Source organism: Anastrepha ludens, chromosome 5 (genome assembly GCF_028408465.1).
Source record: "Anastrepha ludens isolate Willacy chromosome 5, idAnaLude1.1, whole genome shotgun sequence".
Classification (NCBI taxonomy): Eukaryota; Metazoa; Arthropoda; class Insecta; order Diptera; family Tephritidae; genus Anastrepha; species Anastrepha ludens.
Genome location: NC_071501.1, coordinates 59,369,279 through 59,634,874, shown reverse-complemented (window position 1 = coordinate 59,634,874; position 265,596 = coordinate 59,369,279). Strand labels below are relative to the sequence as shown.

At 36.6% G+C, this 265,596-nt stretch overlaps 11 protein-coding genes and 1 long non-coding RNA gene across 25 annotated transcripts; 6 read left to right on the top strand and 6 right to left on the bottom strand.

Annotated features, from left to right (window-relative positions):
- Nucleotides 1–19,923: 19,923 nt before the first annotated feature.
- Nucleotides 19,924–29,374, bottom strand: LOC128864926 (fatty acid synthase). Its single transcript, XM_054104692.1, has 5 exons — nt 28,953–29,374; nt 24,727–28,884; nt 21,397–23,912; nt 21,225–21,320; nt 19,924–21,161 (listed from the first exon to the last, which is right to left on the bottom strand). The coding sequence occupies exons 1-5, from the start codon at nt 29,170–29,172 to the stop codon at nt 20,904–20,906; spliced, it is 7,248 nt and encodes a 2,415-aa protein (XP_053960667.1). The 5' UTR covers nt 29,173–29,374; the 3' UTR covers nt 19,924–20,903.
- Nucleotides 29,375–81,133: 51,759 nt separating this feature from the next.
- LOC128862905 (uncharacterized) lies at nt 81,134–81,946 on the top strand. Of its 2 annotated transcripts, none has more exons than XM_054101720.1 (3): nt 81,134–81,217; nt 81,293–81,600; nt 81,681–81,946. In XM_054101720.1, the coding sequence occupies exons 1-3, from the start codon at nt 81,151–81,153 to the stop codon at nt 81,882–81,884; spliced, it is 579 nt and encodes a 192-aa protein (XP_053957695.1). In that variant the 5' UTR covers nt 81,134–81,150; the 3' UTR covers nt 81,885–81,946. The 2 variants fall into 2 exon arrangements, with proteins under 2 accessions (XP_053957695.1, XP_053957694.1); XM_054101719.1 differs by having other exon boundaries at nt 81,293–81,606.
- On the bottom strand, nt 81,869–90,971 carry LOC128862904 (reticulon-4-interacting protein 1 homolog, mitochondrial). 3 transcript variants are annotated; one of them, XR_008454560.1, is made up of 6 exons: nt 90,616–90,971; nt 90,346–90,557; nt 89,687–90,292; nt 89,466–89,627; nt 82,565–82,727; nt 81,869–82,453 (listed from the first exon to the last, which is right to left on the bottom strand). XR_008454560.1 is itself a non-coding variant. In XM_054101718.1 (4 exons), exons 1-4 carry the CDS (start codon nt 90,896–90,898, stop codon nt 89,520–89,522), a joined length of 1,212 nt encoding a protein of 403 aa, XP_053957693.1. In that variant the 5' UTR covers nt 90,899–90,970; the 3' UTR covers nt 86,189–89,519. The 3 variants fall into 3 exon arrangements, 1 of the variants encoding a protein (XP_053957693.1); XR_008454559.1 differs by having other exon boundaries at nt 81,870–82,453; nt 90,346–90,560; nt 90,616–90,970; XM_054101718.1 differs by lacking the exons at nt 81,869–82,453; nt 82,565–82,727 and having other exon boundaries at nt 86,189–89,627; nt 90,346–90,560; nt 90,616–90,970.
- A 3,783-nt stretch (nt 90,972–94,754) lies between these two features.
- LOC128862795 (uncharacterized) lies at nt 94,755–95,569 on the top strand. Its single transcript, XR_008454548.1, has 3 exons — nt 94,755–94,844; nt 94,976–95,050; nt 95,100–95,569. It is a non-coding gene; the product is annotated as an uncharacterized LOC128862795 (long non-coding RNA).
- Nucleotides 95,570–97,198: 1,629 nt separating this feature from the next.
- On the bottom strand, nt 97,199–110,720 carry LOC128862794 (PHD finger protein 14). Its single transcript, XM_054101533.1, has 3 exons — nt 109,144–110,720; nt 98,134–98,980; nt 97,199–98,068 (listed from the first exon to the last, which is right to left on the bottom strand). The coding sequence occupies exons 1-3, from the start codon at nt 110,569–110,571 to the stop codon at nt 97,218–97,220; spliced, it is 3,126 nt and encodes a 1,041-aa protein (XP_053957508.1). The 5' UTR covers nt 110,572–110,720; the 3' UTR covers nt 97,199–97,217.
- A 2,162-nt stretch (nt 110,721–112,882) lies between these two features.
- LOC128862784 (DNA-directed RNA polymerase, mitochondrial) lies at nt 112,883–138,427 on the top strand. 2 transcript variants are annotated; one of them, XM_054101522.1, is made up of 14 exons: nt 112,883–113,303; nt 113,568–113,705; nt 115,910–116,333; nt 117,392–117,547; nt 120,264–120,657; nt 120,711–121,067; nt 126,988–127,250; nt 129,561–129,935; nt 130,007–130,148; nt 130,219–130,326; nt 130,507–130,737; nt 130,801–131,170; nt 137,018–137,870; nt 137,934–138,427. In XM_054101522.1, exons 1-14 carry the CDS (start codon nt 113,156–113,158, stop codon nt 138,061–138,063), a joined length of 4,089 nt encoding a protein of 1,362 aa, XP_053957497.1. In that variant the 5' UTR covers nt 112,883–113,155; the 3' UTR covers nt 138,064–138,427. The 2 variants fall into 2 exon arrangements, with proteins under 2 accessions (XP_053957497.1, XP_053957498.1); XM_054101523.1 differs by having other exon boundaries at nt 112,884–113,303; nt 117,395–117,547.
- Nucleotides 138,428–143,032: 4,605 nt separating this feature from the next.
- On the top strand, nt 143,033–147,610 carry LOC128865378 (NADH dehydrogenase [ubiquinone] 1 alpha subcomplex subunit 2). The gene is made up of 3 exons (XM_054105689.1): nt 143,033–143,236; nt 147,293–147,399; nt 147,453–147,610. Exons 1-3 carry the CDS (start codon nt 143,139–143,141, stop codon nt 147,536–147,538), a joined length of 291 nt encoding a protein of 96 aa, XP_053961664.1. The 5' UTR covers nt 143,033–143,138; the 3' UTR covers nt 147,539–147,610.
- A 4,327-nt stretch (nt 147,611–151,937) lies between these two features.
- Nucleotides 151,938–165,027, bottom strand: LOC128865377 (probable pseudouridine-5'-phosphatase). 4 transcript variants are annotated; one of them, XM_054105687.1, is made up of 4 exons: nt 164,761–165,027; nt 154,331–154,407; nt 153,922–154,140; nt 151,938–152,413 (listed from the first exon to the last, which is right to left on the bottom strand). In XM_054105687.1, exons 2-4 carry the CDS (start codon nt 154,341–154,343, stop codon nt 151,995–151,997), a joined length of 651 nt encoding a protein of 216 aa, XP_053961662.1. In that variant the 5' UTR covers nt 154,344–154,407; nt 164,761–165,027; the 3' UTR covers nt 151,938–151,994. The 4 variants fall into 4 exon arrangements, with proteins under 4 accessions (XP_053961662.1, XP_053961660.1, XP_053961659.1 ...); XM_054105685.1 differs by lacking the exon at nt 154,331–154,407; XM_054105684.1 differs by lacking the exon at nt 153,922–154,140 and having other exon boundaries at nt 154,189–154,407; nt 164,761–165,023.
- Nucleotides 165,028–170,208: 5,181 nt separating this feature from the next.
- LOC128863542 (rab3 GTPase-activating protein catalytic subunit) lies at nt 170,209–181,265 on the top strand. Its single transcript, XM_054102758.1, has 7 exons — nt 170,209–171,593; nt 171,652–171,824; nt 179,067–179,422; nt 179,476–179,595; nt 179,710–179,813; nt 179,889–180,014; nt 180,083–181,265. The coding sequence occupies exons 1-7, from the start codon at nt 170,286–170,288 to the stop codon at nt 180,587–180,589; spliced, it is 2,694 nt and encodes an 897-aa protein (XP_053958733.1). The 5' UTR covers nt 170,209–170,285; the 3' UTR covers nt 180,590–181,265.
- Nucleotides 181,266–185,201: 3,936 nt separating this feature from the next.
- Nucleotides 185,202–228,602, bottom strand: LOC128863527 (leucine-rich repeat and fibronectin type-III domain-containing protein 2). 2 transcript variants are annotated; one of them, XM_054102733.1, is made up of 9 exons: nt 228,484–228,602; nt 224,723–224,877; nt 196,215–196,437; nt 194,851–196,152; nt 194,111–194,790; nt 193,211–193,349; nt 190,586–190,713; nt 188,539–188,820; nt 185,202–185,998 (listed from the first exon to the last, which is right to left on the bottom strand). In XM_054102733.1, exons 3-9 carry the CDS (start codon nt 196,374–196,376, stop codon nt 185,869–185,871), a joined length of 2,823 nt encoding a protein of 940 aa, XP_053958708.1. In that variant the 5' UTR covers nt 196,377–196,437; nt 224,723–224,877; nt 228,484–228,602; the 3' UTR covers nt 185,202–185,868. The 2 variants fall into 2 exon arrangements, with proteins under 2 accessions (XP_053958708.1, XP_053958709.1); XM_054102734.1 differs by having other exon boundaries at nt 190,586–190,710.
- Nucleotides 228,603–239,400: 10,798 nt separating this feature from the next.
- On the bottom strand, nt 239,401–239,870 carry LOC128863747 (small integral membrane protein 20). 5 transcript variants are annotated; one of them, XM_054103059.1, is made up of 2 exons: nt 239,771–239,870; nt 239,401–239,675 (listed from the first exon to the last, which is right to left on the bottom strand). In XM_054103059.1, exons 1-2 carry the CDS (start codon nt 239,864–239,866, stop codon nt 239,454–239,456), a joined length of 318 nt encoding a protein of 105 aa, XP_053959034.1. In that variant the 5' UTR covers nt 239,867–239,870; the 3' UTR covers nt 239,401–239,453. The 5 variants fall into 5 exon arrangements, with proteins under 5 accessions (XP_053959034.1, XP_053959035.1, XP_053959036.1 ...); XM_054103060.1 differs by having other exon boundaries at nt 239,401–239,707; nt 239,771–239,851; XM_054103061.1 differs by having other exon boundaries at nt 239,730–239,793.
- Nucleotides 239,871–244,796: 4,926 nt separating this feature from the next.
- LOC128862856 (cullin-3) lies at nt 244,797–258,260 on the top strand. 2 transcript variants are annotated; one of them, XM_054101639.1, is made up of 12 exons: nt 244,797–245,009; nt 245,248–245,637; nt 247,825–248,208; nt 248,271–248,534; nt 248,591–249,088; nt 252,821–252,991; nt 253,053–253,223; nt 253,285–253,399; nt 253,525–253,676; nt 253,743–253,966; nt 256,925–257,063; nt 257,131–258,260. In XM_054101639.1, exons 2-12 carry the CDS (start codon nt 245,578–245,580, stop codon nt 257,281–257,283), a joined length of 2,331 nt encoding a protein of 776 aa, XP_053957614.1. In that variant the 5' UTR covers nt 244,797–245,009; nt 245,248–245,577; the 3' UTR covers nt 257,284–258,260. The 2 variants fall into 2 exon arrangements, with proteins under 2 accessions (XP_053957614.1, XP_053957613.1); XM_054101638.1 differs by lacking the exons at nt 244,797–245,009; nt 245,248–245,637 and adding an exon at nt 246,812–247,716.
- The last annotated feature ends 7,336 nt before the right edge of the window (nt 258,261–265,596 follow it).

Below are 265,596 nucleotides of genomic sequence, written 5' to 3'. Positions count from 1 at the left end.
TCGAGCTCACGAACAATCGCTGGTTGTGATTTTTCGGCCAAATATAATGCAATCACACTATTACGTTTGAAATCCATTATTAATTACGCGGCAAAAACAATACTCTGGACTGCTATTTAGCCAACTAACCGAGCGGTCAGAAGTTGGTTACGCTTCGAGTGCTGGACCCTGTATATATATCTAATCAAATATATATATACATATATATTAAATTGAAATTTACCAAAAAAACAAATCTTTTGAGTACTGAAAATTAATCTTTATTAAATGTTTATTTAGATAACATTTATTTTGACAGTAGCTAAATGGTTTAGAAAAAGCTTTTCGTTACTCTAATTTTAAAGCCGGCTCTAAACGAAAGTTCAGCTCTAACTCTGACTAAGATAAAGTATGCTTTAAACTTTAGAGCATAGTTTAATTTAACTATAACTTAATGCCTATGAATTAGTAGAGTCACCCGAGAATAACGAGTCAACGTTGGCAAACAGCACAACACGAAAAAGAGCAAAATAAAACATACAGGCATGATAGAGGGGGAAATAAAAAATTGGTTTAATTGTTGTTCGGTATTAGGCAAGCAAGTTGATTGTAAAAGTCCAACTGAATATTTTAAATGTAGTAGTACAGGCCATTTGGCAAAGAATTGTTCAGAAACTAATCAGCACTAGAAGGGAAGATTTCGCCACTGGGGCACATTCGTCATCGTTACCTTCGAAGTGCTATCTTTTTTTTGGCAATCGATCATTTGTCCATCAGTCGATTATCTCTTGTCACTTCAACTTTCACAGCTCTACGTTGCTGTTACAATTTTTGCATACAAATATATTTCGTAATAACTCTTTTGATATTAATTCTAAAGACGAAATATTCATATGTGGAATGCCACAAATGTTCATACATGTAAAATTTACATTACCATACATGTTTAAAGTGCGAGTGAATACGCCTCGTTATTTAGATCCGGCATTGACGTCCGCCGTAGTCAAATTGGTTGGAGCGCAGTAGTGCTCGGCTTCGAAGCCTTGGACATGAAACACCAAATGATAGAAGAAGTGTTTTTCTAAAAGTTGTCGCCCCTCGTATGGCAATGACAAACTACGGAGTGTATCTCTGCAATTAAAAAGCTTCTCATGAAAAACCATCTGCCGTTCGGGGGCATACAATTGTAGGTACCTCTATTGGTGAAGACATCGAGACACACACCAAAAACTGGAACAATAGCTCGGCCAAACCTCCCACAAATGGTGTAAGCGCCAGTTATATATACGATATGTACATAATTATTATTGAAATATGTTAAAACTAGATTTCCGACCGTCTGCTATAACTAACTACCGACAATCACTTTCTCTAATTTCCCAAATTAGATTTCACTATATGCGGGCATATAAAGTTGGTACTTCCTTACTTGTTTTGATGTAAATTTTATTTGATGTAGAGCTGAATGTTGAGAGTCTAGATAAGGAGAACGGGGCTCTCTCTAAAGTGAGCTACTGTTACATTATAAAGAAGCCATCGCGTCCTCGTGGAGACTATCCAATTCTGCTCCCTAGCTTATCTCTTTGTTAAATGCTAGCTCATTGCATGACGTGAATTCCTTCAAAATAACCTCATCATCAGAAAGAAAGTCTTTTAAATTCTCCATTGATGTGCATCTTAGGCGGATAAACTCTATATATGAAAGGCATCGAGCTCGGATTGTGGAAATGTCCATCTTTCGCGCGCATTTCCTCAAAAACTTCTCTATACTATCCTGATTTCAGCTGTATGTCAGGATGTATTCCATATCGTACTGGCCCTGGACATACCGAGCAAATTTTACTCATATACTATACACCCCCCTTTTGAAAATTAAATGTTTTTCCTACAAATTTTACTTTTCCTCAAAAAATCTATAGTCAGCAACCTGGTGTTTTGCTAAGGAAACCGACTTGATAAGAGGGAACGAGAAAGCTACTTACTGAGGAACCTTTTATTATTGAATCATGCCAGTGCCTCAGAAATTTCTTCTATTGTCATACAATTCGTTTAGACATTTCGCTACAATCTATCTACACATGATTCAATTATTAAAGGTTTGCTCAGTAAACAGCTTTCTCGTTCTCTCTTGACAAATCGGCTCCCTTAGCAAGAAACTGTGTTGCTAACTCAAGAGATTGTAAGTAAAAGTGGAGCAAAAGTAAAATTTGTAGAACAAACATAACCGTTGGCATCATTGCTATTTGATTTGTACGAATTCGCTGACATTTGAATTTCTGGATTCGTGAATTTGAGTAAGTTTTTAGTAAATACATATTATTCAATAAATAAATTATAATTTTATATTCAATAGGTTATTTCCGTGCTAATTTGAGCCTTTTACTGTGCCTGCTTGCGACTGAAGCTGTTTTTAATCGTTTTTCTGCGTCATACAAACACAAACACGTAAGTTCAAACTAATGGCCAATAGACTTTGAAATTATATAAAGAGTGAACCTTTTCGTTTACAGATTTCCAACTGCCCGTCTACAGAGCCACTTATTCCGTGCTTAACAGTGTTAAGTGAATCTGTAACCGTTTTCCTGTCAGAGTGCAGCACCACCGTTTTGCAAGTGCGACATACAAACACGTAAGTTCAAACTAATGGCCAATAGACTTTGATATTTAAATAATGATAAAATTAGCTTTAGTAAATTGATGATAATTTAAGTTACAAGTTAATCAATAAAGCAAACAGAAAACAATAACCGATGTTCTTTTAAATTTTATTGTACCGGGGCATATTATTTGTCTGCGCTGGATTATTTAAGTTTACGTATGGAGTTTACTTTAGTTTCAATGTTTTATGGTGAACACAAACTTTGCTCCGGTTGTTGCGTAATTTGAGTGCAATGATTATACATGAGTACTTGGTAGTTAGAAAAGTAAAGAAGCTGATTAAGTTTTGTTACTTATTTAGTAAATCAAATATGCCAAAAGCAGCGAGGTAGCATTTCCCAACAAGTTTCAACAGGGAGAAAAGTTGGATAGTCTCCACGAGGACGCCATTGAATATGTTGCAGGCTTCATCATAAGAAAGCTGGGACTGTCAGAGCACATTTCCAATGAGCCTACCTTCACTTGGGTTGATGAAGTGTCCGGAGGAGGCTTAACCAAGCCTTGCACCAGTTTTTTAAACACAACAAAACAATTGGAGCTTGTATTCCAGAATTTTAACGGGAGAACTGTTCGGCACTGCGACAGCTATTTGGAAAAATTGATCGCGTGTTCGGAACACGTAAATGTCAGCGTCGACGTCAAGAAGCTTTTCTTTAAAACTAGAATGTACCAACGAATTAAACATTTAAACAAATCGTTGCGTAATAAAAGGCATTTTTAAAAAATCCTTTAAATACAGTACAGTCTGTTTTCAGTAGGTAGTAACATACGAAAAATTTTTACTTGGGTATCAAAACTATAAATTTACATAGGTAAAACGTAGTCTAGTATGGCGTAAGTATGTTAAAGTGTGTTTTTAGTCAATTAAATTTATGATGAATCTGCTTCTTCTATGAAATAATTCATTATGGCCATATTTGCCTATCGCACCGCAGTCGGTACTTCGTTACCGGACCAACGCCGAGTTATGTCCCAACATGTATGGGTAATGTTAATGCTCTCGTAATCACAACAACAAAATTCAATTCAAAATTGAATATAATTATTGGACTTATTTTATCTTTTTTTGTTTTAGTTCTCATTAGACAAATTCTGCTAAAAACTCCTATTTGCACCATATATTGGCTTATACACTACATATGTACATATGTATGGTATATGAAATTAAATTTACTTTGTGCATGAACAATGAATTTTAAAATAACTTATTTACGTTCAAATATTAATTCTAAATTATGTTTTAAACCGTTTGCAGCTTATTTCCATTTAAATAAAAAAGTACGTTTTTGCTACTATTATCATCAAGAGGGATTTAATTTTTCCCCCTTTCTCACCCTTCTTAAATGCAACCTTTTGTAAGGGAGTGTCAAAATTCTAATGCCACAAGTGAGCAAACCTTTAATAATTGAATCATGCTATCTACATATGTATATACATACGTACATATGAATACAGGTATGCACATATGTATGTACCATCACATACATAAATTACTACATATATACATAAATGATAATACCGTTGTGACAATTTATAGTTCAGCGCTTTGGTATCTTATTCAAATGCCTTATTATTCACCTATTAACGCAATTACCGCTCCAGCCAAAGTTCAAAAATTAATAAATCCCAGCTAAAATTATGTATTTTGAAATAATAGAATTCAAAGAGTTATTATAGTTTCATGGCCAACTATCCTAAATAAATTTTATAAGAATTTCCACAAATACCTCACAGAAATAAGTATATGTGCAAAGTTTTTTATGCCGATATCTTTCTTGAAAGTAACGGTACATTTTTGTTTGGTATGCCAAAATCTGTATTTGCAATTCAACTTAACTATTCGCTGCCATAATTCTTCTTTAGTCATTATTCTTAGTACCGTTATAACAAATTTGTGTTGAGAGATTTAGTTTTCATATGAAATAAGTATATGTGCAATCAGAGATCAGTATTGACTTGGCAGATACAGAGAGCAAGTTATCAAAAAATTTTGCGTTATTTGCATTGGTATCATAAAGAAAAATGTAAATAAAATAGATTATATCTTTTGAACAAAGTATAATTGAATTATTGATGGGTTAATCTGTAGAATGCCACGTGGAAAATATTTATCTGAAAAAGAGCGTGGTCTGATGAAACAGCTAAGTGAAAGTGGCAAAAGTATTCATGAAATTGTTGCTAGAGTAAATCGGCATAGGAATACCATCAGCAACTTTCTTAAAAATTAAGAAACATATGGTCAACTCAAACAAAGCGGCAGGCCAACTAACATCGACAGCAGATGCAAACGCGAAATTCGTCGTATGGCTGCTCAAAAAGAAATGTCTTCCAAGGAAATCAAGAACCATTTAAGTCGTAAGGTTAACCATACACGAATGCATCAAATTTTGGTCGAGGACGGAACACTTAAATATTATTTGCGGGAACCGGCACCAAGACTATTAGCACGCCACATTAAGGCTCATTTAGCATTTGCCGGAAAATATAAATTTTGGACTAACGAATACCGAAACATTGTATTTTCGGACATGACGGAAAGTCTCCAATTTGTTTTACTCCGACAAAAAGCAACGCAGAATTTTATGTTGAAATATTAGAAGATGTTCTCATTGAGTTTGCAGGAAACAGATACGGAGACTACTGGGTTTTCCAGCAAGACAACGCCCGGATCCATACGACTCGTTTAATTAAGGCCTTGCTATCGTCAAGAAAAATGTCAGTTCTGGATTGGCCAGCACTAAGTTCCGATTTAAACCCAATTGAGGACGTCTAGCGAATATTGTCGGCGCGTATTTATAAAAATGGTCGGTGGGATGAGTGTGATAAGATAGGTGATTCCACTCTTCAAAACTTGACAGACTCTTTGCCTAAACGTATAAATTATGTCTTTTCTCAAAATGAAAAACATATTACTTATTAGAAGATCGAAAGTTATAGAAACGTTGAAAAAAAGTGTAAAAAAGGCCAATGCACATATACTTATTTCATATGAAGTTATTTAATTTCTTTTTTAATTTAATAAGTTTAGTCAAATTGAATTTTTGTTGTATAATTTCTTGTTCCTATTTTCCCTAAATATATATTAAAATTATTGGTTGCACCCTTATCCTGCTTCTTTATAATTATTCATTTGAAAATACCCTGGCACATATACTTATTTCTGTGAGGTATTTGATAGAGTGACTTAAAGTCAGTACTTTGGATGTACAAAGATTTTTTTTGTGCAGCTCTTTCAATTTAATTAATTTTTCGCAACACCTTACGTACTTATACTTAAAGTGGTGGGCGACTTCTGTTGCGAGCTTAGGAGCGCTCAGTTTTGGTCGTCCCGATTTCTTCTTATTTTCCACGGATTTTGTTTGTTTCAAACATCTTATCACAACGTATACAGTCGATTGGGGTCAATCCACTATTTCTGTGATTTCCAGAAAGGTTTCACCCTTTTCTCGATGACTAATAATTACATTTCTGACTTCAATTGAGTTTTGTCCACACTGTCTACCCATGTTTATAATTTGGAACAAAACACGACTGAACATTTATTTTAATTCATTACGTTCGGTTTTTTCTTTGCACTGCTCTACCTAGAGAAAATTAATTGTGCGATTTCCCGTTTTAAAGTGCCAAACAATCGCAATAATGCCAAAAGTCCGACTTCTTTTTTTGACACCTATTTTGCGAATGCTGCATGATCAATTTTTTACAATAAGAAGGTAATGGATTTGTAAATTATTATTATTACTATTTTTAATATTCTATTTGAATACCCAATATATATATATATATATATATAATTGGCGCATACACCCTTTTTGGGTGTTTGGCCGAGCCCCTCCTCCTATTTGTGGTGTGTGTCTTGGAGTTGTTCCACAAATGAAGAGACCTACAGTTTCAAGCCGACTCCGAACGGCAGATATTTTATGAGGAACTTTTTCATGGCAGAAATATAATCGGAGGTTTGCCATTGCCATTTTCTTCATTTTGGTGTTTCTCCGAGATTCGAACCTACGTTCTCTCTGTGAATTCCGAATGGTAGTCACGCACCAACCCATTCGGCTACGGCGGCTACCCAATAGAAAAATATAAAAATAAAAACATTTAACTTTAACAAAAATTTTGAATTCAAAACTGCATGCCAAGTATGTCCGAGTTCCCTGTTGAGCTACTGTGATGATGATAAACGATGTAGGGTAAAGTGGAGTACTTGTGACTATGGGGCAGCATTGACTTTAACATTTTAGCCTAATAGTTATAATAACACGTGCTTATATATAGTTTGACAGTTAAATGCTCAGCGGAGCAACACGTGTTTCAGTGATTTTAGATTGGGTGATGTAATTTTTATGTACGTAAGCATTTTTTGAAGAAAAAGCAATTGTTTTCTAAAGGCTAAAGTTATTAACTGGTGCTTCGAGATTTTAATTTTGAGAAAAAATCGGTAAGTAATAATAAGTTTTTAAGAAAAAATAATCAAAAAAAAATGAGTGTGGATAAAGTCATTTGGGGCAGATTTGACTTTTGAGTGTGGGGTACTTTTGACGAATGTCACATTATGTACGAATGTTATGATTATGTTAATATGTTTGGTAACTATAAGTAATTTGGCTTATTTATATATGACTTTTGTACAGTAATGGTACGAAACTATAAGAAGAAGTCATCTGGAAAAGAAATAAATCAAGAAAATATTAAAAAAGCCATTAATGATGTATAAAATGGAGATGAGACACAAACTTCGGCAGCAAAAAAATACGGCACCTAAAGTACGACATTAATAATGCGGATGAAACGTCAAGGTCCACTTAAACTTACGGTGGACTCTAGTAATAGTCATTCGGAATGAATTATTGTACAATACTAAACATTCATCGCGTCAACTCTTCACAAAGAAACTCGGAGAGCAGCTTGCTTGGACTATGAATAAGTTCGTGCGGTTTTTTTTCGAAATTTGAAACTTTATTGACGTAAAATGGTTACAAATTTAATATTCAAAATATTGTCCATCGCTTACTACTACTTTTTCCCATCTTTCTGGCAATTCACGGATTCTCTTTGTGAAAAATTCGGTCGGTTTTGCCGCAATCCACGAATCGATCCATTTTTTGACTTCATCGTAATTACGGAAGTGCTGGTCAGCCAGGCCATGTTGCATCGATCGGAAGAGATAGTAATCGGATGGCGCAAGGTCTGGACTATACGGCGGGTGGGGTAGGACATCCCATTTGAGCGTTTCTAAGTATGTTTTGACCACTTGTGCAACATGTGGCCGAGCATTGTCATGTTGCAAAATAACTTTGTCGTGTCTATCGGCGTATTGCGGCCGTTTTTCTCGCAGTGCTCGGCTCAAACGCATCAATTGTCGTCGGTAGACATCCCCCGTAATCGTTTCATTCGGTTTCAGTAGCTCATAATACACAACACCCAGCTGGTCCCACCAGATACACAGCATAACCTTCAGGCCATGAATATTCTGCGCCGACGTCGATGTTGAAGCATGGCCAGGGTATCCATACGTTGCCCGACGTTTTGGATTGTCGTAATGGACCCACTTTTCATCGCCAGTCACAATTCGATGCAAAAACCCCTTTCTTTTGTGCCGTTGAAGCAGTTGTTCGCATGCCATAAAACGGCGTTCAACGTCTCTTGGCTTCAATTCATACGGCACCCAATGGCCTACCTTTCGGATCATTCCCATGGCTTTTAAACGTTTGGAAATGGTTGATTGATCAACTCCCAAAGTTTTTGCAACCTCTTCTTGCGTTTGAGCCGGATCTTGATCGAGCAATTCCTCCAATTCGGTATCCATGAACTTTGGCGGCGCACCCTCGCGTTCTTCGTCTTCCAAGCCAAAATCACCACTTTTAAAGCGTGCAAACCACTTCTGGCACGTTCGCTCAGATAGAGCATGCTCACCATAAACTTCCACCAAGATACGATGACTTTCGGCTGCTTTTTTCTTCATATTAAAATAATGAAGAAGAATTCCCCGCAAAAACACATTATTTGGCACGAAATTCGACATTTTCAAGTGTGGTAAAAATATTGTTGTTTACGCTTCAAATAAAAAACTTATACTGACGTTTGTGCCTTACGACAGTAGCTCTCCAATGAATGTTTGGAAATGTGGATCGATGGAATAATAATCAAGTTACGCCATCTGTTGTAAAACCGCACGAACTTATAAATAGACCTATATATAAAGAAATGTGCGTTTTATGGCTTGTCATACCAGACATTCAGAAAGTTTGTTTATGATTATGCTAAAATAAATCAGATCACCGTTCCAGTTGGATGGAATGTTACTAAGGAAGCAAGTAAGGACTGGCTTTATGCTTTTCTCAAAAGAAACCCAACTATTTCATTGCGAAAGCCAGAGAAAGTAAGCCTGGCCAGACTTTCGGGCTTTACAAAATCAGCTGTAAAAGAATTTTACTAAAATCTCAGGGCAATTTATGAAAAATACTCCTTCCAGCCAAAGCATATATATAACTTAGATGAAACTGGAGTAGCTACGCTCTTAGAACCTCCTAAGGTAAGTATTTCAGTTCATCTGAGACAAGACACATAGTACCTACGTAGAAAATTTATTATACACATATTATATCAGAGAACAGTATCGCAAACCACCTCAGCAGAGCGTGGAAGCCTAGTCACCAAGGTTGGGATTGTATGTGCCAGTGGAAACCATTTGCCCCGGTGTATGTGTTTACTCGTATTCGATTTAACGAAAGATTCACATATGGATCCTTCCCAGGTTCTTTGGCTCTGAACTCAAAATCTGGCCGGATGACTTCAGAACTATTTATCGAAGTAGTGAATCATATAAAATGCAGCACTAATTGATCAAAAGATAAGCCCATTCTCGTTTTACTAGATAACTAATCTTCTCATTGTAGTCTCGAAAGCATTAAGTTTTGCAGAGATAATGAAATTGTGATGCTATCTTTTCCACCTCATACTTTGCACCGTTTGCAGCCCGTAGATGTGTCCATGTTCGGACCATTTAAACAACTTTGCCGAAAGAGCTTCAACGATTTTACTGTTTCAAACATCGGAAAATAAATAACTATTTATGATGTGGCAAAATTAACGAATCATCCTTTCCAAAGGTCTTTCTCATCAGAAAATATATTGAAAGGGTTTAAAAGTGCAGGTATTTATCCCTTTAACTCACAAATTTTTTGTGGCGACATGTTTACGTTGGAAGACTTGCCGGAAGAAGAATCTCGCCCAGTTATTAATGTCAGCAAAAACGTAGAAAACAGGCAAAAAAATAAACGTGCAAGAAAGCCCACAAAGCAATTTGGCCCAAGACCGAACTCCTGAAATGGTTCGCCCAATCAAACGTTTGTGTGCCTCTAAAAAACGGCCAGAAGTTCAACATCCCGTATCATAACGAGTTCAGCTGAGAAACACAAGATGATGGAATCTAACAAAAAAAATATTCATAACGTAAAGTGAACTATTGCGGTTTCATCAAAAAAAAGCGAACGCTTTTAATAAAAAAAATCCATAAAATATGACGTAATTGAGTCTGATACGACGGAAAAAATTAAGATAACGTTTCCTACTGTGAATCCATTAATTCTATTGGTCCCATTTCCAACGACGAAGGAAATTATGGCGTCGAATATAACGACTTATCTAAATGGAAATTAACCGACGAAGATATATGAGATATAGGAGATTTTGTTCTGGTTAAATTTGCTCCTAAAAATCAAAAGCCATTCCACTATATTGGTGAAATAACGGAAAAGTTCAGTAATAACGCTTTTAACATAAACTATTTACGAAGATTTGCAATATTTAACTTTGTGTTTGTAAAACCAGACGTAGAAGTCATCGCACTAGCTTCAAGAAGTGAAATTGATCTTAAATTACCACAGCCAACTAATCCAGCTGGCACTTCTACTTTGGTCGATGATTCCTCAGCTTTCAGCTGAAACACATATTCTTCTGCTTCGACCCACTCTATCCTTGCGTAGCCGCGCTTGTAACTCTAATTTCTCTTTTGTAGTTGGTAATCAAAAATTGCAATGAGAGTCCAGATATGAGGAAGGATTTGCAAAGCAACATAATTGAAAGAGTGGAACGTAAGTTTTTTTTTCACGAAAACATGTTTTCGATATCGGTCTGAACATAGTATTAGACAAACTTTCCAGACTCCTCTACAACAGAAGAGACAGAAACATAACATACTGAAGCCCCAAGAAGTGTTAACAGGAATGGATGCATTATTTTTAAGGAAATATGTGGAATATTGTCAAGATTCAAGTGGGCGATAAAAAGCATCAAATCGCTAATATCACCTGGTTTTGAAGGTATCTTCCCCGCATTATTCCAAAAAGACATAGACTTGTTTCTAGAACCACTATCAGGGCAGCCATAGGATGCCTCTTAATGTTTCCCCTGTAACCCCTTTACAATGAGGCTCCCATGCTCCCAGTGAAGGAGCACAGTAAAATGCCCAGCAAGCAACTTCCGCAGGAGTTACCACTACAGACATTTGGTAGAACCTGATCCACCTCCCAGGGGAGTAAGGAGGCATATCTTCGACTACATCGACTAGATCTAGGACCAAACATGATTTCAACTACTCTTGGACAGTATATAGACAGACATTAAAGGGCACCTTCCTAAACTATCGACCAAGAATGCCGTTATCGGAGCCCAATCACTACCCGTTGCAGACGAAGAATTTCAGCTGTCTCGTGAGATCCGCGTAACTTTACCATCAATTACGGTCTGGATATTGCAGCAGTTTAAACTCCTCAATCCACAATCGACTTCAACATGCTCAACATATGTCCGGCATATGAAGGTAGCTCGCACGACGCTAACCACCTATTCACCAACTCACCTATCGAAACAGAACGTTTCCTGGGTCTACGGTTAGATGAGTTACTTCTCAATTCACTAAAAACGTGTGCACCTGAAATGGTTAATCTACGTCTGTATGCAGATCGTCTCTTCCTCTTCCTCATCTAGACAGCTTCTGCAGAAGTCATGTCTTTCCTACCTATCCTCTGGGCGTGTCAGCTTATTAGGCGTTATAACTGGCTCATTTTGGCTTCGGAGAGGTTCTGTGCGTTTAGTATTGAGAGTCGGCCATCTTTCATTCGCTGCTCTTACCATTTCTATGTCATTGTCAGTTCATCGGCTCTACAGTTACTCGTGTCACAAAGGCCAGAACACATATTACCTTTAGATGAAATGACTCAGACATATTATTAAGGATGTGCGGCATTTCATGGCTACCTTGGAGGGACTGCTTTGTAAGGGAACCCGGGAACCCGAAAAATGAAGGAGATGCCCAAACGTGCGGAATACACACCTCCTCCAACTTTGCCCTCGAGCTTTGAGCTACCTGTGTATACATGGATGGACTCGCCCTGTCGGTTCATGAATGTTGTAATATCAACTGTAGGTGGGAGTGCGTAGTCTACCAGTCCGGGAAGCTCCGAAATGGACGCTTGGATTTTACCATGTTAAAGTGTTCAACCTTATTGCTGCTCTGTGCGATATATATTTCCCTGCAGATTTACCGGAAGGAAGGAGGATGGTTCCATGTGTAGAAGTCCACGCAAGTGGGGAAAGTTACTGATCGCCATTCACTTGGCCAGGACGATTCTTCTGCATATGGTTCAAGCAGCTCACAACTCCCGGGATTAGCCCAAGTATCCTCTGGGTAGCTTCCGAATACCCGTTCGGGAGCGAGCTAAAGTGATCGATCATGTTGTGATAGATGGAAGACACGCTTCCAGTGTTTTAGATGTACGTACGATCCGAGGACCCGAAATCGACTCGGATCATTACCTTGTTGCAGCCAAACTACGCACACGCCTCTGTGCAGCGAAAAGCGTACAACTAACTACGCAAAGATTTTCGACATCGAAAAGCTGCAATCACAACAGACAGCCAGAAGATTCGCCACTCGACTCTCACACCTGCTCTCAGAGAGTACTGCTCAACAAACCGGCATGCACGAGCAATGGAGCAACATCTCTCGTTCTTTACGTATCGCCGCCGAAGAAGAAATCGGATTCCGGCGAGCCCGAAAAAATAGTTGGTACGACGAGGAATGTCATGCTGCCGCAGAAAGAAAAGATGCTGCTTATGGGCCATGTGGGATCGCTACAGAGAGCTAAGAAAGGAAGAGAAACGTATTATCCGACAGAAGAAACGAGAGACCGAAATACGTGAGTGCGAGGAGCTTGAGATGCTGCCCAATAGGAACGACGCCCGAAAATTCTACCAGAAAGTTCAGCGGCTTACAGAAGGTTTGAATACCCGACCATGACGAGGTGAGAATAGCGATAACGCGTCTAAGGAACAACAAAGCCGCGGGCACCGACGGACTGCCGGTTGAGCTATTCAAACATGACGGGGAGGAGCTGGTAAGGTGCATGCATCAGCTTCTATGCAAAATATGGTCGGATGAAAGCATGCCTGCCGATTGGAATTTAAGTGGGCTCTGCTCAATCCATAAGAAGGACGATCCTGCAATATTTGCCAACTACCGCGGGATTAGTATTCTAATCTAATCGCCTATAAGATTCTAGCGAGCGTATTGTGTGAAAGGCTGAAGCCCACCGTCAACCAACTGATTGGACCTTATCAGTGTGGCTTCAGACCTGGAAAGTCTACCATCGACCAAATATTCACAATACGCCAAATCTTGGAAAAGACCCATGAAAGGAGAATCGACACACACCATCTTTTCGTTGACTTCAAAGCTGCATTCGACAGTACGGAAAGGAGTTACCTGTATGCCGCGATGTCTGAATTTGGTATCCCCGCAAAACTAATACGGCTATGCAAGATCACGTTGCTCAACACCAGCAGCGCCGTCAGAATTGTGAAGGACCTCGCCGAGCCGTTTGATACCAAACGAGGTTTCAGACAGGGTGACTCGCTGTCGTGTGACTTCTTTAACCTGATGTTGGAGAGGATCGTACGAGCCGCAGAACTTAATCGTTAAGGCACAATTTTTTATAAGAGCGTACAATTGTTGGCGTATGCCGATGATATTGATATCATCGGCCTTAACAACCGCGCTGTTAGTTCTGCCTTCTCCAAACTGGATAAAGAGGCAAAGCGAATGGGTTTGGTGGTGAACGAGGACAAAACGAAGTACCTCCTGTCTTCAAACAAACAGTCGGCGCATTCGCGTATCGGCACCCACGACACTGTAGGCAGTTATAATTTCGAGGTTGTAAAAGACTTCGTTTATTTAGGAACCAGCATTAACACCGATAACAATGTCAGCCTTGAAATCCAACGTAGAATCTCTCTTGCCAACAAGTGCTACTTTGGACTAAGTAGGCAACTGAGCAGTAAAGACTCCAAGACTCTCATCATGCCCGTCCTAACGTATGGCGCAGAAGCGTGGACGATGACAACATCCGATGAAGCGACGCTTGGAGTGTTCGAGAGAAAGATTCTGCGTAAGATTTTTGGACCTTTGCACGTTGGCAACGGTGAATATCGCAGGCGATGGAACGATGAGCTGTATGAGCTTTACGACGACGTAGACATAGCGCAGCGAATAAAGATCCAGCGGCTTCGTTGGCTGGGTCATGTCGTCCGAATGGATACAAACGCTCCGGCTCTGAAAGTATTTGATGAGGTACCAGCTGGTGGTAGTAGAGGAAGAGGAAGGGCTCCTCTGCGTTGGAAAGATCAGGTGGAGAAGGACTTGGCTTCACTTGGTGTGTCCAATTGGTGCCGGTTAGCACGAGAAAGAAACGACTGGCGCGCTTTGTTAAACTCGACCAAAATCGCGTAAGCGGTTATCGCGCCAATTAAGAAGAAGAGATATATATTATATTGCTTATATTGCTCTCGATGGTTTGGTTGATATTGCACCGGTTATAGACACAGATGCGAGTCTTTAAACCTTGTCAACTCTTAATGTTCACATCCTTCTCAAGGGCATATCCCCATACTAAAATACCATGAAAGAGAATTGTCCTCGGACCTCACGGAGGGCCACGCTCCCTGGACACTAGTAGCTTGTAGTAACAGCTTAGTTACGAATAAGTTTTGACAATTAAGTAACCCCCGACAATGAGCGCCAGAGACGGAGGGCGCGGTATAAAAGCTAGCTGTTCCGATGAGGTTTCTGTATCAAAAGCAAGTCGTCACCGTCTTTAACTCATAGTGGGCGGCTCCCTGGTCAGCGACTGTTCTCCATGTTAGCAGCGGCTGATGATAATATGACAGTACGACCAGCGGACCATCAGGATTGATTCCAGTAAGATCCTGACTATGGCACACTGGATCGGAAGCAGATTGTGACCGGGATGGGGCAGTAAACCTCTGTTATCTGAGTAGACGAAGTGAAATCTAACTAAAATGACTTACGGAAGGGTTTATTGCTTCTCCGCCCTATTAAAACCTGGCAGGTCTCACAAAGCGCGTAAAGAGCGTAGTCTTAAGTGACCATGTGGGTTGGGTTGAGACTAGTTCCCATTGGTTCCGGCTTGAAGTCTGGCTCTGAACACTGGTATCCATAAGGGCTAGTGTCAACCCTAGTATGGCCTCCCTGTTCCATAGATAACCACAGGGCTTACGGAAACTACATACACGTGTGAGTTTGGGCAAAATTGAAAACAAAAAAACCAAAAGCAATGAAAACAACAACAATAATGCTGTTGATGAAGGAGGAGCTGTAGTCTTTAGGAGGAGCACTCCACCGCAACCAGCAGCTATTACAAGTAATACACCGGCGACAAACAAAACAGTAGAAAGTAATTCAGCTTCCTTGGCATCGAGCCAACGCTGGAGAATACGAACTATGCGAGGGATCACATACGGCGGGTAACGCCAAATACAACGCTATCAAGAAGCAGTACAAATAAGAACATGGGGCTTTTGCAGCTAAACATCAAACACTGTGAGGCAGCACATTACCTACTAAGGCAAACGGTTGTAGAAAACAAAGTGGATGTGGCTCTCCTCTCGGAAATTTTCATAGACATCAACTCGCACAATTGGATGACCGATTCTGACAAGCTAGCAGCAATCTGGGTGGTGGGCAATAAGGCACCCTAGAATATGATATCTGTTGTAAATACCGGATTCACATGGGCGAAGCTAGATGGTTTATACCATGTGAGCTGCTATGCCAAGGTGGATCTTAGAAGATTTTGAACACATGATCATAGCACTGGAATTAGAGCTAAGAGAAAAGCGGCCCATTTTCATCGCAAGAGACTTCAATGCATGGTCGAGTGGATACACAACTCCGGTAAGGCGATTATTAGAAGAAACTATGGCAGCAATGGACCTTGTCCTGCTCAACATCCCAGGAGTGAACACAATCGACTGCGCCAGCAGGCGATCAATAATCGATCTCGCTTATGCAGATTGCACCACAGCAAACCGGGTAAAATGGATGGTAGACGAAAATTTGTATATTCACAGCAATCATTTGGCTATAGTAATTGAGATAAGCACCTCTATACAACTGCCAGAACAATTAAGGACGCGACAAAGATGGAAGAAACTTGCCTTTAACGCCGAGAGCTTTTAATTGATTTGGAGAAATGTCACTGCCTCTCGCACTACGACGGAAGATATGGCGGAAATAGATTTCCGAACACATGAAAGATGCGTGTGATGCAGCCATGCCAAGATGCAGATTCAACAACAAAAGAAAACCCATCTATTGGCAGACAATCTCCGTTGACGCCAGTATATGTAAAGCCTGTAATAAAGCGCGAAGAAGCGCGCAAAGAGGAAGACATCGTCCAACACGCTGCACGCCGAATACCTTGAACGCAAGTTTGAGGTGAAAACAGCTATTATATAGAGCAAAACTCGATACTTTGAGGAAATGCGAAATAGCGCTGACAATGATCCCTGGGGCCTTGGCTATAGACTGTAATGCAGAAAGTGAATGGACCGCGAACACCGCGACCTACATATCACATCCTGCTCAGCCAAGTGGTAATGGAGCTTTTTCCCCAACAGGAGGAAACTAGTGACCGACACTAAATGGTGACTGACATCGACTACATTCCGCCAGTTACAACAGAAGAAGTCTTAAGCACGTTGAGGCGCGTAAAAGACAACAAGACACCAGGCCCAGATGGCGTTCCTAACATCGCATTTAAGGAAGCATTGCAGGTGACGCCAGAAATCTTCCCGAATATGTATGAAGCATGTCGGAATGAAGGGACCTTGCCACGCAGATGGAAATTGCAACGACTAGTGCTGTTACTCAAAGCAGACCCCTGTGTATGCTAGACACGGTGGGTAAAGTGTTTGAGCGCATCATTTGTGGCCAGCTATAAAGCTATCTGAAATGCCCAATCGGCTTATCTGACAACAAATTGGCCTATCTGACAAACAAATCGGGCTAGATCAACTGTAGACGCTATTAGAACGGTGACAAATATAGCGCGCGACGCCATTAGCGGAGGATGCACACGCATGAAGCTCTGTGCAATTATCATGTTAGACGTCAAAAATGCGTTCAATTCGGTGAGGTGGTCAAACATTTTGCTGTCTCTAAGAAATCACGAAATTACTTTAGGGATAGTATCTTGCAGTTACTACGGATGACGGTCTAAAGACATATAAAGTCACTGATGGCGTCCCCAGGCATCAGTCCTTGGACCTTCACTGAGGAATGCCGTGCAACGGGGGAATTAGTTTAAAAGTGCCGGATAAAGCAACACTGGTAGGCTATGCCGATGACATCGCTCTCGTGGTTACGGTAGTAGAAAAAACAGAAGCGGCCCTCTTAACTGCGCGAAGAAAAAACAGTTCATGAAATTGCGAATGCGGCCATGAAATACTTTCGTAAGAGGCAACAAAGTATCTAGGCGTAATGATTAATGCACGGCTCTGCTGTTGTTGTTGTTGTAGCAGTAACTTTGCCCTGTCAGTGTAGTGTAATCACCGGTCATTTTCGTCTAGCTCATCTAACGATAGGCCCAGGAAACTAGCGGTTTCGACAGGTTGGGTCGAGAGGGAGAGGAGTGTTGGATGAGTGGATTTGATGGGCATGTGAACAGGTGGTTAGTGTCGTGCCTAGGAGGTGGCTCAGGCTCAAGCAGGTGTCTGCATGGGTGAGGCTTGTGGTAACACCCTAGCAGAAACTTCTTGCTGAGCAGTTTGTTATACTCCTTCACAGGCAGCATGTGGGCCTCGTCGTTTAGGTGTTGTATCAGGCAATCTGCTTTAAGCAACACTTAGCAACTGTGGATTCCAAAGCAGCGGCAGTCAACGGTGCTCTTTCAAGAATTCTTCCAAACATAGGAGAACCACAAGGCGCCAGAAGGCACTTCTTTGTAAGGAAATCGAATGTTAGACCCGTAGCTCAAGTGCACCGACCAAATGCACTAAGACTCGCGTGCGCATGCAGGACCGTATCAGACGACGTGGTTTGAGCTCCCAACAGATATACTTGTACAGGATATGGGACAACTTTATGTCAGACAAGGAGTAAAGCCAACAACTGAAGCGAAAGCTGCAGAACGTCTGCATTCGTTAGAAAAGTTGCAAAGCACATGGGACACGTCTGTTAACGGTCGTTGGACCTATAGACTTATCCCCAAAGTTAGCCAATGGGTGACCAGAAGACACGGAGACGTAGACCACTATTTAACCCAAATATTGACCGGTCACGGATGTTTCTTGGAGTACCTCCATCGTTTTCACATGGTTAACACTCCGTTCTGTCCAAGCTGCAACAATGCAATAGAAAGCGCGGAGCACATGTTCTTCTTCTGTAATCGTTTCACCGATGAATTCCGAACGCTTGAATTAGTCTTGGGTGGACAGCTGAGCCCAGACAGCGTAATCAATAACATTTGTGCATCAAATGAATGTTGGAACACAGTTAAAAGTTTTGCAAAACGCAGAGAAAAACAAATTAGCCCTCGATAGGAGGTGGACTGTCTACAAACTGACGACAAATCACAGACGTTCGAGTCATGTGCTCACGATGGCACAAGACGGTATAATATTATCACAACATCTTCCGATGTTTCTGTTTTGGTGCACATGCAAAAGAAAGCTCGATAGCGTATAACATCCATACGCCCATGTGAGAGGAACCTGGGAGCATGTCACATAACGGCACAAAAACATTAGAAGACGAGCCTATAGCATGAAGTTGTCTACAAATATGGTGGACCCATACAAGTTGGTCCATTTAATGGACACCGTTCTGGGCCGTCCCGAAGTAATATTAAGTAGTTTCGCGAAGGGAGTCTCCCCAAAAGAGAAAGAGGGATTGTTTTAGTGGCTACACCATTCCACGCAGTTGACGGCGATCGCAATAAGTGCGAAGGCATTTTGAGCCCCACCAAAAAAAAGGTAGAGAATTGGCCTAACTACTGCTGTGCAGCTCCAATGTATCATTCTGAGTTCCAACCCCTATTTTCCCCCAATTAGCACTTCGCAGGAGTGACTTAACTTTTAGATGAGTTACACGATAACGATCGGTGACTACACCGCACTGGCAGGTCCTAGTGAACTGCCAAAACAACAATCAATTCAACTCATTTTTTTACAAAAATAAAGCGGCTTTCATAAGTGACGCAAGTGACGCCTAGGTACCAGTAGTGAATAATTCCTAGACGGTACCTTTTGTTTATGTTATCTTTAACATTGGTCAAGTAGACAGATATACAATTTTACACGATAGAACGCGTTAAAATTATTACAACATATTATGCGAATTGTCGATCTTTAAGAACAACATATCACAAAATTCGTAATTTTTTATGGGAAATAATAGTCCGAATCGGCCGACAATTTAAAAGTTGGTGAACAAGTTTCAAAACACTGGGCGTTCTGTTATATTGCTGCTCTAGCGCTAAAGGTTGCTGAACAACTTTCAACCCCGATATCTCGACGTTCTCAACCATTATGCATTTATGAATCAACTGTTTGACGGATTTTATCTGTAGGCGTGTTAATAGTGGACGTTTAAGTGATGTAATTTTTCACATATGTATAATGGTTAAGAGCCACATTTTGAATACAAATGTGAAACCTGAAAGAATATAAATTTTCACAAATTTTATTTTAAAACAACATCTAGGCACTTATTTCGAAAGATTTGCAAGTAACTTTATCGTTATTTCAATCGAAAATTTGAAGCAATTACAGAAAGGTCTACAACTCTGGAATTGACTAAATATCCAATTCAATGTTTGCCTCTACTCTACTCTATACTCTATTTCTTTGTATTAAGAACAGTTTTGTTTTTCACTTCGGCATACGTTTTTGGGACATTTCTAAACATGAAATAAATCAACATACATATGTATTTTTATTTTCGCCATACTTAAGTAGCATATATTTAATATATGATAAATTTAATTACAAAGGAATTAGGATTAACTATTGTACATACATAAAATTACTGGAAATAAAAGGTTATCGAATGTACTTGAAGCCATAACGTTCATCGAGATAAGTTAGGAGTGAAATACTACTCGAAAATTATCGAGGATTAGTTAAATTCTTCGCAATAGCATTGTGGACTCAATACACTCGAACACTTTTTACTTTCGCGGCGATATAAAGGTGCTTTCTTAGAATTCACAACTTATGTGTTACTTAATTGTGACTTTAAAACAAAATTCGGAAGAATAAGTCGATCTCCATTAAATTCGCTCAAATTTCATGTGCATGGGTGTTAACAAAGTTTAGTCATGCTAGTCATAAAGATGTTTCAGTTGCCTCCGAACTTTGAGTTATCAGCAGATATTAAAGGTAAATAATTTTTATATAATAATATGCAAGTACTTGTTATTTTTGCAACAAAAAATTATTTCTATTCAAGAAGGTTATCAATTAGTATTCGTTAAGGAATGTTGTAGATAAACATAGATCTTACTAACAATATAGGATCATCAAAAAGTGTTTAAATACAGAAATATATGTTACATGTATAAATTAAAAATTCATTAAGCTATATTATCCATTCGAGTCTACCAAAATGCAAAAATAACCAAAGTACTTTATTTAGTTATGAACTCAGAAGTGCTTATACAGAAGCAACAACGCATAGTTGTGATTACGCCTATATACCTATAGTACATGTAGGCTTGCCTGTACAAAAGTTACCCATTTATGATTTTCATGTATTTCGTTAGCGTTACGAAATGATTTAGTTTCACTAGGAAAACAAAATAACTTGTGTTTTTTTAAATGCCAATAACTTTCAGTATAATTCTTGTGTACTGATGAAATGTCTCGTGCGTAACTTAGTAAGTGTTGGTTAAAGTTGTAATATGGTTTTAATTTAGCAGGTCCTTAATTGAGGCTACAATTGTTTGCAGAGGCTCTTCGTCTAGCAGGAATGTACGATGATTACCTTCAACGACGAGGACGTCAACTTTTCCGTTACATACTTCACTTAAGCCGTAGTCCACCTCCAACTTCGAATAATTTTCAGTTGGCTTAATCAATGTAACGTCGCACTGCAATTTGCGCGTTACTGCATATTTGTCAGATGCAGCTAGTTTGTAGTAGAATGATGCAGCAGCTGCTTTTACCTTTAGTCAAAATTTAAAATTTTTATACAATGAACTACATATAAAAAATTGCACACTACTTACCAACTCTATGGGTTTTTCTATTGCAGCAGAAACTATTTCCGCGCATTTCTCTACTTTGCCCTCAAATGTTGGAATATCTACTAACAGCTTCGATATCTAAATTGAAAAAAAAAAAAACATTGAAAATAAGCGTCATAAATATATATCCAAGTAGTTGTATTTAATCACTCACAGTAAAACCTGTGTTAGCCGCAACAACACCGAAGTATGCTAAAGCAAATGCTTGATTTTGGTCGTCATTATCAGACGTATTATGGCGCTTTTTGAATGTTTTCAAGTACCAGTTTACATATTTGGGCGCACCATCTAATAAAACTAATTGTGTTTTCTCTTTGCTCTGTTCCAGTTCAACAGCCATAGCAAAAGCAATCGTTGCGCCAAACGAATATCCAGCAATGGCATAAGGGCCCTTAGGTTGAACTTTACGTATGTGCTTAATGTAAAATTTAGCTAAATCCTCAATCGAGTTAAGATCGGCATCAGCTGTGCATTGCAGTCCATATACGGGGCAATCTAATCGTTCCGCAACCTCTTTCATGGCATCCACAAAACCTTCGATAGGCGAAATGAAGAAAATTGGACGATCCTTCGAGTCTTCTGGTGCGGCAGATTTCAAGCGGATAATAGCTTGCGAAGGCATTAGCTCAGTTATAAAAACAACTTGTGTTCCATCACCAATTGGTGTTGGAGTACGAGTTGCAGGTGAGCTGCGTGCTGAAGCGACCTTATCAACAGAGCCACCGTCCAGTTGCTTTAATTGACCGAATGTTAGCGCTCGAATTTCTTGTGGCGACATAACTATATCAAAGCAGCGCTCCAATGTCTGTTTAATTTCGGAACTCATCAACGAATCCATACCGAGGTCAGCAAGGGAAGCCGCATCCTGTACGTTTTTTACGTCACGCAATCCCAAAATATTGGCTATGGCTGCTACTAAACTGATGCCAGATGGATCACTGCTTCGCTTCTCTGCCACAACCATTGACGCCAGAACGGGATGTAGTTGTTGAAGGAATAAATCAATGGTTTGAAGACACGAGTTCATACGTTGTGGTAGCGTGCCACCAATAACAGTATCGTTGTCACCCAACCCCTCAAGTACGAGACCTGTATCACCAATGGCACCCCATTGTATAGCCAAACCAGGCAGTCCGTTGACTCTGCGTTTCTCGCAGATTCGTTCCATAGCTGAGTTCGCCAGGCCATAATTTGATTGGCCAACGTTACCGCGACCACATGAAACACTCGAGAAACACACGAAGTAGTCTAATTCAGGGCAAAGTGTACGTGAGTGCTGATCAAGGAATTTTGAACCATCTACTTTAGGTTTGCAGACAGTCTGATAATCTTGAGCACTCTGATCCTCAATTAGAGCATCGCGTAATACTGCGGCCAAATTGAATATTCCTCCGACTAGTGCCAACTTATTTGCATTTTGCAATAATTTCTTGCAACCTTCAGATGTAGTTACGTCATTGGTATCCACAACTACTTTTACACCTCGCTCTTCCCAGCGGCGTATCATAAGCGTCTGGTAACCAGTTTTAATGCCGGATCTCGAAGTGAGAATAATGTATCGAGCTCCGCGTAGCACCATCCAGTGAGTAAGTTCCAAACCGAAACCCCCTAGACCTCCCACAAGTATATAACTCTTTTCTGGATGCATATATGTGCGTGGAATAGCGTTTACTAAGCGCGCGGTCGGTTTTAATATATTCTTTCCGGGTTCTTCATCACGCACTTTAATAACAACTTTGCCGATGTGCTTTCCAGAAGCCATAAAACGGAAAGCCTGTTCAACTTGGAATTCATTAAAAACTGATGTGGGTAGAGGACGCACTGCACCACTTTTAATGCCTTCAGCAACTAAGGAGACAACTCGTTTTTGCATTTGCTCTTCTCCTTCCATTACACTATCCAATAGAATACCATGGAATGATGTGTTTTTCAAGAATACCGACATGCCAAGTGGACTGTTATTGCTCAAATCGAACTTTCCAATCTCCAAGAAGCGTCCATTAATACCCAAACAACGAACAGAGGCTTGTAGCTTTTCTTCAGAAAGTGAATTAAGCACTAAGTCAACACCTTTGCCTTGGGTCTCACTCATAATCAATTGCTCGAAAGATGTGTCACGTGAGTTTCCGATTAATCGTTCTTCTAGCTGCGGGAATCGTTGCTTTAAGAAATCGCGTTTCTCTTTACTACCAACAGTAGTAAACACAGTCAAGCCATGATCCAGCGCAACAGAAATAGCGGCTTGGCCTACACCACCCGAACCAGCATGAATCAAAATCTTTTCACCCTTCTTCATTTCTCCCCGTACAACCAAGGCATAGTAAACCGTCGAATATACACAAGGTACAGTAGAAGCTTCTTCCATGGTCCAAGTTGACGGGATCTCCCACATCATATGCTTACTAGCCAAACATGTTGTTGCCAATGATTTCGCAGGTACCATAGCCATAACGCGTTTACCAGAAGAATCGCGTCCCGAAAATTCCAAACCAAGCACACAGTCCTGCTGGGCCAAATCACCAGGAAGGGCATCAGCGGATAATTTACCAGAAGATAACATAACATCACGGAAGTTTATAGGAGCATAATAAACTGAACACAATTCTAGGTCATCACTTTTGACATTTTGAGATGGCGATGCTTCAATCCATTTTAAAGATGCAAGGTCACCTAAACATAAAAAGATATACAGAAATTAGAAGTTTCCAAAAAATACATATATACATATAGTGGTTCACAGAAGTATTTTGCATAGTGCCTAATATATACAAATTTAAAATTTGATATGTATTAAGTAAACGAATTTACTTTTTTAAAATAGTATTATATTCCTTAAAAAACAAAACCATTGTACCACTAAGTAATAATAAAAAAGTGCGTTGAAATGGTGCGTTATTTATTTTTAGCTGAACTGGGGGCTACTAGTGGGAATTATTAATAATTACTTATATTTGAATTTATTTCATCTGTAATTGAGATTCTATGCATATCGAAAATGAGGTGAGGAATAAACCACAGGTGGAAAAATTATTTTATAACTCAGCAATGAAAAAAAATCTACGAAGTTTTTTTATAATGTTTAGTCTATGTTGCCAACCGTCAGAAATCGTAATGAAACGGTGTACAAAACGCGGATTTTAGAAAATATAACATGTGGTCCTCGCCAAATACTAAAAACAAATCGCGAAAAACCAATATATCAGCCCCAAAGACACATAAAAATAAATAAAGAAAAGCCACATTATTCGCCAACACCTGTACACTAGTGACAAAAGCCAGGATAGTCTCATAATATGGCGAAAACAGAGCTGCAGAAAAAAAACCGTACGTCCAAAATCTGAGTTTAAGGCTCCTTTGCTCGAGGAATGCGGAAAATGGGAATGCCCTCGGCGCCCAGCACCATGTTGTATTTTACAAATTTATTTATAAAATAAAGTATTAATAATAATAACATTGATAAAAATATACACCAAGTGTAACTAACCTTTTACCAGGGCATTCACATAAGCGTGCTCCACCTGCAATGTGGCTATATCTTTCTCCAATTTCAAATGCCTGAACGTTCCCCAGCTACCATTTTTAAGTACATTAGAAGTCAAATCTTTAACCAATTGTTCTTGATAAAATGGCGAAGTCAAAGAGAACTTTTCGGCATTCGAGTCCTGAATGAATATGGTTCTGACAAATTTACCGCCATTCTCGTATGTAAGGCATGTAGTTAAGCCAACAGCACCAAAAAGTTCCTCCCCTTGGCTCACAATATAAATATACTTCTCCTCTTCAGCTGCCTTTGCAAGTGCGAGTTTCAAGTCCTCTAACCAGTCAAAATTTTTCTCGGTTACATTAATAATTTCTGATTTGCGTTTGCTTATGGCAACGGCACGTCTGGCCACGATGAGAGTTCTAGAATCGCCTTTATATAACTCTTGAACAACAACAAAGCCGTATTTGGACAGAACTCCAGAACCAGACTTTTGATATAAATTAACGCTTTCATCGAAAATTAAAAATCCATTCTCTTTGATACTAGAAATGCTGTTCTCCAAAACCGCAGTATCAGGACGAGAGAGTACATCAGTTCCAAATATGAAGTGGCAGTTCTGCTCAACCGGTTCTTTTGCTATATTTTTCGAAATCACTCGAACGCCAAAGTCGCTCAAAGATGTTTTAATGCTTTCTTCATCCTTGCTTGCAGTAGCCACAGCGATGTCAGCAGAAATGGCGGGTTCGCCTTCTAACAACTGTACGAGCTTTCCAGCCGTTAATGAATCGGGATTTCGGCCACCGGCAAGTTCCACTCCTTTTATTTTAAATGACCGCTCTGAGTTTTCGATAACAAGTTGAACTGCGACCGAAAGAGCATGGGATCCAGCCTTTCCTGAATTCTCGTGTAATTCTCCGTGATTGAAATTGGGTATAAAGGTGTAGCGCTCTAATGTTGGAGCGTTTTGCGCATTTGGTCGTTTCTGTGCTAATGAAGCTTTAAGGCCTCGTAATTCAACACCGCCACTTTTAATAACATTAATATCGCTATACATGTAAACGGGAATGCCGACGTTTGTGAGATCCTCTGCTGCCAATTGTGTTAAAATTTCTAAATGCTTGCTTGGGTTAATTACCGCCTTTTCAATACGAGTCGGTAAGTAGAGTTCACGTAAATCCTTACTTAAAATACTAAACTGCAACATCGTGTCCATGAAACTAATCCAATTGTCCACCCACTGCAAGTTACCAACACGAGAAGAAATATCAGACGTGACAATTCCACGAAAAATGCCTCCATAATCATAGCCACGCAGACGCAATTCTTTATATACATCACTTGCAACTAATTCCCGCGCAACAGTATTAGGTGACAGTGCTTTCAATGGCAATTCCTCTAGAGTAATGTTATCAACTATTTTTATTTTGCCCGACATAGCTAAACTTCCACCTTCGCAAATCTCAAATGCACCAGTGCCATCGAAGAAGTTAATACCAAATTTGGTAACAGTTTCTTTGTTTAAAATAGCTGCACGATGGAATATCAAGTCTTCCATAACTACATCTGCTTTATTGAACTCTACTCCGCGCATTTTTGCGAATGTCATCCATGCTAGAGTCATGTAGCCAGTTGCAGGGAACAGAATACGTCCGTCAATAGTGTGACCTACTAGGAATGCATCATCTTCACTTGATAGATCGATTTCGATTACTGTGTCGCCTGATGACTTAGATGCGCCATATTTTGGCACTAGCCATCTTTGTGAATGATCCCAACCGATTTTCGAATTCAGCATTGGAGTTCCACGCCCTACAGGGTAAGAAATTGGGCGTACTAAATTTTGTATTTGTGGTTGACCTCCAGCTCCATATAACTTTCCAATATTAGCCAAAAGGAATTCAGCATTATTTGGGTGGCCACGTTTCACAAGGCTAATGTTTAGAACATCACGTCCAAGAGCGCGTTTAAGGATGGCTTGTAACAAACCATGGGGTGCTATCTCGATACAAATTGCCTTTGGTGGTATATGCTGCAGAGCTTCATAGAACAGCACAGGAGACAGCATATTGTTTACATGATAGGCCGCTGATGACTGCTTGGCAACGGGAGTATTCCAAGCACTTTCTGGGATACTGCTACTTATCCACCGTTGGGAGCGATTTTTAGCGGTAGGAATAATTTTCTCCAACATTTGTCTTAGCTTTGGGGCTGCACCTGCAATATATTTGCTGTGAAAAGCGAAGCCGGATGAGCTAACGGCCTTGGCGAATACTCCTTCCGCGTTTAATTTTGCTACTAGGGCATCAATCGAGTCCCCTGGACCAGCTATAGTACAATTATCTTGATTATTGTGGCAAACTGGATAGCAATCAGTTGGTACACGCTTATGAGCATCTTCCCAAGACAACCCCACAGCAGCCATCTTGCCTTTGGGTAAGTTTGATTCCTTAATTGCACGTCCTCGCCAATATGTGGCCAACACTGCTTGATCGGCCGTTAAACCACCATCTGCATACGCACATCCAAGCTCTCCAACGGAGTGCCCCACTATACCCTCAGGGTGTATACCAAGTGAAGATAGCAGTTCAGTTAGAGCAACTTGCATGGTTGTGATGGATACAAATGAGCTAACAATATCACCGAATTTTTCGTCAGTGGATCGTGTAAGTATCTCAAGTAGATCAATACCTTCGGGACGCAAAATTTCAGCGCATCTATGAATTGACTTACTGAAGACATCAAATTGTAGAAGATCTTTAGCCATACTTCCCCATTGACTGCCCATACCAGAATAAACGAACCAAATGGGGCGTTTTTCTTCAGAAAACTCAACAACCTCACGTTGTACAGAGCCTTTGCTGGTAAGAACGTCGTAGCCACGATAGTAATGAAGTGGAATAGGTTGGGTATGTATGCCGTTGATTAGGGCGAGGTACTCGTCATCATCACGGTGTGTGGCAGCGTCTTCAAGCAGGTCTTGTACAGCATCCATTGTTCGACCAGAACTAATAACAAGTTTTGGAGGACCATCACGAGGAGTAATGGTTTTTGGTTTAGGATTTGATCTAAGAATAATGTGTGCATTAGCTCCTCCGAAGCCAAATGAGTTAAGTCCAATAATACCACCATTCCAGGGCATATTTTTGTCGACCACTTTCACGCGACCATCCACCAAACCATATAAATCAGGATTAGGTTTACTGTAATGCAGGTTACTTGGAATTACACCTTCTTCCATCGCAATTAAAATCTTGGCAATGGAGCAAACACCGGAAGCGGGCTCTGAGTGTCCCATATTTGATTTGACAGATCCAATTAATAATGGAGTTTTGCGATTTTTGCAAAAGAAATCTGTAATCGAATTAACTTCTTGTGGATCTCCGACTTTAGTTCCAGTACCGTGAGCTTCCACATAAATCACTTCATTAGGGTCCAAGTTTATTTCTTCGTAGGTTTCACGAATCAACCGGTTTTGCATACGTCCATCGGGATAAGTTATGCCTTGCTCCTTAAATCCATCAGTGTTCGTACGTGCATTCAGAACTGAAGCGTAAACTCGCTTTGCCGAAGATGTTCGTTGTAAAAGCATAACTACAACACCATCGGATCGTACGTAACCAGCTCCGGTCTCGTCGAAAGCTTTGCACATACCAACATCACTCAACATATTTAGACGCCTAAATTGTAACGACATTTCGGGTTTTAAAATCAAATTTGAACCACACACTATGGCAGCATCACATCTCCCTGAACGCATATCCGAAAAGGCCTGAGATAAAGCATACAAAGAACTGGAACAAGCGGTATCGACTGCAAAACTAGGTCCTTTCAAATCAAATGTATAAGAAATACGATTCGCAAACATAGCTCGCGCGCATCCGGTCAAACCATATCCATTTACCCGATCCGCATTTTCAGTCCAATGGGCCTCGGTTTCGGAATTGGACACCCCAATGTATACTCCGGTACGTGTGCCACGTAATTCCACAGGGTTAATACCAGCATCAATAATTGCCTCGTATGTACATTCCAGTAGCATCCGCATTTGAGGATCCATGCATTCAGCTTGTTTTGCCGAAACACCAAAAAATTGTTGATCGAGTACTTCCAAGTCATCTGCTTTAATTTTTCCAAGCCTTTCGGGTAATCCATAGAGACCTACAATGCGAAATAGAAGAATATTGTCAGAAAAAACCTGTATTTATTTCCGAATGTTTTTAAGTTACCTCGTTCCCAACGTCTCGGATCATCATTGACTAAATCCACACCGTCATAGAGATTACGTTTAAACTCTTCAATGCTAGAGCTTTCAGGGAGTCTGCCAGAAAAACCTGTTATTACGATATCGTCGTTTAATACAGAATGGTGGTTGTAGTGTCCCCCAATGCTTAATGGAACACTCCGATCGTTATCGGCGATAACGTCTTCGGCAAAGCGGGCTGGCATTTTGTTAGCTTTTACTATCTCCTCTTCCTGCTGTTGCGAACAATTCGATTCGGAAGAATTTTGCTGGTGTTTGTTCCGACGTCTTTTTCGACGATTCGACCGTGAACTTCCGTTTTTTTGTAATGTTGGCGATGGTTTCTTTTTAACTGGACCAGTTTTTGAAGTATTACTTTTAGCAGTGGTTTGTAACAGCTTGCTGGAACTGAAAATACAAATAATTAATTTAATTTTATTTATTATGAAAATACAAGAATTTTATTTTTAGTTTTTATCATTTCATTTGCCAAGCAAATCGCTGAAACTCTCAAAGGGATAAGCCCTTGGTAATGGTAAATTGAAAACGTACATTGCGTGCATGCTGCAATGCACAACAACTTCTTCACATAAGAGCGACTCTTTGCAAAAGTCCCTGAGCCACAGACTCAATAAATTTATCCAAAGGTGTTTAGCCGCACTAAAGTAGTGTGCGTTGACAAACCTAAAATAAATATACATGTCAGCGAATTCACGCGGAAGCTAAGGTAGCACTCAATCCTCGATTTCCATACTACTCCTAAGCTGCATTGAAAGGGGTTCTAATAAAAAGCGTTTCGAATGCTCATTTTTACAATAATGGATTTATTGTTATTTGCGAACTGAAACCTTTGAAAGCGGATTATTGCATTTATGCTAAGAACGATAAAGAAGAACATTGCGCCTTCCGAATTTGCCGTGTAGTAAGAGTCCGTCAACAAAAAAAAATGAAGGCGAATTACTTGTTTTTGTTTTTGGCCGAGCTTCTCCTAATTTATGGTATACGTCTTGATGAACAGGGTTATTCCGCCTCCGAACGGTAGAAAGTTTTTTATGAGGAGCTTTTTCATGGCGGAATTACACTCGGAGATTTGTCATTGCCTGCCCAGGGGCACTTTTTCTATAATTTATGGTTTCGTATTTACAGGTTCACAGGTACTACCGAATGTACTATAAGTAGCACACCAACCCATTCGGCTACGGTATCTTCACAACATAAAACATTCCTCAAAATTATTTCGATAATACTGATAAAGTGACAGGCGTTGACTGGATATAAATCCGGGTCGTTACGATAAGGTAGAACGGACTGTCATGGGTGCGTGTTGTGCATATAAAAAGCTTATTGATATAATACCGATTGAAATATTATTAAAGTCGTGCTGCAGAATCGTAGCGTTTGAGGCCATCGTCATAGAAACGAATAGTTTCCATAATCTGGCAGAGAAAAGGCGATAAATATAGCAAAATACCGATTAAAGCAAGCGCATTATAAAATTTAACAGAAATATTATGAGAAATTCGTTTGGACGTTGTTTGTAAAATGGCAAATAAATTAGCAAAAATTTTGTATTTCATAATTTCGATTCCGATGTTAAAACGAGAAGAAAAAAAATCCTTGAGGAACACAAATCATATTGCGCTGGCTTGAGTACAACTGCAAATGAGCACAACGTCAAACTATTGGCGACAGCATGGGATGCGAAACTAGTTTTAGCCGCCTTAATTCACGGTTGCATGGATACACTTGAAATGAGCTACATAGAAATAGGGCAATTAATATTTTACTTTAATACTTCTTTTTCAACCTAAAGCGTGGACAGGTCTCAACACAATTGGCGAAATAACAGAGGCAGCGAGAAACTGACTTAATGGCATAATTAATAATATGTCATACGGCTGAAGATCAAAATAACATTTGCTTGTAACCTCGAATATCACCTATGGATACGCCGACCAAACAGAAAATAATAGAGTAGCTCCAATGACAATAAAAAAGCACTGCAGAATGTTTTCTAAAATTGTGGTCTGATGATGTAACACTCTTTTACACAAACACTGCGGATCTCGTATCAAAGGGTGACAAATCTACTCTTCACCCTGGGGTGGATGCAGGTGTCACACGTTTCATGCCTGTGCCTATTGGGTAGATTGCAGTCAAGGGCGTCCGATTAACGGAGCCTTCCAGATGCCGGTTGACCTCAGGAAGTAACAGCGCTGCAACATGGGGCTCTGCCAAAGTTCGCCGTGTTTCTCCTCCTTACATATACTTCTGGCCACCGAAAGGTCGTAAGCAGGTGGAAAGGAATGAGATAAAAATGAATTTACAGAAACGCGAAGATGGGGCCAAGAGAGCAAACCAAACCCTTCGATATTCTATCCCGGATGCTCCAAAACCTTTAAGAAAGCTATTCCCTCTGTATAGGCATTGCAGAAACGATGCGCTGTGCCTAAGATAGTGTAGAGGTTGAGCGCGATCCTGCAAGGTGAACTAACGCCTGATCAAAGAGCCTTTTTAAAGTCGGCCAAATAAGTTCTCTCCGCGAGCGACCAGCGCAAAGGAAGGAGTAGCGACGAGAAAAATGTTCCCCATCCGTTACGCTGTTCTTGTTGTTGTTGTAGCAGCATAAACATTCCCCATACATATACGATGAATGCTGCTGAAATGACAGTCCTTGGCCAGATATAAATCCGGGTCGTAGAACCGACTGTCGTGGGAACGATCCTTTCCGCGCTTCGGCAATGGTCACTGTGTAAAACACAAAGTGGATCTATGAGACCTCGGTGATATACGACCGCAACAAGGTCCTCAAATCGCTGGCCGGCAGCACTTGGGGCAAAGACAAAGAACTGTTGCTTTCGACATTTAAGGCAATTGGCCGGCCGGTTCTAAACTATGCTGCGCCTGTCTGGTCGCCTGGCACTAGTGATTCGCAGTGGACAAAGCTTCAGACATGTCAAAATACCGCCATTCGGACAGCGACCGGGTGCCTCCTGATGTCACCTATACAACACCTACACAACGAGGCACAAATGCTCCCAGTTGCGGAGCACAACAAATTGCTCAGCAAGCAGTTCCTGTTGGGGTATTACCGCAGGTTTCACCCCTGCAGACACCTGCTCGAGCCTGAGCCGCCTCCCAGGCACGTCAGGAGACACCTCCTCAACTACGCTGACGAACTCCAGGACAAAACTGGCCGAAACCTACTGGACCGGACAGTATTTAGACAGTCAATAAACGACATTCACCGAGAGACCGTTACCACCTTCATGAACTCCCGTCCTGTGAATGCCGTAATCGGAGTCCAACCACCACCTATTGCAGATGAAGAGCTCCAGCTTCCCCGTGGGACTCGTGTAACATTGGCACAATTACGTTCTGGATATTGTAGCAGGTTAAACTCCTACTTATCCAGAATTGACCCCGACATACCTAACACATGTCCGGCATGTGAAGGTACCCCGCACGACACTAACCACCTCTTCACATGCCCCCTCAATCAGACTCATCTAACCCCCCTCTCCCTCTGGACCCAACCTGTCGAAACAGCATGTTTCCTGGGCCTACCCCTAGATGAGCTAGACGAAGACGACCGATGATATACTTACACTGACAGGGCTAACTATGCTGTTAAAACAACAACAACAGCAACGAGACCTCGGTTTTCGACCCCGCCATTCTCATTCACAGGGAATGGAACACCTTCCGCTGGTGATCATTATTGGGGGAAATTCAGACGCAAACCTTCCTAAAACAAGTACTAAAGGCCAAAAAATATTGTCTCTCATCGTGCCAGCACGTTCTCTAAATGCAAGTTCGTAGACACTGCTCTACACGAAATTGTAAGCAAAATTAAAAGGGAACTTTTCTTTAAAGAATTCGCACTAGATATCTTTCTCCGTAAAGAAAGAACTTTCAACCACTTACGAGTCCTCTTTCAGGCGAGTCCGGGTCCCTCTGGTGGAGTGAGTATTACTAGGCACGCACACACATATTACTATTAGAGGGCACTCGTCAGGGAGTGATCCTCTACCCCTACTCTGGAACCCTACTGTAAATACTGTACTTTTAAAATTGCAAAATACTGGTAGTATTGTCGTAACTTATGCGGGCCACCTTACATTAACCGCATTAGGAAAACATCTCCTAGATCTGAGCGAACTGTCACAAAACGCTTTCAGCATTGTGGATAGGTGGTCCAGAGAGATTGGGAGGAATGCCAACACCACACTCGCTTTCAATAAGCTTGCAAAAGGACTATAGGTAAAAGATGAGGCTAGCGCATAGTACACCTGCCCCTCAGACTAAATGCTTGCCTATTCTGGATAGAATTCATATTCTAGGAACTCTTCCGTGAACATTCAGAGAGCTCCACAATTCTGCTATAAAAACACCTCTACTAATAGATTAATACTAAATACTAGGGTAACGGCAAAACTATTTTCACTTGCCAAAAAACGTAATATCAAAGCCAACCGGTGATGTGGAAGAATTGCTCACCCCATTATTATGTCCTGTTTCAGAATGAATGAATGAATGAATGAAAATTTAGCAGTAAACATACGCAAATTTATATTTCATAAAATTTTCTGTAATAATTATTTACTCCTTATTAAAATAGTTTTATACCGCCATTATGTCGGCAGTAATTTTTGTATTTTATACTTTTTTAACACTAATACCAACGCATGACGGTTATATTGCCTTGCTGCATTCAATTAAAAATCAATATTATGGGCCGTGGTAGGTCAAGTAATCAACTACAAAGCACAAGATACGCAGAATCTGCTGCAAATAATGAAATTATTAATAAGTAATTTGTTAATATAAATGGGAAGTTGAAATGACAACTACCGTGTGCTAATAGAAACTTTCAAGCGCGTCATGCGTATAAGCATAACTCCCTTTGGGAAGCTTCTAACACTTCTATGAATTTACGCGGCTATTTTGAGTGGTTGTAGCACTGTTTGAACTGCATAATTTCCAATCTAAGCAGTTAGTTGAGTCATTTATTGACTTCAGTATTCTCTTAGTCTCTTTGTAAATTAAAGAGTTTCTCTTTATTGTTGAAAGAGATTCTCCGTTTAAGAGTAAAACACGTCTTACAGTTTTTATGTAGGTATATGAGAAAGTACATAAGCGGCGTGGTTTGTTGCCGCATGTTAAACAAAAACATCGGTATACAAATCAAAAATCAGGTGATTTCTACTATTACTTCAGATGCATACCATGCACATTACATACATATGTATATGTAAAGGGAGTGTTAAATAGAACTGAAAAGAGAGCACTAAAACAAAGTGTTTTTAGCAAACTAAAGCCAACAAATATAATCAAAGAAACGGTTTCAGACAATTATTAACATAAAACGTCATAGTTAAGAAAAGATTAAAAAGCCTGAAAGTGGATTTTAAAAACCCCTTTTTAGGTATATGGTTCATACAAGAGCAAACAAGAACTGATTACTATTTTCGCACATACATAAGTACTTACATATGCATGTGTATGCATGCAGTTAAAAAAAGCCGAAAAAATTGTATACTAATGACTTACCTATTGATAAGCATTTAGGCAAACGTTTATGTAGGCACATAGCATACACATATGTATGTATGCACTTACATAAAAATGTATTCGGGCTTTCGAATAGTGATATTTCAAATACAAGTTTCAAATTTAAGTTTTGAAACAGAAAGCATAGGAATATTATGTATGTACATATTTGACTTTAAACCTAGGAGGTTTCAATGCAACGAAAATGCATATGTACATTGTACCTATATACGTAGATAAATATATCTACTTACATCCATAGATGGAAGCAGACCTATTGGTGTATGTACACCATACATACATACATTTAATTTTTCCAAAAGTCCACTATAAAAGCTTTGAAGAATTCCCAATATATTTTCCAGTGGATATTTTCTCCCAATCTTAAGCGCATGTGTTCATATGTATGTATAATACTTTATTGGGTGTGTGGCCGCCCTTTCTATCATTTAGTGGTTCAAGCCCACAGTGGGTTTCGAACACAGGCCCTGCCGAATGGTAGTCACTCACAACCCACCCGATTACGGCAACAAAATCGTATGATATATATACATGCTTATATGTGAAATTTAGTGCAAACTAACCCAATACAAGAATATAAAAGTAAAAAACCTCAACACCCCCAACATACATACATACATATACATATATGTATTATGTACACATGCCTACTTCTAGCGCAAATATATTATAAATATGTACATATATGATTGTAGTTATAGTCAATGCAAATAATTATGAGCAATACTGGCGATAGTGTTACAACGGAACAAATAATAATAGATTTGTACCTACATATTTCTCAATACATGTACAACATACGCATAAATATACATTTATATACATACATATGTTGCAAATATCTCTACGTCCTCTTCATTACATATTATATTAATTCTTTATGTATGTATATAAGTTTGTATGTACTTACGAATGTTTTATTAAATATTACTTATTACTAAAATATTACATTTCGAATCTAAAGCAAAATAGGTACGATGAGTATGTGCAGAAATGGTATCGCTGGTCTAACGACATAAAATAAATAACCAAATGACCACGCATCAGCAAATTTCAAGCTTGTGTGCCGCATTGTCGAGAGAGTACCTATACGTCATCCTCACAAGTACACATTTTCTTCATGTCTCGTATTGACTGGTATTTTTCCCTCTCTTAGTAAAGTGAGAATGGGGTGGCGTGATTTCAAGTTCATTAATGTTTTGAGTGATAAGTCTAATACGAACCGTCGGGGTAAAGAAAGGGAATTCAGGCAACAGTCACTCTTAGATACTGCTGCCTGGATCTCTGTGTAAATTTTATGAAACTATAAATACTTATGAAAAGAGTTTTATCTATTTTACAATAAAAAATATATCTAATAACAAAGAAAATTTGAAACAAAAGTGCGTACCTGCATGGGCAAATTTTTATGAAAGAGAAATATAATATTTAAAATTTCGATCTATTATCGGAAAATAATTGGAAACGCTTTTAGGCAAATATTTTTTAGTTAAAATATAACCCGAGGGGCTAGTAATGAGTGCTCTTGTAAACACGCATTTAAATATTTATGTACAGCATAAAGTTTATTTTTCGGTATTCTTGTAACTACGAATATTTCTTATATGTATATACATACATTATATCGCGCTTTTGCCAGAAAAACCTCATACTCCCAAAAACCAATGCAAATATATAGTTAGTTACGGTATTTCTTTGCTGTTTACACAGCATAATACAGTGAAATCTCCCCTTGCGGACACCTCCAATAAGTGGACACTCCCCATAACCGGAGAAAAACTGAGGAACCAAGCTTTATGTTGTGTTTTTAGAACGAATTCCACTCTAATAACCGGACGCGGACACTTTTTCTCATTTTTTTGTTCTAATCACCTCTCGAAAGCGGACGCGGACCTCTCGGTAACGGACAAGCAAAATATATCACTGAACAAACTAACGAATAAATACATATGTTTGCATGTATGTATTATATATACATAAGGTTTGACCAGTTTGTTCTTAAATGGTATTACCGACTTGGTTTCTGACGACTGAAGTAATCTGTTTATTGACTATTCTGAACTAAAGAATCTATGATAGCATAACTTTAAAATGGATTTACAGACTCTTTATTTAGTTTAATTACCAATAATTTTTTCACATTTTTGTGCAAGAAAATCTATGTATGTATGTCGTTTTAAAATAATTTAAAATATATATATACATACATATATATGAGTATATAATGGCGGCCGCCATATATAAATATGAATATTTATATGGTACATACATAAATATTGTATATAAAATATCATAAAAGAATTTGATAGTAAAAAAAACTCTAGCCGTAGAAAGTTCCAAAAAGAAATATATTGGTTTGTGCGAGACTATCACTACATGTGTCCTAGTTCAGATGCCCACTAGAAAACGAAAACCTTCGAGTGTACAACTACCACGAAAAAACTTCTTATGAAAATCATTCAAGATGGGCATAAAACTGTAAGGCCGCCCATTTATAGGGGATTTACCACAAAACAACTGGCAACTGGATATACGTACGTTCCTACGTGCCAATTATATGCAAATACGAGTATATACCATTAGTATACATACAACCATACATATGTATATCCTATGTCCAAATCTTTAAACTTTAGATAGAAGATCGTAAAACCATGAATGTTCGAAATCTCTCCTTGAAATATATTATTATTATTGTGTTCATACAAGCGACTTCTAGTAATGAGAGTAAACCAATTATTGACTTCGACTGACCCGTCTCCTGAAGCCAATATTTTGATTTCCCGCATTTAAATGTCCAACCAGCGAAAAAAGAACTTGCGACTCATTCTATCATAACTTTTCTTTATTTTTTTCTTTTATCTGTAATTTAATTATTTAATCATTTCAATTACGATTTCTGTAAAATTTGTACGTAAAATTGTATAATATTTTTTTTTAATTATACAGCACGTTTTTGTGATGGAGAATTTTTGCATTACTACTTGTAAAAATTAGCAATGATTATTAAAAATGTTTGTGTAATCCAACAGGACTATCTATAAGTAATAGCAGTAGACCAGCTGATTTACTTTTTTTTATATTCAAAAAGATCCATTTTTTTTGGTTTGTTTATTTACCTTCTGGCAGAAGTTTTAATACTCAAACTACCAAATTGCAAAAAACGAAACACAAAAACCAAAAATTTTGTTTCTGTACTATTGCTATCATATTGTAATATTCGTCCTGATATTAGTAATCGGCGATACTACGATGACAAATCTAGCTATGTAGCGTGTACCCGCTGCATCAGCATCGTCAGAAACTTATGTGCATACATACATACATGCGTATTATATAAGTATTCACATACATACATACATGCGTATTATATAAGTATTCACATACATACATACATGCGTATTATATAAGTATTCACATACATACATTAGTTCGAATTCAATAAGCTAGCAAAAACACTGCCATTGATTATTGTAATCAATTCAAAATAATCACCAATTAAGTAATTAGAATGCGTCAACTTAGTTAGCATTTCATTTGAATGAGTTTCCGAGCCATATGTCATTCACTTTCCTCACCACAAGCAAGTACTGTTTAACGAGGCAGGAAGAATAATTCTAGTGGAAGTGAATCGAAACCTATTAGTGTGGCGGCCACACGCAAAAAATACAGTAGGAAGACGACCTATTGACTTGGAACTTAAAACGCACCAAGTTAGTACTAGTTTTTCTTTTGAATACTCGTATAATGAAACTTGTATTGTAAAATGTGCCTGTCGGAAATTGGGGGATATGAGTAGATTAGTTAAAAATATCACTTAACATCACCGCAACATGAATTAGTAAATTTATGTTTACCACTATATTTTAAGCTCACCAACTTATTCAGTTTTATCACCCAACCTATAAACTATTCCCAAGTTTTAATAAAATCACACTGTTCACAGCCATACCGAATTGAATATGTAGATTTAATTTTTTATAAGTAGGTTACATGAATTAAATAGGATATATTGTCCTTTGACATTTTAAAGCTTCCTAATGAAATTACTTGAAATGTTATTTCAAAATAAATTAATTTTGAACACATTTTTATATACATTGTATTTAGTCATGGACATATAAATAAGAACATAGTATGCCTCAACAACAATCACTTTGAATATCCAATATACGTTCCTCTAACAGTCGGTTCTATGTTACCGGAACGACCTGGATTTACTATACATCCGGCCAAGGACTGCCACTCCAGCAGCACTCCCCGTATATGTGTGGAAATGTTGTTGCTGCTACAACAAAAACAACAAATATCCAATATAGCAAGTGTTGTAGAGCGTTTTTACTTTTATCTTCATGGGTGCATTTACATACATATATCATAGAGAAATAATTGCCTTTATTACCAAATCACTCCCAAAAATTATAATGCAATTCACAAACCATATTTTCCAACTTTGATCTTCCGCATTGTAATTTATTGGAATGTGACTTGATCTCAGGGAAATCCCGATTTCTTTTTCAATGGGAAATAAGATAATTTTTTTTTTGGAAATTCATTATTTGGCGCATTTTTGTTTTCCCATATATTGATTTTTCGAAAGAGTTCTAAAAACTCGAATTATTTCTATAATTACAGATCTGTCTTGCGAGTGAACACGAAACCATAAGGCCCTCCATTAAAGGGCAACAACATCCCCACGACAGTCGGTTCTACGTTACTGGAACTATTCGGATTTATATCCGGTCCAAGGCTGTCACTCCAGCAGCATTCCTCAAACATTTAAACATTTAAACACCCTAGGCTATTTCGAGATATTCACCCCTTTCCTTGAACTCTCTAGAAATGCTTCTGCATTTCGGAATGCTCAAGGCACATACCTTGTTTCTTACATTTACCCTTCGATGTTATAAGGCATAAATATTTATTCATTCAATTTTAATAAAATTAGAAAAATCATCAGAAAACTATTTTGCATAAAGATAAAAATTTCAACTTGTAATGGCCGCCGTAACCGAATGCTTTGGTGCGTTACTACTATTCAGTAGTGCCTGTGTTCGAATCTCCGGACATGAAAACGTTGTTTTTATAGCGGTCACTTCTCGGCAGGCAATAGCAAACCTCCAAGTGTATTTCTGCCATGAAAAACATCCTCATAAAAAGCCATTTGCCGTTCAGTTAGCTTAAAACTGTATGTAGATCATTCCTTTTTTCGGAACAAGATCAAGACGCACTACAAACAGACGGGCTCGGTCAAACAGTCAATTATATTATATATATTTAACCATTGAGGAAGTTAAGCACGACGTTAATCTGACAATACATATCCGACAATTTGCAAATCGTATTCTCTATAAAATAAGAATTTGAGTTTTAATGCAATTGATCTTTTTACTCAAAAGAGTAGGTTTTTTTTGATAATTTTGTTACTAGTTTCCCCTAAATTATTATAACGATATGTTGTTTTTACGGGAAAATTATTCTGACACTAATGGATTAAAATTCGCGCGGCTTATAAAAATGCAGACATGGCTGAATACTTAAGTATTTTCACCCGAAAATAAGCTACAGCTTATTTAAATAGTATAAAGTATTGCAAACTAAATTAAGTGACCTAAGGCACCTTAAATAATCCATTTAATCCACATGAGTTTCAAAACTTTGTTTTAAGTAAAAAAGAGACGGACTGTCGCATTCCCACTGTATAGAATGTTGGTACCTATGTATGTATTTTACCACATAGGAGTTCAGCGTTGGATTTACATATATAAGTACATATATTTGCATATTTTATACTAGGTACATAGAATTAGGGATGCGAAAACTCAAATGAGTTTCCCAAAAAACTCTCAAGTTTATATATGTATGTATGTATATAGTTGTGGAGGTTTTGCAATAAAAGATGCGCACGAAAAAAAGTACTTCTTATTTATGTATTTATGCTCGTTTATAAACGTGTAAGTCTTACTTAGCTTGGTATTCATAATTTTCTCTAAAGGAATGTTTTGAAGATCATTTGGAAAACCATGCTGAAAACCAAAATAGCTCGTGAAAAAATAATATTTCTGGCCTTGGGAAATTCTAGTGTTGTCAGGCGCCATCTAACGTTCCCATAGGAAAGTTCGACATATTTCACCATAAACAGGATGTTCAGTGTTGGAACTCAGTGGAATTAAACCGTAACCATTTTCCTACGATTAAATTTCTACGTAGATGCAAGAATGCATCGATAAACAAAAATCATTACATGGCGAGCAAGCAGCTCTTATGGTAAAAAGGGGTGCTTGCGTTGAATTCCAAACAATGTAAAAAAGGATCGAAAACGCGACTGTACAAAGTGCTTCGAAAACTGGTTCAAACGAATGCTAAAGTGTATTGATAATCATGGAAAATATTTTGAAAAACTATTAACTGTTTTCAAGCAACAATGTTTGTTTTTCAATTGTTATGCTAGAAATATATCATATATAGCAATCCTCGTATATAAGTACACTTTGACATTTCGCGGATATTTTGGATACTTTCATTTGATCATTTGGAACATTCTTATTAATATATAGATTTTATACTTCGCAACAGCTCGATTTTGAGAAGGCGTTCTAATATGAAAGGAATTTTTTTATTTAGTCCTTTCCCCTTTAAGGTTTGAATTTTTTCACAAAAAAAGGCATAAAATCTGAAATTCATAATCAACTTTTCAGAAACTATTAGGCCTACCGAAGTGATGTATACATTATATGTGTAGAATTTCCCTGCCTTTCTTTTCGAGAGAAATTCGGGTTTTGGCTGAATAAATATAAATTGTAAATATCTCGTAAACTTGTCCATATAAAAAATGAACGTGAATTTCGAAATCAGAGAACGATTCTACGTAGCAATTGGATAGTTGTTATTGTTCGTGTTGGTGTTGTAACATCATAACAATTTCCTATAAATGTTTAGAGAATGCTGCTGGAATGACCGTCCTTGGCCGGACATTAATCCGAGCCGTTCCAATAACATAGAACCTTCTGTCATGCAAACGAATCAAAATTTGTGAACCAATATGAATAAAAACTTCCACTTTGAAGACTTAGAAATGGTCATATGAAAGCTTTTTTAATATCAATCCGAACCGTTTCCTGCGAAAATTTTAAGATCGGCATACAACAAAACATCAAAAAACATATAATATAATATAATGTCAAATAAAGTTAAATTTTTATTGGTTTTAAGAGTTTTCTAACTGGTTTAGCATGCCAGCTTTTGGCAATTTTAAGTTTAGAGGCAAGATAAAGTGAGCAGAGATAAAGTGCAATTTTAATGAAAGCACTTAGTAGATGCGACTTTAGCTTGACCGTGAACTTTGGAAAATGAAAACTTCAGCAGCTCTGTAATGAAGCAGTTATCTTGAAAAGCAATTTGCATGAAAAGCAAACTTGAACTTTTAATTATTTTCAATTTGTATTAAAAAAAAGTTTTTGGTTTATGTATATACACATATATATAACTTTTTTTTAATAATAATATATATACAATACATATATATATATATAATTGGCGCTTACACCCTTTTTGAGTTTTTGGCCGAGCTGCTAGTCCTATTTGTGGTGGACGTCTTGATATTGTTCCACAAATGGAGGGAGGGACCCTGCAGTTTTAACCCGACTCTGAACGGCAGATATTTTTTTATGAGGAGCTTATTCATGGCGGAAATACGTTAATGCCATGCCATTGCCTGCCGCGTGAGCGACCGCTATCAGAAAAAACTTTTTCTTCATTTTGGTGTTTCACGGAGACTCGAACCTACGTTCTCCGAATGATTATTATGCACCATTATGCAATTCATTCGGCTACAGCGGCGGCCGTGGTTTATGTTTCATTATTATTTTATTATTAATCAAAACTCTGTGATTTAATCCTGAATCTCCTTGCTCTTAATTAACACGTAACATTAGCTTTGTTCGACTAATTTTCCAGTAGCGAAATTTTGGCGAATTTTTCATCTGTTCTCAGACACATTCCATATCTAAATTCTTTATAATTAATTATCTGCTCCGTATATTAAATTATGGTTAATTATAATATGGTTTTTAATAGCTGCATATCTAAAACTATCAAAATTATTATTATGGGCCAACGCACGAATTTATGAAATTTTGGTACTTAGGAAATATTTGAATACTCGTTTATTTTTTGTTTGTAACAGTACCAGCAGAATACAATTCTTGTGAACAAAAACATGAAAAATATAAAAGATCTCTTCAACATTTCTTGCATAGCTTATGTAAGGCGTTCCACTACTTGCCGCACCAGGGTGTGAAACCATTATGTGGATATTGTAAGGGACATCACATACTTATTGACGTATATGTAAGAGCGTAAGTTGATTTATAGTTATGCTGCACATAATTTATTAAAATGAAGACCTACTGTAATTGAAACAATCGCAATTATATTTTATCTAAATTTAGAAGCCATACTTTGTATGTAGTTCTATATACATATGTATGTGCAGAGATACATGTATATCATAAGATATTAAAAACGTTTACACACAAATGTACATACGAATGTATGTACTATTTATTAATCTACTAAACTTTGGAAGGACCGAACTTTGGTTTCCACACTTCAGTACATTAGTATTTAACGGAGCATTTATATTTATTATATTGTAGTCTAGCTAACAGTATAATTTTTTTATTGCGTATTTCGGAGCAAAAAAAAAATAAATTTTTTTTAGCGTTTGAAGTTAAGCGAGTGCAACGTTATTTTTGAAGGTTTTGAGGTCTACCAAGACACTAAGCTTTTTTTTAATAATAAACAAGATTAAACAAAAAACGGCTACCGGCAATATTAACAACTTCCTAGCCCCGCTCCCTTCCGCTCCCCCCCTAGACATTTCTCCTAGCTGTAGTGACGCGATATAGTAGAGACTTTCATATATAAAACATTAAGACCGATATTACAAATTGGAGAAGCTTGCTGTTCAGACATCAAGGATATTATGTGGACATTTGTACTTTTTCTCGTTCTCACATACATACATCCATATCCATATGAACATAGTTATACACATTTCAATTGGAATTCGTTTCACTAGATTTTCTCTGACCATACATACACAACTTCGTATTGAGGTACATACCGAGTATCAGGCAACTCTTTAAAATATCCTTTCCTTTTCTTCACGCTTGCCGATTTGTATGGTTATTTTCCTCACACGATTCCCCAAGTCTTGAGCTTTGGTTTATTCCGTTACTTCACGCAGGAATATTTAGTGTATTATGGCAGCACTAAGTCGGCGCTAGTTTTGTACAGTCCTTTTTTTAAGTTTTAGAAAAATATGTTTCCAAATGACCCGTGGAATGTGAATGTGAAATCTCGCTAATATTCAATACTATGGACACTTATCAATTTGTACATTTCTATATTTTTCTATTTTTTTTTTACTTTACGAATGTTATTTGAGGTGTTTTATACCGTAGAACTTGATAAGTTATGTTGAAAAAAGTGCTTATATTCACTCACTTTTATTCACCGTTAAATGGAAATTTTCCGTTTGTACTACATTCAAGTGTTTCCAGCACTAAATGTACAAGTAAAATTTAACTTCTAACCGCCAAGCTTCAAAGTCGATAATAACTCAAACTAAACGTCTTGACGTTGTGAAATGTCAATGAAGACTGTTTCTAAAATGCAAAAGCTTGCCTGCATTTAACAGTTGATGGATGGCAGTGGGTTCCCTTCGCTGATGTGTGAGAAAATGACTTTCCACTATTCAAAATCGACGTACATGCGAAGAACACTTTGAGCACGAAAACAACACTCTTTCATAGAGGTGACATCTACTGTGGAGCAAGACAAATTAAATATTTGTTTGGTTTTTATATAATTACATTTATACATCAACTTCGTTTTTAGGAACAATAATGGACATACATACATATATACTTTATATATAATTATATATGTATACATATACATACAGTATAGTACATCCATAAATGAAGAGTAACATTTGTGCAATTATAAAGATAACAGCATTACCATATTTTTTTTTAAATTTTTAACATCGAAGTTTAGAAGATAAGAATAAAACAATATTTCAAGAAAAAACATTTAAAAAGATTTATTCTTAGGTAGCTAGCTTCCAGCGTTATTTTTTATGGCTTCTTGTAAGTTCTAGAATATCTTATTATTTGTCAACTTCCCCAGTTAAGCGGTTCTATCATATCTTCATTTGTTTTTCCAACAAGGAAGTTAGCTTTACTCAAAAATTATTCAGAGCTCGTGCAATGCCCTTTTATTCTAATAGCAATCTTCATTAATGCAACTCTTCTGAAAATATGCGATCCATATAAATATGGATGAGGATGAAAAGAAATTCATATACGAGTATATTAAAGAATTTAATCGAGCTTGTTTTACTGTGCGAATATCTACATCTTTCTGAGAAAACATTTGATGCAGCCCCTAAAACTACTCTGCTGCTCCTAAGCACATACATTCTAACACACACTATATAATATGGAATCACCTCATCCGCAGAACCAACCAAAATCCGCAGAAGACAAAACGAGTGAGAGCTTTCATTGCGACCCTAAGCGACGCGATTACAGGGAACATCTTCAAGGTGCGTTTTTCTCTATTGAGAACTTGGTTGGTCATAGTAAGAGCGAAACATAGTTTGAAGAGAAATTGATTTTCTCACACTCTTTGCTAAACACACTCTTTGCAGAAAAAAAACAAATATGTATATTTTATCAAGTCGTGTTTAATCAATATCGACGAACTACTTATACATAATAATAAACAGCGTGGGAGTACTCACGCACAAATAAAATTACATACAAATAAAATAAAATAAATGTTTATCTATTTAAATTCCGACATATTCACTGAAAAATGTTGTTTATGCCTGCAAATGGGAGAATACCGGTATGAACTATTGAGCATATGTACATGGGTATATTTCATACATATGTGCATAAACCTCGTTAATTCTAACAAATTTGAGTTGATATTTTAAAGAGAAACGTTTAACTTGCAAATACTGAAGAGATTGGAAAACTGAAATATGAAATGAATTTCGTAAACTATTTACTCTTACTCAAAAATGTACCTTGCCACATGTCCAACAAATGACTTAGTGCTCACGAATTACCCGATTTTAAAACGGCTTCAAAAAAGGAGTGCAATTACATACTTGACTTGGACTTTTGTGTATTACAGCCTAAATTTAAACCGATTTCACTTAATCATGTCACATGAATAATGTTCAAGTGTCATATCAGTAACTTAAAATAGAAATTCATTAATCAGGCAATTATTTAGAGTAAAATAAACTATAATTCGAGCACTTAAAGCAGTATAGAATTTTATAAAATCACTGCGTGTGGTAAACAAATTTTTTTGATATTATTTTTCCAGAGTTATACGTGTTAAGTAGAAAAAACTGCATACTCGAAATTTTGGATTGTCCTCTAAATTTGGAATTATGACCGAAAAAACTATTTTTCATAGGTTGAAGCCTATAATTTGCTTATATATATGTAATTTAAAAGAGGGTATTTAACTAGCACTACTACTAAGAAAGAATATTATATAAAATATTAGTATATCTTAAGTAAAGCTGGAGCAAGAAAATAAAATATCAAAAACTTATAAATCAGTGAAACCAAATATGTATGTTTATTTAAGAATAAACTATTTTCAATTCTGTTGACAATTGACGGAATTGTTGATTACAATGATGTCAAATCGATTCAGTCCAAATTACTTGATCAAGAAAAAACGTTTCTGTCAGAATTAATCCATGTTCTAATACAGTATATCCCCTCACCCCACGGTGCAGAGAATACTAGAGGGGCCCGTTACTTTATTTTGCGCAATTTTAACAACCTGACTTTATTGGTACAGCAAATAAACAAACCTATGTATGCATGTGTTGACATATCTAATTGAAGCATACAGCTGTATATGGGCAAATCTTCAAAACCAACCGATTTTGTGTTACTTATTGAGAAATTATTTTCGAAATATTACCTCGATGTTTATCGAAAATCTGAGCCATTTTATAAAAAATTCGACATGTTGTTTTACCTTGTTAAATTTTTAATGTTATGATAATTTCATTTTAATTTTTATAATAAATTCAAATCATTTTAATAACAAATTTGCCAAGATTTTGGGTGACTTACCATGTTTAATTTTTATTATTATAATTCCTTTAGAGAAAAACGGAGACATTCAAAATCATGACTTATGATAGTTCTAAGTTGAAATATGTATGCATTGGACGTTGGAAAAATAGTCAACTAAAAGTCAACTAATATTTTGAATTTCTTTTCCATTTTGCACTTTCAGCGGAATTACTTAATTGTTATTTTTTTTAGTACTGAAATTACTTAGATGTAAAATAATACAATATGACTTTATACAGGTATGCGCTGAGAACCCAAGAATGATAGGAAAAAGATTGCGCCTTCCTAATTCCCTGTGTTGTTGTTGTTTTAACAGTAATAGAAGCCCCGTCAGTGTCTGGTATATCACCGGCCGTCTTCGTCTGGCTCACCTAAAGGTAGGCCCAGGAAATATGGTGTTTCAACGGGTTGGGTCCAGAAAGAGACGCGTATTAGATGAGTAGGTTTTAGAGGGCATGTGAAAAGGTGGTTAGTGTCGTGCGGGGTATCTTCACATGCCGGACATATGTTTGGTATGTCGGGGTCAATTCTGGATAAGTAGGAGTTTAACCTGCTTCAGTATCCAGAACGTAGTTGTGCCAGTATACGCGGGTCTCACGGGGAAGCTGGAGCTCTTCATCTGCAATAGGTGGTGGTTGGTATCCGATTACGGCATTCACAGGACGGGAGCTTAAGAAGGTGGTGACGGTCTCCCGGTGAATGTCGTTTATTGACTGTCTAAATACTGTCTGGTCTGGTAGATTTCTGTCAGTTTTGTCCTGGATTTCGTCAGCGTAGTTTAAGAGATGTCTCCTGACGTGCCTGGGAGGCAGCTCAGGCTCACGCAGGTGTCTGCCAGGGTGAAACCTACGGCAGCACCCCAGCAGGAACTGCTTGCTGAGCAGTTTATCATTGTGACGGTGTTGAATAGGTGACATCAGGAGGCAACCGGTCGTTGTCCGAATGGCAGTATTTTGGCATGTCTGTAGGTTTATCCACTGCGTGTCACTAGTTCCAGGCGACCAGACAGACGCAGCATAGTTTAGAACCGGCCGACCAATTGCCTTAAATGTCGATAGAAACAATTCTTTGCCGTTCCCCAAGTGCTGCCGGCAAGCGACTTGAGGACCTTGTTGCCATTTTGGACCTCAGTGGCAATTGCGGTTGTATGCGCTGAGAAGGAGAGCAAACTGTCAAAGGTCATACCCAAAATTTTGGGATTGTTTACCGTTGGAATTGGTTTGTCATCGAGTTTTACCTTGAGGGACAGTTTGACCTCCTTTTAGCGGGGGAAAGTTGGAGATTCCTCGCAGTGAAAAAGGGAGAAAGGTCGGTGAATTAGCTGTTCACTTTGGAGCACAGACCATCGATGTCATTGCCCGACGCCATTATCGTGCAGTTGTCACCGTATGAGACCAGGGAGACTCCCTCTGGTGGATGTAGAAGTTGAACAGCAAGGGTGAAGGACACCACCCTGCGGTACACCTTGCTTAATCTCCCTCTACTTTGATATTTGGTCTCGAAAAATCACTGACGAGTGACGACCGCTCAGGTAGTTCGCGGACCAGCCCTGGCGTGAGTGTTGACTTATAAATATCATCTAGTAGCGTGGAATAGCTGACTGCATCGAAAGCTTTCTTCAGGTTCAACGCTACTAGGACAGTCCTCTCGCAGGGTCGGTTTTGGTTAAGCCCGCGGTTTATCTGGGCGTTTATGATGGTGAGTGCAGTGGTCGTGCTATGCACTCGTCGGAAACCGTGCTGATTTGGGGCTGGGGCCAGATGTTTCGTGAAGAGTCGGAGTAGGAGGGCTTCAAGTGTCTTCACTACTTAATCACAGGAGAAAGCAAGTGGCGCACTGTCGTTCGCTAGTTTGTGCAGCCTTCTGGAGGTACGACGCTTGGCCCTGTCGACCGGAGGATGCAATATAAAAAGTCTGCTGAAATAGCTCGCGCATCTCTTTGGGTCCGACGAAGTGCAACCGTTGAAAGTGATAGCCCCCTTGTCGATGTGCTTCGTTGGGTTCGACAGGGACCTAACGGTGGACGAGAGCTTACTCACACCAGTGCTCAGTGGTCCGGCGGCCGGACAAAATTCAATTTTTTAACATTTTTTAAATAAAAATTTGATAATGCAGATGTTTTCTTAAATATTCAGGGCAGATTTCCTGAAAATATTACTTAATTTAACAAATTTTTCATTGTAGTTTTTTGACTTTAAACATGAAATTGTATGCAAATCGTACTTCATACAAGAGTTTCATTTTCATGTCTGCAAATAAATATTACCATTTGATTGTTAACCAAATATTGAAAAAAAAAAGATAATTGAATATATTAACGAAAACAGTAATAATTCTCTTAAGTTGTGGTACAAAATCCAATTTTTTTTTTTTTGAAATTTCAAAATTTTTCGAAAATTTTTTTTTAAAGATCATTTTTTCGAGTGGTCCACACCGGTCCACTTGAAATCAACATGAGGGATGTAGCCACATATTTCAGCTATGATCTCAAACTGAAACCTGTTGCGCAAAGTTGCGCAAATTAAAAATAATGTAGCTTTTGTGCATTTACCCACAGGCAAAACGTTGCATATGGCTTATGCAATTTTGTGTAAAAGACAGAAAAAGACATCACCCCATCAGCATTAAGAGACAACTAAAAAAAAAAAAATGTATTAAAAAAACAAAATTTTTCTTAATATTATTACAATATTAATATGATATATGTATATATAACACTATATATTGTACAATAAAATTATATATAATAATATAACATTTTTATCTGTCACTGGAGGAACGGGCATAAGCCGATTAGAATATTAACGAACATCTGAGAATTGCTTGTAATAATAAAATCAAAATGACGTATAGTTTTGAAAAAAGGAGTTATTTATTTTTTTGCGTTCTTCAGAAAAAAAAAGTTTTGAGTCAAGGAAGTTAGAATTACAAGATTACGTTCTTGAGAAGCTTCAATACCATGATGATAGTGTGAAAGAATTGAAAGATCAGGTTTTGAAGATTGTTAATAATTTTTGTAAAGATATTAATAGAAAATTAGAACGATCTAACAGACATTGGGGTCGCGTATTAAATGAGAATGCATCTTGGTTAGCTGAAAAATTTGATTTTCCCTTAAACGACAACTTTAAATCCTGTTCATCGGGCTCTGGTAGATGTACTAATGTTGGCCGCCCTGTACAAACATTCAATGATGTTTGCGAACGTTCCAAGAGACGTAAAGTAGAGAATTTACGTAAATCAAGCGGGCCTGAATTGGCGTATGCTGCATCAGTAAATTTGCGTTCAGAAGGTAACAAGGTAAGGTAAGGGTGCAATTTTAGTGAGACATGTAGCACATACTTCTAAAATGGTTGAAGACATTCCTAAGCCCATTAAAACTTTTACCTCTTATACCAGCGATGAAGCTTTAGCTTTCTTGGTGGCTAATAGACTGACAAAGCATCAGTATCTTTCTATAAGATCTGGTGCAATAGAAAGAGGAATTGATCCATATCCTTCTTACCATAAAATTCTCGAAGCTAAAAAAAGGTGTTACCCTGACCAGATTACAGTAAGCAAACAGTGCAGAAATTCAGTTGCAATCACTGCTCGACCATTTATCAAAACGTTTAGTTGAAATTGCAGAGTCTGTTTTGATCATCCTTCCTTCCGAATGTATCCCAAATTTGATTTTAATTGTTAAGTGGGGCTTTGACGGTAGTTCGGGCCATTCAGCTTATAAACAGAGATCAACTGAAATATTTGATGACCAAAACCTCTTCATAACTTCACTAGTACCTATAGAATTGTACACAAATATGCCTAATACAACAGAGAAAATAGTCGTTTGGAAAAATGATCGCCCATCAACTTCCCGAACTTGCGTGCCTATTAGACTTCAGTTCATAAAAGAGAGTTCGATAGTTTCTTTGAAAGAAAGGGATTGGGTACAAAGTCAAATAGATAATTTAACACCAAGTAAAATTAAACTTAATGAATTAAATATATCAATTTCGCATAAAATGCTACTCACCATGGTAGATGGCAAAGTGTGCAATGCTCTTACCCACACATCATCATCCCAAAAAAGCTATGTATGTGGGTCAAGGCCGATAATGATGAACAAAATCGAAGAATCGATTCTAAGGGAAACCGATCCATCTACATTTTAGTTTGGTTTGTCCACCTTACATGCATGGATAAGATTTTTCGAATGTTTACTACACATATCATATCGATTAGAGTTCAAAAAATGGCAGGCTAAAAGTCTAGAAGAAAAAAATAGTTTAAAAAATAAAAAGACATCTGTCCAAGCAGCATTCAAAAGTCGAATGGGATTATTGGTGGATATTCCTAAAACGGGTGGTAGTGGAACGACAAATGATGGGAACACAGCTCGCAGGTTTTTTAATGATCCAGAAGTATCAGCAGAAATTACTGGAATTGATATTCATTTAATCAAGCGGTTTGCCATTATTTTACAAACATTATCGTCTGGTCTTGATATTAATATTGAAGCATTTCAAAAATATGCCCTTGATTCTGCTAAACTATTTGTCCAACTATATGATTGGTATTACATGCCGGCTTCCGTGCACAAAATATTAATTCATGGGAGTTTAATTATTAAACATGCTTTGCTGCCTATTGGCCAACTCTCCGAAGAGGCTCAGGAAGCACGCAATAAGGATTTGAAAAATTTTAGACAAAACAATACACGAAAAATGTCGAGAACGGACACAATGACAGATTTATTAAATGCTTTGCTTTGTTCATCAGATGTAATTATAATATCAAAAACTAAGGTTCCGAAAAACAAGCCAAAACCATTTTCAAAAAAGGTTCTTGCGCTTTTAAATTTGAAAAATGATCCAGCCTCAGAAAACAGCTCATCAGAAACCGAGGATTCTGAATCATAAAAAAAAATTAAAAATGAAAAACAAAACAACAACTAAATATCCAAAAAAAATTTAAAAACTAAAACAAAAGAAAAATTTTAAAATTAAAAATAAAAAAAAAATAAAAAATTAAAAATAAAAAAAAAATAAAAAAATTAAAAAAAAAAATAAAAAAAATCTAAAAACAAAAAAAAAAAAAAATGACAAACCTACACGTGGTACTCTCTGGGGTCGTGAAAAATGTAAAAATGAACTCACCAGCTAATTTCGGAAGTAAAAATGTATTTATAGTATTCAATGAATTTAAAATTTGCTAAAACTAAGGTCAGATTCGTCATCACTGATCCTTAAAACCCCTAAATATATATTTTCAGCTCAATTAAATGAGTTTTTGAATAATGTCCGCCAACGCCTTCTGGTCGGACCACTGTGCAGTGGTGAGGTTGCAGGTCTTCAGGTGCTCAACACATTTAGTCCGCTTATGTTGAGGGCAGATCGGTGGAATCCCTAGAAACTTCGAGTTCATCCCTCTGTCAACGGATCAGTGTATACCCTCGTTTAGTCCAACCGGAACCTTCTCCACTCATACTCCGTCAAGGGAAGAGTGAACGGGGGGCTACACTTGGAGGCAGGGCCTGGTGAAGTTGTTCACGGATGGATCGAAGTTGGAAGGAAAGGTTGGCGGAGGAGTCTTTTGCGAAGAGCTCCCCATCAGACTCAAATTCAGGTTTCCCGACCCCTGCAGTGTGTTCCAGACAGAGGTAGCCGCAATCAAGGAGGCAGCTGATTGGCTGCTCACATGCGCACTAACAGTCGAGAAAGTAAATATTTACTCCGACAGCCAAGCAGCAATAACTGCCCTCGGATCAATGACGGTGCATTCGAAATTGCTCAAGGAATGCTTGTCCTCTTTTTCGACAGCGACATTGCGGGAAACTGTGAGACGGATGAGCTGGTTAGGTGATTTCCCCGCGAAGGGAGAGAATTGGGATCCCCCTGACTACTTACGGTCTGCTCCTGGTAAGATGGGCATCGCGCCAACTCAGCGAGCGTTGGGCAAGTGCACAAACTTGTAAGGTCGCAAAATCCTTCTGGCCACGTGTGGGCCTGGGGCGCTAGGGCGAGCTTCTGAGGCTGACAAAATATCAGCTCTCTAATCTCGTGGGTTTTCTCACAGGTCACTATGCGCGAGGAATGCATACTGTGAGACTTTTAATCACCTCGAGTCCTTTTTCCGCTGGATGTATGGAGGATGAGGTGGAATCATCTTAGCACCTTCTGCTTAGCTGCCCTGCTCTGACGGGGCTAAGATCCAGGCATCTTGGCTCTTACTTCTTTGCTACGTCTGCTGATATAGCTGGCGCTGACATTATAAATCTGATGAATTTCATCAGCAGCACAAAGCGGTTGACGCAAACGCAGCATAGTCATGGTTCGTAATCCACACGCTCCTAACCATCCCAGCACCATCTCTCCCCGCCCTCTCTCTGTATCCTATCGGTCTTTCTCTTTCACCTCACCTCCTTCATAATGGTATGGATTCGTCCTTTATCCATTTTTCTTCCTCCTAGTGTGCTCATTCCTACAGAAAACTGTAGGAGCATTCCAAAGCTATCTCCTATTAGAAAATTATTTCAAATACAGGGTGGGCCATATAGCGTTTGCTTTTTGAACCACCTACTTTTTTGAGAATGGTAACACAAATGACAAGTCAAAAGTGTTGTACTTAAAGGTTTGACATTTACGAAATAGGACGCTATACGCTTGAACAAAATTGGGAAATATTGAAAACCTATTTCCAAAGTGGTGAGTCTTCTTCTTCTTCCGCGGTTACAGTAAATGGCGAGCGTTAGCGTGACATGCTCAACGAGTTTTCGTTTCCAAAAATTGAAGAGGATGACATGGACGACATTTGGTTTCAACAGGATGGTGCAACTTGTCACACTGCCAAAGTTACACTCGAACTTTTGGCTACCGTTTTTGAACTCCGAACTTGGCCGCCTCGGAGCTGTGATTTAAGCCCGTTGGACTATTTTTTGTGGGGAGCCGTTAAGGACAAATGCTATGCGAGCCATCCAGAGACGATTGATGCTTTAATACACGAAATCGAAGTTGCCATTCATGAAATGGGAGCCCAAACAATAAAAAATGTGCTTAAAAATTGGGTTGATCGAATGGCCTACTGTAAAGCCAGTCGTGGCAGTCATTTGAACGATATTATTTTTCATTCATAAATGACAATGTTCAATCTTCAAAATAAAAAAAAAAGTTTGAAAAAATATTGATTCGTTTTTTTTATAGCCGATTCAAAAAGCAAATTTTACATGGCCCACCCTGTATTAATCACACTTTATGTCCTTTACCCTTACCATATTACCCTTAGTGTCAGATAGGTTGGTATTAAACACGTGCGAAATAGATCAATAACCATACTCCCCTCCTATATAACGATAATTTTCCAAACAGAAAAAAAATTCACATTTGGTAAAAGTGATAACCCCAAAAAAATGAATACAGCGCAGTAAAAATTTTGCTGAGTGGGTGATAAAATTTTCATTCCTCTACTGTGCGAGTGGCTTACAATACTTCTCAACCAACCAAAATTTTTTTGTTCGGATCGCTAATATTTGTTTTTATTTGCTTTAATTATTTAAAAACAATCCGTCGTTTCCTTATTGAGTTTTTATTTTTTCCTATAATTATTTTAAAAATGAGCTAATCGACCAGTTCTAGTGACCTCGGAGTCAAGGAACACTCTCTTGCACTTTCGCGCAAGGGTATTCCGATTTTGTACACCTAACAGTATTATACCATATATGCTCAAAACGAGGAGAAGAGTCGATTTAGTAGAGTTTGTCTGTACGCAAGAGAGCTAGACCAAAAACTAATATACCATATGTACATATGTGTTTCAATGAAACCTGGTACAAATGTTACCTTTGTCCGAGGTGAAAATGGGCGAAATCGATCGATGACAATTTTTTTAAATAACTTTCTTTGAGCAAAAAACTTATATAATATAATAACAATAATTAGGTATTCTTAAAAAATAAACTTAAATCAGAAATATGGTATGAATTTATTTATAAAAATCGGAAGTAAAAGGTTTATTTAGTTACTTTCTTTTCCGGTAGTATATACAAAGACCTGTTCTTGCCAGATTTAAATGTTGTTTCAATGTCAGTCCATTGAAAGTACAAACTAGAAAAGCAGATAGCGAATGTTTAGAGTAAAATCCAAAAAAACAGAAAGGTCAAGAATGAGATAAGGATTATCGGTGTGAGCAGCATCAGAACACGTTGCTGACACACGACAAGACACCGAGCCGATGTGAATTTAAATATAAATACATATACCTTCTCTGTATTACTTGTGTGGAATCTGGTAAATCAGGAGATTGTTTCAATTCTATAATAATGCATTCTTACTTATAATTTTTTTTTGCTTTGCAATCTTCATATAACATATATAAGTAATAAGTATTTGTAAGAAAAAAATTATATTTCAATGACACTTTACTTAAAAAAAAATATACGAATGGAATGGAAGCTATTTTTCAAATCCAATTGTTGTGTCAAAAAGTTTCCTAGCATATGCACAATGTATGGGGCTGAATATACTCGTATACTACTAATAAAATGTTTACACATGCCAGAATGTAGCCGTTTTCAAGGTGAAAATGCCAATTTATAATTTAATAAAATTGGTTGGTATTTGGGGTAATTAGTGAAATAATATTTTATCGATTGTATTTGCGAAATACAGAAGATATAACAGAAGTCATAAGAACTAGATCGAACTCATTTGCTTGCAGCCCCTTGCAAAAACCCTATGCAAGTGCATCTGTTTAGGTAATAATTATGCAGAATATGTGTATGGACTTTAGAATTATTTTTCAACCTTTAAGTTTAATTCATTCTAGAGCTTTAATTAATCTAAGTAGCCTGTAAGTATCTCTCTGTAGATGAATAGAGATAAATAAATAAATATTTATGTTTGCACACGAAAAGTAAACAGACATGTGCGCCAGAAAAAGAGCGTAGTTTTAATATGTATCCGGTGTTTTTTGAGAGCTTGAGCTTAAAATGATAAAAAACACAAATATGGTTGGAATGATTTTCTTTATTATACTTTGGTAGATCATTTTATGGCATTTATTTTTTGAATATGATATCCGGTATACATATGCAGTGGCGGATTTACACTAAGTGCCAACGGTGCCTGCGCACAGGGCGGCAGATTCTAGAAGGGCGGCAAAACTAGGAGAAGAATACTGAAAAAAAAAAAAAATTATACTCGAGGAGCGGCGGATATTAGGGGCCACCTTAGGGAAAACGCTTATGGAGAAAATAAGAAGCTGATCTCGGATTAGTTTCTAACAGTTAGTGAAAGTTTAGACATTCATCTATGCGAGAAATAATTGTAAGAATAGAAAAGTTTATTTCTGAACGTTAATTAATCGTGCACACAGAAATAATCGTTATCTATTGTTATATAGTACGTGGCCCACAATACCCGCCAGGCATAGGAGCGATTTTATTCATTGACTTCTCTAGGGCATACAAATTGATTTTATTCGCAATAACAAAAATATTTCGAAGTTGGAGAGAGTCCGGTTAGCGCAAATTTGGCGCAAGATGTAACTGAGAATGCTATAACGAGACAAAAAGCTAGAGTACTGAGGATTCAATAGAGAGACTTGAGATAACATTCATGCACATTCTTTGGCATTTTTTACTATCACGACTCCACGCGGTTAGTAAAAGATTACAGAAAGTTGAAATCAACATTACTAATGTAGTTATAGTCATTAATAGTCGTGGACTAATAAAAGTAGTAGCAGATACAAGAATGCAATTTGAAGTTTATGAAAAAGAAGCATTGGACATGTCAGAGAGTCAAGAATATCAGACGACTGTTTCGAGAAAAAGAAGAAGAAAGTTACAAGCTGACGAATCAAGATATGGGGAAGTTCAATTGACAGGAAGCGATAATTTTCGAGTAAATACCTTCAATATCATACTAGACAACGTTGATTCAGAATTGAGAAAGACAAGCCAAGCAGGGCAAAGAGGGCAAAAAGTAAGGTGAATTTATTTGTCAAACTTCGCGGGATTAAAATTTCGCTCTAGCTATTTTTTTCATAAGTTGGCAGCACTGTTAGTAACATCTGGGCCAACTTTCATGCGAATGTCATTATCAGTAATATATTTACGCTTGTGTTTACCAAACGACCAAGAGTGCATTTTTCGATTTTTACAATGTCTGATTTGATTGAGCAGAGAAGTGCCATCAAATTTTGTTTGCGGAATGAAATGCCTGATTTGGCTCCGTGTGATTTCTGGCTATTCCCAAAACTCAAGAGACCACTCCGGGGAATGTGTTTCGAGTCGATTGAGGAGATAAAAGCTGAATCGAAGAAGGTGCTGATGGCTATACCGGAAATGTACTATTTGGCATGTTTCGGGGATTGGAAAAATCCTTGGCATAAGTGTATTTCATCGAGAGGGGATTATAAATAAAGATTTTTCATTTTACAACCAAATTCACCTTACTTTTTGCCCACATGTGTATGAAAGGTTTTACGAGAAATTTTCAATGATTACTAATTTTGGAGGTTTGAATTTCAAAGAGCTTCGTGAAAGATCGGAATATTTGAGAAAAGCTTATACTTCAGACCTTGAGATTTCATTCACTGACGAAATGATTCATTTTCACGCGTACTGTTCTGAACGAAAAATAGAACGTAACTAGCCATCTGATCTTCTGATTCTTCTGCGGACGAACGAGTTATATACTGAAGTTCCAAATGTGGAGATAGCATATCGAATATTTAACACATTAGCGTCAACAAACTGCAGTGCAGAATGTTCATTTTCATGTCTGAATAGAGTAAAAAATCATTTGCGTTCAACAAGTCTGAAAACCGTCTGAATAGTCTGGCTCTACTGTGCATTGAGTCTGATTTACTTGAACGCTTGAATTGTGACAATTTAATACATCAGTTTGCAGTACGAAAAGTCAGACGTATTCGCATTTAAGGTGATGTGTCAAAACTTGATCTCATAAAAGCAATCATTCCTCTTTTTTGCTCATCTAATAAAGATTGATAATATGTTTAAGCAAGTATGCTGTTCTATAGTTTCAATTGGATTCTATTTTTTAAGATGCACTACTATATTTTATGCTATTTATTACATTTTCTTGGCACTTAATTTATAATTAAACAATAAAAATTTTGCTCAACAATAAAGGTTGAAATATATCAAATATTATTCTATAGTCTGTTAATTGATGGATAAAACTACCCAAAATTTGTTTTGTTACACCTGTTTATTGTGTAACGACGATTTTCTGTACTACAATACAAATACGCACACACAAATTTAAAAAATTAGGGCGGCATTCTTCATGGTGCACAGGGCGGCATTTTGTGTAAATCCGGCACTGTACATATGTCCGCTGCGGGTACGAGTTACATGGTCTATTCTATCAGTCCAATTTTGTACTGTTTCTTCTAATAAATCTGGCCGTATGGCGTCAATGGTGACTTGAACATTGTTAAGCGCGCTGTATGGCAAGTTACGCCATCTTGTTGGGACAACAAACAACAAACAAGAATTCAGTCAGCATGGATCGATAGCGCTCACTGTAGTTATTGTTGTAACAGCATAAACATTCCCCATACTTATATACGGGGAATGCTGCTGAAGTGGCAGTCCTTGGCCCGATATAAATCCGGGTCGTTTCGGTAACGTAGAACCGACTGTCGTGGAAACGCTCGCCATTCACTGTAGCGGCAGCTCTTTCCTCATTTCGAAAGAATTACTTACCGAACATACCGCCAGTTCTCTCCGAACTTCGCGAAAATATTGTTTTAAAAGTCAATTTCCACAACTTGAAAGCGCTGTTCTAGCGTTAAATGATTCATGATAACTTGAAAAATCTTACTGAACACAAAAAGCCAAAGCAAATGGCTTTTTTAAAAATTGGAAATGTCCGCTTTCTTTCTTTTTGCACTATCAATTTCCATTTGGTGTAAGCTTTGTGCCAAATGTATTGTGGAAAAATACATACATGTACCTAATTTTTCGAGAATTTCGTCCATATTTGGAATAGGATACCGGTCATCGATAGTAGCAGTGTTAAGTTTTCGGAAGCCGACATCCACCCTCCTTTTTTCTTTTCCTCAAGCATCAGGCTTCTTTGGTACCACCCAGCACTAAACTGGTTGGAGAATCGCTATTGGAAATAATTTGTTGTTTAAGCATTTCTTTTACTTGTTTGTTTACTTCCACGCGGTTTGATTACTCGGGAAAACACCGAAAATGGATGAAATAAATTAACTAATGATCCGAAAATCTAATGAAAAACTGTAAATTAAGATTGTTAAGTTATATAACCCAATTTTAGTTTCCCGTCTCCATAATAAAGCCAAATAAAGACAAAAATCTAACTGACGCGTATAGGCCAATATCAGTTCGCAAAGAAACTGGATAAGACGTGCTCCAAAGGTTACTGTGATTAACTTTTCACATAAACTTACCAATAGTAATTAAGAAGTCAGTATCAGATTTCCCCAAATACTAAGGTTATTTGATAAAAATTTCCTTGCCCGAGAAAACCATTAATCGCTATATTGGATTTTACTAAGCGCTCGAAAAAATAGGCGCACATTTAAGACATTAAAATAATGAAGTATGTTAAAAACATTATGATTAATCATTGTCAACATGGTATACCACAAGGCTCGCTACTCCCGGCCTTCACCAAAGTCAGTGCTTTCATATCATTTCACAAAGATTTACAATTCTGTGCGTATGCTGATTATTGTCAAGAAAATTGGGGAATATATAAATGTATCAATCGCCATACGAAGCATAAGCGGCATAGTCCGGAGCTGAACTTGTGAACATCTCCTCATCTGTCGAAAACGTAATTGGACATATGTATGTATGTATGCGAAATCTACTCGGGCAGCCTATAGTATTTATCCATTCCGCCCCTCGAGCTGGTTTTTAACCGGAAATCTAACAGCATGACCATGACATCGTACTTGCGCGGTTTCTTTATGAAGGTATTAAACGTGATTAGGTATTTTTTCCATTCCTCTTCTCAATGAACCATTGACTTACACTGCTTACACTCTCTAAAATAAGCTACTGCACACCATATGTACCTATTTTTATAAAAATGTTCAGTGGAAAATCAATTGGTGCCTTTCATATCACCCCTGTCAACAAGTTGCTGTTCGAAGCTAATAATAAATATTTAGAAATAATTTTTAACCCCACATTTTAATCAAAAGGTGTAATGACTTAGCCTAAATTGCTATCCCTTATAATACTAGCTTGACATTTTTAATTATAAGATTAGTTTGTTTAAAAAAGGATGTCATAGGATTTTACATACCTTTAATAATTTTCGATTTGCAGTACTCAACATTTTTTGGATTAGTTGGGAGCGCAGAATTGCACGATTAGAACCATAACAAAGAATGGGTAGTTGATGAAGATGAAGCCCCAAGTCATCGGGAAGGATGGTAAAGCAGTAGCTATAGAGAAACGAACCCGATTTCATCGATAAACATTCGTGGCCAGCTTCATTCCCTGATATAAATCCGTTGCACAATTTCGCATAGGGTTAACATTTTAGCAGAACTTACATAAGAACCTAAATATTACAGATATGGTACGTGGTGCAACATTGCAACCAACACTTGAAATGCATCCAACGTTTGCTTTTCTGTGACGTTTCTTCAAAACAATAATACGTTCCGCATTGAATGTTAAAAAAATTCTTGATTGATTATCATTTATTTTGAAAATGATTAAGCGCTCGAAAATATGCAAACGCGACACGACATAAAAATCGTCACGCAGGTAAAATATGTAAACCTATCAAACACTAAAACCTGATAAATGTATACATTTTATATTTTGTTTGGCCATATAGAATTTTAGAACGCGGAATTTTCAAAATGTGTAGAACTTGCAAGTTCGAAGGCCGAATTTTTGAATCAAGCGGTGTAGAAATGGAGCGTTAGGATACAAGATACACTTATATTGTTCAACATACTCATAATTGTTAGATGTGTAGATTTTACGTTATTTATTTAATATTTTTAAGTTTGCATAACTACACATGTCAGGAAATTGAGAATTTTATCGGCCGCCGAGCGTGCCAAAAAAATAGAGAAAGAAAAAAAGCAATTAATTGAAACTGTTAAAAAGAGCCGATAGTAACTATGTCATCTACTGCTACCCGTAGTAAAAAATATCGTGTAACTGTTAAAATGAATAACACACAACCATAGTATGGGTATACTACTAATCGAAATAAAAAATATCGCGAGAAATTAAATCGAAACATAGAAAAAATTGTGTCCAACGTGGAATGGACAAAAACATTCAGGAAAAAATAATGTGTGCATTTATTTTTCAGTCTCACTTTTGATATATATGTAGTAAGAACGCAATGGCTAAGAAGGAACTCAGAGATAGTTTTGAAAAAGCCGCCGATAGTTCTTGGGAAAGTGAAGATGAAGAACCCAGTGAAGTTAATAACAATAACAAATACGTATTAAAGCCAGAAAGTGGAGATTTTGAATTTTATATTGTAAATTGGTTTTTTGGCAGATGTGAAAATTGTTCAAATCTTGTCATTGATTAACGGATTTTGTACAAGGCAATAAAAGCAGAAAATTTAAGAATAATCAAATAAATTAGCACGCATTGGAAAGATGTTCGGTATTTGTGTGAGTAGTTCGGAAGACTTTGAGCAAATTATGGATGACATTGCACAAATTAGCAATGTTTAATATTTTTTAGATTTTTCTATAATATTCTAAGAATTTCATTTCTTATGTTTTCTGCTTCTTCGTTATTTGGCTCCACTTCAATATCTTCAGCATCATCGTTGAGGGTCTCATCGGATAACTCTTCATCCGGAAGTTGAACATTATAAAACAAGCAAATGTGCAAAGCTGCACACACATAAATAATTTGTGTTGCTTTGTGCACTGCTGCAACTGGTTTTCTGTACTGGAAAGTAGGTTCATAAACACCTCTTTAGATAATCTTAAGTTCTTTAAAAAACTGTAAGGAAATTTCTGTAATATTAAGAACGTCAACACATTTTGAAAATACTAAACTTACTCAGTGGAAGCCATTTCTAGGGGGTTGGATGCGCCCCTCAGCTATTTTCTACATCTAGCTAGTTCCACTAATCTTTCATCGTCCGATGAATCGTCGAACCACAACTCCGTTGTACTCATTTTCACAAAAAATACTTTTTTTAACTTTTAAAAATGTTGTTAGCAAAGAATTTCAACACAATCGGTTGTTCTTTTATTTTGATTTGCTGTATCAGCTGAGAAAAAATTATCTATTGTAAATGCGTCGAGCGATCGAAATTCACAATAGTCCTATTCTTCAACGAATAAGCACCATAATACCAAATGAAAATTCGTTCGATCAGCACTTTCGACTACAGTCGAAGATCGAATGTTGTTCATAATAAGGGTCATTTTCAATATACACAGTTTAAAATACGGTAGATACCTATAAAATGAGACTTTTAGCTATTAGTCCGTAGATGTCGCTAGGAGTATTTTTAAACCTTCCCAAATGTCTTGTTTTTTTCGTTTGTCATCTGTCAATAATATTCAGTTCATTGTTTGTTACGTTTCATACAACAATGCATTTTTGTCGCTCTTAAAAATGTCGAATTTCGTGCCTTCAAACTACGATTTGTGGGCATCGTTTATTTTCTGTTATCAATTGAAGAAAAACGCTTCTCAAGCTCATCAAATGCTTATAGAAGCTTGGGGTGGACATGATCTAAGTAGAGCACAGTGCTTCAAGTGGTTTGAAAAATTCCGAAATGGTGAATTTAGCTTGGAGAACGAGGACCGTGGGCGGCCACCGAAAAAGTTTGAGGACGCCGAATTACAAGCATTGTTGGATAAAGATGATGGTCAAACGCAAGAAAGATGGCAGAGCAGTTGGGAGTGACCCAAAAAACCATTTCCAAACGTTTGAAAGGCATGAGCATGATTTTAAAGGTCGGAAGATGGGTGCCGCATGAACTGACTGAAAGGCAGCAAGATAATCGAAAAACCACTAGTGAAATGCTGCTCTCCCGGTTCAAAAGGAAGTCTTTTTTGCATCGAATCGTTACGGGTGATGAGAAATGGGTGTATTTCTGCAATCCCAAGCGTAAACGATCGTATAGTCCGCCCGGCCACAAGCCAAAAACAACGGCCAAACCAAATCGCTTCGGCCGCAAGGCAATGCTGTGGGTTTTCTGGGATCAACGTGGTATGATTTGGTACGAGCTATTAAAATCAGGTGAAACAGTTGACGGTGTACGCTACCAACGACAATTGGCCGGTTACACAGCGCTATACACCGAAAACGCCCAGAATATGTCGATCGGCGTCACAAAGTAATTTTTCTTGATGACAATGCACCGCCACATCGAACAAAAGCGAGCCGAGAATTGGTGGAGACGTACGATTGGGATTGGGCTTACTCGCCAGACTTGGTGCCTTCCAATTATCATTTGTTTGTATCAATGGGTCACGCACTTTCCGAGTAGCGCTTCAATTCTCACGAAGAAGCCAAAAAATAGCTCGATGATTGGTTTGCGGCCAAAGGCGGCCAATTTTTTTGGCGCGGCATCTACAAATTGAAAGAGAGATGGGAAAAATGTGTCGCTAGCGATGGCTATTATTTTGAAGATTAAATTTGTAACAATTTTGTGTTAATAAACGACTGAAATTGAAAAAAAAGTCTCAATTCATAGGTATCTACTGTATAAGCAGAATATTACCTTTCGACTCCTTTGGTAAATTGACAAAAACACCACAACGACCGTAGCTAGCACCGAATAAATATTTTTTGGGCGGTGACATTTTAATTAATTTTTTAATGAAAGTCATTACATACATACAGAGTATGTGCTTTTTACTGATTATCTACTTTTATCAATAAATAATATTCATCAGAAGCGGAAGGAATAGAGGAAATAATATTTAATGTTGTGATTCAGAGGACTCTTGACAAGAGTGCTTTTTTCTTGCGAAGTCATTTGTATTCCAATCTTAGTTATTGGTTTTAATAAGGTTCAGAATGCATGTTTTGGAGGTACCTCATTCAGAGTGGCAAAAGTGCTTTGACAATTGGTTCAAACGCATGCAAAAGTGTATAGATCTTCATAGACAATATTTTGAAAAACAATAAAGTGATTTTCGATGATTAAAATTTGTTTTTGTTCTCTAATCCCGACATATAAAAGACACCCCTCGTAAAAGCTTATACTAGGTTAAAAAAAACTTTATTGACAAACTCTATCGGGGACACACGTAGGTCTTATTTGGGCATTTAATAGATTCATTCTTTATTTCAACGGGCCTTTGAATTAGCCGTTTGAAGTGATATTTGGTGCAAATTAGAATCCCATATTGTAATTGCAATCGCATAAATTTAAAGTAATTTAACGAGGTAACCACGATATTAATGGCAAGAGTCTCCAAAAATAATACGGAAGTAATCGTAAAGTTAAAAAAGGAACTATGTACATAAAAAAGTGATTTACGAAAACAAACAAGACTCATTAAAAGCATTCAATAACAGCAATATCTTGTTACTAGCGCATGAATTTTAATGCGAAAGATTTAAACAGTTACCTCAGAAACCAAACTAGTGGTAGTTTAGTAAAAACGGTGGTAGGTCTCTAACAAAGTTTAATACCATAGATGGTTTGCCACCATTTTGTTGTTTGTCAAATTTTATTATTCAGAAATAATAACCAAAAATATATCAATACTAACGATTGCAACATAATAAAGCATTACTAGTATGTAACCCCCGAAAATCGGGTGGGGAAAAGAAGAGATGAGCTATTACCAACTGTCAATAAATCATTGTATGATTTAGGACCCTTTATGGAAACTAACAGTAAACGTAATGCAAATCGTTTTCGATCCTTTGGATCGACCGTATAAATTCTGCCTATTGTGTTGGCTAAATTTTTTCTTCTCTGCCACGAACGTGAACCTTGTTGCCAAGTGTAATGTTCAGGAATTTCTTGGTAAGTCAATGTATTTATTTGATACTATTTCAAAGGTATATTCATATATGATTTGATAATGGCTGCATACATAAAAATATACATGTACACACATAGAATACAATACAAAGAAAAAAAAAACACTTAAAAATGTATATCTGTGTCAAAAAGTTCGTGGATTTGATGAGTAATAGTGTTCTTTTAAATAGCGTTGGGCATCGTCTATTACTATAAAATTTGTCTGAGAATAGCCCAAATACAGTTTATCTTTGAAATAGTATCAAATAAATAACTAATTTGTCTCTCTCTCCTCATTTTTTAAAACTATTTAAAATTTTGAGTTTAGCAAAAAGGATCAAACGCACACAAAATTTTTGAATACATACATACGTTTATATATTGTAGTTCAATTGTACCATATATAAACGAAAACAAAAGCGGATACTTCTAAAGGGTGTTTTTTTTAGAGGTTAGGTTTTCAAGATGAAATAAAACGTATATAATTTAATGTTATGGCCAAGAATTTAGCTTTATTATAAAGATAAGGGTTGGCATTATGTTTTAAAAATGATTTCGGGCAAGTGGCCGCCGCGGCTGGCTCGAATAAATTCCAGCCGAGAGGCCCAATTTTCGACCACTTTTTGCAGCAATTGGGGCAGTATGTCAGCAATAACGCGCCGAATATTCTCTTCCAAGACGTCAATCGTCTCGGGCTTATCTGCGTAGACAAGCAACTTCACATAGCCCCACAAGAAATAGTCCAGACCACGCCACAGGTCCACGGCGCGAGATAATGCGCTCACCAAAAGTTTCCTTCAATAAATCGATTGTTGCGTTGGCTGTATGGCATGTAGCGCCGTCTTGTTGGAACTAAAGGTCGTCCACATCAACATCGTCCAATTCAGGCACGAAAAAGTCATTAATCATGGCTCTATAGCGCTCTCCATTGACTGTAACATTATGGCCGGCTTCATTTTTAAAGAAATATGGACCAATGATTCCCTCTGCCCATAGAGCACACCAAACAGTGACTTTTTGAGGATGTAACGGCGTCTCAGCAATGGCTTGTGGATTATGTTCACTCCAAATGCGACAATTTTGCTTATTGACATACCCATTCAACCAAAAGTGAGCTTCATCGCTGAACAAAATTTTCTTGTGAAAATCGGGATCGGTGGCCATCTCGTTTTGGGCCCATTCACCGAACGTGCGACGCGCTTGATGGTCGTTCGGCTTCAATTCTTGCACGAGTTGGATTTTGTAAGCCCGTAAACCAAGATCCTTCAGCAAAATCTTCCATAAAGTGGATGGGCACATCTGCAATTGCTGCGCGCGATGGCGGATGGACTCATTCGGGTGTTCTTCGATACTCTGCTCCACAGCAGCAATAGCGTCTTCGGTGCGCACTGTACGACGTCTCTGAGGATGCGTATTATCCACTAGAGCAAACGTGGTGCGAAACCGATCCATGGTTAATCGAATTAGTGACTCTGATGGACGATTATGTCGACCGAATATTGGACGCAGCGCGCGATGCGTCGCGCGAACCGAACCATTATTTTCGTAATAAATTTGCACGATTTGCAAACGTTGTTCAGGTGTAAGTCTATTCATTATGAAATGGCAAACCAAACTGAGCATAAATCAAGTGACAGCTGTCAAAAAGACCATCTACGAAAAAAGTAGTGCCAACTTAAAAACCTAACCTCTAAAAAAAACACACTTTACCAATCATATCCAATACGTGACGTTTCAAACACTTATCACTTACTAACCTGCTCTATTCCTCCACTTAAAGTAGGAACTCTTCTACGAACTCTTCTTGGTCGTCCTCTAGGCATATTTTAAAATTAAATATGGATGTACTTTTTTCTTAAAATAAATTCTATTTTGCTTCTGTCCAAAACTCTTTCTAATTTGCACTGTTACCGTTGTTTTAAGTGAATTGACAAATTTCAAGTCAATTGTCAATTCATACCAATTATTGCCATCACAACAAAATTTTGAAAAAAATTCGCAGCAGCACCCGTTGGGACTATGTTCATGAATACATATTTATTAGTAAAGAGAACAAAACAAAACAATTATTGAGAATCCAAATGTATACAATGCTGTGCTCATTAGAAAGAGAGCTAAACAAAGCAAACGTACTCATATACATATGTGCGTATATTTGTGTGTCATCCCGCTTTGCATAGACATCGCTGTTATCAATATGAAAATTTTGATAACTTTACACGCAAATATTTCATGAACAAATTAACCAATTTTAATTTTTATAATTTTCCGGAAATATGCTCATCAAAACCTTTCTTTTGATATATATTTCATATCTGTACATATTGTAGTTTAGTCAGAATAAGCGCCATGTTTTAAAATAATACTATAGATTGTATAGCCAATGAAACGAACGTAACGAAAGGCCATGAAGGCACACATTCCACCACCGTCTGCCCGAAATTTACTTTTCATTGCTGATTATTTTAGTAATTTCGTTGAAATTAAAAACGCTACCAAATTTTACCGCGTGTTAGTTTGCTCGCCTTGCTATACGTATGTATGTACTACTACCTATCACAGCCGCCAATGGCTTTCAACTAATTAGTGATGAGTTCAAAACCTATTTCGAGGGTATCTATGGAAGTTTGATAAGCATTATTCTGATCACACCAAAATACGGAAGATTCCACAACACCAGAAGATTTCATGTTGACCGAAACTTTCGAGATAAAGTTATGAACCATATATAAGCTAAATTTCATATATGTATATATACATATATACATAATTGGCGCGTACACCCTTTTGGGTGGTGTGCGTCTTGATGTTGTTCCAAAAAATGGAGGGACCTACAGGTTTAAGCCGACTCCGAACGGCAGATATTTTTATGAGGAGCTTTTTCATGGCAGAAATACACTCGGAGGTTTGCCATTGCGTGCCGAGGGGCGGCAGCTATTAGAAAAATGTTTTTCTTTAATTTTGGTGTTTCACCGAGATTTGAACCTACGTTCTCTATATGTATACATACCACGAGTATATATATATATGGATTCGTAGAGTCATTCAATATATTTCCAGTGAGACAATGAAACAATACAAATTATTAAGTAAATTCATTATTTTATGCAAAATCCCTACCAATCGCTGTGACATATGAAGGAGTGTTAATGCACCCAACACATCCACCACACAATTAAAAAAGGAGTATCGACACACACCATCTTTTCGTCGATTTCAAAGCTGCATTCGACAGTACGAAAAGGAGTTTCCTGTATGCCGCGATGTCTAAATTTGGTATCCCCACAAAACTAATACGGCTATGCAAGATCACGTTGCTCAACACCTCGACAGTACGATGATATTGATATCATCGGCCTTAACAACCGCGCTGTTAGTTCTGCCTTCTCCAAACTGGATAAAGAGGCAAAACGAATGGGTTTGGTGGTGAACGAGGACAAAACGAAGTACCTCCTGTCTTCAAACAAACAGTCGGCGCATTCGCGTGGGTGCCGACGTCACTGTTGACAGTTATAATTTCGAGGTTGTAAAAGACTTCGTTTATTTAGGAACCAGCATTAACACCGATAACAATGTCAGCCTGGAAATCCAACGCAAAATCTCTCTTGCTAACAAATGCTAATTAGGACTAAGTACGCAAAGAAGTAGTAAAGTCCTCTCTCGACGAACAAAACTAACACTCTACAAGGCTCTCATCATGCCCGTCCGAACGTATGGCGCAGAAGCGTGGACAATGACAACATCCGATGAAGCGACGCTTGTAGTGTTTGAGAGAAAGATTCTGCGGAAGATTTTTGGACCTTTGTACGTTGGCAACGGCGAATATCGCAGGCGATGGAACGATGAGCTGTATGAGCTTTACGATGACATAGGCATAGCGCAGCGAATAAAGATCCATCGGCTACGTTGGCTGGGTCATGTCGTCCGAATGGATACAAACGCTCCGCCTATGAAAGTATTCGATGCGGTATCAGCTGGTGGTAGCAGAGGAAGAGGAAGGCCTCCTCTGCGTTGGAAAGATCAGGTGGAGAAGGACTTGGCTTCACTTGGTGTGTCCAACTGGCGCCGGTTAGCACGAGAAAAAAACAACTGGCGCGCTTTGTTAAACTCGGCTAAAATCACGAAAGCAGTTATCGCGCCAACTAAAAAGAAGAAGAAGATTTCATAGATTTTCTCACATAATTTTATTACGTAATTAGTCCGCTTTGTTTTCATTCTGTTTCGGCTTTATACGGTGAAGTTTTCGGACCCCTACGGTGCGGGCCCGATGCAGGCTGGCTTTGCATACGTGCTTTCTATAACTGTCAAAAATGAATATAACATTACTTTAATATAATATATGAAATGAGACAAAATAACAGCTTTGCTTGAAGTTTTCAATATCTCAGTGTTTTATTTGCAGCGCTTTTGACATTAGAAATTGAACACCACTGTCGTTCATTTATTTATTTTGATTTGGTTTAGTTTCATTTGTGAGTTTTAGGCAAATTAGAAACATTGTTTATTTACATTTACTTTTCACAAATGTTTGAAGAAAATTTAATAAATGCCTTTGAAAAAGCATAGATGTGTATATCAGTTTTAAATTGTTTCTCATCTCTTGCAAGCTTGCGCCCATTTAGCCACACAAGTTTTCAAAACTAAGCAGCGCAAGAACAGCAAGCAAAACCAGCCTGTATTGGGCCAGCGCCTTTAAGGGGTTACATGGGTTTCGTCGGGTAAAAAAAGGCCTATTTTCAATATTTTTTTCTATGTAAAAAATTATTTATTTAATTCAAACTTGTTTTTGTCTTATAGATACATATTTAAAGAATAATTTCTGAAAACTTCAGAAAAAAAAATTAAAACTCCTCCATTGTGACGTCATTTCCCGTGACCCCTCGAAAAAAAGAAGCGTCCGCGTTGTCAGCATAACTACTGACAGTGTTTTAGTTAAGACCATAAACTCGTGCTTGAACGAAGGAAAGAAAAAAAAGTAAAAATTGTAATTTTGGAAGACATTTTTCCAAGACCTTGCCACCAATTTGCAATAGACAATTGAACGTTTACAGAAAGTGGTCCTTAAATATGCTCTCAGTTCGATGAAATTCTCAAATCTATCCCTTCCTATAATTAATTTTAATTTTTTTTAAAGCCACTAGAAAATTAGGCTAATTTGTTTTTAGGAGAATCAAAGATGAAATTAATTATTCATCTCTGTTAAGGGGCGTTCATTTTCATATCCCTACTAGAACTCTACATAACACTTACGCGTTTCATCTTACATAAATTGCTAACACAAATTATGCGCGTAATGTTCCTATTATCCGCGCACTTAGGGAATTTAATGGGATCTTTAGTTCTATTTCGCTTGACATTTCGCTGTCAAAGGTTGAATTTTATGACTTTTTAAACTCTGTTTTTTCATTTATTTAATTATCTTCAGTAATATAAGCTCATATTAGCTTCAAGGGGTGTGTTAAAACTATTATTATGTTTCATACTTGAAATAAATGAAATGAAATTCCCCAGGTGGTGAGAAGCAAAGTGAAATAGTTTCATCGTATGGTCGACGTTTTGCGGAATGTCGAAAATAAAAACTTATTAATTTATTGCATTTATTATATTTAACTTTCATTTATTTTATTAAACCTTTATCTTCATATATATTTTTTGCTCTTTATATATATTTTTTGCTAACTGTTCTAAGCGGGCCAAAAATGCAGTTATAATATAACATTAAAATACATACGATAAGTGTAAAATAATTACATTATATAATACTTGAAGTTTGTAAAGTGTAAAGTGTTTCACTGTTTGTAAAGTGCTATATTAACAAAAATATAACAATTTTGTATTTTATAAAAGAATACGAACAGTTACGTTAAGTAGTGGGTAAGGCTTCCTCAAGTGGACCACAAAATTACCAAAGTGAATATTTTGCGATGAAACTCAGCCAGCACACTCAGAAAATTTTGTTGCAAAATTCTAAATAGTTTTGTTTTTTATTAACTATCGAAGTTTTTTGCAGCGATTGAATAATTATCACATTTCTCGTAAAGTAAGTATCCGATTACAACGATTTTTTAACTGCAGATTGATAAAGGATGATATTTTCCAAATACGTTATTTTTGTTCCGAAACTTGATGTTTTGTTGTTGTAAATATTTTTTTTTAATAAACAATTTAAAATTTAACTAATTTCTGCGCCTCTGGGATGAAAAATTTTTAAGGATATTTACGTAATAAACATCTGTGCATTTATGTAAGGAAGAAAATGCGTGCAATTCGAAAAGGATTGATTACAATTAATTTTTTTGTGCCAGAATGCGCGCTCCGACGTGCGCGGAGATTCGGCCTCGGGCGCTCCCGCGACGCGCACGAACACGCAAACGGCGGCTAGTGAATTACGATCAATGGGTAAGTACTGACAGGTATTGTGCACATTTCAAAAGTTATTATTCAAATTAAAAGTACCTATGAAATAAGTTGAAAAAAAAAATTAAAAAAACAATTCCGATGAAATTCAATGCAAATTAAACAATTTAGTTTGAATTGTACCTACATGCACTTAAATATTAATTGACTTCCAAATTTTTTGTTTACCTGTATACAGTATAAATATGATATAACATTAATGATAAATAAATTAATTAATTAATCACACATTTTGTTTACAGATTTACTTTGCAAGTAAAAAACGAACCCGTTACAGAACTCGTTCAAAACCTGAGTAAAGATTTGCTTGCTGTTTTAAAACATGATTTTCTCGCGAAATCACAAGCACAGTATCTCGTCGAATTGAAAAAGAATACGTCGTTTGCCTTGACTTCACCGAAAATTACGTATGTCGTGTTCAAAATTCTGTGCCATATGAATACTGGAACACAACGCAGGCAACAATACATCCTTACGTTGTGCATTACAAAGAAAACGGCGTAGAACAGCATACGAATTTTGTGATAATTTCTGAAGCATTGGAACATGACAGTTCCGCAGTCAATTTGTTCAATTTTAAATTGATTCAATATTTGATTAAACAGTTTGGTAAACGAATGTGAAGAAAATCTGTTATTTTTCTGACGGGGCGGCCTCACAGTACAAAAGCAAGTACAATTTTACAAATTTACTATTTCACAAAAAGGATTTTGGCATCGATGCCGAGTGGCACTTTTTTGCCTCTGCACATGGGAACGGTGCCTGCAATGGTAACGGTGGTGCTATAAAGAGAGATGCGTACCATGCAAGTATTGCGATATAAAATCCCGGTGAAAATTACGCGACCGAAACAGTTATATGGTTGGGCAAAAGTCAATTCTAAGAAAATTAATTTTGATGACTGTAATAAACAAGAACATGAAAATCACTCTAGTAAGTTGAAAAAGCGCCATTGCAAAGTGCAAACTTTGAAAAATACGAGGCAGTTCTATTATTTTATTTCAAAAGATAAAAATTCCATCGAGTGCAAAATCACGATCCACGAGTGCCCACGATCAATCTATAATTATACCCATTATGTAAAAACAAACTACATGAAAAGTGTAAAAAGCGAGAATGATTTTCATTTTTTCTCGAAATAACAAATTAATATGCGATATCTACAATATATAGCTTTCTATATCTGTTTCACTTTTTGTGTCCGTCCGTGAATTGTTGTTGTTTTTCAGCGAGAAATTTTAAGAGCATTTGCTGACTGAATTTACAATGTATAGATCTGATATGTAAACATAAACGTGAGTAATTAAGAAGGATATATGAAACCTTGCATGACAGCTTATACATTCCTTTGAATACATTTGATTTAATTATCATTACGCATTTCCGCGTCAGTCAAAGCGCAAATGCTGTCATACGTAAATTATCTATATGGTCAATCTTTAAAAACAACTAAACACCAGTAATGGCAAAGTCGGCAAAACTGATCTTCCAGAAGCATATAGCGTTGAGACGTGTCCAAAGCACGGTTTTTCGCAAGCCGCCCGCGAGCCGCCGTTTGCGTGTTCGTGCACGTCGCGGGAGCTCCCGAGGCCGAATCTCCGCGCAAGTCGGAGCGCGCATTCTGGCACAAAAAAATTAATAGAATTGCACGCATTTTCTTCCTTACATAAATGCACAGATGTTTATTACGTAAATATCCTTAAAAATGTTTCATCCCAGAGGCGCAGAAATTAGTTAAATTTGAAATTGTTTATTAAAAAAAATTATTTACAACAACAAAACATCAAGTTTCGGAACAAAAATAACGTTTGGAAAATATCACCCTTTATCAATCTGCAGTTAAAAAGTCGTTGTAATCGGATAGTTACTTTACGAGAAATGTGATAATTATTCAATCGCTGCAAAAAACTTCGATAGTTAATAAAAAAAAATTATTTAGAATTTTGATACAAAATTTTCTGAGTGTGCTTCTGGATGATAGAAGTCAGTGCTGGCTGAATTTCATCGCAAAATATTCACTTTGGCAATTTTGTGGTCCACTTGAGATAGCCTTACCCAATACTGAAATAAAAGAATAGATTTGAGCAAAAATAACTATATTATTTTACGAAGTCACCTAGTAATACTAATCATCATTATATGCTATTGTGGAGAAGTGCATATTTCCCTGTCATAGTTATACATATACTAATATAGTATATACATATACTAATTCATTCATACTAAAATTGCTTATATTTTTTTACATTAAACTATTTTTTATTAATATTTTATGTGTTCTTTACATCCATTTCGTAAGATACAATAAAAAAACTAATTCGGTACATTAGAAAAGTGATTACGTAATTGCACGGATTGGCCCTTTGCTTTATTTGCCTTTGACGGTGTCAGTTAGTAACCAAAAGATAGCACGATGCCGATGCACATTGATACTTTGCATCACGGGAATTATCAGCAGTGTTGGTTAGTAACATAATTGCGCAGGAAACTAGTATGTACATACAGTGGCTTAAGTAAATCACTAAATTTTTGTATTTTTTTAATAATTTTTTTATAACTATATTATTTCACAAGTTTATAAAATTGAAGGTAATACTATAATTTAGCAAAATGTAAAAATAATTGTTATGCTTCATATAAACTTAATAATACGCAAAACAATTCACAAGTAGTATTGTAAATACATACAGGTTCAGCCTATTTAATATTTCTATGACCATTATTTTTGGGAACAGCCTCTAAGCGTGAACTTGCGATCGAATTCGGTAGGTTTTCTTTCACTGGTCACTTAAGGTCACTTTTTGAAAAAATATTGTGTTCCATTAATTTATCCTCTAGATATGAAGGACCAAAGGCTTTCTAAAAGATTTTTTAGAGATGTTTGTAAGTGCTTTGAGTTGAAAAGTATCCACATTTCGACATCATAATCTGTATGTTTGGGAACGTTATCGTGTTGAAATTTGTCTGCTCTGAAATGTAAATTTTCCTTGGGAATGGACAAACAGAGATGCTCATGCATTGCATCTATAAAAAGTAGTTCTCCAACTCCTTGGCCTCCTCCTTGGTGACATACATACAACTAAACCAAACCATGGCAAAACCTCCGCCGTGCTTAGCATTGGATTTAAGGTGTTTTTTTCTGCAGCTCTTCATATGACTTGCGCTATATTATACGATGATCATCCGATCCAATGATGCAGTATGACTATGTTATACTTGCTTTTACCACTAAATTTTTGTCAGGCTCGACAAAAACGATTGGAGAGCGCCCATCTGCAGTTACGGCGGCCCAAACCATTACCTGTGGCGGGTGCTGCCTCCTGTTGCTCAATCGATGATTCGCCAAAAACACAATGTTCGGAAATTGACCGCTTTCGGCCAAGCGAAGCAACTCCTTCCTTCTCTCAAGTCAGACTTATTGCTGCTTTGGTGTGAGATCATGCGCCGTTTTGGACCTTGTAAGGCTTGACTTTGAGATCATTTTTCAGTATGATGCGGATGCTACGGTATTTTCAGTTATTTCGCCATTTGATTGACACTTCGTCGGGGATTTAACTCAAGTCTCTTCTTCACATTTTGAATAATTTCAGGTGGCGTTGCAGTCTTTTGATTACCCCCTCCAATCATACTATTACTTTTGAAATCCATTAATGATTTTCTTTTTTCGCGTTTACTCTCGGCAAAATGCTTCCGCACACTTGTAAACAATACTCTGGACTGTCATTTACTATATGTATATCCGCCTTTTCCGTGCTGCGCGATCGTGGATATTGGTTCTCCTGAGTATTCTTCGCACCGTCTCATCGGATACTTGGCTGTGAAGTGTTGTCTTTAGTTTGTCGCGATTTTTTTTAATTTAATAATTTTTGGCGCCCTTATCTGACTGTCAGCAACTTTGGTCGAACATCACGTGTTATACCATATTTTCGAAATTAACGCGTCTTTACATCGTTTTATTTCGTTTTCTATGGTTTGTGGAACAATATCAAGACGCAAACCATAAATAGGAGGAGTAGATCGGCCAAACACCCAAAAAGGGTGTATATTATATATATATATATACATATGGTTTGGCGACATCGACTAAACATATTACAAATGGGCAGATATCGTAGATTTTTCTTCATTGAGAAGATATAATTTTTCTCGGCTCTAGTTAATTTTTTACTCTTTGGCATTTTCGATTGTCACAGTACCACAATTAGGAACGAAATGAATTTAAATACAATACAAGTAATATTAACACGTTCGTTGTCAGGCTGTTTATGAGGAGGTGTCACTTCTAGGCCGCTTGTACTCTTTTTTATAAATTTCTATTTTGCAATATTTCTATTATTTCTATTTTTTCCGAAAGAATATATATTATTCTCATAATCATAAATATTAAAATTAATTAAATTATAAAAAAATCATTATGTCACATAAAACAATATTCGGAGATATGAAATTTTAGACGAACATATTTTAAATTCAAAAATTAGTATTGCCGTGCGAATGCAGTTTAGCGTGTACCGAAATTGGTACACGTGGCAGGGAAGCGTTGATCATAATACACACTAGTAGCCCCAGTTCAGCTAAAGAGAAATAAATGAACGAAATATGATCTAATAACAATAAGCAATATAATGATTTCGTATACAATTTGTGCATATAAGAGAGTTTGCAAAATATGTACTTCTGTAGCCACTGTATGTAAATGTAAATAAAAATTTCCTTTAAAAACATCTGAATGCGCGATGATTATGAATATTATCACCATGTTTTAAAAATATCATGCAGATGTACATACATATGTATGTATATTTGTATTAGGGATGCCAATCTCAGGATCCCGAAAAATTTGAATTATCGATTTGAAAAAGGAAAAGGAAAGCAAAAACTTTTTCATTACTATATTTTATTACAATAAAAGCATTTTAATTTCCTAGAATCGCATCAATTTGCAGAAATTGAAAGAATGAAACACCGTCGAACGATTATGTCAAATGTTTTTTCTTTTTTCTAACGATCTAATTACTGTCTGTATAATGGAAGCGTGGTCGGCAAAATTCAAACTTAGAGTTCCGTTAAAAAATTAATGTTGTTAAATGACCGTATCCTTTTCGCAATACACATTCTGTAATTTGTTAGTTTTGTGAGAAATTTAGAAAGCTCACATTATTTTTAAAAATACTCAGAGCATCTGTAGCAAAATATTTGAAGACTTTATAAATAAATGTATATTGAATACCTCTCCAAAGCAAGATCAGAGGATCATTGATTTGAATGTAACAAAGTCGAACTTATCGTTACGTAAAACTGAAGCAGTTCTAAAGAAAGTTGTGTTAATGTATCCAAAGATACGATCGAGGACGCTTTCGTGTGGAAGACCTCAAATTCCAGAGCGCATATAAAAACCGCACTCATTGAAAAAACTTGCATGGGCTAAGGTAAAAAAAAAGGTAAACAGGTTTGGGCAAACGTAATATTCACGGATGAATCTTTCTTTTGGCAAATATTTAGTTGCATACGTCTGTCCTAGTGCACTAGTGATACTCGTAATCGACAACTTCAGCGAACTGTTAAGCAACCAGTAAAGCTTCATGTTTGGGGCTTATTTGTGTTTACCTCCAATTTGAATGCAGTTTTGATAAATAAAATTTACCATGAAGTTGTATTACTATCCTCTTCGAAGATGTTTGGAAGAGCTAGCCAACCTTGGATTTTGCCAGAATATGGTATTGAAAATATTTGAGTAATAGTTAAGCCAGAACTCAAAGGATAACGAATATGGGCATTCAAATAGTTATCAAGACAAATTCGGTTGATTTGCAACCATTTACCTTCACAACTTGCGCAGAAATTATCACAAAGTATCGCTCGAAGATGTGAAGCCAATGGCTAATGGTGGTGACTATAGATTTTATTGAATATATTGCGTATAATAAATATTATAAGCCCATACAATGCAGTTTGTTAAAATCAAATCTTAGTTGTGGCAGTCACGCTTCTATTAGACGGACTGCATATCTTTGAGCTTGAAACTATACTTCTAAAATTACAATATGAGTTTTTTCGTCAACAAGATTTAAATGAATGTACTAATGTAAGCGAAACAGATAATTTGAAGAAGTTGTAAAATATAATATCAAACCAATCCATGGAAACTTCCTCAAAGCGAAGAATTTATAATTTATCCGACGCGCTGATAAAAGAAGTTGAAATATTTTGTAACGGCAGAGAGAGGGACCATTACCTCCAAGTTGCATGTTCTGTATGAACATAACAGGTTTAAGTCAAAATTAAAAGACTCCGCTTCAAATGTTTTGCTGTTCTTAAGTACACATTTTAAATAATGTTCTTAAGTACACATTTTAAAATAAAAAAATGTATTAGTAATAAATATTTTTTTTTAATATAACTTTTGTATATATTATATATATAATTGGCGCTTACATCCTTTTTGGATGTTTGGCCGAGCTCCTTCTCCTATTTGTGATGTGTGTCTTGATGTTGTTTTATAAATGGAGAGACCTACAGTTTTAAGCCAACTCCGAACGTCAAATGTTTTTTTTATAAGTAGCTTTTTCATGGCAGAATTACACTCGGAGATTGGCCATTACCTGCCGAGGGGCGCCCACTATAAGAAAAAACGTTTTCTTCATTTTGGTGTTTCACGGAGATTCTGCGTTCTCTCCGAATTCCGAAAGGTAGTCACGCACCAACCCATTCGGCTACGGCCATTAATTATGTTTTTTTGTATATTTGTTCTTGTTATGTATTTTATATGAATTATTACTTTCAAAGTACCTCTTATAGGTAATGTATGTATACATTCCTGAATCACTGGCCTTTTAAATACAATTTCAAAAATTTATATAAATATTTTATTCAATTTTTCCTTATTTCATGTCCTAAAGTAAGTCCCGGGACATATATTTTGCGCTAATATTGTCATCCCTAGTATGTGTTTGTTCACACACATACGTACATATTTACATATATACTTCATTGTATATTTACTATGTGTTTTCAGATATAATTATGTCAGCGACATGGGAAATGTCTTCGAATTGATAAGGTGCGCGTGCCAATATGTGGACTGTACACATACCTACATATACTTATATTATCAATGGTTTTCAATTCGCGTGGCGTGACTCGTCTGTGGAAAACATATAAAAAATTACTAGATAACGACCGAACTTCAGCTTCAGCTATGCTCGGCGACAAAATTTCAGTTCCTCTATCATGTGAGATGCAATCGCAAGGCTGTCATAATTTTTCCTTTGTGGAAACGCAAACATACATATGTTCTTCTTCTACTTGAATGGCGCGATAACCGCTTACGCGATTTTGGCCGAGTTTAACAAAGCGCGCCTGTCGTTTCTTTCTCGTGCTAAACGGCGCTATGTCGTCGTAAAGCTCATAGAGCTCATCGTTCCATCGCCTGCGATATTCGCCGTTGCCAACGTACAAAGGTCCAAAAATCTTCCGCAGAATCTTTCTCTCAAACACTACAAGCGTCGCTTCATCGGATGTTGTCATTGTCCAAGCTTCCGCGGCATACGTTCGGACGGGCATGATGAGAGTCTTGTAGAGTGTTAGTTTTGTTCGTCGAGAGAGGACTTTACTGCTCAGTTGCCTACTTAGTCCAAAGTAGTACTTGTTGGCAAGAGAGATTCTACGTAGGATTTCAAGGCTGACATTGTTATAGGTGTTAATGCTGGTTCCTAAATATACGAAGTCTTTTACAACCTCGAAATTATAACTGTCTACAGTGACGTGGGTGCCGATACGCGAGTGCCCCGACTGTTTGTTTGAAGACAGGAGGTACTTCGTTTTGTCTCCGTTCACCACCAGACCCATTCGCTTTGCCTCTTTATCCAGTTTGGAGAAGGCAGAACGCGCTGATATTTGTTAAGGCCGATGATATCGATATCGACACATCGGCATACGCCACCAATTGTACGCTCTTATAAAATATTGTGCGTATTGTAAATATTATTGCTTTGTTAATACTTCGACCCTATAAAATGTTCGGTTCGGCTTCGATTCGATGAATACGTATGTATGTATATTAATATTTCTTTTTCTAAAAGTAAAGTCTATGACCAAGTACGAATATTCAAAATATAGACATTCAAATGTACATACATCTGCCATTATCCATAAAATAACGTAAAATAGTTTATATTGATAACATAACTTATACAATTGAGTGACTTTTAATGTATAAAATTAAGAAAATTTTTCCATACTACTTTGAATTATTACTAAAGATTTATTTATTTTGAATTCAGTCACATCATATTCAAATATAGTAACTAGGTCACAACTAAGTGCATTCGCTTCATGCTTATTTATTTCGATTTGTTTAAATTTCGGTTCCGGTTTTGATGAAATTTAGAATATTTGACATAGACTCTGTGTCAGAAAAAAGGAAACGCTATTATTCATGAAGTATAAAATACATATATTTAATATTTAAAATAAAAGTATGTACAAAACTACGAATCGCAATTACTCAAAAATCTGTGTAGTCTCCATCGTTGTCGAGTATAGCCTGACATCTTCTCGGCATGCTTTGAAGCTTTTCTGCGTAGCTCGTCGACAAAGAGGGCCAGATTTTGCGGACTTCTCGTGCGTCAAGTTCGCTTTAAATCGTGGACTATCTTTTCGACAAGATGCGTTTTCATAATTCCCCACACATTTACAAGGGGGTTGGCGTCTGGAGACTGGGAAGGCCAGTTCATTTCTGTGACACCATTTTCTTGTTTTGTTGTTTCTCAATGTGTTTTTCTGTGTTTGACGATGTGGGCCGGTAGGATATGTTCGCCTCCTTCAGTCGTCGTTTAAAGGTGTTGATACTTATATATATTCCCTTTTTAGCAAGAATTGTGCGTGTTTGGCGTAGTTGGACGATCACTTTATCCTGCTTTTTGTCGTCACTCGCTTCAAGCCACGCTCGGAAAAGTCATCAACATTTTTGTACACTTTATACCGCTAATTCCACATCACAACAAACTTTTTTGATTTTTTAATTACTTTTGCAGCCGCAGCGTAATATAATTTTTGCCCTTTCGAATACGTGCATAAAAATACTGCCTCAAAACACTTCGCGTAATTCTCACTCATTATCACTCCCGATAATATTTCGTATTTATGTACCTCGACGCCAGGCTCGATGAAAAGGATTGGAGAGCGCTCGGAAATTGACCGCTTTCGGCCAAGCGAAGCAACTCCTTTGCTCTCTCAAGTCTGACGAATTGCTGCTTTGGTGTGAGATCATGCGCCTTATGGATCTTGTAAGGCTTGACATTGAGATCATTTTTCAGTATGCGGCGGATGCTACGGTGAAATATTATTTTCAGTTCTTTCGCCATTTGATTGACACTTCGTCGGGGATTTCGCTCAAGTCGCTTCTTGTATTTTTGAACAATTTCACGTGACGTTGCAGTCTTTTGATGACAATCTCCATGACGTTTCGCGATGCTACCAAGATCATTGTAACGAGTAATGGTGCGATAAAGAAAAACTTTATTTACTTTAAGGTGTTCGAGCTCACGAACTATAGCTGGTTGTGATTTTCCTGCCAAATATAACGCAATCATTATTATTACGTTTGAAATCCATTACTGATTTTGTTAGAAATAGTCAGCTTGCTTTGACAATCTAAAGCCAGAAACAAAAAACATATAAATTTTGTTCTTGGACTACTGCTATCATCGTAAATAGATTCGCCTTGGTGCATGTGTTGTTATGATAATTGTTGAGGGTATTCGGCGAAAACTTTTTGAAGGGTTTATTACGCATTCCCGTTGACAGCCCGGAACTATTATAATATCGCCCACAGAAGTAAGAGAACGATCCAAGTAAAGAAAAACATCCACTTAAATAATACCTTAAAAAAACACTGCAAGACAATTAAATTATTTTCATTTTCCAAGATTTACCAATCAAAATTATTTATTGTTTTTCGAATTATTTTTTCTACCGAAAAGGTTTGTTCCGAATTTGATTTTTATTTACTTATATATTTTTTGCAAAATTTTTAATGGAGGACCCAGACTCAACTTTATTACCTTACATTCTGGAGACGCTCAGCCGCAAGCCAGAGCTCTGTAATGTTTTTGCGTATTTTGTTACTGGACTTGGATTTAATTTTGGATATATGTATGTACATTTACATATTGCAGGTGATACTTTCGAACATATCTGCAAAGAAATCGAGGAACAGCTAATTGCAGATAATAATACAAGTTATGGAAATGTGCGAAAAGCATTGCAACGTGCTCTAACTGTGGGCCAATCTCTAGGCATTATTACTGTGACCAATGAAACTATACGTATGCCTTTTAATTTTCGTGAAAGCTCAGTGAAAAACACGAAAAATGCTCCAACTGCCGCGAACCAGCATGTTCAAAAACCAGCATTTGGAACTAGGAGTCCGGTAGCTCAAAACACCACAGAGAGAAATATAGTTGCACCTTCGAAGACGCCAGTAGTAAATGTAGCATATATTTTTTTTTATTTATTTATTTGTATGTAATACATAAAATGATAAATTTATTGAATTCACTTTAGAATCGTAAGGGGCCAAATAACTTAAAAACACATGGAGGGTATCCTGACTTTATGATTAGGCCACCAATGCGCCCTAGAAATATTCGAGGACGCAGTTATGCCCGAAAAGCTCTCGGTGCGCGAAAATACTCACGTGGCAGATCCAGACGAGGTCGCAAGCGTGGCCGTAGTGGTTATAGGAGACGAGTATCCAGAAGGCGCTAGATTACATTTGTCGAAATTGCTGTTGTTAGTTTTGGTATAAAAATATACGTATGTAAATTGAACGTGCTATTGTTATTTTTTGATTCTGCGCTCTGAAATTCTTAAGAAAATACGGTTGTTCAACACACTTTATGTAAGTTACTTTATACTAAAAAAATACAAGATACAACTTGCCTTTAAGTAAACAAGTTTTGGGCTTTATTTAACTTGCATACGTATTTAGTTCTTTCGAACGATTTCGCTGTTGCAGTATTAAATAGGTAACATCATTTTGGATTTATAGAAAAATATATTGTTTTGAATTTTCTAAATATGAGTTTCGGACTCCTCCGAGCTAGCGCTATTTCGATACTTCTTTAAAAAGCCCGTTCTCGATTCCCTTTCTCATTCGTAAATAACTTCCCAGTTACCCTTCGAATTACCATATATACCTACGAATTCATAAACATACTTATATATAATATTTATTAATTTCTTTATTTGGGAAATCCGATGTTCTACTCTGCTTCATTTGATGGCAGTTGTCCGCTGCTGCCTGGGTTTTCCGCCATTTTCATATCAGGCCAAATCTACGAAAAAGAAAATCAAAATCATCAATACATATGTAAGTGCAATTTGGTATACAAAATGATGTATCTAGAAATCGTATAAGGATACTGCATAAAGCTGGTTGTACTTACATGCATACATACATATGTAAAAACGGATGTCACTATTTTCTTCTCAAACACAATCTTTCTTCTTCATCTTCCTTGACTTCCACATTTTTATATTGCTCAGCAAACTTTGCCAAATCACAACCGAAAAAAGACGCCAGGAGAAGTTGAAATACGTCAAAAGTAACTAAAAAGAAGGATGAAATCAAATTCTTTTCCGTGCCGTTACTTATGCTAAATTTTATCATATTTTCATTAGTTCTTTAGATACAGATGTGTCGTATTATTGATAACTTTAGAAATCACCGTTATATAGAAGGTGGTCGACCGATATCATGGTGGAGTTGGTCCTATTTAAATGGGAAGTTGTACTTACTATATACTATACTATGATTCTCGGAGGGACATCACAAATTTCACTTGAGTTACAGATACAGGCGGACAGACAGAAATATAAATTCTAATTGTATACTAGGATCGCCCATAGGTCGAAATTTCGACGTTATTCGACGTTATATAAATACGGAGAGCAAAATTTAGTCATACCTTTTTTTAGTATTTATAGACATAGAAAAAAGTTGAAACACATATAAATGAATAGCTTATGTTGAAACTTTTTACATGATATACATATGTGAATAGATGTAGTAAAATTGATTTTGTTTGAAAAAGCATAATAAAAAACAATCATTAAATAATCCATGACCATCATAATTTCTGAAACAAATTTATAATAGTATTGATTCACAATATATAGGGTTGTTCAACAGGTGCACTTCAACTTTTTTCCGATAGGGAGGGCGAACGACGCAATATTTTTTATTTTTCGCTTGTCATTTGTAAAAATAATCGTTCTGTTGCTGCTACTTTAAGAGCATTACGGCCATTTTACGGTCCATTTAACAAGTCGTCCCGTTTTGAGGTTATGTGAAGTCATTGGTCTACAGTAACAAGCCGGCGACGATTTGTGAGCTCAGAGCCAATATTGAACGCGAAATTGCTGGAATTTCGGCCGATTTATGCAAAAGGGTGGTCGAAAATTGGGTTCAACGATTGGGCTTCGTAAAACGTGCACGCGGTGGTCATGCAAAAGAAATCGAATTTCATACTTAAATGTATATGTTCAAACGCGATAATAAAAAAAAAAATTAGTTAAAAAAGTCAAACCGTTTGTGTTTTATTCAAAAAAGTTCAAAAGTTGAAGCGCTCTTACTGAAAAACCCTATATATGTTTCAACTTTTTTCTCTGACTATAAATACCAAAAAAAAGTACGACAAAATTTTGCTCTCCATATTAATATATAGATATAGATCATGATTCAATTATTAAAGGTTTGCTCACTAGTGACATTCGATTTTTGACACTCCCTTACAAAAGGTTGTATTTAAAAATGTGAATAAAGTGGAACAAATTAAATCCTTTTTGGTAAAAATGGTAGCAAAATAGTATTTTGTTATTTAAATGGAAAGAAACTGCGAACGGTTTAAAAAATAAATTTTAATTAATATTTGAATGTAAATAATGGTATAGATAGAAGTGATTAGCGGAAATTGCCAAGTTTAATATTAAAACAAGAAATTATTTCACATAATCCAAGATTTTATTTTGTGAATTAATTTTTAAATTTAAAACCAATCACGAAGTTTCGCTAATATGAAACTATTTTGTTAAAAATAAATAAAGAATTGGCACGTACAATTCTGTTAGGTGTTTCGCCGAGATCGTCCTCCTATTTGTAGAGCGCGTTCCACAATTGGAAGGCCCTACAGTTTTAAGCCGATTCCGGTAGATGGTTTTTTATGAGAAGCTCTTTCATACTGGTACTGTGCTTTTCTAAGCCTCCTTTGGACACTTCATCCATCCATAGGAAGGTGGGCTCATTGGAAACAAGTTCTGCCATCTTTTTTATAATGAGGTCTGCAATGTAATCGACTGCGTCGGGACTATTCAATAATTCTCCCTGCTGTAACTCTTTAGCAAACGTTAGCTCTTTGCAAAACATGAGTTCCGTTTAAATCACCACATCATAAGAAATAAAGCTTTGTAAATTCTCCATCTCGATCTCGGATTGCGTCAAATACTCTATCATGTCCTGACTTAAGCCGTATGTATTCCATGTCATACTATCATAGTCCTGAACATACCGATGAAAACTCTTGAGCGAGTTGTTGCTCGTAAGCAGTCCATTTTTAAAATGAAATGTTTTTTCTAATATACAAATTTTACTTTTCCTCCACTTTTAGTCAAAGTTTCTAGAGCAAGCAACCCAGTGTCTTGCTAAGGGAGCCGATTTGTCAAGAGGGAATGAGAAAGCTGCTTACTGAGCAAACCTTTTATTATTGAATCATGGATATAGATATTGTTTGCGCATGGATTATGTCAGATTTCAATATTTTTTTGGTAGAATTTGCGTACCATATGTACAGATAGTATACAGCTATGAACAAAGAAATTACGCATTTATAGTGTCCTCTATAAGAATTGTTATTTCTTAGACGATAATTTCTTATATGATACTCGTACATATTTTTATGCCAATGTTATGCTGTAAATCACATCTTTCTAATATCGGACATTAAGCCCCGTTGTCTTTTGTAAGGTTTCTGTATGCCACGTTTTACTCGAAAGGTATATTATTGCTTTGGACAACGAAATAGCGAAGTTATATATATTTCAATCATTAGTTAAGATGATTAAAGCTAATCAATTCTTGTTTGTTGTTAATGGCAAATATAATAGTTTTCTTTAAAATATTTATTGAGCAGAAAAATGGGAATAGGAACTTACTGCTCAATTGAAAGGAAGAACATTATTTGGGACCTTTACAAAAAGGCACAAAACAAAAGAAAAATTGCAGAAATAATGAGTTGTTCATGTAAAATGGTATACAATTTCATCAAATGTATTAATACAAACAAAAATTTGCGTAAAAGAAACAAAACGTTAAATTCTGGAATATACGTTTTACGAACGAAACTAATAGTAAAATGTTCATCATGAAAAAAGCCAAGAGTTGGATCGCCGGGAGTTTCTCAAAGACCTCAAATCACGGTGGAGGTAACTTGAAAGTTTGGGGATCATTTTCTTGGAATGGGGTAGGCCCAATAGTGAGAATAAATGGCAATATGGATAAGTTTGCTTATCTTGATATTCTCAAAAATACGATGGAGCCATATTCCCTACATACAGCAAAAAGAGCGCAAAATTGCTATCAAAAGACAAAATTGAAGTCTATTATGCCCAGCACAAAGCCCCGACCGTAACCTCATTGAAAATCTGTGGGACGACTTTGGGGTTAAGGTTGAGTAAAACAACTTTAAATGCCAATGAACTTTGGTAAAGAGTACAGGAAGCGTGGAATAGAAAGTTTACCTCGCAGATGTCAAGCAGCTTTAAAAAATAATGGATAGTCATCAAAGTACTAATCAGGTAAGAGATAAATAAACAAATTTAACCAATCTCCTGCAGATGGATAAAAATGCGCTTTTTCACTGTCGAGTTCTACTTACAATTGTAGATATTGAATTGTTATTTATTTAGCATTTCTTATTTATTTTTGATAATATTGAAATAAAATAATAGATTTGGGCAAAAATTATTATTTATTAAATATTATTATTATTATTATTATTATTTATTAAACATAGTATAAAATACAGAAGTACAAAGTATACTAAAGAAATAGAGTACAAGCAGCTTAGGCCATCGACTCTTTAGTTTAATGTTAAGTAGTATTATAGATACATATGAAGTACGTGAAGTATAAAGATAATTAGAACTAAAATTATACATTACATACATTATTACAAAATTTCATATACTTAAATTGCTTTCTTGGATGAAATTATATATATATAAATTGTTTTGCGATGTTACATATTTTAGAGTAGCCGCTGGGTTCGCAAAGCCAAAGTGTTTTTTCCTTAATCTCTCCAAAATTAAACATTCATTGAGGAAATGCTCCGCTGATTCTAATCTGGAGCAGAAAAGACTGGAAGCAGGGGAACCTCCAGTGAGTAAATGCCGATGCGCTACGTTGGTGTGGCCAATCGGGTAAAAATTGATGTAGGTATTACGACGATCGTGGAGGCATTGAACGCCTGCTGGCGGGAGCAACACGAGGCCACATACCGTGTGGACCACTCCCTATGGGTCTTAAGGCCTGAACAGGTCTTAAGATGGCTCCACCCGTTGCACTTGTTGCACCTAACCGAGGTGGAAGTCGGATGGAGCCGTTTATGGCAGACGCAGCAATAGAATACTTCTGGCCCAGGGTTGGATTCAATTCCAGCCCTGAGGAGAAGCATTTGGAGCAAGGTTGCTGCAAGGAGTTGCTCCTGTGACGTAAGGGGTGGGGTGATATGCTGTTCACTAGACAGGGCTGTTCACTGAGGCGGCAGCCCTTGGTCGGGAAAAACCCGAGTCATTCCGGTAACGTAGAACCGGCTGCCATGGGAATGCCCTTATGAGCTACTAAAGGCTGCCTCAACAGAATTTATCTTGGAGCTAACGAAAGTATTCAGCATCATCTTCGAGACCGGAAGAATCGACGAAGCATTATTTAAAACAATATTTCCCCAATATTAAAAAAAGGAAATGCAAATATAGCAAGTAACTATAGGAAAATATCCTTTATGAACTGTATTGCAAAAGTTTTAATGGGATTGATTAATGAAAGACTTACAAACTGGATAGAAAACATTAACATGCTCACTGAATTTCAAGCCGGCTTTAGAAAAAACTTCTCAACGGTGGATAACATATAAAATCTTGCATCTATAGTACATTTAAAGTTTAACGAAAACAAAAAAGTTTATGCATACTTTGTGGATTTCAAAGTGGCTTTCGACAGGGTACCCAGGAGGCCATTAATTTACAAACTTCGACAGATAGGATTATCCAACAAAATAACAAATCTGATTGAAAATATATATTCGAATACGAAAACAGCAGTTTGGACAGGAAGGGAAGTATCAGATTACTTTGAAACCGGTACAGGGGTGAAACAAGGTTGTCCGTTATCACCTTTGCTCTTCACATTATACCTGAATGATCTACATGACTGTTTGAAAGGTGGTCTACTGATTGATGGAATAAATGTACGCCTGATAATATTTGTCTCTTAGCTGATTATCATAATGTCTCGCAAATCTATGATTAAAAAACTAGAAAGATATTGCGCTGAATGGAACATGGAAGTAAATTTAATGAAATCTGAGATGATGGTCTTTAGAAAAGGTGGCCAACTAGCCAAGGCAGAAAAATGGTGGTACAAATTGAGGAAATAAAAGTGGTAGCAGAATATAAATATCTTGGTGTCATTCTCACATCCAAAATGGCGTTTGCTAATTCAGCAAAAGCTAGCATTAATAGTACATGGAACAATTTCTTAGCTAAGCCATACATCTCATACAAAGCTAAATGGAAGCTGTTTCAGGCTGTGTGCAGAGCCATACAAGCATATGCCGCTCAAATATGGGGTTATACGCTGTTCGAAGAAGTAAATAAACTTCAGCGTTATTTTATTAAAAGAATTTTCAAATCACCTGACTTCACCCCGAATTATGCAATAACGCTAGAAACTAACGTAGAACATAGCTACTTATATTCGTTAGAACTATATTACATATGAAATACATTTGGAAAACTATCTATAATTACAACAGCAGTAGACTCCCGCACAAAGTTACACAGTGCAAATTACGAACAAACGTGTTTTGGCTCAAAAAACTCAATGACTTAGATATGGAGTTTGGCCTAAAGCTTGAATAAAACATAACTGATACGGGCTGGCAAGATCGCTGTACCCAGCTTTTATTAATTAAAATTTAAACACGGCAAAACAAAAAGCACTATCAATCACCACACGAATATATAAACACTTAGATCACTCAAAAGGAGAATCATACTTTAGAGAAGATATGCGGTTAACTGACTTAACAACAATATTTAAAGCAAGATGTGGTTTGTTAAAACTGAATGCAATAGCTTATGGAAACGCCGTAAAAATTTGCACACTATGCAACTCAAACGAAGAAGAAGACATGTATCACTTCTTAGGAAGGTGCCCTGTACTGAAGGAAATCAGACAAAGATACTTAAATGCAGAGAAGCTAAACGACGCTGAAGTAATATATATACTAAATTGCCAAATAATTAGCCATATTAATTAGCAATCAATTGAAGATATATTTGAAAAATTAATCGAAACGATTAAATATAAATTATAATATATATATAATGGCACGTTACACCCTTTTTGGGTGTTTGGCCGAGCTCCTTCTCCTATTTGTGGTGTGCGTCTTGATGTTGTTCTACAAATGGAGCGACCTATAGTTTTAAGCCGACCCCTAACGCCAGATATTTTTTATGAAGAGCTTTTTCATGGACGAAATACACTCGGAGGTTTGCCATTGCCTGCCGAGGGGCGACCGCTATTAGAAAAATGTTTTTCTTAATTTTGGTGTTTCGCCGAGATTCGAACCTACGTTCTCTCTGTGAATTCCGAATGGTAGTCACGCACCAACCCATCCGGCTACGACAGCCGCCAAATATAAATTATTACACCTTGTCTGTTTCCATTATCTGTCGTAGCATTTTCATTTTCATAATTGTGTTTGGCGAATTCGAACAACTTTTTTCCATTGCGGAGTACAAATTAATTATTTTATTAAGATTTTATAAATAATAATTAAAGTAAAAAAGGTACTAACTGCTTTAAATTATATAAAGTGTGTGTGAAAGTAAAACAATAGAGATCAGTACTCATTTTCATACGGAAAAGCCGTTTTGTGGTTAACAAATTAAAAAAAACTAACTTCAAAGAACTCGAAAATTAAAAGTTTCAGCTATATTTGGAGAGGGGAGAACTCATTGGGGTACGCAGAACGGAACACTGTGGGAAAATTTGTATCGTATACATACCTGCCTTTTAAAAGCTAGACTTCGATATAAAACTTTGCTCATTATAAATGTTAATTAAGGCACAGTTATTACAAGTTTGCCACGCAAATGCCCTCGTTGCATCTTATCAAAAGCGTCCGGCAACTGTTCAAAAGTAAACGAACTATCAATGAGCGGCAACAGCTGAAATGGACACACTTGTATGAAATATTTAATCAAAACGGTCAAAAAATTCCACTTACCTGTTTCTTCTCTACCAATTGCGAAAGCAGTTCAATTCCTTGCGGAGCTGGCGTAAAGAAGCCCCATTTCAATAGCCCACCATTTGAATATATAGCCTTTGTATTTGTTTCGACCATATCGGTAACATTTTTTATCATTCCCAAACCAAAGCCCAAATTGTCCAAGTTTCGTACAAAAGGGGGTGAAAATGTTATATATTGACGAAACGGGAAACGAATTTTATTAGCCTGCTCTATTCCTTGACCCGCGCAGTCCAAGACAATATCGAAGGGTGCATAGCTGCTCAACGCATCGAACTCTGTGGCATTTTTATAGTTTACAACATAATCTGCACCTAGATTTTTTACTAGTTCAATTGCATCTTCACTGCAAGTTGCAAATATAGTAGCCTTTTGTGATTTTAATATTTGTATTGTCAATGACCCTACACTACCAGAGCCACCCATCACCAAAACTCGTTTATTTGCACCGCCGCCTGTACTGGATATTGCACCACAAATGCCGCCTAAGCGACCAGTAACGTAAAGCCCAGACCATGCGGTCAGTCCGCCATAGAGAACAGATGCTGCTTGTTCATTAGATAAACCTTTGGGAGCTGCTGATAACTAAAAATCGATTTATATTTGTATAAAAATATTTAAAAATTCTTTCAATTTACGCAATAATCCGGTACAACAACGTATTGGGCATGTGATCCATTTAATTGCAGAGGAACCACACCCCATACTCGCTCACCCACTCGAACTCCATTTTTGGCTCCCATTCCACATTGTATAACTTCGCCACAAAATTCACGGCCCAGGATTAAAGGAAATTCTATCGCACTTGAAAATTTACATCGCAACATGTTGAACATTTTCGATCCATACCCTTCTGTTTATGTAAGAAATTTGGTTTTGAAAAATTGGTACAATTTGTTGATATTTACCCAACATTGCAACATCAATAGGATTAACTGTCGTAGCGTGAACGCGAACCAAACAGTCAGAAGAACTTTGGATCTGCGGCATCCTTAGACCCTTCGCGTACTGCAGTTCTTCAGTATGACCATAATTGTGTATTTGCCAGCCAACCATTTTTAATTTTCCATCAAGACATGAGTGATTTTTACTTTCAGCAGTTGATTTGAAGGATTTGGAATTATTTGTAGCGCAGTAGCGTACTGAAGAAAAGTAACTGCGTTCCAAATGATTTAGATTTCTGAACCACATTTCGAATTACAATGTGAGACCCAATGCGTACTTCTATCCATAGCATTGATAACATAGATAGATTCTTACATTGGCGACATACAGTGCTGCCAGCTTTTGAATTTTAATAAAGCACCAAAACTCGAAACAACTGCGTTTAGACGCGTTCTTTCAAGTGACAAAATTTTTTCTCATAAAAGAACACTGAACGATTTCTGTGTGGTTATAGTTTTCAAAATGGACTAAATCTAGTCCTTAAGTGGTAAACTTTCAATGGTTCTATCAACAGATCATTACAACAATGCATTTCATATCTACATGTACACACGGACATTGTACATATCCATAAGTACAAACACTCTCAGCTGGTTATCAAAAAATGTCCACAGCCGAGATCACCTGATTCCAAAACGTTCTTTTATGTAATAGGTTGCATAAAAAAAGCAATTAAATTTCAAAGAAAGTCGTATCAAAAATCTAAAACTTGACTAAGAATTCAGATATTTCTCAATAAAAAGCAATATATGCGGCGACGGTCGAAAAGGACTCATTACGGAAGGCCCACAAATTCAGGCCCGCGCACATTTTACTAAAACTTAATTTGCAATTGCTGTTAATTTTTGGAATTAAAGAAACTCATAGATGATGAGAGTTATAGTTTGTAATATCAGAGGACTGGACGCAAATTTAACCAGGACGAGATTTTATTCTATTTATCCGATTTCAATAACAATTAAGTCGGATTTAAATGAATTGCGGATCCTCCAAGTTTAGGCGAGTTTTATTAAGTTGCTAAATGGGTTTAAATCTACCCAAAATTGCGCATGACAACCACCTTTTTTCAAATTTTACTTGCGTCGAAGTTTTTTCTAAGTTCATGATTTCCACCAAATTTTAATAATTTTGACTCACTTATAAAGGAGTTATCAAGTTTTTTTATTTCTGTTTATTAATTATTGTTATACCGGAGGCAGACTCGGTTTTACATTGATTTCGTCCATTTTTTATACAAAACTACAGTGGACGAAAAATAATATGAGTATCAAATTTCAATGAAGTATACTAAATTTTGCCACAGTTATCGGTCGCACGGACAGACAGATGAACGAACAGTCATCTACCTACTCTGTGCAGGTATGCATAATTTTAGAAATTTTTGTTTTTTGACTCTTAACAATTTATAAATAACTTTATAACTTTAAATAGTTATAATACGTTCACATATGCATTAATTACCTATAAATCCACCAAATTAATCTACCCGTTCACATACAAAAATTGACAATTAAAAACCCATTTACCTGCAAAATTGACAATCAGCTGTCAGTATTGCTTTGAGAGGAATTTCTTCTTAGAAATTATTTTGGTGGAATATTTCGGTGTTTTTGGTTCCTTTAAACATCTGAAGAAAATACAAAAAAAAGAAATAGCTTATTTAATTGCGCAATTGGCTGCTAATAATAAACAGTTGGAGGAAATCTGTATGTTATTTTATAATCTCAGATTTTGGGAGAAATTTTGTATGGGAAATCGCGCTTTTTAATTATGGATTTTTCGTTAAGCGCGAAAAAGTGGATCATCTACTTATATGTCAACGTATTATTATTTCATGTTCTCGGATTTCGGGAGAGAAATTTTATAAGGATAATCTGGCTTTTTAGTTACGGATTGGGAGTTAAAGTAAGTTTACATATGCATTAATTACCAAGAAATCCTCAAAATTAATCCACCCGTTTACATATGGCAGATTACCTGGCAATCAGCTGTCAATACTGTTTTGGAGAGTGGTTTGGTGGAATATATGTGTTTTTGGTTTGTTTAATTATTATTAACGTTATGAAGAAAAGCCAAGGAGAACGAATAGTTAATTTAATTGTGCAATTAGCTGCTAATAATAAAAGGTTAAAGGAAATCCGTAAACGATGGCCCCTATTATGAGTTGTATTCGATCTTCGATATTCGCTGGTTGTCGAAGATCGAAAGTCAATTTGGTATTATGAGCGGTGCAACCCTATCGAAATTTTCGTTGTTTACCGAATTTAGAGTCGAATGCAATTTTGCTTTCGATCGTGTAGCGTATAGTGGGAAAACTTGTTAAAGTGTAAGTTGTTTGCGATTATTTATGGTTTTATAGTAACCAAATAATAAATATATACTAATTTTGTTAATATTATGCAGGGCGAAAGTCGTGAGTACCAAACAACAATTAGAAAGGCGAATCCACAATTCGCAAAAGGGATTTGCACCAAACTTCAAGCAGCAAAAAAATGGGAGGAATTTACAACGGAGCTGAATTGCTTGGGACCACCAGTGAGAACGGCAGCAAAATGGATTAAGCTTAATAATGGTTTTTTTTGTGATGTTTATAGAAATACATTTTCATATTTTTTTCGAATGACGAATAATTGAATAAAGAAAATTTATAACAAAAATAAAACAGAAAGTGTGGTGTAAAGGTTTCTATTTAATACTTTTTAGATTTTTCTATAATATTCTCAAAATTTCATTTCTTATGTTTTCTAATTCTCCGTTATTTGACTCCACTTCAATATCTTCAGCATCATCGTACACATTGGGTTGAGCAAGTCCTAGCATACCTTCATTACCAATACTCAATTGGTACGATCCCTGAGCACAAACTCGCAGAACTGTGGCTAGCTTTAAAATATTTGGAATCAATTTGGCTCGGGTGCACTGCTGCAACTGGTTTTCTGTACTGGACAGTAGGTTCACAAACGGCTCTTTAGATAATCTAAAGTTCTTTAAAAATCTGTAAGGAAATTTCTGTAATATTAAGTACGTCAACACATTTTGAAAATTCTAAATTTACTCAGTGGAAGCCATTTCTAGGTGGTTGGATGCGTCCCTCAACTGTTTTCTACTTCTAGCTAGTTCCACTAATCTTTCATCGTCCGATGAATCGTCGAACCACAACTCCGTTGTACTCATTTTCACAAAAAATACTTTTTTTACCTTTTAAAAATAATGTTAGCAAAGAATTTCAACACAATCGGTTTTTCTTTTATTTTGATTTGCTGTATCAGCTGAGAAAAAATTATCTATTGTAAATGCGTCGAGCGATCGAAATTCACAATAGTCCTATTCTTCAACGAATGAGCACCATAATGCCAAATGAAAATTCGTTCGATCAGCACTTTCGACTACAGTCGAAGATCGAATGTTGCTCATAATAGGGGCCGATGTTTATTAAGGTTTCAAAAAATTATGGTAGCAGTACGTATTCGAAATTCGATATTACATTTTATAATAAGTGATAAGGGGATACACGTTTATGGACACACGCTATTTTTCTGTTATATGAATGCATAGTTAATAATACCTAACAAACATTCCACTAGAATTATGTCTACAAGCCTGTTTTCTATGCCGGCATCCACTTTATTTAGTTTTTCCTTATAATACGTTCACATATAAGTAGATGATCTACTTTTTCGCGCTTAACTCAAAATCCTTAATTAAAAAGCGCGATTTCCCATACAAAATTTCTCTCCCAAAATCTGAGATTATAAAATAATCCTAGATAATAATCTTACTTTTGGGCATACAATCTCAGTAAACTTCGCATACGGATTTCCTCCAACTGTTTATTATTAGCAGACAATTGCGCATTTAAATTAGTTATTCCTTCTCCTTGTATTTTCTTCATATCGTTAATAATAATTAAGGAAACCAAAAACTCCGAATATTCCACCAAAATAATGTCTATGAAGAAAAGCCTCTCAAACCAGCACTGACAGCTCCTGGTCAGTTTTGCAGGTAATCTTCCATATGTGAACGGGTAGATTAATTTGGTGGATTTATGGGTGAACGTTTCGTTTTTAATTACGGATTGGGAGTTAAGCACGAAAAAGTAGATCATCTACATATATGGGAACGTATTTTAGATCGAAAAAGTAGATAATCTGTGGCCATATGTGAACCTAGTATAACATTTAAAATATTATAGGTGAGCGAAATTTATGTAAAACAAATATTAATTATTTATTTTCTTATAAATAACAGGAATTTACATTTTTTTCAATTATATAAGGAAAAAAGTGTAAATTTTATAAATTTATTTTATTTATTTTCAATTAGGGCGAACGGCACAATTTGATCTAGAAGAAAGAATATTTTCCAGAAAAAATAAACTTGCTCCAAATTTCATCGCTGGTGAGTTTTTATGTATAGTACATGATGTTCTGATAAGATAGGTTGACAGTTTGCAGGTTTACGCTGGTTACTAATTCCACTATTGGACATCCATCGTTTGGGACTATGTTGCGGGAAGATCGTCGATAAATCAATCGGAAGTAAAAAAAAAAATCATACCAAAATAAAAGGAGCGAAAAGATTACTAGCCATTTTAAACTCTATTATCAAGATTGATTAATTGCCAGAAATGGCCGATTTGTAAAACAGCAAAAGAATCCTTGTTTATTTAGTCCTTAAGTTAGTTGCTATAAAACGCAACTCACAACGGTAGAATAGAATGAGGAGAAAAAAGAAAGACGGCGATCGACTTCCGAAATCGGTTAGAGTACGGCACACATGTTTTACATTTTTTAGTGGGATTTATCTTTTAGCTGATCTTCTAAAACATTTGACAACCCCTATTTAGAATATGTTGAAAATTAATGAAAACAAATATTACAAAGCATTATATTAAATATACTTTTATGACCCTTTCAATACATTTGATATACAGTGCACTCGCGGTAACTCGAATAGCCGCTAAGTCGAACGACGTGCTAACTCGAACACATTTTTTCCCCTATTGACTTCTTTGTAACTCGAACAATAAAAAAGCGCTATAACTCGAACAAAAAAACAAATTTATTTGTACACACATTCTTTTCAAACATGTACATTTTGTACATAGATACATATGTAATAGTATATGTATATAAATTATATGTATACTAGTGTATTGTCCATATGAATATTTCGGCGTTAATATCCCGTTAGTTTTCTGGGAACAACATATTGCATTGACCAAATTGCTTTAAATTTGTCATTTGTAGTGTATCAGGCGGCCGCCGTAGCCGAATGGGTTGGTGCGTGATTACCATTCGGAATTCACCGAGAGGTCGTTAGTTCGAATCTCGGTGAAGGCAAAATTAATAAAAACATTTTTCTAATAGCGGTCGCCCCTCGGCAGGCAATGGCAAACCTCCGAGTGTATTTCTGCCATGAAAAAGCTCCTCATAAAAATATCTGCCGTTCGGAGTCGGCTTGAAACTGTAGGTCCCTCCATTTGTGGAACAACATCAAGACGCACACCACAAATAGGAGGAGGAGCTCGGCCAAACACCTAACAGAAGTGTACGCGCCAATTATTTATTTTTTTTTTTAGTGTATCAGTGCACGTGAGTAATGGATCGTAAATGGTTGAAGTGTTTAACATTAAAAGAGAGGGCTGAAGTCCTTAACAAAATTAAACGTGGACGTAGTGTTACTTCTCTAGCGAAGGAATATGGGGTAGCCAAGTCCACCATAAGTCTTATAAAAAAGAAAGATAAGGCAATTTATGGCTTGCACTAACGCTACCGGCAACCATAAGCTTAAACTTCTCGTTATTGACAAAGCAAGAAATCCTCGTGTTTTCAAAAATTTTAACTGTCCGGTGGAGTACAAAAATTCCAAATCAGCCTGGATGACTTCGGCGATTTTCAAAGACTGGTTTCATAATTCGTTCGTGCCGCAGGTAAAATCCAGATTCATTAAAACAATTTTTTTAACCAAGTTAAATGACTTTAATATTTAGGTAAGAAAATATTTGAAAGATGGGGGACTACCTGAGAAGGCTCTTCTTCTAATTGATAATGCCCCATCACATCCCAACGAAATCGAATTAAAGTCCGAGGATGGTTTAATTTTAACTATGTTTATGCCGCCGAATGTGACACCATTGATCCAGCCAATGAACCAAAATGTAATTCGTATAACGAAACTATACTACAGAAATTTTCTACTGGCTTCCATTTTCAACAATCGATCGAAAAATCGATATCGATGACTGTTTTTTTAACATAGCACACTCAATTGATAAGTCGAACAAATTCGATAAATCGAACAGCGCCTGTTTTAATTAGTTCGAGTTATCGCGAGTGCACTGTAATTGCAAGAATTATGCGGTGATGTTGTTGTTGTGACAGTCCTTGGCCGAACACAAATCCGGGTCGTTCCGGTATATGTTTTGTTTCGAAGGAAGGAAATTATTTGTTTAATCAAATTACTATGACCAATTATGATTCAATTATCAATACTAATCACGTATATGTATGCCAATATTTTAAACAGGCCAAGAAATAATTTAAATTCTCATCAATGGTAAAAATTATAATTTTTTCTCCTCATCTGTAGGATCGCAATCAGCACAATGCCATGAGTAACCGCGTATTTTTGGTGTTTTTTTCAGCGGTGGGTCTAAGCATTTAAAATGATAGTGCTTACGACACTCATCGCAAGTTACAATATTGCTGCTCGCACCCACTTCCTTACAAATGCAGCAATCAAGACTTGACGAAGATTGAGTCATTATGACAGATTTTGAGTGAGCCAATTGCAAATTTCTTTTACCAGCTGTTTTTCTTGGGCTGGTTTTACGGGTAATGAGCGGGACTTTCATGACTGTTGCATCTGGTGAATTATTAACTGTTGTTCCTGATTTGCCTCTCTCCACATGGCTCTCTTCTGATAAAATTGGTGTTAGATCTTCTACAGTCTCAACGGAAGTAGGGCGTGACGCCTCTTCAGCTGAACGCACCATATCGGCTGATACGTAAAAAAACTGAGCCTCTGGCGTAACTTCGCCTGGTAGTGGCAACGTTTTAAACTTGATTTTAATTTTTGGAATGCTAACTCCACTGCATTCATGTGGATTTTCAGAGTCATGACCGTGTAATTTTTTCTTACGTTTCCGTTTATGCTCCTTGTTTGGCGATTTTTCTGTATCTGATGAAATATTATGTTTGCTTTTATGTTTATCTTTTCTCTTCTGCTTTCTTGCCTGCTTATTCGGGTCAGAGGAATCCTCCATAGAGGAAACGGTAGTATTACTATTCACTGGCAACGCCAAGGGATCATGATCAGGAGTATGAATAAGACCCATTGCCCGAGGCATTGTAGCAGACGGCATTACCAAAAGCAAAGGCTCATCAGAAATTAGGGTATGGGCTTGTTGAGTTGCTGTAGAAAAGAACAAAAATTAAAAAAAAGATATTTGGCCAACAGGAATGAGCATATGAACTTACTGCTCTTCTTCGAAGATGACGGTTGCAGTTGTTGTGCTGGAGACTGAGGATTTCTCTTTATATTTTGCAAAGGAACGTAGCATTTACTTTTTCTGCCCAAAATTGACGGCGGTAACCCAGTTATCTTGGGTGGAGTCTTCGTAGTTATATCAGTTTCGTTTGTAGTTGGAACTGAAATATTGAGTTTTTTCTTAGCTGTCTGGTTTTTAAGAGTTGAAATGTCTATTGACCGTCTCTTAGATGGTGGTCCAGAATCACTTTCCGTTTCGGGGACATGTGTAGCAATAATTGAACCATCCTTATTAAAACGTGTGCGTGACTTACGTGGTCCTTTAGGAATCTCAGACACACCATCAGAATCTTCAGATTTGTCACATTCAGAACATTGCCACCCGTAAAGTTTAGACTTCTTTGGATGGCGTGTCAATGGCGGATTCAAACAACTCAAATGATAGTGTAATTGACAAGTGTCGCATTTGGCCAATAAATGCTGATCGGTAGTACGTTTGCATATACCACATTCAAATGTCTGTACATTTAGCGTGGGCGTAGTTGGTGCTGACGAAGCACCTCCCCTAGCTATGGGGGAAGATTTGGCATGGGTGCTGAGCAACCGTGACGAGTCTACTTTTGTACCTGGAGGGCCAAGATGTGCCAGGGGAAATCCAACTCCCATTTTCAAAGCAGCAGCTGTGGGAACTGAAATAGGTCTACTAGGTGGTGTTGACGCAGATTTATTAGACTCGCATTGGGCGTGGCCGATATTAGTTGGATTAGGAAATATTTTGTTTGGGCACATAACGCTGACTTCTTTATGAAGTTGAGATATTTTTAATATTAAAGATTCCTAGAAAACAGAGAAAAACATATTAAAAATTGAAGAGTATGTGGAAGGCAAAAACAAAAAGTAGTATAACTGTTAGCCGAATCTGAGAGGAATTTTGATAAAGCTTTGCTACAGCAAAAATGAACTCAGAAGTTTATATTACCTGACGAGGAACTACCCCTATTAAAAAAAAGTGAATGTAGCGTAGTAGACATAACAGAAGTGAAACATTCAAGGCATAAAAAGAAAGAGGGATAGACCCGAGAGAGAATGAGAGAGAGAGAGAGAAAAAGAATATATATCTAAATAAATTCAAAACATTTGCAGAGAATACAAATAGACAAAATTTACAAAAAACGGAGAAGAGCCGACCGGTGTAATTAAACGCCGGACACAAGCCGTTGCAACACCGCGCACTACTCCGAGCGTTTATCACCCGCACAAACGCACCGATTCCAGTACGGTAGCAACGGCACAAATTACCGAAGGGCAATACCAATAAATCCGATGCCGGAATGGATAGCACTTTATAGTACGCACAAGCACTAACCAGGAAACGGAAATAAGAGCCAAAAAGTAGGCACCAAAAAAAAAAACGCCAAAAAATTGGGACCAAAAAAACGCCCGAAACCGTAGGTACCAAAAATATATTTCCTACAAGTTTGCACCAACAAACCAGCGCCTAAAAGTAGGCAGTGTTATTTTTCACTACAAATTAGCAACCACAAGGAAAAACTCAATAAAAATAGCCTAATGTGTATCTAAGATATATATAAGGTATAGCTCTCTCTCTTCTTTTCCTCTACGTTATATCTTTTTTCTCTCTCGCGGAACGAAAATGCCCAAAACGTTGCATAGCCTTGATAATTTACTCTCTGTTCTCGCTCGTCCATGGACACCTAAAAAGTTTCCCTTCAAAAACATTATTTTTATTTTTTAAAGAGATGCAAATATTAGACGCAAAAATAATGTTTTTAAATAAATGCTGCATGCCCACATCGAACTTGGCATCAACAGAGAATAATTAGGCATAAACCCATTGATGTTTTTTTTTATCAATAGCCTAGTTCCATTACATAATGTTCACGAATTTAGATTCTGTACTACAGGGTCCGACACTCGAAATGTAACTAATGAAAAATGCCATACATTTAGTTTGGAAAATTACTTTTATTCAATTCAAAGTAAAAAATGTGTGAAAATAATACAAAATTAAGAATCAATTTACTTTTTCTCGACATGAGCACTTTTTGCCTCGAATGTGACTTGCAGGTATTTTGTCCCACTTGCGAACAATGGCTTTTTTCAGCGCCTCGAGACTGGTGAATCTCTTAGTTCGGACCTTCCTCTCCAAAATGGCCCAAAGAGAATTCCCGTCTGGTGAGTTTGAAAACCATTCTATGGACGTTATGAAATTCGAAACGTTTTTTTGACGTGACAACGTCTTATAATTCGATTTAGCCGGCTGCACGCACTAAAAATTGCATCGTTATCTTGCTCAATCGTCGTTATCTTGCTCATTCGACGTTATCTTGCTCATTCGTCGTTATCTTGCTTAATCGTCGTTATCTTGCTTATTCGTTGTTATCTTGCTCATGCGTCGTTACCTTGCTTAAACTGCAAGCGAGAGCGCGGAACGAACGACAAAGAGCACAATCGGCTCCCGCATTCGGCAACGTTCGACATCTGGCTATCTCCTACTTGAGTGAGCATATATATGTATGCATATGCGCATATGTATATAAATTCACATATTTGTATTTGCATATGCCTTCTTATTGATTATTATTAATTTGATTTACTTGAAGAATTTAAAATAAAACCAAGCGTATCATGATCATCCTTACCGAATTTATAATTAGTGTCGACTAGTTGTTAATAATACCTGTTGTTTTAATGTTTTTATTATTAATTTAATATTATATATGAAGGAAAAAATGTATGGTAATATTTACCACATACCTTATAGGATATGTTGTATACTTATATATGTATATAAACATGCATACATACATATACTTTGGTGCAATTTCATAGTCTAATAAAGGGTGTGTTTTTTAGAGGTTAGGTTTTCAAGATGAAATAAAACGTATATAATTAAAGTTATGGCCAAGAATTTAGCTTTATTATAAAGATAAGGGTTTGCCATTATGTTTTAAAAATGATTTCGGGCAAGTGGCCGCCGCGGCTGGCTCGAATAAATTCCAGCCGAGAGGAACAATTTTCGACCACTTTTTGCAGCAATTGGGGCAGGATGTCAGCAATAACGCGCCGAATATTCTCTTCCAAGACGTCAATCGTCTCGGGCTTATCTGCGTAGACAAGCGACTTCACATAGCCCCACAAGAAATAGTCCAGCGGTGTTATATCGCACGATCTTGGAGGCCACGCCACAGGTCCACGGCGCGAGATAATGCGCTCACCGCAAGTTTCCTTCAATAAATCGATTGTGGCGTTGGCTGTATGGCATGTAGCGCCGTCTTGTTGGAACCAAAGGTCGTCCACATCAACATCGTCCAATTCAGGCATGAAAAAGTCATTAATCATGGCTCTATAGCGCTCTCCATTGACTGTAACATTATGGCCGGCTTCATTTTTAAAGAAATATGGACCAATGATTCCCTCTGCCCATAGAGCACACCAAACAGTGACTTTTTGAGGATGTAACGGCGTCTCAGCAATGGCTTGTGGATTATGTTCACTCCAAATGCGACAATTTTGCTTATTGACATACCCATTCAACCAAAAGTGAGCTTCATCGCTGAACAAAATTTTCTTCGATGCGTCGCGCGAACCGAACCATTATTTTCGTAATAAATTTGCACGATTTGCAAACGTTGTTCAGGTGTAAGTCTATTCATTATGAAATAGCAAACCAAACTGAGCATAAATCAAGTGACAGCTGTCAAAAAGACCAGCTACGAAAAAAGTAGTGCTAACTTGAAAACCTAACCTCTAAAAAAACACCCTTTATCCATACTTATGTCCTATGCCAAAACATATAAACATGCATATACATATACAATTTCGCGCAATTTTCAAACAAAAAGAACAAATCTATAAGTAAAGATGCATACAAATCATATGGACATATCAAATGTTCGAATCTATTATGTACGCAAGCAAATGTAAGCTAATGTACCTTGCTTGAACTGCAAGCGAGAGCGCGGAACGAACGACAAAGAGAATTCAGAGAGAACGTAGATTCGAATCTCGGTGAAATACAATACATAAATTAAGAAAAAGGTTTTTCTAAAAACGGTCACCCCTCGGCAGGCAATGGCAAATCTCCGAGTGTCATGAAAAAGCTCCTCATAAAAATATCTGCCGTTCGGAGTCGGCTTGAAACTGTAGGTCCCTCCATTTGTAAAACAACATCAAGACACACGCTACAAATAGGAGGAGGAGCTCGGCCAAACACCCAAAAGGGGTGTACGGGCCAATTATATATACAGGGTGAACGATATGAAGTGTTACCTATTCAAAACACCATAACTTTTTTGTGTGAAATTAGTTTTTATTGATTTCAAAGACAAAATTGTTCAAAAATGATTACAATTTTGACATATATTCACTTTAGCTCGAATTGACCACCTTTTGCCTTGACTATAGCCTTCAAACGGTAAAAAAATGAGTTGCATGCTGCATGAATGTGCTCTTGAGGTATTTTGGCCCATTCTCGTATAATCGCTTTTTTCAGCGCATCCATACTGGCATATTTTTTAGTCCTCACCTTGCTCTCCAAAATGGACCAGATGGAATACTCAATCGGATTTGCGTCTGGCGAATTCAAAAGCCATTGTGTGGACTAAATGAAGTGTGGAGCATGATTTTTTAACCATTCTTGGTTCACACGAGCTTTATGAGACGGTGCCGAATCCTGTTGGAACGTCCATGGTCTATGACCGAAATGTTTGCGTGTCCACGGCTCTAAAGCAACTTCTAAAACATTTTCCCGATAATAAGTCGCATTCACTTTGACACCAGCCTCGATTAAAACGATTGGAGAGCGTCCATCAGCGGTCCATTACTTGCGATGGGAAATTGCTTCGAGTGGCCATTCGTAGGCTCAAATTCTCGTATGAGCGTTCGGTCAAGTAAACACGATCGTTTTGAGTTTTTATGAACTGCTCAATTGGGAAATTTTTTTCATCAGAAAACATAATGTTAGGAAGTTCGCCACGTTCGTGCAAGCGCAACAACTCCTTTGCTCTTTCGCACCGAACTTTTTTTTTGCTGGAGTGAAAGATCGTGTACTTTTTGGAACTTGTAAGCCTTGACCTTGAGCTCATTTTTCAATATGCGTCGAATACTGTCTTGCGATATTTTCAGTTCTTTGGCCATTTTTCTTCCACTTCGACGTGGATTTCGGTCAAGTCGAGCCTTCTCTTTCCGAACCATTTCTGGCGTTGTTGCGGTTATTTTTGGTCCACCTCCATAGCGTTTTGCAATGCTACCAGTATCATTGTAACGTTTTATAGTGCGATACACAAACATTTTATTCACTACTAGCAAACCCGGCCCCCTTCGCTGGGCACACTAAAATAGAATAGATATGGTTTAGAACAGAAAATGTATGATTTTCATATTATTTATTTCTTTATTCTTTATTCAAGCGCTTTGGCATAAGCAATATTTTTTGTTTTTCTATTTGTTTTTGAGTAAATATAAAATATAAATTGAAAATCAGGAAAAAAGAAGATTGTTTTTAAATTTCAAATCAACGCATATGAATAAACAATCGTCTTTTTTCCTGATCATCCATGAATTTTTCGTTTCAATTTATATGTTTTATTAAGCATTGGAGCTTTTTTAACCATCATCCATTATATTTTTCAAAAAAAAAAAAAAAAAAAAAAAAAAAAAATTTTTTTTCCACGAACACATAATTTCATTCGGATTTCACATTAAATTCTCACATTTCGTAAGAAATTATTCACTGTTCCAAAATCCACTCCAAAAAAATTCACAAACAATTTTTACATGTTGCACTTACGTTTTTTCCTTATGGCATCCAAATCACAAAAGAAATATTGACACATTGTAACTCACACTGTCAATTTGACAGTTCAGTTCCGCCTCAAGCGTTAAAAAAGTAAGCGACATTATGGCTGGTTCAAAAGAACGCTGTACCCGTTGCCAGTGCTCCGAATTACAACCAAATTTTACGAAACCCATTTTCAATACTTACTTAACAATGTGCGTAAGTTTGGTTTAATTCGGTGCAAAGACACGGCGGGTCCACGTTTTGGCATATATTTCGAGACCCTAGTCATCAATAGGTATGAAAATTACCCCGTATTAAAGCACTTATCAACAGCTTTCATTTGATACCCATATTGTACATACATAACCAAAGGTTACCCGGGTCCACGTTTTGACCTATATCTCGAGACCCCAGTCACGGAGCGGCATGAAAAATACTCTGTACTAAAGCATTCGCCAACAGCTTCAATTTGATATCCATATTGTACAAACACATTCACATGAAAAATACTCTGGACTAAAGCATTCACCAACAGCTTCCATTTGATACCCATATTGTACATACACATCCGAAGGTTACCCGGGTCCACGTTTTGACCTATATCTCGAGCCCTATTTCCAAAATAAAATATAATCCATGTTACTCGTGGATGATGTAGCTTTCGAATGGTGAAAGAATTTTTAAAATCGGTCCAGTAGTTTTTGAGCCTATTCATTACAACCAAACAAACAAACAAAGTTTTCCTCTTTATAATATTACTAGTATAGAAGTATAGATGAGGTGACTGAGCTCACGAACAATAGCTGGTTGTGATTTTCCAGCCAAATAGGTATAACGCAATCACACTATTACGTTTGAGAAAAAAAAATTCAACAAAACTGAGTGGTAAATGCTTTTGATGGCTTATAAACAATATATTGAACTGTAAAACAACTCATGACATCAAAGCGTGTGGCACGCCAGCAGCAGCTGCTCTGACCGTCCCCTCTTTTATTATCCGGTATACAATACATATACCCACGTATAACCCAGGTATACTCCCGGTATACCCAGGTATACGTATAGTACCAAAAAATTCGACTTACATAGACAAAATATAAGAATTTGGTACAATATACTGATCTGTACCATCGAGCAGTTCATCAGTAAAGGTTTTGCACTCGACGAATACACACTGCTCTAAAATGGGAAACAAACGCTTTAGTGGAGGTTGGCACAAGAATAAAGGTGAAAGAAAGAGATCATTTAAGGGGAATCAATTTACTGCAGAAGCTGATACTGATTTTGTGAGTACAAGCGCAAAAAAACTAAAAGAGAACAGTGATTTTGAAGTAAACCATGACTCTAGTTTCAAGTACGTTTTAATCACGATGTTGACAATGCACGGATTTTGAGGGCAGAGAAAACTGCAGAAGCCAACTGTAAAGAGGCCAGAACTTTGCGTAGGGCTCTAAAAGCTGCTGAAAATGACAACTGTGATGAAACGGAAGGACTGCTCTATGCACCAGACATAGCTGATTAATGTAAATATAATTTTGACGTGATAACGTCTTATAATTCGATTTAACAGGCTGCACGCACGAAAAAATGTGTCGTTACCTTGCTCATTAGTGTTACCTTGCTCATTGCATTGAATGAACTGCAAGCGAAAGCGCGGAACGAACGACAAAGCAAACAAAGCAAACGAACGGCAACGTTCGACATCTTGCTCTCTCCTACTTAAGTGAGCGTATATATGTATGTATATGCGCAAATGTACATATATAAATTCACGTATTTGTATTTGCATATGCCTTCTTATTGATTATTATTAATTTGATTCACTTGAAGAATTTAAAATAAAACCAAGTATGTTAATAATACCTGTTGTTTTAATGTTATTATTATTAATTTTTTTATTATATATGAAGGAAAAAATGTATGGTAATGTTTACCACATACCTTATAAGATATGTTGTATAGTAATATATGTATATAAACATGCATATGCATATACAATTTCGCGCAATTTTCAAAAAGAATAAATCTATATGTAAAGATGCATACAAATCATATAGACATATCAAATATACGAATCTATTCCGTAGGCAAGCAAATGTAAGCTAATGTGCTTGAACTGCAAGCGAGAGCGCGGAACGAACGACAAAGAGCACAATCGGCCCCCGCGTTCGGCAACGTTCGACATCTGGCTCTGTCCTACTTGAGTGAGCATATGTATGTATGTATATGCGCATTTGTATATAAATTCACATACTTGTATTTGCATATGCCTTCTTCCTGTGTGCAAACAAATAAAATTAAAATTTTGTTTTGAAAATTGCAACCATTCCATCAACATTTTCTTATGACGTTGTCACGTTAAACTATCGTCAGTAAACCGACTTTACAGACAACCTCTTTTTTTTATAAAAAATCTGTTGTCGAAACTTTACACGCGTTTTTCTCAAAACCATGTTTTTGAAATTTCGGGGAATCACTGACTCAAAACTATTCAGCCGATTTGGCTAAAAATTTAACCCGTTATTCTAGACACACATATCTAGATCCCGGACCTTTAAAACATTTAAGTTTTTAATACGAGTAATAAACTATTTAATTTAAACAATTTATGAAGAAAAAAATTAGATTTTAAGAACTTTTTTCACAAGTCCGCCATTTTGTTTTTATTTTTTTATTTTTATGTATATTTTTTAGAATAATAATCTCTTTGAATTTTTTATTGCAGATGACTTTGGAACGCTGTGTGTTTCCCCGAACCAACTCATCTTTTTTTTAAGGACTTCACTTTGACGTAAAAAATTTTAAACAAATTAATATAAAATTAACTTTAAATTTTTTTTTATATACTTCAAAACACCAATAAAAACATGGAAAAACTTTAAAACGATCGTATTTTATTCTCTTTTTAAAAAAGATTAATGAAAAAACGTCGAAATTTCGGTCGTTACACCGGACTACTACCTTAATTCGCGGACATAAAATCAGAATGAAAGATGGTGGTGGTGATGTTGGGCTGGTTAGCTCGGGGGTACCTGATAGCGAGAGCAACACGGGTGTGAGCACCTGCAAACCATGTGGTCCAGTCCCTTTGTGCTTTGAGGTCAGAACCTTGAGTTCTGATCGAGTCTTTGTTCTTTCCTGCGTAGAGTTGATCAAGTGACGATATACGAGGGGTGAAGCTAAACGCACTAAGCAGGCTTAGTTTACATTCAAACTTAAGCCGTTCAAAAATCGCGCTGCTTTTTGAAAACTTTTTTTCTTGCGATGTTGAGCATTTTCTGTCATATAAAAATAATTCCGCGAATTCGATCATTTTCTCTCGCGCTACGTCAAGCCGAAGTGGCTATTTGTTATTGTATAATAGCATGAAAGTATGTTTAAAATTAAGCTAAAATCAATTTGATATCTCAAATCGTTGCTGTTTTATTTAAATTTATTTTTCATTAATTAGAACTTGGCAAGACCAATTTAAGTCGGGGAAGCGCTGTAGTTAAACAAATATTTTGTAGATATGAACTTAAGGACTGCATGCATTGGCATCACCGAAGCATGTAAAACTTGCCCCAGTGCTGCCCTGAATATCGTTTTGCACTTACTTCCCACCGACTTATACGTTATTTCCTTCGCAGCTCAAAGTGCAATCAGGTTAAAGGAGAATGGCCTCTGGTCAGTTAACACCGTATTTCTCCGAACTTCGAACAGATCTCTCTATCCGCAAACTAGAGATTGAGAGTCGTGCTAGGGCAATCTTTCCAAATAGGCAGGATTGGGTCGAGGGGAAAATCTGCACCGAAGCTTGCACCTCTGTCTTCACTAACTATGGAATCGGGAGTCGGAGCAAGGGTTTTCTCTAAACCAGCCAATTTATTTATCTCCTTTAAACTGCCGAATACTGGTAGTATTTTTCAAGCGGAAGTATTTGCGATCCTGCAGAGAAGCAAAATGCTTAGGGAGCGAGCGAGATATTAACATTTTCTCCGATAGTCAAGCCGCGATCAAGGCTCTGTCGACGTCGTGGTGCAGAACGAAATTAGTAAACTCTTGTAAGGAGAGGATCAAATCTCTTGGGTGTACAGGTAACATTTCTCTGATATGGGTTCCAGGACATAGGAACATAGAGGGAAATGAAATTGCTGACGAGCTTGCTAGGAAGGTGATTGAATTTGGCTCAGAGACTTCCTACGCGGTCATCGACATCCCCCTGACAGTTGTTAAAGGGGAACTGTACAAATTTTTTCTCAGGAAAGCGCAGAAAAATGAAACTCCTTCTTCATTACTCAGAAAGTCTTTTGGACTCCTCGCCATTCAATTTCCAAACTCGTACTTGTGTTTACGGGTCACAGGACGATCGGCACACACTCGGAAAAGCTGGGGTTACCATTTAAACCCGTCGCATAAGCTGTGGGGACCTTTCGGAGAAGGAAACTGTTGAGCACTTTCTCAGTAAATGTCCGAGTTTGGCAGCTAGACGATTAAGGTCACTAGGTGCTCCTTTCTTCGACGCCTGGGGCAGTGCACCAAACTAAGTCTCATCAATCTTCTCCATTATATCAACAGCTCTGGCTGGCTGTATGTAGATATCTGCCTGTTGGAGGTCTCATAGTGGTATTAAAACGACGCTTCAGTGCTACTTGCCAGAGGAGTGCCAGACTGGCACTTCAACCATTTCACATACCTACCTACCTAGAGATGAACTTAATAAGATTAACTAAATAAACTTATAAAAAATTCCCAATACATTTAAAAATGAATATTATGTATATAATTGGCGCGTATACCCTTTTTGGGTGTTTGGCCGAGCTCCTCCTCCTATTTGTGGTGTGTGTCTTGATGTTGTTCTACAAATGGAGGGACCTACAGTTTCAAGCCGACTCCGAACGGCAGATATTTTTTATGAGAAGGTTTTTCATGGCCGAAATACACTCGGAGATTTGCCATTGCCTGCCGAGGGGTGACCGGTATTAGAAAAATGTTTTTCTTAATTTTTGTGTTTCACCGAGATTCGAACCTACGTTCTCTCTGTCAATTTCGCATGGTAGTCACGAACCAACCCATTCGGCTACGGCGGCCAATGAAAAAATGAATATTCAGTATTTATAAAATTGTGATTAGCATGATGAAGATCTAGATTTTTTCCTTATATTTTGTATTTTTATAACTATAACTATCAATATAAATAATAAGTACGTATATTTACCTGCTTAGACTTCAACTCTTTATTCTTGTCCAATCTAGCGTCATAGGTAGTGCGAAGGATATCTTGCTCCCGAGAAAGGTTAAAATTATTTTCCATCATTTCAGAAAGCTGTGATTTAAGCTCTTTTGTGCGCGAAATTCGATCCAGGTAATAACCAATAAATTCCACACTAAATGCAGGAGCTATGTGCCATTTTTTACGAATATCTGATAATGCTGCAATCTGCGCTTCTTGGCGTTCAAGTAGTTCGACATCAACCGCCATTATATTGGCCTTGGCTAATAAACGCTTACATGCCGAGGCGGAAGTTGTTAACAGCCTTGACATCTTTTGGGTTGGTACCCACGGATCAGGCTTCAATTTCTTGTTATTCGAATACTTAGCTTGGTACTTTAAGAGTTTTCGATGTATACGTAATTGTGCTGGACAAGGATCGTCATGCTTTAATATAATTTTTTCATTCAACTTTTGTTGCATGTTTAAGCGAAGGTTATGGTAATTTCTTTTACGACGTTTCATCATTTCTTTCTCCGAATGCACTTTACAATGGGCAAAAAAAGGGTCGGCCGCCTCAGCTTCTTCATGATGTGCTTCGGTTAGAAAACCAGAAGTCTGGGCACAAGTTACGTGAAAGTATGTCTTGCACATGCCGGCATCACATCCGATACAAACACCCGTTCTGGCAAAACGTGAGTTTTCACATAGTGTACAAACTTTTGCCCCCCACTTACTATAGGGCATTTCAAATAAAGTAACAGAGGAGAGCTGGTCAACTTCACCAAAAGCAACTCCTGGAATGTATAGGGCACAAATTAGATGTACCCACTTCCCGACATCCGTTTCTTTGTATATTCCACCTTTGTTTGGACATAGTTCACAAATGGGTTCCGAAACACCGGCACGGCAAGCTTCACAGAACCACGGTTCTGTTGAGCATGTAGAATTAGTGCTCGAGATGCTTACATTATCATTCACACCGTAACAGCCTTCATGTACAGATACTCCACACCCATCGCATTCAATGATCTCATTTGAGTCATCACTTCGATCTCCCAAGCAAACACAACATATAGGCTTTATTGGTACTTTAGGTTCTATATATCTATTAGTGTCTAGTTTTTGCAGAACTTTCGATATTTCTTTAAAACCATTGAGTTGTGGTTCGGAGCCATGATCAATTAAAGATTTATTTAGATTTTCGGTGAAATTATCACTTTCATGTTCATTGGACAAATCTTCCGATTCACTGTCATTACCATCCGTGCTATTGTCGGAAGAATTTACTGCATCATTACTGTCTTGATCTTCCTCTTCACTATCATGATCTTCTATTCTGAAATCACTATCTGACGAACTTTCTCCCAAATCGAATTCTAAGAGAGCTTGAGTTGTCATTTTTGGTTGCCTTATACGCTTAAAATAAGACATTTTATATTAACAATTTTCCAAAAACGTTCCTTTATAAATAATGCCCAGCAAGCGAAAATCCGATAAGACTTCACTAAAGAATTATCGAGTAAGAAAGCCATGAATGCCTCTTTATCAGGTAGTGATACCGACTTTACATGAACCAAATACTCAACATACTTGAAAAGTAAACCGCATATTTCTATTTGCGTTCGGGACATAAGCGCAAAACGTTATAGCTGCTGCCGACGTTCAAGCATGCATGTCCAGTAGCTTATATGTGTGCGTGTCGGGTGCATGAACCTACTATATAAAATTTTTTATTTTCATCATCCAAAATCCAACAACAAGTATGTGCACAAGCTATTACGTACGGTCATCGATCTCATTCTAACATGGCGCTTACACGTGACAGTTTTACAAAAACAATAACAATACATTCACACCTTTTCATTAATCCATTGACAAATCTCCCAATTTCTTCGTCACTGTCTCTGACTTTTCGTAGACAGTAAACCGAAACATAGTCACAAAAGAGCGCGCAATTCGAAGATATTGATTAGGAGATTTTGGTACTGTTATTAAAATAATGTTATAAAATGCGGATGTTCACGAACCAAATGTGATACTAAAACAATTTAGATGACTATCACATGTATACAGTGTACAGATTCATAAGTAAAAACACTCTCAGCTGGTCGTCAAAAAATGCTCACAGCCGAGATCACCTGACGCCTTTTATATTAAATGATTGAATAATATATGATTACATTTCATAGAAAATCGTACCAAAAAGGTAAAAATATATGATAAATTTGTTTTGAATTTTTTCCTGGTTCACTCCTCTCGGAAGCATAGGGCCTCGACAATATTCTCCCCATGATATGTCGGCATCTGCTAGTTCGCTCAGCATTGACCTTCTCCAAGTGGTTTTTGGTCGACCGCGACCTCTGCTCCCTTGCGGGTTCCAGTCCAGTGCCATTCTCGTGATGCTATCTGGTGGTTTTCTCAATGTGTGACCTATCCATCGCCACTTTCTGCGTTTGATTTGCATAGGGATGGATTCCAAATTTAGATATTTCTCAATAAAAAGCATTATTATAGCTAATACACATATTAAAAATATTTGTTATTGTAAATTTTTCAAGTCTAAGATATTATTTTAATTTCTTTTTCGATATTCTATTGTTTTTAATGTTATCATAAAACTTACAATTTGCCTTAACAACTCCGCCAAAACGCTTAAGCAAAAACACCAAAGGCCTCCTCTATTCATCGTTCCCTCGCTCGCATTCTCTATGATCGATTAACTTGATGAAAAATTTGCATGCGAAAGCACCAACAAAGTTGTCGAGTGAGATTTGCAGCTAGCGAGTATACACTACACTGACAGGGGTCAGTATTGCTGCTACAACAACAACAAATATCTCATTAGACGCACTGCCTTACCAACACATGTAGTTTAAGGCAGCTCCCTTCCTGCGTTACCAACATATGTTCATTTCTTCCAGTTGCTCTATTCGCCACTTGCTAATTCTTGGCAAAAAGAAAAGGCTCATTAAATGTCGATTTTCGGCAGATTTGCCATCGGGAATTCTTCTAAATTGTTAATTAAGTATAGTTGTCAACTTAATTCCTGAGATGATTCCAAATGAAGTCGTTAATCCCGATTAACGCCACCGTCTGTCTAGAATATTAGTTGCCAAAGCAAATCCTTCATGCAAATCTGACGCGAAATAAAAGTTTCATCTGACATGGCCTTTACTTTTAAAGCTTGTGTAGTAGTAGTGGATGCCAGCAGAAAAATTAGCAATCATTTTGTTAACTTAACGTCTCGTCACTAAATTTTTGATGATTTTCAATGGTAAATTTTAATGAAATTACCAGTCGTAACGGCTCATTGAATGAAGTTGGTGATTCATATCACGAAATATTTAAAGTTATTTAATACAAATGAAATAAGCAGGACAAAGGAAAGTTATTTTTTTTTAAATATTCAGTGAATGGCTTGTTAATATTGTAATGTGAAGTTTTTTGAGTTGAAGTTATTTGAACCTTATGTGAGCGTAACAAACAATACCAATTGGATGTCAAACACTCAAAATGACAGCTCATTGCTCATTAAAATAGTTCACGGCATGAATTGCCAACCTGGGATACGGTGCACTAGACAGGGCTAGTTTACTGGGGCGGCAGCCCTTGGTCGGGAAAAATTCGAGTCACTCCGGTAACGTAGAACCGGCTGCCAACCTCATTCAATTTGCTGTCTCGATTGATGATTCATCAATAATTTAGTGTTGAGACGTTAAGGAATTGCAAGCAACGGAGATGCCCAGAGCAAGAAAAGTTTCCCTGTATGAACACTGCCGAAGGATTCTTGGTTGAAAAAAAATAAGTCGGTAGTATTGATCTTTAGCGTAAACATTTGATACTGAATCGCAGCTAGCTTCAGTGTGTTATTATTCCATGTGATTACAGCTGTATTAAGTTTACGCTCTTAGTGTTTTTTTTTTAATTATGCAAGAAAAATACAGGAAACTTATTTATTAAATTAATACCGGGAATCAAAAATTAGTATTTCATATATTGGTAAATCCGATTTAAAATGCATCGCATTTGGTCAGCAAAGTGGACTAGCGTTCAAAATGTTCGTTTGCTGCTCAGCAAATGTCCAAACAACTGTTCTATACAAAGATTTGAATTAAGCCGAAATTATTCTCATCTTCAAAAATTTGCAGAAAATTACATATGTGGTAAGACGTAGCCAAGACGAATTTATATATGCACATGTAAATGTCGTTCCTGCTATTGACAACGTGGTATAGATGCGACTTTACCTCCATTATGGCAACATAAGTTTTGCTAATAATATCCGAGTGCATTGTACAAATTTAAAAATTGTTACATACAAATGTAGTCAACAACGATTATGAACATTTAACACTAAAAATGCTCCAATGTTTAGGATATTGTTCAGATATCTTAGTTATCTATTTTTATTTAAAATATTTTTTTAGGCTTCGATTTGATAAAGCGGCAAATGCTTATTGACGGTCCAGGCTTCCGCTCGCAATCTACAATAGGTGAAACACTAAGGAAAAAGAAGAAACGCATAGTAAAGCCGAGGTATTCTAAATATGTTGAACTTCTGGAAGGTGAGTTAATACAATATGTGAGCTTCAAATATATCTTCACAAGTTTCGCTAACGAGTGCACCGAACTGAATATGTTTCCCTCATATTCATTATTTTGTTAAACATAATTTATTGATTTATTTTTTTATTTCGTTCCTCTTAATTTGATTTAGAGCTAATAATACGCTGCTTGCCAAGATAAAAACAAATTAAATACGCGTGTTTACAACTTAAGTTGAAGTTAAATTTTGTTCAAAAAGAATTTGGGCAAAATCTTAGGTTAGACTTAAACTGCATTGTAAATAAAGATAATGGTTGAATGGATGAGGTCTGGCCAGCATGGCTTTTTCGACTTTGGATGTGAATTTAACATATGTATTTCTATTATAGCTAACAACATGAGCTTCCAGGTAGCCTCCTAAAATTTAATTTTCTATCAATTGATAAATATAACCTTTTAAAAAGGATCCTCGAACAGGACGAAAAAAAGGCCACACCCGGGTGCCCTATAGAAGGTTTTAAAAAAGGTGTCCGATGGAGGGTTAATTCCGCTCCTACATATTCTGTGTGATCATTTCGGTGATCAAAAGCAAAACCATGCTTTTCGATTCTAAGTCCGATATCTCAGCAAGAAGCGGCCATATCGAGGTTAAAACAACAACAACAGGTCAACAAAAAACAAACTAAAGATAGATAAATAAGTTGTCCGGCCCATAAAATGGTTTGGTCAAGAAAAAATGGACACAAACAAAAAAACATAAAAAACTTGAACGCGACTTGATTGAAAGATTCAAATATATACTCACGTACGACTATTTGAGATACAGTCAAAAATTTTGAAATTTATTTTGATACCTTAATTTCTTCCATTAGTGTGCTAAGATTTTGTATCTAAATTTACTGAAATTAAATTCATTAATGCACATACATACATTATGTCAAAAAAATATCTGGAATAGTTCTATAGCTCTATAGTGTCGCAGAGTTTGAGCGTGATCTGTCAATTGCGATTTTCACTATGGATAAAAATATCGAACAAAGAATTTGCCTTAAGTTTTGTGTTTTGAACGAGTTTTAATGTGCCGAATCGTTGAAAATGTTGCACAAAGTCTATGGCGAGTGTGCCTTATCAAAAACACGGGTCTACGAATGGTATAAGGATTTTGCAGAGGGTCGAGAAGTCGTGTAAGATTTGCCCGATCTGGTCGCCCATCAACGTCTTCAATGGATGAAAACGTAGACAAAATCAAGAAAATGGTGCTGGAAAATCATAATTTAAGTTTGAGGGAGATAGCTCGTGACCTTAGCGTGTCGCACGAATCAATTCGCAACATTTTACACCGTCAATTGGGCATGAGACACGTGGCTGCTCGACTTGTTCCACGAGAATTGAATTTATTTAAAAAAATTCATCGGAAGAAGGTGGCTGAAGACATGCTTGAGCAAGTGAATTTGGACCCAACGTTTATCCAACGCATCATAACAGGTGATGAGACGTGAGTATATGAGTTTGACATGCAAGCCAGTCAACAGGCGGTTGAATGGCGCTGTCCACATGAACCGAAACCCAAAAATCCACGTCAAAGTCGGTCAAAAGTGAAAGTCGTTTTCTTTGATTATCTTCGTGTTGTGCTCTGGGAATTCGTTCCAAATGGTTGTACGGTAAATAAAGGATATTATTTGGAAGTTAAGCGACGTTTGAGAGAGGAAATGGCCCAATTTCTGGAAAGATGGTTCTTGCACCATCACAACGCACCGCCTCACAAGGCGTATATTGTGAACACTTTTTTGACCAAAAACTCGACAAATATCAGCGAACAGAACAACCACCGTATTCACCGGATTTAGCCCCCTTTTCCCAAAACTTAAATTGCCACTCCACGGACACCGCTTTGAGTCGATAAAGGCCATTAAGGAGAATTCGCTGAAGTAGCTGAAGAAGATCTCTTCAAACGCGTTTAAAAGATGCTTTGTTGACTGGACTAATCGTTTTTATATGTGTATTGCTTCGAATGAAGCCTATTTTGAAGGCGACATAATAAATTTTGATGATTAAACAATTATTTTCCGTTTTATTGAAAAATGTTCGCTACTTTTTTGATAGAATGTATACTAGTAAACGCAGGATAAGTTTAACTGCACATTTTTAATATACTAAACATTTTGAAAATATTTTCGATAATATCTATTCTATATACATAGATTTATTTATTTTTCACCTATAGTAACCGACAAGTCAGCCAACGAGCGAAAATCACGCGTAAAAAGACTTAGAGCGAAAAAATTGCAGGCATTTATAGCGAAAACGCAGGCTCAAATAATTGAAAAGCGCGCCAGGGAAGCAAAGCAATTAAAAAATAAAATTTCAGTCTCAAACGTAATGGAAAACGTTACCCCTAAAATAAAGGCAGAACCAGCGATTTACAAACAAATCGCCATAGATGAAATGGACCATACAATTCTGGAATCAGGAATTTATGATGACAAACCATTGATCTTTTTTGGAAAGGAAGAGTATACAAAGCGTGTCATAAGTAATACAGAAGACATCAAAAATATCATCAAGAGTTTCAACAACTATCGCGACATAATCGAAAGTGTGGGAAATGAATGTCAAGATTCCTGCGAAATACCAATCGATTCATTCAGGTAAATCAGCTTTTTACTTGAATTTATTTGTGTGCATATCTATGGTCATTGTCGGTTTGGAGCGAGCAAATAATAAACCGAAAGCAAATCAGACAAACGGACGGAATTTAACAAATAAATAGTGGGCATGTTTTTTATCTCATCTAAATAATAATTGGGTCGTGGGGGTCGACTTATTACCAGCCGGCATCCTCAGGAAGGGTTCAGTGGAGGATTTCGCCAGCCCCCAATATGTATAAGTAGGTATATAAAAAGTTTCAAACCTTTAAAATTATTATTATTAAATTAATAATTGTTAAAGTTATAGTGTTTGTGTGGAGCGAGTTTCTCCAGAAGTCCCTTGCGGTGATCATCACAAGTCCTCGGAGATTTATCTAAAATCAATCGAACAAGAGAAATTAGTTTTATTAATAGATAATCTTGTGCCTAATCGAAGCATTTTTGTTTTTCAAAATTAAAAATATGGCGGCCTCAGAAAATGTTTTTCAGATTTTCGAGAAAAAAACCGACAATTAAATGTTTAAAAAAAATCGAAATTTTTGAAAAAAAGTCTTTCGAATAGCACGAGTTCTTTATGTTTTTCAAAAACAGTATAAATTTTATTGAAATCTAACAAGCGGTTACAGTGCTCACCAATAGAAAAAAAACATAATTTTGAGAAAAACGAATTTGAAGCTAGCCTACTTGCTCTCGAGCGCGCCGGAGCTCTCGAGCGCCCTCTGTTAATTGTTGAATAACAAGAAACGTATTTGTCGGATTCACGTAAATTTTCACACAATATTTTTAAGATATTATACTTTAGAAAATGCAACAAAAAATGCAATTTTTTGAAAATTCTGACTACCCCTAACCCCTTAATACATTTTTAGTGAGTTATTGTTTTCTAAAAATCTCGACTGAACCGAGGATGATTCTTATACACGGAACACGAAACATATATTTATAAATATATATATTTATATAAAAATATGCGTATATAAGTATTTATTCATAAGTATTTTCGCTTTTTAACTTACAAAAATTGCATGGATTAAACTATGTACATATTTAATTTCCAGCAGTTGTACTGTCTCAAAAGAGCATGATGTTGAAGAGTTACTGGATCCGTTAGTGACCGATGAGCCTTTTATTTCTTCCGACAGTATTGAATTAAATACTTTGAAACATACTCCGCAGAAAGCAGAAGCTGAAGCAGTGACCAAGTCTAAAACAAGGTTTTTATTTACATTTGACTTGCTGTTTAGTCTACATATATATACACATACATTGCTAAACCGCGTATGAACAATTTGTAAATACCACGTAACTGCAAAAGTTGCAAAATTAAGATTTCCATAGCTTAGGATCGATGCACTGATTGACTTCTATTACAAAGTCTGTTAAGCTCGAGTTTTTTCTTAGTAATATTTTGTTTTGAGAGCTATCACAGTGCGTTGGCGTCTCTTTTGACAGACGTTAAGTAGAATCTAAAATTTCATAAAATCCGTGTAAAAATACAGTGTACTCTCTCGTAACGGACACCTCCGTTAAGCGGACACTTTTCTCAGTTCATACCACAAAACTTTAAGAATTTTTTTAAATTGGTTTCTTTTCAGCAAACAACAATCCCATAACTTAATATTAACCTTTTTTACACTTTTCTCATAAGCGGACACATTTTTCAGTCCCTTAGGCGTCCGCTTGAGTCGATTAGTTCGTGCAGCTGGAAATGCACTTACCGTCAACACAAAGCGTCTTTTAATCTACTGTATTGTATGGGTATTGAGAATGTGTAATTCAATAAGACGGTGCGACATACCATCCGCATATCCAAGGAAGTAATCAATTTACTGCAAACAAAACTTCCGCAAAGAATAATTTCACGATATTCTGCAACAAATCGGTGGTGGTTGTTGTTGTAGCAGCATAAACATTTCTCATGCATGTACGAGGAATGCTGCTGAAGTGACAGTCCTTGACCGAATATAAATCCGGGTCGTTCCGGTAACGTAGAACCGACTGCCGTGGGAACGTGCAACAATCGGTCGTCGAGATCGCCCGTTTTAAGACCTTTGGACTATCTTTTGCCGGGCTATTTCAAACTAGGTGAATAAACCAGGAAAAATTGAAGCTTTGAGAGATAAAATACGACAAAAAACTGACGAATAGAGCTCATATTATGTCTAAATTTCATCGATTTACTAAAACGGGCACAAAGTAATATTATCTCTCTATCTACATACTACTACAGCGGCCGCCGTAGCCGAATGGGTTGGCTCGTGACTACCATTCGGAATTCACAGCGAGAACGTAGTTTCGAATCTCGGTGAAACACCAAAAATTAAGAAAAAAATATCTTTCTAATAGCGGTCGCCCCTCGGCAGGCAATGGCAAACCTCCGAGTGTATTTCTGCCATGAAAAAGCTCCTCATAAAAATATCTGTCGTTCGGAGTCGGCTTGAAACTGCAGGTCCCTCCATTTGTGGAACAACATCAAGACGCACACCACAAATAGGAGGAGGAGCTCGGCCAAACACCCAAAAAAGGTGTACGCGCCAATTATATATACTAGGATCGCCAGTACATCGAAATTTAGACGTTATTCGACGTTATATAAATGCGGAGAGCATAGGATATAGTCGTAGAAAAAAGTTTCAACATATATAAATGGATAGCTTAGGTTGAAACTTTTTACATGATATATGTGAATAGATGTATTAAAATTAAATGTGAAAAATATCCTATTTGACCTATATTAAGCGATCCTATATTTGTGTATTTCAAATATCATAATTTGTTTTTCTATTTATGAATGAGAAACAATTAATTTCTTGTATTAGGGAAAATAATTAATTTTGTTTGAAAAAGCAGAATAAAAAACAATCATTAATTAATCCATGACCATCATAATTTCTGAATCAAATTTATAATATAATAGTATTGATTCACAATATATAAGTTTCCAGTTGTTTCATCAATGATTTATTAGCATTAATACAACAACTTCTATATTTATTCCTTGATCGTATACATATAAATAAGCTCATTTCATATCCTTGAGATCAGCCCCTTTTCTACCGAACGATCCCAATAACTTATTTATGCGTTCCACGTCATCGCCAATTCCCAAAATACCCCTTCTTGATCTTCTTTGCTGGTTACTATCAAAAAATATTTTTGAAATGATGCAAATTCACTTAGGTATTAATATACCAATTTCATTAACTGTTTGTCCTTGTGGCAACTTATTAATTTTATCAATATATGTTTCACGCAAAACATCAAGAAATCCTATTAAACAACAAATTATTTTAAATTAATATATATAAAAATATTTTAATTCCTAAAGTATTTTTATATTCCCAATTTTTGATTCAGTCTTCTCTATTTTTTTTTCCTTTTCATTTAGTTCAGCTTGTAATTTATTTCGCTCTTCCAATAATTCCTTTTCAGTGTTTGTTTGTGCACGTTCTTTTTCAATTTCTTCAAGTTGATTTTGTTTATCCTATTAATACAGGTAAAATAGTGTGATTAATTTTACTTGCACCTATTCACTTATGCATCTATTTTAATACATTGTGCAAACCGTCTCCACATATGCTATCCATTGGTATATGTTTCAACTTTTTTTGTCTCTGACTATAAATACTAAAAAAAGGTACGACACAACTTCGCTGTCTGTATTAATAACAACATATATTTATTTCAAGTGATATTTTTGTTTTTTAACTTTATATAAAACTGTTTTGGCACTTGCTTTGATGTAGTCCGTCATACAAGCGTAACACTTCTAAAAAAATCCTATAATGCCAAAATCTATTAAAGTGCTTGAAGTAATAAGTTGTTTCTTCTTCCTAAAATGTATTCAAAATTAGGCGGTATTTACAAAGGGATCATATGCAGTTTAGCAGTATCATCGAATAAATGAGACTTATTTGAAAATGTTTTTAGGTTCAAGTCAAAAGTTCATAATAGTGAAGAACAGGAACGCTTTGCAAAGGAAAAGGCACTTCGAATTAATTTGGAAGCATACCTTAATGTTTGTGTTTCCGCGGGTATGGTCCACCGCGGTATGTCTACATTGTTAGCATACAGGCAGAGAGCAAAGAAAAAATCAGAAACTAAGAGTCTTATTACGATTGATTTTTATAATACTCTGCTTCATGGTTTAGCGGAAAAGGGGTCCTTTGAACGATTTGAAGACATTTTCACATTAATCGAAGAAGATGAATTAAAATTTAACGAACAAACATTCGCCGCAATATTTGAATGTCTGGGACGCGTGGAGTCGTCGGAAGATAATATTGAGCGAATTAGAAAGTTTGCGCAGATGGCAAACAAAAATGTGATAAATCTTCTTCTGTATTAAAACAGTTACTACAACTATTTTATTTTCAGGGGATAACATTAAATCAAATAATGGACCGATCAGTGTTTACTGCTGATCAAAGAGACATTGCCCTAGATGCTATTCGACGCATTGAACCAGATTTTTCTCCCATTTATACGCCACCAGTACTGAGCTACAATAATAAGCTACTTGACAATTTAAATGAACACATTCTGCCAGTAGGAAATTCCGCGCCAAAGACCACTCCACTTTCACTACCCTCAAATAAGACGAAATCGAAGCGTGAGTATGATAAAGCGGAACTGCAAAACTTGGCACGTGAACAACTGAAGGTTGAGTTGGATGGATGCATTACAATCAAATCAATTGAAAGTTCAAAGGAATTGGCAAATGCTGAATATTGTGTAAGTAATAATACTTAATGCATTTGTACGGATGTTAACTGGTCCGATATGCTGGTATATATAATTGATATTACTAGAGTAGTGCATCACTAACAATACATGTATCATATTAATTTTCTATGTTTTTTTAATTCGTATGTTGTAATAAAATAAAATATAGAATAACTGACTAAATTACCTATATTAGGAAAACTAAAATGAACAAGTTGGATACCCATCTCAGGAACTGCTTCCGTGATCTTGACCCGGATACAAACCCCTCTGCCAAATGATTTAGAAGCAGTAAAGACCAATAGGTAGGCAGATTAGATAGCAAAAGTACCACGGGTACACCACACGTAGCACTAGAGTGCCGTTTTGATACCATAATGTAGACCACTAGCTACCAGCAACCATCCAGTGCTGTTAAGGTAGTGGAGGAGAGAAACGCGATCTAGGCTGGATAACTGCCTCACGATATCCCAAAAAGGTACACTAAAAAACCTCAAACGCCTACACGTCAGACCCGGACTTTTGCAAAGAAAGTGTTCAATAGTCTCTTTATCTGCAGGATCCCCACAGATTCCGATTACCCAGTGACCGATGACCACTGCTTCTCTTCTTCTTAATTGGCGCGATAACCCCTTACGCGATTTTGGCCGAGTTTAACAAAGCGCGCCAGTCGTTCTTTCTTGTGCTAACTGGCGTGAATCCAAGTCCTTCTCCACCTGATCTTTCCACCGCAGAGCAGGCCTTCCTCTTCTACCACTAGCTGGTACCGCATCGAATACGGTGCGGAGCGTTTGTATCCATTTGGACGCCATGACCCAGCCAGCGTAGCTGCTGGATCTTTATCCGCTGCAGAACTTTGGAGAAGGCAGAACTAACAGCGCGGTTGTTAAGGCCGATGATGTTAATATCATCGGCATACGCCAACAATTGTACGTTCTTATAAAATATTGTGCCTGCGCGATTGCGTTCTGCGCAATGTATGTGTATGTTTGTACACTCGTCTCGAAGATATGTTGACGGTAATATAGCATGTTAACACAAGTGTTTTGCATGTTCGGCGATTTTCTGCCATTGACTCTTGGCTCTCCTGGACTATTCTATTGGGACGGTTGGGCTTTGGTTTTGATGTCATAACCATATATCCGTGATTCGTCACCAATTGTCACCCTTTTAAGCAAATCTGGATTACCGTTGACGTCATTCAAAAATTTCTGAGCGATGCTCATGCGACGAACGCACCTGTGTTTTTAATTACATTTAATTATAAAGATTTTGATAACTTATAAATAAATCGAAATAAATGTATTAGCAACATTTTTTAATATTCAGAAAAACGCTTCTAGCTCCTAAAACTTGCCCTATTTATGCCTCTCACAAACAAATTAAACTGTGAACATATCTTTGAGACGAGTGTACCAACATAAAAAATAATAATAATCGAAAGTCGAATGTGCTCGTACGTAACCCGCAAAATTTGAAACCTTCACCTTATTTTTTGACCACACCTCGTACAAGAGGAGTAACAGGGCTTCCGAGCGAATAGATCTACTGTGATCCCAATATATGTCGTTCAACAAATTGTCGAAAAGTTTAATGAATTTAATGTGCCAGCGAACATGTGCTTCGTTGACTTAACAAAAGCATATGACCTAGTCAAGCTACAGGATGTTTAGAATAGCTTAGCGCAACAATCTGTACCAGCTGATAGTCAAATGTACGTAGCCCGCGATATTTGAAACCTTCACCTTATTTTTTTGAACATACCTCGTATCGTCTGAAACATTCATTGCCTGCTCTGAAGTGCCTTACGGAAGTATTTTAGATCCTTTACTCTGCGTATTTATCAACGCCATTAGCAATTGTTTCTGATTTACTAATGATGAGGACTTTTTTTCACTCATAAGTAACTTAGCTGATGCATGTAGTCCTCAAGCGATTTTCTTTAAATATACAAAAATTCTTTAATGCCATCTTGTTAGTGTGTCTAATACTGTATTTCAATTTATTAAATAATCTAAAGCTTTAGGTGTAATTTTTGACAGTCGTTACTCATTTAATGAAAAATAAAAATAAATAATTGGCGCGTACACTTCTGTTAAGAGTTTGGCAGAGCTCCTCCTATTTGTGCCGTGCGTCTTGATGTTGTTCGAGAAAGGAAGGGATCTACAGTTTTAAACCACTCCGAACGGAAAATGTTTTTTTATGAGAAGATTTTTCATAGCAGAAATACACTCGGGGCGATTACCTACCGAGGGGCGAGCGCTAACAGAAAAAGCTTTTTCTATCATTCTGTTGTTTCATACACGGAGTCTCGAAGCTACGTACTCTCGAATAATAGTCACGCATCAACCCATTCGTATACGACGGCCGCCAGCTCATTTAATAGTTTATTAATTTCATCTTATCCAAATCATATTCCTTTTTAGGCTTTATACGACGTAGCTCAAATTTGACGGATCCTTATACCTTGAAACTGCTGTTTACTGTATTTGTACGCTCTAGGTTAGAATATCCCATATTTATTTGGAAGCTATACCATACATTTTTAATTGACAAGATAGACGTGTGCAAAAAGTGTCTCGGAAATTTGTACAAATATCATTAAAGTTTCTGATACTATCACTTCTTATACACCACATTTGCTATTAATCAACTTGAAATCATGAGAAAGTAGAAAATCATTTCTTGCTCTCTCGTTTGTTTTTAATGGTGATTACCCATTTTTGCTTCAAAGTATTCATTTTCTTATACCTCGAAGAATACAACGAATTCTCCCTTCTCGGATGCGTTAAACAAATATTACTCGACGAAATATAATTTAATATATATTTCAAAATATATACAGGGTTGGCCATATTAAACTGACCCATTGAGTAACCCTATAACTTTTTACTGTAATTTCAGATCAGCTAATGACATACCGCGTTGGAAGCGTCAGTCGAAGGAGATTTATACCATGAAACAGTACACCCCAATAGAACGCGCTGAAATTGTTCAGCTGTACATTCAAAATTCCTTCTCGATTGTAAAAACGCAACGTCATCAAATCATTATGAGTGATGAGGCCCATTTCTCCTTGAACGGAACCGTAAATAAGCAAAATTGCCGTTTCTACGCCACTGAAAACCCTCAAATTATTGAAGAGGTACCTCTCCACGACCAAAAACAGTTACAGTCTGGTGTGGCATTTGCGCTGATATGGTCATTGGGCCGTTCTTCTTTGAAAATGGTCAACACCAACCATTGACCGTCAATCAAGAGCGTTATCGGGCCATGATAACCGATTTTGTGATGCCGATTGTTCGTGAAAATGGTATGGAGCACTTCTGGTTTCAGCAAGATGGCGCACCACCACACACAGCACGAGCCACCGTCAACTTATTGAAGACTTTGTTCCCTGGCCGTTTGATATCAAAAAGCGGCGATTTTGACTGGCCGCCACGATCACCGGATTTGACGCCACCGGACTTTTTTCTTTGGGGCTATTTGAAATCTAAGGTTTACGTCAACAAGCCAAAGACACTAGGCGCACTTAAGGCCAATATCCGACGGGAAATAGCCGCCATATCGGCCGAGACGCTGGCCAAAACTATGGAAAACGCCGAAAAACGGGCACATTACGCTATACGAGCTAAGGGCGGCCACTTGCGCGATATCATATTCAAAAAGTGATGTAAACGAATCTCCTTGAACTAAATTAAATGTTTTTCACAATGAAACACACAAAAATGTTTCTTTTTCCATATTTTTTTAATAATCAGATGGGTCAGTTTAATATGGCCAACCCTGTATATCTATACTTAATATTATAAAGAGGAAAACTTTGTTTGTTTGTTTGTAACGAATAGGCTCAAAAACTACTGGACCGATTTTAAAAATTCTTTCACCATTAGAAAACTACATTATCCAAGAGTAACATGGATTACATTTTATTTTGGAAAAAAATAGGGTTCCGTAAGATATTTGGATTTTTCGGACACAAACTGAAAAAAATCTTATATTGTATATAAAATAAAGTCAACTTTTTGTGTTCGCTAACCGGCCGTGTCTGCACCGAATTAAACCAAACTTACACACATTGTTAAGAAGGTATTGAAGATGGTTTCCGTATAGTTTGGATACCTATTGGTGGATAGGGCTCGAGATATAGGTCAAAACGTGTATGTACAATATGGGTATCAAATGGAAGCTGTTGGTGAATGCTTTAGTACATAGTATTTTTCATGCCACTCCGTGACTGGGGTCTCGAGATATAGGTCAAAATGTGGACCCGGGTAACCTTTGGTTGTGTATGTACAATATGGGTATCAAATGAAAGCTGTTGATAAGTGCTTTAATACGGGGTAATTTTCATACCTATTGATGACTAGGGTCTCGAAATGTATGCCAAAACGTGGACCCGCCGTGTCTTTGCACCGAATTAAACCAAACTTACGCACATTGTTAAGTAAGTATTGAAAATGGGTTTCGTAAAGTTTGGTTGTAATTCGGAGCACTGGCAACGGGTACAGCGTTCTTTTGAACCAGCCATAATGTCGCTTACTTTTTTAACGCTTGAGGCGGAACTGAACTGTCAAATTTACAGTGTGAGTTACAATGTGTCAATATTTCTTTCTGATTTGAATGCCATAAGGAAAAAACGTAAGTGCAACATGTAAAAATTGTTTGTGCATTTTTTTGGAGTGGATTTTGGAACAGTGAATAATTTCTTACGAAATTTGAGAATTTAATGTGAAATCCGAATGAAATTATGTGTTCGTGGAAAAAAAAATTTTTTTCGTTTTTTTTTTTTTGAAAAATATAAATGGATAATGGTTAAAAAAGCTCCAATGCTTCATGGATGATCAGGAAAAAAGACGATTGTTTATTCATATGCGTTGATTTTAAATTTAAAAACAATCTTCTTTTTTCCTGATTTTCAATTTATATTTTATATTTACTCAAAAACAAATAGAAAAACAAAAAATATTGTTTATGCCAAAGCGCTTGAATAAAGAATAAAGAAATAAATAATATGAAAACCATATATTTTCTGTTCTAAACCATATCTATTCTATTTTAGTGTGCCCAGCGAAGGGGGGCGGGTTTGCTAGTATGAAATATAACGAGCATTCTATTCGCCACTTCTCTGCTCTCTCGAGAAATTTGCATGTGAAAGCAACAATAATGTTATCGAGTAAGATTCGCCGATTATACTTTATAAAACTGGTATAACTCACTATCTTACAAACACATGTAATTTAAGAGACCTCTCTTCCAGCATTGCCAAGATATGATCATTTATACCATTTGCTTCATCTATTCACCACTTGTTAAAGCTTGGCTAAATGGAGAGGCCTTTAGATTTAAATAAATAAATAAAAAAACATTCGAAAGAATTTGTCCATTCAACACTTATAAATAGTAATGTGATGCTTGTAGGCCGCGGAATATTAGTCCTATATGATTTAAATTTTTTTGACTTTTTCAAACAAATCAGCAGTTAACCGTTATTTTGTGGGCGATAAAATAGCAGTTTACATTTACATAACAATGCATCAGTTTTAATTTTAAACCTTTTTGCAGTAATGGTCCGGAACTGGATTTAACAATCAATATAGGTATCAAGTTCGCCTTCTACTCGTACATTGTCTTTTGTCGCTGCCACTTGATGCACAATACCTGCCATTTTTTTATTTTTGAGGTCGGTCCAGATTTTCACTTTTTTACTTGACTGGAACAATAAAAGTCAAGTTTTAGCTTCTATTTTTGGTCAAAAAAGAGAAATACAATTTAGTTAAAGTACTCGGTGCCTTATTTTAAAGTTAACCTTCTTGGCGAATATGTTATGCGAATATGTTTAATAAATGCACACTAAAAAACGTTTTGTATCTCCATGCATTTATTACATTGTAATATTCTCTAATTATATATTTGATTTTTTTTTCAGCGAGGCAGGCTTAAAGACCTAGAGGAACTTTGGCGTACTCAAATCAGTGCGGCCATTATCCGTGACTTAAATACATTGCGAGCTCAAATTCGTTTCAAACCGAATGGTTTTATGAATTACTACACATACCTTAAAACTCTGGACACATCTATATATACGGATATTTTAATAAAAGAGATTTACAAATTAGCTGAAGGTTCAGAAACCTTTAGTCCAACAGTCGGGCAACTTTACAAAGAACTTGGTCAGCAAGTTCAAAAAAGGTAAGGAAATTAAATTCATTTTATTTTTCATACAAAAGTATTTCTATTATAGTCTCCAAAACAAGTACAAAGTGAGAGATTTAGGTTAAAGGAGAATGTAAATAGGCAGGTTTATCGGGTGCTATTTTCTCCACTTGCATGGCATTAAGTTTGTTGAGGTTTATTTAACTACAGGTCTTATCAGCTACAGCACCGGTTAGGTGCTTTAAGGGGGTCTTCTGGTCTCGAGGCCCTGAAATGAAGGGTTTTTTTGGGGATTGATTGTGACAAATCCTGTGAATATTTAAAAAAAAAAATTTTTTTATTTTAAAGGTACATGTCTTGGCTTTTAAAAAATGGTTTTGACTTTGAAAAAAAATTAACACCCGCGACCTTGAAATGGCGCTGAAGACGTCCACCTCCAAACGAAACAGGTCTCCATTTTGGTCACGGTTTTTCCACCTGGGTAATCAGAAAGCAAAAATTAGATATGCGTTGTCTTCAGAGTTGCCCTGGTTAAGTTTTCCCGTGACAGATTTTTTTTTTTTAATTTTTTTCAAAAGTTATGCAACAATTTGCAAAAAAAATTTTTTTTTGCTCATTTTTTGAACTTTAAAAGGTTATAAAAATGGAATGAAAAAAAATTTCAAAAATCGTACACGGGGAAACTTAGCGGTAAGTTTTCCGAACCTTTTAAGACCAAAACCATTGAAATCGGAGTATAACTACTATGAAAAGTGTGACCAAAATGCTTAAAAAACACGATTTTCGGGGAAACGCGTTTAAAGATAAAGTTTATGATAAAACGGCCGGAGGAGGGTACACTTCGGTGCCCAGAAAAATGGGGAAAAATGCGATTTTCAAAAAATCCTTTCTGTGGCGTATTCTCGCATACACATACAACAAAATTATGCAAAAAAAAAAATCGATTTTTTTTCGCTGGAGACCAGAAGACCCCCTTAAAACTTTTTTGCGTTCTATATTCTCCTGTAGTTATCGCAGTAGAATGCAGGAAAAAGAAGCGTTTTATTTTCCATGTTCATATACTTGTTTTTCCATACGATTCCTCGCAGGCACGCTGATATCCGGGCACGTCTGTTATTATATTTCGATTGCTAGATACATCTACACCCAACTATTTAAATTGCATTACTTTTTCTATCTTATGGCAGTCAAGCTCCAACTTACATCTTTTAGGTTCTTTTGATATTAATAAAGATTTAGTATTTTCAGTTGAAACTTCCATATTGTATTTTTTGCAAGTTCTATGGCTCAAAAAATGGAGAATAAAGTCCAATGAAACAAAATCAGTACAAGTCACATTCACTTTTAAGCGACTCACTTGCCCACCCGTCAAACTCAACGATATGGAAATTCCACAAAGCAATGAAACCAAATATCTAGGAATGCATCTAGACAGAAAATTAACGTGGAAAACACATACATATATTCTCAAAGAGAAAAGCACTTGGTATTAAAATCAGAGACCTTCACTGGGTTTTAAATCGTCATTCCCAAGTTTCTGTCGAAAGCAAATTGCTCTTATACTCAGCAGTTCTAAAACCCGTGTGGACATATGGTATTCAACTTTGGGGCACTGCGGCAAACTCCAATCTCGAAATTTTACAACGATTTCAGTCAAAAACAGTAAGAATGATCACCAACTCACCCTACTATATTACAAACTCGCAAATACACCGTGACCTCCAAATATCCACTGTTATGCCAGAAGTAGAGAAATATGCAAGATCTCATAGTCTCAGGCTCCTAGCTCACTCTAACTCCTTAATAACGGAAATGATAGCAAATCCCATCGCTTTCACCGGACTCAAAAGAAAATCTACCACAGATCTCCTCTTTTAGTGGGAAAAAATGAAATGGGTTGTACCACTGGGTGCATCCCATAAACGACTGAAATTCTCTAGCTGCTAGTTTAAGTTATTCTACAAATATTGCTTAATGTATGTATACAGCTTGCAATAAAATGTTCTTAAAAAAAAATATAGAGATAGATTATGAACAAAGTGAATTCTCAAATTCTCAAATCCAAAAAAGAATAATATTTCCCCAATAATTTTTATTTATCCTTGTTTGGAAGTTTGATTAATGTATAAGGTCATAACTTGGCTATCATATTGAATTGAGCAAATACATAGAACAGTGGTTAAACTTAAGGGATACTGAATAGGTACTGACACTTTTGCTCCTGCAATCGGGTTCTGGGTTAAAATATTGACTGCAATCCGTTAACTCCACATTTTTAATTAACCTAACTTATCTATAACTGGTAAAGTTTTAATTTTTTATATACATTTCTATATATTCATTTAGATATCAAGTTGAAATGAAAAAGAAAAATGGGATATTGGAGAAAATCGGGGAAATATATAGTTCATATTGTGATGTGTTACAAAAGTCGGATACAAATGATAACACTCGGCAAATGTGGCAACGACTCGTACATGAGCAACGTGCTAGTGGGCCAAGCATGGATGCGAAATGTGTTAGCTGGCCTCCCAATGTACAATCTGGAGTCGGTCGTTTCCTTTACAATATTTTAATGCGTGATATAAAAATAGATACGCACATTATGCGACAAAAAAGTAAAATTAAACAACAAAATGTTTTACCTGCTTTTTATACACTTTTTCGAAACCAAGGACGTTTAGTAAAGGAGGAAGTGAAACCCCATCCTGTGCTGGCAAGGTATATTTGTATTTAATTAAATTATTTTATATGCATACATACGATTTATCTTATGTGGCTTATTAAAATAGATTACTACGTACCGCATATCAGAAGACATTAACATTTGATTCAAGCCTTGTACCAATGCTTTGTCCTCCGCAGCCCTGGAGTACACCAAATAATGGAGGCTACTTACTAAATAAATCAGATCTGATCCGTTTACCTCACCAGGTAGGATGATGCATATTAAATAGCAAATCTCGAGCCGAATTTTATTTCGCGTTCTGTTTTACACTTATAGGCAATACAACAATGGGAACGCATAAATTCAGCCAACCCGCAGCAAATATATCCAGCTCTTGATTCTTTGAACCAACTATCGAGTGTGGCTTGGCGCGTTAACACTGATGTATGTAAATAAGCTACCAATTATTTATAGAAAGATCGCTTTTATTGTTAGATTAGATTAGATCATATCAGTACAGTTAAATGTTTGTCTATTAGAGAAAACATAATTGTATCTGAAAATATAACTCTTTCTGCTGTGCAAATACTGAAACTCTTTTGTATTTTTATTTTCCTTTTTCAGATACTCGACGTTATAATAAAGGTATTTCAAAATGGTGGTGACGAGAAACTTGACATACCTCAGCCGCCAAGCTCACTGCCGCCTCTACCCTCAATACAAGAAGAAAATCCTGTTTTAACAGCCGATGAACGCTCGAGACGATTTAAAGCCAAATTAGCTCATCGACGAAAGCAGGGAGAGATGTATAGTTTATGGTGTGATACCTTATACCGGCTTTCCTTGGCAAACCATGTATTTAAATGCAGTACATATTTTAATTTCATTATAATAATATTATTATTTCACAAATTCTAGTATCGCAATCGTGTATTTTGGCTACCTCATAACATGGACTTTCGTGGTCGCGTCTATCCGATACCGCCTCATCTCAACCACCTGGGATCGGACTTGGCACGCTCTATGCTTGTTTTTGATCAAGCACAGCCCCTTGGAGCTGATGGTTTTAGTTGGCTTAAGCTGCATTGCATCAATTTAACCGGCATAAAGAAACGTGATTCAGTGCGTGAACGTTTATTGTATGCTGAAGATATACTGAATGAAATTCTTGATTCAGCTGACAATCCTTTGGACGGCAATATGTGGTGGACGCAGTCAGATGAACCGTGGCAAACATTAGCTTGCTGCATGGAAATAGCTAAAGTATATCGGTCAAATAATGCTGAAGGTGAGAATGTTTGCTAAATATATACTTATTTTCCTTCTTATATTCAAGTGTGGGGCAGCCTCCACAACCTTTTTTTTAAGTTTTAGTCAATTACAAAGAACTACTGCCTTACAAAGAGAAAATAATGATACAATCTACAATACATTCTTTCAAAAAAATATCGGGAATTATTCATTTAAAAAGCGCGCGTTACACATATGTCTAAATTTTTTTTGCTGAAATGTTGGTACAACTGTCCTCTATAGCGTCGCAGAGTTTGAGCGTGATCTGTCAATTGGCTAGTTTTTGGCATTTAATTATATCAGTCTCCAAATGTGCTCTGCAATTTTCACTATGGATAAAAATATCGAACAAAGAATTTGTCTTAAATTTTGTGTTTTTAACGGGTTTTAATGTGCCGAATCATTGAAAATGTTGCAGAAACCCTAAGGCGAGGTGCCTTATCAAAAACACGGGTCTGCGAATGGTATAAGGCTTTTGCAGAGGGTCGAGAAGTCGTGTAAGATTTGCCCTGATTTGGTCGCCCATCAACGTCCTCAATGGATGAAAACGTCGACAAAATCAAGAAAATGGTGCTGGAAAACCATAATTTAAGTTTGAGGGAGATAGCTCGTGACCTTAGCGTGTCTCACGAATCAATTGGCAACATTTTACACCGTCAATTGGGCATGAGACACGTGACTGCTCGACTCGTTCCAAGAGAGTTGAATTTTTTTCAAGAAATTCATCGGAAGAAGGTGGCTGAAGACATGCTTGAGCAAGTAAATTCGGACCCAACGTTTATCCAACGCATCATAACAGGTGATGAGACGTGAGTATATGAGTTTGACATGCAAGCCAGTCAACAGGCGGTTAAATGGTGCTGTCCACATGAACCGAAACCCAAAAAACCACGTCAAAGTCGGTCAAAAGTGAAAGTCATGCTACTCGTTTCCTTTGATTATCTTGGAGTTGTGCACTAGAAATTCGTTCCAAATGGTTCTACGGTAAATAAAGGATATTATTAGGAAGTAATGCGACGTTTGAGAGAGAATGTGCGTAGGAAACGGCCTAATTTGTGGAAAGAAAACTCATGGATATTGCACCATGATAACGCACCGTCTCACAAGACTCTTATTGTGAACAGAACAATCATCGTATTCACCGGATTTAGCCCCCTGTGACTTTTTCCTTTTCCTAAAACTGAAATTGCAACTCCGCGGACACCGCTTTGAGTCGACAGAGGCCATTAAGGAGAATTCGCTAAAAGAGCTGAAGAAGATCTCTTTAAACGTGTTTAAAAGGTTCTTTGATGACTGGATTAATCGTTGTTATATGTGTATTGCTTCGAATGGAGCCTATTTCGAAGGCGACAAAATAAGTTTTATTGAACAATTCCCGCTACTTTGTTGACAGAATGTATTTCCTGTTTCGTAAGCTGTTTTGGTATTTAAAATTGTAAAATCGAAAATTTTACAACGCTAAAAGGTATTCTAAATCTCCTAATAAAATTTACTAAAGAATTTTGGCAAAAAGATATTAGTTTATTTCATGTCTCTATATTTAAAATTTTCGAACGAAATTTTCTTATTTTATTACAATGTTGACATCCGAAGTAGATTTTGGCTATCAATTAGTCCGCGAAGTAACCCTGAGGGGGATATGAAATCAAATAACCTAATATGTATACAGTCTGTCTAACAAAAGCGTGGCCTACAAAATTTAAAGTTAGAGTTCCGTTATAAAAAAAAAATTACTTGTGCTAAATAGTTGTATCCTTTTCGCAATACGGGTTGTGCAATTTCTTAGTCTTGTGAGAAATTTAGAAAGCGTTGTTTTTAGAAAATGAGTTCCGCGTATGAAAAACGATTTTAAGCAGTGTTCCTATGTACGCACCCTATAGATCCAAAATTGTCACGTATATCTGCAGCAAAATATTTGAAGAAGTCGAAGACGTTCAGACGGGGTGTTAATATAATATATCCAAAGACATGATTCGAGGATGTTTACGTGCAGAAGACCTCAAATTCAGGAGCAATTGAAAAAAATTGCTGCTCTCATTATCACACCTTGAAAAAGGACTTGCATGGGTTAAGGCAAATTCAGAACGGAATTACACAAACAAACGTAATATTTACCGGTAAATCTTTCTTTTGGGCGAAAAGTTGCATACGACGGTCCTGGTGTTAATAATCGACAACTTCAACGAACTGTTCAATTACGGTTCATGTTTGGGGCTGCTTTTCCGAAAAATTATTTTGCCGTTTATTTGTGTTTACCGCCAATTTGAATGCAGTTTTGGATCAAATTTACCAAAAAGCATCATTGCCTTCACCTGCGAAGATATTTTGAACAACCAGCTAACCTTCGATTTTACAAGAGGAGAACGATCCTAGGTATCGAAGCCGAAGGTGTATAATGTGGAAACAGCAAAATGAGATTTATATGTTGGATTGAACTTCACACTCGCCTAATGCCAATCTAATTGAAAATGTTTGACAAGAGTTAAGCTAAAACTCAAACTCAGTTTTCAAAGCAAACTCGAAGCCGATTACGGTGGTGACTATACATTTCATTGAATATATTATATTTACATATATATATATATATATATATAATTGGCGCGAACTCCCTTTTTGGGTATTTCGCCGAGCTCCTCCTCTTATTTGTGGCGTGCGTCTTGATCTTGTTCCACAAATGGGACCTACAGTTTCAAGCCAACTCCGAACGGCAGATATTTTTTATGAGGTCCTTTTTCATGACAGAAATACACTCGGAGGCTTGCCATTGCCTGCCGAGGGGCGACCGCTATTAGAAAAAACGTTTTATTCAATTCGGTGTTTCACCGAGACTCGAACCTACGTTCTCTCTGAATTCCGAATGGTATGTAGTCACGTACCAACCCATTCGGCTACGGCGGCCTATATTGAATATATTGCGTATTAAGCCTATATAATGCAGCTTTTTTGAATCGAATTGGTCAAATAGTTTCCAAGTTATGACGGTCACGCTTTTGGACAGACACTCTCGATAGTAAATCGTAGAAAATTTTTCCAGGAAGAGTTCTCAGTTTTCGTTCCATCGCCTGTAAATAACTGATTTCTTTTCTTCTGATTCTTTTTTTTACTTAAGATGGGTATTTTAAATATATTAGGTGTTGCTTGAATTTATCTACTTATGTTTTTTTCTCGAAAACAAAGTGTCTTCTCATTATATGACTTTACGAAAATATTGTCATAGGCTCCGCGAAAATGTTGAGTAAATAAATAAAAAAATATTCAAGAATAAGTTTACAAAATTGTTACGTAGGTATACATATGAATGTCCACATGTCTGATGCAAAGACATTATGTTCTAGCGCAGCATGCACCCTGGCAGCCAAAAATAGTTAAAAATTTGGTTAGAAACTTAGTTATCAAAATATTCAGAACTTTGAATAAATCTAAAATTTTATTGAACCAATGGATACTACATGAACAGAATGTACAGAAGAAAACTTTGAAATTAATGACCCACTATGGTATTCATTGAAAGCCGTTGCGAAAGCTTCCTGGCTATACTATTTCCTGGTCCTCGATTTCATCACATTAGGGTCAGCCCAAAAAAATTATGCCATTTCGTAATAAAAAAGTTGTAACAATTTGATGAGCGTTTCTTTGCTATGAGGACGAAACAATGGACTAATGCCTCTCTTATATTTTAGTTTTTACCTTAATAAATTTTTTTTTTAAGTTTTCATACTTTTGAATTATTTAATTTTTTTAATAAGCGAAGTATGTTTTTTTGTTGTTTTTAGAATGTTACAATAAAATATTAGTACGCTTAGTCATTCTCAAAAATAGAGTATACTTTAAGCCAGTGATTGATATTGCTCCGCTATTTCGTAATTTTAATTTTTGTTCTTGCTAATGCTCTCAATTTGAACAGAGGATTGCCATTATTCAGACGGCAACCGTTCGTTTTTGCTTTGTTGAATGAATTGTTTATACGTTTTTGCGGTGCTACACCTATATATCTTAAAAATAAAATCAAAATATTGGAGATGTGATTGAGAAAGTATACCCTCAAATTAGAAATCTTACAACTGAATCGTTCAGCTTATTTAAAGGGCGAACAATATTATTAGCTACCAACAATATTATTACCTTAATACTTTCAAACTATAATGCGAAATCACAATCTTTCTCTTTGAAAGAAACAGTAGTAGGTACTAACGGGCATTATATTATATATATTATATATATATATAATTGGCGCGTGCACCCTTTTTGGGTGTTTGGCCGAGCTCCTGCTCCTATTTGTGGTGTGCGTCTTGATGTTGTTCCACAAATGGAGGGACCTACAGTTTCAAGCCGGCTCCCAACCGCAGATATTTTTATGAGGGGCTTTTTCATGGCAGAAATACACTCGGAGGTTTGCCATTGCTTGCCGAGGGGCGACCGCTATTAGAAAAATGTTTTAATTAATTTTGGTGTTTCACCGAGATTCGAACCAACGTTCTCTCTGTGAATTCCGAATGGTAATCACGCACCAACCCATTCGGCTACGGCGGGCATTATATTACCCAATGTAAATTTTCTCAACCCTTCCGGAATATCGCCACATAAACAGTTGCTGAAGTATGAGCTTCTGTAATATTACTATGTAATCTAAATCCGCCAACGCACTTAATTGAGCGTGCAATTTTAATTACCTATTTTGCTGGAGAAAACGTTTTGATTCCAAGAATCCCTATAATACCAACCTGTTCCATTTCAATTTCAAATATATGAATATGTAGATTGTGACGTGATAACGTCTTATAATTCGATGTAGCCGGCTGCACGCACCAAAAAATGCGGCGTTACCTTGCTCATGCGGCGTTATCTTGCTCATGCGGCGTTACCTTGCTGCAAGCGAGAGCGCGTAACGAACGACAAAGAGGCACAATCGGCCCCCGTGTTCGGCAACGTTCGACATCTGGCTCTCTCCTACTTGAGTGAGCATATATGCATATGTTTGTATATGTGCATATGTATATAAATTCACATATTTGTATTTGCATATGTCTTCTTCCTTTGTGCATGGTAATGAACCATTTCTCTATGAGGATAATTAATTTGATTTACTTGAAGAATTTAAAATAAAACCATCAAACCATCATCCTTACCGAAGTTATAATTAGTGACGACTAGTTGTTAATAATACCTGTTGTTTTAATGTTTTTATTATTAATTTATAGGATAGAATAGGACGATGATAGAAAAATAGGAAATGAAAGGGAGTGTTTCGAGTGTAATGTGTCTTGAAAAAGTCAAATCGATGATGGTGCCTTTTAGTGTTGTTGACTTATTAACGTCTGATGCACAATCGAAATTGAACATATCTTTCATGAATTTGATAAATGTTTCGTAATTTTTCACATTTGTGTAAATGTAACTTGATCAATTCCTTTGCGATTCCATTTACCTCCTTCTCTATATCCATACAAAATTTCTATCAAACCAATAAAATTAAAATTTTCTTTTGAAAAATGCAACCATTCCATCAGTATTTTCTTATGTCGTTGTCACGTTAAACTATCGTCAGTAAACCGACTTTACAGACAACCTCTTTTTTTTATTTTTAGTTAATATTACGGAAGTGATGAGTAAACACAATCGGCTAGTTTTTTTCGTGTCTATTCTTTACAAGTACATATGTATATACACTTAGGTACACATGTTGATAAAATTGTTTTTGAATTCAATAAAGTGTACAGACATAGATTTCATGATAGAATACCATATCTGACAAATAGGATCTTCGTGACGTTAATATTTTCTTCTTTTGTTATTTGCTTATTTGAACAATTTTTTCGCTTTAATTCAATGAGGTTTCTACTTACAGGTTTTCTAAGTCGGTTTCCGATACATCAAGACGGTTCTTGTAATGGACTGCAGCACTATGCGGCCCTAGGACGCGATGAAGCTGGAGCTAAAAGTGTTAATTTAGCTCCGTCACCTTTACCACAGGATGTTTACAGTGCTGTTGCAGCTCTTGTAGAGAAATCTCGAAAATCAGATGCCGCGCACGGAATCCAGGTAGCACAAGCACTAGAAAGTTTTGTCCGCCGAAAGGTTATTAAACAAACCGTAATGACCACGGTGTACGGTGTTACACGCTATGGCGCAAGGTTGCAGATAGCTCGCCAATTGAAAGACATTGAAAATTTTCCCAAAGAGTGGGTGTGGCCAGCTTCCACCTATTTAACTTCGAAAACATTTGAAAGTTTAAGGGAGATGTTTACTTCAACCCGCGAAATACAGGATTGGTTTACGGAATGTGCTCGGCTTATATCAGGTGTTTGTGGACAAAATGTTGAATGGATAACACCACTTGGCCTACCGGTTGTGCAACCTTATAACCGGCAGGAAGTTAAGCACACCGTTCGTACAAGTATTCGCGTGTCTGAAACTATGGCAATGGATATGTACGAAAAGCCAAATGTTATGAAACAAAAAAATGCATTTCCACCGAACTTCATACATTCGCTAGATTCATCTCATATGATGCTAACTTCACTGTATTGCGAACACGAAGGGCTTACATTTGTATCCGTACATGACTGTTTTTGGACTCATGCATGTACAGTACCCGAAATGAATAAGATTTGTCGGGAACAATTCGTATCTTTACACTCGCAACCTATATTAGAAAATTTGTCAACATTTATGAGATCTAAATACAGTTTCAAGGAATCGTAGGTTTCGAGAAATCTCTTACTTATGTTTTTCATTTTATTATAGATATTTTATTGTTTCAGGGAAATTCTAAATGATGGCTCAGCTGATGACCTTTCAAAGCGGCGGCTTAATCGAATCTTGGGAGAGATGCCGAGAAAGGGTAACTTTGATCTTCGAAATGTTTTGAATTCTGTTTATTTTTTTAGTTAAGCGGCAGATGTAGTACAATACATAAAACGACAAAAATTAATTGTCTTAATTGTAAAATAATAAGACACTCCCATTTAAAATAACTTTCGAGGAATGCTGCTAAAGTGATCCATCGACGGATTTGGATCGCAATCGTTCTGGCAGCATAGACTCGACTGTCAAGGGATATATTGTATATATTATGGTATACAAGTGAATCAATTTGGTGTAATGTGCTACACAAAGTTTTAGCGAAGTGTTCAAAAAAATTTACTTTCTCACTACTTTTAAGCTACTAACATTACAAACCATGTGTGGTTGTAAAATATTTATAAAAAACGCTTTAACACAATAAAATAAGATACGTTGTTGACAGTCTTTTGAATTTATGAATTTTAATGTTAGTATTTTAGTTTTTCAAATCCCTGTGTATTGTCATATGAAAGTATGAATATAACAGGCTTCAGATTTAGATGGGCAAGGTTTTTCATCCAAAATCTAGTGTAGTGGAACAACCCTTTCCATCTGCAGAGAAGTGACGTGGATTGGCTGACTAGAACTTAGACTATTCATTTATTTGCAAGCTCAATCTTACTATACTTATTAGACTACGTTCAATCAGGCACCTACCTAATTGGCAATTAAGAACATTTAAGCAATTTAATCTTAATTGTAATGAAATTTACCATAAAAACATTGCAATTATTAATTCTCAATTAAACTCAATTCTAGGCCCTATGCTCCATGAGGAGATCAGGACAGCAAAAAGTGAGACAGCGAATTTGAGTCAGATTCGTTATGCAATCCTGTGAACTCTTTTTAATGAGAAACGAAATGGCATTAAAATCAAATATAGCAAAAACAAAACGACGAATTTTCAATTTAAATGAAGAAGTCGATGTTCTCGACTTATTGGAAGAGCGAGTAGAGGAGCTCCGTAGGTTATGGAAGAACATAATTACAATTAACCTCCCAACAAAAAAAGGTTATTCATTAGGACAAAACTTATTTTAATTCCTTTCACCAGCTTCCACAACGAGGCTGCTGTCTCCTTAAAACTTTAAACAATGTGGCGTGTGCTCAAAAGCTAACGATTACACTAGTCTACAAGGAAAAGTATCCGAAATAATTTAAACTAATATCTGCTTCTCTGTCCATGCAAAATTCGGATTGATAACTAAAATTAATTTATTAGTTTGAGTTTTCGAGATATCCTAACCTAAAAGTGCAAAAAAACCCATTTTTGCCCATATTTGAGTTTATGTAGCCTTGCAGATGTTTTCTTTCACCAAAATTAAAGGATGGCATCTTTAAATACAATCCTTCTTTTTTCAAATGGCGTTTTGTTTGCTCATTTATCATTTTTTTTTCGCAGAGATATCGCATTTTGAAATTTTCATGTTTCGAAATTTTCCTACACCTGAAAATCGATTAAGATAACATAGACATGATATAGTCGCTTACTAATTTTCTTGGGTTTGAGGGCCTGAAATATATGGATTAATAGTATGTAAATTTGGAGTTTGTGGGAAAGCCTGCTTGCGGTTATGTGGGTTAGCCTGCTCGCGGTATGATAGGGGTGGTTTCTAGGGGTTAGGGCTGTGTGTGACTCGGTACCCAAAGGTTAGATAGTGTAGGGATGTGGTGAGTCAGCACACTTATGGTGTGAGACAAAATTTTAAGAAAAATAAGACTCAATTCAAGAAAATTAGTAATCGAATATATCATGTCTATGTTATCTTTTGGTGAAAGAAAACATCTGCAAGGCTACATAACCTCAAATATGGGCAAAAATGGGGTTTTTTGCACTTTTAGGTTAGGATATCTCGAAAACTCAAACTAATAGAGCAATTCTGAGGCCAGATTTGGATTCAGCGCATCATAAACCTTCGGAAATATATAGTCTGGTTTCTGGGTCTGAATGTTGGTTAAATTTTGTCGGCCTGTGTTATTTCCATATTTTCTCGTTTTATTACTGCATGAAACTTTCAACTTTTTCCCATTAAATCTACGGCGATCCTCTTTACAACCTTTACGAAGCAGAAGGTTACTGAAGGTTTAAATCGATGATAAACCAAAACCGACTATTAATAACCCCAAATTACTCGGGGTGACTTCTCGGCGTGATTGCCACTAAAGTCCACAACCTCAATAAGGTCCACAAGTCGCTCTCCGGTAGCAGTTGGGGAAAAGACAAAGATTGCTACACTATGTAGCATCTATCTGTCCGCCTAATACCAGTGATATGCAGCGGATGATGATTCAAACCTACAAAATACTGCATTCAGAACGACTACAGAATGTTTGTGGTGTCCCCAATTCAACACCTGCTTATTGAGGTACCTTTTTTCCAGATAAGGATCCCTTATATTATGCTCATCAACCGGTCCGGTAGGAATCGGCCTTATAGGCACTTTCTGGAACCTTAGACATCTCCTAGGCACGTCAAGAGACATCTGGATAACCTGACTGACAAGATCCATGACTAGACGGGACAGCTACAGGACCTCCCAGCCCCTCCCTCAGCATTTTTGAGTAGATGCCTTCACCGCGATTACGAGGGCTTGGCGAACTGCTGTAACAACAACAACGGCAACCTCGGGATTATCTAGACCGTAAATTCAACTGCAACCGACACATCGAAAACAGGTTCAGAAAAGCGGTCACTGGTCTAAGTGCATGCAAAACAGTTATGGAAATTTGTTTACACTGTCACACGCTTAACTTAAGACTGAATACCATGGACGTACCTCTGATTATAAACATGTGCTTAATAATTGTCGTAATTTCAAGATTTGGTAGCTCGTATATTCTGGCGAGTTCTGTTTCATCAAGGCGAAATCATGTTTTGGTTTTGGTATCTCGCTCGGTATTGCTGCCAATGCGCGAGGTTTCTCGGTTCGTTACAATATGTACACAAATTCAACAAGGAAGAAGAAATTCCTGAAAGTATTGTAATTTTAGTTTTGAAGTGTTTTGTTTTTATCAAAGGGTTCTGGTTGATCTTAAGAGTTAACCACCTTTTCTCATGCCCCATCAAACCCACTAACACCCCTTTCCTTCTAGACCCATCCTGTTGTTGTTGTTGTAGCAGTATCTTCGCCCTGTCAGTGTAGTGTAGTTACCGGTCGTCTTCGTCTAGCTCATCTAACGGTAGGCCCAGGAAACTAGCTGTTTCGACGGGTTGGGTCCAGAGAGAGAGAGGTGTTAGATGAGTTTTTTAGACCCATCCTGTCGAACCAGCTAGTTTCCTGGGCCTACTGTTAGATGAGCTAGACAAAGGTGACCGGTGATCTGCATAACACTGACAGGGATAAGTATACTGCTACAACACCAACAACAGGAATTCAGTATGCACTTTCGCATATCAAAGGAATTATACAAAAATGTGTCTTCATCCATACAAAACAAAATTGTATTCTTATTCGTCTCTTGTTTTGTATTTGCTATTCTTCGGTCTTAATATTTCGTTTTTACGTTAATTTCTTTTTCCTTTTATTCTCTTTTAGTGAACGCATTTCGACACTTTCCAGATTTTTGTGAGAAAAGTAACATAACACACCTAATATTTGAATTGATTTCTTTAAGTGTATAAATCATTAGGCCTCTTCTTTACGCCAAGCGTTAGCAAGTGGCGAATAAATGAAATAACTGGTATAAATGAACATATATTGGCAACGCGGGAATAGAGCTGCCTTAAATTACAGGTCTCTTCTATTTGCCATTTCCCCGCTCACTATCTCTATGCTCGATTAACTTAATGAGAAATTTGCTTGCGAAAGCGATAACAAAGTTATCGGTCAAGATTGGTATAACTCACTGCCTTACAAACGCATGCAATTTAAGGCAGCTCTATTCCCGCGTTCCCAATATGTCTTCAGTTGCTTCATCTATTCGTCACTTGGTAACGCTTGGCGAAAAGAAGAGGCCTTACATGTGTTTGTGCAACAGTGAGTTATACCAGTCAAATGAGATATAATCATACTTGCCGCCTGCGAATCGTGCTCAATAACTTTGTTCTTGTTCGCGGCATTTTTATCCGAGCGTGGAAATGGTAAGTATTTACAGAAACCAGTGTTGCCAATTTAGCGACTTTGTCGCTAGAATTGACCACTTTTACTTGAGTCTTGGCGACAAAAAAAAAGTTTTGACGACAAAAAAGATTTAGCGACTTATCTGGCGACTTTTGGAGAGCAAATCAAACCCGTTTTAGGCAATAGATACTTTTCTGTCAACTTGGTTACCCGTGAATGCCCTTTACCTTCCATACTCTAGAGTAACAATTTACTGACTATAGATAAAATAAAGCACTACCTATTGGTGTGTTATCGTCGATAAATTATCGATATATAATTGAAATTTTATATTTATTTTTACCTTAAAATTTTCTATGAAATTAACAAAAATCATACGTTGTATTAAGAAATAATAAAATATATTCCAATTCAATTACACCTTGTTTCACACAATTGTAATGAGTAACCAAATTATTTTTACCACTGATCACATAAGAGCAATGCGGTCGGGGAATCCCCGAATTTTATTATGTTCTGTACGTGAAACAATTCAATTAATATGGGCTCAGTTGATTGTTTACTATCCTCTAGCTTACTTACTTTTTAATTCATTTTAAGTAAATATAAAATATGTAAATCTATCTCAAGGTTGCTTAAATAATGGATTTACCTTTGAAAAAAAGCAGTATTTCAGGAGATTGAAACTAACCTCCGTTGATCTCAAATTTCAGTAGAGTTGGTATTACTGGTTTAATTATTATTCATTTAAAAATTTTAAGTCCGCAGCTGGCCTCTTGTGAACCTCTCAGAATGAAATTTAGGATGCGCCCCTGAGGGAGTTAGCGACTTTCTAGAGACTTTTGACTCAGCGACTCCGATTTATTTTCGTTGGCAACACTGCCAGAAACGCATTACTGGGAATACCAATAGATACATTTTCCCAAGTAACATCACTGTTGTGTGTTAGACTCATTCACAATATAGTGCCAATAGTTATGTAGGTTATAAACAACTATAAATGTTTGGATATTAGCGAGACTGTGACGATTCTGGGATATTATTTTAAAATAAAATTTTAAAATGCGTGTTTCTATTGCGCGTTTAACCAAAATATCTCCAAAATTAAAGGAGCTTCGTATTCATCTTTCCCAGACGGATGAAGCCTCCAAGGGAGCGAGGTATGGAGGTTTTACTTATTTAATTGCACAATTACATAATACTAAATATGGTTGAAGTGACAGTACATGGTTGTCCTTCCTGTAATATTAGCTGAGCAGAAATATCTACTGAAAACAATCAAATTCATTGCGAACACTTATAAAACGAAAACTATTGCTTTGCCATCACTTTTGCACATTACGGCTTAGTGAGTTTTAGTCACTTGTATATTATTTTTACATATTTTTCAAAAGCTTATCATGTACTATGTACGTATTAATTGGCTATAGAAGAACTGGAAAAGCTGGTTAAATATGTAAACTTATTTCCAGAAAGTGAGAAAATGAGGAAATACTAAAGGTAAATACTATTATTCCAAAAAATTTGTGGTGTACTAAACAATTTTCAACTGTGCCAATTTTCAAGTCCTATGCTATAAAATAAGTGATAATATGCTGATTGCATTCACGATTTCCATCCTTGACGATTCGCAAAGTTGAAAAGCAAGAGATTAGGGGCACCATCCTGCACCTCTTTCTTCATCCGACTCTGTTTAGAGATTTGATCTCGGAAGTGCTACTGACGATTGTCGACTATTCAAGTAATTTGCGGATCACTTCTTCAGTAACGAGGGGAGAGTGGATTGTTCGATGACAATTAGTAGCGTGGAATGGGTAGCTGTTTTGAAAGCCTTGAATAGGTCCAATGCCACGAGGACTGTTCTCTTATTGTTAGTTAAAAAAGCATGGATGAATGTTTAGGTTTTACCGCAGATTACCCATGATTGAAGCGTTTCGATGACGATGTGCGCACCGATGCGTTCGAATGCTTTTTGAAGTCAATTGGGAGTGTGGAAACATGATTCCTTGAGAAGAGGGCTCTGGAAGAATAATAATAGCGCATCGGTGCAGCCACTCTGGACTTTGTAAGCAACTTAATTTGGTGCTATGAGTTTTCTGGTTTCTAAAAACCAACATAGTCTTTTACCAATTATTTTCTCTAGAATTTTGTAGAGGCATGGTAATAAGAGAATTGGTCGGTAGCTGGAAGTTTTTGTCGAACCTTTAGACTGCTTGAGAATGGATGGGATAACTCTGGTGTTGAGTATATTAAGGTAAAGGTTCAATATTTTAAGTGGCGTGGTGTGTTCTTTTCCCCCAAGTTCTTGGCCGGTCGATTTTGAGAATTCTTCCCAGTGTGTTTCGTGTAATTTAAATTTGGCGAGAAAGACGTGTTGTATTTATGATTGAAGTGTTATTGTGATTTTAATTGGAAAATAGTTGCTATGGTATAGATCAAGGTGGATTTAATAATAAATTCGCCTTGGTAGAGATCTAGCATGTGAAACGAGGTTATTGGAAGGATTGTGAGAGAGCAGCAGGCGATGTCGACATGGGTAAGCGAACCATGAGTGGAGAAGGGGGTTGGTCGAAGGTCAGTCCTCTGGCGTTATTTGTATGTCAGCCCCATATGGTGTTCACACCGTTGATATCACCAGTCATTACGATCGGGTTGTGCGTGTTTTGAAGTAGGTTTATCAATGTCGTGTGTGGTAAAAGTATGGTCAGGCGGTATGTATATGGATATAGCTGTGAAGTTGATGTTTAGTTGTTGAATTTGCATGTTTGGAATAGCGAATGTGTAAGTGTTTGTGGAATGTTGTTTTTTATTAGCACGCCAACTCCTTGCTTGGCGTAGGTGTTTGTATTGTGATTGGTGAAGTATGCTGTAAAGATTTTTGGAGGTATAGGTGTGAATCCGTTGCGACAGTGGTTTTCCTGAATGGATATAAGCTGGTGTTCATTTCTGAGCAGTTCATGGTCAATACTGTTGTTAATGAAACCATTCATGCTCCATTGAAAAATATTGAACTAGTTTAACATCTATTTAAAGCTTAATTTTTGCTTTGTCCTGTATATGGTTGATTTCCGTTGCCGGGAATTAATAATCGTTATTTATTTAGTATGACCATAAATTCAAATATACAACCATGGATTCTTTTTACAGTGATTCACCTTAAGAATAGTTTTTTACATAATTAAATCGTAGATAAAAGGATTAACAATAAAATCAAAATTAAAATTATAGCTAGTGGAAAAGAAGTTGAAGGTGGAAAATTATTAAAAAAGGAAAGTAAGGTAAAAATAGTACTAGTAGGGTTCCTGAGTGTTTATGATCTTGTGGAGTATCAGCAAATCGTCAAAAGATACGGAAGCAATTTTTTCGCAAAAAGATCTTTGATATAAGATTTTTCGTGATAATGGAAAAAGGTGATGTGGTTTATTGGATTAGTATTTTCTGTGTATGTGGCTATCGTTGATGTTGTTACAACTGTGTTAGTTGTGAGTTGGAAATCGTTGATGTGGGCGGTGGTTTTTAGATTTTTTCTAAATAATGGGCACAATTGCTTTCATTATATTGTAGGGGTTAAACTCCTACTTATCCAGAATTGACCCCGACATACTAAACATATATCCTGCATGTGAAGGCAACCCACACGACACTAGCCTTTTCACATGCCCCACCAAACACACTCATCTAACACCCCTCTCCCTCTAGACCCAACCTGTCGAAACAGCAAGTTTCCTGGGCCTACCTTTAGATGGGTTAGACGAAGACGACCGGTGATTTACGATACACTGACAGGGTTTAGTATTGCTGCTACAACAACAACAACTGAACAAGTATTTAGCAAGTAGCACACAGAACTTTAATGCACGTATATACACGGGGAGGGTTAGTCGATGACTGAGCTGAATAGATAAATTGGCAAGAACATTCGCTGTTATTTTTCATTACATTAAAATTCAAATAATAATAAATTGTACCAATTTTTCATAAATTTCAACACAATACTCAAAACAGCGAACTATTAAAAGAACCTTACATATACAGGGTGGTTCATGGTTTATTTTTAAAGATTAAAAAACATTAACAAACATATGTTTTGTAATTTTTCTATATTTTCTAACGTGGGAAAGAGCTGGAAAGTAATATATGATTAAAAAAAAAAAAACAGCATATATAAGTATTTACATTCATTTTTCTAACTTTGTTATCAACTGTTTTGTTGCGTTAATACTAGTTCGACAATATTTAGGCCACGATTACATCTCGGGCCAATGAGCTAAATATATTTTCCAAAAAGTTTAACAAATTCAGTTTTTTTTTTCAATTCTTTTTGCTAAGAATAGATAGATACTCTAGAGGATTAGGATGTAGGCGGCCCCCGTAGCTTGTTTGTTTGTTAACAGTAATAGCCGAATGGGTTGGTGCGTGACTACCATTCGGAGGACGTCGATTCGAATCTCCGTGAAACACCAAATTGGAGAAAAAGTTTTTTTCTAATAGCGGTCGCCCCTCGGCAGACAATAGCGAACCTCCGAGTGTATTTCTGCCATGAAAAAGCTCCTCATAAAAACCATCTGCGGTTCGGAGTCGGCTTAAAATGGCAGGGTCCCTCTTTTTGTCGAAAAATGCCAAAGCGCACGCCACAAATAGGAGGAGCTCTGCCAAGCATTTAAAATGGTATGAGTCCCAATTTTATATATAGGATTTAAATCCTAAGGCTATAATAGGTTTTCAATATATTTTCAACTTCAATTTAGTACTTACCCTTTTAAAACGTAACGATTTCGATTATCGTCTGTTGTTAGATAAATAAAAGGAATTATGCATTAATATAGAGTGATAAACTCCTTAAATCCCATTTCATAACGAACTTACTCTCATGTTTTCATGTGACATTTTTATATTGCTCAGAAATCCAATTTTGGGGTATCTTAATGGACAACTGCCTCTAAAAGTAACATGGCGAAGCCCTGTAGAAAACCGTTTGTAGATTTTCTCAGAAATTTTTTAAAAATTGGCTTAATTGCACACCTTGCAAAACTTTGTTGAGGATTTGGTAAATAAAAAGATGAATAGAATGGAATATTCTACAATAAGTATTTTGGGAACATTTTGCTACATTTTGTAAAACTAGTTTGAAACTTTCTTAATTTTTGTTTATGGGTTTAAATTGCAAATGTTTTTACGTATATAAAAGTACTCAAATATTTCGTTTTTTCCTTTAGAGAATTTGTGGAGAAATTTTATCCCAACTTTAAAAAGAGCAATCCAGAATTACCAATTCTAATACGTGAATGTGCAGGAATTCAGCCACGGTTATGGGCTCGATACGGTAAGTTCATATGATATCAATTTTATATGATATTTACTTTTTATGTTTAATAGCTCTGGGAAAAGAGACTTCCGTTCCATTGACAAACCAATCGGCACCAGAAATACAGAAGCAGTTGGAAGCTGTAGCAAAGGCGTAAAATTAAATTAATAAGTTGCAGCATATTAAAGAAATCCATTATAAAAAAATAAAATGTGATACAAATAATTTACATTTCGTTACTTTTTTATAGATATACTAGCAACCCGCCCAGCTTCGCACGGGTATAAAATATATACCCTATGTCACTCACTGAAAAAATGATTAAAATCGATCCAGTAGTTGTGGCTTATTCATTACTGCCCGTGGCCCGCACGCGTTAAATTTGGAGTAAAACAATTCCCCTTTTTTTATAGCATGAAGATTTCCTGCTATCTTTGAGATATCTAAATTCATACCCTACATTTTTGCATTTTTACATATGTGTTTATTTTATTTTTACAACAATTACTATATTACAGAATGTCTTTATATACAACGTTCATAGCCTTCTTGTCATTAGACAATACAACCATGTTTTCTCTAGAGGTTACTCTTGAAAGAGCGGCATACAGTTGGCCATGTGAAAAACAGTCAACACTCAAATCTAAGCCTGCAACGTTGAAGGTTTGACCCTGAGATTTATTAATGGTCATTGCAAAAGATGTCTTTACCGGAAATTGTAAGCGTTTAAATTGGAGTGGTAGATCCGATGGTATCAGAGGGATTCGGGGAATCAATACATCTTCTCCGGTACCACATCCTGTGAGTATTGTGCACTCTATTATGAAAGTTTTCAGTGATTTTACCAGCAAACGCGTGCCATTGCAAAGTTTAGGTGGACTTAGGTTTCTTAATAAAATAACAGGACAACCTATTTTCAGCTCCATTTTGTGAGGAGGGAGTCCAGACGGGTTCAAAGAATTTAGAAATTCCGTAGGAAATTGAACAGCTTCTTCCAAATCGAGAACAGTATCGACCGAGTAGTATATTTTCGTCGGCGCAACAATCTTTGAAATAATCAAGTTATTTACTTTATCTACTTGTTCGTTAGTTGGTGACAGAATAGCTCTTTCTTTAAACCAAGATATTGTCTTATAACTTATGTTATCAATGTCAGGATAGACATTGTTGACTAACTCTTGGATGTTGTCTATCAAAACACAAAGGTTTTCTAGGTTAATCCTTCCCTCACTTTGTATTAATTCTCCATTGCCAACTTTTAGCAGCATCTCTGGAAATAGCCTGTTCTCACGTGAAGATGACGAAACCCTCATATTAGTTTTAAGATCTAATTTATTGACATGCGACCAAAGGTGGGATCTTTTTAGCGAAGCATTTATTTCGTCAGCACGTGTTCCTCGAGTCACAACTGGTAGGATTTGACGGAAATCTCCTGAGAACAGAATTGTACATCCACCCATAGGTGAATTTTTGTTGCGCAAATCGCGCATTGTCCTATCCAGTGCTTCCACAGACGTCTTGTTTGACATGGTAGCTTCGTCCCAGACTATTAATGAGCAGTCACGCATCAATTTTCCTGTATTGCTCTGTCTAGAAACACTACAGACGCTGTTATCATCATCGGTTGCGATTTTCAGCGGGAGCTTGAATGTAGAGTGTGCGGTTCGGCCTCCTTCCAAAAGAGTAGCGGCAATGCCGGATGACGCAACAGCTAACGCAATTTTTCCGGTAGATCTCACTTTTTTTAAAAGCAGATTGATTAAAAATGTTTTTCCTGTGCCTCCTGGGGCATAAAGGAAAAACAATTTCCCTTCATTGTTATCAATTGTTGATAGTAATGCAGTGAATACTTTTTTCTGATCGATGTTTAATCGTGGCTCATCTTGAGCTATATTTTGTAAAAGTCTCGTTTGATCGTATGATGTTTCTCTTGTGTACTCGGCACTATTAGTTAAATCAGAGTTAGTAGTATTAGCTGGCATCGGCAGCCCAAAATCCTTGATCGTTTTACCCGAAAGTAATTGCACTATTTTGTTTAATTCAAATAATGCTTCGTCAAATATGTTTTGGTCATATTGTACATCAACAGAGTTTGACTCTTGCCGTCGCCGAATCAGAATATCACTGGCCATATTTCCTTGAAATTTATTCCATAGACTAACAGAATCAGTTACTTGACAAAACACTACTATGACGGCAAATAAATATCTTAATGATGTAGCTGAACTACAAACAGCTGCTTCTGATAATGTATTTTCCCAGTGAGAATCGTCTTCCAAGAGCCCCATAGCTTTGCATGCTGCTTGATAAGTATTGTAAACAACACCTTGTAAAGTTCTTAGGTGAGCAAAGGATGTCGGGCCTTTTACAATATGAAGTAACATTCTCAGATAAAAGCATTCGCTGTTGTTGGGATGAATCACATAGACTCTGCCAAGAGCATCCGTTTTTTTTACTCCGGGGAAACCATCAACCGCAGTACCTTGTTTTCGCCGTTGAAAAGCTTTAGAACTCTGGTTCCATGTATAGTAACTTGGAACTCTGTCATATGTCAGTGTTTTCGCGAAATCATCTTGAGCACATAACTTGAAGAATGCTGTCAATGTTGTATCCGGCGAGTTATTAATAACTTCTTGTATATTGTTCTCAGTGAAATATACCCTTTGTCCATTTTCTAAATGAACTGCAAGGTGGACAATTGTGGGAGACCGGTCGTGCACTTCGAATGATAAAATCCTCCATACAGCTTCAGAGCTGCAGATGTAACGTCCAGACTGATATATTTCCACTTCATTTGGTGATTGTATGCTGAAAGTGGCTTGATCACTGCCTTTATTAATGTACTTAGTAACATATTGGATTGACTTTATTGAATTGCACAACTCCACGTTGATGTGGGCATCAAAAATTTTCAAAAGGAGCGGATTATAGGGAACGATCCATCGGTTGTCAATATCAATGTTTCGGACGGTAGCAATTTGCCCACCCCCTTCTGGCGATCGTCGACGATATTTGGGGTATCCATCATCGCTAGTAATTGTTTGAGTTTGGAACGACTTCGGAAATTTTTTGCTGCATTTAGAATCTCGCATACATGGAGAATTCGGGTTTAAAGTCCCGCAAGGGCCGTGTACCATATGTTTCTTTACGATTTCGTATAGGATAGGATCTTCATCTTTATCCGGTAATTCAGCTGAAATAACCCTGTCAATTTGGTTTGGTCTAATTTTGTTCACTAACCACACCAGCAGGTGTACATGTGGCAAGCCACGCTTCTGCCATTCTATTGTGTACATATGACAGTGAGACTTGTTAATGAGGTGCAGAATTTTCTGTACTTTAAATGGAAGACTCTGTTAACTATATCGTATCTGTCTTGTGGTGAATTGGTGTTAATATTTTCTCTGATTTCCGACCAATTTGGGTTACATGTTGCAGTTATAAATAAATCAGGTTTGCCGTACTTTCTGACGTAAGCCATGGCGTCTTGCGATTTTTCGTGTAAATATCGAGGTCCACCTGTGAATGATGAAGGTAGTATAACCAACTGCCCAATGCCGTTGTGGTGTTCATTCGCCTGTAAAGCATCCTGAAGATAAACCTTCCTCTTCAATCAATCTATCTTTAAAAAAACCGCATCAAAATCCGTTGCGTAGTTTTAAAGATTTAAGCGTATACGGGGACATAGGGACAGAAAAAGCGACTTTGTTTTATAATATGTAGTGATAATTAAAAAAAACGGACGTAGGGTATTTCTACCTGAAACACATATGGTCCATGAGCGTAGAGGGACATTTTTGCTTCTGCACGTTCATGAAACACATGTGGTTTATATACCCCCTGACGCACATATGGCTCAGGAACGTATCAGTGCTTATCAGGCGCACGTTTCCTGAGCCATATGTGGCTCAGCAGACAGGGAACGTGTTAATTATGTGGGAATTACTAATATAGAACGTGAAAATAACGTTTTATTTCGCTGTAAAATTGTATGTGCATATAATTACATGGAATTCAGTACATACATAGATACATATGTACATACGTCCGAAATGAAATAATGCGAGCGATTCGTAAATACATACATACATACGTCACCATACGATGTAATTCAACATTAATGAGGTGTGGTGAGATTATCGCTTAACGCCTGTTGCTTCATTCGGTTGACAGCGAACAAACACACAAACAGCTTTTTTTGGAAAAAGAGCTGCTTTTGTTTAAACAATTTTGGTTAAATAACAAATATACCATTTTTTTTTTTGATGCAGAACGAAAGTAAATATTTCAAAGTTAAACTCTAAGAAAGTTTCATTTTAATTGGTTGATTCGTTTATGATTTATGGCCGTGAAAACAAAAAAATTATGTTTTTTTGCCACATTTTGACCGATTGCCACGCCCCCTTTATATATTTCTTCACATTATATAGATATAAACCTTCCTCTTCAATCAATCTATCTTTAAAAAAAACCGCATCAAAATCCGTTGCGTAGTTTTAAAGATTTAAGCGTATACGGGGATATAGGGACAGAAAAAGCGACTTTGTTTTATATATTAATATGTAGTGATTATTAGATATCAGGATACATTTGTGTACTTTTTAAACTTGAACCTAGCATGTTGTTGGGAAAGGTGGTAAACCAAAATCTTCTGGTTTAAATGCTTCTAATGATTCTAGCACTTGTGTTGCTCCTTGGCGCAATTTTTCCGGGATGACCTTATCCGGTACCATTACTACTTGCATTCCTGCCCGCAACGCTGCTTGCACGCCGTTTGGAGCATCTTCAAAGACTAGACAATTCGATGGATCCGGTTTGTCAGGGAACCGAGAAGCAGCCACAAGAAATATGTCAGGCGACGGCTTGCCTTCCTTCACTTCGGCGTCGGTGGATCCACAGACACGATGATGAAAAAGTTGGAATAATTCACGATGGTTTGTGATTTTTATCTCTACCATCGGTTCGCCGGAACTTGTGGCTAATGCTATAGGAATCTTGTAAGTAGCTAAATGCCTTAGAAGGCGCTCTGCACCTAGAAAAGTATAAGATGATTGAAAATGATTTAATTAGAATTCACAATATATTATATATAGAGTAGTACACATAAAATTGTACCTATGAACTCTCACCATTAAACGAAAAAAAATCGACCTTAAGAACAATATAAATTTTTCATCATATTATTTATGAAGTCAACTTTTTTCTTTAATAGGAAATGGTTTCAGAGATATGTATAACGGCAAGTGCAGGGAATTAAACAGAAAATTGGACATAGATAACTTGAGGAAAATGCCCTTGGTTAAACTTCACCGATTCACTATTGACTTTGACCAGTTATATCCCAATCAACGTTTTCTGCTGTATACATTTAACATTTGCTCGTTATTGAGATTCTACTGGTTTCTTTAGAATTATTGATAGGATGATTCTTATGAAAACACTGAAGACATTGTTTGGGGGAAAAGAAATATATTATTTTTTCGGTTCGGAATAAAAGAAAAACTTCGACAACTTCATTGGTTATTCTGCTCTAAATCCAGAATCACTATACAGAACAAGCTGTTAGTGTATAAAACTATGATTAAACCAATCTGGCTATATGGACTACAGGTGTGGGGAACGGCTAAAAAAAGCTCATATAGAAAAAATCCAACGACAGCAATCTAAAATTCTTCGAATTTTGACCATGTCTGACAGGTACACGACACTTTTTCCACTGAAACTTTTACTTTCATTTTATGGGGCTGAATTTCCCATTTGGCAATTTCGGTAATTTTTTTATAATTCTGCATAAACGTGGTGATTAAAAATTAATCAGGCAAAGAAATAATAGGTTTGTTCGGGTAGTTTTCCAGTAAATTTATCTAGCAGGGAAATTCTTGCGAATTCTTATGACCTCTCTCATAGAGAAAAATATTTCAAAGAGTAAATGAACAGGATTCCAGGAAAAACTTGCAAGTTGCCCGGTTAACTTACATCTTTTCATCAAAATTAAATGACATTTTACTCTCTCAAATTTACTGGAGCTTTGCGTAAGTGAACGCCAAAACTATATAAAACTGTCAGCTTCGCAAAAACAACTAATAACAGCGAAACGCTCAAATATATGATCCAAAATATGATTCTGACGTTATCAATGTAAAAATTAAATATTTTGTTTTAAAATAAACGAAAGTGTAAACCATAGCTACTAAAATAATGGTCATTTTAACAAAATGTTTGTGGAAAACCAGTTTCAATTGGAATGGTTTTCGTACACATAATACTTGTGTACAAGGTGATATAAGTAGAACAGCTTGTTTGTCTTTTTCACTGTGATTTGGTGGTTTGAATGTCAAAGCCATTTGCTGTCGTTTTGTTTGCCTACAATCCGATTAAAGTTTTGACAGTCACACACCAATTTGCAAAAACAAAATATATGTACATATGCGTATATATGTACATTTTGTTTTTGTACTACTGCTATCACCTTGTATGGATTGGAATTGTTGTGTAGTATCTGCATCTACAATGCACAGAATCAATCCTTGTAGCTCTAACCTTTCATCATCGAAGAGTTCCCCAACATTTCACTACACTTGGTATGGAAGATTTTCAGGTATTCCTCGACAGTAACTGGTAAATCTAGCTCATTTACTGCAATTTCTGCCGATCTTTGTTCGGTTGTGCCAAGCATTCTTACACGGACCTCGGCGGGGTATGACTTCTTAAAAGAGTCTGCTATTTGCCTTACAATCTCTTCATAAACCACTTCAGTATCTACAATACAAAAAACAAAATAGTTAGATGATTCAATTTTCTTGTTACCTGGCATTAATTTAGCTTTATCCATTAAAACTTCCGTCATTTCCCGTTGACTTTGTGCGTATTCTTCCCAACTTATTGGCAAATCATAAGCCGCAACAATTTTTTCAGCCACTTGCTGAGTCTGCAGCCCCATAACACTTACTTTTACATCCCATGTGTAAGTTTTACCGTAACGATCAAGTATTTCCTGGGTGGCTTGCGTATAAAGTTTCTCCGTATCTATGAAGTTGTTGATAAAAATAAAACTGAATTTTCAGTAGGTTATTTTAAATGTAAGACGAAAATTTATGTACTAAACCAAAAAATTTTACCCATATTTTAAAATTCAATGTGATTAGTTTTTAACTTTTCTGTCAAAAAAGTACCTCAAACTGCTCAATAAAGCACAAAGTATTCTTGATTCAAATTTATTGTATCGACTTCGAAAGCCCCTTTCGAAATAATACTCTTATGTCAACAAGTTATCTTATCATAAAAAATGTTTAAACAAATTTTCAAGAATCGAAAAAGTGGATTCTTCAAAGTGGTATTTTTAAGTTTTGGAAAAAGAAGAAGTCAGCCGGAGCCATGGATAAATCTTTAAACGATCAATTCCGAGTATTTTTTGACAGAAATTAAAATAACGCACATACATATCTATTTTTACTATGTTAGTAAACATGTCTCCCATGTCTGTGGCCACAATCGATAACCGCCTAAGTCGACTCAAGACGGATTTGAGTTATATATGCTACTATATTTTATAAATACAACTTTACACTAACGATAAGTCCATATCCTTTTAACTAAATTTTTAAAAGATATTAATAAAGACATGTTAGCTTAAATAAGATAACACATAGTTTTACTCTTTTGTTTATGAAAAATGTGACAACTGTAATTTTGGGCCCCTGTTCAAAAGCTATGCAGTGCCATCTGCTTGTTGTTGTTGTTGTTTTAACAGCATAGTTAGCCCTGTCAGTGTAAGTACATCATCGTCGTCGTCTTCGTCTAGCTCCTCTAAGGGTAGGCCCAGGAAACATGCTGTTTCGACAGGTTGGGTCCAGAGGGAGAGGGGGTTAGATGAGTCGGTTTGAGGGGGCATGTGAAGAGGTGGTTAGTGTCGTGCGGGGTACCTTCACATGCCGGACATGTGTTTGGTATGTCGGGGTCAATTCTGGATAAGTAGGAGTTTAACCTGCTACAATATCCAGAACGTAATTGTGCCAATGTTACACGAGTCTCACGGGGAAGCTGGAGCTCTTCATCTGCGATAGGTGGTGGTTGGACTCCGATTACGGCATTCACAGGACGGGAGTTCATGAAGGTGGTAACGGTCTCCCGGTGAATGTCGTTTATTGACTGTCTAAATACTGTCCGGTCCAGTGGGTTTCGGTCAGTTTTGTCCTGGAGTTCGTCAGCGTAGTCAAGGAGGTGTCTCCTGACGTGCCTGGGAAGCGGCTCAGGCTCAAGCAGGTGTCTGCAGGGGTGAAACCTGCGGTAACACCCCAGCAGGAACTGCTTGCTGAGCAATTTGTTGTGCTCCGCAACTGGGAGCATTTGTGTAGATGTTGGATGGGTGACATCAGGAGGCACCCGGTCGCTGTCCGAATGGCGGTATTTTGACATGTCTGAAGCTTTGTCCACTGCGAATAACTAGTTCCAGGCGACCAGACAGGCGCAGCATAGTTTAGAACCGGCCGGCCAATTGCCTTAAATGTCGAAAGCAACAGTTCTTTGTCTTTGCCCCAAGTGCTGCCGGCCAGCGATTTGAGGACCTTGTTGCGATTTTGGACTTTAGTGGCAATTGCGGTTGTATGCGCAGAGAAGGAGAGCAAGCTGTCAAAGGTTACACCCACAATTTTGGGGTTATTTACAGTCGGAATTGGTGTGTCGTCGACTTTTACCTTAAGGGACAACTTGACCTCCTTTGTCCAGGTGGTGAAAAGGGTCGCCGTGGACTTGGTGGGGGAAAGTTGGAGATTCCTCGCAGTGAAAAAGCGAGATAGGTCGGTGAGGTAGTTGTTCACTTTGGAACACAGACCATCGATGTCATTGCCCGACGCCATTATCGTGCAATCGTCAGCGTATGAGATCAGAGAAACTCCCGCTGGTGGTTGGGGGAGTTTCGAGATGTAGAAGTTAAAAAGCAAGGGTGAAAGGACACCACCCTGCGGTACGCCTTGCTTAATCTTCCTCTGCTTTGATATTTGATCTCGAAAAATCACTGACGAGTGCCGACCGCTCAGGTAGTTCGCGGACCACCTCTTCAGCCCTGGCGGGAGTGTCGACTGATAAATATCATCTAGTAGCGTGGAATGGCTGACTGTATCGAAAGCCTTCTTTAGGTCCAACGTTACTAGGACAGTCCTCTCGCAGGGGCGGTTTTGGTTAAGCCCGCGATTTATCTGGGCGTTTATGGCGGTGAGTGCCGTGGTGGTGCTGTGCACTCGTCGGAATCCGTGCTGATGTGGGGCTGGGGCCAGGTGTGTCGTGTAGAGAGGGAGTAGGAGGGCTTCAAGTGTCTTCACTACTGGGGAAAGGAGAGTTATCGGCCGATAAGACTCCCCTTGGTTGGCGGGTTTCCCAGGTTTCAGTAGTGGGACCACTCTCCCTGCTTTCCACTTGTCAGGGATGATGAGAGTGTTCAAGGACAAATTGAAGACCCTTGTGAGGTATCCTACTCCCAGGGGTCCCAGATGCTTCAGCATCAGCGCGTTTAATACGTCAGGGCCAATGGCTTTCGAAGGTTTCGACTTGTTGATGGCCCCCTGAACCTCATCACCGGAGAAAGTAAGTGGCGCACTGTCGTTCGTCAGTTTGTGCAGCCTTCTGGTAACACTACGTTTGGTTCTGTCGCCCGAAGGATGCAGTATGAACAGCCGGCTAAAATAGCTCGCGCATCTCTTCGGGTCCGACGAAGTACAAACGTTGAAGGTGATAGCCACCTTGTCGTTGTGTTTCGTCGGGTTCGACAGGGACCTAACGATGGACCAGAGCTTACTCACACCGGAGGTGAGGTTACAGGTCTTCAGGTGCTCAACCCATTTAGTCCGCTTATGTTGATTTACCACTTGCCGGATCTCCAAATTGAGATTCCTTATGCGGGGATCCCCGGGATCGGCCTGGCGTAGGTGTTCACGCTCGTTCGCTAAACTGGCTGCGTCTGCTGGGAAATGAAGACGGATGTCCTTATAACTTCCAGGTGGGATGAAACGAGCCGTAGCAGCTGTGAGCACCTTGCGGAATGCGCGTTCGCCCACGCGCACATCAGTGGGGATGGGAAGAGCGGCGAAGGTGTCCTCGGTGAATTCCGTGAAACCGGCCCAATTAGCTTTTTTAAAGTTAAAATAGGACCGGTGATTCGCGGAAACGAAGTCGGCAGGTCTCTCAATCGAGACGATAATGGGCAAGTGGTCTGATGCAAGCGATAGCATAGGTCGCCGCGTTATGCTATTTATCAGACCCGCGCTAGCTATTGTTAGGTCAGGTGAGCTGCTACAATTGCCCACTACCCTGGTGGGGGCGTCGTCGTTCACAGTGCTGAATGTCGAGTCGTCTATCTGCTCTGCCAATTGCTGTCCCTACGATCATTTGGCAGGCTTGAATGCCAAAGATCGTGATGCGCATTAAAGTCACCTACAACCAATCGGTTTTCACCTCTGATGAGCGCACCTATATCAGGGTGATATCTTGCCGGGCAGCAGGTGACAGGGGGTATATACACGTTAAATATTTCGAGCTCGGAATCGCCTGTCCGGACAGCTATGCCTTGACATTCTAAGGTGCTGTCCCTGCGGTCGATTCCTTCATCGATGAAACGATACTGCACTGTGTGGTGGACTATAAACGCTAGGCCACCACCATCGTCTCGCTCGCGATCGCGTCTGTGCACGTTGTAGCCATCCCTGGTGATCAGAGATGACCTGGCGTGCAACTTTGTTTCTTGGACCGCAGCTAGTTTAATACTGTGCCGGCTCATAAAGTCAACTATCTCGTCGACCTTACTCGTAAGTCCGTTACAGTTAAACTGGAGAAGCTTGAAGCTTCTCGGTGAGGTCTGTGTAATTCGGGGGGTGAGGGACGCGTGGGGTTGCCTACGTTGGAACATCTCCGAAAATGGCACCAGCAACTGCAGGAATTGCATTGGACTGATACCAGATTCCGAGGTATTACGGTCTGACACACGGAACAGACGGTACGGGGGACCAGGACCTGCTGGTTTGTCCCCGCACTGGGGTTGGAGCAGGAAGGGATAGGCTCCTCACCGTGGAGGTATGGGTTGTGGTGGCGGTTGGTAGTGCCGGCCTATCAGGGGGTGTAGTAGCCGTGGAGGCATCAGACGCCTGTTGGCGGGAGCAACACGTGGCCACATACCGTGTGGACCACTCCCTGTGCGACTTAAGGCCTGAACAGGTCTTAAGGTGGCTCCACCCGTTGCACTTATTGCACCTAACCGAAGTGGAGTTCGGGTGAAGCCGTTTATGGCAGACGCAGCAGTAGAATACTTCTGGCCCAGGGTTGGATTCGACTCCAGCCCTGAGGAGAAGTATTTGGAGCAGGATTGCTGCGAGAGTTTGCTCCTGTGACGTAAGGGGTGGGGTGATATACGATACACTAGACAGGGCTAGTGTACTGGGGCGGCAGCCCTTGGTCGGGAAGAAAAACCCGAGTCATTCCGGTAACGTAGAACCGGCTGCCATGGGAATGTGCCATCTGCTTGTATTTACGTTTGATCAGAACAGCTGATTGCTATGGTCATGGTTTTGGTTGTATGTATGACGTGGCACCACCAATTGGGCCTATAGAACCACTTTTCAAGTGCTAGTTTAATTGTAGAAGATCTTAGTTTAACTGGAAAGCAGAGTTAAATGTGAATAAACTACAATTCACCTAAAACTACTTATTTTTCTTACGATTTAGTTTAAAAACATTTATAAACAAACACGCGTATACAAATAATAAAATTTCGCAAGTTTATTCATTTATATGTCGAAAACAACAAACTTTGATTAATATTACACTCTGTAATTAGTTTTGATGTCCCAGTAGTGAATAGCCAAGATGCATCCTGGGTTTATCAGGACACTTATCACGAAATTCGCCGGTCGTCTTACGGTTAGAGCAAACCTTGTGCAGTCCCTTTTTGGCTAAGAAGTGCCGTAGCAGCGTCGCTCGGTTTAAGACTTCGAATCACTCGGACGCTGTAGCAACGCTGCTCGTGTCCGCCCTTCAAATAGAAAAAATCGATGTGTTCGGCTTCCTTGGCATATATCGTCTCTCGTCAGAACAACTTGGTTTTTCTTATTGATAATTCACGAAAAAGAATAAATTCAGATAAAGAATAAAATTGAATAACACCGAACACCATAATAGCTGCTTAACTCAATACATGCCAAGCAACAAACAAAATATTACATTTCGTTATAATACAAGTCTACAAGTAGGTCAACATATGGCAGTTAATCCAATAAGCATTTATGTTCAAGTATTTTTTTTATTAAATATTTTCTTAACAAACAAAAGTTGTATTAAAATTTATACCTAAACCTTGACATTATAAAAATCTTTGAATTCGCATTGCATTTTCCCAAATACCCTTTTTTATTTATTTTTTCAGATCACTAAACCTGCCGATATTTTATGTATTCCTATTCCTACCAAAGTGGGTCAAATGACCCGTCTTAAAAATATTATATACATTATTAAGATCACATATATTTCTCGGTAAAACAATTAGCAAGAGAAGAGTAAATCTTAAAAAATATATTACATTCGATGTATTTTTTAATAAAAGTCGTGAAGGCAAACGACGATTTAATAAGTTAATAATTTAATAAGTTATTTCTAAGAACTTCTGACAAAAAGTTTAAAATGGGTCATTTGACCCGTCCATGGTAAGTTTAGTGTTAAAAATTAATTATCTCCAAAGCATATTTTACGACTTGTGCAGTTATTGCTTATGACCACAGATACAGACTTACATATGTGGACTTTGTCAACCATTTCTCATTTGAACTTTGTTGTTGAAAGATATCAGGGTTAGACGGGCTTTGCAGTGCTTGACGAAGTTTGTTCCGAATTTACTAAAAAAGAAAAAAAAAACCCCGTTGCATGAGCTGCTGAATGACGTCAATGATGATTGCTCAATAGGATCATAACTGGTGAAACAACGTAGATATACATATTGCGTTGATTTCGAAGCCAACTCGACGAATTCGGTCAAACGTAAGGCTGCTCAGTTTTCTTCGATTACATATGCGTAGTGCTTAGCGAGTTCCTTCCAGAAGGTCCATACGTCGTATGCAGTGCTATCACTAAATCCATCGTAGTACGAAAAAAGCTTCCCCGATTTCGAGTGGTTCCGTCTTAAATTCGAAATTCACTGAGTGTTACTACAGAGTTCATGCGTACCGTTAATTAGGTAGATTTTTCACAGAATTTGTTTGTTTTTTTATTTTTTTTAAGGTCTCGCCTCGTTTGAAAAAAAGTTTCGATTTCGATTTTTTGTTTTTGCTTATTTATGCTGATTAAATATTCATATTCGAAATTCTCAATATTTACGGAGAAATAGCCATTGAAGTGACGCAACCTCTACAGCAAAACTTCAAAATTAGTTTTCACGAAAAATAAAAGCATGGATTGATATTTATACACAAAAATTTAATTTGGTTTGTGGAAGTAAAACTGCAAAACTAGTTTCCAGGTACATACACGAACCAAAATATAAGTATATGTACACACGTCCATACAAAAATAAAAAATATTTTTTCGTTTCCGTTTTACACGCTTTTAAGGAAACACCCAAAAAACACCATTTCAAATGAGGCGAGGGCCTTAACCAATTTATAAAAATACGTTAAATTAAATAAAATGTGTGTATTAAAAGTTTCTTCAAACATTTGCCTTATATGTGATTTTTAATTTTTTTCCAATTGTGCTCATATATATATATATACCTGGGCACTCCGGCATCCAGGGTAACTCACTGGCAGATACAATTGCCAAAGACATGTCCATTACACCAACAGTCACATCACAAATCATTCTACCTAGCGACATACACCGACTCATTCATGAACAGAGGCAAACCAAGTTACTTCGTGAATGGTCGTATTACAAACATCATTATTCCAACATCAACCCTAAACGTTCCAAACCTACATATCCAACATCGGTACCCACCAACCACATTACCCCATACACACGACTCCGTATTGGGCACACCATAATCACCAGCGTACACCTATTACAGGGCAATACACCCAACACCTGCCCCTTCTGCCAAGCAACAGTCAGTGTACATCACCTACTGGTATCCTGCCCAGAACTTGCTTCTCAAAGGCATCACCACTTCAGGAATACAGACCCTCTTCTACTTCTAAAAGAAGCCACTGAAGAAAACATCAAAAATATTTACAAATTTCTGAAGGACACCGACCTATTCCGTCGTATCTGATTCTACATATAGTACATCACCAGACAGCCGAAAGGCTCTGCTGCTAGCTCTGCGTTTGCTTAGTTTACTTTTAATTTTATTATCATGTAAGCTTTAAAAAATAAAAAAAATAAATAAAAATATATATATATATATAATTGGCGCGTACACCCTTTTTGGGTGCTTGGTTGAGCTCCTCCTCTTGATGTTGTTCCACAAATGGAGGGACCTACAGTTTCAAGCCGACTCCGAACGGCAGATATTTTTTGAGGAGCTTTTTCATGGCAGAAATACACTCGGAGATTTGCCATTGCCTGCCGAAGGGCGACCGCTATTAGAAAAAACTTGTTCTTCATTTTGGACTTTCACCGATATTCGAACCTACGTTTTCTCTCTGAATTCTGAATGGTAATCACGCACAACTAATTCGGCTACGGCGGGGGTATGTAAATATTAAATATTTTGAGCTCGGCATCGCCTGTCGGGACAGCTATACATTGACATTCTGCTGTCCCTGCGACCGGTGCCTTCATCGATGAGACGATACTGCACTGAATGGTGGACTATGAACGCGAGGCCACCACCGTTGCCTCGCTCGTGGTCCTTTCTATGCACGTTGTAGCCGTCCCTGGTAATCAGGGGGAAGCTAGCGTGCAATTTTGTCTCTTGGACCGCAGCTATCTTGATACCACATCGGCTCATGAAGCCGACTATTTATATATATATATATATATATATATATACATACCCCCTGTCACCTGCTACTCGGCACATGTCCTTTAAAACCCACTCATCTAACACCCCTCTCCCTCTGGACCCAACCTGTCGAAACAACAACTGCTACAACAACAAAATCCACCAATCAGTGGACACAAACAATATTCCTGAGTTCATAGCCGCAGAAGATTGGCCGCCTGGAAGTCCACATCTATATTAAATCCCTTGGACTACAATTTGCGTTCAGAATTGGAGAACATGGCTTGTTGAAGACCCTCATATCTATAACGGACTTAACTTCTAACAGAACTTATGGCAAGACTAAGTACAGGGTGGGCCATATAGCGTTTGCTTTTTGAACCACCTATTTTTTTGAGAATGGTAACACAAATGACATGTCAAATGTGTTCATAATTTACTTAAAGGTTTGACATTTATGAAAAGGGACGCTATACGCTTGAACAAAATTGGGAAATATTGAAAACCTATTTCCAAAGTGGTGAGTCTTCTTCTTCTTTTCTGATTTTCACATCGGTGGCTACGTCAATAAGCAAAATTGTCGGATTTGGGGATCAGAAAATCCACACGTTACTGTGCATCCACAACGAGTCACTGTTTGGTGCGGTTTTTGGTCTGGCGGCATCATCGGGCTATTTTTTTTTCGAAAATGAGCGAGGAGCCGCGGTTAGAGTAAATGACGAGCTTTACCGTGACATTCTCAATGAGTTTTTGTTTCCAAAAATTGAAGAGGATGACATGGGCGACATTTGGTGTCAACAGGACGGTGCAACTTGTCACACTGCCAAAGTTACACTCGAACTTTTGGCTACCGTTTTTGAAAACCGAATAATCAGCCGAAATTCCGATATCAATTGGCCGCCTCGGAGCTGTGATTTAAGCCCGTTGGACTATTTTTTGTGTGGGGCCGTTAAGGACAAATGCTACGCGAACCATCCAGAGACGATTGATACTTTAAAACACGAAAACGAAGTTGCCAATCATGAAATTGGAGCCCAAACAATCGAAAACGTGCTTAAAAATTGGGTAGATCGAATGACCTACTGTAAAGCCAGTCGTGGCAGTCATTTGAACGATATTATTTTTCATTCATAAATGACAATGTTCAATCTTCAAAATAAAAAAAAAAGTTTGAAAAAATATTGATTAGTTTTTTTTATAGCCGATTCAAAAAGCAAATTTTACATGGCCCACCCAATATATATATAGTATATTTATGCTTATATTTATATAGTCCACATTCTTTATATATTAAGATATTATAATATTTACATTCAAATATTAGTACATACGAAAATTTGGGGTGTTTTTTTTTGCATAGTATTGTACAATAAAAACAAAATATATAATTAGCTACAATATATTTTGTATATTTGCTGTTATTATCGGTAGTAAAAAGTAAATGAGTAAATAGTGATACAAAATACCAAATTTACCGATTAGTTTTTTAATAATAATTTTGAAAGGTTTAAAACAAATTTTCTCCGTTTTAGGAATATAAATGCTTAGACCAAAACGCGTCTATTGGCACCCAGACGATAAACCATAATTACTTAATCTATACTATAAAGGTGAATGTCTGTACGTTGTCCGCGCATCACTACGAAACGACAACACCAAATGACGTAAACATTTTTCCAGGCCGCTCCACCACTCTCATTCGTCATTAATAATCGAATATTTGCTTAAACTTAATCTAAAAAATCTTAGTTTTTCCTATTTCCCACTATTTATAGCACACTCTAGACTTCATAATCCGCATAAGCTGTTCAACTATGACCTAAATCCAAAGTTCAAAATCGGTTTGAGATATAAAATTAATAAAAATAATGTTGCTTGATATTTTTCTGATTGTTTTGATTTTTTCAACGAGGCACAGCAACGGATGCCGGGTATTGTAATATTATGATTATTAATAAAAAATTATTTTTTGTGAAATTATTGTTTGTAATTCTTTTATATACATATCCTAAATCCCTCTAAACTAGTTTAATTATAATTTCAAGAAAAAAATTATTCAACTACCTTTCATTTGAAAAACAACCATTTGAACAAACTCCAGCTACGCTATCCATAGTATTTCTGACGGATTTTTTTTTTTTGCGTAGGCGCCCTTTGGGCGCCCTACAAAACTGTTTAACAATTTCTTCATGTCTCCCAGCATTTTTCATTTGACCACCACTCTTTTTGATTTGACCGTCGATATCTCCTCCATTAGCAATTAGAAAATACAAATTTTGATACCTTTATAGAGTATAAAAAGTTCTATCGAACTTGGTTATTTAGTGAAACAGCGAGTATTTTTCAGTCATTCAAAAACTTTAAAGTTCTGTCGACACTAGTCCTAACGAAACGGAGCGTATTTTTACATATACCGATTTTTTTATTTTTAAATTATGCCATTAATTCAACGAACTTACCTAGTAACAAACCATCCATATCAAAAATGCAGTGAGTTACTCTGTGGGGACAGCTACTCATATTTCTATGCGTTATTACAAATTTTCAAATAAATGCTCCCGACAAGGACAAACAGTGTAGAAAGCTCCACTATAATTTACAAATATTTGCAAATGATTTTTTAGTTTTCCTACAAAAATATTATATAATCTCGCTTAACGTTATCAATTCATAAAGTTTTCGATTAGTACGCCAAATATATTTAAAAATGTTAAACATCCTAGAGAAGGAATAGAAAACATCATCGAGGTATCGGAAATATCGAAACTTGTATCGTTGTATTTTTTTCGATGTATCGACTTTCATTCTAACAATATAAGGGCCCTTGTAGCAATGAAACTATAGCAAAGTAATTGTAAATCAGCTGGATCACTCGAAAAATGGCTATTCGACCTTCATACTAATAATACGTTCACATATGCATTAATCACCTATAAATCCACCAAATTAATCTACCCGTTCACATATGGCAGATTACCTGCAAAATTGACAATCAGCTGTAAATACTGCTTTAAGAGGTTTTTCTTCATTGAAATTATTTTGGTCGAATATTCGGTGTTTTTGGTTCGATTAATTATTATTAACGATATGAAGAAAATACAAGGAGAAGGAATAGCTAATTTAATTGCGCAATCGGCTGCTAATAATAAACAGTTGGAGGAAATCCGTATGCGACGTTTCCCGAGGTTGCAAAAAATTATGTCAGCAATGCGGATGGGATATTCTATATTACATTTTATAATAAGTAATAAGAGGACAAAACGTTTATGGACACACGCTTTTTTCTGTAAAATGAATGCTTAACAAAAATTTTATTAGAATAATGTTTACAGACCTATTTTCTTTGCAGGAATCCACTTCATTTAGTTTTTATTTTGATGTTTCTTACATTCGTAATAATAATTATCGATAACACAGAAAACACAAGTTTGAATGTCAAAACGTATCGTTATTATCTAGGATTAGATCATCTACTATAAATCAATTTTATTGCCAAAAATCAGCTGGATCAGATGAATAACGAAATATTCCCATATAAAAAGAAGTATAAACAATATATGTAAAAAAATTAAATTAATTAAATAAATTCACCAATTTAAGAAAAGTTTCATGTTAATATGAATTTAAACTCGAAGTCATGCTTAAATAAACCTTTATTAACAATTAAATATAAAAGAAAATGTTTGCCGAAATTAATTAATTTCCAACCCGAGCTCATACAAGATAAAAACACTCGTAAAATAAAAAGAAGATTTCAATAAAGAAATGAAAATTAAATTCACCTAAAGCAATGTCAAAACCGCGATTTGAAATAAAAATAGTTTAACTCAATTCAAAATATAACACTAGAAATAGAAATAAAGAGCTACCGTAATAACGGTATAGACAAGTACAATTCCATGCCGAAATACACGGTTAAGTCGGACTATTTACTAATTTTGTAGATTTTCATCGATTCGTTTTAAGTAATAGTTCAACAAAAAAACAAACAAAAAAAAAAAAAAACAAAAACTTGGCTGGAGCGAAAAAGCATTGCAAACTAGTAGAACTAAGTCGAACAGGTAAGAACAAAACACATTTGCCAACTAATATGCTTCAAAATTCTTTAGAGAGGGGATAACATAGTTAGTTTATCGAACCTTGTAAAAAAAATTGTAAAACATATAAGTGCTCTCCGCAGCAATCCAAAATATTTAATCGTTTATTAGAGAGACGAAGTAATTTCATCACATTGATAATTGGAGGAGGAACTTTAGTCCAAAGTAGTGATATCCCAAAAGACCTCCAGGTCTAAGTGGGCCGCTTATACACCCTTATGAAAAGCTTCCACAAGCTTCACAAGTTTTAAAGCAACTAAAAAAAAAATATGACATTTTCATTAATTACATCGAAAACAACAATGTTTCCCGATCCATCGAAATATTTCATGGATAAATAAAACAGAAAGAAATATGTTTTTTGCAGACATTCCATACTTATTCTAAGTTCCTACGACATGAAGTTCGCTCTCCTAGTATTTCGCGGGTAGCTGTATTACCATAAGTTGGTAGCTTCTCGTTTTTTTTATGCCTTTGTAATGTTATTATTTGTTGGTATGATTGGAAGAAACAAGTGAGTTAAAGCAAAGTTGTTACTTCAAAGAAAATCTAAAGGGGTAGGACCTTCGACTTTAAGGTATTTTGCGATCTCTACTCATCACTGTGCGTTATTCAAATCCAGCTCCATCAATATACCTAATATGGAGCTATATTGGGATGGTTTCTTCCATTTCCCAGCACCAAGCGAAAATGCTAGTAAATGGGAGAATATCATCAAAACATAACCCCATACGTTTAGAAATGGTACAGGAGGTGCAGGACCAAGGGATTGCACAATTCTTGAGGGGTACACTAACATCCGTGACATAATAATTTTTTGACGTGATAACGTCTTATAATTCGATTTAGCCGGCTGCACGCACGAAAAAATGCGTTGTTATCTTGCTCATTCGTCGTTCTTTTGCTCAATCGTCGTTACCTTGCTCATGCGTCGTTACCTTGCTTGAACTGCAAGCGAGAGCGCGGAACGAACGACACAGAGCACAATCGGCCCCCGCTTTCGGCAACGCTCGACATCTGGCTCTCTCCTACTTGAGTGAGCATGTATATGTACGTATCTGCGCATATGTATATAAATTCACATATTTGTATTTGTATATGCCTTCTTCCTGTGTGCATGGTAATGAACCATTTCTCTGTTGAGAATTGGACGATGATAGGAAAAGTAGGAAATGAAAGGGGGTGTTTCGAGTGTAATGTGTCTTGAAAAAAACAAATCGATGATGTTGCCTCTTAGTGTTGTTGACTTATTAACGTCTGATGCACAATCGAAATTGAACATATCTTTCATGAATTTGATAAATGTTTAGTAATTTTTCACGATTGTGTAAATGTAACTTGACCTATTCCATTGCGATTCCATTTACCTCCTTCTCTATATCCATACAAAATATCTATCAAACAAATAAAATTAAAACTATTTTCTTATGACGTTGTACGTTAAACTGTCGTCAGTAAACCGACTTTACAGACAACCTCTTTTTTATAACAACGAAAGAGCCTCCATTATTATAAAATAACTTTTTAATGGTTATTATTTAACGCGGCGGCCGCCGTAGCCGAATGGGTTAGTGCGTGACTACCATTCGCAGTTAGCAGAAAGAACGTTGGTTCGAATCTCGGTGAAACACCAAAATTAAGAAAAACATTTTTCTAATAGTGGTTGCCCCTAGGCAGGCAATGGCAAACCGCCATTTCTCGGCAGTGTTGCCATCGAAAATTGCCTAATCGGCTTAAATTATGAGAATTAAGTCTGGATGTCAAACCGCATGAGTTGAATTTGATTAGTGCGATAAGTCCGCATTAAGTCGATGATAGGCGACAAGCTAAAAGCAATAGAGCATAAAAAACAATGGCGCGTATTTTGTTGTTGCTTGAAGTTAAGACTGTCAAACTATTTTATTTGTCAGTGGCGTGCATTTTGGTTTTACTTGAATTACCTGAACCAATGATCGCACGTAGCTATGGGTAATATCAAAATATTTTTGACACAACAAACACAATAACGCCAGCACCATCTGCAGTGGCAGCGCACAAACTTAGCGCAATAGCCCAGTAAAAATTTAAATAATTTGAATTGAAAAACGTAAGTAAAAACTGGGAAATTTTGCCCTTTTTCTAAGGATCGGAAGTAGAGCTAGGTGATTGCATATTTAAGAAATGGCAGTTCATGCTCTATCCAAAAATCGGGTTGGAAGGTGTGACGACGCTGACTCTTCCGTCCACCGCACCCTTAACTGTCGGCCATATAGGCCTTTAACTTATTTAAATGAATTATAAAATTATTAAATAATATTTTTGAATAAGTGTCGAGTTTAGTATAATAAGACATGGACAATTTTATAAAAGGTATATTGATGTATTTAATAAAACTTGGTGGAGATGTTAGAGAATGGTTCAGGAACGACCTTTATAGCTCCCAATATTCCGGAAATACTTTAATATAGCTTAGGACATTAAATATATTTTTTTAAACTTCACGTAAATATATAAAATATACAGTCAGAGGCGTATTTTTACTTGTTTTAATACTTGTATTCGAAATACTTCTATGAAAATTAATTGCAAATACATTTACTAATATCATCACTTACCAATTTTAAACGCGAATAACACTTCATTGGGATTGACAACAATATTGTGTTGCCGGATTCCTGCAAATGAAAATAAGCAAATGAACAAGAATTAAGTATTTCAGTTCAGAGTTGATGATGAGAATGGGGGTTATAGTGCCTGGTTTTAACGTGGAAAGGAGTTCTACGCAGAAATACTATGGTGTTGGCCTGATGCGGGTTATTTGTTGGGAAGCGCGGCCGAAGGCTGACCACGCGGAAAAAAACTCTACGCAAAAATACTGTGGATGGCGTTGCCAGAGTTTGACTGATGAGGGTTATTTTATTGAAGCGTGGCATTAGGCTGTCAACGCGGTTAATAGTTCTATGCTATAATGTTTATCGAAGCCTTACAATACACTCCAAATCTTGATTTTAAGTTTTTAATTACTTTCTTATTTTTTGTGATATCTTTTATACCATTCTTTTCAAGCTTCGATTAAGTATTTACGTGTATAACATATTCTAGAAAAACGTTCGGGTTTTATTCCACATTTTCTCCTTCGTTCTTAATTGATGAGTCTGACAACTCTAAATTAAAAACTATAAGCCTCCGGGGGGTGCGGTTTAAAGTTTTAAGATGGGATACTCACTGCTATCCTCCCTTTATTTTCAAAGCGTTAAGCATTACACTAAATATTTCGCTTGAATAAATCTTGAGAAAACATGGGTGGTCTTCGGCCGCGCTTAAAAGAAATAACTCTCATCAGTCCAACTTCGACTACGCCAGCCACACTATTTTTGCGTAGAACTATTTTCCACTTAAAAACCATTAAACCAAAAATTAAAACGTCATATGCGTGTATGCAGTAAGGAGGTACTATAACCCCCATCCCCATCATCAACACTGAACTGAAATACTTAATTCTCGTTCATATGTTTATTTTCATTTGCAGGCATCCAGCAACACTATACTGTTGTCAATTCCAATGAATTGTTATTCGCGTTTAAAATTGGAAAGTGATGATATTAGTAAATGCATTTGCATTTAATTTTCACTGAAATAATTCGAATACAAGTACAAAAATAAGTAAAAAGACGCGTCTGACCGTATAACTCAAAACTCAAACAAATCAATAATATATTGTCCGAATTATTTTATTATAGTCGTGGCGGTCGCAAAGTGTTGTGATCTCTAATAATTGGTTCATGGCTTTAAAATTATCGTATACAAAATATCGATATCGAACAGAAAATATTGACTTGGTATCGTATCGTATCGAGTTCCGTATCCCTAATTGGAACTGTTGAAAAATAGTAAATAAAGTTATAATAATGGCTGAAGAAATCGATGATAGTGGTTTTTATAGGCAGGATTTTAGCACTGTGTCTGATTGGGAGGTTTTTACTGCCCAACTTGGTGAAGTGTTTCAAAAACTTTCAATAAGTGATGTTGGCTGTCCTGACCAAGTCGATACGGATGTGTTCCGCTGCAATTGGGATATTCGGACAGAATTACTCTTACTGCATAAAGCGAAAATATCAGTAAGTTTTTACGAATCCTGCAATTCAAATTTAAAGAGAGAGGATTCTTCAAAACTCTCCGTAAACAAGTATATATGTGAAGACCTAATGACGGTTAAAAATACATTCGGTCCCCCGTTAGTGTTGAAGAATTTGAGCAGTGCGCATACAATTTCTTGTATGTATGGGTTGCGTCGATTTGTGTTAATTTCCCCACATCAGTCCCAACAACATTTATCTAATCCTTCGGAGGTTTGCTTTTTTCTAAGCGCATCAACGGTTGTGGCAGCTGAGTATTGCCCAATGGTCCCGATTTTTGTGCAAATCTATGATCATAAATGGAGTATCTTCCTCGGAACAGCAATGCATTCCACACTACGAACAAGTTTTGATTTAGTTGTGCTTAAACAAACTCCGATTGAATGCCGATACTTATCCGGTTTGATGACAATATTTAAGGAGAAACTTCCGACAAAATGTGTGCAACCGATTACTGTCTCAGTGCGAAACACATATGCTCTCCAAATTGAGCAAATTCGATTCCCTATGAAAGTACCTTTTCTTAAACCCCTGTACGAAAATGACAAAGATAAATCGAATGACATAGTTTTATATTCGAATAAGTTTATAGCGCTACCATGTGGATACTTCCCAGATGCCGGTACAGAAATATACCTTGTATACAATTGGTTGGAGATTTCGGAAAACGTTGCAATAGATTCGCCTCTTCATTCTGATTTTGTACCTTCTAAATCAGCCAGTTGTAACATGTACCAAATAGCTCACGCAGTTTCGTATTTGACGAGTTGTTTACGGGATTTTTATAAATTGTGCTATGATAAAGATACATTGGAGTCTTTCGTAGGACGGAGCATAACAGAATATTCTAATGGTACTAATATGGCAAAAGCATTACGGCACTTAACGGACCCACAATTTCACCGAAATAATAGTTCTAACTTTTTTGAAAGTTCAAATTTTCCGAAGCATCCTAAAAAAATTGCTGGTCCGCTGAACGAAAATGAATTAAAGGAGTTCCTAGTTTTCTTATTTCCCGATTTATATCCTGATACTGCACAATATAATTATGCAAATGACGAAAAAGATAAAAATAATGAGGTATTATGTGAATTGAACCATATTTTTTTTGTTTTTTCAATTGCCAATGTATTTCTAGTTTGACCCTCATAGAATAAAATCAGCACCTTTAGATTGTTTGTCTAGTCGTCTAAGTTGCCTACTAGCCACTTGTAACGCACATTACGGCGGTAAGGCCGGACTGGCTCAACTTTGGGCTTCATTCACAAGGGAGCTTCAATTTATATGGGATGTGAGATTATCTATACCAGGGTGAGTTGAAATAATAATGATTTCTGATTAACATTATATGTATATGTTAGTTGGATAAGACGGCTATCAATTTCTGATTTAAAATAAAATAAATTATGCTAACGGCTTAGATTTCTGTACACAGAAACAAATATAAAAATTTTCCCTTAAGAGTAAATATTACATACATCGTAAATAAGAGTTCGGTTTATCGGTTACAAATTTGTCAGAAACCATTGCCATAAGCACTCTGTAGAGGTCCAAAAAAAGTAAATCAAGTTTTATGGGATACCAAATACTAATTATTGCAGATGAATAACTCGACGACGACAAATGATGGGCTAATAACGTAAAAAGGTATTAATGGAATTGCAACAAGTAAAGTGTAGATCAGACTTGCTGTCCAGATATAATAATATATGATAATAAATGGGTTTGATGATTCTTGGTATGAGATGTGTTTTCAAAATAGATCTGTGCGATATTACTTTTTGTTTTGGTATATTATCTAAATAAACGATTACCTCATTCAGTGCGGCAAAAAACAAACAGCAACACTGACTCCTGGCCATTTTTTTGATAAATACCTAGGCTAATATCTGTATAATATGTATTTATATCTGTATGTCAAGCGTAACGGACGTGTTTCGGACCGCTCTGCAAAAAGCTGTCTTCAAAAATTCAAATCACTTAAAACTCATGAAAAAGAAATCAAAAGCTTACTGGAGGTTATCGAGAAAAAGTTCGAAAAAAATTGCTTCCGTATCCTTTTACGACTTGCTTAGGTTTAAATGTTTAGTTTTACTCCACAAGATCATAAACACTCAGAAACCCAGATACCTCAAAGATCGACTTATGCTTTCAAAGTCCTGCCGTTCGTTAAACTTAGTCCCGATGAAATACAGTTGTTTGGTGCCTGAACGTCAATACTTTGTGTTTTCTGTCCATCTTTGGAATACCTTACCTTACAAAATTAAACGTATAAAAGAAAGCTCGTGTTTCAAAAATAAATTGCTTCGCTGCCTTGCCGAAAATTGCTGAATGTACTCAAATGGTTCCACATTATTTAAATCTCTTCCTATTAATCCCTACTCCTACTACTACTATTTTTACCTTACTTTCCTTTTAATACTTTCTCCAACTTATACTTCTTTACTACCAACTGTAATTTTAATTTTAATTTTGATTTTACTGTTAATCCTTTTATGTAAACTATTCCTAAGGTCAATCATTGTAAAAATAACCTATGGTTGTATGTTTGACTTTAATAATAAAAAATAAATAATTAGAGAGAGATGAGAGCGCCTGACTGAACTGTTGGTCGGGATAGATCTGGTGCAAGTTCTCGCCATAGTGCTGCACGTCTCTCGAACCACTGTAAATTCAAGCGTTGGTCTCGGTCATGTAACCCAAGTTCATCAATAAGATCGCTGTCAACCATTGCTATTGACGAACCGGCAAACAGCGCATATGTCTCGACGCACTTTTAGTTCGAGTACAACTAGACTAAGAACTACTGCTCGGCCGCCGTAGCCGAACAGGTTGATGCGTGATTATCATTCGTTATTGCCCGGGATAGAAAAAGTTCTAATAACGGATGCCAGCAGGCAATGGTAAGCCTCCGAGCGTATTTCTGCTATGAAAAAAAACCCGCATAAAAACCCATCTGCCAATCAGAGACGGCATAAAACTGTAAGTCTCTCCATTTGCGGCACAACATCAAGACAAACATCACAAATTGGAGAAGGAGCTCTGCCAAACACCCAATAAACGCTATCAGCGCACTGCATAGATGGTGGCAAGTCGGAAAAATAAGAGGCTGAAAGCAAAAGGAAGGAATTTCGTTTGAATCCATTCCATTCGCGAAGCATTACTGTACAGGAGTTCTTAAAGTATTTCGCATAATGCCATAAAAAAGCTAAGTTAATATACGTCTTCGATAGCAAGTACAATATAATACATGATTTTAAATAATAAAACCCAAGGCAACACCATAACGAAGTCAACGAAATCTTTTAATGCTGCTGATTTATGATACTGAAGTGCGAAAGAAGTATATTTGATGATCTTGAAATGAACATATGAAAATATATTATTTTATTTTAAGTGATAATTAATTTATCAGCTCGCTAAAAGTAAAAAAAGCTTTATCTTGTAAAATTTATGATTTTGCATACTTTTAAATTAATAAAAAATTAAAAATGGCATACTAGCAATAAGAAAAATTTAATTTATATAATAAATACAATTTGACCTTTAATTCTTAGAACATATTTGAGTATCTTTTGCAATAAATGCATATGAAATAATTACATCGTGAAATGTTATGGGAAAAATCTACTAAGGCTCTTAATCTATTAAGGCTCTTGCTTCATATTGATGCATAGGCACCATTTCTCATCTTCCGTGACGATTCGGTACAATAAGCTCTGTTTATGACTCGTTTTGCTTGATGGCAATCCAAAACCAATTTGAAGGCGACTTTCTTTGTTTTTTCGTTAAGCTCGTGAGACACTCAGGCTCCCAATTTTTCGGTAAATCCCCTTAAATGAAGGTGATAGAGAATCACTTTATGATCGCAGTTCATTTTTTCCGCCAATTTACGACTGGTTTGGTGACCGTTCTCCTTCAAAATTTGAGACGTTCTTCACCGCTGCGGGACATTTCATCGGCGTCAAAGAGACCAGTACGAATTCCGTACTGTAGACTGACCTAGGACACCTTCTCCTTACACGTCGCAAATGTCCCGGGCTACTTCGGAAGCTTTTTGACTTTGATGAAAAGCAAAGAAGAGCAGGTGTTGTTGTTGTTGCAGCAGGTGTCGAAAATGTTGATTTGTGCCTTTTGCGTATCCAATTTCTAAGCCTCAAAACTTATGAAAAATTAAATAACTCAAAAATACTAATAGATGCATAGTTTTGTAGGTCAGAAAGAATTCTATCGAATACTTACCCTGTACCAAACATCAAACAAATCGTGGCAAAATAAAATAATATATAAAAAACGCTATAAACTTATTGCCCAACTCGATATATACGAGTATATATGTATACAATTGGCGCTTACACGCTTTGTGTTTGGCCGAACTCCTCCTCCAATTTGTGGCGTGCATCTTGTTGTTGTTCTACAAATGGAGGAACCTACAGACTTAAGCCGACTCCGAACGGATATTTTTTATGAAATGTTTTTTCATGGCAGAAATACACTTGTAGGTTTGTCATTGCCTGCCGATAGGCGAAAGTTATTAGAAACACGTTTTCGTTATACATATTTATAAATATTAAGAAAAAAAGTTTTGTTTTTGAAATAATGGGAAGATTTTCAATCTATATTGTAAAAAGTATATACGAATTTTTTTATTTTTTTTGGAAAGAAGATTAAGAAATATTAATCATTTGAACGAGGGTTGGAAGGTGTAAGCAATTTTCCCTTTGCTCACTAGAAGCCGTGGCTAATTTGCTGCAGTTAAACAAACAAATAAGTCCGGAAGGTGTTGCAAGGGGTTTAGATATCAGTTGAGGAGACTGAAATTATTGAAATTTATAGAGCGGTTTAATTTGTTCCACTGGATGGCACACAAATCATGGATGCATCGAGTTGGGCCCACCAGGTTCTCCGGGCAAAGAAGATGAATCCAGAATTTCAGCGATCGCAGGAGGGGAAAATAACTGTCCACTCCTGCCAGGACACTCAAAACCAAAACCAGCGAAGAGAAAACTTTTTGGAAAGGCTTACTAATATGCAAAAGAAAATGCTGATTGGTATTACAAATAAAAAGATATCAATCAAAGCTACCTTACAAGATATAGATATATACATATACATATATATAGATATACATATATAGGTAACAGGTCGTTACAAAAGTTTTTTATTATTATTTATAGGGGATATATACATACAATATAACCCTAACTTAATTAGCACACTGCAAAAATAAACTTCATGCAATATAAGAAAAAAGAGATAGCAGAGAAGGTGAATTGCGCAAAGCTGCAATGGATGTAGAAAAATAAGCATTTAAACAAAAATTAATTACATTGATTTTAATATATAGCTTGAACAGAGAAATAGCTTACTATTTACTGGATGACCTAATAAAACGGTTATTTTGGCACAATTCTATTCTTTTATTTCAGTATTATCAAAAAAAAAGCACAATATTTAATAATTCAACATCTACAATTATAAGCAGTTCGAAAAATCGGAATTCATGACATTTCGAACTGGACACTGAAATAGCACACTTTTACTGGTCTACAAGTTATGAGAGAAATTAGTTATTTCAAATTGGTAAAATTTGTTTATTTATTTCCTGCCTGGTTAGTACAATATATTGTTACGTATCCATTATTTTAAAAAAATGCTTCACATCTGCGAAGTAAAATATCTATTAACTTTTGGCATCTGTCCCAAGCAGTAGAGTTTCAGGCTTCCTATACTCCTCGCCATAGTTCATTGGTAATTTTAAATTTTTTTGCCCAACCTTAACCTGAATATCGTTTCACAGATTTTCAAATTGTGTTGGCCCATTGAGAACTGCAATATTTTCTTTGCCAACTTTTCACACCACTTTTGTTGTACACTTGGAGTTGTTATCATAAATGAATATCCAATTTAGTAGCATGGACTCGAAGGAATATGGCTCCATCGTATTTTTGAGAATATCAAGATAAGCAAACTTATCGATATTGCCATTTATTCTCCACCTTTCAAGTTAATCCCACCGTGCTTTCAAGGTCTTTATTGTATACCGGGATTTGGCTTTTTCACGATGAACAAAAGTCTTCCTAGCAGGACCAATTATATTAAATTTAATTTGGTCCGTAAAAAGTATTATTTTCCAGAATTTTATATCTTTCCTTCTATGGCCAATTGCAAAAGATAAATGTAGTTTTTTGAGGATTTTTTCATTGAGGTGCCTTCGTACAAGTATGGTTGATAATATTCAGGCTATACTCCTGAGTTATTTCCAACGTTATCACTTGGAAAGACCTAAAAGGGGCACGCTTACTTTTCTTAACTGTGACCTTGTCCTGCTGAATTGTAGTCTTTCGCGCAGGCGTCTTTCGAACTCTCTTTTAAACATATTTTTGTCTGTACTCACACATTTGACATTACTACAGATGAGAATGTATGCCATTTTACGAAAACGAAGGTCCCAAATAATGTTCTTCTTTTCAAGTGCGCAGTGAGGTCCTCCCTCTAATTTTCATGCGCAATAACGCGAAAAAATTAACTTTAATTATCTTACTTAATTGAAATAGAACTGCGCTATTTCGTTGTCCAAGGCTATAATATACAAGGCGAAGTCCAAAATAAACAAGAGTGAACTAAAATAGAAACGACAGGAGCTTTGTTTTGATAAATTCGAATTTATTTATTCAAAATAGTCCCCTCCGGCCTCGATACACCGTTTGCGCTTTTCGAAAGAGTGTCTCAGGTCATCCGGAATGTCCTTCAGGATGTCGGTACAAGCCTTTTGGATGGCCTCTACGGACGCAAAACGTTTTCCTTTCATGGCCAAATACAATTTCCGATTAGGTAGAAGTCACAGGGATCTATATCAGGCGAATGCGGTGAGTGATCGATGGTTAAAATGCGAATTCTAGTCAAAAAATCAGTCACCAGAGTGGATCGATGAGATGGTGCATTATCATGCAATAAGCGCCAACTTCCTCCTTCGCGGTATTCAGAGCGAATTCGACAAATGCGATGCACAAACGCTTCAAAACGCCGAGATAGAAAAAAGCATTGACGGTTTGGCCCGTTGGTACAAAATCCTTGTGGACAATTTCCTTGGAACCGTAAAAACAAATGAGCATCAACTTGATTTTTTACTTCTCCAACCGCGATTTTTTGGGTGGTGGCTCGTCTGGGGCCTTCCATTCGGTACTTTGACGCTTAGTTTCAGGTTCATGTTGTAAACGCCACGTTTCGTCACCAGTTAAAATGTTGTAAAGGAAGTTCTCGTCTCTTCTCGCCTCTTTAATGAGGTCTTTCGAATGTTGAATTCTGAGCAATTTTTGGTCCTCAGTTACCTTGTGCGGAATGAAATGTGCACAGATCTTTCGTAAGCCCAAATGATCAGTTAAAATGCGATAAATCGATGTTTTGTAGATATTGAACTCCGATTCCATGAATTTCAACGATGATTTCGGTTCATTTTTGATAAATTTACGAACAATTTCGATGGAGTTTTTGGTGATTACTGATTTTGGGCGGCCCGTATGTTCATTTTCATTTATGTCCTCAAACCATTTCTGAAACGTGTAAACCACTCATAAACTCTGGTACGAGATAGACAATCATCACCATAAACTTCGCTTCCACTGAACCGAATGTCACCAAAATTTCACTGGAAATCAGCTAGAGATGTAATTTGATTTAGCTCTACACAATTTATTTTACTTTAGAGGGAATTCAAAGACTTGTGCATTAAAAGTGGTTGAATTTAAAAAGAAAATGATGCTTTGAAATGATACAATTTCTCATGACCGATTTTTCTTTAAATCGAGATATTGAGCCCTTTACTAACTCATATTCTATCAAAATAGATCTTTTGGACACAGAATGTAACTGAGGAAAGTAATGTACACAGTTTTCGCAAAACTTCTATGGTGGAAAATTTAGCTAACTAGCCTATTTTTTAACAAACCGCCCATAGCGGAATGAAAATTAAAAATTGCTAGTGATTTAAATCAACTGAATTTTCCGAAATACGAAAACGTTTGATTAATTCGGAGAAGCTTTCCACATAAAATGTCTACCCTAGGTTAGTTTATAAAGAATCTCAGTAGTGAATAATTGCTAGATGACACCTATTTTGATGTCATTTGTCAAGTAGACAGATGTACAATTTTACACGATAAAAAATCGCATCAAAATTATTGAAACTTATGAAAATGGTCGGTCTTTAAGAACAACATCTCGCTACTCATCACACGATGTGTTGCAAAGACGGAAGATCATACTTTTGCACCATATCTTAAGCTGCTATGCATTTTTTTATGTATTTGGTTTCCTTGAAATGGGCAAAAAAAATCCAAATGTGAAGAGGACAAAAATAAGTGTGTTCTAAAAAAAATCCAGTGAGTTGAAGTTTTGCAGTTAATAGTGTGAGGACATCTACATACTTTTAAAGAAAGGATAGGATAGGATATCTCTTGACTATTTTATTTCTTATTAAATTGTAATACGACCTTAGACCAATCAAAGTCGACTAGAGCAATCAATTCAAATATATATTTTTTGTTTAATTAGAGTTGTTAGCGGATTTCCTAACACGCGCACTTGTTTACTAAATCAAAAATTGCAAATGCTGAACTATTGTATTGAGCGTTCTAAGTTTCGAAAATATGACAAAGAACAGAGAGAACCAAAAATAATTGATAACAGCTTCGAGGAAGCTTCCAGCGAAACTGGCGATGAAGACGACGATGAGTTCTATGAATGCACAGAATATGCTCCAGAAGGTCGTGACAGATGCTTAGGTGACCTCAAATTATTAGACTGTGATGAGCCGTTGTACGTACCTATTACACAAGATCCTGTGCCTAAAACTGAAGATGAATTGCAAGCAGATGCAGAAGCAATGCTGAGACTAGGATCTGGTTCAGGTTTTAAATAAATAAGTTTTTCAAATTTCAATAATTTATTCTAAATTAAACAGGTTTGAACATGGAGATGTTCTCTTCTTTGCTTTCTGATATGGAAGCCTTTAAAGCAGCAAATCCAAAAGGAAAAATAGAGGATTTCATACGATGGTACAGTCCCAAAGACTGGGAAGAAGGTAAAATAACATATACAGAATACATATCATACATATCTTGGTAGAATACTGTAATCGATAAAATGTAGAAAATGTTTAATCTAAATTACTTTCTCTAATTATTTGTATGTTTAGATGAACAATCGACAATAGGGAGGCTAAGCGTCCGCATGCAAGTTCCGGGTAATACTTGGCAGACGGTTTGGCAAAAAGCACAACCTGTGCCAGCTAGCAAACAGGTCTGAATTCTTAATCTGAAATATAGAATTTAATTAAATTTGAAACAAATTTACGTACATACGTCTTTCGCACAGAAACGTTTATTTGATGAAACGACTGAGGCGATGAAGGTTTTGACATTTTTGGAAACTCGGAATATAAGTGAAATTTATGAGTTAACAATAATACCGCTACTACATGCTGCTTTAATAAAGTTCAAGGTATCTCTTTAATCTCTCAATTTGAAAACTGAAATATATTTATTTTCAATCAAATTTAAATACCATAGGATATTTTGGAAACAGCAAACGTATTAGATATTTTTGAAACTGGAATTGAAGCATTATTTGCTGAATTATGCCATTTATCGCGTGATGTTGAGATATTTGATACTGGTGTCGAACAGAAAACACCCAATCCGGAACATCTAATTGAAAACCTAGAAAAGATGGAAACACAATTATATCAATATAAATGTTTTGAACAATTGGCAGGCTATCCAGACTGCATATCATTGGAAGAAGTAAAGCAAAAGTTCCGTGAAATGATTGAAAATGAAAATAGTTGCAGCATAACTGGTTTAGACAGAATTGCTAAACATAATTATAGATTCAACGAAGCTGAAACAGCTAATCTTCATTTGGTCAAAGAATTGCGTAGCAATTTGATAATTAAGGAGTATGTTTTGCGAGTGCGTGGTGATATGGCTTTTGGGCCACAATTTTTACGAGCAATTGTGACGGGCGAAGAAGTACGTTTATGTGGTGCATTTACTGAAAATACTACACTTCTTTGAAGCGAAACCTTTTATCTGATAAACGGATTAGATGGAATATATGTATAATATTTGTATTGCTGATTGTTTAAATTGTATCCAGCTAAAAAAACTTTCTGCACATACGTATACCTGTGTACATATGCAGCATTTATATTTCTTCATCCGCTAAAATACCATCACAACTGGAAGACCAGAACTGCCTCAACGTTTTCAACTAAAATATGCGTGGGTATTTGTCGAAATTGCCGACTTCCAAACATATTTTTATGTCCTATTGCGTATTTACAAAAAAGGTTTGATTTTTAAATCGATATTTCGGTCGTCTTCCTCAAGAACGTAGAGAATATATGCACGTGTAAGTAGTTATACTTAGTTTTTTGGCTTTGTATAAAGTCATTAAAAAATCGAGTAGTATTGAGCATTTGGTTTAATGAAAAATGCATGCAAGGAAAGACAAAGTGCCTAGCTTCAAATAATAACTTCAAATAAAAAGAATTATTTAACAATATTCTAACCCTAAAGTTGAATAAATTTACTTACATAGTGGTGGGTTCAGAGCAAAATGTAGAAAATATAAAAAATGTCTTATGCGAACGTTTAAAAAGTACAGCGGGCCAAGGTTGTTCAGATTGAAGTGGAAAAAGCGTATCTTTAAAAGCCATAATTTAAATAAAAATAGTGAAATCTGAAATAATCTAAATTTGTATATTTTATTTTAAAACAACATCTAGGCGCGTCTTTTGAAATCCCCTTTATTATTTTTAGTAAAATTTTGCCCGGATTATTATTTACTTCTGGACGATGAGCAAGAAGTTGGTGCAATTGTAATAAAAAAGCTTTCAAATGGAGAACAGGTAAAGTATAATTTTTGCGGACTTGGTTATAAAAGTCAATTTTGTTTGGTATTCATATATTGAAGATACAAATTATAAATACCAACCATAATGCAATTTACGAGAAGCACAGCGTGTTAAAGTATTTAAATTTAGTTTCTTCATTAGTAGGTTTGGCTTTCAACCAGCAAAATGCGTTAGTTTTCAAGATGTCAGCATTGTTAACAAACTTCACTGGCCAATGATGTATTATTGTTTGCGTTTGTTGTATGTAAATGTGGGTTGGGTAAGCTAAGGAATACTACCCTCTACCGGCTCGTAGGATTTCGTAAAAGTACTTGAACAAAAGATTAACTCTGCCCAAATTTAATATCAATTTTATTCAGATCGGAAAAAAACCACTCACAGTTTTTATATGTTGAGGCTAAATTTCCAAACATCCGTTTGATGTGAACTCGAGAAGAAGTTTAGATATTTTAGCCAAACTCAGCATATTTGCGGTATTTAAGGGTAATTTTCAAAAAAGAAACATGATAAGTCTTATATAAATTCAGCATAAATCTAAAATTTGGTAAAAGTGATAAACCTAAAGAAAGAAATACGCTGAAAGATTTTAAAGAAATTGTGAAAATGTCCACTCGCCTAATTTACAGCGACAGCAATTCTCGGGCCAAAGCCATGTAGTATAGTAAAACCCCAGCTGGGTTTTGGTCTACCGGGTCACAATTTTTTTTACAGTGTATTCAAGTTTCGCAATATTCATCAAATGCTATATTAAATAATATGGTAAGTCCAGTACAAATATTGAGTTTTTTTAATTTAGTTTTAGAAGACTTTTAGTAAAATTCAATGATACATTTGTATTTCATGTATTCCATATCACATGAATCAAATGAATTTTGAGATACATGTTGACTTCAAGCTTTTTGAATGCATCCAACATAGTTTACAGTTTCTGATCTATTTTTACCTAGAAAGCCTTCAATAACTATTTTGATTGCGTGCCAAGCAATCAACTCGGAGTCTATTAAAACAGCCACAGTCCACAGAATTTCGACTCTTATCACTCTCTTAGACATTTTTTACATTTTGCTTTTGTTGTAAGATAAATTATGAGCTGTTATTGCAGTATCTCCTTTTCTCACTATAGAGAAGTGCACACGGAGAACAGTTCGCAAAATGTAATAAAAGCTCAGTAAAGACAAAGTTGATTTTTACGAACCATTTTTGGGGGTTACAATAAAGATCAATTTTTGATATTTTCCAATTGTAAACTTTGAACATTTCGGCGTCTTAATCAAATTGGAGAAGAGAATAAGGCATTTTAAATTTTTTTTCTAGGATTTTTTGGAAGTATATTTCAAAATTTACATACATATATAGGTGACATATACCTACATACATGCATATAAATATATATTTATGTGTATACACAGAGGCAGGGCCGTAGAGAGCATATCCGGGCACCGGGAGAAAATTGCAAATGCGGGCCCTTTCCAATTATGTCTAATTCATATAATTCGAATTACTCTCGGGTCCGGGCCCCTCTGAGAACTCCGGGCCCGGGGTAAAAAGTGCCCGGGTTTTAAAACCGGTAAAACGGAGTTCATGAGTGGCTTACACGCTTCAGAGATGGTTGAGAGGACATATATGACAATGAACATACGGGCCGCCCAAAATCAGTAATCACCGAAAACTCCATCGAAATTGTTCGTAAATTTATCAAAAATGAACCGAAACCATCGTTGAAATTCGTGTAATCAGAGTACAATATCTACAAAACGTAGATTTATCCCATTTTAACTGATCATTTGTGCTTACGAAAGGTCTGTGCACGTTTCATTCCACCCAAGTTAACTGAGGACCAAAAATTGCTCAGAATTCAACATTCGAAAGACCTCATTAAAGAGGCGAGAACTTTTGGTGGTGGTGTTTCCAACATGAACCTGAAACTAAGCGTGAAAGTGCCAAATGGAAGGCCCCAAAAATCATTTTGGAGAAGTCAAAAATCAAATCGATGCTCATTTGTCTTTACGATTCCAAGGGAATTGTCCACATGGAGTTTGTGCCAATGGGCCAAACCGTCAATGCTTTTTTTTTATCTTGGCGGTTTGAAGCGTTTCTTGCATCGCATTCGTCGAATTCGCCCTGAATGCCGCGAAGGAGGAAGTTGGCGCTTATTGCATGATAATGCACCATCTCATCGATCCACTCTGGTAACTGATATTTTGACTAGAATTCGCATTTTAACTATCGATCACTCTCCGCATTCGCCTGATATGGCTCCCTGTGACTTCTACCTATTCGGAAAATTGCATTTGAGCATGAAAGGAAAACGTTTTGCGTCCGTAGAGGCCATCCAAAAGGCTTGTACCAAGGCCAGAGGGGACTATTTTGCATAAATAAACTCAAAGTTATCAGAACAAAGCTCATGTCGTTTCTATTTTAGCTCAGTCTTGTTTATTTTGGACTTCACCTTGTAGTACTCTTTACTAGAAGGTACAAGATCACGAATTGGCTCTGCCCGAAGCTGAACGGCGTAGAACTGACTCTTAAAGACGACGCCAAGTATTATACTTTGGAGTAATATTGGATAGAAAACTATGATGGAAGAACAATATATTAGTGAGGAAGAAAAAGGCCAGTAACGCACTATATGTATGTAAAAGGATGCTGGGAGCTACATGGGGTCTATCTCCTTCTATAATGGACTGGTGCTATTCAGCTATAGTAAGATAGTATTACTCTACGGTGCTTTAGTGTGGTGGACCGTGCTAAGAAAAACAACTTACAAAATACCTATGGAAAGTATTCAAGGCCTGGTGCAATTTGCACTACAGGCGCGATGAGAACTACTCTGACGCCAGCGCTTGAAAGAATACTCAACCAGTCACCGATTGACATTGTGGCAGAATGTCTAGCAGCTAAATCTGCTGTAAGACTTAGTGCAGCAGCAATACTGACGGCTCGAAAATGTAGGTAGGTGTAAGGATCTATCGCGCAGAGATGGGCATCAGGTAGCCGGTCAACCTGCCTGATCACTGCAGTATCTTTCATTGTAGATGAGATTGCCAAGAGCGCAGTTTATATGCCATTTGAACAAGAAAACGACATATTAAAACCCTTAAAGACGATCTACAATGACATCGTTGCGGGCATGAAAAGACGGAGAGGCAGGAGGTGGAACAACCTAGCCTATTGCAAAACTGCGAAAATCATGCAGATAAATACGCTAGATTCGTACTAGCTCTATCTATAAAAGAAAGCAAAACTGTCATAGGTATACTGACAGGTCATAATTTGCTAGCGGCACATATGCATGGGTATGTGTGTGTAAGATAGCAAATATATACAAACAATGCTAACTGCAGATTTTGCAACGAACTGGAAGAGGGGGAAACTTTAGAACATCTTCTATGTTCGTATCCTGCATTAGCTAGAACACAAGCTTATGAGCTCTACAATATGAGAAGCTGAAATGTATCTCGGGGTTAAAGCTTCAGAGTAAGGACCAACTGGTATATGTGATGGCTTTCAGTCAGCCAGGTCAACCTAATCTAACCCAATATTATTGAGATCGCATAGGAACTAAATTTCGTTGGTCCGTCTGATGTTACAATTTATAACTCACATTACCCATGACTTAGTCCGGTTCCGAAAATTAACAGTATACATTTAATTTAACTAAAATTTGCACGGTATGTAAAGTTCGGTCTGGACCGAATTTACCACTTTGTTATTTGTTTTAACAACAGTTGCTTTTTGGCAAGAAGACCCTCCGTTCGCATTATATATAATATATAAGTATACGTGTTATAACTACTATTAGGCGTTTTATTATAATTATTCATCCAAACAAATGTATATACAAAATATATAAATGTGTATATGCTTAATATACTTATATATATCTATACAACTCAAAACATTTCGACTTTATGTTAAAAGTACATACTAGTTTTATTATTGCCGTTGCCCTGTATGTAAAACTGTTATCGTCTATGGTACTTAAGTTCAGTTACAAATATTATCATTAAATTACTTTTTTATTTTATTTGTCGTCGTAGTCCGAAGTAAAGTGCTTAAGAATAATATGTATGTATAGTACATGTGCATAAGGCTACATCTCATCAGGCCCGTTTTTTTCATCTGAGTTCTACTTATATAAGTGGTTAATTTGTGGAAACGAAATCGAAGATTAAAAATACCATCAGGAAAGCACTTAAATTATTTAGTAAAAGTTCATTTTGATTAGGTTTATATCGCGCGTTTTTGTGTTTAATGTGGTCAACTTGATATGGCCGTACTTGATGTGCTTGTTTATGGGGAACATGTTAGGTTTTGATGACAACATGGTTGATATCGCCGCTCCAATCCAAGTGGACGTCAAAACATAACGCGTCATTAGAAAATCTCATCTAAATTTAATACATCATCGAAATATCAGGTGAGTAAAGCCTGCCCTCATAATGGCACCAGACCGTTGCGTGTTGTTGGATTCCTTGCCATATAAATGTCCATGTCGTGGTCAGTCCAATTGTCGGACGTGTCACAGTAGTTGTTTAAGGTATGCGTAGAACCAGCATGGGAGTAACTGAAATAGTTCAGAGAAAATATGTTACCTTCTACTTATGCTATGTGAAGGAATATATTATATGAATATGGTATGTATTAAAGTAAGGCTGTATAAGAGACGTATGCTCTGGCATACAGTCCTTCTTGCTTTGTACTTAGATAAAATCATTTTTGATAAATTCCATATATGTAGGTACATACATTCTTTGAAACGTTCATAATGTGACCATTTCCATCAAAAAATTCAAATGTAAAATGTGAGAATTTTAAGAAAAGCTTTTTACGTTTTCCGAAGTGTGTTCAATGCTCTTTTGGCATATTGGATGCAAAATGCCGTATTTTTCGTATAACAAATAAAGCCAGAAGAACATGCTTGTATAAAATAAAAACCGCATGTATTTTACATAATGTCATAAGAGATCTTGACGATCATTATGTCGATGAACAAAGTCTTGATATACTATAAATATACAAATGATTTAAGCAGACAAAACCACAGTTCAACCTTGGTTGAATATTTTTGGCCAAAATTTATATTTTTTTTCTAAATAAAAACAAATACTTAAAGATTAATTACTTACTACCAATTTTTCACTTTTGTCCGCAAATTCCTTTCAAACTTTTAATTCCAATTTGTTTTCATAGGAAAGGCATGAAGACAACCATATTTCAGATTTATATTGAATATATGAAATTATTTCTTCAAAACAGATCGGCCAAACTAAACTAAAACTCAAACTGGTTTGGACTTGCGCGCGGCGCAAGAACCAAGAAACCCCCACAGAGGTTGGCTTTTTCACGACGAACAAAAGTCTTCCCAGCAGGACCAATTATATTAAATTTAATACGAGTATCATCCGTAAAATGTATTATTTTCCAGAATTTTATGTCTTTCCTTCTATGGGCCTTGATATTTTTATCCGACGGTAGAGGTTTCGAGTCTCAAGTTCGCTTGTTAAAATGGAAGAAAAGCTTTGTGTTAAGGATTCATTCACCAAAAATTGCAAATATTCACTGCATTAATTGCTTTGAGAAGATGAATCGTCATTTTGAAAACCAATAAAACAATCCTCTTTTAAATTATCCATGCGACGATCAAGACCTTTGAGCTGGTTTTAGGCGGATTTCATCTTTTTATTCGCGAAATAACTCCCCAAAAAATATCTCAATGGATCCAAAAATATCACTGCATTTATAAACGATCGTTTCTAGTTTTCAAAACAACTCATAAATTGTTTACTGATCACGCTACGAGTATCCGTGTTTTTGATCTGAAGTGTTACCATCAATTTTGTTAAGGCAGACGCAAAACCAATAGACCACTTTGAAACTCACATATTTTCGCCATAAGAGGTCAATTCTATATATAGTTTGATGATTTTGTAAGTTTAGAGTCATGAAGGCACAATTTTTGAGGTGTTGACACATTTACTTTTATTTATATACATATGTATAAGGGTATGTACATATGTATATGCGAAGCTGCGAGCACACGTCATAACAAAAATGTCAGTATTCACCAAGTATTCACAAATAATTGTAAATAACAAGTTTTGAGTAGCCGCCAGTCATTTTTTCTTCAATTTTAGATTTAAAATTTTTGTCTTCGTCGAAAAATATTTACTTAGCCGTGTGAGAGGCCACATCTCGCGCTCGTTTTAGGCACTGTTCTGGCTGCTACCGAACTGTTACTGGCAAACAAATTGTATTACCAATTTTAATAGCCAAAAGTCCGGTACGCTAACAAAAGCGTAAAAACCACCTTAGAAAATTTTATTCCGTGTGGTGAAAAGGTTAGCCACCATTTTTATAAACAAATTGATATGGAAATGAGCAAGTAAGTTATTTTTGAAAGTATTTTTGCGCTTTTTGTAAAATATTGTATTTTTAATTGCAGAAAGTAAATGCACATTTCTCAATCGCAATAACGATGGGATGTCGTGTACGTTAAGAACCACCCAGAACTGTCGCAATGGAAAACAATCCTAGATCGCGATCCTTATTTCAAATATGTGGTAGGTTGGTTGGTTGGTTGGTTGGAGTGGTGATTCATCCTTAATCCAACTAGCGCTTCCGCACCACTTTGTTGCCACATCCTCGTTACCAACTTGTTTAACAGTTATTTACAGCAAGACTAGAAGACATTTTCAGTTATAATTGACATTAAGTTTTATAAAACTTTTTTTAAAATATGAATATGCGTACACACAATGTTTTATAATATTACAGTATGTTCTCAAAAGGTGTTATTAGATCTTGTAAAAATCGAAAATTAATGGAAATTTTAATAAAATATATTTTTAATACACAAAAGGACTGCGGTAATTCAAGTGAGTTGGTTTTAAGGCGAATATGCCTTCTTAAAGTTTTTTTTGTGCCTGTGTAATGCTTGTGTAACTGTGACTACTTCTAATATTTCCTAGAGTAATCTTTCCTCAGGAAGTTTAGAATTGGGAAATTTTTTCATATATTTTGGTATATATCCGCGAGAATGCAACTTCTCACTTAGTCGAAGACAAGCATTTTATCATTGCCATTATCTATTCGTATCTTACTTACCGGCTTCCAGGTCTATGGTTATGTATATGTGTGGCGTTTAGTTGTTCACGTGATCTCGAACGAGGTCGTGAGCGACGCGTGCTCGATGCTATGCTTGTCGGACCTTGTATTGAACCAGCGTATGAGGCGCGTGACATACGTTCCGATGCGGCAGCTAAAGACTGCCGGGATTGTCGAAGCTCCGGCCGCGAGTTTATCAAGTTTGTAGGGAATGCAGCGCCTAGATAGCCGCGATGTGAATTATTTGAAAAGCTGTGCTGAGATTGGCCATCGGCTATTGATCTGTTTGAATGTTTGTGTGTACGTGTGGGAAAAAGGGGAATGGGCAGAGATTTTGGGTACAATGGATAGGAGTAGACGTATAAAACAAAAGATTGTATTAAATAATTTTTTTTCAAATGCATAAGTATGCTATGATTTATTCCTAGGTATTCATTTCAATGAAATCTTGTTAAGTTCGAAGATTTCTTATTTAAAATTATAATTATTAATTTTTTATAGTGTGTTGTATATTTTAAGGATTATTTAGTAGAACTGGCTTATTCATCCACTCAGCGCAGATGTAATGAAGTCGTGGTAATTATGTTTGGGGAAACGTGCACGTTTATATAGCATACGAGGTGTGTTAAAAAATAAGGTAAATTTATCATTATTTCCTCAAAAAATAAATTATTTATTCATCAATTTCTATTTTATCCTCGAAGCAGTTCTTATATGTACTTTTTGGTATGTCCTTGAGCTCTCTCAGCGATTCGGTTTTTATCTGATCAATCGTCGCAAAACACTGTCCTTTCAAGGGACAAGTCGCAGGTGGCCAAATCTGTGAATACGGTGGCTGAGGTATGATAACGGTGTTGTTTTTGGCTAAATAATCTCTTACTAGCAAAGATAAGTGAGCACGTGAATTATCATAATGCAAAAGCCATGCATTTTTTTCCCACAATTCCGGGCGTTTTTTTCGTATTGCTTCACGCAAGGGGCGTATAACTTTAAGGTAATACTTTTTTTCCCGGGCGACTTTGTGGTAAGAGCTCCTGATGCATTACGTCATGGTAATCGAAGAAAACAGTGAGCAAAAACTTGACATTAGACTGAACTTGGCGTGCTTTTTTTGGTCTTGGCTCTCTTGGACTCTTCCATTGGAACGATTGATCCTTTTAAGCAAATCTGAATCATCGTTGACGTCATTCAACAATTCCTGAGCGATGCTCATGCGACGTCGTTTTTGGTCAAAATTTTGCAATTTTAGAACGAACTTCGCTGCCACACGCCAAAACTTCCGAAAAGATTGCATGGCATGAGCCAAACGATATGCCGACATCTTCAGCAAGTTCTCTAATTGCTATTTGACGATTTCCAACATTTTCATCGGTTGTTGATATGGTGGGGCGTCTAGAGCGAGCGGCGTCGTTCACATCTTCTTGACCTTCCGTGAAAAGCTTGTACCACTTGTAAACATTTTTTTGACTCAGAGTCCTCTCACCGTATGACACTGTCAACATTTCTAGTGTTTTTGAGCACTTAATTCCATTCTTTACACAAAATTTGATAAAACTTCTTTGATCCATTTTTTTCGATAGCAGAAAATCGCCGAACACGCATAAGACAAGTGTTTATTTATGCCTCTCACAAACAAACTAAACATGCTACATTGCCAAACCGTGAACATACCTGCGAGACGTAGGTTGAAGATTCACCTTATTTTTAGAACACACCTCGTATATGTTTTTATTTTACTAGCAAAGGGTTTTAATTAGATGTATAGTACGAGGATTTTTGACTTTATGTCGGATAAATTATTGGTTCATGCTTATTGAGAACTGAAGATGGAAATGATTCGCAGCTGGAAGTGATTTTCGGTGTAGCCGTTTTTGTTTTTTCAGGAACAGAGGGTTAGTAAAATATAGTAACATAAAACGACCGCTTCAAGACTTCATATTTTAATTGGATTTATACAGGATGTAATAAATTAATTTCACCGGTAAAATTAGTTTTTAAATTTGTTATATGTTAAATGTTATAAAAATATTTTGAAAAATCCGCTTACCTCGCATTCCCTACCTTCCCAGGTATGCCAGAGAAATGTCCGCGTATATCATCTTGATTGTCCGCAGGATAAATGCGTGGCCGCGGTATAGATCGACCGCTATATGCAGAAACTTGATCCCATTCCTGCTGTAAGAAGTACACATATTTTCACTAATTAGGTACATATAATATTAAGTGTGAAGTCAATAAAGTACAATATGCTGTAGAATGTAAGCAATATTTTCCTTAAGCTCAACTGAAATATATTCTATGTCTTTAAATACGTATATATGTACATTTCAATCTATTGTTAAGTTTTACAAGTTTGTATCTTAATATACTCGTGCCACTACGATCGTTTTCGCTAATCACCGTTATTATGGCGAAAACGTTGGCTGACTATTAATATCTGATCACTTCCTGGCTATTGCATCCAAACACGCAATCGCTCAAATTGCCAAACAATTCTTGTATTATCCTTAACTCAAAACATTATTTGATGGGGAGTGAATTCCCGGACATACTCTAATCGAAATTGGATCAGCTAATGTATACTATGGCAGCGAAAATGTGATGTTGCCGAAATCATCTTCAGATACAACAGTCGTTACCAGGTGAACTTACTTCTTCCAAATCAATTAATACTATTGTGAATGACAACGAAACAGTAAATTATCCAACTAAGTATTTAAACTCAATTGGTATACCAGGAAACCCGATTGAGAATTGGTTCCCTGATAATTCTGCTTCGCAATCTTAACCCACCCAGATTATGCAACGGCACACGTTTGGTCACTATATGGATCACCGGAAATGTTATCGAGACCACCATTTTGAACGGGAACTGCATAACAATTTCCATGCTACCACTTATCCCAATGATAAGTATTCCGTTCAAACGGCTTTAATTTTCAATTTGTTTGGCATTCACAATTTCAATCAATAAATCACATTGACATACAATGTAAATTTGTGATCCGGACTTTTTAAAACCAATGTTTCACCCATGGTAAATTATACACTTGCTCATGTGTGAGTAAACCAACGAATCCCAACATCTTGGAAAACGAAAAACGGATACACTAAAAATATTATTCACTAATTTTCATCACATAAAATTTAAATTGATTACAATAATTTTAAACAACAATATTATTTATATCATACTTAAAAATCAATCTTTATTTAAAAAATGTAGTTTTAGATTTTACACCTGAATGTGATAAGAATAAAATATGCAATAAAAAGTGTATATCAAAAGTGTTTCCTATGGATTGTATTCATACGACAATCTTTAACCCCTTCTCGCAACTTTACGCAATTCTTCGCCAAAATGTTTATCAGGTTCCACGTTGAACAATCAATCCATTTATTGTTTAATTGTACCTTCACGGTAAATCTCCATTGTCACCAAAAATATGATCAATTGGACAACCATTGTTATTCATTTCCCTGACCTTTCCGTGCTACCGAAACCTTGACGATTGGTGGTTGCGCGTGCGTGTGGTTTACTCAAGCCTACCCTCAGGGCCACCCATGTTGAAGAGGTCAGGCTGGATACAACAACAAGGTCCGCCTGGAACTGTCAGACTAATATGGGTGCATGATCCGATGGGATGGTCACTAAACATCCTGTGCTACTAGGGGCTTCGGCACAGCGCACCTTCTTTCCACCACACTCCTGGTATTTTATTATGGACCAAACAGGTACAGAAAAAACAATAACATGTGCGCGTTCGCAAACGACATTTCAACTGGCCGATATAGTGGAACTACATCTCTAGAAACGCCAGATAGTAAATCCTAAACGAAAGACATAAACTACGGCCCGTAAAATGACAGCTCACAGAATAAGAGTGCAAGACAACTGCGCTCCAAGGACACTTCATCATCCGAGGGGCTATCCCAAGCACGAGTACCGAACAATTTTCTAGATCCAGATGCCGAAAAACCAGCACGAAACTTTCGTAACACAAATGTGTGATGCATTTATATTTCGTATGATATGTCCGATTCGACTCCTACTCAAAACTGAGCGAGTTTCAAAAAACCTTAAATTATCCGAAAATTGCTTAACTTTAAGCACAAATTTGATTTTTAAAATCTGACATTTTGTTAAAAAAATATCGGGAATTGTTCATTTAAAAAGCGTGAGTTACACATATGTCTAAATTTTTTTTGTTGGAATGTTGGTACATTTGTCCTCTATAGTGTCGCAGAGTTTGAGCGTGATCTGTCAATTGGCATTTCATTATTAGAATAGAAAAATAATTAATAGGAGATCTCTTCAAACGCGTTTAAAAGGTGCTTTGATGACTGGACTAATCGTTGACATATGTGTATTGTTTCGAATGGAACCTATTTTGAAGGCGACAAAATATATGATTTTTTAATGATATTTTTTTGACAGAATGTATATGTGCATACGTACTCTTTTAATATAAAGGGGTTTTCAATAGGCAGGGTTTTCTACTATAATTTTGACAGTGTACAGCAAATCTATAGCTGTGAAATTTTGTGTAAAAAAACCGTTTTGGCAATATAACTTTTTAACTGTTCGTTCTATTTTATTAAATTTATTTGGTATTCTCTTAATGCAAAACCTTATAATATATAGTCTTACATTACTTCCTTACGTACTTACCTTGTGATTATTGAATGCAGATAAAGTGGCAATGGATCCCAGGGGCCCTGGTGATCCTGCTGGCCCGCAACAGTTTACAGGCAATCCCCCGATTGGCAATGGGCTCTTCTGCTGTGTGTTCTGTAGGTTGCGGGACCGTCTATCATTCAAAATCCAATGGCAATGGAAAAGTTAAGAATTGTGCTATTATATGGTTGCATTTATGTTGTTATGTTATAAGCAGTGCGCTTTTCTTTATATATTTTTTTTAAATAAACACCTAACTAGAATAAAGCGATAAATAAAATCGTAAACCTAAAACAATAATTAGAAACTTTAGGAACTTTGTACACGTCCGTACAATAAAATATAATATTATCAAAAACTTATTACGGAAGATGTACAGAGTATAAGAGGATATAATAAGGCACGGACGAATAGAATTTGATGGGATTTGGACTGGTAAAAGGACTTTCTGAACAACATATAGGCCATTTCCCTACAAAAAAAAAAAGAATGGATGACTAAGTGGCGTTCCGAATGAGATTCATCTTATTGATTCTGTTGCAAAATTTTTGCAAGAAATTGTGTGGTAGTAGAGCATTAATGTTACTATTCAGTGACTACACAGTGAGTTTATGTTTAAAGACGAAAGCCTGACGCACGGCCAGCTCTACGTGGCTCTTTTTGTTCATGCTCCAAATAATTCTACATCAAAAGCTATATAAATATTCTTATTGTAATAATAAAAATTTAGAACCTGTACATCTGCCTATATTTTACGAATCAGCAGAGTTTAAGCAAAGTATCGCACATTAAAATCGCTTTTAATGCAAAACTCTTAAAATAGTACTAATAAAAACCAACTTGAAATAATCCATTGCATTATTATACTGCTCTATTTAGACTATGTGAACTCACCTACTTGCTGCTATAAATACAATGACTGCCACAATAATTGTACCACATATGGCAGCACTCGCCGCGATTGTTATCTTGTCCATATTAGAAGTCTGTGAGGCAACTGTACGAACTTCACGGCATTGCTGATAAGGCACAGTTTCGGGAGTTACATGCAATTCTTCTAACGAAATTACACAAACAATTATGCATTCTTGAGAGGGTACATTCTTTATTTTGAACTCTCGTTCACTTGCTTCCAGCGGTGGTCCCTGCTTAAATGTCTTTTCCCCAAACAACCGGTATACTACCCGAAAGCCTAGTATGTTTGCTGTGTCTGAGTCCCATTGTATAATGACGGAATTGTCTTGACGGAAAGCGTTTTTTACTTGAACTTCATTAGCGTCATCGATGCGAGTGCCGCGTTGAGGGGGGAATCCCAACACTAACGGTGGACGCTGTTGCTTGTGTGGTGTACCGTTCGTTATAACTGGTGATGCCGTAGAAGTGTTCTGACGCCAAGTGGGTGATTGTTTATTGTGAGAGTTAATGTTGCTAGCATTACCATTTGGCGCAATGGTGGTAACTGAGTTTGTAACTACGCTGGAGGAAGAAGGCTTTGTTGTTAATGTCGAACTTTCGACACCTGAAAATGCCGAATTAGGTACTACTGTGGACGACAATATAGTTGAAAACTTTGTCTGAAATTAAAGCCAAATAATATGCTTACAAGTAATAATTAAAAGAAATCTATAACTTACTGGTGCTATTGTAGAACTAGGTGTTGTCCTGATTGGAGTTGGCTTTGTAGGACCTGTCGAAGTGTTTGCAGTGGTGATATTGGCTGGTAAAAATGGCAACAATTCTGAGCGATTGCTGTCTTTATTAGGTCTAATATCTGCTATTTTATTTTTTATATCTGTGGTTGGCAGAAAGTCTAAGGTAGAATTACTACTTGGTGATTCCAAATGCTCCACTTCAACATTAGTATTATTTGCAACAATGTCCTTTTCTAAGCATGTTAATTCTTCCGGCTGTATGGAATAGAAACCTCGATCCCGAAACCGAGTTGGTGAACCGCAAAATTGAGGATTTCGTTCACGCGATGTGACTTGTAAATCACTATTGCGAATCCATTCAGCGACCCAACGTAATTTACAATCACAGTGTAAAAATCGGCCTCCTAGGGATAGACCACGCAGCGTGGAATTCAGATGTGCGAAAGCATTTTGAGGTACTGTCGATAAAGGATTTCCATCTAAGGCAAGTAATGTAATACTTGGGTTGCCACGGAAAGCTACTTCTGGCAACGTTGTGAGCAAATTAAAACCTATATCTAAAACTCGTAATTCTTTCAGGGCATGTATAGCTCCGATTGGAAATTCGGCTAGCAAATTATTTAACAAACTCAAAGAACTTAAAGTTTTGCGAATGCCAGCAAATGAAGTCTCGCCTAAGCTTTGTATAAAATTACGTTCCAAATTCAATGCAGTTAACGAATTCAGTCCATCGAACGTACGTATGCCTCCAGGACCAGGTAATTCTTTAATACCATTTAATGAAAGATCAAGGAATGCTAGACTTGTAAGACCGCGAATACTTTCTGGAATCCGACGTTGGCGTGTGCCTTTGAGGTTTAAATTTTTAAGACAATCTTCGAGACCACTGAAGGCTGCGGTTTCCAATGTAACATTATTGTCATTTAACTTTAGGGTAGATAATTTGGATAGACCTGAGAAAGCTCTATCTGGTATAATAGTAATAAGATTCTTTGACAAATCTAATAGATTGAGTTTGCTAAGGCGCTTGACCGCTTTGATTGGTACCTCTGTCAACAGGTTGTCCTGCAAATTTAGATTCTTAAGAACGGCTTCTTGCCCATAAAAAGCATCGTCGCCAATTTTGCTTATTTGGCAGTTGGATAATTGAACATTGTGCACACTAAGGTTTGCGAAAATCTTATTATGCAATTCCTTGATTGTTGAATTGTTAATGTAAAGTAAATCGATCGGTTTTTCTTTGGCATATGTATTTAAGGCATCTATGAGTATGGGAAATTTCACCTAGAAGAAGAACAAAAATGTGTATTAAAACACAATAACAACTTTCATATAGCAGTTTGTACCTGGTCACATTGAACGGAGAGTTCCAGCCCCAAATTGTAGGCACATATGCAAGATGTCTGCAGTTCAAGTATATCCCTTTGCCAGGGGCATTGCGATCTTGTTTCCGTAATTACGAATACCACAATAAAAGACGTGAGCAGAAAAGAAGTGCCTGAAAACATTTTGCATTTATCCAAAAATATTGAAGGTTGAAAAATTGGTGTCCTTATAGGAACCGGATATCTGAAAGGAAAGGAAATACATACATACAGTAGACGAAATTATATTGTATTATATGTTGAAAAGCTTTAAAATAATTGCTCTTGTTTTTCATCCCTTAAGGAAATTTTTATATACGAGTACTAAATGTTTTACAAAATAATATTTGTTTTTTAAATATGAACACTAATTTTTAATTTATATTATAATTGGCGCGTACACCCTTTTTGGGTGTTTGGCCGAGCTCCTCCTCCTATTTGTGGTGTGCGTCTTGATGTTGTTCTACAAATGGAGGGACCTACAGTTTCAAGCCGACTCCGAACGGCAGATATTTTTATGAGGAGCTGTTTTCATGGCAGAAATACACTCGGAGATTTGCCATTGCCTGCCGAGGGGCGACCGCTATTAGAAAAATGTTTTTCTTAATTTTGGTATTTCACTGAGAATCGAACCAACGTTTTCTCTATGAATTCCGAATGGTAATCACGCACCAACTCATTCGGCTACGGCAGCCGCCGATAACTTTTAATTTAACTAATCTTTTTTTATTTTATTCATTACAGTCTCCTTCCGAGCGTATTGTGGGAAAGGTCGCAGCCCACCATCAACCAATTCATGGGATCTTATCAGCGTGGTTTCAGACCGTTTCAGAATACTTCAAGTCTTGGCGAATCAACACGAAAAGGAGTTGCCTATATGCCGCGATGTCTGAATTTGATATCTTCGCAAAACTAATACGGCTATACAAAATGACGTTGCTCAATACCTGCAGCGCCGTCAGACCTCTCCGAACCGTTTGATACCAAACGAGGCTTCAGACAGGGTGCCCCTTCTTTAACCTGATGATGGAAAAGATCGTGCGAGTTGAAGAACTTAATCACTCAAGCACCATTTATTATAAGAGCGTCCAATTGTTGGCGTAATGTTGCCTGATGGTATTGTTATAGTCGGCCTTAACAACCGCATTTTGCTAGAGCCGAAAGCGAATGGGTGTGGTGGTGAAGAAGATAAAAAACAGTCGGCGCTTTGGCATATCGGCACCCGCACTGCTGACAATTATGACTTTGTAAGAAACTTCGTTTATTTAGGAGCCAGCATTAACACTGTTAATAATGTCAGCATTGAAGTTCAATGCCAACAAGGGCTACTTTAAGCTCAGTAGGCAATTGAGTAGTAAAGTCCTCTTCTGATGAACAAAACTAACAATCTACAAGGCTTTCATCATGCCCGAGCCTTATAGCATAAGCTTGAACGATGACGACATACGATGTGGCGTTCTTTGGAGTGTCCGAGAGAAAGATTCTGCAGAAGTTTGTTGGAGCAATGCACGATGGCGGCGGCAAATATCGCACACGATTATTATTATTATATCTGGCTTTCCGCAGATAATACTGTTTTTCGGATTCCAAAAGTGGGTGTTGCGGTATTTTCTGAACAACTGCGATTACAGCAAAAATATGTGTTTGTTTTGGGAACTAGTTTGCATGAATCTATCAATTTCAGATATATAACGATTTTAGCGAACATCGAACTGTTGTGGAAACATTTATAATAAAATGGATTCAAAACAAGGATGATAGATACCAGGTTTGCTCGTTAGGTATGGTGAAAAAAGAATTGAGGGGAACTTTGGATTCCACGTCACTTGAGATGTGTTTCCTAAATTTAGCTTGTGGTACTGACATACGATAAAAATCATCACAGCCAATGCTCATAGCATTGGTTTGTTTACGAATACGGTGAATACAAATGTGCAAAGCTACAAAAGGGTTCGCGAATGCTACTGCGTGGTTAAGGGGTCAGGGGTATTTCAGATTTTTTTTGCTATTTCTTAAAGTATGATATCTTAAAAATATTGTGTAAAAATTTTAAGTAAATCCGACAAATAGTTTTCGAGTTATTCAACAATTAGCAAAGGAGCGCTCCGGAGCGTTCGAGAGCAAGTAGCTAGCATCAGCTGCAAGCAACCGACTAATGAAAGTGGCAGATAAGCGCGCTAATAATAACGCTCGAGAAGGTAGAATGCTACGTAGGCAATAGCATATCGATATTTTGGAAACCGCTATGGCGGCTGAAGAACAATTCTCGAAAAGCTGAAAAATATTTCCTGATTTTGAAAAAAAAGCTTCGATTAGATTATCTATTAATAAAACTAATTTCTCTTGTCCGATTGATTTTAAATGAATCTCCAAGGACTTGTGACGATCATCGCAAGGGACTTCTGGAGAAACGGGCTCCACACAAACAGCGATAACTTTTACAATTATTATTAGTTTTTTTGTGAAATTTTGTTAAAGTCAAGTCCTGTATTAATTCTAAGTTTTTATTTTTATAAAGTAAAGCAATTGACTAGCAAAAAAAAAAAAAATAATTGAAAATCATAATTTTTTTCGGGCCTCTGACCTAGGGGTAGTAGTTAAATAATTGTAAAAAGCTGTGAGTTTTAAATTAAATTTAGCTATATTTGAAAATCAATTTAAATATCAATTTTAATTAAACAATACGAGGTGTGTTCAAAAAGTATCGCGAATTTTGTGTTTTTTCAAAAATTACTTATTTTTTCATTAATATATATTTTGTCCCCTTCAAAGTAGTCCCCATGAGATATTTTACACTTGTGCCAACTTTTTTTCCCATCTTCGAACCACTTCAAAAAATCATTTTTTTATCTTGTTCAGCTCCTCGTCGTACCGTCGTCCTTTCATGGGCCTTTTTAATTTCGGGAACAAGAAAAAGTCATAGGGGGCCAGATCTTGGGAATACGGTGGCTGTGGCGTCATTAGTGTGTTGTTTTTGGCCAAACAGTCGCACACAAGCAACGATGTGTGAGCAGGGCGTATTCCTTTTTAACCATTTTACCCTGTGGCAAGAACTTATGATGCTCAACGCCCCTGCAATCGAAGAAAACAGTAGGCAAAACTTTTACATTCGAACGAACATGGCGCGATTCCACGATTCCTCACCAGTTATGACTCTCTGGAGCAAATTTGGGTGGTCGCGGACAGAGTGCAACATTTCATTAGCAATGTTCATGCGATGCTGCTTTTGGTCGAAATTGAGAAGTTATGGTACAAATTTTGCGGCGACCCGTCTCAAGACCAAATCATTGAAAAAAATCGAATGGCACGATCCAATCGATGTGTCGAGGTCCTCAGCAACTTCTCTAACGGTGATTCGACGATTGGCCAATACCATTTTCTTCACTTCATCAATTTTTTCGTCTGTTGTTGAAGAGCTCGGGCGTCCGGCACGCTTTTCGTCGTTCACATCTTCTGAGAACATTTTGTACCACTAAACGTTGTTTTCGTCCAAAGTATATAGCTTCTCCATATGGCACAGTCAACATTCGAAATGCATCCGTGCACTTCATTTCGTTTTTCACACAAAATTTGATACAGGTTCTTTGATCCATCTTTTTGAATAGGTAAAAATCGAAGACGAGCCGAAACACGTGCAAGCAAAGCAGCTGTCAACAATTAGCTGAACATTCAAAATGGCCGAACTCGTCCGGATGAGTGAGAGACATGAGTACCAACATGTCGCCAACAAAAAAATCGAAATTCGAATAAACGTAGCCTGCGAAAATTCAAAATTCGCGATAGTGAGGGTAACCTACTAACATCACTTTATTGTTATTTCACTATGAATGATTTACTTGAAAATTTACAGATAGTGACCTAAATTCAATTCATAATACTTGTAGTACACATTTTTCTATTCTATATTTAAGTGATTTCAATGCCCACAACTCTGGGGCGCTCGGCAAACCAATCAATGAAGTAAGTTATTTGCACAATTCTACCAAAGTACGAATCTCATAGTTTGCAATAATAGCTTTCCAACTCTTTTCCTACACGTTATACTTTCACCTAAGTCGACATTTCTCTCGCACCTTAAGACACCGATCATTACCCTATTAGCATTACATACAACAAAAACTTCACTCAATACAAATAGTCCTTCTTCATCTTTCATAGCGTTACAACGCGGGGTGCATCAAAGCTTCCTTCAAAATGCTCCTCCAAAGCGGTCTATCTTGAGCTGTTGCTTCGTAGTTACGTATTCCCAGCTTCTTAAGATCGTGTTCCACTGCGTCTATCCAACGGTTCCTCGGTCTGCCTTTGGCCTTCACGCCCATTAGCATTCCTGTCAAGGCATAAGCACATATTTGAGTTGTTTTAGTTATCAAGGTGCCACCTTTGTTGACTTCCCTTACGACAAAGTGCAGCATCAAATTGAATATGACTATTGATAAGGTATCACCTTGTTTTACACTTGTTTCAATAGGGAACGACTCTGTGAGCTTCCCTTGAATGATCACTTTTGCTTGTGTATTTGTGAGCGTTGCGCTAACGAGCCTTATTAGTTTGGCAGGTATTCCAAGAATAAGCAATATGGATCCTATCTCTTTTAACACTGTCGAAGGCTTGTTTGAAATCAATGAACAGGCAGTGAGCATCTAGGCCGTATTCATAGAGTTTTTCAAACATTTGGCTAAGAACAAAACATTGGTCGATTGTAGACTTGCCTCTACGAAATGCTTACCACTGCTTGTTCGAATCAATTTGATCAAGGCGAGTCCAAGACGTCTCTATTCAAAGTGGTAGTACTGGGCACGTGACTCTTTATTTTTGTTAGGGCTTGATGAGTATAATGTCAAACTCAATGCGATTTCGTACTGTCACATCTAATTGCTTTGTTACATTCTTATTAACAACGCCCGATGCACATATAATCCATCTCTCTTTTTTTTAATCATATATGTATGTTCATGTACATGGGGCTCGGCCAAACATCCAATGAAGTGTGTACGAGCCAACATATGTATAATATATATCAATATATAAGGAGGCATGTATAAGTTAACACCCACCAGTCACATTTGTTGCGACGCTCCCACGGTTGCCCGCTACACGTGTCACGTGTCAGCCTTCTAATTTCATCGTATAGTGTAACGGGAGACATTTAATTTCATCACATAATGCAAAGGGAGACATTGCCAACTGCATCTATAATATCTATAATGCGCCCGTTGGAAGTCAAGGCCAAAGCCAGTCTCAGACAACAGGTTGCAAACAGGTTATGCAAAAACTGTGCCACTGCCAGCGAACGAAGGTGGCAATCAAAGGCCACAACGATTAGGCAGTCGAGTTCGGGAAGGAAAGCAGAATTAGTTTTAAGATGAAAATTGTACATAAAGTTTAGGAGTACATCCTTGCAACTTGTGTTTTCTTGTGGGCGGCCTGCCCAATAATTTTTTTCAGTGTACGGGATCGGAAATTTTTAACTTACAAATCCTTAACCTACTCGCATACACTTGTCGTGTGTTTAGCCGAGCCCCTCCTTCAATTTGTGATGTGCATCCACACAGATTTAAGCCGCCTCCAAGCGCGGAAGATGATTTTTAGTTTTTTCATGACAGAAATACATTCGGAGGTTTGCCATTGCCGGACGAATGACGACTGCGATTATAAAAAAGTTTTTCTGTCACTTTGGTGCTACGATCCCGCCGGCACTACCGAGTGGTAGTCACGCACAAACTCATTCGGCTACGGAGGTATTTGCAATCATATACTACATTTTAATTATTGATTTTTTATTTATTTATTACTTTGATGGTTTTCCTAAGATTATCTAGCGTAAAAATTTATTTTACATCTACAAAACTCAATATAAGTATTAAAAAAAATGTGTTGTTTCGAACAACTTACTTATACATATATTACGGTAAGTTGTTTCAATAAAATATAATTCTGTTAACCAATAATCGTATAACAAATTGAGTTTACTTATCATATAATATTACTAAATGCTTAGTGCGCAAATCGTGATGAAAGAGGACAACTTTGTCATATTGCGACCATATGGAACTCCTCACATCGATTCATTTGATAACGATAATGCACTTTTTGATTGAGTGTATGCTGGCACACATTCAAAAGCTGGTTCTTCTCCATGCATTGTTGGTGTTGGGTGACATTCACATAGTTGTGTATGCTATTGTAACAGCTCGTGGCCAGTTTGAAAACTTATATGGAAAAATTGTATATTCACTTAATAGTTTGGCTACAATGCTTTCTTTTGCTTCCTTGGCACAAATTGCCGGCTATACTACATTGGAGCTTGCAACAGTCTTTCAATGTCCTAGTTCTGCATTCCACTGTGCAATTGGTCGTTCTGCCGCTTTAATTGCAGCAGCACGTTTATTTTTCAGCTGATGTGCTTAACGGGGCCTGTGCTGATGATCGCTTTGCACTTATAAAACAATCATAATATAAAAACGAATCCCAACTTATTGAACAATCGCATAACAAACACGCTTTTAAAGGCACAGCTAGCAGCAATACGGTTGCAATTTTGATTTTTTATATATTATCTATTTCATCTCTAAATTGTCAAATTTACTTTGAACAGTCAGTTATTGTTCATGTATTTTGACATTCTACCGCGGTAAGGGCGCTGTCGCGGGGGACCCCATTACTTCCCCTTGAAACTCGTAGGTTGTGGAGCTTGAAGCAGTCAGGTGAAGCAACCGTAAGAACCAGATGATGACTACTAATATAAAAGATAAAAGCAAAAAATTCGTGCTGCGCTGCGACACAATACCCTCCTCCGAGGAGGATAACGTGCTGACTTCCAGCCAAGATACGACTGAGTCAGCAAAGAGTAAGAGAAGGGCCAGCCACAACACTCCCCTACCAAGCAAGCAACAACAACAAATATACCTACCAACAATATCGCAAAAGGCGGTAGACGGCACTCAGAGAGAGAGAGTCAGGCCGCAAAAAAACCTAAATCGGAGGGTGCCCTCATGAAGTCTCGCCGTGGTACTTAAATGCGTATAGATTAACCCTAGCTTGTAAGATGTAAAGCGGAGGTTTTTCATAGTAGTTTTTTCCTTCGAAAAAAGAAAAAATCGTTTAAAAAACCGAAACCTGTGATAAATATATAAATATAATAATGTAGAATTAAGATTTATATCATATTCTGTAAATTGTGCGATAACATAAATATTGTAACGTTTTTCTACTTAATAAACTCTTCTTCTTGTCTAGGTCAGAATAATCAGGCTCGAATCCTATAGGCTCCAGGATACATAGGAGTTGTCGGAAATGTTGCGATAAATTAGCCAAGAAAGGGGCCAGAGTCAGATTGTGGTCGAGAAAACGGCAACTTCTGAATTTCTCTAGCACAGATGCATAAGCGGGGCAAACACCTGGGTAAACAGATATTACCAGAGGAGGAAATAAAATTCAATAAAATAGGACAAAACCTAAAATTTATTGAGGAAGTTGTGCTCAGATTAAAGCCCGGAATTCATGAAAGAGACAGAATAGATCTTTCAGGTCGTAATTAATATATGTATGCAGGGGCGGTTATAATAATAGCAGCGCGTCATATTGCAAAGCTTTTTCTATAGTAGTTAGTTATGGTATTGACTTTGACTATATACTATTGTATATAAAAATATAGTTCATACTAAACAATAACCATATAGTTCAAAGTTAACGAAATTATAATACCCTTGTGCACAAGTGTGAGCGGTTATAAAAACAAACGAATGGTATCAAACTGCCGAATGAGTTGGTAAGAATGCAACAAGCCATATGTACCGAACATGCAAAGATTAGGGCCGTGTATGATTCAAACAAGTAAACCTGCCTGCTGCGTTGGTTAACAATGAAGTTCCGGCTCATTCGTTTAGCATTTTCCATGTGTCAAATAATATATGTTATACACTGCCTTGCATAAATTAACTTCGAATTCAAGCAGCTCTTAGCAAATCTTTGGTGTTTATTGAAAATAGCTGAAATCGCCCAGCTGCCATATAAATAAATAATTTAAATTCAAATAATTTAGGAAAAGAGTGTTAATAAGCTCTTTTGTAAATATATAATTAAAGATCAAGTCTAAAGAATACATACATAAATACATACTTGTAATTATGTTGTATATATAATTAAGTCACTTTATCTTTTTACATTATTCATAATATTTTTCATGCTTAATTTTTTCCTTAAATTAAAAAAAATCACAGTTCTTTGCTTACAGAATAATTTTTAGAAGGTAGTTTCACTTCTTCTTCTTATCCTCCATAATAGATAGCTAACTGTTACGTATTTTTTGTGGTAGAGTATTTCTCGGATAGAAGCAACGTCTAAAATGCGCTAGATTCGACGCTTATAAGCGGAAAGTGCTTATATGAAAATTCCGCTATTATATACTCTGTTAAAAACATAGCTAACACTCTACAAGGCTCTCATCATGCGTAACGTATGGCGCAGAAGCTTGGACGATGACAACATCCGCTGAAGCGACGCTTGGAGTGTTTGAGAGAAAGATTCTGCGTAAGATTTTTGGACCTTTGCACGTTGGCAACGGCGAATATCGCAGACGATGGAACGGAATAAAGATCCATCGGCTGCGTTGGCTGTGTCATGTCGTCCGAATGGATACAAACGCTCCGGCTTTGAAAGTATTCGATGCGGTACCAGCTGGTGGTAGCCGAGGAAGAGGAAGGCCAAGTGGAGTGGGACTTGGCTTCACTTGGTGTGTCCATTTAGCGCCGGTTAGCACGAGAAAGAAACGACTGGCGCGCTTTGTTAAACTCGGCCAAAATCGCGTAAGCGGTTATCGCGCCAATTAAGAAGAAGATATGTATGCATATAAAAATTCCACAAAACAAGAAACATTACACTCTTGCATTTTGCTAATATGATTTTTATTAATGTATTTAGCAGTGGTAAGTATCTATAAATATGTATTACAAATTAAGTCGGTTAAAAACGACATAAATAATAAGTGGAAATCTCCAAGTTCAATATCGTAGCAGAGGCAACACCGCGTGTTATATCAAAAATTTTGAAGTGAAACAACATTACACAAATTATTGTATCCTGGATCATTGCTTGTGCGAAACCAAAAGTGGCGGGAGGACTTTGGAGTTCAGAAATGCTTTTTCTTTTGTTATTTATTTATTTTTTTCTTTAGAACATTGAGAGGTTTCTATGCAACAACTCATTCCATTGTATTGCAGATGATAGACGGTTGTGTTTAAGGGTAGATAACCGACTATATTAGAAAGTGCCTTGAATACGCAGACTCTAATTGTGTTCCTTGGTCTTTCGTTATGGTCTCAGAACAACCGAATCTGGAAACCCAGTGTGTTCAGAAAGGTTTGGTGATAGCCATCAGTATATCACAACAATATAATCGGTAGTCAGCACAACAATATCGTTAATTTACCGAAGCAATCATGACAATTCGATTTGGCTATGATCAAATTTGATGCCTGACATGCAGATTTTATCTAAAGGAGTTGTGTTATGTATTACTATAAACTGCCTAAAGTGTGGCATCCTTCTACTTGGATGATCAAACATACTTCCGACGTAGTAGCTTGAGTGTAACTCTAATAGTCGTGCACCGATGCAAAAACTTTGTATCGTTGTGGCAATAATCGCTTTGTCATCCATACTTTGCAGTTAGAGTGATTTACTTCTTTGTAAAAGCGTAGTCAGCTCCTCGTCCTTGGATTGTGCTTTAGAAATTCTGAATAGTTTACACTAAAAGGCATTGAAATAGCATTCACACAGGACAACGCCTCAACTACAGTGTTATCACAACTACAAGTATCACAACTGCCTAGGAGACCTTTTTTGGGTTTCTGTGTGAAAGCATGAATAAATAGTTTATGATCTGACGTGATCGCGAAAACATGTCATATTAAAAAGCCAAAAACTCTCGGTCATATATGTTGTAATTTTCCTCGCTTCTGTTCAGTTTTTGTGTTTGTGTTAGATGCCTCACACACCCGAACCAGTCTAGTATCTGGCACAAGATGTGCAGGCAACATAGCATTAGCCAAACTACGTTTGCAATCTTCAAAAACTTAAAGTATTTCAGGTATTCAGTCGATTTTTCGTTCTTCCGCATTATACGTGTGTGCTTAGACTCAGCTGAGACTGCAGCTTCGCAGGGGAAATACATTAAGCCGAGAAATCGACTGAGATCACAGCTTCAATGTGTTCATTGCGTGGACGTAGTCCGTCTTTGTTAATAACGTAACCTAGGAATACTACTTCTTCTTTCCCAAATTGACAATTCTTGCCCTTGATAGTTAAACCATGACGCAACAAGGTTGAAAATATTATGCGAAGATCTTATGTTAGTCAGCCGAGTTGGACATGACGAAAATACCGCTTTTCGGTGAAATCTTGGATGTCATAAATAGAGTAGCGATCAGGCATTATAATATCACTTCATTTGGAACAAACGCTTGTTTTCCTTCCCAACATATGCAGAGGTGGGGTTGTTTGATTGACAAAGGCTAAAGCTCGTACCCCATGGGTTTATGCTTATTTACTATCCTTATTTATTAAACACGTAATTAAGTACTGGAAAATTACTAAATAATATATTGCTGCTAATGCTCAGAGAATAGAAGATGAAGTGAAGTTACCATGAAATCGAGTTTCATGGCATAATTTTACTTAAGTTAACTAACTTGGTTTGCTCTATTGCGACTAATCACAAAAATCTCCATTAGTTTCTTGTATGTTGCTTGCATACATCTTCGATGATGTCATACTACACCTTGAGCTTCTTCAGTATTAATGTTGTCGTATTATGCATGCACGTATAAAATTTTGAATATGATTCACGAATTTATTTACATAACAACGGTGGGTAAAAATTGATCCGCATAGGCTGTTGGATTAGTCAATTAATTTACTCTTTTTATGGAACTATTCTTAGTGCGAAAATAAGAAAAGCGCATTACTAAAAATTCGCTTTAGTGTAAACATTTAATTGAAGTCGGAAGTTTCATTTTGCATTACCTTTTATAAAAATTATTTATGATTTGGAACAAAATATTTGCAGTCACATACTAACACTTCCACTGCCAATAACACCCACGCTACTCTCATTTATCGAAATTTGGAAAACAATTATTTTGTATATGGGGTATCAATACAAAACGTTGTATTAGATACCAATAAGTATTAATATCGGCCGCTGTAGCCGGGTTGGTGCGTGAATACCATTCCGAATTCGGAGAAGTTCGAATCTTCGTGAAATAAAAAATAGTTTAAAAAAACTAAAAAACACGCTTTTATTGCTAATCGAACTAAAAAGTAGAAAATAAATTTTAATGACAAAGGGACCTATAATGAAGTAATAGCAAATCGAACGATCAGTCATAGTCAACTACCTAAGAACAGAATTATAACAAACATTAAGATACAAATAGAGTAATTCAAATTAGAGTTAAAAGCGTGTATGATGGAGAGTAAATTTGCGTGTATGAAACTTGTAGTATCTACGCATGTGTAAAGACTATACAAAGTGAGAATGCAACTACCCTGAACACGTTTTAGCCTTCTATTCGTACTGCAGTGCCTCGTGCCCGAGCAAGTTCGAATTCGAAAGAGTAAGTCGTAGACTCCCGAAATCAGTAAGAGTCACTCGGAGAGTGCAGGCATGCGCAGACCGCGCGTTAGCTCTGTCTTTCTTACTCTTCTACAGAAGATCTAAAAAAAAAGAAAATATTAATCCTGGCAATCCTAATAAGGATAATGGAAAACTTTTATCAAATTATTGCATTGTCATCGCTCCTTGATAAATGTGCAAAATTCCAAGCGGATCAGATTTTTAGAAGCCAGTAAAAATTAAGCTCAAAGATTCCGTTACATTCATTCATACATACATACAACCCGAGCTAATAAAAGTGTGTTAAAATAAAGATTTTTCATTCTACAACCAAATTCACCATACTTTTTGCCCACAGGTAAAAAAAGAAAATATTAATCCTGGCAATCCTAATAAGGATAATGGAAAACTACATACATACAACCCGAGCTAATAAAAGTGTGTTAAAAAAGGAGAACAAGTTTTTTTCTAATAGCGATCGCGCCTCGGTACGCAATGGCAAATCTCCGGAGGGAGTTCGAGCAAACACCTAAAAAGGGTGCAAGAACCAATTATACATATACAGTAGGTTCTGTTTTTATGCGGTTTTGAAATAGTGCGGTTTTTTTTTAATTAAAAATGCATGTCGACCTATCGGGAATTGCACATATAAACAAGATTCTAAACCAGCTAAGCAAAAACTCATCACAGATTACATCAGAAATGCTAACCCTACAAGTATGGAACCGCCTGCATAACCATCCAGATCAGACGTGTACATTTCCTCAAGAGAAGGATGTGATTTTACGCCAAATCCTAAACGAGTGCGCAACATATGGGTATTGTCTGATTCTATTTCTGACGTAAATTTATTTTTCGATTCTGACGTTTCTTAAATAAAGATATAATTTTCAAAAACACAATATTTTGTTTGTGCGATTTTATTTAATTATTTCAGATTCATGCGGTTGTTAGCACTTTTGAAACGTATCTATAGTTTTACTATAGAACTGGTAGCTTTTTTTATGCTGTTTCTTGCGGAACGTATCTACCGCATAAAAACAGAATCTACTGTACATAGGTATATGTGTAATGTGTATCCGGAGGTTTGTCACAATTTGGGTGAACAAAATTTTGTATTTTTGCCCGCTCTGAAAGCACTGTGCGGCGCAGCGAAGCAAGTGCCGGGTCGATTTGTCTTCGCCGAAGCACTGAGCAACAACTTATAAATATATGTATAAGTACTTATATATAAATATAAATAATATATAACTATATATATTATACAAGGTGAAGTCGAAAATAAACAAGACTGGCGTCATAAAAATGTTTTTGATGGCGCCATCTTTAGTTAGTGCGTTGGAAGCTACATCCCTAGCTGATTTCCAGTGAAAGCTTGGTGACATTCGGTTCAGTGGAAGCGAAGTTATTGCGTCTAAAGTGTCAGTATGTTTGTGTTATTGGTACAAAAATGAGTTTCGCGAATTTCGAACAGAGAGCTAATATCAAATTTTGCTTTAAAATCGGTAAAACGTTTACGGAAACATTTGAATTGATGAAAAAAGTTTATGGCGATGATTGTCTATCTCCTACCAGAGTTCATGAGTGGTTTACACGTTTCAGAAATGGTTGTGAGGACATAAATGACAATGAACGTACGGGCCACCCAAAATGAGTAATCACCGAAAACTCCATCGAAATTGTTGGTAAGTTTATCAAAAATGAACCGAAATCATCGTTGAAATTCATGCAATCGGAGTTGAATATCTACAAAACATCTATTTATCTCATTTTAACAGATCATTTGTGCTTACGAAAGATCTGTGCGCGTTTCATTCCGCACAAGTTAACTGAGGAACAAAAATTGCTCAGAATTCAACATTCGAAAGACCTTATTAAAGTGACGAGAAAATACTAGAACTTCCTTTACAACATTGTAACTGCTGATGAGACGTGGTGTTTCCAATATGAACCTGAAACTAAGCGTCAAAGTGCCGAATGAAAGACCCCAGACGAGCCACCGCCCAAAAAATCGCGTTTGGACAAGTCAAAACTCAAGTCGACGCTCATTTGTTTTTACGATTCTAAGTGAATTGTCCACAAAGAGTTCGTGCCACCGTCAATGCAATTTTCTATCTTAGCGTTTTGAAGCATTTGTTGCATCGCATTCGTCGAATTCGCTCTGAATACCGCGAAGGAGGAAGCTGGCGCTTATTGCATGATAATGCACAATCTCATCGATCCACTTTTGTGATTGATTTTTTGACTAGAAATCGCACTTAACCATGAATCATTCACCATATTCGCCTTACATGGCTCCCTGTAAAAATTGCATTTGGCTATGAAAGGAAAACGTTTTGCGTCCGTAGAGCCCAACCAAAAGGCTTTTACCGACATCCTGAAGGACATTCCGGTCAATGATCTGAAACGCTCTTTCCAAAAGCGTTTAGATCACAAATTTGTTCTTCAGTATATTTGTTAATAGTGATGATAGCCAGCGGTAATGATGGCGATATAATATCCATAACTGAAGATGAGATGTGCGATAAGATACAAAAGTTAAAGCCGATGAAAAAAAAAAATATTTGTTGTAACAAAACTCTACAAAAATTACTCCTTAGTAAACGTATGTAATGTTATACTGGTTGCAATAAAAAAAAGAGGTATGCTTTTTATTTTTGTAGAATTTTTATTTATTTTAGATTTATTTAATATAATATAAAATACTTTATAAGTGCTATGCCATAGTTATATAATATGTATATATAAATACTTAGCCGAGCTCCTCCTCCTATTTGTGGTGTGCATCTTGAAGTTGTTCCACAAATGGATGAGCCTACAGTTTTAAGCCGACTCCGAAAGGCAGATATTTTTTATCAGGAACATTTGTATGACAGAAGTACACTCGGAGGTTTGCCATTGTCTGCCGAGGGTCGAGTGCTATTAAAAAAAAATTGTCTATCATTTTGGTCGGTCACACACGGAGATTCAAGCCTACGCGTTTTCGAATGGTAGTAACGCACCAACCCAATGGACTACGGCGGCTCTAACAGTTATATTATTGTATATTTTATTTTAATGACTATGTGCACAAGTTTGGATCTCCAGGCATGAAACACCAAATAACATGACAAGTTTTTTCTAATAGCGGCCACCCCTCGGTAGACAATGATAAACTTCAGACTGTGTTTCTACCATGAAAAAGCTCTCATAAAAATCCATATGCCGTTCGGAGTCAGCGTAAAACTATAGGTCCCTCCAAAACATCAAGAAGTACACCACAAATTGGAAGAGGATCTCGTTTTTATTATGTCACATAAAAGTGGATAATTTCATACTTACCATTCATCTACATACATATATTACTTCTGTATTTGTAATTAGCTCTAAATGGTAAAAAAATTAATTTTGCATCATAATAAAAAAAAACTGATGTATGCTTATATTTAATGGCACAGATAATTTTGTTGTATCTCTTTGTTTACAAATCATCTCGACAAGTGCCGTGTCGATTTGTCTCTGCCCAAGCACTGAGTAAGCGTACGGTAAACGTAAAAAGATATGTTCATATGTATTTATGTATTATATATTCATGCCACCATTTATTTGTGATGCTTTATATAAAATATTTTATGGTACTAATAGTGGTTATTTAATTTTAATATTAGGCCACATAGAAATAGATTTAGAATTTTTGTCTTAGTCGAGGAAAATTGACATAGGGATGACTCAGGCGCATGGTGGCTCCAGAACAAGGCCATAATTGCATTATGATCTCTTTAATTGGTGATACTTTGAAATTTTTTTTTCCTGCACTGCTGAAGTTCCTTTCCTTTCCTTTGAGAAGTATGCCTTTGCGTTTATGCGCTTGTATTTGTTGTAATATACAATATTTCGAACTATACGTACATAAGTATTTAAAATCATATTGCCAATCAAATATGTAAACAAAGAGATAAAAAATGTGATCTATGCCATCTAAGCTCTATCCCTCTTTCCCTCGTTTCCTTATTGTGTTTGAAACGCAAAGAATAGACTGCATTTGATGATGGCTTTTTTATTAGGATTGAAAATACTTTTTTTCAACATTATGGGTTTACACATACATACAAACATACATACTCCGAACTGGCAGTGCTTCACAAAGGCGTTATCATCGATCCATTCACTACCAACGCAGGTGCAAGGCAAGGTTGTCCCCTGTCGCCCCTTCCCTTCGCCATCGTCCTTGCACAAAAAAAGGCATCGTATGGAGTTTCAGCAGACATCTTGAGGACCTGGACTTCGCCGATGACATCTGCCTCCTCTCTCACAAACTCTCTGGCATGCAAGCGAAGGTGGACAAACTAGTCGCGCTGACGCGCACTGTCTGACTGGAGGTCAACATCAAAATAACGCAAAGCAGATATTGGTTGACGGATGCCCAGTGGAATTCGTTGAAAGCTTCTGCTACCTCGGCTGAACCATCTGCCGTGGGTGGAGCAGATGAAGATGTCAACTGCAGGCTAAACAAAGCAATGGCGGCATTCGGGAGAATGTTTACGGTATGGGGGAGTTCGCAAATCTCCAGGCGCACTAAACTACGAATATTCGGCTCATGTGTTAAGGCAGTATTGTTGTACGGAAACAAAACATGGCTGGTCTCTAACACCATCACACAGAGGCTACAATTCTGGCCAAACACTACCAGTAACGACGAATCAAACGCAGAAAGTGGCGATGGATAGGTCACGCATTGAGAAAACCTTTGGATACCATCACGAGAATGGCACTGGACTGGAACCCGCAAGGGAGAAGAGGTCGCGGTCGGCCAAAAAACTCTTGGAGAAGGTCGATGCTGAGCGAACTAGCAGATGCCGACATCTCATGGGACGGTGCAAAAACAATAGCACAGAACCGTGCACGATGGAAGAGTCTTGTCGAGGCCCTATGCTCCCGAGAGGAGTAAACAAGGAAAAAGGAAAAATACATACATACCTACATACATGCTCGATAAGTATGAAACTATATACTTTTATGTAATAAACCTTGAAACAAAATAACTATTATATAGCACCATAAAATATAAAAATAAAATAAATTAAAATTCTACAAAAGTAAAAAAATAGGCAAATGGACAAATGTACATATATAGTAGCTCAGAGCAAATACGTTTTTCGCTATTATTATTTTTTATCATATATTTATGAATTTTGGAGGGGAAAAGATATATTGGCCAAAAATCAAGCAAGCGGTGCCAAAATTTAAATGCCCAGCAAGTGATATTGATGCCTAGGAATAAAACATTCACATTTAACACTAAAAGATCATGGTCGCGTGCGGGAAATTAAAGTGGGTCGTCAAACTTCTATTGAATTGCGGGAAATACTATTAAATCACTATAAAGATGGCAAAAGTAAAAAAAATCGCTGAAATGGTAAAGATAAGATCCGTACATTATTGAGCGTTATGTGCACGAAAACCAAAATGAGCAAAAACTGCGCAGAACAAGATTTCAATGACAATGGCTCTAGATGGACCTATTCAATAAATACAAATGAAGTTGAAAAATATCTTGGAAAAAGTTTCAAGATAGCACTTTTTCCTAAACTTAGCTGAAACCGCAATGCCAGATTGAATTGAATATGAGAAATTCTGGAACCCCATAATGAATAAAATTTTGGTAAGACAATTTCTTTTAGTTTTTTTCTTCTTTTTATATTCTAAGTATCGATTTTGTCTTTATTTATTTTATTTTTTATGAATTTGAATTGCATAATTTTTATTTCATATATATTTACGTCTTATTTATTGGAAAATATGATTTTTTATGTATTTTAACCACTGAAACAAATAAAATTTAAATATAAAACAGAATAAAATTCGAGCATTTTTCTTTAAAAAGCACACAATTTTTATCCATATGGATGCATTCCAAAGGACACATTAAGGGTAACAGTTTTTTAAAATCGAATACTGATTATCTTCCTGGGACCAAGAAGAGCAAAACTTGTTAAAAACTTGTAGCGAGAGGGCAGATTAGATCGGGCACAACTGAAGGCGTCCGAAGAACAAGTGCCAAGCAGAATAAGCGAAACCACAGCTGATGCTTTCCATTTCAATTCAACCGGGCTATTCGGGACATGTTCTTCGATTTCGATGTAACTCAAATATGTTGCTCTCTAGTCAAAATAATGAGACACGTATTTTTTTGTTCGCCCGAAAAATTTTTTTTCAAGAGTTATCGGCAATTTTGTTTTTCGGCTCAAAATCGATTTTTTTTAATTATATAAGAAATATTTTTTTTAAATGCTCATAACTTAGTCAAAAATGAACCGATTTTAATGATTCTGGATTCAAAATGATCGGCATTACTTACACGAACGACTTCATTTAGAAACAATTGCAAAAAAGTAGTTGAACATTTTTTATTTAGCAAAACAGAAAAAAATTGAAATTTTTTCGAAATTCAATATTTCAAAAAGTGTATTTTTTTTTTATAACTTTTTCCATATCAAGAAGACACCTCAAACTTCAATTCAGCTGAACGCCCAGTAGCTAAAATGAGTTTTTTTTGAGTAATGAATTTTTGAGTAAAAAACCTGTTTCGCACTTTTTGTTTTTTGCAAAAAAAAATTTTCAACTACTTTTTTGCAAGTGTTTCTACAGCTACTTTTCATATTTGGTCAAACCCTATTATTCGGAAGGGATCGACAAACTAGAACAGCGTTGGACGAAGTGTATAAACTTAAAAGAACACCATGTCGAAAAATAAAAAAGGTTTACCCCAAACAATTAGTTTTTTTCTTGTAGTTTTTATTTTTGTATGGACTTTTCAAACGACCCTATGCAACTATGCCCAGTATGCCCCGATTTGCTCACGGTTTTTGTATCTTCATGCTAATCTCTCCAGAAAGGGGTTTCCGGCATAAATTGCTTAAGCTTATGAAAAATATAAGGGTGTGTTACGTCAAAATGAAGAAAAAAAAAATTAAATTTAGTAATCAAATAAGAAATTTTAAATTTATTAATCAAATAAAAAATTACCCAACTGTGTTTTTTTTATAAATCTCTGAAATGTTTCTTATAACGTTGCATTAATCAAATTTATCAATTATTTTAGAAATACTATTAATAATACAAAGTGTGCCAATTAGGAATAACTTTCGTTTTCACTACCCAGACTTGGCAGTTATACAGTAATTTTTTCATTCTACCTCGTTCTTCTAAAACCATTTAACCCGCTTAGTAAAGTAAGAATTATTAAAAAAAATTAAAAACAGCGTCAATCATTAAAAAAAAAAAACATTTTAACAGACTGAGTTATGCAAAAACATAACTGAAAATAAAAAAATTAAATAATATAGTATATCAGCAGACGTAGCTAAGAAGTGAGAGCCAAGATGCTCAAATCTTAGCTCCGCGAGAGCAGGACAGCTAAGGAGGAGGTGCTGAGATGATTCCACTTCATCTTCCGTAATTCTGAGCCTTAAACCATGTACACTTTAAGGATAATATCTAGTAAGGACACCCACATAACTCGAGAGCTGTGGCCTCGCGACCTTACTGGCTTACTGGCCTTATATTGCAGCTACTTCTGCTTGGAACATGCAGCAGTGGTTCAATAGCCTAACTTGAGTCTGATATGGAGGTCCTGAATATGAAAATAAAATAAAAATTAAAAAGTTACTTATGGCTTATTTGGAGACCAAACTTCTGCAGAATGTCGTGAAAATATTTTAATTTTTTTATTTGTAAGAATAATAGTTCTAAATAACCAATACACTAGATTTTAATAAGAGCGCTGGCTATTAAGGCCTTCGCTCGAGATTTGGACTTATAAGGCTGTTGTAGAGATAATTTAAATTAAGTATGCACAACTTGGTGATGCATATGTCGGATGAAAGGTAACAATAAATTTATATATTTAGATCAGCTAAGACCGCGTAAGCGGTTATCACGCCAATTAAGAAGAAGAGAAGATTTGAAACTTTAGTAAAGTGTTAATACTATCTGAGCTTACTGATTTCAGATGGTCAGAGGGCTCGCTGTTGCCAAAAATTGCTGTTCGTTGTGAAAATAATATTTTCGGGAACTTCGCTTCCAATGAATTGGCATTAAAATCTGTCAAAGTATCATCGAACTGTAACAGATATCAAAACAAAACACTGCTAATAAATTCGGAATTCAAAGAAAGCGTGATATAGTTATTTAATTTATAGGGTGTTAGTTTAAATTCTTTTTTTTGTGTATGAGAGTAATTTATATAAATATGTTTTTAACACAAATTCATAAATATTCATTCGTTGCAAATTCACGATGTTTAACTTCATAATATATATAGTGTGTTGTCTTAGTACGTATTTTTTCTTAAATTTGATATAATATGTTTGAAATTTGCTTCAAAATACTTTGGACGAGAAGTCAGACATTAACGCAGCAAATGATTCTGCAGATTCATCTTTGGATGTATGAATTCACCAAAAGTTCCTAGTTTTTTACCCCTTTACAGGGAGAAAAAATGTAATCATCCTGAATTTAAAAATTGGATGAGCGCTCTTTTATTTTCACACATGTTCTTCAAGTATTACCAACTGCCTCCAACGTCAAAAGGCAGCAAAGAAGGAGGTGCTAAACCGGTCCGGACGTATTTTTTTTATAAATTTCTCAATATTGAAATTAATAATAAGACAACAAAAAAAACATTTTTTTTATTAAAACAAATTAAATTCAAATCCCACGTAAAAATACAGAAACTACTTTTCCTCGAAATTCGATGGCGACGATCAAAATTCGATCTGGTACACATTCATAAATTAATTTCACGTATTTCTGCCATGAAAAAACTCTTCATAAAAATATCTGCCGTTCGGAGTCGGCTTGAAACTGTAGGTCCCTCCATTTGGAACAACTTCAAGACGCACACCACAAATAGGAGGAGGAGCTCGGCCAAACACTCAAAAAAAAGGGTGTACGTGCCAATTATATATATATATATTTATATATACAGTAGGTTCTGTTTTTATGCGGCTTTTTTTTATGCGGTTTTGAAATAGTGCGGTTTTTTTTTTAATTACAAAATGCATGTCGACCTATCGGGAATTGTAAATACATATAAACAAGATTCTAAACCAGCTAAGCAAAATCAGATCACACATCATCACAGATTCATGCGGTCTATGGAACGTATCTATAGTTATAATATGGGACTAGTGCCCTTTTTTATGCGATTTTATTACATTATTTCAGATTTATGCGGTTTTAGCATTTGAAACGTATCTATAGTTTTACTATAGAACTAGTAGCTTTTTTTATGCTGTTTTTTTTGTATGCTGTTTCTTGCGGAACGTATCTACCGCATAAAAACAGAACCTACTGTATATATGTATGTATATATAAATATATATATACCTATATATATAATTTAAAAGAAAGGTGCTTTAATCGCATGATTCAATAAAATTTTACATATGTTCAGATTTATTTTTATTCCCATACTCTTTTTTCTCATTCTTCTTGATGATATAGGAAAAGTTACCATAATATGTAGTTAACAACCCCACAACCCCCTTTTGTTGCGCACATGTGCAGAACCAACTGTATAAATGTTTGACCCGCTATCGCGGCGATGAATTAGTCTCAAGGAACTTGTTTGTGGAGTCTTGCAATAGGAGCAGAAGTGGTGAATCGAGAATTTGGGTCAATTGGCTCCTATTCTTGCTTCTCTAGCTGTCACAGTAATAGCTATAACCATTGCTACAACGTGTATGGATATGTATGTACGCCTCAGTCTCTTTGGATTATATGTACGTACTTATGTGAGAATGTATGTTTCTGACTGTTTTATACATGCACACAAGAGCAAAAAAAAAACAATGTGATACTGTTGGTATACTACCCAACAAATCGTTTTGTTTGATATCAACTTGAGATGTATTTGATATGAAATATGGTAGATTTCTCAAATCTCCAACATTGATTCTTAACAGCATCTCAACAAGCGGATTATAGTGTTCTCAACTTAAAAGGCGCTCAGAATTGCCTTTATAATGGATATTTTCTTAATTATCAAGTTGAGAAATTAGTAATTCTCCACCTCAAAAGGATTTCTTAAATTAGTATCCAATTTCGTATTTTCTTTGATTTTATTGAATATTTTATTTAGATTAAAAATGAATTATAATTAAATAAATATTAATTGTATAAAATTAAATTAACTTAACTTGAGAACTAAGAGTTTATCAAACGTTGGAGAATATTTTTACTATGCTTGTTGGGTAATAACACGAATAAACAAGTACGCGAACAGATCTAATATTAATCATCATAGAGGATTTTCGATCCAGAAGAAAGCAAAGTCATAAATTAAAGTATGAGTGAAAATTCCTAAACCTAATTAATACGGCGCTATAGATCTTGTGAAAATCAGCTTGAATTGATATTAATGTAATGTTAGTTTCTCACTGTTAGTTTAACTATGCTTTCCAATTAAACATCGTTTAAACAATTCGTCACAGTTAAACTTGCACTCAAAAATTGGACCCCAGTCAGTGGAATCACTCCAAATTTTACTAACATTTTTTAAATTTCGGTTTTCTGTTTTTTTTCGTACTAATCACAAAGTACGTTTTTCCAAATTTTGCAGATGGTACGGGACAATCCTCCATTCCTGATACTCTTCATAAATCCAAGTACTCCTTTTATTTTAATCCGATTTAGTTTAATTGGATTTGGTTTTTTGGTATAGTCCGTAGTCTAAATGCTTAAACATGAGGTCAAGGATTAGAGAGATTCTATGTATATTTAGTCAGAACAAATGTTCAAAAAGATAAATAATAACCAAAGTTTGCTATTAAATTATGTATTTTTAGTGGAGCTAAATACCAAATTAAGTTTTCCATAGTCGTAATATCCTTTTGGAATATGTGTTAAGGACGTATTCGGCGTTAAGTAACAAAGAGAATGTTAGGAATTAGAATTAGGTTAAAGTTGTAACTTAAAATACGAGGATGAAGTAAAAGTGGTTGGCATAGAATGCAAGTACCTCTGATAGACACTTTTTGGCTTGGATATAAAATATCACATTTCTATCCTAAGCGTGGGTATATTGTCTAATGTGCATTTGGGGAACAACATCAAGTTGCACACCACAAGTAGGAGGAAACGCTCGGCGAAACACCTATTAAAGGGTGTAAGCGCCTGTTACATATAAAGTATAAAATATATTGTCACAGTGGCACGTTAAACCCAGTTTAAATTAAACTGATATTAAATATTTAAAACTGGGTTTACTTTCTTTTACTACTATAGCGGCCGCCGTAGCTGAATGGGTTGGTGGGTGAGTAACATTCGGAATTCAGAGAGAACGTAGGTTCGAATCTGGGTGTGAGATTAAAATAAAGTAAAAGGTTTTTTTTAATAGCGGTCGTCCCTCAGCAAGCATGGCAAACCTCCGAGTGTATTTGAAAATATCTGCCGTTCGGAGTCGGCTTGAAACTGTAGGTCCCTCCATTTGTGGAACAACATCAAGACGCACACCACAAATAGGAGGAGGAGCTCGGCCAAACAGCGAAATAAAGGGTGTACGCTCCAATTATATATAATATATATATTACATATTTGTATAGTACTATAGTATATACTATAGCCAAGTTAGTAAAAATCAGATTTAACACAAATCTATTACATTTTAATGTCATTTGACAAATATGTGTTTATCTGTTTATATTCCAATATTTTACTTTGAGAATTAAAAATGGCACAAAACCCAAAAGTAAATAAATTTCAAATAAAGTATTTGTTTTATATTATACTAGTGGACCCGACAGACTTCGTTCTGTCAAATAGATTTTGATTGTGACAGTTTATATTTCGACCTTAAGACGTTTTTACTCTGCTGACCCTCACACACCGCCCTAAAAACCCCGACTAGGATGTTTGTTAGAGGGCTTCAAACTAAGAGGAGAACTTAAGGTTCAAACCTGATTGAAAAATTATCTAAAGGGATAGTGGGAACCTAAAGGTGACAAATATTTATAAAGTGGGTGGTGCAATGACAAAACATAGAGAAAATTAATTATTTATTATTATTATTATTAACATAGGGTTAGTAACCGTTATAATAAAAAATAATGAAATAAAACGTATGTAAGTATTTTCAGTAATCGCTTTGTTGTAAATCAAGTGAATCATATATTAATTATTAACAAAAATCTGTTTTATTTTTATTGTAGTGCTTTATGATATACAATGTTTTTTGTTTGATTACCTGGTGAATAAACAAACAAATCTGATGGTTTTCCAACACGGGAACAGGCAACATACAATTGACCATGTGAGAAACATGGGTTTTCTAGATTAATTAATAATGTTTGTCTTTTGTTCGTCTTAAAATATGTTTGTCTTTTGTTCTTCTTAAAATATGTTTGGATTTGTTCAGCCCTGCATGATTATTCTTAGCATTTACTTAACTTTCTTAACTCGTTCTGAAACTAAAACAAAATAAAGAATATTGCGAGGCCAATCAAAACTATTGCTCTTACATTTTTTGACTTTTCAATTTGGTTGCGTTCACGATATTATCACTTTTGTATGAACGCATTAGATCCTCCACAGCGAACACGAACGCGCACACACACAAACGCGCAATATTTGTATGGGGAAAAAAGGGCTGTTTTAGGGTTTTCACGGAAATTATTCGAATTTTTCTTGCCGTACAAACCATCCTTGGACTTCCAGGAACATTTTAAAAAATGAATTGTTAAGCGTTGTTGAGTTATGCGCTTACCAACACATTTTGCGATTAATTTTTATATTATAGATTGTTATTTGTATTGTATATTGTATGTTGTACAAAGCACTTTAGAATTAGGACAGAAAGCGTAAGCAAATTTAATTGAAAGTAAAATAGACTGTCTGCGAGAGCTCCTCAAAAGCCCCATAAGTGTCTTTGAATGCAAAATGAACTTTTTCATTTTCAATACTATTGCAAATTTGAAGACATTCTTTTTTTATATAAATATTACTAAATTATTAAATTAAATTGAAATGATATTTAAATTTGAGCTAAGTTTCTGTTACTATTTTGCCAGAATATTTTACGTATTTCAAGCTAAGATTGCAGTTGCAATATAGACTTTATACACATATATAGGGTTTTTCAGTAAGATCGCTTCAACTTTTGAACTTTTTTGAATAAAACACAAACGGTTTGACTTTTTTAACAAATTTTTTTTTTATTATCGAGTTTGAACATATACATTTAAGTATGAAATTCGATTTCTTTTGCATGACCACCGCGTGCACGTTTTACAAAGTCCAATCGTTGAACCCAATTTTCGACCACTCTTTTGCATAAATCGGTCGAAATTCCAGCAATTTCGCGTTCAATATTGGCTCTGAGCTCACAAATCGTCGCCGGCTTGTTACTGTAGACCAATGACTTCACATAACCCCAAAACGGGACGGCTTGTTAAATGGACCGTAAAATGGCCGTAATGCTCTAAAGTAGCAGCAACAGAACGATTATTTTCATAAAAAATTTGCACGATTTGCAATCGTTGCTCAAGTGTGTAGCGTTCCATGATGAAATGTATACTAATGAAGTTTACAAATCACAAGCGAAAAATAAAAAATATTGCGTCGTTCGCCCTCCCTATCGGAAAAAAGTTGAAGCGCACCTATTGAACAACCCTATATAATTGGCGCTATAGACTTTGCATCACTTTCTTTCTTTTTATTATTAAATTATGTAATGTACTTTTGAAAAGTTTTTTTTCAGAAAGGAGTGAGGTTGCGTTTGGCTTTTATGAAATCATTGTAAGCTTTTGGTTTCGCTATAGAAGATCAATTAAACTATCAAATAACTATAATAGATAGCATACCTAAAAATTATTTAGAAACACTAAACTTGTATACATATGTATTTCTTTGTGTAACGGATTAAGTGCACGATAAAATATAGCTGCGAAGTTAGAAAATTAACTTGACACAAGACACAGTTCTTTTCATGTTAAGTGATGTGACCATTGAAGTACACAAAAATGCTGAAATTCTTAATTTAATTCCTCTTGTAGGTCAATGCTAAGCGGACATAGGGGCAATGTACATGCATAAGTACATGTGTATAGAAATACATTTGCATGTATTTACGTTTGCCGTCAGTGCGTTATTACAATGTTTTCTTTTATTGGATGGCATATTGTAGCCCTTTCTGGAGACAATAATAAGACTTGGATTTACAAATCCTAGTTACTTACTCTTAAAACTTAAGATATGTACTATTGTGTGTGTTTGAGTACAAAGAATAGAAGCCTAAGTAAAACAATTTGGTTTTGTACGAGTGGACACCTCCCAGCCTATTTGTGCAATATTAATCTAATTATGAACCATTGCAATTTTGACATTGCGCAAACTAATTTTTTTTGTATTACTTATTCACTCTTTGATTGCGAACAAAGTACATAGTGGCCAAACATGCGCAACGAGTACGAACGAGATCGCTGAAGAGGGCTGGCTAAATTTAACGAATGTAAGATTCGGGCAGCTAAAGGTACCACCGCTTTACGTACTATCCAGGCGTCAAACGCTTATTTTCCACTGAGGCGATAAGTTAACTAGTAAACGCCAAAGCATAGCTATACAAAATGCAATAGCGCCTATTAATACATATGCATCAATACGTATCTATTTTTACGTATGTATGAACATACTAAATATTGTACATAGCATTAATAAATACTATCCAATAAATACTAGTTAGTGGCGACTTTCAGTACACCAACAAAAGAAAAGTGGAGAAAGTCAATTTGTAACGCAGCTCTGCAGCTCAGTGCTCTTGTCTGCGCTCGTTTGTGGATGGATATAAGTTTTATGAATCAGCGAATAAACTCACTAATTTTTCGAATTATACATACCTACATGTCAACACATGCACAAATACATATTCGTAAATGCATGTGTATAGCTTTCCACTGAATGTATGCATTATATGCAGTTTTATTCAGTAATGTGCAATAGTGTTTTGATTCTTTAGTTGCCAATGTGTGTGTGTGTGTGTAACCCCAATAACAATCATTTGGAAAATGTGCTTAAACTCGAAGCCATGCACCAATTTCTTTTCTTCTTTGACTTTGTTCATAGTTGTATTAGTTGCACTGGATCGGTAAAGGCTCGTCTAAATATTTAATGCATTCACGTGCATGGGGTATATCAAACCAAGATAACATAATTGACGAGTGAAAAAATTAAAATCTAACGTAAAAAATTTACTGTATAGAGAGTAAACAGTAACAAGCATTTCTTTTTGAATTTTATATATGTTTAATTATATAATATATTGTTTCGGACAAGTAAACAGTGAATTTCCGAGTGAATTTCTATCATAAAAAACTGGTCACAAAAACAACCTGAACAGGAAACTTTAGCACCTTACAAAAGTGCTCAGAGAAGCTCAGTCTAAACACCCGTCAGACGCTAAAATATTAATTTACTGGGTAGCAGGGGATTTAATATGTGATAAACATTTAAAATATACATATGTAGCCATATGTAGGGCGCTTGTGACTGACATACTAACATCTTTGAAGTATGTATGCGCAGGCCTATTTTTTTAATATAGGGGTTTTAATAAAAGGTGTTATTTTGATATTCAAAGAAAAGCGCTATTTTTTAACACAAACAATCGGATCTATATTTCATTATTAAGAGGAAGGTATGCCGTTAATAGTGGAAAATAACATCAGGCAAATGACCACCACGACCACGCTTACAGGACAATATCCTTTTCATGAAATTTTCCATAACCGAATTGCAAAATGACTGTCCTATGTCCTCGATAGCCTCACGAATTCCATCTTTGAGGTCTTGAATCGACCCTGACCTGTTGCCGTAGACCTTCTCTTTCACGTGGCCCCAAAGAAAAAAGTCTCAAGGTGTTTAATCACAAGATCTCGGTGGCCAATTGTGATCACCTCTTTGAGAGATGACACGGTCCGGAAACTTTTCCCGTAAAAGAGCAATGGTTTCGTTGCTTGTGTGGCACGTAGCGCCGTCTTGTTGAAAATAAATGTTGTCTAGATCAATACCATCCAATTCCGGCCATAAAAAATCGTTAATCATCTCTCGATAGCGATAGATAATACCTGTTATTGGAAAACCTTTTATTGTGAAAATCGTTGTGCTGAAGCTTTTTAGTATAAGATTCGTAGAAAATTAGCTTAAAATACAAGTTCTTTGTTTTTGGTCATAAAGCCTTGCGAAATAACTTTTGGCTTTTATAAGCGTATTTTGAAAATGTTCATATAAACGGAACGTTCCTATGAGCGCTGCTCCGCCACGACATAAAAATTGTGCTTGGCGACTTCAACGCCTGGGTGAGCAAGGAGGGAATTTTTGGCTATCAGCTGCTATGGTATCTTAGTATGGTGGACGGTGGCAAACAAAAACACTTATGCGAAACTGCACTACTATGCACCCCTACAGTAGCACTAGCAAGGATATTGAACCTATACAGGATGGACTTAGTCGACGCTTAGACTAACGGTAACAGAACAATTAACACAACAGCAGTTCAGTCACAGCAACATACGCCGGGACACTCACAATTTTTTATATTCAATGTGCTGGATGCTTACCATGCTTGGCTGTAAGCCCGCATCAATCATGTACAAAATCTCCACGAGTTATTTTAAAGCCGTAAGCCCTGGCAGCTAGTGCTACTTTTTTTTGTAAAATAATAATTTATTGTTATTTTCCATATATTAAATAAATAAATAAATAAATATTTTAAAGCCCATTGCTTTTGGAAAAAAATTAAAAAACATTAACATAATCTTGAAAAAGGAACACAAGTGCTAATAATAAATATTTTGTAATTTTCTCGATCAACAAAGGCGCTTACTAAATTACGTTTACTCACCATTAGTTGATGTAACTTCGGATACGAGAAGACTTGCGTTGTTATTAAAATGCAGTTGTTTTGAATATTGTTTTTAGTTAATTAATTTATTTGTTTTGTTTTGGCAGTCACTGAAGGGTTGAAAACTCTTTTGACAAACACTTTTGTTTATGAGGCTGTGGATTTTTGGTGGGTAAAAAAATTGGTTTAGCAACCAAATATTATATTTCATACAACATAAAAATGTTACTTTGGGAATTAAGTATGACAAACTATGACTAAAGCACCTTTATTTTCAACAGTTACTGTTGCGATCTCTTACCACTGAAATTAACCCCCTTAATTTCTCCCTTTTAGGAGATGGCGTACGTATGTATATTTTATGTATGATAGAAGAAAAATCCTAAGTATTTTTTAGTCACTTGGTATTTTATAGTCACTTGAAACTTGCACTTTGTTGTACCAAAATTCAATAATGAAACTGCATACGCGCAATAATTCTAAAAATGGTGTTACTGAACTATGAATTATATTTTCATGGGAAATAGTGTTTTTAATTTGTGCGTATTTTGCGACGGGGTAAATAGTATTATATTATATATGAAAAGAAATCGTAGGGTTACGAAATTATACTGGTTGGGGCAAGTATGATATATAGTACGAGTATATCTAAAAATGTATTTTTTGCAAAGCGCTCACCGGTATTTGGTTCTGAGCTTAAGTTTCATATAATTATTTGATATTCAATAAGAGAGTATTTAGGTTACGTCTGAAGTAATTTTATAAAGTCGGTACGCCGTTGTGTGGATGGGCAGCTTTCCACTCCGAGTATATGCTTTTTTATCATTTTCATGTTTCAAATGCGACATGTGGCACACTCATTGGACACAAATATAATAAAAATAAATGTTCGTACTTGGATGTATGTATTTTAAAATATAGTAGTAGAGCTAAAGGGTTATATGCATAATATGATGTTTTTTACCGGATTTTTTATAACTTTATTTCTGTTGATTGTATCTCCTGAGAAATATGTAAAAATATGTACAGTAGGTAACGTTTTACTAGACACTTGTTGATTTGTTCACGAACATTTGAAAGAACTAAAACGTTACAAGTGGAAAATTTTTAAATAAAACAGTTGCACAAAATTTATCACGTGTGTTCACATTAACATTTAAATTTAATTATATTTACATTCAACATTCATTATTATATATAATGGCCGCGTACACCCTTTTTGGGTGTTTGGCCGAACTTCTTCTCCTATTTGTGGCGTAACGCCGAACGGCAGATATTTTTTATGAGGAGCTTTTTCGTGGCATTTTTGGTGTTTCACCGAGATTCGAACATACGTTCTCTCTGAACTCCGAATGGTAGTCACGCACCAATTCATTCGACTACGGCGGAACCATTTTTATACTGACAAATAAAAATAGACAAGGCTGTAGAACTCTTCTTGTCCAAACGAATAATCGTCCAAAATGTAATGCCTAAATATAATTAAAACTCCTTTTTCAGTACACAACCCTTTCGCACTTTGCTTAACATTACCTTCAGGGATGCTCAGATATTGAAATTTATCCACAATGCCTTCCATAAAGCAAATATGCCCGACACCTGCGCTTGAAACACACCGTATCACAAATTACTTCCACACTTTAGAGTGACCTTTCACGTAACACTTTCCATCCGATCTATTTAAATTACAATATAATTGCTTTCATCAGTGTATAAAGCCTTAAAACAACAGAATAAGTAGAAAAGGTAGTGGTTTAGTTATATTTTACCGTTAGTCTATATCCTTAGCTATAGATATATTCAGTGGCAAATTTCATGCGGGCACTCTTAGTTTTCGGTCTGATAAAGGGCGTCTTTCACGCAATTCACCCCTGGAAGTTGTCTTTTTTCAACACATTTCGAACTGTTTTATCACAAACCACTGTATTATATTCTTCTTAATATTTTATAAAGTTCTACGTTCGCCGCGATCATTACGTTTCTTCCTTCTTCCTTGTCCTTCTTTCCTTTCCCTTTAGTATCCTTTAATAATGTATTGCACTCTAGAATGAGTTTTGTTCATTACATTGCCGATTTTTCTAAAAAAAATCCTTCTTCATGCAATTAACAATCAGCTGGATGTCCTCTTTATCACTTCAAAACTCGTAGCAAAACTGGTAGCACTTCGAAAGCTGTAGCGCTTTTAATGAAATACGCATATTGACCACCCGTTTAAAATACAAGGGATCCTGTCGCATTCTATTTATGGACAATTATTCGCTTTGATATGAACTCTCCGAATTTGTTTATTTCTATTTCCCAGTGTAAAACTGTTGAATGTAAATATAACTTTTAATATGTGATTAATTTGAGTACATGCTTTTTAGAAATAAAGTTAATTAATAGTTTCAAAAACCTCGTTTAAAGTTGAACGATTGAGTAAGCACGATTAAGCGTTTGCGCCACTGTACAAATATGTACGTAAGAAGACTTTGCACATCACAAATATTATTTTCGACAATTTGTTTGCATTTGAATAAATACCACTCCTTTCTGCATTATATAATATACATATTAGATATTTTTTTAACAAATCACTCTTTTTGTTTGTAGCAATAGAACATTAATCACTCTAACGAATCGCGAATACAAAGGCACACAAATCACAATATTATATGCATACATATATGTACATATATTCATATTTTAAATAAAGTTCATATATTTTAAATCATTTTGTTGACTTGTCTTTTCCCGTCTTTTGAATTTAAACGTGCAACCTGAAGCTCTTTAGGCAATCAGATTCCGTTAAGCATTCATAAAAGTCCACATACACCAACATAAAACGGCTACTCCAACGCCTTATTTGTTGGGCTAAGAATATTATTAAATTTATTCATAAAGCTTTCGCAGGTGAATTCGCATGCAGAATTATTAATCAAGTAATAGCAATAGTTTTTATTATACTCTAACGGTTTTTGAATAGTATTGTTGTAGTTATCGTAGAAGTTATAAGTACTTAAACGTCTAGCGTGCTGCATCGACCGCAATTGGCACAAATCGGCTACCACTTTAACGAACACTAGCGCATACACATGTATGCGTGTAGGCACAAACCACCGCCGGAATGCTGCACCGCATTTCGCAGTACAACAACGACTACGATGGCACCATCCAGATACCAGAAACTTTCCTGCTGCTAAGTCAAGTGCCCAGAATTACATATGTACATACGAGTACATATTAAATATATGTACACACATATGTATTAGTGGTTAGGTTCACACTTATCTACATACATATACATGAATATAGAAGCAATAGCCAAACAGCTATGGCCGGCACACAAATATTGAGGCTCCACATTTTTATTGTTGGTGCTTAGAACAGGTTTATGAATGGTGTAAAATATACAGCAATTTTGTTTTAAGTATGTATTTGTGGATGTACATATGTATAATATATTTGTACGACAAAAGTGGATATTCATATAAACACATACAAATCTACAAGTGTAATGAAATATATTTTATCAAAGTTTTAAACCTGCTGATAGGTTTTAAATGAAATATTAACAACAAAGTTATACTTATTGTAAACATTGTATTTATTGAATGTGTATCAATGCATGTATGTATTTATATGTACATCCATATGTGCACGGGATAATATCACTATTATTATGTGAAATTTTGATTAATATTTGAATAACATTAATATTTCCAAGCAATATTGGCCGAAGTACATCAACATAAATTTTAGATTGTATGTATAGTATGTACTCTTATGTTCACTTCTTATACACTGTATTACAATATAAAAACAACAAAAAAGTTCTTCACTATATTCGGAGTCGGTTTCAATCCGGGCCGAAAGCTAGCAGTAAGTACGTTGTGGCATACTGAAGGCTCAAGAGATGACTGCTGTCAGACAGAACTCCAAGCCAACTCGCTGAACATGAAGAAGACGGTGATCGTCAGTTGTACAAAATGTCAGCAAAGACAGCTTTAGCGTTTAAGCCACTATACAGTGGTCGATTGTCAAAAGCAACTGAACATTTTTAAATTCAGTAAGATTAATGAAAGAAGAAGTTACATATAAGCTATAGTGAAATAATAATCCTATTTCTGGTTTAGGCAAAACTCACATAGGAATGACATTTTGTAAATAATTATTAGAAGGGTATTATTGCAATATAAAGGGGGATTTTTTAAGAACTGTAGGAAAGAAAAAAAAAGAAACACACGTAAAATTCTGAAAAAATCAGGAAATTTTTATTTAAATCGATAGTACAGTCCATATAATTTAATGTTTAAAGATTGTTTCATGCAAATGTTGACCGCGACTGCGCTTCAAATGGTCCATCCGCTTAGTCCAATTTTGGCATACTCTTTCCAATATTTCGGCGGGTATCTCACATATAAATGCTTTAATGTTGTCTTCCAATGCGTTAATTGAAGCAGGCTTGTCTGAATAGGCATGAGATTTAACATAGCCCCACAAAAAATAATCTAAAGGCGTTATATCGCACGATCTGGGTGGCCAATTGGATCCCGAAATTGAAATAAAATATTCACCGAACTCGCCTCTCAACAAGTCTATTGTTACGCGTGCTGTGTGGCATGTGGCACCGTCTTGCTGAAACCACATGTCATGCAAGTCAAGCTCTTGCATTTTGGGCAAAAAAAAGTCGGGTATAATTTCACGGTAGCGCTCACCATTCACAGTTACGTTACAATTCGCAGCATCTTTGAAGAAGTACGGTCCAATGATACCTCCACCCCATAAACCGCACCAAACTGTGACCGTTCCTGGATACATTGGTAGCTCTTGCAATTCTTCTGGCTGATCTTCACTCCAAAATCGACAATTCTGCTTATTTACGCACCCATTGATCCAAAAATGAGCTTCGTCCCTTAACACAATTTTTCGATAAAAAGTGGATCTTCGGCTCACTTTCCAAGAGCCCATTCACCAAAAATTCTGCGTTGCGGTAGGTCGTTCGGCTTCAATTCTTGCACCAGCTGTATTTTGAAAAGCATTGATGGTCATCATTAACACTGGCCGATACAGCCGCGACATTTTCTTCAGTTCGCACTCTACGTAAGTGTGTCGGTGGTTTGATATCCAATAATGTAAATTTGGTTCCAAATTTAGTCACAATAGCTCGAGTAGCCGCTTCAGTGGGTCGATTAAACTGACCATAAAATGGAAGAAGCGCGCGATAAACGTTCTTAACAGAACACGCATTTTTATAATAAAATTCAATGATTTGCAAGCGTTGTTCGTTTGTAAGACGATTATTGGTTAAATTATAGACCAAACTGAAGATGTTTGACAGTGAAACAAAACACGAAACGTGCGTCAGCTGTTTTAACCAACTGTTTAAAAAGATAATAGCTAAAAAATCACCCGCTATAACGTTGTGCGCAGCATGTGAAGTAGAAAATTCGATCAAATTCAACCAATTCATTGTGCACAATAAGCGTTTTTTCTCGTAATAATGTTGCTTTTATTCTGCCTTTCGCCAGGGCGGAATGGGTAATGTTTTCTTTCTTTTCCGAAAAAGCAACACTCAAAAAATGAAGGTGAGCATCCAGCTGATTTTGATTTATCTGTGTGCACAAGATGATTGTTCCATATGTAAAAGTCCACGCAAGCGAGGAAAGTTACTGATCGCCATTCACTTGGGAGTGGCCAGGTCGATTCTTCTGCGTATTGTTCAAGCAGCTCACAACTCCCGGGATTAGCCCAAGTATTCTCTGGTTAGCTTCCGAACACCCGTTCGAGAGCGAGCCAGCATGAAAAGGCGAAGCATCCAGGAAAGCAATGAAAACACGAACAAAGCGTCGGATGAGAACTTCCTGTACCGATGACGATCCCTACTCCATGGCTTGTCTGTTTGTATACTGCAGCCGGCTAGTTCACAAGTGTAAAATATGGCTGACATACGATGCCATTTGCAACAATTAAAAATCTTCCGAATTGTATTAATTTTGCGCCACCTTGTATAAACAACCCGAGCAAGCAAAAACACAATGGACTTTGCTACAAGAAAAAACCAAGACAGGCCGTTAATAATCTATGTATATCTATATATTAATACGGAGAGCAAAATTTTGTCGTACTTTTTTTTAGTATTTATAGTCATAGAAAAAAGTTGAAACATATACCAATGGATAGCATATGTGGAGACGGTTTGCACAATGTATTAAAATAGATACATAAGTGAATAGGTGCAGGTAAAATTAATCACACTATTTTACCTTTATTATGATATATCATATTATAATATGTATCATGATATTATATATATGTATCATGATATAAAAGTTGATGAAACAACTGGAAACTTATATATTTTTAATCAATACTATTATAAATTTGTTTCAGAAATAATGATGGTCATGGATTAATTAATGACTGTTTTTTATTATGCTTTTTCAAACAAAATTAATTTTTTTTCCGTAATACATGAAATTAAATGTTTCCAATTCATGAATAGAAAAAATTATGATATTTGAAATACACAAATATAGGATGGCTTAATACAGGTAAAATGGGATATTTTCCACATTTAATTTTAATACATATATCATGTAAAAAGTTTCAACATAAGCTATCCATTTATATGTGTTTCAACTGGTTTCTATGACTATAAATAATAAAAAAAGGTATGACTAAATTTTGCTCTCCGTATTTATATAACGTCGAATAACGTCGAAATTTCGACGTACGGGCGGTCCTAGTTTGAATTAAAGCCGACAGATTGGCTGGACATACCTCTCATCTGAGTGTCTGCTGATGATAGTATTTTGGTCCAGTCCGTACTAAACGTGCACGTTTGTTATCAAGTAGCGATGAATAGTTGCAAAATGTATGCTTTTTCCTAGTTTCAATATGAATTTTTATAAGTTTTGTACTTGTGGATCGAATTTCCACTGCACACTAATTTTAACTTTCTTTCTAATAAAAATGAATTTTTTTGGTTTTATAAATACTTATGTAATATGGATTCGATTATTACTTCTTTTGCATGGTATTCTGGGAAAATATTTTAAGGTGTTTCATCTTACACGTTTTTTTTTAGTTGTGGAACCTATATCCAAATTTACAACATGTCGCATTTATTTTTTCACACAATTTGCTTTTTTTTTCACGCATTTCTCAGGAACGTTGAGTTGGGTGTAAAACAAACAGAGTTGGGTGTACGCAAAAGGAAACACGAAGCAAATGCCGAGTCCATTTGCCTTCGCCCAAGCCATGAGCAAGCGTACGTGCATATATTCATGGCTATGGATTTGTGTACTTTATATTTTTTACCTTTTTTATCTAAAATATTTTATTGCTATTTTATTAAAAATAATATTAGGAGCTTTTTCATGGCAGAAATGCACTCGGGGGTTTTACATTGCCTGCTGAGGGGCGACCGCTATTAGAAAAACCTTTTTCTATTATTTGATGTTCATGCCTGGAGATTTAAACCTACGCGCTCCGGAATGGTAGTCACGCACCAACCCATTCAGCTATGGCATAAACTTAGATAATCTTATACTTACCATACCATTTATCCATGAATATTAATAAAAAATTCATAAAATAATATATAATATGTATAGTATATACACATATGCTCTTTATTCACAGTCGAAATTCAAATTGTTGCACTTACAAAAACCGTATATGAAGGGTTTTTCAAGGGCGAATTTTGCGTCGGGACTTGGGCCTACACCCGTATAAGATCCAACTGACCCAGGAGCTCAAAGTTGATGACCATAGACAACGCCGTTTGTTCGCTGACTGGGCTTCGAATCGTTTGGAAGAGAACCCCAGTTTTGGGCGAAAAATCATCTTTAGTGACGAGGCGCATTTTTGGATGAATGGTTGTGTTAACAAAATTGCCGTATATGGGACGACACCAATCCACACGAGGTTCACCAGGTGATAATGCATCCTCAAAAAGTTACCGTTTGGTGTGGATTTTGGGCGGGCCCAGCCTTTGGTCCGTACTTTTTTGAAAACGACGTTGGTGAGGCGGTCACCGTCATCGTTGTGTGATAACCAATTTCTTATGGCCCATATTGAACCATATGGACCTAGACGACATGTGGTTCAAGCAGGACGGCGCTACGTGCCACACAGCAAACGCCATCCATTTCCATTTCAAAATCTACCCGCCCTTATTGAAAAACCCTTTATATGTGTGTACCTCCTTAGCCGCAGAAGCAGCAGCATATCAGGAATGAAAGAATAACGATTGCGCCTTCCGAATTCGCCGTGTCGTAAGAGCCCATGAATAAACAAGCAAAAGGAAGAGAAATTACTTGTTTGTGAAGAAGAAGAGTAGGCGAAAGCAATGGAAACAACCAAGCATGAGAAATTATACGCACACCCATATACTTTCTTGCCACGGTGTCTTCCGCATAGGTTAGGTTGACCTGGCTGGCTGAAAGCCATCACATAGACCTATTAGTGGTACCAGATGGAGCTTGACCGTTTCCATATAGAAGGCTTCTTGTAATAATTCTGCGTCTTTTGCGAATCTAAGCAAGCTTTGAAGTTCCAACCCCGAGAGACATTCTAACCTCTCATATTGTAGAGTTTCTTCACATTTCATTCGGGCAAGAACATAGAAGGTGTTCAAGAGTTTACTTCTCTTCTAGTTCATTGGAAAATCTGCAGCTATCGTTGTTTGCACTTCCCATTTTGTACAGGACTAGTACGAATCTGGCGTATTTATCTGCTTTCTATACACATGATTTTCGCGGTTTTGCAAGTGGCTAGATTATTCCTCCTCCTGTCTATCCGTGTTGTTTTCTTGTTCAAATTGTATGTAAACAGCGCTTTTGGCAATCTCGTCTACAATTTCATTTCCCGGAAAGTCCTTATGTCCGGGTACCCAATAGATGTGTAACCGTCTGTCTGCGGCTAGTCTCTCTTATTCCCTGGTCCGTTTTTAGATGAAATGTCATATGAGTTTATTGCCTTTATTGCCGTTGACTGTCAACGTATATATTTATGCTGGCCTTTCCTATTTCGGGGTCATATAGTCCGTATTGGTCCGATAACTCATACCTATTGAGAGCTATCTCCGAATATCTTCCAGATAAATTCACCAGTTGCGTTAAGTCTTGCGGCAGATCTAGCTGATAGATCTTCAGCCGTAATGTCAATCGGTGGTAGGTTGAGTATTCTTTCAAGTGCTGCCGTAGGAGTAGCTTTAACTGCCCCTGTTGTGCAGAGAGTACCGAGACGTTGAATACTTTTCATAGGTGTTTTGTGTGTTGTTTTTCTCAATGCAGTCCACTACATTAGAGCACCCTAGAGTAATAATGGCTTTACTACAGCTGAGTAGCACCAATACATTATTGAAGGAGAGAGACCCCATGTAACTCCCATCATTCCTTTACATGCATATAGTGCGTTACTGGCCTTTTTCTTCCTCTCCAATGTATTGCCCACTCTATTTTTTTTTTGTTGTAATAATGTCTTTCGGGATGTTTATTACGTTATTTCTTACAGGCTCCTGACCTAAGTAGTCTATGCTTCCTGGAAAATTCGTACTGACTAGATCTAGTAGTGATTATTCACAACTATCAATCCAGTCCCTGTTGGATTTACGTATTAAGTTGGGCATAGTCGGGTGTTTTGATAACAGTTTCCTAAGCCTAACCGCTTCATTTGTGCTTTCTATACTGCCACAGAAGTCTTTCCATGACTCACCTCTTTCTTGTATGTTCATCGTAGATCATTATACTCTTCCCAGCAGCATTTATTATCGACTACTCGAGCCAGTTTATATAATTCAAGGTGGCTTTGATCTGTGTTTTAAGCATGCTGCGTGATATGCTTTATTAAATGCCCTTGTTACCGTTCTAACACTCTCTTCCAGTTCAACACAGGAGCTGAACCTGCGAGAACCATTGAGAGGTTTTTGCAATAGCACTTTCCTAAATAGATCCCAGTTTGTGTTTCTTAGATTTTTGAAGGTTTTGCTCTTTAGCAAGAAGTAGAATTTCATTCCTGCAGCCCTAAACAGTCACCATTGTCAGGTCACCTATGGAGACATTGGTATTAAAGCAGAAACATACACTTTTCTTAACAAGTATTACCGCTCTTACCCTGTTCGTAAAGTTCGGGAAGTATGTGTTGTAGTTTGGTGAGTCCAGTCCAGATACCACGCTTCCCGAACCGATCCATGGTTCCTGGACTAGAGCCTCTCTACATTTTGAAGGATCAGCCAGGCAGGCGCTAAAAAAGCAATTAGAACTAGCAAGCAAGAAATCTTCAAGAAACTTTGTGAGGAAGCTGATATCAATCCCTGGGACTCCGCGTATCGAGTGGTATTATCCAAAGCGAAAAGCGTACACACACCCCAAATTACTTGCCCAATAAGGCTGCGCAAAATTGTAACTACTCTTTTTCCTCAAAGAGCTGAAAACATTTTGCCATTCTGCACACAATATGAAGCAGGTGACATCCCTCGTGTCACCGAGCGAGAGATCCAAGCGGCATGTAATAAAATAAAGTCTAAGAAAGCTCCAGGTCCAGACGGTATACCAAATATAGCCCTGACATTAGCGATTTCCAAACGTCCAGACATATTTATAGCAGAATTCCAAACCTGCCTTAACGAAGGCACTTTCCAAAACCGTGTGCTTTTACCCAAGGGCAACAAAAATCCTGGCGAACCCGAGTCTTACGGACCAATATGTCTACTAGACACAATGGAAAAAATTTTAGAGAGTATTATTAGCGACAGATTGCCATCTTTCGCTGAAGATAAAGGTATTCTGTCCACATACCAGTTTGGCTTCAAGAAATCCCGCTCAACAGTGGATGCCATCAAATGGTAGATTTAGCAACAGAAGCCATTGAAGGCAAGAGATGGCGCGGCGGGAAAGTAGAATACTGCGCTGTGGTATCCCTGGAAGCTAGAAACGCTTGGCAACGTATACTGGAAACTCTCGCGAGAGCTATTTCACGGACCGTAAACTGCGATTTAGGAACGACAAACGCGCTGAGGGGTATATCGTGACAGCAGAGGTTCCTCACGGATCAGTTCTGGGCCCACTGCTATTGAACTTAATGCATGACGGGGTTCTAAGACTGGATATGCCCCCTAGAACTAAAGTCATTGGATTCGCGGATGACATCGAGGTGGTAATAGTAGCAAAGCAAATCCACGAAATTGGGAGGATCGCCAGCAAACCAGTAAGCATGATCAAGGCTTGGCTAAGGTCTATGAAGTTGGAATTAGCTGAGCATAAGACCGACGTAGTCCTAATAAGCAGCAGAAAGATATAAGAAACTATAAATGTAGATGTTGGGACTGTAACTAATAGTTCAAACCCCAATATTAAATACCTAGGAGTGGAATATGCTGCGCGAATAATGCCAGACAACGGCGGACCTAGCCATAGCAAAAGAATCCTATATAGCAGCGTAGTTAGCTCGGTTCTCTTATATGCTGCAACGATCTAGGCTGACGCAGTGAACATAAATAGCTACACAAAAAAACTGATAGCCGTCTATCGGCTAAGCGCTTTGCGGACTATCTGCGGCTTCCGTACAATTTCGGACAATGCTTCCTTCGTTATTGCAGGTCTAGTCCCCGTAGACATTTTGGCGAAAGAAATGCAGAGGATGCATTTAAGGCTATCCGAGCCGACGGTAGAGCAGGTCATAAAAATATTGCAGAAGGAGAAAGGCGTCGTTCGATCGCCTACTTGCAAGACCAATGGAACAGCTCACCGAAAGGTAGATGGACGCATGGGCTAATACCCATTCTTACGACGTGGTTAGAAAGGAACCATGGGGAAACAAACTTCCATCTAACCCAATACCTTTCAGGGCACGAGATGTTTCGACAATACCTCCATAGATTTGGCCATGATAGTTCACCAAACAGCCCAATCTGCATGGATAGGGAAGAAGACGCTGATCACGTCTTGTTTCAAAGCCCACACTATGCTCCCGAAACTTGTAGCATATTAAACGGAGAGAATATTATACATTTTATGCTAAAATTGGGTGATAACTGGAAGCGAATCTATGAGCGGAGATTCATAGAAGAAATAACTAGCAGCCTATGAGCTAACCAGCCCCGTGAGGTAATTTCCTTTTTGGACTGTTCCGCGGGGAGAGTGGTAGATAGTGGAGAGGTGTTTAGTACGTAGGCGTAATTGTGAGGCTACAAGTCGTGCATACTGCTATGCCGGTATAGCAGTACTCATGAGAGTTCCCTATTCATGGGCGCCATCCCGAAAAAAAAATTTATGTAAAAATGGATACAAACTACCACCACTTCTAACAAACGCAGAACACAAGTTTCTGCGCACACAAGGCATATATATTAAAAAACCACAACCCTTCTGGAAAACGCGTATATGTACAACAACTACATATGCGGTTGGTCGCACACGATTCGCTAAAAATGCTAAAAAAGAATACGCACAAAATTAAAAGGCAAAAATTGTGCAAAAAATTATGAATTATAAAGCGTAAACAAAATTGTCCTCAACAATGCTTAGATACATTTTGTATGAAATGTTACGTTATTATTTGGTATATGAATACTTATATTAAAGACGAAAAATATGTATTAAAACTTTGAAATAAAAAGTACATCTTGATTGAAAATTTTGCGGCTTTGGTTCCTGTTGTTATGAACAATACTGCATTTACAGAAGCTTCAGTGAATTCTTCAATATTAAATGTTTGGCACTTTGGGCTTCGTCCGAAGGCTGAATGTGTGTACAGTACTGCCTCCAAATAAGTCGCACTCCTGTTTCAGAGTAAGTTTATTACCTTACTGCTATATGCATGTGCTTTTGTGCACTTTTTACCAATTGGAGAACAACATACGTAAAGGAATGTATTCATTTCATATTTATGTATATACCACGAGAGAACAAAAAAAAATGGCTTCGAAATTTTCCCTAGTATCGCAATGTCCGGGACCGAACTTTTTCATTATCTACTTGTTACTGTAGCTTTCGCGAACACTTGACTCACGGTAGCTGCGGCTCACGAGCAGTTAGAAGACATATTTACATACATATATGGTGCATACATATATACGGAGCAGCGACCACTCGACATGACAAAAATTCAAGATGTACCAAATATTGGCAAATCATTCTACAAGAAATATTCCAATATTGACTATTTTCGAATGGTCGAAAATTGGCATATGGGCGGTTCGTTTAATGAATGATAGTACTTTGCTCTTAGAAATATGAGCACAAACTTATGAATGCATTTATTTTTGTTGTGATATACAATATTTGAGATTGTTCAGCGCATCGCGACTAAAAGAATCATGGCCGCTGCAGCTGCGTCTACGAATGGATTTTGTTCTTGTAGTCGCTGTTGAAGCATGAATTGAGTGCCCTGTGTTTTTGTTGTGTTCTAGAACACTTGCGGCAAAGCGGCCATCGCGTTGTGCATGCGCTGTTTGCTTGTTTTTGTAAGCTCAATATTCGGAATACCGACTGGTGGTAGGCAAAAGTGTACGGAAGCAAGAAGAGAGTGCTGTGCTCGCGCACATATCGCACTTGTTACGTTAAAAATCTGAACATTTTCAGTAGAAACGAAAAACTGTTTCCGTAAATATTAATAATATATTACAAGGAAAAAAATATGTAATTGCACGAAAATTTCATTAAAAACAATATAACGGTTGTTTCATTCTTATTTGTTTAGTAGTTGCGCTAAAATAACAAATTTTTTGAGTTGTTACACTTTTCCTGAAATTTTTTTATACACTTAGTGGTATATTTTAAGCAAACCGTTTAGCACAATTCAAAATGTTACACTTTATGGTACACAAATTTGTTCAATCACTTGGAGACAACTAAAAATGTAACTCTTTAGTTGAGACAAAAGAAGTCATTCTGAAAACAAAGAGAGAGTCATAACGGTTTTTTTAACGCAAGACTAGACAAACCACTGAAAGATTTTTACAGTGGGTAGAGATGACCACTGTATATTGTTTTTTTGCAAAACACTAAAATTTGGAAATTTTGAGTTGTTACGCTTTAACGTAACAAGTGCGATATGTATGTATGAACGTATGAACGCGCATGTATATAATTACATATGAATACAATTATTTTTTAGGAAGTTTAGAAGGGTACATATACATACATACACTCCTGCTTTAGAGCAGAATCGTTTTTGCATTTGTTAGGAATGAAAAATATGAATAAAATGTGTAATACATTTTATGTTAGCGCTTATTATTTCAAAAATAAGAAAATAGTAAAAAATTTAAGTTATTTGAATGTTGAGGTGAGAGATTTGTGGTGTTTTCAATATTTGTGTGGTGTCTATAAAGTCGGTGTTCTAAAATCCCTTACAAGAAATCTTTCAAATCTCAATTGTATCTACTAAAAATATTTTAACAGTAACATTTGCGCCTTCTCATTTCATCAACAGTCTCCGCTCTTGTAGGGCTAGGGAATGTAAAAATCAAGTTTTCGGTTTAAAAGGATTAACATCAAAGTTAAGAAAAACATATAAAATTAAAAGACCAGTTTTAGAAGCCGCTTATTTTTTTAAAACATCCTATTATTGGTGCGTGCGTGCGTACCGCTCCAGATTGCTTCAACAAATTGTTATGTGGACATGAAAATATTGATATGCGACAGCCTTAGCATAGATCTAATTACATAAAGAATAAAACTGCTTATATATGTATGTATGTTGAAATGTTTTTATTTTAACAATATTATACTAAGATGTGTTGTTATTTACGTCCAAATGGATCAGACCAAACCTTCATATTTCCAGGCTGAATATCCTCTTGTTTAATTCCAGCGCGGGTATGTTTTTGCAACTCTTTGTACTTTTCGACATTTATCATTGGTTCCACTATAATCGGGTATAGCGCTGCGCCAACTCCGCCGACAATGCAAGAAATGAAAGCCACGTACCTCCATCCTCGAAGGAGAACCATATTTTTTGTCACCTATGAATATTAATTCAACTTATTTTATAACCCTAAAGATTATCAAACATTTACTTTATTTACTGTGGCAAATTAAAAAAGGGATACAAACTTACGCAGTATGGGCCATAGATAATAAGATGGGAAACTCTTTCATTTTGCGAGAGAGCGCGCCCATGAGGACGTTTCAAAACTTGGCAGCATTCACACATTATGGGATTTAGAACAGCTGATAGGCGAAAAGGCGGGCTGCCAGGGAAAACACCCCAAAAATTACTAACGAAAACAGTTCGTTCTTGCTTAATGGAGAAATTACGCGATGGAAATATTTATAATTATTTGTCTTAAAAGTAATTTAATTGAAACATAATAATTTAATTTGAAGGGAGTTTCTACAATTTTCCAAAGCTTTTTATATCCTTTTCGGCTTCTACTTTTAATTCGTCTTGTGTACATATCTGAATACATTTTGCATACATATAATTTTATTGAAAATGTGTGTTGGTTTATGAATGTAAATATATATTTATGTAAATATTTTATGGCTAAAAAGCGTAGGTAAGAGAATGGAATTTCAGTTTGAAATATTTTGCAAACATACATATGTAACTATTTTTAGGTAATAAAAACTTGAAGGTTATCTGTTTCAGCTTTACTCTTATATACATTTTCGAGTTCATTACTTTATTATTATTATTTAGCATTTGTATATCAATTTTGAATAATTCCATTTAAATGTTTTTGATTTTTCAGTTTATTTATGTATTTTATGCTGATTGTGTTTATTTTTATCATGTGTAGGTGTATACGGGTGATATAAGGCTACTGGGCAACCGCGCACTATATACTAACCTCAATGGCGGTGTAGCTTTGGATTCTATAAACTCACTTCAATTCAAATTATTACATTTCAAATATAAAAAATGGTTATAAACATTTCTACACATCATTTCTTCATTAAGCAAGAACGAACAGTTTTCGTCAGTTATTTTTGGCGCGTTTCTTCTGGCAGCCTGCCATTTCGGCTATCAGCTGTTCAAAATCCCATAATGTGTGAGTGCTGCCAAGTCTTGAAACGTCCTCACGGGCGCGCTCTCTCTCAAAATGAAAGAGTTTCCCATCTTATTATCTATGGTTTGCACTACAATTTAAGGACTTTATTAAAGGCGTGGGTAACACTGCATGAGGCTTGGGTAACACGTTGCAATTGCATTACTTCAAATCTACACGTACTAAATGTGTATATGAGCACCTTGCTGTCTTAACATTTCATTTTCAAAATTGTGTCAAGCAAGTTGGATCGTAATATTCGCTCATGCAAATGGAGCAAAAAAATTAAAATTGAGTTGTCAAACTGCGAAATAACGACTTATGTTAAGATGATGGCAAGAAAATCGATCAGAAAAGTATGCAGTATACAGTGGAAATTCGGAACACATGGTGCACCGTAAAAATAAATTGGTGGATATATTTTGTTCCACTACTCAAGTAATATCATTTTGATTATTTCTGACTAAATATTGGACTACAGGAACGGACTAAAAGTTTGTTGGAATATTCTGAAGCTCTTCGTGTACTAAACTGTCACTTTAAAAGTCTCTTTATAACTTTTATTTATTTATTTATACACAAATTCGTTAGAAGTAAAGAGGATTAAAATTGCTCAGCAAATGGAAAAAATATGTAAAAAATGTTGTTAATGTAAATTGTATGTTTATAATATCAATTTATTGCACTATTGCGCTGGAATTGTATTGTATTTGGGGCACAAAAATTGCGCCATTAACCAGGTTTATTTCTCGTAACAATGTTGGCAAGGCGGAAAAAGAGCTGCTTTAAAGTACATTCACATATGCATTATATAGCAGTAAATCCACAAAATTAATCTACCCGTTCACATATGGCAGATTACCTACGAAATTGACAATCAGCTGTAAATACTGTTCAGAAAGGGTTTTCTTCATAGAAATTATTTTGGTAGAATATTTCGGAGGACAATGTTTATTTTCAACAAGACGGCGCTACGTGGCACACAAGCAACGAAACCATTGCTCTTTTACGGGGAAAGTTTCCGGACCGTGTTATCTCTCGAAGAGGGGATCACAATTGGCCACCGAGATCTTGTGATTTAATACCTTGAGACTTTTTTCTTTGGGGCCACGTGAAGGAGAAGGTCTACGGCAACATCTCAGGGCCGATTTAAGACCTCAAAAATGGATTTCGTAAGGCTATCGAGGACATAGGGTAGCTACTTTGCAATTCGGTTATGGAAAATTTCATGAAAAGGATATTGTCCTGTAAGCGTGGTCGTGGTGGTCATTTCTCTGATGTTATTTTCCACTATTAATGGCATACCTTTCTCTTTATAATGAAATAAACATCCGATCATTTATATTAAAAAACAGCATTTTTCTTTGAATATCAAAATAACACCTCTTAATAGAAAACCCTTTATATATATAATTGGCGCCCTTTCTGGGTGTTTGGCCGAGTTCCTACTCCTATTTGTGACGTGCATCTTGATGTTGTTCCACAAATGGAGGGACCTACAGTTTCAAGTCGACTCCGAACGGCAAATATTTTTATGAGGGTTTTTTTCTTGCAGAAATACACTCGGAGGTTTGGCATTGCTTGCCGAGGGCCGACTGCTATTAGAAATGTTTTTCTTAATTTTGGTGTTTCACCGAGACTCGAATGGATATGTTATATGAATGCATGGTTAATAATACCTAAGAAACATTTTATTAGAATTATGTCTGCAAACCTCTTTTCTTGCCGGCATCTGCTTTATTTAGTTTTTACTTTGACGTTTTTCTTTAACGCGTAAAATTAATGATGTATTACATAGAAAACACAGGGTTGTATGTCAGAAAGTTGGTAGAGACATTGGTTTTGGGAGAGACATTTTGTATGGGAAATCTCGCTTTTTAATTACGGATTTGGAATTAGGCACGAAAAAGTAGATCATCTACTTATATGTGACCGTATTGATAAATTTAATATGTTTGTACGACCATGAGTAATACCATTATAAAGAGCTTTAATGAGCTACTTCTTTTCGCCAAGTGTTAGCAAGTGACAGACAAATCTTAAAATCACAATAATGCCAATACATTTACTGAATTTTCGTAATTAAGCAACTTATTTTCCTTTTGTTTGTTCGCTGCAGTGATGTCATCGGTTGTCAAATAAAGTAGCAGTTTTCGGAAGGCATTGTTTTTTCTATTATTTACACCGTGGGTTCAACTTTTTTTATCCGATAAGACCATGTATAGGTATAGTAAAGGTGCTGGTCCAATTCATCCAATGACAGCGCTTTTGACTTAAGAATTGAAAACACCTGTTGTTAATTTATTTTTATTAGGTTTTACTTCATTTGAGAATTTTAGGCAGATAAGAGAGATTGTTTATTTATATTTGCTTTTCAATGCTTTGAAAAAAATGTAATGCCGGTGAAAAGCATAGATATATGTATATCATTTTTAAATTGTTTTTCATCTCTTGGCCATACAAGTTTTCAAAGCTAAGCAAAGCGAGTATAGTAAGCAAAACCAGCCTAAATTGGGCCAGCACCTTAAGGTAGAATCGTTCTCAGAATTCGCCGGTCATGATTTTTGACGTGATAACGTCTTATAATTCGATTTAGCCGGCCGCACGCCAAAAAAATGTGTCGTTATCTTGCTCATTCGTCGTTATCTTGCTTAATCGTCGTTATCTTGCTTATTCGTCGTTATCTTGCTCATGCGTCGTTACCTTGCTTGAACTGCAAGCGAGAGCGCAGAACGAACGACAAAGAGCACAATCGGCCCCCGCATTCGCCAACGTTCGACATCTGACTCTCTCCTACTTGAGTGAGCATATATATGTATGTATATGCGCCTATGTATATAAATTCACATATTTGTATTTGCATATGCCTTCTTGTTGATTATTATTAATTTGATTTACTTGAAGAATTTAAAATAAAACCAAATGTATCATCATCATCCTTACCGAATTTATAATTAGTGACAACTTGTTGTTAATAATACCTGTTGTTTTAATGTTTTTATTATTAAAATATTTTTATATATGAAGGAAATGTCACGTTAAACTATCGTCAGTAAACCGACTTTACAGACAACCTCTTTTTTTTTAGTTTGCAGCATTATAAAACCAGAGTATGCAATAAATTGTCACGTAAAGGAAACGTATCCAAACACAAAAACAATCTGTTTAAAAATTTTACTTGAGATAAATTTTGAATGTACATTTGCAAAGGCATAAAAAATAAAATTTCCAGTAGTTATAAGGGACTTAAAATAGAAAATGCAATAAGTTATAATCCTATCAGTGCTTGGTAAACTTTTAAAGCCGCAACGGAATAAAGACGTTTCGACGACAGTCGGTTCTATGTTAGTGAAATGATCCGGATTTACATATATCTGGCCAAGGACTATCGCTCCTGCAGCATATTTTTGCTGTTTCAATCCCAATAACAAAAATTAAGAAAATCATTACAACTAATGTTCAAGGCCTATGTTTTGTATATACTTTTATATATGTATTCGTACAATAAATTTGAGAAAAATTTTGGTGACATATCGTCTTTGAAGTTTTTTGTTTTGTATACTTTCCGTTCTTTTACTTTTGCCGCATTAAAAAATTCAGCAGTGCAGTTGTCCCGCGATTGCAAAACATCATGATAACACACTATATTTTACAAATACTTTTTTTGTGAGTTCTCAATCAATATACTTATTTTATATTTTCTAATAAATACCATTAACAGTCGCACTCAATCACATCATTCACATTCTCTTTATTTGGGTCCCTAAATTGCCATTTTTTTTTAATTTCTCTCAACTGTCAATCTCTGTTCACAGATTTTGACATTTTTGGGACTAAAAGCAAAGAAACAAATAATATAATGCTGTTGCCGATAGCCCTGGTAGCTAGAGCTTTTATCTTAGATTAATCTATAATTTTAATTATATTTTAATAAATAATAATAATAATAATAATGCTGTTGTTGGTTTCACTCTACTACCTGTCCATGTGTCTTAATTTAATCCGCTCGAAAATTATAAAACGGCAACGCTGCCTTTGATGAATTATTTGTACACCGATATTCGCATTCATTTTCTGATCTTTCGTTTTTTCTTCTTTATGGTCATTTTTGCAGCATAAGCAGCACATATTTAGTATTTCGGTAATTGTAATTATATGTTAATAATTAACTAAATCGCAAACAAAAATATTACTTCGAGAGATATAAAGAATTTCACAGAAAGCAAATAGCATTGTATACAAGGAACTAAATTTTCTTCGACTTCCTTTGTGTATACATATGTCATAATTGCGGAGCTATTGATGGTAAAATATGGTCAACATATATGGTGTTTATCATTATTCTTGTCATAATATATAAAAAATTAAGTGTAAAATTTGTGTCATTAATCGTGTAAGACTGTTGTGCACCAAAAAATGCGTGTAATGTTAATTCGACGTACTTCTTATTTTCTGCATACCGTATACATGTTTTTCTTCTACAGCTTTAATGTCACATCATTTTCCGTCATAGAAGTAAATAAACTTTTCCTTTATTTTACAGCCAAATACACTGTGGATATATTAAAATATAGAATAAAGCTTTCAGCTATTAAAAATAAAACAAAAACGTAATCAATGCTGTGTGCAGTGAAGTCTATAACTTGAAATGATTTGCTGATATCACTACTGCAGAAAAAAGCAGTTTGGAAAAATCCATACTTTACAGTGTTTTGGACTGAAATTATTTTAAATAAAAATTCCATCAAAAGTTCAATAATAGCCTGAAGTGTGTTGTTATACATCTGCTAACGAGTTCGTCGGCCAAGGATCACGTTCCTATTGGGTTGTTTAGAGGGAAAAAGTGGAGGAAAATTGTCGTCGTATACAGAACATGAATTTAAGGGGCACCGCTCCCAAGAAGGAGGGAAAGATGCGGATTCGCGCTTTTCCGGTAAGTGGCTTAAAAATTTTAATTAGTGTAGAAGATTACTAATAGTTGATTGGGCTTTCGTCGGTTCCATATACTGCGAATCTATACAAGGTGATATCGGTTCATCAGCTGATTATCAAATTGACAGTATTTTTATCTTTTTTCACTCTTGTGCTGCATCTAAAATTTTACAATATTCGACCAAATTGTCGAACTGGTTGAATTTATATCACCTTGTATAGATTAGCATTGGTTAATATAGTACCTATTTGGTTTATATATGTTTCTATTATACATAGCTTGTTTTAGTTTTGTGTCTCTTTGTTATTGTTAAATTTATCTAGGATAGGCGGGATACTCTCTTTTGTTTTCATGGTATTATTATTTACTTGAGTTTGATGTGGATGTAGTATATGTATGTACAAGAATAAATAAACCAAGTTCTCTACCACATTTGTTTAGGGATAATAAATATATTATGTTTTATATGTATTAGGCATCTTTTCGCCAAGCGTTAGTAAGTGGCGAAGAGCAGTGCTGGAATTAAGCTGCCTAAAATTAGATTTGTTTGTAAAATAGTGAGTTACACCAGTTTTATGAGGTATAACCATACTCGCTAGTGGCGAATCTTGCTCAAAAGCTTTGTTGTTGCTTCCACATGAAAATGCTTCGTCAAGTGAGCCCAGAAGAGAAATAGCGAATAAGAGAGGTCCATTAATCGAAAAATCCTGTTCCTTCGTCCTGTAGCCCGATCGTGCCATTACTACGTATTGTATTGCGGCGAGTATTAGAGAAGAGGAGTATTACTGAGAAATTGTGGACATATGGAATGAACTAGGTGTTAGGCGTTGAATGAGCTTCCAATTTTTGGTGTACGACTTGATTTTATTGTATGGCTATTTATGCTGCCTTCGACGCCTTGAAAAATATTTTAAAGACAAAATCACTCTAAAGTTGGTATTAGTCAAATGCTATTACAAAAAAATGTCTATCATTTGATGTCTTATGGCTGTGGCTACCTCCGATTTACTAAAACGGATTTGCACCAAATATGTCTTATTTCCTTATGTTGGCTCTCGCTACCTAATTGATTCAGCTTTCCAAGTTAACTGCGTTTTTTACGTCAAAACAAAATCTATTGTCTTTGGAAAAAATTGAATTTTTCAAGAAGTTAAGAAAGAAAAATTATTATTTGTGAAAAACATCATCCGTTTAAAATTTGTTAAATTTAACAAAGAGAAGAGATTAAGTTAGGGCTCCGATTGAATCCTAATACTGAAGAGAATTCTACTAATCAAAGTCTGATAAAAGATCGGATAATCCTAACTTTATCTTTTACTGAATTATCCACAGTGGAAGCTTTGGAAACGGATTCAAGAAGTATAAAAGTGTAAAAAAACTGATGCTGTACAAAGCGGAAGTTTTTGAAAAAAATTAATAAAAGAAAATAAGGAAGCAGTTTAGAGAAAGACCAACAATGTTTAAACTCTAATAAAAATCTAAACCAATGATTGAGAAAAATAGATACAAGAGACAACGACGTCGTTTTGAGGGGAGTAGGCAAATCACAATATCCCGCATACATTGCAGTAGTATCCAAACATAAATTGTACTGAACATTATTAAATTAAGAAAACTTATCAACGAATTGCGATATACCTATAATTTGTAAAAGTTATTTGCCGTTCTTAATTCAGTCGTTCGTCATACTATTACCACTTGAAGGAAAGCGGCAAACCAATGCCCAAGGATAATAAATCAGGAGCACAGGAACGTCAAAAGAGTTTACTATTTACAAACAGCCACAACAGCCATTCGTCTAGCAGTTCTGCTAATGGTGGTCGCTATCGCAAATTTTTTGTACGTGGCCGCACAACAGTGGGGGCACAGGGTTCAACTGCAGCCAACAGTAGCGCACGTGAGCAATGCTGCACTCTAAAACCATCGGTACAATACGCTGGTGCGACAAGTAACAGCCTCCTAAACAGCGGAACTGTTTGCAGGGTATCCGCTGACGTAAATTCTAAGGATCAAAAACTGTACGAGTTTCAACGGAAATTTCCTCTTTGGCTGCCTGAATACCAAACAAATGCTTTCAATGTTAGCTTCACAATGTCTTTAGTTTTCCCCCGTTTTTCTACTAATATGCCACGTTTGAATATTTATTTTCGTTTTCTTACGTACACTTATTTCTGTAATTGTTCACAGGCCTCCATGGATGAAAAATATGTAGAAGCAATTTGGGCAAGCTTAAAAAATGCTATACAGGAGATACAGAAGAAAAATAACTCTGGCCTATCGTTTGAACAATTATACCGCAATGCATACAACATGGTGCTTCATAAGCATGGCAATCGTCTCTATTATGGATTGCGTGAAGTGGTGTCCGAACATTTAGAGCATAAAGTTCGCCAGGATGTGCTTGAAAGTTTACACAACAATTTTCTTCCAAAGCTGAATCAAGCGTGGAATGACCACCAAACGTCCATGGTGATGATACGTGATATTTTAATGTACATGGATCGTGTTTATGTACAGCAACGCGAAGTGGATAACGTATACAATTTAGGCCTGATATTATTCAGAGATCAGGTATGGTTGATATAATATTGGAAGACAAATTGTCTAAAATTAAAAAAATATATCTATTATAGATTGTTCGTTATACGGAGATTCAAAAGGCTCTACGAGAAACATTGCTAGGTATGGTTATGGACGAGAGGAGTGGGGAAGCCATTAATCATTTAGCTATTAAAAATGCCTGTCAAATGCTTATGTCATTGGGAATCAATACACGCTCCGTTTATGAGGATGATTTTGAAAAACCGTTTCTTGCGCAATCTGCATCCTTTTACAAGTTCGAATCGCATAAATTCCTTAACGAAAATAATGCTGGTGTTTACATTAAAAAAGTTGAGGTAACTTTTATTATTTTATCTTTAAAAATTTTTGGAAAAAATCTAACGTTTTTTAGGCCCGAATACAAGAAGAATCTGCTCGCGCAACATTATATTTAGACAAAGATACGGAACCGCGTATAGTTAAAGTTGTTGAAGATGAACTTATTAAGAAACATATGCGTACCATTGTTGAAATGGAAAATTCCGGTGTTGTTTACATGATTAAAAATTCAAAAACAGAGGATCTTGCATGTACCTACAAACTATTTTCTCGCCTAAAAGAGGAAGGTCTCAAAGTTATTGCTGATACTATGTCTTCGTATTTGCGCGAACAGGGCCGAATATTAGTAAAAGAAGAAGAAAATGGCAATACCAATCCAATAACTTTTGTACAGAATTTGCTCGATTTAAAAGATCGGTTTGATCGGTTTTTGCATCATTCTTTTAACAACGATCGATTATTCAAAAACGTTATTTCCGCAGACTTTGAGCATTTTTTAAATTTGAACCAAAAATCTCCGGAATATCTTTCATTATTTATAGACGATAAACTTAAAAAAGGCGGCAAAGGTGTAAGTATTATTCTTCTTATATGTATATAATCAGAGGCTGGGCGAGATTCCGACCGAAAAGCTTTTTAAGTAAAAAAAAAAAAAAATAGCTAGAAACATTTTAACAGCCTTACTTAATATCACTAAACAACATGAACTGAATTCATACTCAGTCTTCTTTGTCTATCTTTCTTGCTAAGCCCAATGTCGAGCATTCATTTTAATTTGGTATTTAGAATTGATCTGTCTGACTATGTATTTCGATCTCATGATTCAATAATAAAAGGTTTGCTCAGTAAGCAGCTTTCTCATTCTCTCTTGACAAATCGGCTCCCTTAGCAAGACACTGGGTTGTTAACTCTAGAAATTTTTAGCAAAAGTGGAAGAAATGTAAAATTTGTAGGAAAAACATTTCGTTTTCAAAAGCATGTATAAGCACTTGCTCGGTATGTGAATAACCAAGACGATATGGAAAACATACTGACATACAGCTTAAATCAGGATATCACAAAGCATTTGAGTCCAATGCCTTTCAAATACAGGTGGGGGAAGTACTTACTACGTTAGTTTAAAGATACATAAGTTACCAACAAGAGCTCATTTAGCAATATGTAACTAATCATAGCCTCCTGATGGCAGATGGCTTTTTATGAGGAACTATTTCATGACAGAAATACACTCGGAGGTGTGCTATTGCCTGTCGAGGAGCCTCTGCTACTACAAACATTTTCTATCATTTGGTGTTTCATGCCCGTGGTAGTTTGTTAAGTAGTTAGGAATGAATAATCGCGACTTGGGGGTCAAAACTCCAAACTTGCGTGGGCATAGCATAGTAAAGCAAGGCGCAAGGAATTCATTAGGGCCATACTGCTTAGGTAATATAATAGCTTTATATTGGTAAAACTTCGCAACTTCGTGATCAGCTTTCAATTTAAAAATTAATTCACAAAATATCAATTTGGGTTTAACTTAATAACATTTTTTTTTAATATCATTCCTGGCAATTTCTGTTTGTACCTGTTATAATTTAAGTAAAAAGAAAACGTTTTTTGCTACCATTTTTACCAAGAAGGTATTTAATTTTTCCACTTTCTACGCCCTTATTAAATGCGACCTTTTGTAAGGGAGTGTCAAAATTCCAATGTCACAAGTGAGCAAACCTTTAATAATTGAATCATGTTTCGATCTATCGTATTTTATAGGCCTGCATGTTATAAAACTTCAATGTGACAAGGTTTCAATAACAGTACACCTTCAAACCCGTTTTTGTATGTCTTTTTAATAAAATAAATTACACTTTCTCTTGGGCTCAATAGGCAATTTCATGGGGATCGAAATAGAATTTATAATTTACTTCTTAATATTATAAGTCGTGTCCAAGTGAGATCGGTGATCGACAAGGTGATAGAGTTTTTTGGCATCCCATTGGGAGCATACAAAGCAAAAGTCCACAGCTTTGATAAATATTTCGATTCTAAGCAGATCTAGTCTATCTGTAACATAGTCCAAACAAAATTTCTTTCAAACGATGTTTTAAGCATTTAATATAACCTTTTGCAAAATTATAAAAACACCACCCATATATTCATACATTTTGACAAGCTACTTATTTATTTTTTAATTTAAAATGAATTTTTATAAAAATATAATATATTCCGTAACAAAGTCCATAATACTCCAAGTTTTAAACATTGCACGAGATTTATAAAAATGTTCAGCAAAATTTCAAAGCTGTAGCGACTCCACGTGTTGCAACATCAGCGGAAGACGCAGTTAATTTTTTTCCTAAAATTTTTTTATCAGGAAATTTTTTTTTTATTTTCAACCGATATACCTATATGTATGGCTCATGAAGCTATAATTAAAGGTTATGTAAGATGTCTAAGTTTCACCCTGTGTCAGTATTCTTGAGCTACTTAATAAATCCGTAATGTTCTCCTTGAAAAGCTACTTTTTATTTCCGAGCAAATTCTAAAGAAAAAGTACTCAAAAGTATAGAAATGAAAACTTTTGCTAAACAAGTTAGCAGACCACATTTGTATGTCGCACTAATATATTTTTAAGTCGCCAAAGGGGATGAACCGCCACGTTCCTTTAAATTCTTAATTGGTGCGTCGACCAAGACGGATGGGATAACCGATGGCTTTTTGGGTTTAGCTGCCTTAACCTTTTTGGCAGAAACTTTCTTCTCAGCAATAGTAGCAGCAGTAGCTACTGGGGAGCTTACATCCACAACAGCAACTGAACCAGACATCTTTATTTACATAAAATAAAACCGCGTTATGAAGTTCGTTCGTTTTTTAGCCATTGTTGATTCACTCGAGCTTTTTGAGACGATGCCGGGTATTGTTGAAAAGTCCATGGTTTGCCACCAAAATGCTTGTCTGCTCACGGCTTCAAAGCAACTTCCAGACTACTTTCCCGATAATATTTTGCATTTACCCTGACGCCAGGCTCGATGAAAACGATTGGAGAGCGCCCATCTGCGGTTATAGCGGCTTAAACCACTACCTGCGGCGGGTGCTTCCTCCTGGGGGTCAATAGATGACTCAAATTCTCGTATGAACGGTCAGTCAAATAAATCCTATCGATTTGAGAGTTTACGAATTGCTTAATTTGAAAAATTTTCTCGTCAGAAAACACAATGTTCGGAAATTGACCGCTTTCGCTCTCTCAAGTCTGACTTGTTGCTGCTTTAGTGTGAGATCATGCGTCTTTTGGATCTACGGTCAGATATTTTCAGTTCTTTCGCCATTTGATTGGCACTTCGTCGGGACTTTGCTCAAGGCGCTTCTTCAGTTTTTGAACCATTTCACGTGACGTGGCTGTCTTTGGATGACCACGTCCATGACTTTTCGCGATGCTACCAGTATCTCTGTTACGAGTAATGGTGTGATAGACAAAAACTTTATATACTTTAAGGTGTTCGAGCTCGCGAACAATCGCTGGTCGTGATTTTCCAGCCAAATATAATGCAATCACACTATTACGTTTGAAATCTATTACTGATTTTTTGTCACGTTTACTCTCGGCAAAATGCTTCCAATACTCTGGACTGTTATTTAGTCAACTAACAGATAGCTGATGTCCGCGCATTTCGATTGCCGGACCCTGTAAATAAATAAGTTGGTACTACAAAAATTTCGGAATATGATTGCTATTAGATAACTCACACGGCGGTTAAGAAGAAGAACGGAAACTACATTATTATAAAAAATAGTTAAAAAATAAATATATAAATAGTCAAACTTGTCAATATGTAGTGCTTTTATAATTTTGCGACGGGGTGTATATATTTCGAGTATTACTCAAGTCGTAGCATTATTTTTCGGAATATCTGAACTACAGGAAGAGCTACAGTTTTTCTAGAAAAATGTATTTTCAAGCTGATTAGACATTTCCGGACTATAAATAAAAAATTTCAGAACATCTTCACTATACCGCTTGTTAGCGGGTACAGTTTAATGTGTTAAGATGTGTCCTTCGTAAGAATCAAATCGATCCATAAATACGGTTTGTAGAATATATGGACCACAGTGACATCCAGCGTGTCTTATTTCTTCAAAAATATATTTTTAAGTAGTAAAGAGAAATTTTTAGTATGCACCAAATGGGATAATACGAAAATGACCCTAGCGCCACCTTACGGATCCAAAAGATCGCAATTTTCATGTTTCAGCTTAGGAGTCTATAATATACGACCAAATTTTACGTTTGTATATAAGATGCCAATCATATAGTAACCAATTTTAGATGAGCGAACAAGAAATCGAAACAATATTGGATAAAACAATGGTTCTTTTCCGATTTCTTTTGGAGAAGGATGTTTTTGAGCGCTATTATAAAACACATTTAGCCAAACGCCTGTTGCTAAATAAATCAGTCTCAGATGATTTCGAAAAAAATATGATATCAAAATTAAAGGTAAAATTTTATAAAATTTGCTCTATATTCGGAAGTTGAATTTGTTTTTCATAATTTTCAGACTGAGTGTGGATGTCAATTTACCTCAAAACTAGAAGGAATGTTCAAGGATATGTCCGTGTCAAATACCATAATGGAAGAATTTAAGAACTATGTAAATATTCACAATTTATCACTATCGGGCGTTGAATTAACAGTGCGAATATTAACTACTGGATTTTGGCCTACTCAGGTGTGTTCAAAAATTTAATCAATCAGTTCTGTTTTATTCGAATATATCTTAAAAAATTTAGACGGCAACACCTAACTGCAACATACCATCAGCGCCCCGTGAAGCATTTGAAATATTCAAGAAGTTTTATTTGGATAAGCATTCGGGCAGGCAGTTAACATTACAACCACAAATGGGTAAAACTGAACTGTTTTTTGTTATTTGTTTTCTTTGAGTATGGTCAAGCTGCCAATATATATGCAGTTCTGCTTTACTTGCAATAGTATTAAAATTTAAAGTCAATTATCTTTACATTCAATAGGCACCGCTTATATTAATGCTGTGTTTTATGGCCGCAAGGTTGATAGTGATAAAGATAAAGACGGTCCCAGCTCAAGCATGTCCTCCAGCACAAATGGCTGCACGGCGCCAACAAATACTCGTAAACACATACTGCAAGTGTCAACGTATCAGGTATTTAAATTTTTCAATATACTCGTATTTCGTGATATAAATTCCGTTTACACAATACATCTTTAGATGTGTGTTTTAATGCTGTTTAACAATCGTGATGTGCTAACTTATGAGGACATACAACAAGAAACTGATATCCCTGAACGTGAATTGGTGCGCGCACTTCAGTCGCTGTCCATGGGTAAACCTGCACAGCGATTACTTGTGCGAAACTCAAAAACGAAGACAAAAGATATCGACCCCACAGATGAGTTTTATGTAAATGATGCATTCGTTTCTAAATTTCACAGGTAAGATCGTACTATATTATTAACTGAAACTTGTATAAATAGTCTTAGAGTAAATCAGAATAACATAAAACAACTTACAACAACACCTAAATTTTTCAAACCTTTGAACGTTTTTATGTTATATTGTAAGTTATTAATGCCAAGTGCTTGGAAGAAATAAGCCAATGAGTGCTATGACACAGAAAAAAATATGTTCTTGTTTTGGGAGCTTACTTTAAATAAATGCATAACATATCACCCATTTGCTGGAAGATCATATTCCAAAAACCATCATATAAAGAAAACCAGCTTTCAGCATCCCGTAGTAAAAAAGGCACATTTTCTTCTAATGATATACTCGTATTAGTGTTGATGTTGTGACAACTTGCAAATGCCTGCTTTGAAGGGTGAAGCTATCAGCCCCTGTTGTTTGCATCATACAATGGGAGATCCTTGAAACGAGCAGTCTCGACGGATTAGGTCTAAAGGGAGGGGGTGTTAGATGAGGGGCGTGCATGTAAATAGGTGTTAGGTGTCATGCGGAATATCTTCACATAGTGCGGATATGTTGAGTATGTAGGTGCCGATTCTGAATAAGTAGGAGTTGAACCTGACACAGTATGTGGAACGTAACTATGCCAGAGTAACGCCGGTCTCACGATTCAGCTGAAACTCTTCGCCTACATTGGGTGTTGATTGGACTCCTATAATGGCATCCAGTGGATGAGAGTTTGTTAAGGTAATGTACTCTCAGTAAATGTCGTTTAAAGCTTGTATTAATTCCGTTAATGTTGTTGTTGTAACATCATAAACATTCCTCAAAAGTGTTTGGGGAAAGCTGATGAAGTGACAATCCTTGGTCGGATATAAATCCAGGTCGTTCCTGTAACGTAGAATCGACTGTCGCGGAAACGTGTTTATTCTGTTGTTGCCCTTTTAGAAGCGGTGAAGTCACCAATCGTCATTGTCAATGTCGTCTAATGACAGACTCAAGAAGCATGCTGTTTCGACGGGATGGGCCCAAAAGGAAAGGGGTGTTAGATGAATGAGTTTAAGGGGTACGTGAATAGGTGGTTAGTATTTTACAGAGTACTTTCACATGCCAGAAATAGGTTGAGGATGCCGGCCGATTCTGAATAGGTTTAACCTGCTACAATATTCGGAACGTAATTGTGCCAAGGTAACGCCGGTCTTGCGAGGCAGCTAAGGCTTTTCATCTGCTATGGGTGGTGGTTAGACTCCAATGGTTGCCTTAAGAGGGGAGGAGTTCATGAAGGTGGTAAGAGACTCGCGATGAATCGCATTTATGGTCTGTCGACATATATATTGGGGAGTTCAGTGGATGACTGTTAAGTCTCGGATCTCGTCAGTGAGGCCAAGGAGGTGTTAACGTAGTTAGGTCTTACACACGTGCCTAGCAGGTGGTTCAGCTCCCAGCAAGTGCCTGCAAGGGTTGTTACTGCGATAGCATCCCAGCGGGAGTTGGTTACTGACCGTGACTTTCCTGAGAGGAACAATTTGTCAGGTCTAAAGCTTCGTCCATTGCTTGTCGCTAGTTTCAGGGGATCAGATGGGCGCGGCACAATTTAGAACCGGCTAACCAATTAAATGTGGCCAGCAACGTTTCTTTGTGTTTGCCTCAAGTGCCATCAGTGTGTTGCGATTTCAGACTTAAGTGGCAATTGCGGTTATATGCACCGAGAAAGAGAGCAAACTATCGCAGATTACGCCCAGTAACTTTTAGACACTGGCTAACGGTATCGAAGGCATTGAATAGGCCCAACGCTACTAGAACTGTTCTCTCGGTGGCTTTGTTTAAGTCTACGTTTTATCTGTTTTTTTATGGCGGTAGGTGCAGGGTACTTTCCCGAAGCCATGTTAATGTGTATTTGGGGTTAGATGTTTCGTGAAGACCGGGAGGGGATGGGCTTTAAGAGCTTTCACTACTGGAAAATGGGGGTGTCGGATATATGGTTCTCCTTCGCTAGCGCCTTTCCTAAGGTTTCAGTAGTGGGATCACTCTTCCTGTTACTAGTGATGTAAGCTACTATATAAATCCGGGTAGTTGCGGTAACGTGGAACCTACAGTTGTGGGAACGAAAAGGGGGCGCTCATCGCTCGGGCCCGACGAAACGCAATGGGATTGTCATTTTGTCTTTGTGCTTGCCGAATCTCCAAATTGACACTCGCCACTCTCGGCAACACTCCTTAATATTGTTTGCGTCGTTCTCATCTTCGCAAAGGTGGTATGGGTGCTTCCTCTTGGTTACTATGCTTGTGTTTTGTATGTGAAGATACATGATATAATTGTGAGCCCAACGGTAAATTCATGTTTTGTTTCGATGCAACTTCATTCGTCGATGTCAACTTTCCGTATAATAACATTTGACCCATCCGTTTCGGAACAAATTTCATGAGGCTCTTTGATGCTTGCCGTAGAGTATATGACTGTTACTAGCACTAATACCAATTTCGAAGCCATCTTGAGGTCGTCTGAGTTGGTCAAAGCACTCCTTGGTTTTGTGTTGCATATGCTGTTTGGCTTCCTATGCATGTTTCAAATCATTGTGGAGTTTTAGAATATACTTTAAGGCGTGGAAATAAAGTTTTCGTATTCTACAATAGCTTTGACGTCATGTTATATATCATCGAAAGGCTAATCAATTGTGTTTTGATGTCCAAACTATTATATGTGAAATGCTCGTTAAATCAACTTAACCAATGGCAAATATGACTGTAACAGAGCGCAGACAGAGAGAGCGCTTTGTGGACCGTCTTTCTTTTCGTAACACCATAGGGAGTAAGCCCCAACTGTCTATTATCCGATCGCGGACTAGTGATATTTTTCTGTAAATGTATATATTATTTTTATTAATTACTTATATGTAATATATATAAAAATGTTTCACTGTGCTGACACTTAACTAACTATGGCCGTCTTCTTCTTGGTCTGTATATCCACGCTGGACGTCATTACAGGGTAAAAATTCAAACAGTTGCCGCAAAAGGAGAGACTGAACCAGAACGCAAAGAAACGCGGGGTAAAGTAGACGAAGATCGCAAACATGAAATTGAAGCAGCTATTGTGCGAATAATGAAAGCAAGAAAACGTTTACCGGTATGTAAAATAATCTAACTTATAAATAGAGTGCACGTATACTTATACATTATTTTTGTTCTTGTAGCACAACTTGCTGGTTTCTGATGTTACATCACAGCTGAAGTCTCGATTCTTACCCTCTCCTGTTTTTATTAAAAAACGAATAGAAGGCCTTATCGAAAGGGAATATTTGGCTAGGACTCCCGAGGATCGAAAAGTTTACATTTATTTGGCATAAGCTCTCATAACCTTAGTTCTATTCTAAAAAGAAAGGCAGAAAGAATAGCGAGAAAGGGTCTTAAAGCAAAGAAATAGAAAATCATTGATACTTAATTATATTGCTGTATAACATCATCGCTACATAACAGAAAAACGCTATCGATACTTTTTATATTCACCTACTCGCCATTTCTAATTTGCGTAAATTTTTGGGATTCGTCTATTACTATCTATAATTTCCATCTTTTGCACACCCAAATTATGCTCTTCACTAATATATTTCACTTCTCAATTTATTATTTTGACTTTTGCCTTAAAGCCTCTTTCTGCAAAATTTCTCTGAGCTTTTTATACCTTCCAACCTAAAAAAAATGATCTAAATCCCTATTGAATACAAAAGTTTTTTTTTTATAATTGCGGTTGATTCGTTTTTTTGTGTGCAAATATCACAAATGTAATTTTCGCGCCGAATCTGTTGCGAGAAACTTGACAGTGGTTCTCTGGTTAACATTGTGGGATTGTGTGACATCGATCTAATTATCAAATAATGTGTATATTTTATGTCTAAATCCAAAAATAAGTTATTGGGTGGGCATAGAAAGAAATTACCACTCTAACCGAAGCGATAAACAGTATCAATTTGAACAAGTCGAACCAGTCGACCACATGAAATCAAAGCCACCGCTCTCCAAAATCTTAATTTATTTCAGTTAGTGGTGTTTTTAAATCTGTTTTATAATAATTAAAGGCATTGAAAAAAATAAAATTTAATCAGACCCGAAGATACAGTACATATAAACATACACAAATTAAAAAATAAAATTAAAAAGATTTTTATTCGTCTCCGTTTCTTCCCTTCAATCACACCAATAGACTTGGGTTGCTTTACTAAATGTGTGCACTGACTTATTTCGCTGTCATACACATGACATGTTTGAAATGTGAAATGATTGAATAATGATACACTTAAATATAACAAAATACAATATATTTTAACTGTGCTTTTTATTTAGTTGGTCCTCAGGTAGAGAGGTCTGTTGTTTTCGTTGAAGCTTGGTGGCCTTCACATCCATTCGGTTGTTTCTGGGTTCGAAACATGATATGTATCATCAAATCATAGAAAAAGTATTTTTTAATAGTGATCGCTCTTTCTTACTGATGACAAACTCATAAAAAATTATCTGTCATTCAGCGACGACTCTTCTATATACATATAAGGCAACATCAAGCCACAAATAACTGATATATGTATAAACATGTATAATTTGTGAACGTTTTTATTTCTTAACGGCGTGTTAATATTTATATCAATGGATAGCTATTGATGAAAGGATTCTAAAAATATAAGTAGATATTTGTGTTGAAGTATGGTTGGGCCTGTATATTCACAAATTGGGTAAACACTGTTTAATGGGCTTTGTGGAATAATATTAAAATTTTTTTGGCCAGGTTTTTTTTGTTCATTTGAGCCTTTTTTCAATTAAATCACTTAAATGTTTTGCATATTAGGCTTTATTTTATAAATTTAAAATGTTTTCAATCTGTATCAGTCCTCTTGTCTAATAAAAACATAATTTTTTTTTTACTTCAGATACAAAAGTTGATACAATGCGAAATACCTTTGAAAAAAAAATACTTGCTTTAGTACTGCTGCACAGCGCATTGATATTATTAAACCTCTACAACGTTCCACAGGAATATATTCCAATGCTGCCTTGGTATTTGAAATAACTTATCCCAATTCGTGATATTCTGGGTACTGAGTGCATTTTTAATGTCGTCCCAAAGAAGTTCTATTGGATTTAAGCCGGCACTCGAAGAAGCCCGATCCAGAACAGTGACCAAATTATCTTCGAAAAACTTTTTTGCAACACGAGAAGTGTACTTCGGATCATTCGGTTCGTGGTAAACGTGGCGTGTTCCGCAGAGAGTGACTCTTGCACCTTTGAGAGCCCCGCGAGGTGGCCCAGCTTTTTTCCACTGCCCTTTCTGTTATTATTATTATTGTTCTTTTCGTTGTTTTTGTTGGTATTCATCTTGTTCATACGACTGCTTACTCGACGAGGCAAGCTCAGCAGTCTTCAAATTTTTTGGGGATATCAATAGCTCCGTCGCAATAGGCCACTGTTACTCTTCAATTCGGCCCTGTGTTAAGGAGGTACAGTTATAATTTAGCCGAATTAAGGGGTTACATGGGTTTCACGGGTTCGAAAAATCGATTTTTTTTTGGCTTATTAATTTCTACAACATCTCAAGAATATTATCCTAAATTTTCAAGTCGATCCGACTAATAATATAGTTTCGGAGATACAGCCTTTGGAATGTGTGCGCTTCAAGCCACTTTTATAGTTACTCAAAACTTTAAACGCGTTTTTCTCGGAACCATGTGATATACGGGTGATATACGATACACTAGACAGGGCTAGTGTACTGGGGCGGCAGCCCTTGATCGGGAAAAACCCGAGTCATTCCGGTAACGTAGAACCGGCTGCCATGGGAATGAACCATGTCTTCAAAGTCGGTTGTCAAATGTTCTCGAAAACTACTCAACCGATCTTGATGAAATTTTACACAGGCGTTCGAGATATAATTTACTCGTGCTTGAACGAAAGATTTTTTTTTTTTTTCAATTACAACTATTTAAAAAAAAAAAAAATGTAAAGCAAATTTGACCGAAATTTCATTTTTTTGGAAAAATGTCTGCCGAAATTCCAATTTTTACTTTTTTTCTTTCCTTCGTTCAAGCACGAGTTTATGCTCTTAACTAAAACACTTATTTTTGTTTTTACATTTTTGATGATCCTGTCAGTAGTTATGCTGACAACGTGGACGGACGCGCCTTTTTTTCGAGGCGTCACCGGAAATGACGTCACAATGGAGGAGTTTTAATTTTGTTTTTGAAAATTTCAGAAATTATTCTTTAAATATGTATCTATAAGACAGAAAAAAGTTTGATTAAATAAATCATTTTTTACATAGAAAAAAAATATTGAAAATAGGCCTATTTTACCCGACGAAACCCATGTAATCCCTTAACCTGGCTGCAATCATCCAATAGGCAGGGTGACGCATAACACGTTGGATTGAGAAGTGGAAACTTTTGGCCATCGTTTTCAAGCGATACCAGACAACGGGGTGAGTCATCGCTTAAGCGACAATCCCTTCTGTGCCTGAAACCGGTTGGAGATTCGATTAAGCCTCTGCACCGCGTCGAGTTGCCATATTTTGGTGGAAATGTCAGGCAAGCTCTCGTCAATTTCTTGAGGGATACTGGGATACTGTTGGTGTCGGTGGCAAGCACGAACTGCATTGATTTGCGATTTTTGCGATTTTTTGCATCACGTTTTCCTTTGGGCGTTTAAACAGCTGTCAGTTCTGCAGCTTTGGAAGATTTCCGCTCATGAAATTTGTCTTCCACGTCAATCACTGCAGATGATGTTGTTTGAGGTGTTTTTGGCGATTCAGGTTTGCGAGATGGTAAGTTTCATTAATTTCAGCTCATAAGATATGCAATACTTATTTTACATAATACTCACAATACTTATTTTGCAAGTGTTCATATATAAGTAATAAATATTTTATATAAACGTTTGAGTAATTTACATTAAATTGTCATGTAAAAACAATTCACCTTGCGAGCGGTCAGTAGTAGTAGTATTTGTTGCAAATAAAAGTAAAATATACAAAATTTTGAAAATTACTCATTCCAGTATAAAAAAAAGAAAATATTTACTATAATTTAACGACGAGCGTATGAGTCGTCTGTTCATTTTTCGTGCAAAACAATTATCCGGCTACTCTTTTACTAAGTAATCTCGGTATCTAAAGGCAGATTTAATAAGACGCAAAAGTATATCCCAACGATCATTTTCCCCACTGAGAATCTCAATCAGTTGTGAATCATTTAAGGTAAATTTTCCGAAAAAGACTTTTCTATATTCTCTTAATATTAGGCAGCGCGCCAGGAAATGTGGTATATTTTCAAGCTCGCCTAAATTACACACTGAGCGCAAGTTTTATGTTCTGTGTCAAATCAGGAGTTATTTAAAATTAACAACAGCCCTCATTATCCACATGCTTGATTCTAAGTCATATTTCTTTAAATAAACCAGACTTTTTGACCAGTCTAATTCTTTATATATCCTACTAGTACTTAAGGCTTTTTGTATGTACACATTTGGGAAAACCTGGGTTCTGAGACCTGCTGTGGTCCTATGGATATATACAGCACTTATCAGACCAATAATTACTTACGCCTCGGTGGTCTGGTGGCGAAGGAGCATGGTTAAGTCCACACTCCGGAAACTATACAGGCAGCAAAGAAGTGTATGTTTATGCATTACGGGTGCCATGAGTACAACCTCCGGCGATGCTCTAAATGCTATGCTTGATTTGCTCCCCCAGGAAACAATAAAAGCAATGTGCAGACTCCATAAATATGCTTTCTGCCACGAAGACGGAACTTTGGGACACAGAAATCTTTAACTTGCTATCTGAGCAGTATCCATTGTTTTTGGCACCTAAAGACGACCTGATACCCATAGTTTCATTTGGAAGAAAATTCGATGTCACATTTCCACTGCGTGAGCAATGGAGCAATCCAGATGGCATTCACGGAGGTTTGACGGATATTTTCTTTACCGATGGGTCCAAAAATGAAATAGGGTCTGGAGCCGGATGGTACTTAAACGATAGTAATAAGTATCACTAAGCTATGGGGAAAATGGCAACTGTTTTCCAAATGGAAGTTTTTGCCATCCTGAAAGTAGCCGAATGCATAATGGAGAAGAGATGTAGCGGGAAACAGATTGGAGTTTTCAGTGACAGTAAGGCTGCACTGAAGGCCCTGGAGAACGCGAAGCAAACCTCAAAGGTTGTTCAAGAATGTAAGTCTAGAACGCTGCAGAACTGCAAAGTGTTTTGTGACAAGTCCGAACAGAAAACTGTCAAACTTTCTACTAAAACTTGAAATGAAAGAAGTTCGGTTGATGGTCGGTATTATTACAGGATACAACCCATGGGACCAGCATATGACCACCATTGGAATCAGTGAGGACCCAGTGTGTCTGTCTAGGTTGGAGGAGGCGGAGTGAGTGTCTTGCCTTTGCTAGAGCAAGACTACGGCTTTTGGGTTCCGATGTCGTGAGAATGAGTAATATTCGTTCTCTAAAACTGGAGAATATTTACAGATTTACCAAAGAACCTTGAAAATTCGCACAGGACTAACTACCTCTGCGTCTCTCTGTCTCTCTGTCTCTATTCTTTCCTATCTCTTTCTCTTATTCTTTTCCCTTTTCGCCCTTGACTATCTACCCTCTTTCCGGAGCTCTAAATACAATGGGCTTTTTAGCCTGAGTGTTTTAAGAGCCACCAAATCTCTTGGTGCTCCTTGGCTCGACCAATTCAAATTTAAATTTTCATTTACACAATTCACCCTAACTTGGTTGTGGTTTGTTAAAAGCAATTTTGCATCTTTGCAGCTTTCTGACTGTATGTTATCTAACGGGTGGCGCAAAATTAACCATTCAACTTTTTACTAAAAAAAAAAATTTATTTTGAATGACGGAAATCTTTATTTTGACCCTTACATGCTCCATTGCTTGTCTGTTTGTATGCTGCAGCTGTCTAGCTCACAAGTGTCAAATATGATTGCCGTAGGACGATATTTGCAAATATTATAAATCTTTCCATAATTGATTAATTTTGCGCCACCTGTTATATTGCCAGATTACATCGTTTTTACTAAATAAGTTCTTTAAATCTCTAATCCAGAATACTTCTCTCTTTATAACAATTTTGGACAGATAATGTGGCAGTCGACTTTCTGGGCACATAAACAAATGCACATACTTAAGGGACAGTTCTAAAGTAAACAAATGATTTTCATGCATGCCGGTTTCCAAAAAAGTATGTGTGTATGTAGGCATGTGTGATGGTAGCTTCAAAATTCGTTTTACAAAATACTTTTGTAGTAAATCATCTTCTTCAAACCCCCCAAAACCCCACACCTATGTTGCGTATGACTGTATGACAAACTGCATGAAAAAGCTGTCATTTGGCTTCAATTGAAATTTATTTTTCAAAAGACAAATCCACGAAGCATTAATACCATTTTTTGCAGCTGTTCTGTTTTTAACATGTTTTTTTTTAATTCATCTGAGGTGTTATTTTCACTCCCAAATAAGTATATCGAGACACAGACTGTATTTGTTCCTTACTAAAGGGTTTTTTAATAAGAGGTGTTATTTTGATATTCAAAGAAAAATGCTATTTTTTAATATAATATATATATAACGGATGTTTATTTCATTATAAAGAGGAAGGTATGTCGTTAATAGTGGAAAATAACATCAGGAAAATGACCACCACGACCACGCTTACAGGACAATATCCTTTTCATGAAATTTTCCATAACCGAATTGCAAAGTGGCTGCCCTATGTCCTCGATAGCCTCACGAATTCCATCTTTGAGGTCTTGAATCGACCCTGTTGTTGTTGAAAATAAACGTTGTCCAGATCAATTCCATCCGATTCCGGCCATAAAAAATCATTAATCATCTCTCGATAGCGATAGATAACACCTGTTATTGGAAAACCCTTTACAATACCACTTCTCCTCTTTACTAAGTTTACTACCTTTTCTGAACATCATTATTTATGAAGTTGAGTGGTTTACTTCATGGTTCCATAAGTTACAGTAACTTTCAAGGTTATTAAACATCTCTCTTAATCATCTGGGGGATCCGCTAACAAGATGATATTATCCGCATAGATTAAACGTATAATATTTTTCCCTTCTATGTTTAATTCTTCTTCTAAGCTTTCATGTAAGCCATTTGTGTAAAGCGCAAATAGTATTGGCGACAATAAGCACCCATATTTGGCACCTGAGTTTTGAAGGTATCTGAAATTTCTGAGCCATTCCATGCAACTGTCTTTGTATCGCTGTATATATTTTCCATGAACTTCACTAGTTTAGTTGCAAGGCCTATGTGCTGCAACTTATACTATATCAAGGCGTTTATTTAAAAAAAATACGCGTTTTATTTCTTCTTTTCTTTGATTTTAAATCAACAATAGCAGCTTAATTGAATATATTGTCGACTGTGGAGTAGTTCTTTCTGAAGTCTGCTTGAACCTCGTTTAAGATACTCTTTCTTTCAGTTCAAGAGATTATTTTTTCATTAATTATGCCCATCATAACTTTAGCAATGCAGTTCATAAATGAAATTCCGAGGGCAGGATCCCCCTTTTTGAAAAAAAGGAAAAACTGCATTAATTCTAAAAGTCTCGTGTACTTTGCATTTTGCACAAGCACTTGCACTAGATTTACCAGAGCAGTGTGAGCTGGTGTATTATCGTGATGCAAGAACCATGACTTGTTGTCCCACAATTCCTTCCTTTTAAGACGAATGTTCTCGCGCAAACGCTTTAAAACGTCTAAATAATATTCAGCGTTAACCGATTTTGCGATTCGTGCGATTTTCAAGCACAATTTCCTTTACTTTTCCGATGTTTTCGTCGTTTACTGATGTTGCTGGACGACGTTCATGAGGCAAGTTTTCAACCGATGTACGGCCCTCTTTGAACGATTTGTACCACTGGAAAACACGTGCACGCGATAGAGCAGAGTCCCCATAGGTTGTCTGCAACATTTTTAAGGCGTCTGAAGCCGAAATTTTGTTGGAATAACAAAATTTCAAACAAATTCTTTGTTCAACTTGAATTTCCATCGTTAAATTCGAAGAACACACTCGAGCTTGACTTGTTTACAGTAGCACAGAAAACAAATTATGTGACATATCACGCTGAAATTTGCCATGTAAGTTTATAACAGTCCTACCAAAAAACAAAAAATTTATTTTTGCCATATGTCATCCGCGGATCGTTTTATTGATAACGTCTCGTTCATATTTGAGCAGAAGGTATAACATTTGCTTTCCGAAATGATGGTATGACTTTTGTAGCTATAAGTGGATAATACATTTTATGAACTTAATGCTACTTTATACATATTATTAACAAATATATTTTTTGCTATTGACATTTATACCAGTACCAGTCAAAATGACTGGTGCAAGTTTCTATGAAGAAACGTGTGATTTCGGAGCAATCATGAGGAATATATCGCCAAGTGGCTTCGTTCGTTTCGTTATCCTGTGCTTAAAAATTCACAGTTTGATTTTCTGATGGTTTCTAAGTAGAGCTTTTCCTGTAATATTGGTCAGTCATGAACCTCATGTCATGTTTTTTGCGTTGAAATCACCTACAGCTATAAATTTGTATCCAAGTGTAATTAGGTAGTCGACATAATGCTTTATTTTATTATTAA

Coding starts and splice junctions, on each gene's coding strand:
- LOC128864926 (XM_054104692.1), bottom strand. CDS start 29,172: ATGCCAGCCCGCTTTGCCGAAGACGTTATCGCCGATAACGATCGGAGT. Junction 28,885..28,952: donor TCCGAGACGTTGGGAACGAG/GTAACTTAAAAA, acceptor TTCGCATTGTAG/GTCTCTATGGATTACCCGAA. Junction 21,321..21,396: donor CGGCTAACACAGGTTTTACT/GTGAGTGATTAA, acceptor TTTTCAATTTAG/ATATCGAAGCTGTTAGTAGA.
- LOC128862905 (XM_054101719.1), top strand. CDS start 81,151: ATGGAGGACCCAGACTCAACTTTATTACCTTACATTCTGGAGACGCTC. Junction 81,218..81,292: donor CAGCCGCAAGCCAGAGCTCT/GTAATGTTTTTG, acceptor TACATATTGCAG/GTGATACTTTCGAACATATC. Junction 81,607..81,680: donor CGAAGACGCCAGTAGTAAAT/GTAGCATATATT, acceptor AATTCACTTTAG/AATCGTAAGGGGCCAAATAA.
- LOC128862904 (XM_054101718.1), bottom strand. CDS start 90,898: ATGTGGTTCAGAAATCTAAATCATTTGGAACGCAGTTACTTTTCTTCA. Junction 90,561..90,615: donor TATTGATGTTGCAATGTTGG/GTAAATATCAAC, acceptor TTACATAAACAG/AAGGGTATGGATCGAAAATG. Junction 90,293..90,345: donor TTGTTGTACCGGATTATTGC/GTAAATTGAAAG, acceptor ATCGATTTTTAG/TTATCAGCAGCTCCCAAAGG.
- LOC128862794 (XM_054101533.1), bottom strand. CDS start 110,571: ATGTCTTATTTTAAGCGTATAAGGCAACCAAAAATGACAACTCAAGCT. Junction 98,981..109,143: donor AAGAGTTGAAGTCTAAGCAG/GTAAATATACGT, acceptor TCTGTTTTCTAG/GAATCTTTAATATTAAAAAT. Junction 98,069..98,133: donor GTCATCTTCGAAGAAGAGCA/GTAAGTTCATAT, acceptor TCTTTTCTACAG/CAACTCAACAAGCCCATACC.
- LOC128862784 (XM_054101522.1), top strand. CDS start 113,156: ATGCATCGCATTTGGTCAGCAAAGTGGACTAGCGTTCAAAATGTTCGT. Junction 130,738..130,800: donor GGCTTTCCTTGGCAAACCAT/GTATTTAAATGC, acceptor CACAAATTCTAG/TATCGCAATCGTGTATTTTG. Junction 131,171..137,017: donor TCGGTCAAATAATGCTGAAG/GTGAGAATGTTT, acceptor TTCTACTTACAG/GTTTTCTAAGTCGGTTTCCG.
- LOC128865378 (XM_054105689.1), top strand. CDS start 143,139: ATGCGTGTTTCTATTGCGCGTTTAACCAAAATATCTCCAAAATTAAAG. Junction 143,237..147,292: donor GAAGCCTCCAAGGGAGCGAG/GTATGGAGGTTT, acceptor TTTTTCCTTTAG/AGAATTTGTGGAGAAATTTT. Junction 147,400..147,452: donor ACGGTTATGGGCTCGATACG/GTAAGTTCATAT, acceptor TATGTTTAATAG/CTCTGGGAAAAGAGACTTCC.
- LOC128865377 (XM_054105685.1), bottom strand. CDS start 164,821: ATGAGTAGCTGTCCCCACAGAGTAACTCACTGCATTTTTGATATGGAT. Junction 154,141..164,760: donor TATGGATGGTTTGTTACTAG/GTAAGTTCGTTG, acceptor TTTGTATTGTAG/ATACTGAAGTGGTTTATGAA. Junction 152,414..153,921: donor GAACTCTTCGATGATGAAAG/GTTAGAGCTACA, acceptor ATACTTTTCTAG/GTGCAGAGCGCCTTCTAAGG.
- LOC128863542 (XM_054102758.1), top strand. CDS start 170,286: ATGGCTGAAGAAATCGATGATAGTGGTTTTTATAGGCAGGATTTTAGC. Junction 179,423..179,475: donor GAGACTAGGATCTGGTTCAG/GTTTTAAATAAA, acceptor TAAATTAAACAG/GTTTGAACATGGAGATGTTC. Junction 179,814..179,888: donor CTGTGCCAGCTAGCAAACAG/GTCTGAATTCTT, acceptor TCTTTCGCACAG/AAACGTTTATTTGATGAAAC.
- LOC128863527 (XM_054102733.1), bottom strand. CDS start 196,376: ATGTTTTCAGGCACTTCTTTTCTGCTCACGTCTTTTATTGTGGTATTC. Junction 196,153..196,214: donor TCTCCGTTCAATGTGACCAG/GTACAAACTGCT, acceptor TTCTTCTTCTAG/GTGAAATTTCCCATACTCAT. Junction 190,714..193,210: donor CTGCATTCAATAATCACAAG/GTAAGTACGTAA, acceptor TACTTCTTACAG/CAGGAATGGGATCAAGTTTC.
- LOC128863747 (XM_054103059.1), bottom strand. CDS start 239,866: ATGTGTGAATGCTGCCAAGTTTTGAAACGTCCTCATGGGCGCGCTCTC. Junction 239,676..239,770: donor TTATCTATGGCCCATACTGC/GTAAGTTTGTAT, acceptor TAATATTCATAG/GTGACAAAAAATATGGTTCT.
- LOC128862856 (XM_054101638.1), top strand. CDS start 247,357: ATGCCCAAGGATAATAAATCAGGAGCACAGGAACGTCAAAAGAGTTTA. Junction 248,535..248,590: donor TTTACATTAAAAAAGTTGAG/GTAACTTTTATT, acceptor AACGTTTTTTAG/GCCCGAATACAAGAAGAATC. Junction 253,224..253,284: donor CTGGATTTTGGCCTACTCAG/GTGTGTTCAAAA, acceptor TAAAAAATTTAG/ACGGCAACACCTAACTGCAA.